This window comes from Peromyscus eremicus, chromosome 13 (genome assembly GCF_949786415.1).
Source record: "Peromyscus eremicus chromosome 13, PerEre_H2_v1, whole genome shotgun sequence".
Taxonomy (NCBI): Eukaryota; Metazoa; Chordata; class Mammalia; order Rodentia; family Cricetidae; genus Peromyscus; species Peromyscus eremicus.
In genome coordinates, this window is record NC_081429.1 from 45,901,942 (window position 1) to 46,150,224 (window position 248,283).

The 248,283-nt window shown below is 44.4% G+C and overlaps 1 protein-coding gene across 1 annotated transcript; it reads left to right on the forward strand.

Annotated features, from left to right (window-relative positions):
• The first annotated feature begins 66,753 nt into the window (after positions 1 to 66,753).
• Positions 66,754 to 207,798, forward strand: Plekhm3 (pleckstrin homology domain containing M3). Its single transcript, XM_059278095.1, has 7 exons — positions 66,754 to 67,593; positions 82,644 to 83,576; positions 109,238 to 109,383; positions 119,203 to 119,396; positions 142,356 to 142,419; positions 184,847 to 185,004; positions 207,486 to 207,798. The coding sequence occupies exons 1-7, from the start codon at positions 66,987 to 66,989 to the stop codon at positions 207,661 to 207,663; spliced, it is 2,280 nt and encodes a 759-aa protein (XP_059134078.1). The 5' UTR covers positions 66,754 to 66,986; the 3' UTR covers positions 207,664 to 207,798.
• Positions 207,799 to 248,283: the final 40,485 nt, after the last annotated feature.

Consider the following 248,283-nt stretch of genomic DNA (forward strand, 5'->3'; position numbering starts at 1 on the left):
GTTACAATTCCCCGTAGTCATGATTGATGGTTTTCTGATGGAAATGTTAGTCATGTATTTTTGCTTTCTTCATTTATATTTTTATTTGTTTGTTTGTTTATTTTAGTTGAAATTTTTCTACATAGCCGTAGCTGGCCTCGAACTCACAGAGATCCGCCTGGCTCTGCCTCCCGAGTGCTGGGGTTGAAGGCGTGCGCCACCACCGCCCGGCACTATGTGTATTCTTAAGAGCTTCATGAATAAGAGAACTACATCAGGCAGTCAAACTTGGGTTCTTGCTTTACCACCAGCTTAGGGGTCAGTGTTTCATCTGCCCAGCCTGATCAACGGTTGGAGCTCCCCCAAAAGGGTTCTATGAGATGCAAACAATGGTGTTGAGTACTGTGTGATACCCATCAATGTAAACCATTGATGTGACACACGGTTATCTTCTTATTATACTAACTATTGTGTTTTGTGCTTGTGGACTGAAAAAAAATATCACCAGGCATGGTTATATACATTTGTAATCTCAGCACTTGGGTTGCATAAAACTCTGCCCCAAACAGCAAAGCCAAGCATACATCATGAAGTCTAAAGCTCAGTTAATAGGGTCTGACACACGAAGCAATATAGCTTTATGTGTGTTTGTAGGTACAAAGCACTTGGAATGCAGAAAGACAGTTTTCCAATCGGCAAGCAAATGACTTGATTTAGTTTTTTTTTTTTTCCAAGACAAGGTTTCTCTGTGTAGCCCTGGCTGTCCTGGAAGTCGATCTGTAGATCAGGTTGGCCTCAAACTCAGAGTTCTGCCTGCCTCTACCCCCAGAGTGCTGAGATTAAAGGCGGGCACCACCACCACCCCACTCTTGGCTACTAATTTTAAAGGATTTATTACTAAACTGCCCTGCTTGCTAAAGAAGCCACCGATCAGAATTGTGTAAGACCTAAAAACCACCCCCATTATATTAAAGACACCCGAATCGTCAGACTGGAGAAGAAATTGGTGTTCTCCTGAACTTAAAAGTCTCCCGAGTGGAAAAGAGTCAAGAGTGCTTCCTCTGTGAGCCCAGGACAGAACTGATATCAAGGAGCATAACATATGGGAAGGATGATATGTGGACACCATTTAAAAAAACAAAACAAAAGCAAAAACAACCTTTCAAAGAGCTTGAGGCGTTCCCCAGCAGTGACCCCCTCTTGTAGTGAGAAACTCACACAGGCAGGAATATCTGAGAGGCTTCTGTTCAGGTGGGGACTGAGCTCAGCTCAGAGACATCACCTCACCCACAGATGTTTCTCTGTATGGTTCTAGGGAGTTATATTAGCTTCCTTTGCTTACAAGGGATATATGCTCTACTTAAAAGAAAAAAAAAAAGTTCAAACTAAACCAGGCATGATGGTGCACACCTGTAATCCCAGCATTTTCAAAGTGGAGGCAGGAGGATCAGGAGTTCAGGGCCAGCGGGGCTACGGGAGAACTTCCCTCCCACCCTCTTTTTTAAAGATTCATTTACAGCTGTTTTCACACGGAGATAGATTCAAGGGTAGTATGGGTGGAATGCTCTCCCCGTGGGCCTTATGCTGAAACAGGTATGTCCGTTAGATAGTTCACGGGAAGTGCAGGGTTGCCCACTTTCAATCAGTCTCTCAGGAGGACTCCTGTTAATCTTGCTAAGAAGCGGAGAGGCCTCCCCTGGACCAGAGCAGCCTTGAGGATGATGCACTCTCATTGGCCAGTTTTGGTCACGTGGCCACCACTGTGTTGGGGAGCTAGCCTTTGCGATGACAAGAACCACCAGAAGGGGAGGTGTTCTCAGAGATGAGATTCAGAGACAGAAACAGAGGCAGATGAAACAGATGCCTTCGGGGCTGGGGTACCTCCCCTAAGACGTCCTCTCTCTAGGTCACTGCTCCTCTGTGAATCCAGATCACCCCCAGTTCCCTTCTACAAACCTTCTCCTTTGGCGGGACATCGCTCTCTCCCATTAGAAGTTTACAAGGGTACACAGCTCTATAGCAGCGGGCAGTTAAGATAATTTCTAGGATGGGAACTCTTAGAACACAGAACAAGTCAACTCACACGGATTTCATGTGTAGAGTATGAGGGATCTGTTACCCCTACCTCTGCAGGGTACCCCCTTTCTTAAAGGAAGTAAGTAGTTTCCCAAGGTTTTAAAAAAGGAAAATTGAAAGGCCTTAGGCGCCCAGCTGTCTCAGTCTGCACAGCGCGAGGCTTTTAGACAGGAGTGTGCAAATCACTGCCAGTCACAACAGTGTTTGCTGACAATATCTCCAAGGACCCACACACACTTCATACCAATTTAACTTGGGCTCAATCTAAAGAGTCGTGTCTGCTCTGCCTGAGCTATCTCCGCGGGCGTTAGCTAATATTTACCACAGACTCACAATATCCATGACAGCAGGTTTGTGGAATTTTTTGAGGCTCCGTGATTTTTGAGAAATTCTTATGTTTTAAATCATCCATTGCTGGGGCTGGAGAGATGGCTTAGAGGTTAAGAGCACCAACTGCTCTTCCAGAGGTCCTGAGTTCAATTCCCAGCATCCACATGGTGGCTCACAACCATTTGTAATGAGATCTGGCGCCCTCTTCTGTACACATAATAAAAAAAATAAATCTTTTAAAAAGAAAGAAAAATAAATAAATAAAAAAATTTTAAAAAAGAAAAAAAAAAGAAAATAAATAAATAAATAAAACATCCATTGCCGGGCGGTGGTGGCACACACCTTTAATCCCAGCACTCGGGAGGCAGAGGCAGGAGGATCTCCGTGAGTTCAAGGCCAGCCTGGGCTACCAAGCGAGTTCCAGGAAAGGCGCAAAGCTACACAGAGAAACCCTGTCTCGAAAAACCAAAAAAAAAAAAAAAAAAAAAAAAAAAAATCCATAATAGTCACTGTCTAATACTCATTTGCCTGTTAGTACTGATGGTGCAGGCCTATACAGATGATATGGAAATCTCTTTTTATTTTAAATAAAACAATAAATTTCATATTATCATGTAAAACATAATCCCCCCTCCCACGCATATACATGAAATAGCTTAGAGAAGTCCGCACTAAAATGCTCAGGGTAGCTATTTCTAAGCCATGGTGTTTACTAAGGCTCAGATCCAAGAGTTTATTTATATACTATTATGGTCTGAATATGATTTGAGTGTGTAAAAGCTTGTTTTCCTCTTGACAGTGTTAAGAGGTGGGGCCCGGTGCAAGGCTGTTTTGTTGTTGAAGGCACCATGGCTGGGGGGGCGGGGATTAAGGAACATAGATCTTAGGTGACCCTAGTGGTTTCTTCACAACGAAGTTCTTAGCCTGTTTTTCTGGCTAACACGACTTCAAGAACTGCCAGTGGAATCTATAGGTTGTGTTTCAGGAGCAACGCCCCACCGGAGCCGCTTAGAGGTTATAGCTTTGCTAAAGGAGGCTGTACAGGGAGGGGCAGGAGCTGTTGATGACCTGGTGTGGCAGCATCACCGGGTGGAAGTGGCTGCAGCACTGGTTACCATGGAATTTCCATCCTCACCATCTTCATTTCTACAGTGGATACTAGGAAGTGTTTGCCTAAGATATTTGGTTATCACGGACATTCCATATCAGAGAGGGATGGGGGGGCACACCTTTGCTGGGAGGCAGAAGCAGGCGCATCTCTGTGAGTTCCGAGGCCAGCCTGGTCTACAGATAGAGTTCCAGGACAGCCAAGGCTACATGAAGAAACCCTGCCTAGAAAAAAGTAAATAAATAGAAGATGAGACTGTGATTCCCGTTACTGATGTAATGAATTTCACATATGAGAACTCATGTTGTTGAATGTAGGAGAAGAGATACTTATTATATAGCTATTCAGATAAATAAAAAGAAGAAAAAAGTTACTGTAGGACATATGAGATATTGTTTCTAAGGGAAAAACATCTTAGTGGTTTGATAATGTGCAATACTTAGATCTCATGTTAAAGTAAAGTTAAAATAATGAAACTTAATTGTTACAGGTGAAACAGAAGAAAGTCAACCAGAACTATTTGGGAAAATACCTTTTGGAAACTACACCAGGCAATTATTCGGAGAGGGAGGTTGAGGTAGAGGGGGTGTGGAGGGATGATTTTTCTTCAAATCAATCAATTCTTGGAGAGAATGAGACTCTGCTCTAATATTGGGTTCTATTCAAGCAGGATCAAAGCCCAGGATGGTGAAAGAAAAAAAGTTTAGGTGAAGCTAAATTTAGCATTTCATCTAGATTTGAAAATAAATTTGGGAGTTCTTTTTTTCCTGCCTTATTTGGAAAGATTTGGGATTGATGAATCTTTCTTTTGTGATGTGAATCAGGGTGAGAAAGGAATGGGAAAGGAGGGGAGAGGAGGGAGAAAGGAGGGGGAAAAGAGGGGGAGAGGAGGGGGGAGAGGAGGGGGAGAAGGGGGAGAGAAGGGGAGAGGAGGGGAGAGGAGGGGGAGAGGAGACGAGAGGAGAGGAGGGGAGAAGAGGGGGAGAGGAGGGGAAGAGGAGGGGAGAGGAGGGGAGAGGAGGGGAAAGGAGGGGGAAAGAGGGGAGGGGAGAGGAGGGGGAGAAGAGGGGAGGGGAGAGGAGGGGGAGAAGGGGAGAGGAGGGGAGAGGAGGGGAAAGGAGGGGGAAAGAGGGGAGGGGAGAGGAGGGGGAAAGAGGGGAGGGGAGAGGAGGGGGAGAAGGGGAGAGGAGGGGAGAGGAGGGGAAAGGAGGGGGAAAGAGGGGAGGGGAGAGGAGGGGGAAAGAGGGGAGGGGAGAGGAGGGGGAGAAGAGGGGAGGGGAGAGGAGGGAAGAGAAGGAGAGGGGAGGGGAGAGGAGGGGGAGAGGAGAGGAGAGGAGGGGAGAGGAGAGGAGAGGAAGGGGAGAGGAAGGGAGGGGAGAGGAGGGGAAAAGGAATGATAAAGCCGGGGTCGCAATACTCAGCCAAATGGTCTCAGACCCAGGCCATGTGGAAGCCAATGGTGACAGAAATGCTTCTCTTAAAGCCACTCTTGATGCTGAGCCCCCCATATTCCCGGGTAGAAGGCAACTTCGGTGGCGTATTTATTTATTTTTACTTTCTTGTGATTCTGTCTTTCTTTCTAGGTGTTTGACTTTGAATTGATTCTAGAGGACATGAAAGTGATGGACAGCCTCAACAGAAATTTTTGATGTGTTAAAAAGCCATTAATGGCAAGCGATGCCTCTGGATTGCTTCATAAGATGTTTGCTTTTTGTAACATGCTAGTGAGTGAACCCTGAAGATGTTCTGTAAGATCTAGGGAATAATCAATGTAGCTAAACCTTTGGTTTTGAATGGGTGAGTTTATTACATATATGGCAAGCCAAAGTAAAACAATTAGTGATAGATGATAGATAGATAGATAGATAGATAGATGATAGATAGATATATAAATAGACAGATAGATAGATAGATAGATAGATAGATAGATGATAGATAGATAGATAGATAGATAGATAGACAGATAGACAGATAGATAGACAGACAGATAGAAGATAGCAAACATGATTAAATTGTGCGCTCAAAACATCCAGAAGTTGACTGAGAGAGCACCTTTAAAGTAACCAGCCTGAGTTCTCGATGGAGAGGGTCCTGAGTAGAGCACAGGGTCTACCCAGGTGAGGCTTCGGGGTAAAAGGACAAATGACAGCAGAAAGGTCACATTATTAAACTGGAGGCTTACAAACATCCAGCCAAAACCACCTAGGGAAGTTGAGGCAGTAAGCTAGAGTTCCTCGCTGACAGCCTTGAGCAGAAAAAAAGTGGCCCCCTGGGGTGAGGATTCCAACTAGAACAAACAGCCGAAGACAGAGATAGCATCATCACCAAAATGGGTGCTTACACCATCCAGCAGAAACCAGCTGGGAAATATCAAGATCGGCCGGTGACTGGTGGTGAAGAACTGGAGTCAAAATCAAGACTCAACAGAACCAGGGGACTCCAGGCTCTGCCGCTCAGGAGTGCCTTTACCGGCATCCTGCTTAGCTTTCTTTATTCCGGAAAGCTCCGAGTTTAAAGCAGGGAGAGAGAAAGAATGAAAAATATTCAGATTATTTCTCATCACTATCACGGGATGTGCTCAAGAGACAGAGGATCTCTGGGCTGCATGGGGGCTGTTTGCACAATGTCCTTGAGCACATTAAACTGCACAGCTGAGCGGGAGGGGACATCGCGCCCTTGGCATTCCTTGGCAGGTGGAGGGATTCTTCCCAGGCAAGTAAACCAAATGCTATGAGAACAGAGTTTGCACGCATCTGACAGTATCTGAAAGCCTGTTATAGGCAGGCCACAGGGGAAGCTGAGGCAGTTCCCATGGCTGAACTGACTTTATACCAATGTGTAAACCACTATATTTGACAACTTTATAGTGGATTTGCTTTGTGGATTTTACTATAGCCTATTTAGAAGGGTCCAAAAATTAAGTAAGTACTATAAAATAAATTATTTTCATTTTGTAATTTAAAATAAATAATTTTATAAAATTATTATTTTATATTTGTGTTGTTTTTCAAGTGTAGAGACATACAAACTACATAAAAAGTTCCTTGAATTTGGAAGTATAGCTCATAATTCTGTCCTTTCCATTTCTAAATTAAACATAGTGTGTGATGGACAGTGAATTAAAGCTTAATGAATTATGAATTTAGAATTACCAGCACTAAACTGTACATACATACTTACATACATATATATGCATATTTGTATGTGCATGTGTGTGTGTGTGTGTGTGTGTGTGTGTGTGTGTGTGTGTGTCTACTAATACTGGGCAGTGGAGTCAGTATGAGATAGGAGTTTTTGGCAACTCTGGTCCAAAGTTCTCTGAAAGGGTCTGTTACATTAACGGGGTGCGTACAACCAAGGTTAGCTTGGATTGTCACACACAGATGTGTGTGTGTGTGTGTGTGTGTGTGTGTGTGTGTGTGTACATATATACACATACTTATATATTTGGATCAATAGCTGTAGAAATGTTGTATACAAGTCATAATCAGATTCTGTGTGCACTGAAAGTCTGGAATGAGAAAGGATGAGATATTACTTTGGTAGACTGAGGTTGTAGTTGATGGAAAAGAATATATTTGCACATTTGAATGTCTAAGTTCTGTTTCCTTCCAGACTTGGGAGTGAAAGTGAAGTAATTTAGTTATGACTAATGAATTTTTACTATGCAGTCATTTTGTGACGGATTATATAGCCAGTAAATAAAAACTTTCTGCTGTGATTGCTGTCTGAGGAAGAGTCAGTCTCCATACAGACTGATCCTGAACTATATAATTTCTTTCTCATTTCAGGACATCTGTCCATCCTAATTCTCCATGTTCAGATGAATATTAACTTGGAAGTCCTTGTCATGACATCAGCCTGAAGGTATCAATACGGGAGATGCCATAGATGCTGAAGACAACAGAGTTTTGGTCTATGAGGGACATGTTAAGTACTACCACTACTGTGTTTTATTTGCATGATTTGTTTCTGTCTGACTCACTAAGATCTGAGCTCAAGCAAACTAGAATTTGAGTGTTGACAGGGAAGAGTGTGGATAATCAGGTGGAAGGATTAGTAGTTGGATGCATGAAATTGAGGTAAGGGGAATTGAACAATCTTCTCTTTGAGATATATGGGTATTTGATAGGTTTACCATGTAGATAAAAGAGAACTTTCCTTCCAAGAGTCGGAGTTGAAGGTTAAACCTAATGTCTTTCTTTGAATAATGGGACTAGCACCAACCCTGCTGGGTATTGATTGAGAGGCTGGGAACCAAATTAACTGATGAGTGAAAAACTGCTGAATACTTGTTCTGTGCCCAACTTCCTCAGTTTTAAAAAGAAACTTGAATTTGATATGCACCGTCTTTTCAAATATTTTTATTTATTGTTATTGTTGCATGTGATGTATGCAATTGTGGGGACATGCACACAGCAATGCATATGGCAGCCAGAGGACAACTTTTCAGCACTGGGTGCTCTCCTTCCATCGTGTGTGCTGAGGATTGAACCCTGGTCATCAGGCTTGCATGGCCAACGTTTCCCAGCTGAGCCATCTTGCCATCTCCCTTTCAAACATCTTAAAAATAAAACAAGTGTATGTATACGTATAAAACACAAAATAATCTCAAAGTCTCATTAACATTTAAACAGTAAACAATACATTTAAAATAAATTCTCCAGGGCTGGAGAGATGGCTCAGTGGTTAAGAGCACCAACTGCTCTTCCAGAGGTCCTGAGTTCAATTCCCAGCAACCACATGGTGGCTCACAACCACTTGTAATGAGATCTGGTGCCCTCTTCTGGCCTGCAGGGACACATGCAGGCAGAATACTGTATACATAATTAATTAATGAATCTTAAAAAATAAATAAATAAATTCTCCAAACTTAAAGTCTTTTGGAAACAGTGCACAGGGCATACATAGCAAGACACTTTAAAAAGCCGTTAGTCTGCTGCAGTCTCTTTTACAGAAATGCGCAATCATTTTTGAATAAATTTATGAGTATAAAGTTTACCAGAGAGTTCTGAGGATCTAAACCTTCATTTCAGATGACCCTTTTGTAAAGATTGAGACAGTGTCATGAGTACTGGTCAAAGAGTCATTAAGGACATGGGTACTTTTTTTTTAATGTATTTATTCTTCGCTCATACATTACATCCCAACTGCAGTTTACCCTCCCTCTACTCCTTCCAGGCTCCCCCTCCCCCTCACCAGATTCCTTCCTCCTCTGTTTTCCTTCAGAAAAGAGTACACACACACACACACACACACACACACACAGAGGGATATCAAACAAACACAGCATAACAAGTTACCATAAGACTAGGCACACACCCTCTTGTCAAGGCTGGAGGAGGCAACACAGTAGGAGGAAAAGGGTCCCAAGAACAGGAGAAAGAGTCAGAGACACCCCCACTCCCACTGTATAGCTTAGAACACTAAGCTATACACAGCCACAACACATATGCAGAAGACCTAGCTCAGACCCATACATACTTCATGATTGTCACTTCAGTCTCTATGAACCCCTGTGAGCTTAGTTGATTCTGTGGGCAGTGTTCTCATGGTGTCCTCGACCTCTCCGGCTCCTACAATTCTTCCTCCTGTCTTCTGCCAATTTCCTCAGGCTCTGCCTAATGTTTGGCTGTGGGTCTCTGCATCTGCTCCCATTAGTTACTGAATGGAGCCTCTCAGGATGACTGGGCAAGGCTCGAATCTATGAGTATAGCAGAATATCATTAGGAATCGTTTCATTAGCTTTTTGTTTCCCCAGTCATGTTTGGTTTTATCCTAGGTCTCTGGACTGTACAGCCTTTGGTTCTTGCAGTGGGATCCCTCAAGTTGGACCAGTCATTCGTTGGCCACTCCCATAAGTTTGTCACCACCATTACCCCAGCACATCTTGCAGGCAGGTTAAATTGTAAGTTGAAGGTTTTGTAGTTGAGTTGATGTTCCAGTCCCACCACTAGAAGCCTGGTGACAGATGATGGCCAGTTTAGGCTCCATATCCCCCATTACTAGGGGTCTTTGCTGGGGTCACCTTGTTCCAGGGAGTTTCAATTGTACTAGGTTTCCACATTGCCCCCAAAGTGCCCTGGAATACATAGGTACTTTTAACACAAAGCTTCCAACTACACTTCTTGTGGCTACTTTTGTCACATCCTAGAGCAGGGATTCTCTTGCTACGGGTGTTGACCCCTTTGGGGATCACATATCAGATATCCTGCTTATCAAATATTCACATCATGATTCATAACAGAAGCAGCACTACAGTTATGAAGTAGAAACAAAATCAATTTATGGTTGGGAGTCACCACAGCATGAGAAACTGTGTTAAAGGATCTCAGCTTAGGAAAGTTGAGAACCACAGTCTCCGAGGCTTTCTGAAGCCACAGCCTTCAGTAGACACATAACTACTCAACACATGTATCCCACATTACATCCACGTCCTTGAAGAGATCTCTTCCTTAAATTAGAGGAGGCCTAATTTTCACCTGCCCTAGAGTGATTTCTTGGATTGTCTTTCAAATTCACTCACTGCCCCAGTGACTTTGGATGTATTTGTTGGTTTAAATGCCATCTATAGACTGAGAGCCCCAAATCAGTATTCATAGCACATTAAGTTTTCCCTTAAATACTCTAGCTAGCCAGGCAGTGGTGGCGCACACTTTTAATCCCAACACTCGGGAGGCAGAGTCAGGTGGATCTCTGTGAGTTCAAGGGCAGCTTGGTCTACAGAGTGACATCCAGGACAGGCACCAAAACTACACAGAGAAACCTTGTCTGGGGGAAAAAAACTTATAGCTAGGAAGCCAGATAACGTACGCCACAGCTCTGTTCTCACCCAAGGGATAACTGAAACTTTATGTTTTTCCAACCAAGCTTCCTTGGATTTTCTACTAGCTGCTGAATTCTTCCAGTCACAGTATTTGTAGACTACATTCTAGCATTCTTAAAGTCCACATTTTTTTTGAGCTTTTAATTCTGTTTTCTCATACTTCATGCATAAACTCTGAGAAAGTCTTAATATCTTCCCCTTCAAAATGTGTTCAGAACCTGTACTTAGGTTCTCAAGATAGAATCTTCGAGGTTATTGGATTCAACCATTCTGGGGCAAGAAGTTAAGCATTTGAAAACTTCTTTGAGGAGAATTAAGAATTAGTATTTAGGGCCGGGCGGTGGTGGCGCATGCCTTTAATCCCAGCACTCGGGAGGCAGAGCCAGGCGGATCTCTGTGAGTTCGAGGCCAGCCTGGGCTACCAAGTGAGTTCCAGGAGAGGCGTAAAGCTACACAGAGAAACCCTGTCTCAAAAAACAAAACAAAAAAAAGAATTAGTATTTAGTATTCTTGTGCAGCTACTCCTGGAGAGAATATCCCATTTATCGCAAATAGAAAGAACAGTTACAGAAGGAAGAATTCTGTCCAAGTCTATCCTGGTGAGTCAATGAGGTAGTTTTGGGGGGTCACTTACATAAATGTGGGGATGATATACAAGCGCATGGGTGACTTGGGCAGCGACATCACTACCCTCTAACTGTGTGACCTCTCATGAAAGCTGTGTCTCTGGGTTTCCCTGGGAAGCTTTAGGTAGAGACGCCACTGAAGTCCCGTGCCTCCGCATTCTAGTTTTCTGGCTACTCTCCCTATTCTCCAACCTGGACATGTATCCCTGGCTATATCCCAGAAGTTCTGGTAGCTTGTGTTCCCATTTTCAAGTGTCTCCAGGACTTTTTAATGTCCTCTCTGGTTTCTTCAATGATATACTATTGCTTGTTCGTTTTTATTATTTTGGAAACAGGATCTCTGCTAAGCCCAAACTCACTACGTTGCTTGGGATTCCCTTGTACTTCTGTTTCTTCCCGGATTCTTCCCTGATTCTCTGATCCTCCTGTTTCCACTTCCCTGTGCAAGGATTGCAGCTGTGTGCAACCACAGCCAGGTTATTTTCGGAAGAAAATTCAGAACAGATTAAGTTCAGTAAAGCTGCCTTGGAGTCTGAAACACAGAAAGAAAAACCAGAAAAATCTCAAGAGATCTGAGTAAAGACCTGATCCTAGAATTCATCAGAGTTCTTTGTCGCTGACTTAGATATAGCACAAACACACAAAATTTGAGCCAAGGAGCCTACAGTTGGAATGGGGAAATAGCACTTTCACTTTTATAACAACTCAATAAAATAAGTTTAATTTATTGTTATTAATGTAATCCATTAGTAATCCATTTCCACAGGGAAAAAAAGATATTGAAGACATAAAGTATGATTTGAACAAGTGGAAGAAAATGTCCTGTACTTTCGTCATAGATAAGATGACATACTGAAATATTAATTTACATAAAATAATCTATACATTCATACAATACATTTTATATTCTAGCAGTCTTTAATCAGGTACATTCTTCATCAGATGTATATAAAGCATTCATGATTGGCAGAAAGTTCACAAAAATATAAGGGAAGATTTCTTCACTGGAGTTTAGAGTGTATTACAAAGCTAATAAAATGTGTTGGTGGTGAACATTCTCAGTTCAGGGGACTTGTCTGAGTTGAAACCAGGAGATTTAAGTTGCTTCTTGGATATGTCTGTTGTACCTACAGCATACATGACTTTAAGAGATTAAAGGACCCAAAGCCTGCCCAGAAGTCAGAATGGCTGGGACCATTAGGTTTATTATATGGACACAAATTCCCTAAGAACAGCGCCATTGTAGAAAGCATGACAAGCCACTAGGTGGCGCTAGAAATCTCACATTATAGGCAAGCGTCAACGCTGCTGTTTCCTACAACAGGAAACAAATAAAGCTCCCTGAACTTAAGCCTGGCTAGCTATGGGTGAATATGGCACATCTGGAAATATCCATACTCACTCTGCTTCTTACAGGGTGTGGTCTGAAGATGTCTAAAGTTTCCAGATCTTTCTGGGCAAGTCAGAGTTTGTGAGAAAAGTCTTGTAAATGTTACTGCTTTGTTACATAAAGATTAAGATCATAGTTAATACAATCCACCCTGGGGAGGTCGGCACCGTTATTGGCAATGAGTATACCTGGGAAATGAATACAAATCAAGGGGAACTGACAGCTGAAACCTGGGGGGTGGGGGTGGTGGTGGATACTTGTTGCACGTAGAATGAGATCAAGTTCAACACATATCCATCATATTTAAATGAAGCATAGTACAGGTATGTTGTAAAGATAGTAACAATGATGCATTGAATCGGAGAGCACATCAAACTACCCCAGTTTGATAGGCAGGAACCATGGAGCAAATCCATCACACACGGAGAAGTGTCCAGGTTCTGGATAATGTGACATTGGGACTGCAGCTTAAGGTACAGATAAATGAAGGCTTCCTTGACAGTCCTTGATTAGGTAGTACTAATACTTGTACCCTTTGTGGTATGTATTAGGATGAAAATGGCAAGAGGAGTAAGGTAGGGCCTTTCCTCAGAGCCTAACAGGAGTCGGATCCATAACCGAGGTCAGATGCAGTTCATGTGAGGGTTGCGGGGACACAGGAGAGGAAATATGTGGGTTCACTCTGGTTAGGTAAGAATTCTGGAAGGAGATTTTCCATTTCACTGTAAGATTTGAGTTGAACTATAAAATATTCATGAGAAGCTAACAATAGAACAGAAGGACATCGCTGGCACCATGGCAACAGCAGGCTGGGTGTGAAGTAGAGTGGGCAATTCGGCAGTCAGCGTAAAGGGGTAAGTGGAGGCAAAGAGCAGAGAAGACGATAGGAAAGTAGGTGAGAGCTGAGAAGCAAGAACTCTCAGATACTGGGGACCCCTGGAAGGCTTCCAGCAACCTTGGTGCACTCGGACGCATATCTCCTTAAAGACAACAAATTGACAAGGAGGAGGAAGGGCCGAAGCTGGAGATCCAAGGGGCTGGAGAGCATTTGCAGAGAACTGGGCCAACTTCAGTGGCACTTGCTTCGCTAAAAAGGGCAGCTGGCTCCAACTCCTGCCTCACCGTCTCAGGAAGTGAGGTGTAAGGCGGCCAGTCTTCTCCCCTGTGTGAGTAACTAAAACTGTACACTCAGATGCTAACTGTCCATTTCCACCCTCGTTTTTTTGCTCTTCCCTAAATGTTTTTAAACCACCACACAGGGCAAGCAAAACCTCCTCAGCTAAATCTCTGCATGATTAATAATAAAAGAAGCAGCCAGGTGGTGGTGGCACACACCTTTAATCCCAGCACTCGGGAAGTAGAGGCAGAAGGATCTCTGTGAGTTTGAGGCCAGCCTGGTGTACAAGGCTAGTTCTAGGAGAGCCAAGGCTACACAGAGAAACCCTGTTTCAAAAAAGAAAATAAATAAAAGAGGCATTTAAAATCCATACCGGGACTGAAGAAATGGCTCAGTGGTTAAAAGATTGGTTTCTCTTCCAGGAACTCAGGTTTAATTCCCAGCATCCACACAGAGGCACACAAACATCTGTAACTCTAGTCCCAGAGTATCTAATGCCCTCTTCTGACTTCCACAGCCATCAAGCACACATGTGGTATGCAGACAATACATGCAGGCAAAACACCCATATACATACAAATTTTAAAAATTATTAACTAAAAATAAAATAAAATCCACAACATATAGTTTGATAATTATTAATTTCCCACCCATCAACCAGCAAGCTGAAAGCAAGTTAGATAAGTTCTCTGGGATCCTTTATACCAGATGGCTGACATGGTTGCTATGCATGTTTACCATAGAGCACAGACCTCAGAGACGGTAAGTATTCAAAACACGTAGGCTTCTTTTGCTGTTGTTATAGCTACTGTAGTATCATGTATATTATGTGTTGTATTACTGTCTAGTCAATGTGGTAGTCTCCATTTTGCATATCAGAATTGAACTTCTCTTTAGTTTCAACACACTACAAGTAGCCACTTGGATGTTCTAAAGAACTTACTCAAATCCTTAGTTTTTGTTTCCACATACTAAGAAAAATTTGGTCAGCATGAATTGGTTCTCTTTCCCGGAAACAAACAAAATGAAGGCTTGATAGGATTTAGGTATGAAGTGGTCCCCAAATGGCTTCGCTATGGGAAGGTTGGCCACCAGTTGGTGATGCTATTTGGGGACAGTCTGAGAACTATAGAAAGTGGTAGGGTTTGCACATCTTTACTAATCTAATTCCGTTTATGTGGCCATAATAAAACACCTTGACATAACTAGCTTAAGAGAGAAGGGGCTTATTTCAGCTCACAATTACAGGTTACTGTCCATCACACCTGAGAAGTCACGTGACGGGGCTGGCATCACATCCAGAGTCAAGAGCAGAGAGAAATAAATGAATGCCTGCTGCTTGATTCCTTGTGTCTTTTTTCAGCTCCGTTTCTCCATTAGTCTATAGTTCTGGAACCCCTGCCTAGAGAATGGTGCCACTCACACCGGACCGGGTCTCCTCGAGTCAATTAATTTAAGACAATGCACAGCTAACCCAGTGTAGACAATCCCTACTTAAGACACTCTTCCCAAGTATTCCAGGGTGTGTCAACTTAACAAAACTATCATATGTCAACATCAAGACACTTAAAATGTGTTTCTGTCTATTTCAAATTTGCCATAAAAAAAAAGTCACAAAATAACTCCCAGGTCACATTGCCTCCAACATTTGTATCGATTTTCATTTCCTTCTTTCATATTTCAACACACTCATCTTCACATTCCCTATCCCAATTCAGGAAATGGCAGGTGTAATATGGACGGATGAGAACACACACACACACACACACACACACACACACACACACAGCATGAGGAAGAAGGGGCCATGAAGTCACAGATAGGAGAGATAATGGCAAGGCAGCAAGGGGACCCAGGAGAGGACACTGGGCCAGAATGCCGAGTGTGTGGATTAGGAAAGGAATCGTCTAGCAGGTTGGGATGGATTCAGCTGAGGAAAGGGCTCGGTGACTCTGAGGCTCTGCCTAGAAGCCTCAGCTCGTCTTTGTGGAGGTTTAATTGACTTATCAAGCAACTGGAAGTAAACTCAATTTAGCTCCAAGCCCACTGCTTAGAATACTTTAAAAGTCCTTTTGCAGGTTTTACAGGAAATTCAGTGTAGCAGACCAGCCCCCACACTTATTTACCCCAGGAACTCTTGAGGAATGAAGGATAAGAGACTTAGTTAGAGCCGGGCGGTGGTGGCGCACGCCTTTAATCCCAGCACTTGGGAGGCAGAGCCAGGCGGATCTCTGTGAGTTCGAGGCCAGCCTGGGCTACCAAGTGAGTCCCAGGAAAGGCGCAAAGCTACACAGAGAAACCCTGTCTCGGGAAAAAAAAAAAAAAGACTTAGTTAGAAATAGTGAGTAGAGAGACAGAGAGAAAACACAGAATAGACTCAGGTGAGCCTGGATCCTTATCCACCAGCCCAGAACTTTATTCCAAAGGTCTATTTACAACAAGGCCTAGGGGTGGAGCAAAAGACCTCCCCCTTGCTAGTTAGACCCTTACAAACACCTGGTACCCAGGCTCGTGGTCCAATTAACCTCTTATGCAGTCCTGCTGGGTACAGCCACTAGGAAACCTAGTGGGCTCCAACAATTCAGTTTGGCGCCTTTGGAGTCAGTTTTCAAAACTTAACACACAGCCACATGACTGAGAATCACAAGTGTCGTATTGAACCAAAAGAGACATATGCAAAAACAGTACATTCTCTTTGAGTCTGTGTTTATAGAGCCCAAAGCAAATGAAAGAGTCTACACTATTCAAGTTACCACTGTGGTCAGCCTAGAGTAGGATGGAGACCAGAAAGGGCATAGATATGATTCTGTGATTCTAGAATGTTCTATTTTTTGGTGTGATCATTTTGGAAGGTCCAGTGAGCTCTATGCACTCTAAAATGTGTGTATTTTCCTGTATATATGTTATATTTTTCAAAAAAAGTTTTAAAATTAAGTAGCATAAACTGGTTTAAAGCATCGCAGGCATCCTCTGAACTTGCATTTTCTCCTCTCCCCGCAGTCCATCAAGAGAACACCCAACCTCCCTTCCCTTCATTCACTAGCACTCGTCTTTATTAAAGAACGGTATCAAGCAAACTAGAAAACAGAGAGCCCTTGCCTTGTGCAGTGCACAGCACAGAGCGGGGGAAGGAGGCAGCTGTCAATCAAACAGCCACACAAATCAGTGTCAGAGACAAGAGAAGATGAGAGAATGCGAAGACCCACAGCCAGCAGCCAGGTAGATTTTCGATGTTAAGCTCAGCTAGTCCGCTAGAGGGCGACGAGAGACAGGTATTTGCAGTGATTCCTTCCCTCAGACTCGGGTAGGCAGCTCCTTGATCGTCCTGTTGGATGAGCAAAAGCTACTGACTAAGAATTCAAGGGCTATTCTCGCCTCACCAGCACCTGATATGGCTATGTGTCTGGATGCAAACCGAAACACCCATTGAAGTTTCCTAGAGGCGTCTTTGCAAGCACACGGACAACATTCCTTACGTTTTATTTTTCTCCTGTCTCAAAATGCAGCTGGAGCTGCTGGAGGACCTGGGGCCCTGACAGGGTTGCAGGAACGGGAAGAAGGGAAATGGGAGCCTGGGAAGCATTATAATAGTTCTGTGTGGTGGCAGGCAGCGTGGACAGTGCCCTCCTCTAGATGTCTTTGATGTGACAGAGAAATAGACTTGTTGCGTCACTGCTAGCCGCTACTTTTTCAGTTACATGCCACCAAGCTTCAACGCTGCTGAACTGTGCCACCCCCACCCCCAGACACACCATTTTATGTCCCTTGACCACTCGTGCTGACACAGGAGCCGGGATCTGGTTGATATGGGTTCCACACATCTGCTAGTGTGGCATCTCCATGTGGGAGTGCTTTCCTGTAATTTCTCTAGAAGTTAGTATTTTTCTGAACCTTTGCAAGGGAGCTAAAAATCAGTTAAAACCCAAGGGAAAGTGTTATCATTCTTCCTACAAGCAATGAAGTTCAAACGTCTTCGTGGATGTCGCTTATTTCGAATTCCATCAGTAGCAACAGGTAGTTGGGGAGCAGCAGCAGTAGAGAGCCTTGGGGTGTTCTGGGCAGGCGCACCACATCACCCGACTGTAGCAAAAGTGCTCAAGCCCTTGAACCACCAAAAACAAGTAACAGATGAAGCAGATGCTGTGTAGATGTCAACCCCGAGAGAGAAGCAAGCCCAGAGGGCAGCTCAGGAGGCACAGTGGACACCATCAGTATACCCTGTAATATATTTTCTGGCAAATGGTAGAAGAAGAAAAATGGTAGAAATGATTAAATTTTTTCCAACGAAAAGCTGTCTTTTACAGTAAAAAACGAGGAGGAAGAAAAAAGCCACCCGTCGTTTCCAATTGCAAAACACTCAAGTGATGTACACAGAGATGAACGGGGAAAAATAATCACAGTATAATTATTTTATAAACACTGAAGCGGTGATATCAGTGGCGAGAGGGAGATGAAATTAGGAAAGGACACTCGAGGGCTTCCAGCAGATTGGATGAGCGCTCGGAGAGAAGTGCTCATGCTGTAAACATCGTAATTGCAAGAAGAATCTGCTCTGAGAAGGACGAAGCGGGAAATAAACTAAAAAGCCAGAGAGAAAAGGAATTGTCTCCATCCCTATGTAGAACAGGTCAGTGTACCCCACACTAAGCTTTAAGGTACTGTACACAGTCTCCTAATAACTCGGAGAGCATCAGCAGGCAGTGGGGGAGTCAGGAGTGTCTGTCTCGAAGCAAAGATCCAACCAAGGTTCGACTCCTGCCTGAAGTACTTTCAATTGTTGTTGGCCAGCTTTTCCTTGTAGTTCAAGGAGAAGGATGGGAATACTGTCCCTTGCCATGTCAATCTTGTTTTAGAGCTCTCAATTTTTTTTTCTTGTCTTTCAAATTAATTTTATTTTTAACTGGTTCATTTAAAACCAAACCACTGCGGGTCAGAAAGATGAGTCGGTGGATAAAGGCACCTGCAGCCAAGCCTGAAGACCTAAATTCAACCCCACAGAAGAAAGAGGGAAATCGATTCCAGCAAGTTGTCCTCTGACCTACGGACGCATGCTGTGTCATGCAAACACCTACGCATGCCCACATAAATAAAAAATAGAATTTTAAATGCAGTAATTTTTTTTAATGTAACAGCGTACCTACTGGTGGATGGGTGCGATGTTTCCGTGTGCATATATCGTGACATGTTTACATCGAGTTAAACATCTGCATCTCCTCAAACACTTACCATTGTTTTATGGAAAACCTTCACACTCTTTCTTCCAGCTTTTTGGAATCCAGAGGAGATTGCTGTTCTCTGGTCCACCTAGTTCAGCAGGGATACTGGCTCTTCCAGTAACTGCTCACATCGGGCAACTGTTCCACATCTCTCCCTGTCTCCTAGACTATGACGACCACCACCTTACTTTCAACTTCTATGAGATCTACATTTCTAGATTCCACAATAGGTGAGATTGTGTGGCGCTTGTCTTTCTGGCTTACTCAACCCAAGGATCTCCAGTCTGTCCATCTGGTAGCCACTGATAGAATCCCATTCTCTTTTGTGCCCCCGGGGCTTCCTGTTGGTGTTTGTACCACACTTTTACAAAGCCATCCATCACTTGGTAGACACCAAGCTTGCCTCTGCCTCTGGGCTAGTTCTTGAATAGTGCTGCAGTGAACGGGGACTGAAAATGGCGATTCAAATTTTGTTTTTATAAACATAAACTTTAGGGCTGGAGAAGTGGCTCAAGGGTTAAGAGTGCTTGCTGTTCTTCCAGAGACCAGAGTTCAGTTCCTAGCATCCTGTGCCTGTAACCAACTGCCTGTAACTCAAGCTCCAGGGGATCTGCACACACACACTCATAAATAAATAAAAATAAATCTTAAAAAAGACAGTTACTAAGTAGAGGCATGTACCTTCACTCTCAGCACGTGGGAGGTAGAGTCAGGAGGATCAAGGAGTCCAGAGTCATCCTCAGCTACAGTCTGCAGCCAGCCTGGGCTGCATGAGACCCTGTCTCAAACCAAAGCCTTTAACGTTTACACGTCTGTCCTGCTATCGGTTCATTTTATTTGGCAATTATTTTGCGTTGTTTCTTTGTTTTAACATCCTCTGTCACCAAGTACCTGTGTCAGGTAAAGACCATCTTTCTTTTTTTTTTTTTTTTTTTTTTTTCTGGTTTTTCGAGACAGAGTTTCTCTGTGTAGCTTTGCGCCTTTCCTGGGACTCACTTGGTAGCCCAGGCTGGCCTCGAACTCACAGAGATCCGCCTGGCTCTGCCTCCCGAGTGCTGGGATTAAAGGCGTGCGCCACCACCGCCCGGCAAGACCATCTTTCTACATCATTGAAATGCAGGAAAATTTTGACCTATATATGCCAATAACAAAATAATAACAAAAATAAATCCCAAACCCATGCAGTTGTCACCACTGTTTTACCTTGGGTTTGGGTTTTTGCTTATCTAGGCTTTTGTTTTCCAGAACACCTTAGAAGCTTTTAGCATATTTTTATCCCAGAAGAAAGAACGGACTATTTCCCAAAATGGGCAGCTCTTGTCAGTTAAAAGCATTTGGATAGGTTTGCTTTCTGTTGCTGTGGTCTGATACTTGATCACAAGCAATTTAGGGGAAGAAAATGTTTATTTCATCTTCCAGTTGTAGCGCATGGCTGAGGGAACTCAGGGCAGGAACCTGGAGGCAGGAGGTGAAGCAGAGGCCATGGAGGGTGCTGCTTACTGGGTTGCTCTCACGGCTTGCTCAGTCTGCTTTCTTAAGGAACCCAGGACTACCAGTCCAGTGGTAGCACCGCCTAGAGAGGGCTGGGACTTTCAATGTCAATCATCAACCAGGAAAATGGCTCCTCAGACTTACCTCATAGGCTTTTGGATGGAGACAATTCCTCAGCTGGCACTCCCTCTTCCCAGATGACTCTAGCTTGTGTCAAGCTGGGGTGGGGTTGGGGGGAACCAACCTACGCGGCATAAAGTAGAAAGAAGGTAAAACAAACCAACTAAACAAACCAAAAAATCCCCCATCACAGCATAACTTAAGAGATTTTGGGTATCTCTTTGGAATTCTAATTTCTCAGTCAAGAATCCTGAAGGTCAATGTCTCAAGATTTAGCCAGCACTGGTACAGTGCCTGAGACAGTCTGCATACAGGTGGGGTAGGGGACTGTTACTGTGTGATCTGTTTCCACTGCTGTGACAAAACACCTTGACGAAAAGCAATTTAGAAGCCAGGCACAGTGGTACGCACTGTTAATCCCAGCACTCAGAGGCAGAGGCAGGAAGATCTCTATGAGTTCAAGGTCATCCTGATTCACACAGCAAGTGGCAGGACAGCCGGGACAATGTCTGCTGTCAAAACAAAACAAAAAAACTTAGGGAAGAAAGGGTCTCTTAAAGCTTGCAATTCTAGGTACCGTCTAACGTGGAGGGGAAATCAAAGCGGAGGGAACTTCAAACAGATAGCCAAGTGACAGCCAAGTGACATCCACAGTCAAGAGCAGAGATTGACAGCCGCACACATCTCCTGTGCCTGCTCGCACCCAACTGGATTTGACCAACTCTTACACAGTTCAGGGACTCCTGAGTAGGGAGTGAGGCCACCTACCCTGGTCTGGGTTTTCTCAAATCATTTAAATGTATGATGACAGTCCCCTGCAGACATGATCACAGGCCAAAAGTGGTTGTAGATGAGCCCTCTTTGAGACAGTCTTCCCAGGTGAATCTGGACCCTAAACCAATCCATTGCTCAAAACAGCCAGGCATGAAGAAAGATGGTATAGGTCCTGTTCCCCTGGGGCTAGCTTGAAAAGGACATGTGGGTGTCTCTGCTCTGCCATTGTTCTATTACTATGGTTATAATATTACAGTAAATTCCAGTAGTGATAAAGATTTAGTTAGCATTTAACTTCTGTCCAGACCTGTTACTTTTCCTTTTTTCTTTTTCTGTTTTTTCAAGACATTGTTTCTCTGTGTAGCCCTGGCTACTCACTCTGTAGACCAGGCTGGCCCTGAACTCAAAGATCCACCTGCCTCTGCCTCCTGAATGCTGGGATTAAAGGTGTGCGTCACCACATCGGGCCAGGTCTGTTCTTAAAAGAGGGATAGCCTCAGGTCCTCATCTTCTACACTGTGATATCTCACGGTCATTTGGATCCTGTGCTCGAAATAATCAGCGTGCTGGGTAGCTCCTTCCTGTCTCCCCAGATGATGTTTCTCTCTCATACTCCTAGTCTACATCCCAGGATCGGGTCTTTCCTTTATTGACTTGTGGTTGAGTTCAGCCACTGGGTGATCCTGGCAGGAGGTAGGTGAGGTGAGGTTTATTCCCACAGCTCTCTCAACTGAAGCACTGTGGTGTGACTTTATGACTCTGACCTCTCCACTTGCCTACCCCATGTTCTTTGGGTGGCATGGTGGTTTGAACAGGGATGGCCCCCACAGACTCATGTGTTGGATGCTTGGCCTATCGGGAGTGGCACTATTAGGAGACATGGCCTTGTTGGAGGAAGTGTGTCATTGAGGGGGCCGGGCTTTGAGGTCTTATATGCCCAAGCTACACCCAAGTGTGGTACACAGTCTCCTTCCGCTGCCTGCAGATCAAGATGTAGAACTCTCAGCTCCTTCTCCAGCCACATGTCTACCTGCACACCATCATGCTTCTCGCCATGATGATAATGGACTAAACCTCAGAAACTGTAAGCCAGCCCCAATTAAATGTTTTCCTTTATAAGAGGTGCTGGTGTCTCTTCCCAACAATAGAACCCTAACTAAGACAGGTGCCAATGGCTACTGGTTCTTGCCAGCTCTGGGTCCTGCACAACTCTGTGATCATTTCCCTCACTCCAAACCTTTTACTAAACTCCCCTCATATAGCATTTCCTTCTCTTTGCTAGTGAGCATGACGCAGGTGACTGAGTTCTTGTTTGACAAATAAACTAAAACTCCCTCCTCCCTTTCTTGCCAGAGTATCTGTTAGTGTAGGCTTCCATTTTTCTATTAGATTTTGTGTTCTTTGCCCCCATAATATTAAAAGTTCTTCAGATATTAGAGATATCATCCTTCTTGTTTTTATTTTCATTTTATTTATTTATTTTTGGTTCTTTGAGGCAAAGGTCTCTCTATGTAGTTCTGGCTATCCTAGAACTCGCTCACTAGACCAGGCTGGCCTTGAACTTTCAGAGATCTGCCTGCCTCTGCCTATTGAGTGCTGGGATTAAAGGCATATGCTGCCATAAACTGTGCTGTACCTTATAAATATATTTGATGTTTATTTTTTAAGTTTGTTTATGATAACATTTTAGCCACATCATTTTTTTTTAATTGTACATGTCAGTCCTTCCCACTATTGCCTCCAAAGTTTGAGGCAAAGTTTGAGGTCTGTATTTTCTTTTCATACTTGTATTATCAACTATTTGCTACTTAGCTCTATGACTAGGAGAAAATTTAGTATGAGGTATGGATTTGATTTTATCTCATTTCCAAATATGTCATTTAAACAGCACTATTTGTTTGTTTGGAGGTAGGGTCTCAAGCAGTCTGGGCTTCCCTGGACTTCACTATCTGGCTGAGTATGACTTTGAACTCCCTACTCTTCCGTCTCCCTCTTCTCTTGGTTACAACGTTCAGCTTTGCCTGCGGGTCTGAGCTCCCACTTCCTCATGTGGGCTTTTCCATATGTATTTCTGTTTGTGGGCTTTTCTCCTATTCCCTTGGTCAGCTTGTCTATCACTGGCTGGAGATACTCCGTCTCAGTCACGAACGCTATGGTTTGTTTCAGCCTCTGACAGGGCCTCCGTGCCTCACAGTCACACTTTCTGAATGCCTCCCTGGATGATTTTGGAACACCGGTCTTCCTGGGCAAATTTTAGCACCAACTTCCATTGGAAATTTGTTTTTATTATAATTGGGATTTAAATGTTGAGTTAGAGAAAACAGACAAGCTTTCAATGCTGAATCATCCTATCCAAGATTGGGAATGTCCTAAATATAGGAGCTTTACAGCAGATCTTAGCATCTAGCAAGGTCAGGCTCTACCAAGAACAGGGCTATACGCCAATAGCGGTTTTGAATCATAGATAATTTCATATTTTGTAGGGAGAGAATGGTAAGATTTGGCCCGGTGGGAATGATCTAAATTTTTGAGCATGTTTATTTATTTCGTGTGTAGATGTGAGCGTGCTGTGGTGTCATGTGAACCAGAAGACAACTTTATGAGGACTCAGGTCTCTCCTTCCACCATCTGGCTCCCTGGTTCCAACTCAGGTCTTCAGGCTTGGTGGCATACAGCCAGGGGCTTTTCTGTGTCCTGCCCGCCAGTTCCCTGTCCCGGGGCCACTTGTAAATAATCATGCAGAGGTTTAATATTAATTACAAACTGTTTGGTTTATTGCTCAGGCTTATTAGTAACTAGCTCTTACACCTTAAATTAACCCATTTCAGCCGGGCAGTGGTGGCGCACGCCTTTAATCCCAGCACTCGGGAGGCAGAGGCAGGTGGATCTTTGTGAGTTCGAGGCCAGCCTGGCCTACAGAGCAAGATCCAGGAAAAGGCGCAAAGCTACACAGAGAAACCCTGTCTCAAAAAACCAAAAAAAAAAAAAAATTTAACCCATTTCTACTCATCTATGTATTGCCACGTGGCAATGGTGTTACCGGTCCACTGGCATGCTATTCCTTGGGCAGCTGGATGACATCTCTCTCGACTTCACACTTTTTTCTCCCTGTATTCAGTCTGTCTTTCCCACCTAGCTGTCTTCTGCCCTGCCACAGGCCAAAGCAGCTTTATTCATCAACCACCACGGTGGTAAGCACCTTTACTGGCTGAGCCATTTTACCAGACCTGTGATTTACATTTTTAAGCAACAAATATCTAAGTATTTTTCCCTAAAAATAAAATACTTTTTTCATAAGTGAAAAATAATGCAAGTTTTATACTAAAAAATATTTAAACACAAAAAAACAAATTTTCCCCCTCGAGGCAGGGTCCCTTGTATCTCAGCTGGTCTCCAACTTACTACACAGCCAAGGATTACCCTGGAATTTCTTCCTTCTACCTCTCCCTCCAGAGTACTGGGATTATAAACTTGCACACCACACCCCATGTTCTGAAACACTAGGGATTTAACCCAAGCTAGATAAGCACTCTACATTGAACTACATTCCCAGCACCCCCAAAAAACTATGTAAAAAAGAACATTTAAGTTAACTACAACCTCCCAAAGATTATCACTGTTATTATCTTTATTTACATTCTACAAAATATATACATTTGTGTAGATGTGTGTGCTTGTATAAATATCATCTTTATAATAGTAAGTTAGTTCTATGTGTTTTTTCTTCAAAATGATGTAATTTTAAAGTCACAAGATTAATTTTTTTTTAAAGGTCAAGTTAAAAACCAAATGTGGTAAGAGATCTGTGAAATTGAGGCCAGTCAAGGCTACATAGTGTGACCCTGTCTCAAACTACAACAAAACACCTTTGAATCATGGCAAAAAGTTGTTCGGCATGAACATAACAGTTGCTGTCATTTTTCAGTCTATATTAAATTTGTTATTTGTCTATATAGTTATACTTACTATAGTTATGAGTGATAGCTACTCACTAACATCATGACTGGAATTGTTGCAATACTAAGAACGGAGGACAGGCTATCTCACTGAGAGGCTTAAATCCTGGCTCCAAGTTATGCCTGAATACAAGACAATCAATTATTTTGGGCCTCAGTTTCCTCCAGTATCTGCATCTTGGACCACATGAAACCTGAGCCTTTTCCAGTTTTAAAATCCTGTCCAAGTCTTATTGTGGAATATGAATACTTACTGAGATGTATTTGTTGAGATGCAAATTTTTTACTTTCAAATATTTTATCTGCAGTATTCCTACTTCCAAGCTCAGGTTAAAAAAAAAAAAAAAGGATCACATTCTGAAGAAAATTCAAAGGCTTTGAAGATAGGGCCTATTTACAGAGACCAATTTGTTTCTCTGCATTATTTTAGCGTGCAACTCTCCTCGACTCCGGGAGCCGAAGCCTCGGAAGGCCTGGAGTAGTGGGGGTGGAGGAAGCCTATTACCATGGAGATGGATGAGAGCAAATGGTCACATCATCAAAAGCAAACTAGAAATGTACAAAGCTTTTGTGATGCTGATCCTTTTTCTTTTTTTAAGTAAGAAGAAGAAGAAGGGAAAAGGCACAAATAAAAGGACAGATCTCTCTCATTAAATCCAACACTAATTTAGTAATCAGCGTAATAAAGGTACCCTTGAAAGCCTGCCGTGGGGGGAAAAACACAGTACAACAAAGAGGCACAAAAGGTTGCTGGCTGCCAGGTGTAATTTCCAGGTACTCTAAGGACATTTGGACTCCCGTTCTCTCGGCTTTTCTTTACTGACCCTGCCGACTTCACGGTGGATCCGAACTAGCCATTTAGCCACCCTTGTGTATTATCCAAATATTTTGAAGGAGAGAAAGTGCAGGAAAATAGCTCTTTATTTTATGATTCTGAAAAGGCAACTTCAGAATTAAGAGGTATGAGGGGTCAAGAGTGAGCGCGACTGTGTTTTTCTCTTTATTTCCTATCACTTCGGATAATCCAGAAATGGTTTTGATCGCGGGATAAGAATTGAAGTCGGGTAAAAGTCTAAACATGCAGTCAGTTATCTCCAAATAAAGCCATCAATTGAACTGCTTGCAAACAGTGTCTCTATTTATCAATTATCTATCCGTCTGTCTACCTACCTACCTACCTATCTATTCTTTTTCTACCTACCTACACCTGCAATTTCTGTGACACCAGGCCATTACTTACTCCGGTGAAAGCTGCCAAAGCTGGAAGGGTTTACCCTCCGGTCTTCACAAGGGTCCCAGAGAAAATACATTATTTAAGAGTGATTACATCAAAGTTAAGAATATGGCCAAGATTCTGCCTTGAACTTCCAACTTATCAACCAGAAACAGTAACAGCGATCTTTTGGGACACCTTAGAGGTTCAGTAAAATTTTAAGAGCATTTTGTATAAATTGGGGGTGGGGGGCAGAACCAGGACTAGAAATGTGAGGGGTCTGAGAAGGGATTGCAAAGGGCTACAGAGATTTTTTTGGGAGCCATGAAATTGTTTGTGGGGATGGTTCCAAAACTGTGATGTGATAACACAATTGAACTGTATGCTGTATACAGTATATGGGTCAGCTGTCTGATGTGTGAATTATAATACAATTATATCACAAGAAGGCTGGGGTTTGTTAAAGCTTAAAATCCAGTGAGGTACTTTGGATCGACTTATCATTAAAGCTGAATAATTATAAACATTGCTGAGTATGCAGGACACAGGCATTCTCATACTTTTGCTAAGAAGTATAAATTTGTACACTTTAAGAAGAATTTAGTAGTGTCTTTCAAACTTTAATTGTACTGCACATTTGAGTCTTCAATTTAGATTTAAAAATTACTATGTGGATATGCTGACCCAAAGTTACCAAGATGTAGGTAATGGCGTGTGGTTTGCAATAGCAAAATCTGAAAATGACAACTCAGGGGAGTCTTATGTAGTCTTTAAAAATATTACAAGGGGCTGGAGAGATGGCTCAGAGGTTAAGCGCACTGACTGCTCTTCCAGAGGTCCTGAGTTCAATTCCCAGCACCCACATGGTGGCTCACAACCATCTGTAATGAGATCTGGTGCCCTCTTCTGGCATGCAGTCACATATGCTGTATACATAATAAATAAATAAATAAATAAATAAATAAATAAATAAATAAATAAATAAATAAATAAATAAATAAATCTAAAAAAAAAGAAAAAAGAAAGAAAGAAATTCTGTCTTAAAAAAATAATAAAAAATAATAAAAACATTACAGATGGGGAAATATGGCTCCATGATGTAACTCAGAGTATATGTAGCACATGGGAGGACCCAAGTTCTCACATACCTGTTCATGCTCGAGGGCACACACACGCACACACACATACACACACACATACACACACACATGCACACACATGCACACATACATATATACACATGTACACATGCAGATACACACAAATGTATACATGTGCACACACATACACACACACACATATATACACATGTGTGAACACAGAAACATATGCATACACTATATACACATGTGTGAACACAGAAACATATGCATACACATACATACACATACTGACATGCACACACACACAAATTAGTATATACTATATTAGTTACTTTTCTCTTTTTTTTGGGGGGGTGGTTTTCTCGAGACAGAGTTTCTTTGTGTAGTTTTGGTGCCTGTCCTGGATCTCGCTCTGTAGACCAGGCTGGCCTCGAACTCACAGAGATCTGCCTGCCTCTGCTTCCCGAGTGCTGGGATTAAAGGCATGCACCACCACCGCCCTGACATTACTTTTCTCTTGCTATGACAATAATAAAATAATAGTTTATTTTGGCTCATAGTTTGGTGAGGAAGGCAAGATGGCAGGAACATGAGTCAGCTGGTCATGTCTGATCCACAGCCAGGAAACAGAAAGTGATAACGTATATCTATGGTCTGATGTCTGCATTACTGATGTGAAGCAAATTATTGAATCCGTAATCCATTGAAACACAAGCAGGATTTTTCTGATGTTCTTGGGTAAAAAAAATCAAAGTTCAAACAACTTGTCCAATACTGAGCATTGGTCTTCAGTTGGTCCCTCCTTGAAAGAATTAGTTTACAGATATAATTTGCCCTTAGTGTGTCTGAACCTGGCACTTCCTTTCTGGTCTATATTCTACCTGGACCACTCATACCTGATGCCCAGTTGGGTCCATCTTGAAACATCATTGATGGCACTCAGGAGGCATTGGTTTCTTCAGATCATTCCTTGCTCAAGAGCCTTTCAACTTCTCCCAGGGAACAAGACTCAGTCAGGTCTTCCCTTACCTGGACATTTTTTTTTCTGGCATCATCTCCCTCCACATCAGCATTATCGTCTCCCAAAAATGTATCATCCCTAAGCCAGCCAGGCCCTTCTTTTTTCCTCTCTGTCACAATCTCACTTCAAGGTCTAATTTTAATTCAACGTTTCCCCAGAGCCTCCCCTACTCCGTTATTTGGTTACTGAATGCCCCTCCAAAGGTCACGTGTTCACCTCTGGCCTTTGACAATATTCGGGAAAAGTGGAAACTTTAGTAAAAGAAAGTGAGGTCAATGAAGGAACCACTGGAGCCAGTCCCTCTCTTTCATCCCCTTGGCTTCCTGGCTGTACCCAATGGGCAGCTCTGTTCTACTCCTTCCCTCACCATAATGGGCCTAACTAAAGCCATAGTCTCGAGGAAGCATGATCATAAGCCAAAAGAAATCCTTCTTCCTTAAAGATTGTTTACCTCAGGCATTTTGTCATAGTCATAAAAAGCTGACTAACATACCACTCCAACCTACTAAAGCAGTTTTAAGCACAAGTACTTCCACAGGCACTCATCCAGAAATTCGTGTCTTTGTGGTTTACTTCACAATGGGAAAAAGTGGCACATCCCCTACTAAGGGCTCTTCTTTAACCTTCCTAAGAACTTCTCTCTTCAGGACTCTTCAGCTCTCTCTCCCTCTCTCTTCCCTCCACCTCTTCTTTCTCTCTTTACTGTCTCTTTCTCATCTCCATCTTAAACTTTTCTGAAGTCTCTAATTATAAATAAACCAGAAAGTATATAACACAGTGGAAGTTCCAGTCCCCCTGAGAGCTAAGAAGGGAGGAAAGAGGAGGAAATCTGTGCCTCCAAAACTCTGAGACCTAGATATAGCATGTGAGCCACGTGGTCCCTTCCGGGGATATGTCCCAACAGAATGAACTCAGCCTGCCCAGCGGATGCATGCATGCCCACATTTACCATGCATTATTCTCAATAGCTAGGGTATAGAATAATCCTAGGCTCCCATGAAGAAATTAATGGATAAAGAATATATACATATGTATACATAATGAAACTGTGTAAAAGAATGAAAACCTGAGATTTGTAGCAAAACAGATAGAACCAGAACCAGAGAGCACTATGTTAAGGGAAATTAACCAGACATAAAAAGACAAATATGAGGATAAAAAGGGTAAGTTCTGGAGCTCCACAGCACAATGGGATGACTGTGGCTCACCACAACTTACTTTGTCCCTTATGAGTATCTCCAAGCTTCCGGTCACAAATGATAGAGAGAAATTCTAGTCACCTTGATGCAGTCACTGAGCTCTGTACCCATGGAATAGATAGCGGAGCAAGTCAGGAAAATATGGCTAAATCCTAACAGGCACAAATGAGACAGAAGGAATGCTTGGTAGTTCAACTGAATTGCTGATGTTAAAAATTAATAGACCATAGCTACACCGCATTTGACAATATGGATAAATCACATCAACATTTACAAAAGAGAAAAGTGCCCTCGAGGCCTAACTGATACTTGGTCCTGTCTGATGACCACTCCCAATGATTTGGGGACTTTAGTGAACACAGGTAATTTTACATAACAGAACAAGACTATTTGCTGACCATGATAGACAAGACAAAACAAAACCACTCCGTAATCATATCTGACCACAAGACATGCAAAAATGTCCAAATGGCCTCTCTTCACAGCTGTGAATGATTGTTGCTGCTCCCCTCTCTTCTGAGTAATATGATTCCCAGGTAATTAGGAGGTAAGAATTACACCCTACTTATTATTTTTTAATGTATTTATTTGTGAGTTGTGAGCTACCATGTAGCACTGGGAATTGAACCTGGGTCCTGTGGAAGAGCACACAGTGTTCTTAATCACTGAGCCACTGCTCCAGCCCCATACCCCTGCTTCTTGACAGTATCCAGATCACAGGAAAACTTACCTTCCTTAAACCTTTCCCAGCTCCTCTCTCTCTCTCTCTCTCTCTCTCTCTCTCTCTCTCTCTCTCTCTCTCTCTCTCTCTCTGTCTCTCTCTCTCTCTCTCTGTCTCTCCAGGGTTTCTCTGTGTAGCCTTGGCTGTCCTGGAACTCACTCTGTAGACCAGGCTGGCCTCAAACTCAGAGATCCACTACCCCTACCTCCCGAATGCTGGGATTAAAGGCGTGTGACATCACCACCACCACCACCACCACCACCACCACCACCACCACCACCACCACCACCAGGCTTTCCCCAGGTCTCTTAACAGAAGCCCGACTCCCTTTTGCAAAGATGCCCCATGTTTCCCTGTGGTGCACTTCCGTCCTCCTACAATGAAAAATGAACTCATCTTGCTCACTTCAGGGTGTACACAGTGAACTAGAGGGTATTGACATTACATTGAGTGATGGAAGCAAGTCTTCTGTAAACAAGGCTTCCACTTAAATGAAGGCAGTGAAAGGCAGCACTAGTTAGATAGTTTGGGGCTAAAACTGTAGAAGGGAAATGATGCAAAGGCGGTTGGGGCAGTACTACTTCTAAGAGGAAGAGTGAGTGGGGGTAATCAATATGAAGGGGAAGGGGAAATAATGAGTATAGCTGTTTTAGTAGAAATGGCCCCCATAGGCTCATATATTTGAACGCTTGGTCATCAGGGAATGGCACCACTTGAGAAGGATTAGGAGATGTGGCCTTGTTGGAGGAGGTATAGCTTTGTTGGAGGAAGTATGTCACTGTGGGGTAGGTTTTGAGGTTTCAGATGCTCAGTCCAAGCCCAGTGTCTCTCTCTTCTTGCTGCCTGTGGACCCAGATGTAAAACTCGAAGTTCTTCTCCAGCACCATTTCTGCCTGAATGCTGCCATGCTCCTCGCCATGGTGACCATGGATTAACCTCTGAACTGTAAGCTAGCCCCGGTTAAATGTTTTCCTAAAAGAGTTGCTGTGGTCATGACGTCTCTTCAAAGGAATAGGACACTGACTAAGACACCAATGATGTGGGAAGGTTTTAGTGGGGAAGGAGATGGGAGGGTGGGTCACAGGAGATAACTAACACTAACGATGTTTGAAAAAGCCATATGGAAGCCTACTAACTTATGAGCTTCACCCATACATGATGAGTTTAATTGGAATGGCCCTACACAGAAGGACAATGCACCTTCCTGAAGCCCTAGGCTACCAAGACCAGTGCCAGATGTGAGATAACCTCCTTTCAGCTGCTGGGAAAAGGAATCCCAGAGACACTATAAACAGTGCAGGTGGAAGCCATGGCTCTTGGTTACTCCCCAGAACCTGAGGGTAAGACCCTGTTGTTGAAGACCCACATACTTGCGTCACAGAACATGGAGAAACTGAGCCTGGAAGCATCCTCCCTGTTGGCTAGCTTTCGTTACGCCAGAAGGTGCTTTGTAGGTTGAGGGAGGAAAATCATTAACAGTCTTATCCAGCTAGGAACTCTGTGAGTTACGGCAACATTTGCCTTGGCATGATATGCCCATGGTGCAATGGTGGCATTAATGCTGGGGAGAGGGTGGGTAAAAATAGCGTTCTCTGTGGACTTCAAGTAATCAAGGAACGGCGACTGTGAAGAATGCCCCTGCAAGAAAGCCTGGAGAAAGCTGGGTCAACCCTAGGGTTTGAGCTGAGAGCTCTGTACATGACCGTTTTTTGCAGACAGATCTCATCGGCAATCGCAATCAGGCATCATTCCACTTGACAGGGAATGGGCTGAAGAGCACGTTTTGGGGGGCCTTCAATATAGACATCACTTATTTTGTTTATGGATGAAGAAGGAGGAGAGCAAAACCTTGTGACCTAGAGGAGAATGCACAGAAGGATGAAGGAAACTTTCTACTGTAGAATATAGAAAGAGGGGCTGGAGAGATGGCTCAGTGGTTAAGACCACCGCCTGCTCTTCCAGAGGACCTGGGTTCAATTCCCAGCACCCACATGGCAGCTCACAACTGTCTGTAACTCCAGATCCAGGGGACCTGACACCCATGGCAAAACGCCAATGCACATAAAATAAAGTTTAAAAAAAATGAGTATAGAAAGAAACTGCAGGAAACTAGCAGCCATCATAAACACAAGCCTTTGTGTTACTAAAGGAGGAGAAGGAAAGAAGATGGTTTCAGGATAATCTAAAAATGCAATCCATCGATCTGTTCAGCTGATGTCAAGAATACCATTGGTTGGACACTTACAAACCCAGAACAGGTGTGCCAAGAAGTTTGCTTGTTTCTGATAGTGTCGGAGGCCAGGAAACCCAGGACTGCGGTTCTAGTATGATGGTGTGGGAAGGATCCATTAAGAAAGATACTAAGGGGGCTGGGAATACGGGGGGCTGGGACGACAGCTTGGTGAGGAAGTGCCTGCCACGCAAGCATGAGGACCAGATCCCCAGAACCTATGGGCACAGTGGCACATGCCTGTAACTCCGGCCCTGGAGGCCACAGAGACAGATGGAGCCCTGAAGCTAACTGGCCTCCAGCCTAGCCCAATCAGATGGGCTTTAGGTTTGATGAGAGGCTTATCTCAAAAATACAGATGGAGAACCATGAAGGAAAGCCATCCACCGTCTACCCCAGGCTTCTAAATACATGGGTGCACACACACATACATACCTTCATTAATAAGTACATACATTGTACACACACCACACACACGCACAGACACATGGGGAAAAGGAAAGAGAGAGACAACCAAAACAAACAAACAAAAAAAAAAGAAAGAAAGAAAGAAAGAAAGAAAGAGGGAAGGAGATGCTTTGGGGAGATGGTTCAATGGGTAAAACACTTGCCCCATAAGCACAAAAATCCGAGTTCACATCTCCAGATCTACTCATAGGTATGGTGACAAGCATATCTAGGATCTCATTGTTGAAGAAGGGAGACGGGAAGATCCCGGGGGCGTTCTGACCAGCCAGCCTAGCTGTAAAGGTAAGCTCAGGTTCAGTGAGAAACCCTATCATCATCATCATCATCATCATCAAAATCATCACCCAATGCTGAGGAGGTGGAGGAGGCAGAGGCATTGGGGAGATAGTTCAGTGGGTAAAAATACTTATCGCTAAGCACGAAGCCCTGAGTTCAAATCTCCAGCACCCACATAAAACACTGGGCATGACCGCAAGCATGCCTGTTACCCCAGTGCTGGGGTAGAGACAGGCAAGTCCAGGAGCTCATTGACAAGTTAACCTAGCTGAAACGTGAGCCTCTGCGTGAATGGGTACACTTACACACACGAGCACGTGCACACATACACGTGCACACGTGCACACACACACTACTTGGCTGGGGGCCTAGTTCAGTGTTAGAATCGTTGCCTTAGAGACTACTTTTCTGGAGGTCAAATTGATTACATGTTTCTATTCTTTTGTATCTTAACGTTTTGTATATTAAAATTTCTGTTTATGTGATAATGTACAATAAAATCAGATATTACTACATTCAAGCACATAACTCCATCTGGAGCCTAGGAAGGTCACTGTCTACCTTTATGTAAGTGAGCACCTGGTAAACAACCTTGCTTCATGAGGGCAATTCCTTCACTGGGCCTAAGGTTTTCTGAGAACACACCTTTTTTTTTTTTTTTTTTTTTTTAAATCATAAAAGCTTCTTTTTTTGGTTTCTAGATGAAATTGGTTCCCACTAAATTGGCAGAATTCTGAGCTTTGGCTGATGCAGCTTGGTAATAATAGAGTATTCTAAATCTAGGCGTCCGTACATGTGAAGCCTCAAGTCTGCAACCAGCGTCTGACTTTCCTTTTTAAATAGTTATGGGCCATGGGCACTCGGATTGTCCCTGTAAGTATGCCTGGTCACACTAATGCGGGAGCACCAAGGGCTCAGTGGCTGCCAGCAGCCTGGCTGGATGGTGATCACCCTAGGGCTCACACCCAGCCATGTTGCCACTCTGTACCTACTGAGGCTTATCGGTCTCTCGTCAACGAAGTCTCTGGTTCCCTTGGGAACCACAGACTGTGGTCCTCAGTCCCACCCATCATCTCTGTAAGCATGCCTGGAGTGCTGACAGACTTTGACCTTCAGAAGCCCTCCTGGCCAAGGCCCTCTGTTCTCTTTCCTAATGGGTCTTGAGAAGGCAGGAGGCATCACTGAAGTTTGTGTGAGTGTGCATGCGTGCATGTGTGTGTGTGTGTGTTGTGTGTGCTCTGTGTGTGTTGTGTGTGTATGCTCTGTGTGCTGTGTGTGCTGTGTGTATTGTGTGTGTGCATGTGCATGTGTGTATATGTAGGCATGTGTATATTGTGTGTGTATGCATGTGTGTGTATGCAGGCATGTGTGCATGTGCGTGTGCTCTGTGTGTATTGTGTGTGTGCATGTGTGTGTATATGCAGGCATGTATGCATGTGTGTGTGTTGTATGTGTATGTGTGTTGTGTGTGTGTGTGTGTGTGTGTGTGTGTGTATGTAGGCATGTGTGCATTTGTTTGTATGCAGTTCAGAAGTCCAAGTCAGCTCTCTTTCTTGATCATCCTCCACCTTTAAAAATATATTTTTAGAGACAAGGCCTATTCTCTCTGGCTGGTCTAGAACCTGCTATTTAAACCAGGCTGGCCTCAACCTCACAGAGACCTTCCTACCTCTGCCTTCCAAGCGATGGGGTTAGAGATATGTGCCACCACGCCCTGCCCCCTTTTAGAGACAGGCTCTGACTGAGCAGCCCTGGCTAGCATAAAACTCAGCGATCAACCTTCCTCTGCCTCCAGCTTGGGATTAAAAGTGTGTGCTGCCCCACCTGGCTAGACACCTTCTGTTTTGAGGCAGAGTTTCTCACTGAAACTAGAGCACATTGGTGCAAGCTAGAACGGTTGGTCAATGAGCTCCAGGGATCCACCTTCTCTGCCCTGAGCCTTCAGCGCTGGAGCTGCAGATGCTTGGCACTGGGCATCTGAACTCAGGTCCTTGTACTTGCACAGTAGAGACAACCGAATGAGCCATTTCCCCATCCCATGAAGTGTGTGTGTGTGTGTGTGTGTGTGTGTGTGTGTGTGTGTGTGTGTGTGTTTATTGGGACTGGATGAACCTGCATTAGAAAATGTGTGAACAAAAGTTCAGCCATCAGGAAGAGAAAGAATGTATTTCTAACTAGAAAATTCCTTAGTCTCATAGGGAGCAAGTCCTAGTCCCTGAATCGAGTGGGAAAATGGGGATGTGAGTGCTCCCATAGATCACGGTCATCGGAGCTTCTCAGGCAGTAAAGCTTTATTGATAAATTAAACATGGACACAAGAAATAGGACAGGGTACTTCAATCACTGTCTGCAACACCACAAACATTTATTTATTTACTTGCTTGCTTATTTCCTTTAAGACCTGGTCTTGCAATGCCAGGATCTTGCCAGGCTGGTTAAACATACATGCTATGCAGCCCAAGCTGTCTTAGAACTTGTGGTTATCCTCTCTCACTTCCCACGTTCTGAGGTTATAGGTGTGAGTCATTCTGCCCAGCTCATGAGTATTTATTAAACACTTGGGTCACAGACATTGTTTTAGGCATATAAGATACAATACTGTGTAAGCCAGACTTAATTGCAGCTGAGCACAGTGGCACATTGCTTCAATCTCAGTGCTTGGGCGGTGGAATCAGGAAGATCGAGACTCCAAGGCCAGCTTTGCATACGTAGCAAATCCAAGGCTACCCTGCCTCAAAACAACAAAACAAAAATATGACAAACAAAACCAGATGTAATTCTTATCTGTGAAACTTGGGGTTATTATCATGATATTTGTAGTCTCATAGGAAGGTACGTAATGTCAAAGCATTCTGGTAATTGTAAAGATGTAATTACTGTGAATGTCATGCATTAGCTCATCCTAGAGGGGGTAGTAAAGGAACACACTCTTTTCTTTTCTTTTCTTTTCTTTTCTTTTCTTTTCTTTTCTTTCTTTCTTTCTTTTTTTTTTTTTTTTTTTTGTTTTTTTCAAGACAGTGTTTCTCTTGTGTAGTTTTGGTGCTTGTCCTGGATCTCGCTCTGTATAGCAGGCTAGCCTCGAATTCACAGAGATCCCCCTGGCTCTGCCTCCCAAGTGCTGGGATTAAAGGCGTGTGCCACCACCTCCAGGCAGGAACATATTCTTGAAGGTCACGACTGAGGCGATGGACCGAAGGATGAGCGGAGACTGCCAGGGCAAAGATTCTAGACAAAAAAAAATGTGCAAAGGCCCTGTGCCAGGAATGGGTTGGTATGTTAACGGCTTTGTAAAAGGCCTCGATGGGTGGAGCAGACAGTTGAGGGGAGCATGGTCTAAGTCGTTGCTAGAGAGGAAGAAAAGAGCAGACTATGTGTGGGTCTCATGGCTGGTGCTAAGAAATCACGGGGGCGGTAGGAAGCCTCGAAATGCTTAATGAGGTTTCTGTTTGGAATGAGCGGCTGCGAATGGACAGGGTTGGGGTTTGGGGGTGAGTGCTGATGGTACTTTGCTCACCATTACAGAGCTCTGCAGAGAGGAGCAGATGGAAGCGTGGGCCAGGGTTGAACTGGGGAAGGAAAAGGAGTGAGAACTTCCGAACTAAGAAAGCATGAGCTCCCTTGGTGTGGTGCAAGCTTCCGGAGACCTGAGCACTCGTGGCCTTTGGGTCACAGCTAGCTGGTACAGCACAGCGGTTTGAATGGAGACTGCCATACTAAATAAACACCTTACTGACTTTTGAAGGAATGATGGGACAGGCAATTCTTCTAGTCTATAGAGTTCTGGAAAATGAGCGGAAACAGCGAGGGGGACACACTCCTCGGGAGTGCAGTTCTGCCTGATGACCACTGAGCGCTGCTGTTTCCAGGGATTAATTCCCAAGAACCCAATGGCCAAGGACCAAAGAGGGGGCCCTGGGGAAAATGGCCTTGGAATCAGAGGGAGCAAGAAGGACAAACATGTTTCCTAATTCTGAAAATCGGAGTCCTGAGCAAGCAGGGGTCCACACCAAGTTTTTGTGAAAGTTGTTTTGCAGAATGGTAACTTCTGGCTTTGGCCACAGCATCTCTAAAGACAGTCTTTGGGACAAAAGGGCCAAGAAGGGGCTGTTTTAGGACCATTAGCGCTCTCCCTCCCCCACAGTCCCATTAGCGGGCCTTATTAAACCAACTCAGACAAAGAGCAAAGACGCCCTAGTTAATGGAGGGTCTCCCGTAATTACTCTGCTCGGCCGCTTCTTTTCGAGTCTGAATGGTCTTTAAATAATGTTTCTCTTGCTGTGGTCGTAGACAATGACCTAGCAGTCTGCTTTAAGCGGTGCCAATCCCATTAGCTAAAGAATAGCAGGGCTCTGTGTGTGTCTGCGTGCCAAGGAGGGAGTGTGTGTGTGTGTGTGTGTGTGTGTGTGGTGTGTAAGTGCTAGCTTATGGTGGGGATCAGGTATAAATGTTTTCTCTCTCTTTTCCTCACTTCTACCATGCAGAAGGGAGTGAAATACACTCGCAGGTCTCTTGGTCCGTGTGTCCATGCTGAAAAGAGCAAAGGCCTTCTTTACGACGCATTTCTCTGTAGGATATAATCTTAGTTGTTGTTGTTTTTTTAAGTTTTTTACTTAGTGTCCAAAATAGTGGGTTTCATTATGACATTTTCATCCATTGTACTTTACTTACATCTGCCCACTCCCCAACCACCTTCCTACACAGTCCCCTTCCTCTCCACAAGTAGTTCCTTCCCTTTTTTTTTTTTTTTTGTGTGTGTGTATGTGTGCATGTCTGCATGGGTGTGTATGTGTTCATGTTCCCTTATGTGGGTGTTGCTGAGCCTAGATTCCATTTATAAGAGCAGGCATGAGCTATTTGTCCTTCTGGGTTTGGTTCATTTTGCTCCGCAGGATGATTTCCAGTTCTCTCCATTTTCTGTAGGATATGATTTTAAACATGCCCCTGCCGCATGAGAGTGTTAAGAGCCAAACCACTATGACTATAAAGTCACTCCAGTAAATTTCTGCCACTTAGAAGAAGTGGACAACAGTAAGAAGCAGATGTTACAGGCAAGAGCCCCAAGATCCTCAAACCTTCGCCTCTGCCCCACTCTCCTGGTGCTTGTCACACTTTTTTTTTTTCCTCCAGATGACTAGAGACTTGATTGTATTTAAAGCCAAGTTTTACCCTTGGGAAGAGGACAACCACAGTTCACCCAGGAAAGATGGAACTCTCTAGTGTGAAAGTAAGTTCATCTATCCGCTACTTTGTAGTGGAAATGTGTAAAACGATAGATAGTAAGACATGTGGCTGAAAATGTAGCTTATTGGAATCTAATTTTGCCTGCCTTTGTCTGAGAAATTTTTTTTCAGGATGATGTGACCAAACCCTTTCTCCCAACAGATACATCACATGCGGATCCCATAGAAGAATAATACGATGTAGCGAACAGGGCACAAGGGCCCATTTCTGATTCTGCCGCGTAGAAAGACACCACGGCAACAAAATGTTCTACCAAGACAATTAAGAACTCCACTTTGGGTCCCCGAGCTTTGACTTCGCCCTGCCTTCTGCCGCCCTGACCCCACGAGGCTCTGCTTGTGGATCTCTCTGTGTGATTTAATTTCAGTTTAAGGGCTACCTTTTCAAGAACATGAATTCACAAAGTTATTTGAGAGATGTCAGCTTCGTGTCCAGCGGCCACTGACCCCTGAAAATGTGTGTGATAAGACATCTTCCTGCAGGAAGGGAACTCCAGGTTTGGAGAACTGTTTTTTTGGTTTTTTGGGTTGTTTTTTTTTTTTGTATCTGTGAGTCCAAGTCTGATGAAAACAGCTGAATAAGGTAAACTGTCATTTGGGTAAGGACCTGGCAGAGGGTTAAGTCACATGAAAAAAAGGGGGAGGGGATGTTTCATTTAGAGATCGGACTGGACAGTGGATTAGACTCTCTAATGACAAAAGGAAACTAACCAGCCGGGCGGTGGTGGCGCACGCCTTTAATCCCAGCACTCGGGAGGCAGAGCCAGGCGAATCTCTGTGAGTTCGAGGCCAGCCTGGGCTACCAAGTGAGTTCCAGGAGAGGCGCAAAGCTACACAGAGAAACCCTGTCTCGAAAAACCAAAAAAAAAAAAAAAAAGGAAACTAACCACCTTTAAACTCTTCTGGAACTCAAGTGGAATTTTGGAATCATAATTTTTGACATTAAAAATTGAAATTCCTCACTAGATCTTGCTAAGGGCCATCAGTGGGCTTGGTGTCATCAAGGAAAGAAAAAGCATAGTAAGTCTATTTTCTGATTCTGAACTCGTTAGTTCAGATCATAGTTCCAAAGCTGTGAGTTCAACTCTAGTTCATTTTCTAGACCAGAGGATCCTCCCTTGCAACATAATTTCCTTACCGCAGCGCTGCTGGTACTAAGGATGCTATATTTCCTTGAAAGGTTTGATCTTGTGCCGTCTGGTAAAGGTGTTTGCAGAGCCAACCTGGCAGCCTGAGTTCAGACCCCAGAACCCAAGAAAAGATAGCAGGAGAGAACATGCATGATACAGGGCACGCGCGCACGCGCGCGCGCACACACACACAAGCACACATACACACACACACACACACACACACACACACACACACACGAAATTTAAAAATTAAAAGTGTTGATCACTAGTAGAACCTCCAAATATCATTGGATCTGAGCATCTGACCCACAGACCTGGAACTGTGCTTAGGGCACCCACTCTGGCTTCCTCTGGTTACATCTTTCTCGGGTCAACAGGTTACAGCCTGAACACCCCACACACACACACACACACACTCACACACATACACATACTCCCCTTCCTCACTAAGTATCTAGGGCCTCAGAATTCCCTGCCTTGGAGCTTTGTAGGCATGTTCTAAGGGCCTTTTCTTCCAGGACTTGTCTTCCTGGGGGCGGACCAGGATGTCAATGTGTTTCTGATAGGATTTGAATGTGTCTCCCAGTAGCTCAGAGGTTAGAAACTTAATTCACAAATTTGTATGTTGATAATATTGGAAGGAGGTAATGAGGGTTAGGCAAGGTCATATGGATGGTTTTATATTTAAAAAAGAAAAAGAAGAGAGGCATAAAATAGACGATTGCTCTGTCTCCTGACATTCAATCCTCTGTGTTACAAAGAGGTGAAAAGAACGGATCCAGATGTCAATACCTCCAGAACCAGGAGCAAAAGAAACTGCTAAAAGAAACTTCTAATCTTATCATTTTTCTGTTTTCTGGCATTTTGTAACGGCAACAGAAAATGGATTAGCATAGTCTTCTAAGGCCTGAGGAGTGGATGCTGCCAGAGTCCTGCTACATCGGTCCAGGTCCCAAGGAGGATGTGTGGATCACTGATCGGGAGGGCGGGTGCCATGAACAGAACAAGACTGACAGGATCTGAGGGTGAATCGGGATGGGTGTGTGAGCATTTATTGAAAAAAGAATACACCTTTCATACTCTATAGTTGCATATAGGATTACATGGGAGAAAGGGGGCATGTGAGCTGGAGTGAGGCTCGTGATCTGGGATTGAGGAAGCTGGCATTGACCTTGACAAGTTAATGTGCAGCAGTCATATCTTAATGAAAGGGCCACAAGTTCCTCTTGCCAGAGATAAGAATGTCTTTTTTTTTTTTTTTTTAGCAAACAGAAACTTTCTTTCAAGCCTCTGAGGGAATGGTGACTTTTGTCTAAATGTCTGACCTTGGGTAAAGGACTTTCTTGGGGGATCAGGCATTCTAATATAGAATATTGTAGTTTCTTGTGTGGCTTAGTTGATCCAAGTAGCTAAAGCTCAAAAGCAAGTGAAGACGAAACTAGGAAAATATTACTGTGACCTGAGTCGACCTTAGGAATTTATAAATCTTGATTATCAAATACACCTTATTTATCAAACATATGTTACTTATCTAAATTTTCTAGCAGCTTGTATGGGAGTGGGCAAAGTTAGATTGGTATGCAGTTCCATGGTGGCAGGGATATTTTTTCCGAAGAATTATTTTGTTTAGAGAGGCTGCCATTTTGTACATTTTCACCCTTGAAAGTCCACACAAAATCTCTCAAAGGAAAAAACATAAGGGAAACACATAGTGAGAATCATTAAAAGTGAAAGTAAAGGGTGCTGGAGAACCGTGATCCACAAAGTTGAAACCCTGGAACTTTGTCTAGCAGCAGTGGTCTCCATGTGGTCCACACCAGGATGCAGCTAGACACAGTAGATAGGTTAGCACCTAGTAGCCAAGGTGTTGACAAATGTCCTGTTGACCAGGCAGGCCTAGGTCTGGAAACTGAAATCCCCCATCTGTTTTCTCATATTCTGCCTGATGGAGCACCATCCTGGTGAGGTGAATTTCTCACTGTTTTCAAAAGTTTTCTGGCAAATTCATTCTGAGGACATAACAAAGTTTTGTTACTTTCTTGCTACCACAGTATGTTGTGGAATAATCTTTTTTTTGTACACTGTGAAGATGTGTCTTTGCCAAGGTGCCTTCTGATTGGTTTAATAAAGAGCAGAATGGTCAATAGCTAGGCAGGAAGAGGTGAGGCGGAACTTCTGGACAGAGAGTAAAGAAGAGGAGATGAATCAAGGCTCAGGGGAGACACCAGAGGACACAGAGAGGAAACAGGAGGTGAGAGATGGAAGAGAGGTAAAAAGGCACAACGCAAAATGTAGATTAATATAAATGAGTTAATTTAAGTTATAAAAGCTAGTGGGACAAGTCTAAGCTATAGGCCGAAGATTCATAATTAATTATAAGCCTGTCTCTGTGTTTTGTTTTTGGTTTTTTTTTGTTGTTGTTGTTTTGTGAGCTGGTGGCACCCCCCTCCCCAAATCTATTTGCAACAGCAAACCAAAGCAAAAACTCATTCTTGGTGGGAAAGAGCATAGGCCTGGTTTTAGATTAAAAGTCACCTTCTGTTGTGTTCAGCTGGGACCTCCAGCTCGCCCCTGCATGACCTGGAAAGCCCCATTCCCATCTCTCTCCAAACACCGCCTGCTCAGAGAGCCTCTGAACAAAGGAAAGGAGACAAAAAGCCCAATTCTGCATTCTTGGTGGCTACTGCACCTTCCTACCCTGAAGTTACCAGCTGCCCAAGTTCCTGCTTAAAAGGCTCAGCTTTTGACCACACTTGGGCACAAACCCAGCTTGTGGTGGACATGTCATTACCCCTTGCCTGCAACCTATAAAGTCTCCCTGCTTTAGTTTGTGGGCAAAACTTCTCCAGCCTTGATCTCTGGGACCAGAGAACTGGCCCCGGGAGTTGCTTTGCTCAAATAAACTCTGTTCATCATCAAAGAAAGTCAGGACAGGAATCAGAAAGGGCAGGAACCTAGAGGCAGGGGCTGATGCAGAGAACATGGAGGAATGCTGCTTATTAGTGTGCTTCTCCTGCTGTCTTACAGAACCCAGGACTACCAGCCCAGACGTGGGTGGCTCACCCACAATGGGCTGGTCTCTCCCGCATCAATCACTGGCTAAGGAAACATCCTACAGCCTTGCAGATAGCCTATCTTATTGTGGAGGCATTTTCTCATTTGAGGCTCCCTCCTCTCCAGAAACCATAGTTTGTGTCAAGCTGGCATAAAACTAGCCACCACAATACTCTACATCTTAAATGGCTTTAATTTGCCTAAGGAAATGAGTGGAACATGCTACATTGAATTTAATGAGTATTTTACTCACCTTGACTTGGGTATATTTTAAGAAATAGGATACATATATTTAGTTTGCAAACTTTAAGTTATAAATAACCTTTATTTTTTTCTGATCAAGATTAAAATATTGTTTTAGAAATTTTTACTTATATTATCATTGATATTATTATTGTGTGTGTGTGTGTGTGTGTGTGTGTGTGTGTGTACATGACCTGTGTGTTAGTGCACATGCATGTCACATGTACAGGTGGAAGTTAAAGGTCCATTTTTTTGGAGTGGATTCTCTCCTTCCACCTTGCTGAGGTGTCTCTTCTTTCTGCCATGCTGTGCACTCTAGGCTAACTGGCCTGAGGGTTTCTGGGAGATTCTCCTGCTCGACTTCCCTTCTCACTGGAGAAGCACTGGGATTATAGACAGAAGTCCACTGAACTCAGCTTTTCAAAGTGGGTTCCACTTTAAAACTCAGGTTGTCAGGCCTTATGTGACAGAGTGTTTATCCACTGAATCATCTTGCTGGTCCTAAAATGTTGGTTTGGTGAGAATTTTTGTTTGTGTGTTTGTTTATTTATTTTCGAGACAGGGTTTCTCAGTGTAACAGCTCTGACTGTCCTGGAACTCATGTTGTAGACCAGGCTGGCCTCTGCCTCCCCAGTGATGGGATTAAAGGCATGTGCCACCATCACCTGGTTTTTTTTTTTTTTTAAATAGCATTACTTTATTCTATCCTGGCTTAAGCAATACTTTATTAAATAAGGGCTAAAAGTAAAAAAAAAAAATCTAATGAAAGCATGTGATAATGGTATTTCCTTACACATCATTTGGTACTTCCTTTTATTTTAGTTTGCTTTGGTGGGGGTGGGTTCTGGGGATCAGACTCAGAGCCTCACACATATTAGGCAATCACTCTACCACTGAGCAGCACCCCCAATTCCACTGTTCCATCTTAACAGCCTTCGTTTTGGGGGTAAAAAGCTGTGGCAGGGAGGGAAACCAAGGTCTCGTGTGCTAAGCAAGTGCTCCACCATTGAGCTACATCTCTAGCCTTTAACACACATTTATTCAGATTGTTTAGGAGATGGTACGGAAAATGAAAACATAAATATGACAAAGCCTCTGCCCTTTGGGGGACACGGAAGAGCAATAGCAAAACTGTTTGTCAATTATATCCCAATAAGCCTGGAACAAATAAGTAGGAAATGGCTAGTAACCAAGAATTGGTTTCTTTAAGTGTGTCTGAAGTGGGTGAAGAAAAGTTGATCTACCAGTTACACTTCTAGCTGTGAATGAGCAAACAAGGATTTTAGCAGTGAAGCACCCAGAGGGGAGGCTAGTTCAGACCTAAGGAGATCATGGGGCTCAGATAGATCGGCTCTTTCTTAGCTTCTCACTCTCTTCAACCCCAAATCCATCGAGCCCTTGATGTGTTCACCTACACCCACCCCATCCAACCTTCTTCAGAAAGATATTCTCTATGTGACAGGAAAGTTGGCCACTGGAAGCCCCCAACATGCATCTTTCCATCCCTGTGATCCAACAGGCAATGTATGTTCCAAAATTTCGAAGAGCAAATATTCAGGGACTGCCTCTGTTTGGGTCACCTGTTATAGTGGTTTGAATATGGAATGCCCCCCTATAGGTTCAGGTGTTTGAATACCTAGTCCATAGCTGAGGGGGGGGGGCTGTGGGGGTAGAGCTCAGCTTGAGGAAGTGGGTCACTGGGGATGGGTCTTGAGGGTTCTGAGCCCAGTCCTATTTGCTGTCCCCTCTCTGCTTCCTAAATGCATACGCAATGTGACTGGTCATCTCACTTTTTCCTGCCATCCTGGGCTCTGTCCCTGTGACTGGCCATCTCACTCTTTCCTGCCATGCTGGGCTCTGTCCCCTGTGACTGGCCATCTCACTCTTTCCTACCATGCTGGGCTCTGTCCCTGTGACTGGCCATATCACTCTTTCCTGTCATGTTGGGCTCTATTCCCTTGAACTATAAGACAAAACAAACCTTCCTCTAAGATTGTTTTTGTGAAGTATTTGCCCACAGCAAAGTAACTTATACAAATGCCCGTCCTTGGATCCACCAGCATGACCAGGATGAAGGTCCTGTAGATAGCAGGATGGGCTTAGCAGTGATTACATTCTTTTTGTTTGTTTGTTTGTTTGTTTGTTTTTCAAGACAGGGTTTCTCTGTGTAGCTTTGTGCCTTTCCTGGAACTCGCTTTGGAGACCAGGCTGGCCTTGAACTCAGAGATCAACCTGCCTCTGCCTCCCGAGTGCTGGGATTAAAGGCGTGCACCACCACCGCCCGGCTAGTGATTACATTCTTACCTTGTGACTTAGAGGTAGAAACAGGTTTCCCAAGGAAGTGTGAGTGTTGTGGTGGTTTGAATAGGAATGGCCCCCATAGACTCATATGTTTGAATGCTTGGTCCACAGGGAGTGGCACTATTAGGAGGTGTGGCCTTTTGGAGTAGGTGTGGCTTTGTTGGAGGAAGTGTGTCATTAGGGGGTGGACATTGAGGTCACAGAAGCTCAAGTCAGTTCTCTGTCCACTGCCTGAGGATCAAGATGCAGAACCCTCAGCTCCTTCTCTAGCACTGGGTCTGCTTGCATGCCACCATGCTTCTCACCATGACGATAATGGACTAAACCTCTGAAACTGTAAGCCAGCCCCAATGAAATGTTTTCCTTTGTAAGAGTTGCTGCGGTCATGGTGTCTCTTCACAGTGATAAAACCCTAACTAAGACAGATGCCGAGTAGAGAAAATCAACAGGTAAATGCCAGTGGGGTAGAGAGCAATACAGTCTGAACTCTTCCTGCTAGTATAAGGCCACTACAAGTCTTGAAGTGAGAAAGTAGCTGTGGACAATGGTCAGACTAGATGAACTTGGACGATTCTTTCTGTTCTATATTAAAATTGTTTTGGCTGCTCAACAGAGGCCTTTCTGGGTGTCAGTGTACAGGGTAGGTAAAGACAGTGGCCCTGATGTGAACTATAGATTGATGATGTACCTGTGGAGGTTCACAGATGACAGCAGATGTCCTGTTGTGGTGTAGGATGCTCATAGGCAGGGTGGTTGTCCATACGCAGCGGTATGTGAGAACTCTTCCTCAACTCTCCCGTGGATCTAAAATGTCTCTAAAAACACAGTCTATTAAAAATAACGAGGGTGATGGTAGCAGAGAGACTCTTGAATGGCCGCGTGAGTTTAACTATTTTCAATTTAGAGGGACAAAATGTTCCCAGATGACAACTAGCCAGTGGCTTCTCGGATGAGGTTATTGCTGGCTCCCTGTGTAAGTGATAGGAAGCAAATTTAATCATTTCGCAAACATGGACTTAAAAAGAAAAGAGAAATGTGTTTGAATTTGTTTTCTTCAATCTAAGGTTTTAGACTCTGATTTTGCTTTCAATAATGAAGTTCAAACACAAAGGACCCTGGAATCTTTTTTTTTTTTCTTTTAACTAGGAAAAATCGTTACTGATTATATTGTGCTTCATCTTTCAGTACCTTTAGTCTCCTGAGAACAGGCTATATTTTGGACATTAGTCCTAAATTTGAAAATTTAAAATACAATTACCATGTAGTACATATTATGTTTGGGAGCTATAACACATTTTTGTTTGTTTTGTTTCGTTTCTTCATTTCTTTTCTTTTTTCTCTTTCCTTCTTTCTTTTTCTTTTCCCTTTCTTTTTTCTTTTTAGATTTTCAAGATAAGGTTTCTCTGTGTACCTTCAACTGTCCTGGAATTCGCTCTGTAGATCTGCCTGCCTCTGCCTCCCAAGTGCTGAGATTAAAGGCATGTGTCACCACTGCCTGGCTTGCTTTTGCGACAGGGTGTGTCTCACTATGTAGCTCTGGTTGGTCTGGAACTCCCTGTGTAGACCAGGTTGATCTCCAACTCACAGAGGTCCACCTGCCTCTGCCCCCTGAGTGTCAGTGCTGGGATTAAAGGGGTGCACCACTACACCCAGCCCTTCCCTTATTGATCTTAATTGGGAAAATGACTAAGAAGTATGCTGTGATGGAGAATTAAGGCTGGAAACAGAAAGGAAGATCCGTCCAACTGGAACAGCACATCCTTGCAAAAGTGGCTGGTCACTGGGAGACTTCAGGAGAGGTGACAATCCGTCCTCCCCTGGGCCCCCCAGCCACGCCCTATCTGCTTCACTGAGAATCCACAGCCAGGTTAGAGACCTTCGCTCTCAACCACACCCTTTCAACCAGTGCACCTAACTAGAGATGAAAAGCACTTTGTTTCTACTTTTGGAAAGCATTATTTCTGAGAGATTCTCTTAACCACAGCAACTGCTGATAGCTGACCCTGTCCTGGTAGGATCCAAGTAACAACTTCAAGTGCAAACACCCATTTCGGCGTTGGGAGGAGCATTGTGATAAAGGCTGTATGGGGAACAGATAAGGAGATCAGGCCCCGCCTGGCCGTCTGTTCCTCCCGCAGGAGGGGCCGGTCCTCGCGGGCCGGAACCCTGTGCGTCCGGGTCTGGCTGCCGGGCTGCCGCGGGGAAGCATTTGAGAGTGGGACCGCGAGAAGCCGCTTGTAAACAGAGCCGGGCCGGGATGGTCGGCGGCAGGAGCGGAGCCGCTGGCCGTGAGGAGGGCGGGCAGCCTGGGTCGGGGCCCTGCCGGGGGTCGGCTGCAGGCCGCGCGGGCGACCGGACCCAAGCCACGGTGAGCATCCGCCTCGCTGCGGCCTCGGGCGGGCGGGGCGCGGAGAGGGACGGGATGACACATCCCCGGAGCTTGCCGGGGTCGCGGGGATGCTCCCCACGCACTGCTCTCTCTTGTATTTCGCTCTTCATTTGTGGAGATAGCACTTCATTTGTGGGTGATGAGTGAGGGGATGACATGACGCGCTGTTTATTTTTTGTGAATCAAGTAAACGCAAATTAGAAAGTAGTTGAATGAGGTGATCCTGTTCCCTGCGTGTTTTTTTTTTTTTTTTTAAAGGAACCCCTCCCCAGTAATCATAGAAACCAAACCTCAGCCAAGCTTTTAGCCCCAGAGAAATGCGACGATTTTTCTGTCTGTTGACTCTGACCATTTTGAATGTATAGTAAACGACGCCACAGGACTGATGACAAATTGGTCTTGTACGAAAAGCTTACTAAGCTAAAATAAAAAAAACAAGATAAGGAGTTCTGAGGCCCAACCCTTAAGCTGAAACAATTCTGCTGAGTTTGAATGACAAGTAGAGACTAGCCTATACGTATAGTTTGCTTTTTAATTTAACAGGTTAAGCAAATTGAACTACATTGTTGTTGTAAACGTATTTAGTTTTTCTTCTCTTTTATTTTTTTCTTTGATCCATGGAACTAGAGAGAAACATCTTGATTTTTCCTTAAAATATTAAATGTTAAAATATTTTCAATAATCATGCTAAATTGTGGTATGCACTTATGCAGCATTACAGAATAGCATGCATTATAGGTGATTTGCTTAAAATAAAATACCAAGTAATGTTTGTTTCATTTACTGCAAACAAATACCTTGGCAAAAATTAGGTCTTTAAAAGGTCAAGAGATATGTGAACATAATCTAACTTTTAGCTAGAAGTCAAAAATTAGGTTAAAAATTAAAAAGAAGTGTGCAAATGTCATGCACCATGAAATAATATCAATGTCTGATGTGTTTGTCTTTATAGTAAATAATATCACAATGCCATGGTTGTAGCAAGATCTTTAAAGCCACATTACCTCTGCTTAAATTCTTGTTTGGCCATTTTATCATTGTGTCATCCTGGGAAGCTTACTCAATTTTGCTGTTTCCTAATCTGTAAAATGGGAATAATAACCACCTCATCAAAGATTTAATGAGGATTAAATATGTATGCTTTTTGAGACAGAGTCTCTCTGTCTAGCCTGGAAATTAGTATGTAGACCAGGCTGGCCTCGAACTCACAGAGCCCCACCTGCCTCTGCTGAGATGTGCCACCATGTATGTCCTGTAGTATAACATAGTCAGGTAGTGATGTCTATGTGCATAGATTCTGGGGATGAGCAACAATGTTTGGAAGTACAGTTTGACACCAGAGTCTTAGTTGTCAATGGATGTGCCACCACACCTGGCAAGTTGATATTTTGGAAGTGCCTGGAACAGCCACTAGAATAGGTGTTTGATGACCATATTAAATATTCCAGTATTGAAAAGCAGATGTGTAATTATCAAGTGTTGGGGGAGGGATGGAAGAGGAAGTTCTTGTTGAATGGGTAGAGAGTTTTAGTTTTGCAAGATGAAAAGACCTGTGGAGATAATGGACTTCGTAGTAAGTACACTTAAGAATAGTTAGTGTGGTAAATTTCATGTTTTGACTATTTTACTACAATTAAGATGTTTCAGTACCAGAGGTCACAGCATTATAGACACAGAATTCTTTATTTACCACACAGCAGCCTTTACTGCTGGGAAAGTGCAGCACGTGGCACTTTGTTAGATTTGTGCACTGAAGATTTATCATCCATCATACAAACAAATTATAAAAATGGACACCTAAGACTCTGGGACAGTCATAGCTCCAGACTGTCCTTCTAACAGCGTTTTTTTGCTCATCCCCAGAACCATGCATATAGGACATGACTACCTGACTATGTTATATTACATGACATGCGTGAAAGTGGAGTGGTGAGATCATTAAAGTGGGTCTCATCTAATCACAAGTGTCCCTAAAAGTGTAGAACTTTCTATTGCTGGGAAATCACATGAAGACGCAGCATACTGTAGCTGATTTAAAGATGGGTGATACCGTTGATCTGGAATTTAGGCAGCCTTGAGGAATTTAGAAGGCTTAGAACTACCAAGAGTGGCCTCCTGGCCAACCACCAACATGAAGCTACAAAAACCTGGATTTTTGTCAACAATCTAGGCAAGTTTGAAACAGAATTTCTAGATAGGAGCTAAGCCCAGCCGAGCCAACACCTTAGTGACTGTGAGATAAGAAATATTGTTTAAAACAATCCAGAGTATGAAAATTGGTTGTGTCATGACATTTTACTAAACACCCTGTTCCTTTGTTTCTTTTCCTTTCCTTTATAATTATTTATTTTTTTTTCTAAGACAGGGTGTCACGATATAGCCTAGGTAGGCCTGGAACTTGTTGTGTAGTCCAGGCTGACTTTGAACTAGCAATCTTTTTTTTTTTTTTTTTTTTTTTTTTTGGTTTTTCGAGACAGGGTTTCTCTGTGTAGCTTTACGCCTGTCCTGGAACTCACTCTGTAGACCAGGCTGGCCTCGAACTCACAGAGATCCGCCTACCTCTGCCTCCCGAGTGCTGGGATTAAAAGTGTGAGCCACCACCGCCCGGCTGGACTAGCAATCTTGTCTACAGCCAAACCATCCTGAATGCTCTTCATCTGAACTGAGCTAATTTGTGATCCTTCTGCCTCAGCTTCTGGAGTGTTGGAATTATAGGCACACATTGCCACACCTAGCTAAAAGCCCTTGTTTTCTTTAAGATGAATGGAGTTAGGTGTTGGGTTACACCCCTATTGATGTATAAACCAGGATATAAGGGATTGAGGAATATGTAATCATTTGGCAGAAAGGAAAAAGAAGAGCTTGTCATTAGGATGAGGAAAACCAAGCTAGATGGAGGCCAGTACAAGGCTCGATGCAAGCATCCAAAGCTTGTGTGTATTGAATATTTGTCAGACAGTAGACATTGCTGTGATCAGGTCATGCAATTACGTGTTCACAAGGCAGGCTGAGAGATTGATACTAGTCTTCTAGTTTCAGCAGGTCTGATTTTAACTTAGAAAAGAATAGTTATGTAGGCTAGGTTTTAGGCTGCTCCTTCTCTTTTCCCAGTGACCGGGCCTCTTCTGTTTCACAGCACCCTCTCCCACACCCTCAGAGCAGGACCAGAAATGTCTCAGGGCACTGTGGCTCCTGGCCACTTGCTGGCTTGCTTCCTGGGAAGTGTTTACTCCTTGGAAGAAAAGGACTATCTGGCAAGGAATTACTCTCTGCATTTTCATTTTTTCTTTCAGAACTGACTTGGTATGTGGTTCATAAGGAACCATACTGTGTTCCAGCTTCAAGTGCAAACCAAATAATTCAGAGGTCTTAGCAGCAAGTGTGACGGAAGTGGTTGCCAGTACCAAAGTCTACATACAATTTGCTCCTATCTCATTGGCTACCGTAGGTATAACTTACTTTCCTGCAGACTATGCAGTAAAAACATGATTTGGTTGATGAGCGTCACTAATCTTGATGGCAGATGAGTTATGGGCAAAAATCAAATGAAAATAGAGAGGCAGTTACTTATTTATTGTTTTTGTTTTGTTGAGATAGGGTCTCTCTGTGTAGTCCTGGCTCTCCTAGAACTCTGTGTAGTACAGGCTGGTCTTGAACTCACAGAGATCCTCCTGTTTCTGCCTCCCATGTTCTTAAAGATGTGTACCTCCATGGCCAGCTGAGAGGCCATTTCATTAAAATGTCAAGAATACTTTTTTTTAAAGTTAACTTTTTGTTTGTTTGTACTTTGAGCATGGTTTCAAACTGGATTCCCCAGTTATATGAGCCTTCACGAGAGAAGAGGTTTATTTATGTCCAGCTATCTTGAGTAGAGTAACTAGTTTATAATTCATTGCAAACTAAAGCTGCTTTGTTCTGTATTATCTAGTTTACTTGTAGGTAATTAGCTAATTGGGAAATGGGTAAATACACACATCACAGTGTGGTCTGTAGGTGTGATAATAACCTTGAACAAGACACACACACACTCCTTGACTTCATGAAGCTTACATTTTGTTAGGGGAGACAGAGAGGAGAACAGGCCCAGTTAAGGAGTATCTGACCTAATAATGGAGGCTGTCCGGATGCTATAGAGGAATAAATATAAGGGCAGGTCTGAATGGGCCTGGGAAGTCGGGGGAAGTGATTCCTTAGCACAGACCTGGAGGCTGGGTTCGATGTAGCCACTCTGGGGTGGGACACTTTGGGAGGAACAGTGCTGGTAAAGAGTTAAGGGTGGTCACCGGGTGGTGGAAAAGGGGCTTCCAGGCAAATCAAACAACAGGCAAGTTCTAATTTCTTGAAAATCTGTATGACCAGAGACAGAGTGAGATTGTGGTCGGAGTCTAGAGGGAAATTTAAGAGCTAAGGGCTGGGAGGAAAGCGCCGTGGGTTATCCTGGGTACTGCTTATGCAGAAGGCAGCAAGTTTTGATTTCTGAAAGCCCACTTGGGTGGCAGTGTGGTGAATGGGTCAGGAGACTGCCTGGAAGATGGCTTGGTGGTGGAGAGACAGAGCAGTGGGTAGATTTGGCAGATACCACAGAGGTAGAATTCACAGGACTTGCTAATTTGTGTTGGTCGTTGGTGAGTGAGTCAGCTAGAAATGCCCAAATGGATATTCGTCTTTATTAGGGGATGATGTCCTTTTCTCTGTAGCGAGTGTCTGGAGGACGCAGGCTGGAGGGTAAGATGAGGAGTTGGTTGTGCTTTGTAGGAATCAGGGCATCTATGAAAGGCAGTTATAAATGCCATCTAGAGCTCAGGAGAATATTCTGTTCTCCATTTTCCACGTGGATGGTAGCTACAGCCACAGACGTGGAGAAGGTCATTCGGGAGGATGGAAGAGATGCTAGGTAAGAGGCCTGTGGGGTGTCTGTCACCTGAGCACTGGAACAGGAAGAGGACACCCCTGGACAAAGGAGATTGGGCAGAGATGGCTGTACCAATGAATTCACAAGGGTAGTGCAGAGTGGGTCTTTGTAGGTCACACTTCCGAATGTTCAGTCAGATTCACTATAAGAAGGCTTCTAGATTTGGCCATTTAGAAACTACCAGCAACCTGTGCGTGTAAAGTTTCACCGGGGGCAGAACCAGGCTGCTTCCTGTGGGAGAGTGAATGGGGTAGTAAAAAGTAGAGCCTGAAAGTGTAAGGATCAAAGGTTTTCCAGAAACTTAGATGCCAGACAAAAGAGGGAAATGTATCCTACATATAGAGAAGCTTAGGAAGTGAAAGAGACCCTTGTTTATAGTTCTTGTTGGGGAGAGCTCTTTTTTGTTTTTATTTTAAAAAACTTGACATAGTTTTCTTGATCATATTCTCACCTTTCCCCTAGCTCTCCCAGATCTTCCTCATCTCCCTACCCACCCAGCTTCATGTTCTATGCTCTCTCTCTTTATCTCAGAAACCCATATATCAGAAAACAAAATAACCTAATAAGATAAGAGTAACAGGGTGGTGGTGGCACATGCCTTTAATCCCAGCACTCAGGAGGCAGAGGCAGGCAGATCTCTGTGAGTTCAAGGCCAGCCTGGGCTACAGAGAGAGTTCCAAGAAAGGCGCAAAGCTACACAGAGAAACCCTGTCTCAAAAAAAAACAAAAACAACAACAACAAAAAAATTACAAACCAAATCAAAAAGTGAACAGATAACAAACCCGGAGTCATTCTGTGTTAGCCAGCTAGTCCAGGTGGTGGGCCTGCCCTGGAGTGTGATTGAGAGGCTCAAGGACTCTCCATTGGAGAAAACAGATTTTCCCTTTCCCAGTAGGCATCAACTACACATAACTCTTTGGTTAGAGGTGAGACTTTGTATCCATTTCCCATTCTCTGTGCTGGGATCTTTGTCTACTTTGAGCCTGTGTACATCTTGTTCGCCTGTGGCAGTCTCTGTGAGTCTGTATGTGCATCAGTCCTGTTGTGTCTGGAAACACTGTTTCCCTGGGGTCATCCACCACTTGGCTCTTACAGTCTTCTGCCTCCTCTTCCACAAATCCCTGAACCTGTGGGGGAGGGATCTGATGAAGACATCCTGACTAGGGATGAATGCTCCACAGTCTCTCACTCTCTTGCCCTTTGGCCAGTTTTGAGGCTCAGTGGTAATCCCAGTCTACTGCAGAAAGGTCCCTGCTGCAGGTTGAGTGATGCGTTCATTAGAATCTGTAAGGGTGTTCTTTACATTGCTCAGTGCGTGCACCACTGAACTCCATTTCAAGGTTCCTGAAAAGCAGGAGCAGAGTAGCTCCTGCTGCTACCTTTGACTCTGCTGAAGGAATGCTTGAGTGGATTAAGACTTTCTATCAGAGCTTCCTAAGCAGATCACCGTCACCACCCTTTCCCTAGTTGGTGTAAAGAAGATCAAAGAGAATGTGGTAAACTTTTCCTTGGTAGCCGATACTCAGGGGCATCCTGTACGCTGCTTTGGAGATCATAAAGCATAACATTCTGGTGTTTGGTTTGCACTCCAAAGCTACCTTTGAAAGTTTGACAGGGATCTCTATTTGCTCTATATTTTGATAAAGTAGCTGAAGTTCAGGTTCAAGAAGTTTGTCCCAGAGCACACTTGAGTAGCAGTTCATAGAAAACTGAGACCCAGGTCTTCAATTCTGGATCTTGTAGTCCAAGTAGTACCCTTCACTGGAGGATTACGTGTTGTGTCTTTTTGTTTTGTTTTTGGTGAGTGGAAGTATTAAAATTGGCATAGTTTTAGTAGATTTGAAATAAGATTTAAAATAAAATAAGAATGTTATCAGTCAATTCTGTTGTTTTGTTTGAACTTTGTGTTTGCATAAAGGTAACTTGAAGTTAGCTTTACAAGGAGGCTGTGTATTTGACCATGCTCTAATAGGTAACATATATTTGAATTATCTATAGTAGCATCCAGTTTGAAAATATTTCTTTCAATTCTTTTGGCAGAAACATTTGTTTGCAAGTTCTTTTAAGCAAACATTTTCACAACTGTTTCTGTTTATTGGCTGAATGAAAATGATTTGTTAGGGAAACAGTAAGAGCTTTGGGCTGTTGGGACTATGTAAACACTTCTAAAAGCACTTGTTCAAGTGAAGTCACAGTTATTGTTCCCTTACAGACAGTCCAAGGTCACACTGAGGATTGAGACTTAGCTCTTCAGTAGAGAACAACATTTTATTCTGTTTGTTCAGAGACTTCCCAGATACCATTTCCTTGGAGAATTTATAACGACACAGAAAGATTATAGAAGTGATTTTTATTTATTTATTTTTGCAAATTAGGCATCAAATATTTCCCTAGGTAGAAGAATGATAGTTATCAGGTAACTACCTGGGTCAAGGGATTAACAAATAAAACAATAAAAAGTATTAGTTTCAATTGGTGTTTGACCCTGAAATTTGAAGCACCATGTACATGAAATGCTAGTGTGTTATTTTAGGGTCATTAATTGGCTTTGACTTGCATAGGGGACTATGCATATAGTGTTGATTTTACTCAGGCCATATTACCCATGACAACTTCATCTCTTTAAATTTCTATTCCCTTGTAAAGTGGTAGTAATAATGTTACCAGCTCCTAAATGACTTGTTGGGAGGATTCAACAACTCAGTACTCAGAAAGTCTGAAGTAAATATCTGTTATTTGTCATTTGTCTTAGATGTTATAAGAACTGTATTTTATTTTTAAGCCCATTTATTTGTTTAGCCCATCATTCCACCTTTAACATCAAGTCCACCCGTATTGAAAGAGACCTCTGCAAGACATCTGTAAAGGGTTCCGTACAGTGGTGGGCAGGACTCCCTGATGACGAAGGGCAGCTGTTTAAGTGTTAGCTCTCACAAACTTATCATCTCAGTACCAGTTCGGATCAGTCAAATATCAGTCAGTCAGTTCCCTAGAATTGCTACATTGCACAATTGGGATTTTTTTGTTTGTTTCTTGGGATCAGGTTTTGTGTAGTGTAGGCTGGCCTCAAATTTACTATGTATGTTGCAGAGGCTGGCCTTAAACGGCTGACCCTCCTGCATCACCATGCCCACCCTGCAGAATTGTTTTAAGAAAACCCATTTCACATTAATGGTAATGGTCCATAACAAAATCAATTTAAGGGGCTAGAGAGACGGCTCATAGGTTAGAAGCAGATCCTGCTCTTCCAGTTTAAGTGCCCAGTACCCATGTCAGGCAGCTCAGAACTGCCTGCAACTCTAGCTGCAAGGGATCTGATGACCCAGGCCACCCCAGGCACCTGCACTCTGTGTGTGTGTGTGTGTGTGTATGTGTGTGTGTGTGTGTGTGTGTGTGTGTATTACAAACAAAAATACATCTTAAAAAAAGAAATGTAAGGCCTCTTAGAGGGATGAAAAGATAGCCCCTACTGCTCTCAGGGTTTCGAAACTCCTCCTCTGCCCCAGTGACAGGCGGAGGATTCTCTGGCCTTCACGGTGTGCAGAGCTAGATTCTTTCTGTTGTTTGCCCTTATCTCTTCTTATCTTTGAAGTCTGAGAGGGTGTTTTGTCTGCTGGATTTGCTTCCTGACTAATGTGCTCAGAGGCTGATTGGTAGCCAAGGTCAGTGTCATAGATTACCTCTAAAAGGAGAAAAGGGGGTCCATGGATGCAGCCTGCCACCATTGAGTGTATCTGTCGTTTCAGGTAGCAGTGAGGCACCTTTTGCTTAGACCAGGTCTCTGGTCTAGAACTCCTGACGAAACATTAACAAAGACCCAGCCTCGCTTTTTTTTTTAGCACATTCAAATATAACAGAAAGAAGAAACAAAAACAGTTAAGTACTCTTCTCATAACACCCTTTCTAAGCACCCTGAAGCTGATGGCTAGGAAACTTTTTCAAACTTCTTTCTTTCTTTCTTTCTTTCTTTCTTTCTTTCTTTCTTTCTTTCTTTCTTTCTTTCTTTCTTTCGAGACACGGTTTCTCTATGAAACAGCTCCGGCTGTCCTCGAACTCACAGAGATCCGCCTGCCTCTGCCTCTTGAGTGCTGGGAGTAAAGGCGTGCACCACCACTGCTCAGCTTCTAATTCTATTTTTGTTTATTTGTGTGTGTGTGTGTGTGTGTGTGTGTGTGTGTATGTTTATATTTGTTTCTTTTGTCTTTGGTTTCTGTTAATCCTGAGATTTGCCAGAGAAAAACCACCAGGTCCACCATTTTGGCCACATTTACCAAGCTTTTTATTAAAATTTTGAATACTGACAAGATGGAATTTAGTCAGGACCACTCCTGGAAACTTTCCAGCTGAGTGGCCCGGAGACACTTGTTGTCAGGGCTTATGTGGACAAAACTCATGCTTTCCCATGAGGCTTTGCTGTTCTTTTCAACTCCCAGAATCCCAGGCAGTTATCTGGTCCTTGAGCAGGTGGGACTTACAGGTTAACTTAGGGTCTCACATTTCCTCCTGGAAGGATCTCCGTGTACATATCATTGCCATTTGACCGTGATCTGTTCCTGGATATTAACGATACTTTGTGTTCTCATACATCACATTTGTCTTTGTGTCTGTGTCCCGTACCCCCCACCCCCGCCGTGGTTCAGCCCTTCAAGGTTAGGTCTGTGTTTTATGCCTCCACATCGAACATGGTGCTTGAGTGCATGATCATAGTTTCAGATTCTCTGGGAATGTATACACCTGTACTCTGCGCCTCGCTTCTCAACTCTAAGGTCACTGGGGGCAGACACAGCAGGGTGCTGGTACAGAGGATGGCCCGGAGGTCTTGTATCAGCCTAACTTGCTGGGTGTCCCGGTTAGGGAGACCGAGCTAGAACAAGAGCCTTCTCCTGGGGTCCCCAGTTGGTGTTGTGCTCACCGCCTTACTTGTCCCTCGAAACAAGCTGGGTGGCTTGGGGCTTGGCTTCAGTCTACTGATTTATGGTTCTGCCACCGTGGCACCGAAGAGCTTTACCGAGACTTGGAAGGTTGAACTTGGGTGGCCCACAGGATTTGGTAATTAGACAGGGATTTCAGAACGTCTTTGTCTTCCCCAGGGGACCCTCAGCTGACAATAGATGAGTCATTTTGGTCGCTTTCATCATGGTTGAAACAGTCCCGGTACTCCTTTGGCCTCTCTCTGTTGAGATCACTCTAAGTATTTATTAAAAGGCTCACCAAGCACTTTTTATAAACCATAGTATAAGCCGTGCATGTGGAAAATGAGTATTTTCAGTAAAACCATGTAATTTCCCCCACAGGTTAACTGAATTTTGAGGCATTATGAGAGAAAAAAAAAAAGAAAGATATTCCAGGTTATATTTGGAAATATCCCCAACCCCATTTGTGTTCAGAAAATTCCAAATAGTTCTATGAGCTGATGATAATCTTTAGGTCCGAAGGCACTTCCCTAGCCCTTCCGGGGTATGATGCACATTTGGAGTTCAACACACTGCCTCTTGTTGTGTTTGTTGTTGCCATGTGTTACGCTTTCAGCCCTTAGTGCCTGGGGTCCCTAGGTGCACCTTGCAATGATTCCCTATTGTAGTTAGAGGCTGACTCCAGCAACATGGGCTTTGGCTATGTGTGGGGCTGGAGGTTGGACCTAGGGCCTGGTGCATGCTGGGCAAGTGCTCTACCACTGAGCTGTATCACTGGCTCAACTTTTGCTTGTAATTTGGAGTCAGGGTCTCGGTAACCAGTGTAGGCAGGCCTTGAATTCACTGGCTTCCTGCCTCAGCCTCTGTATAGCTAGGGCTACAGTCCTGCACCAGCAGGCTGGACTAACTTGTGGTTTCTGTGACAGAACTTGTCACTTTCTACTTCAGTCTCGGGACGAAGGTGACTTGATCTGTAATCACTGTTCCCTGAGGTGGAGGCAAGGGGAGATGGGAAACATCCAGTCTGCTTTACAGAACTGAAACCCACCTGTCTGTTTTGTCTCTAAGAACTGGGCACATTAGGATACTGGTGGTTTTATGAAAATAGACTTTCTAGTCCAGTGGCTGACAGAGAGGGCAATAATGATGCTGCCTTTGGTGGCAGAGCAATCCGAAATTTGAAGTGTTGTGTGCTTATATTTAGCTGGATTTCTAAGAAAACAAACATCTTGGGACATCAGATGTCGCAAGATGGTGCAGGTGGAAAATAATAAGTGCAGAGACGAACTGAAAAGCATTTTTGATTGATTGTTGGAGGTATTTCAAAGGGGGCATCTCAGTGCTGGTATCAGAGAGGGCTTGGATCAAATAAGATCAACCAGGTTACTGAGTGCGTGCGTGCGTGTGTGTGGTGGGTCATCACAAAACATATTTCTATACAAGGTCTTAGTGAGGCCTTTGGTACCTGACATTTTCCATGTTTTGGTGGTGAGGAAGCTTTCTCTGCTCAGGTAAAATTAAAAAACCTGGATCAACATGAGGTTTTAGAAAATGAGTCATATTTTACTAAAGTAAGCTCATATTCAAATATACTTTTGCCAGGAAAAAAAAATGTACACATGCTGCTAAGATAAAATGTAAAAGTTTGAAAAAAATATGGTGTTTTAGAAAGTAAGTAAAATTTTACTGAAATACACTTACAAACAATTCAAATATCTTTTCCAGAAAACTATATGTAGGTGTATATATATGTATGTACACACATAGACACATACATACATATGCAGATGTCAGGGCTTTGAAAATGTGCTGTTTGAGCTGGGTGTGGTGGCGCACGCCTTTAATCCCAGCAATGGGGAGGCAGGGGCAGATGGATCTCTGTGAGTCTGAGGCCAGCCTGGTCTACAGAGAGTGATTCCCAGTACAGCTGGGACTACACAGAGAAACCCTGTCTTGAAAAACAAAACCAAACACGCAAACAATAAATAAATAAATAAATACATAATAATAAAGAAAGCCAAAACCAAAAAGGTTGTGTTTGTCCAGTTATTCCCCACCAAGTATTTACTGAGCCCACCAGGTTCTAGCTGTGGTTTTAGGTTCAGTGAGCTCTCTACATGTAGAAGAGTGCAGACCGCGACTCCCAGGTCTGCTAGGTAGCTGTCGGCCTCAGTCCAGGTACTTGATATTACTGAGTCTCAGTTTCCTCACTTGAGGAGGAGTATTGTAGTACCCACAGTGTACACTGTGAGACTTACAGACAACGTACCCTGTGGTATAGCTAGTTTAAAATAGACTGATAAAGCATCCTTCTTATCGTCATCCGAAAAGAACACACAGTGGATGATGTAGGAGAGGTACCAGAGATACACACACCATTGCAGTTTAAAGAGAGAGATGATGTAGGAGAGGTACCAGAGATACACACACCATTGCAGTTTAAAGAGAGAGCCATTTAGGGATCAAAGAAGGTGTGCAGAAGACGTGGCAGCTGAGTGGCACTTGAAGAGTCAGTAGAAATTTAATGAGTAGGAGTAGCAGAGGGTAGCTTAGTGATGATTACCAGCAAAGACTTAGAGTTTGAAAAGCATGACATTTAATCAGTAGTGTTTTTGTTCAGAGCAAAAGAGGTGTATACAGTGCAAAATTGGAAAAGTAAACCGAGCCAAGGACACAAAAGGCTTGGAATGTCAGGTTAAAGGCTTACGGGAGCTTCACTGAAGGATTGCTGCTGTTTCCCCACAGTCTACAACAGTGCCCAGTGCATAGTGGACATTCAGCTAACATTACAGATTAACAGCTGAGTGTGGTTTAGATACATTGAGTAGTTTTTCCTGCCATGAAGTAGGCCAGGTAGAAATTTCTTTCTGTAGACCAGGCTGGCCTTGAATTCACAGAGATCTGCCTGGCTCTGCCTCCCGAGTGTTGGGATTAAAGGCATGCGCCACCACTGCCCAGCAAAATTTCTTACACTTAGCTGGGAACAGAGGACCAGAAATCAGGTCTGAGTTTGAGATGAAGGCAGGGGTTTGAAATTGCAAGCATCTTAAATTGGTTATGTAGCTACAGTCAGTGAAGATGACTCAGGTACCCATATTTGATGAGGAGACCCGAAAGGGGGGGAGGATGATGTAGCTTGAGACTCAGTGAGTAGACAAAATCGGGAGATTGAAGATAGAGTGCCCAAGTGTATTAGTTACTTTCTCGTTGCTGTGACCAAATACTATTAAGTTACCATTGAGTAACACAAGGAAGGGAGGAAGGATTGTTTTGGTTCATCATGTGAGAGTATCGTCCTTCCATCATGGTGGGGGGGAAGTCATGTCAGCAGGACCCTGAAAAGCCTGGTCACATTGCATTTCCAGTCAGGAAATAGAGGTGAATTCTGGCATTCTCCTCACCTTCTGTGTTTAATTCTCTCTGGGACCCCTGCACAGAGGATGGTGCTGCCCTCATTATGGGTGCAACTTCCACCTCTCTGTAAATGCTGTCAGACTCAGCAAGAGGTCTGTCTCCTAAATTCAGTTGATAGTCAAGACCAACCAAACCAGGGCCTGGAGAGATGCCTCCGTGAGTAGAGGTACTTAGATGGTAGAAGAAGAGAACTGACTCCCATAAGTTGTCCTCTGACCTCTCCACACACTGTAGAGGCTTGTGTGGCACTCGCATACATGCATACACATGTACACACAGACACACACACACACATACACATGCATACATTCATACACATGTACACACACATGCATACATGCATACACATGTACACACACATGCATACATGCATACACATGTACACACAGACACACACACATGCATACATGCATACACATGTACACACACATGCATACATGCATACACATGTACACACACACACACACACACACACACACATACACACACGATTTGAAAAGAACTAGTCTCACCAGGAAAGTTTGGGCAAAGCTGCCGTGAAAGACTGGCTAATATCATCTAGGAGGATGTGGGCTTTGAAAGATAGTAGCAGCTGTGTAAGGAGGCCGCTAGATGACTCTAGAAGTTCCATGGCAGGTGGCCCTGTGCTGGGTGGTAAGGAATAAGTAGCAGACCCCTTCTCCTTCCCTCTTCTTCCTCCTCTCCCTTCATCTTCCTTTTTATGCTCCACTTCATAATATTCATTGGTATTTGCTTTTAGAGAATATATTCAAAGAGACAGTGATACCGAAACTGGATGTCCAGTCTTTTTTGTTGTTGTTGTTGTTTTTGTTTTTGTTTTTTCGAGACAGGGTTTCTTTTGTGTAGCTTTGTGCCTTTCCTGGAACTCACTCTGTAGCCCAGGCTGGCCTTGAACTCACAGAGATACGCCTGCCTCTGCCTCCCAAGTGCTGGGATTAAAGGCATGCACCACCACCGCCTGGCTGGATGTCCAGTCTTGATTCCAGTTGAATATGGGACAAAACCACCCTTTACTATTCATTTTCTTTCACTGAGTTATGATATTTCATCTCTATCATTATGTCCCAGAATTTCTATGAGCATTTGCTACTATGTGGATACTTTGTATAGTGGTAGTCTTTTCCTGGGGTCTGGATACAATGAGGCCATTTCATGCCCACTCCCAGCTGTAACACAGGGTTCCAGTGAGTTCCAAGCTGTGTGTCTCATCTGGAAGTCCCCAGGGCCCTGATCTGCTGCTGCATGTCTGTGCCTCATCAGCATATTTACATTGTCTTTGGGCTAGAGAACCATAAAAAGCATCATACTTTGTGGTTCAGAAAGGTCATTTTGCTGGTCAGGTTTTTCTTCTGGCTCCATTATATTATGTAACTCAGAAAATTCCCCACGAGCTCCAACTTTAACCAAAATAGAGAGCATGTGAGAGCCCTGAGTACTGACCATCCTTGTGGTCACCTTGGGTCTCATTTAGAAAAAAGATGGGCAGAAACAGGTGATCTGAGGTGTCTCTGGCAGGGAAATTTTCTTCCCTGTCTGTGGGAGCCCGTTCTCGGGTTCCTCATGGCTTTACCCAGCAGGTCCACATAGAGGATGATTAAGACCACGGGCCTGAGTGCAGGTGTCTGAGATGGTCTGCACTTGGCTGTGCTGGGGGAGGAGGTCTTTTGCTCCACCCCTTGGCGTCTCTATAAAAACCCTGGGGCAGAGGCAGTCGGGGCCGTTGGAAAAGGTTCCAGGCCCTCTCGAGGCTATCCTTTATTTTCTATCTGTTTATCTCCGCAAGATTCTCCGCAATAAATCCTTCTATCTAATATTTCCTGCTGCTCGCACTCAAGAAAACTCTGGGGAACTGTGGGGGTGGTGGGTAAACGCCCCACACCTGTCCAGCAGTTTGTGAAACTGCGTGGTCCCAGATACTTTGAGCACTCGTTACATTCTGACAAGTCACTTGGAGGAAGTTAGCACCTTTGTCAGCCAGCTCAGGAGGTCAGACATCTGTCTTTGTGACCTGCTTCCACCCCTGTCTGGGAGGACTGCTGTAGTCAGCCAGTTAATTACCTTGCCTAATGAGCATGTAAACAGGAGATTTCCTTGTTAGAAAATAACAATACACTGATTCTCCAGCCTGTTACTTCTTGATACATGCTTGGGATTCTTTGGTTTGAGCTCTTGATTACCACATTGATGCATGGACCTCAACTTTTCTTCCTGTATTAAATGGAAAAAAATACTTCCTTTTACAGAAAGGATATTTTGTAATTGGGGCTAGAGAGATGTCTCAGTTGTTGAGAGTACTTGCTGGTCTTCCAGAAGCCCAGCTGGGCTTTGGTTCCCAGCACCCACATGGCAGCTTACAACCATCTGTAACTCCAGTTCCAGGGTATCCAATGCCCTCTTCTGGCCTCCTTAGGTATCAGATATCCATGTGGTGCACATATACATAAAACACTCATATATATGAGAATTAAAAAGCTGGACGGTGGTGGCACACGCCTTTAATCCCAGCACTTGGGAGGCAGAGACAGGCAGATCTCTGAGTTTGAGGCCAGCCTGGTCTACAGAGTGAGTTCCAGGACAGGCTCCAAAGCTATACAGAGAAACCCTGTCTTGAAAAAACAAACAAAACCAAAGAACAACAACAAAAAAGTCCTATAAATCAGTGGGTCTGAAAAAGAAAAATAGTATTAAGTAGTTGATTTTGGTTTCTGACTTTGCCTGCATTGAACTGATGAGTCTTTCCAGGGAGAAATCAGGAGCCCGTGGTTGATGAAGGGGTGAGGTCCAATGGAAGCTCCGTAATTGTATGGCAGTGTGTATTGTTAAAGGCATGCTGGAACAGCCACCTCGAGAATGAGCTCCATGCAAAGCAATTTGATACCAGCAAGTTTATTGGCTCCAGGTAGCTGAGTAAGGCACCCAGAGGTTAAAGGGTTTGCCGCAGGCCACCCAGCAAGTGTGTGGTTGAGCCAGATTTAGAACATTGTTCTAATTAGCTCTTGACTTCCAGCTTTGTGCTCAGGCTTACCACTCTGTCCCCACACGTTGGAGTTCACTTGTCAGAGGAAGGAACACTTCGTATGTTGACCTGTCTGCATATGTTACTGTTATTATTATTATTATTAGTTAATTTGCAACCAAATGAGGCAACCTGGAAGACAGTGAAGTATACTCAGACAGTAGAGTACAAGGAAAGATAAAATTCCAAAAAAAAGTAAGTGTAGAAAAGGGATTCCCCAAAGATGATGATGTAGTGATGATACGGGAGGGTAAAGGTGCTGCGCTGGCCATCAAGTTCCTTGGAGCTTACAGTGGAATTTGAGAGGTCGTCTGGTCACTGTAGCACAAGGAAACCAAGGGTGTGGTGAGAGCCTGCGTCTATGTGCGGAGTTCTCAGCTTTGACAGAAGTGGGGAGGAGTGAAATGGCAGGCAGTGTGGGTGAGGTGGGGATGTTCAACATGGATCTGTGTGTGTGTGTGTGTGTGTGTGTGTGTGTGAGAGAGAGAGAGAGAGAGAGAGACAGACAGACAGACAGACAGACAGACAGGCAGAGACACTTTAATGTGCTTGAGCCAAAGGAACATAAATCCCTGGGCTCCTAGAGCTTGTTTTAGTGGGGAGAAGAAACCCTAGCATTAAATCAGTAAGGAAGTGATAATATTAAAATACGGCACATGCTTAAAGAGAAGGGTGGTAAGGTTTATGCAGACGTGTAGGCCCTGGTACATTCTTCTGACAGGACATGAGGAAAGTGGCTCTTCTGTCTGGTGTTCTTCTTCCTCAGGACATACAGCTCTAGTCTAACCCTGAAGAAAACGTCAAAACAAACACACAGAAAGCCCACATAAAGGAGCTGGTAGATGGCTCAGTCGGCAAAGCACATGCTGTGCAAGACAAGGACCCGAGTTGGGATCCCTAGCATCATTTACTGGCATGATTTAAAGAGTGCACTTTCAGCGTTTGTTCCTTAGTAACACACACACACACACACACACACACACACACACACACACACACATACTCATGCATGCATGCATGCACACCCCCACTGGGTTTGAAATGGTAGGTAAGAAAAAGAATACTGGCAATCTTAGGAGATTAATTTAATGATCTCTGTGATGATATTTCTTCTATAAAATGGGACTCTTGTACTTTATGTTGATTTAATATATTAATTTTTCTTAGTCTCTGGTATGCAAGATGAAATTGGAAAAAAATCCCATTTCACATTTCAGAATTACTAAAACTCATTGCATAATTCAAGAGTTCAAGAGACTGAAGCTTAACTTGAGACTCAGAAAAAAACAAACAAATCCAAACCCTGTTTGCATCTGGAAACATTGGGGAAATTGTATGACGTTCTAACACAATAAATACTAAAACACACAGCAGAGACAAGTCCATAGTCACCACCTCTGTATAAGGGAACTGACCACAGTTGCCATGGTCTGTGTATGGCGTTGATGTATCTGAAGGAAAGACTTGGGTCCGGGGATAGGGTTCAGTTGGTAGAGTGCTTGCCTGGCACGCTTTAACCCCGTGTTTGACCTCCAGCACCCCCTGAAATCAAGTGTGGTAGGGAACACCTAAAGCCCCAGAGCTTGGGAGCTGGAGGCTGGGTAGTCAGGAGTCAGGGTCACTTCCAGTTTTGTAGTGGAGTTGAGGTCAGCGTGGTAAGTAAACAGATAAATAAAGTGTATACTAGTTTAATTTACATATATTAAGCAATATAGTTTGGTGCTGCTGATTTAAATAGACTTGTTTAATGACCTAAGAGCTAATAATTAATTGATTAGTCATAGCTTTTGAAAAAAAAACAAACGTGTCTCTCTAACTTTTCAGCAATGTATAATGGTATTAATTGATAATTTTACCTACTTATAAGCAGTAAAGAAAAAAATATGTTGCCTAATTTTATCTGTTCCTTTGGTAAAGATGTATAGGTATATGTATGTGACTTCTGGGCACTTGAAATGCAGCCAGTGTGCCTGAGGAAATTAGATTTACTGAACTTAAATAGCTATATATAGTCGCTGTCTACTGTATTGGATTGTATCATAATTAAGGTCTATTCTAATTATACTCAACCTTGGAAGTCCAGCACTTCTCCTGTATCATTCTTTCTTCTCAGGTCAAGCTATGAGATTTGGTTCCTCAGGTCCCGAGAGACGAAATGATGAACTAAAGCCTGCCGCGTGGGCCGTAATTTTGCCATAGGCTTGCTCTGCTTCTAACTCTGTATGGGCTCATAAACTCTTGACCTTTAATCTCAGTCTAGACCTGTACTCTGAGGCCAATCTGGAAGCCAGGGAGTTTGGCACTTGAAACCTTTTTCCAGGAAAACTGGAGAATTCTGAGAACCAGAGTCATCCATCATTGGGCTTTCTAACCCAAGGAAGCACAAGCATAATGATTTTAACATTCAGGTTTGGTCAAAGGACAGCCTCCCACCCACTTCTCTTGTACCTTCTTACCCAACAGACCATGAGTGATTTTCAGTGTTGTGAAAGCATTTGTGACTTTTAGACCGATTGCAATATAGCCCAGCCACAGAATCCCTCGTGTCTCTTGCTTACTATTTTTGGTCAACAGATCAGAGGTTTCGCGAGGGCAGTCTCTTTACAGCTGCTCTCAAAGACCTCTCTGTGTGAATAAAAGTGGTTGGCATTGTTTCCCATTACCAAGGAGCTCCACCCTGCCCTGCTTAAGTTCCCATACAAAGTAAGGAGTCGTGTGTGTTCCTGACAAAGAAAGTTTGTATGTTGTCGTACCCCTGTGTGCATGGCTGACATAGAAGAGGTATAGAAATGGGGAAGTGATCAGACAGACTTGTGTACTACAGAATACAGTGAACTGTGTGCCAATGTTATCTTGTTTGTTTTCGTCCAGGAAATCCAGGATTGGTGCTGCATTGCTCTGACAAATGCTGCCCTGCTGTCTTCACAGAGGTCTCCAAGAGTAAGCTCTCCATGTGTCTGTGCCTGGCCTCCTCTGGGCAGCCAGATGAAGGGCACTTCCACTGGTTCCCACGGCTGCATTGCTGAGCCACTGCTCTGTGTTGGCTGAGTGTTCGTGACAGCCTCTCCTGAAGCAGTTTAGGAGGCTTAGACCGCTTGGACCCTGTGTCATGGAAGCTTTGGAAGTGGATGACATCAGCCCTGCCTTAGAGGTGACTGAGGACTTCTTTAGCACTTTTGATAGTAAGCTGGAAAAGGCCGTGCAGCAAGCAGAGGTGTACGGGATCCAGGAAGTCCCTGAGCTGGTGGGGCACGAGGTACTCAGTAACATAACAGACAACAGTGCTTTGAGAAATGTCGCCTCCCTGGGCAAGGGGACCATGATTTGGGACCACTGTAAGAGCAGGCTCCTCGAAACCAAAGCTCAAAATGTCTTCCCTGCCAAAGAACAGCTTCTGGTTCAGAGAGGGACAGCCCCAGATAACCTCTCCTGGATGGAGCAAAAGGAAGCGTCAACCTTCAACTTTTTCAACATCTGTCAGCGTCGGAGGGACAGACCTCGCTCCGTGAATGACTTATTGGATGAGACCACCACTTTCAAGCCAGGACATGCCCGGTCCAGGTCCGACATCACCCACGTAGACTGGCGGCTGCTCCTCAGCACCATGCCTTCTCAGCAGCAGCAGCAGCAGCTAGCCCTTCAAGGCCCTCACTTTGCCAGGCCGTCTTTCCTGTTGCCTTCGCCCAGTAAGGTTGAAGACGCCCAAGGAAATACAGGTATGTTCATAGCCGATTTAGCGAACAGCTGTTCACGTCTCCTTTGTCTCCCTCACATCTGCGGACTCTCCAGTATCCACACCTGCCTTCTCTCTGTCCCAAGCTTCATTCTTTGCTTCAAATCAGCTATCTTTTTATCTTCTGAAGAGGTATTTAGTGAAATTATGACTCTGGTTAAGTCTCTCTTCCTAATCGTCTGTGTTAGAATATTCTTACATCACGTGTATATTTTCCTCTGAACACTCTATGGTCCTGCTCATTCATATCAGGTGTTTATCGGGTCACACTCTGGACTTTCTTAACCTTAATCCCTGGTGGGTTTATGATGTGTGGGGACACTCCGTCCTACAAAACTTTTCATCAGTGAAGATTCAGGAAATTACCCAGAATGTGAGACAGTAGATGGCCACTGAAATGTGTGTGTGTCAGTGACGCTAAGGGGACAGAAGAAGCGGAGGGCACCGTGAGCTGGCCTGCTCCAAAAGAGCTTTCAGGGGACGTGAAATGAAGGACAGTTATGGAAGATGGTAGTCAGAATCATAGTCTGAGCACGGGTGAGGAAGGGCAGAGTGTAGCCCAATTGTAGAGCAAGGCCGTGGGTTCAATACCCAGCCCCGTAGGCTGGGGGGAAAGGAAATGAAATGCAGTGGAGAGGAAGCAGACCTTGTGGGTAGAGGAAAAGAGCCAGTGGCTGTCAGAAAGATGATTAAAGTCTCATGGTATAGGGTCTTTCGTTTTTCCCCAGTTAATACACAGCTGTGTGCACCTATCTGTGTCAGACTTACATGCTCACACACGAACTCTCCTGTGTGACGTGAAGAGCCATCTTTCCATTTACCACAGCATTTTCCTTCAAGATTAAAAAAAAAAACTTTGCTGGGCGGTGAGGGCTCACGCCTTTAATCCCAGCACTCGGGAGGCAGAGCCAGGTGGATCTCTGTGAGTTCAAGGCCAGCCTGGACTACCAAGTGAGTTCCAGGAAAGGCGCAAAACTACACAGAGAAACCCTGTCTCGAAAAACCAAAAAAAAAAACAAAAACAAACAAACAAACAAAAAAAACAAAAAAACTTTATGGCTACTAATTTTTATTACTGATGATTCTTTAATTACTCTACTCAACTCTTAAATATAAATGGCTTCTCCTCAACTCACTGGTGTGTGTGTGTCTGTCTGTCTGTCTGTCTCCCTCTGTGTGGTATGTTCATGCTTTACAGTACTCTAAACTGAACCTGGGACTTTGAATATTTAGGCCAGTGCTCTGCTACTGGCTTCCTCCCCTCTCCTCCAGCCCCCAGTTGGTTCTCTGTGTATGTACATGTATTTGTATAATGTTTGTTGTGTTTATTAGAAGGGCCAGGAATTGAATCTTGGATTTCTAGGTAAACACTACCATGGAGCTGCCTCTCAGCCTTTATTGTCTTTTATGCTCCCTCCACTGCTAATTAAAAAAGATAAATTTTATGTGCATGAGTGTTTTGCCTGCATGTATGTATGAGTACTGTGTAGGTGCAGTGCCCCAAAATGGTCAGAGAGGGTCGATCCCCAGCAGCTGGAGTACAGATAGTTGTGAGCCACCGTGTGGGTGCTGGGAACTGAAACCCAGGTCCTCTGGAAGAGCAACAAGGGCTCTGAACCACTGAGGCATCATCTCTCCAGTCCCTTTACTGCTGTTTTTAAGTGAGCGTCTACACCTGTCATTGCTCGGTAGTCAACTGATACATTTAACAGTTTAGTAAGTAAGGTTAATTTGTAAGTGTAATCTCAGCCGAGCTATCATTTGGAATACAGAGAAGGAAATACAGGGTTTCTTCTGTCCATGACACACCACATTTCCACATACAGTACAAAGTCGCCCTTCAAGACCCTTTTCTTCCCTGTCAGATTCGCAACTTGCCATCCCTCATCTTTCCTTCCAGGGCAGTGGTTCTCAACCTCCCTAATGCAGTTCCTCATGCTGTGCTGACCCTCAACCATAAAATTATTTCGTTGCTACTCATCATTGTAATTTTGCTCCTGTTATGAATTGTGTAAATATCTGAGATGTAACTCCCAGGAGAGTCACGGCCCACAGGTGGAGAACCACTGTTCTAGACTCAAATCTTCAAGAACAGCTGGCAGGATTACCACTATAGGACCAGAAGGAAAGGGACATAAAAAGCTAGCATTTGGTGACTGATTTAGAGACTGAGGAGACAAGACATCGTTGGGACTCCTGAGCCTGGAGGACCTGATAGCTTTGTGTTTGATCTGTTATATTTATGTAGTAGGGAAGCTCTTCCACTAGCAAATGACCTCAGTAGATTCTCTGTTAGAATTCACATGGAATTCTGTCATCGTCACAGTAACCATTTGTAGGTCCTCAGCAGGACCCGGATGAAGAGGTTACCCTATTTCCAACTTTATTTTTCCAGTTTGTTCTGATTATAAATACAAGAATTGGCCATCCTTGGCATCTCTCATGCCCTGGTCTTTCCTCTCGAGTATCTGATAAACCATGATGGTTACTCTTTTTTCAAGACAGGGTTTCTTTGTGTAATCCTGGCTATCCTGGAACTCTCTCTGTAGATCATTCTAGCCTTGAACTTGGAGAGATCTGCCTGAGTGTTGGGTTTAAAGGTGTGTACCACCATTCCTGGCTTGTGATTGTTATTCTTTAGTTCTTGAGTTTTAAAATTCTGAGTACTAATTTATCGTGAAGTATAGGTAGTGATTTTGAAAAGGAAATTATAACACATGGACTTTGCAGGTTTAGAATAACACTTACCCACTGCTTGGTCATTGCAACAGGAATAGAAAAACTTGGGCAAAAGGCATGGCCGGCCTCTCACATCTTTTCTTTCTGACAGGCTCTGGGAAACAGGCAAGATGTGTCATGTTTTTATTGCCTGTCAGGTAAGGAGCAGGGGCCAGCAGGGGCCTCCAGCAGTTAGGCTGAGAGTGGAAAAGCATTCTAGATTTGTGACTGATCACCCATTCGGAGGAGTACACAGTTCTCATCTAGGTGTATGCGGAGAGCTGATGTGAATTGACCCCGTGGATTTGGAGGCACAGAAATCAGCCAGTCTTCTGGGGTCAGGGCTGTCCCACAGAGTGAGTTCCCAGTGACAGAGCCACCCAGGGCGCAGCAGACACTGGGAACGCAGTGATGTATGAGCTGACCTTTGGGGCCTTATCACATTTTTTGACTCTCTTATTTTAGAAGCTTGTGAATGCATTCTAGAGACTGCATTGCCTCAGACATAGCTAGACCAGGGCTGACTCTTTCCAAAGGAATGTTGGCTGAACTAATGGAGAGAGGGTGCTTCAGGGGGTCCAGCCATGGGATATGGCTTGAATCCAGTCTCATTATTTTTTATTTATTTATTTATTTTTGGTTTTTTGAGACAGAGTTTCTCTGTGTAGCTTTGCGCCTTTCCTGGAACTCACTTTGTAGCCCAAGCTGGCCTTGAACTCACAGAGATCCGCCTGCCTCTGCCTCCCGAGTGCTGGGATTAAGGTGTGCGCCACCACCTCCCAGCCAGCCTCATTATTGCGGCGTGCATTATCTGAAAATGACTAGCTAAGAAGTGTCAGGGGTGAGGTCATAAAACGATAAAAAGGAACGGACCTAAAGCAAAGTGGCAGCCATTATTATAAAGGATTTCCAAGTCTGTGGCGGAGCCCAAAGCTTCCTTAGCCCAGCATCTTTCCGTCCGAGTGCCCGAGTACCCAGGCAGCTGTACCACTCCGAGGGCTTTGACTCACTGTAAGAATGTGGTTTCCAGCCCTAGAACTAATCTTAGTTGTATAAAGACATGCTCTTAGGTCCCTGTCCTGTCCTAAAGGGTTGCCAGTCCCTAGGATCTGCATAGTAAATGTCCAGTGGTGAAGTGTCTTTATTTTGTTAATGAGTCTCTGAGCCTGATTGTGTTTCCTTGTGTCTGTATAATCAGGTACCAGTAAAGAAGTTTGTGTCACCAAAAAAAAAAAAAAAAAAAAAAAAGACATGCTCTTAAGGAATATAGATGAGTGTCTGTCCTTAATGGTTTTCCACTCTGCATCACTGTCTTGTTATTCACTGAGGAACAGTACACTCATAGGCATGGAGGAATTCCTCAGAGCATAAAGAAGGTAGAGTCCTGCCATCTCAGAATGAAGTCCAGCTATACACACCTTAAGTCCAATGAACATGTGGCTTTTAGATGTTTTTATATTGAATAATCGATTGTATGCACACAAACACACACACACACACACACACACACACACACACACAAACAAGCGAAGACACATGGTAGATGAAGACAAGACGGTCTAGAAGGAATATTCAACCAAGACTCAGGAGTCTCATCCCAACTCTACTCCTGACTCACTGTCTCTTTATCAACCTACTGAGACAGATTAAATTATCTCTGCAGTCCTTCCTAGCCCCCAAACTGCATCATTCTAGGATATGTTTAAACAGATTCTGACTCATGGTTGTGTGGGAACTAATTGCTATATTCAGATCAACAATTAAAGATTATGAGTGAAACAAAAGTGTGGTTAGACTTTCCTAACAAGTGAGAGATTTCTCTGTGACTTGTAAGTCTACTGCTGCATGAAGTGCAGTGGTAACTTTTAAAATGAAAAAAAAAAAAATTAAAGGACTCTTTTGTATTCGCTGTAGAGCCCTGAAACTCAACAAACTCCCAGAACGGAACTCACTTTTCCTCCCTGACTGTGTTCACGTTTTCATCTGCTCGGCGAGGGCAGTGGTCAGCTGAGCTTTTGTTTCTGTAGGTGCCGCGCTCTGGTGACCCGGGCCGCTCCTAGGCGTCTGTTTTCTTGTTCTGAGTACTTGAGGAGAAGGTCTCAAGCAGGGATGTTCTTTATGGCTAGCCAGACCGCCGCAGTCCAGTCCTTCATCCTGGGCTTTATGTGACTGCCTCAGTTCTCTCTTCCCCATCTTTCACGAAGAAAAGACAAATTTGGGACTTGTACTATAATGACTGCTTTTTCAATTATGCTGTTTCTCAAAAGCCCCGGAGCCGGGAGAGATGGAAATATTCATGCAGGCTTAGAATAGGTGAGGTCACCAGGACACGGTCTCTTGCTGAATTTGTGATTCACCCTCCGACAGATTAGTCAGTATAAAGAAGTTGCTAAAATAGGTCACAGGAAGTTGATTGTGTATGGCCATACAGTTTCCACTGGTTAATGATCCCATGTTGGCCATAGGAGACCCAGTGTGCTTCCCTGACAGCCTGTATTCTAAGTCCTAACGCTGTCCTAAGGACCCGTGAAAATTATGGAGCGTTTGATGGTCTTCGTGGGTGTCCTCTTAACGCATTTTATTTTCTTTTGACTGGAAAAACTGTGTTATTAATTTTTCAAACTGCTAGAGTTATCTTTCTAAAACACAGATCTTTTTGTGCTACGTGTTCATAGAAATGAAATATACAGGGCTGGAGAGATGGTCCAGAGGTTGAGTACTGGCTGCTCTTGCAGAGGGTCTGGGTTTGATTCCCAGCACAGGTACACTGTAACTCCTGTTCCGGGAGATCTGATGCCCTCCTCGACCTCCAGACACACACATGATAAACAGACATACATGTAGGCAAGAGATTCACACAATAAAAGTAAAAATATAAAATTGAAAAAAAGAAATAAAGGAAGAAACCATGCATGGCTCCCCATTACTTGTGAAGTTGTGTGAACTTTAGGAGGCAGTCCGGTATCTCTCCAGCCTTATCACCTGTGCGATATGCCATTCTCTGCTGTGGCTTTTTGCTGTCTTTGAAAGGACCATGTGTTTTTACCCCAGCTGTGTCTTCCTAACAGGAGATTGATTCTCCTTGTCCTTTTCACTTTCCATAAATCCTCCGTTATCTTTCAAGGACTAGTTCAAATGCCACGTTGTCCCTCAGACTTTTCCAGCTCTTTTTCTTCTTCAGTATCCCATGTTTTCTTCCAAGCACAGTTTCTTCTCTTGTATAGTATAGTTAATTGCTTTCTGTCAGTCTCCTACCTTAGAAGCCCTTTAAAGATGTGAACCATATTGTAGAAAACTTAGTTCTGGACCAAGTATGAGCATGTGGATAGTTGAAATTGTGTGTGTGTGTCTGTCTGTCTGTCTGTCTGTGTGTCTGTGTGCTTGTGTGTCTGTGTGGAGGCCAGAGAGCCCCATCAAATGTCTTCCTCTATTACTCTCCACCTTACTTTCTGAGGTAGGGTTTCTTACTTAATCTGGCTCTTGCCAATTCTGCTAGATTGCTGGCCAGCAAGCCCCAGGGACCCTTCTGTCCCAGCTTCCCAGAGCTGGGGTTACAGGTACCTGCTGCCACAGCTGGCCTTTTGCAGTTGGTGCTGGGGATTGAAGTCAGATCTTCATGCCAACGTGACGATCACTTTACCAACTGAGCCGTCCTCCTAACCCTTGAGAGGTTGAAGTCTGTGTTAGCACTTAGGAAAATCGGGACAGATAATGAATTGGTGTGCTCTTCCTTGGGAAAGACTGTGTCTCCCACTCTCAGCATTCCTTAGTTACTTGTAGTTCTTTCTGTAGGCTTGGGTTTTCCCTGTTCACACTAGTGTGTCTATTGTTCTTGTTCAGCTCATGGTTAGGCAGTAATGTTGGCATAGCTTATGGGTGTAACTTCTGATATTGCTAGCCCTGAAAACGTACATGCAAGTATATTATACAGACAGAATAGGTTGTGTTTGTGTATTTAGGAATATATATGTGTATACAGATACATAAATACATGTAACAATAATTAGTGAAAAAAGAGGCTATGAATTTTAAAGAGAGAAGGAAATGGTATTTGGGAAGGTTTGGAAGGAGGAAAGGAAAAGAGGAAATGATATATTATAATCTCAAAAAAATAAAAGAAATAATTTAAATAAAATCAGGGCAGAATAGCTACGTTTTTCCTTCTAAAATGGAAATGGCTTCTGTTCCCCTCCTTACCTTAGCTGTGTCAAGTTGAATAAGACTTGTTATTAATACTCTTAGTAAGAACTACCATTTAATGAGAGATAATTTTGTATCCAGCTCCTGCTAAGAAGTGCTCATTCATTATCTTTTTTAATATTTACAGTAGCTTAATATAATGGGTAATATTGACCTAATTCTACAAATGAGGAAATGGAGACTTAGACATGACCCACAGCCCTGTGGGTGAGACTGACCCAGAGAGGACATGTGACTGCTCGGATACACTGCCTCCTGACTCTAAGGATGCTGAGGACTTATTTGTTCCACTACAGATAAAACAGTTTGATCTGGATTGAAATTCTGGAGATTAGAACTCTACTCTCAACTTTCCACTTTGTAGCATAATTCTTGCATGGAACCTCTTTGCAGATCTTAAATCAGAATGTTTTCAAAAGCCAGTGAACAGTGGCCTGTGTAATTGTAAGGCCATTTCATTTTTTTTCCTCACCAGTTACTGAATACTTGGCAGATGCCAGGCACCGTGTACAACAACACTTAGCAAAATCCAGAGAGAGCTGGTCCCAGGGCTGCTTCTCTGTTTGCTCACTATCGTCAGTGTATTAATGATGTCTCTTTTCTCTGCCCATTGGTACCACATGGCTACAGCATCCCCAAGGCTCATCTTCTTTGAAACTCCAAAGGGGAGACAGCAACTCTTTTGGGTCTCTTTCCTAGAGCCTCCTAATACCACCCCAGTTTCAGACTGGGTGGCATGCCCAATCTCAAGGCAATTTCGAGTGAAGGACAATACGGTATTGAAAGTGGTTTAAATAAATTATGATTCTTTCCTCAGGCCAGGGGAGAGGCCATCTCCCCTGAGCATATTGTCACCATATCTGAACAAAATTTGGGTTCTCCTGGTGAAGCATTTGACAGGTTTTGCCTTAACTGAAGTTGAGAGAGTGGAATTTCTAGGATTCCTTCTGGTTGGTGCATTTCTGTGATTCTCTAAGTTATACAAAGATGTGATGGAGTGACCGTCTTAAAATCTAAGCAATGGAGATTCTTTTATGTTTATTTTCTTCAGATTATAGAGGCAGAACAGAAAGTTCACTGTGGCCTATATGACATAAATGTTCATGTTTGAGATTGTTTACTAGGTTAAAAGTTGGGTTTGTGATCTCCTAGTCAGCTTTATGTCAGAGAAGAGAAGTTGATCAGGACTGAACTGACCTGGCTACTGTTGCCTACCACAAGGAATTAGCATATCTGGCTCAGAGTTCTCTTAGAGCCTATGCAGGTGACCTGCCTTTTCTTCTAGGTTTATGAGCAAGACAAAAAAAGGATACCCTCTCTTTACCCATAGGAAAGATCTCCAGTGTATCTGTGAAAGGAATATTGTTTGATGTTGGCATTAAATCATCTTTTCTGACAGAGTATGTTTATTAAGCTGAGTGTGTGGGAGAGTGTAGCTAGAGTTTTCCTGCCTGGCCCACAATCAGGACAAATCTCTGTCACCCGCCAGTCCCACAGCCACTCAGACCCAACCAAGCAAACACAGAGACTTACAAACTGTATGGCCGTGGCAGGCTTCTTGCTAACCGTTCTTACAGCTTAAATTAATCCATTTCCATTAATCTATGCCTTGCCACATGGCTTGTGGCTTACCGGCATCTTCACATGCTGTTTGTCATCGTGGCGGCTGGTAGTGTCTCTCTGACTCAGCCTTCCACTTCCCAGCTTTATTCTCCTCCTTGCCCCGCCTATACTTTCTGCCTAGCCAACAGCCAATCAGTGTTTTATTGATTAATCAGTAACACATTTGCCATACATCCCGCAGCAGGAGAGCGCCTCTGTATTACGCTGGCCCGAAGTATACTGTCACCATGGCGCATACTCAAAATGGTCCCCATAGTGTCCCGGCTTCATATGCTTCATGGGTTTCATGGGCAGTGCCTGATTAATACGGTCCTGTTAGTTTCACTTCCCTCCTGTGCCTGAAATGAAGAGAACCAAAGGCTTAAAATGAGTTCAAAGTGTTTTTTCCTAGCTTCTGCCTTGAACACAATCACAAACCATCACGTGAAACAAATTAGACAGCTGCCCGCTGTGTTTTGTGGGCTAAGAATGGCAAAGAAAGAGTTAGTGATCTAGGGTGCCGGAGAAGTCTGCAGTGAGGAAGGAGTATTCCAACTGAGAGTTGAGGGCTGTCTACAAACCCAGGGTGGTGAGAACGTCCCCATAGAGTGGGATGGCCAGGGAACTGACCTGCACGGGAGAGTAAGGGGCTCGGGTGATGGAGACTATTCAAACCAGACACATTGACTTAATGTGGTGTGCTTCAAATGTCTTTCAGAACACTCAGAAATATCCTGAGAGTAGGACAGGGAAGTTGGCAGGGGTGAAGGGTGGGGATAGGATAGCCACCTTCCTAGCAGCCATTTGTGCCCATGTAAGAGCCCCTGATGAGACTTGTCATTGGCTTTCATTTGCATGCTCTGCCCTGGGAAGGAGGGGTGACCTCTTGGCAAGTTTAGGAGAGGAACTAGGTGACAGCCTCTCTCATAAGAAGCACCAGTTCTGCTTCTGACCTGCTCCAGATCTGCCCCTGCATGCCGTCTGCCTTGCATGTGAGTCCCTCAGAAGGGGAGGGCCGTGGCTGTTGAGGACAACTCGTGACACAACCCTATAACCCCAGGGTTGTGTTTGCTTAAACGTAAGTTGCATCGTCCAGCCAGCTGATCGTTGTATGTGCGTGTGTCTGACTACACTGTCAGTGTCTCGGTTGGTTGAAAACTTTGGTGAGGAGGAAGGATGCAGTTTACTGGGTCTCCTCAGGCTTCAGTGGCACCTACAGTGGATTAGTGGGTAAAAAGAACCAGAGAAGTCAGTTGTGCCCAACACATCAGGAGGCTATGACAGGAAGAAGCAGAGTTTGAGGCTAGCCTGGACCTCATAGCTAGACTCTGTCTTGTGAGAGAGGGAGGGAGGGAGGGAGGGAAAACCAGTTAGGCAGCTCTGCCAGTGTGTATCAGGTGAGGTGAGGACTTCAGGGAGAGTGACAGTGGCCAGGAGAGGAAAGTGGGCCACATGGAGAATAAAAGAGATCAGCTTGAGGACAGATGGAGTATAAACCAGTAAGGAGAGCAGGGCCACTGTTTGGAGAGCCACCCCCTCTGTCTTCTCTTCATAACCAACGCCAGCCTCTCCTCAGTGTCTGTTGCTGACACTACCCCTTCTCCAAGACTTACCAGAGCTGCTCAGATGCAGATCTCTTCTGAGGTTCTGAACCTATTAGTTGTCCTCGTTCAAAGGGTTTGAGCACCTTGGGCGTCATAGTGTGGACACTTTCAGACCCATCTTACTGCCTCTCCTGTGGGCTAGAGATGTAGGGGATTCTAGCCAAGTCACCCGTTGACACGTTGTACAGCTGTTGGTAGAGACAGCGCTGGTGTGCAGGATCACAAGATCAAGATTACTGCCCTTGGAGGAAAGAGCTCTTTGCAGAAAATACAGCCATGTGGTGTGGTAACAGAGGACTGGGCATGTTCCTTTCATTTGAGTGGTAAGGCAGTCTCACTGAGGAGGTGAAAATGGGGGTGGTGGTGGTAAGTACATAAAGCATTGGAACTAGAGGGAGAAATTCCAGAAAGTTTTGCAACATCAGAGGCTTGAGGCTAGAATGTACGTGGCTTATGTAAGAGACATAGGGAGGATTGCAGATGGAGTGTGAGAGAGGGTGAGAGATGTTAAAGAGAATTATCAGAGGCCAGACAGTACCCCACAGAATGTGGATTATTAATGTAGGATTGTGAAAATAATATATGAATTTGGAAATTCTGAATTTTTTACATTAGAGATACATCCTGAAGTATTTATAGTTGAGATGATATAATGCGTATAATTTGCTTTCAAACATTCTAGGGAAAAAAATGAAATAAAAACCAAGAGTTGGACAGAGGTAAAGGTGACAAAATAAAACATAGTAGAAACTTGATGTGTGTGTGTGTGTGTGTGTGTGTGTGTGTGTGTGTGTGTGCAGTGTATGCAAATGTATGCATGTGTATTTGTGGATACACTTTCCTGTGTGTGTGTGCAGTGTATGCAAATGTATGCATGTGTGTTTGTGGATACACTTTCCTGTGTGTGTGTATAGTGTTTGAATATGTGTCATGTGTGTTTGTGGATGTACTTTTCTATGTATGTGTGTGTAGTGTATAAATATGTGTGCATGTGTGTTTGTGGATGCAGTCTCCTGTGTGTGTGTGTGTGTGTGTGTGTGTGTGTGTGTGTGTGTGTGTAGACCAGAGATCAACAACATCATGTGTCTCCCTCTGTCTCTCTCCACCTTGTTTTTTGGGACAGGCTTCTCACTGAATCTGGAGCTCACAGTTTTGGCTAGCTTGTCTAGCCTGCAAGACCTGAGCCCCTAAGTGCAGGGGTTACAGATCTGCACCCCTATCTGGCTTCTTATGTGAGTGCTTGAGATCCAAACTCAAGTGCTCATTTGTACTTTACCTCCTCAGCTATCTCCCCACGCCAGTGATTTTTGAAACTGAACAGTGTTCACTTTCTACGTGTCTTCAAGGGTGTTTGAAATTTTCCATAATGGAGAACATTGAAGGGCAAGTTTGGGAGCTTGGACTAAGTATGACTTTTTAGAATATGTGAAGGGTTTTTGCCTGATAAGGAGTATGGAGAGAGCTACGAGAGACCCAGAAAGCTTCACCTGGAACACTGTGAGATAGCCAGGAAGGAGGCAGATTGGACCTTGATGACGGTGGAGGCCGTGAGAAAGAAACTTTCTGGAGAAGTGATGAGGAACTAATTGCAGAAGAGGAATTCAGGTGGGTGGGGCTGCAGAAGCGACTCTGGTGCCCTGCTGGGGACCTCTCCCTTCCCCTTCAGTCAGTAGCAATCCTGGGGACAACCAGGAGGAGAGGAAAGGGATCTTCACTAAGGAGGAACTGAAGCTGGTCTTGGGACTGCCAGCAGGGTGCTGGGCAGCGGTGAGTGGAGGCAAGATGACTGCAGGCCGGCTAGCTTCTTAGTTTTGTTATGAAGAACTTCTGAGTGGTAGTTTCTTGTGAAAGTTAGCGGTTATGGTGAGCCATTTAGAGCATGTTTCTGCATTTTTTGTTTTGTTTGTTTTTTGCTCGGGAAATGGTGTAAATCTTATTAGTGATCCTATCTAAATAATTAAGATTGAAATTCTCTTGTGAAATTGAGCACTTTAAAATGTATATGTAAATTAAATGAGTAAAAATGATAAGATCTGGGGGAAACTCCAACTATGGGAAATTTTTATATATATGTATATATACATACATACATACATACATATATACATATATATGTCTTCTGATTTGTCAGTAGCAAAAAATATTTAAAAATATACTTCAGACCCAATAGAAAGTAATAGTTGCCAGAAATTAGAGAGACATGGTAGTTCCCTAGACCTCTATAATTAAAGGTGTTAATCCTACAAGCACATCTAAGAAAATACGCTATAAACATCCTGCTTTGAGAAAGCACTAGGCGCCCCAAGCAGCTTGCGGGCCCCTCTCCTGTCCTCATGACTCTTGGTTTGTTTGGAGTCAGGGATTTTCACTGTAGCTCAAGCTGGCCTCAGACTCATGGGGGCCTTCCTGCCTCAGCTTCCTGAGTGCTGAAGCCTGGGGGGGAACAAAGGTAGAAGGTCTTATTGGGTGGGCAAACAGTGTTGGAGCACACGTTAGCTCTGGTACCCTGGAGATTTCCTAGTGAGACTTCTTGTCCCTTCCACCTGACCTCCTGTCATGTACATCCGAGCTTATACCTCAGACAGGCGCGAGAGCGTGGGTTGACGTGCTGCTGGGCCGGGCACAGTTACAGTCCAACTTGGAATTAATTCCCAGTAGCTGCCGTAAAAAGCTCTCGGGCAGTAAGAGGAGGAGGTGGCAGTCTCTCTCTAAAAGCAAGAGAGGTGGTTTGTTTTACTCAAGGACTCATCGCTGAGCCTCCGGGTCACGGGAGGAATAAGAGTGGGGGCACACCTCCTGAGTCTGATTATGCAGGAGGCAGCCTGATGGAGAGGGGAGGGGAGAGGTGGCCGTAATGCCTCTGACAGCCCTGCCTCCCCCCTGATTGTCAGGAGAGAAAGATGCCCAGAGAGGAGGTATCCATTATCTCTTCCTACAAAGGGATTAGTGTGGGTTGTGAGAAATTAACGGCTTTTTAGTTACCACAGAAATAGTCATGAATTAACATTAGGACCAGAGATGTAAAGCAGCTAAAATAGGCCTTTCTCCACCTCCTTTCTCTCCCTTCCTCTGTTGATTTGGTATTTTAAAATGAGAGCTAGCTAGCCCTCCCTCCCTTCCTTTTTTTCCTTTCTTTACCCAAAGCAGACATCGTCCCCTTTGCAAGTGTGGTCTTGTCTTCAGGGAATGATTCAGTTTGTGGCTGTCTGTAGAATGTGTCAGTGAGAGATTGAGAAACAACTTGGTAACATTTCTACCAGGTCACTTCTTTCGGACCATTCTCGTGCATGGATATCCTTTCATGGCAGACCAAGGTCTCAGGAGACCAGGCATGGTAGTCTTTACCTGTAGTGTAAGTACCCAGGAAGCAGAAGGATCTTGACTTTGAGGCCAGCCTTGGCTACAAAATGGGAGCCTGTCTCAAGAAACAAATTCTCAGGAGTCGCCGGGCGGTGGTGGCGCACGCCTTTAATCCCAGCACTCGGGAGGCAGAGCCAGGTGGATCTCTGTGAGTTCGAGGCCAGCCTGGTCTCCAAAGCGAGTTCCAGGAAAGGCGCAAAGCTACACAGAGAAACCCTGTCTCGAAAAACAAAAAAAAAAAAAAAAAAAAAAAAAAAAATTCTCAGGAGTCTCTCTAGTGACAGTCCCTTTTATCCAAGAACTGCGCGGCATTCGGTATGGTTATCATGGATTACAGATGTTGTACCTAGATACACATGTGCAAGTGAGGGTAAGGGAGAGAAGAGGAAGGGGAGGGGATTAGACCTACCATGTGTTAGATGCTGGGCTAGAAGCTTATTTCTAATTTAACATGTACTTTTCTTTTTTTTTTTTTGTTGTTTTTTATTTTTTATTTATTTGAGACAAATACTTGCTTTGTAGTACAGGCTGGTGTGCACTCAGTGTGTAGCAGGCTAGTCTCGGACTCATGATCTCCATGATCCTCTTGTCTTGGTTTTCCCTGTGCTAAGATTACAAGTATACTTGCACCTACCTAACAAATGCAGTTTGTTACTAAGGCCCCGTTATTGTATTGATAAGGCATTGTCCTGTGTGCTGTGCCATAGAGAGGAAAGGAGAGCTGACTCCATTAGTGAAGACAGACTTTAAAAACAAATCAGATATTGTTTGTTTGTACTTAAGTAACTTAGGGTACTACAGTCTGATGGAAGCCTGGGGTGGAGGAATAATGTAGTAGGGCTCCCTGACGCTGACCCAGGGGCGTGTGTCTACAGATGAGATGCGGGAAGGCGAGAGGACTCAGGAGGAGAGTCAACTATGTGGTCGCTGGCTAAAGCCATGGGATTCAACCTTGCCAAGGGCACAGCATAAGCACAGTCAGACTCAGAGAGAAAACCGCCCCCTGAGGTGGGAGCTCGAAGGTGAGGTAGGACCAAGGGTAGAGATGATGCTGGCTTAGGGGCCAGGTGCTGCCCTGAGGGCTGATGGGCTTGCCTGAGGAACAGTTTATAAGCACACAGTTCACTGTCTCTGTCCCCCTTCTGGCTTCACCAGCCTAGGAGAAGACAAGAGTCTGAGCAGGGAATTAGCTTGTGTGGTGGGAACGCTCTCTTGTATGTTGGAACTCTGCAGACTTTACCTAGAGAGGGAGGAATCTGGCAGATGTGATCAGTGTGCAGGGCACACCTGTTCTGTTCAAAGCTTCCCAGCATTTCTGTTTTGCACACAGGCAGGCCTCTGTGTCACATTGACATCGCACACACCGTATAGACCTGTGCACTCGTTCATCACCTCAGGGTGAGACATTCCCCCAGGCACATCTTGCCTGAACTTTACTATTTCTTCTTTATTGAATCTGAATCAGGAAGACGTCAGCCCCCAGTGTGGTTGGTTCTATGTACCTGCCTTCTCATAGTTATAACTTTGACTTTTCTTTTCCTCCTTCTAGAACACAAGCAGACGTTCCCAAACATACTGAAGAAGGGCTATCTGGAGATCAGGAAGAACCACGACAGTTACTGGCAAAGCTGTTACGCCGAACTCTCACCCTACAGCTTACACTTCTACAGCCTGGACAGCAGCGGGAACCAAAGCCTGTGTGCCACGTACCAGCCATCCCACTTCCAGAGCATATCTGTTCTGGGCAATCTGGAGGCCAGGATGGTAGACACTGTTCTCTATGACAACTCTCAGCTGCAGCTAAAGGCGGAGTCCCCGTGGGAGGCACTGGACTGGGGGCAGAAGCTCTGGGAAGTTGTGCATGCTGCTGCACCCAATGGCATGGGCCGGCAGGATGAGCTGGCAAACTCACCAGGATTTGGTCATCATGTTGACTGTACACAGAACCACTATTTAGAGAAGACATCCAGTGGGCTGCTGTCCACCCCTGTCTTGGAGAGCCCCAAACAGTACCAGAACATCCTCAAATCAGGGACACTCTACAGATTGACCGTCCAGAACAACTGGAAGGCATTTACGTTTGTGCTGAGCAAGGCCTACCTGATGGCCTTTCACCCTGGCAAGCTAGACGAGGATCCCCTGTTGAGCTACAATGTGGATGTGTGTCTGGCGGTGCAGGTAGACAACCTGGATGGCTGTGACTCTTGCTTTCAAGTCATTTTCCCCCAAGATGTCCTCCGCCTCCGGGCTGAGACCCGCCAGAGGGCTCAGGAATGGATGGAGGCTCTGAAGACAGCAGCCAACGCAGCGAGGAGTTCTGAGCAAAACCTGCAAGTCACACTGAGGCACAAACCCACGGAGCAGATAGGTGGTCGCGAGCTGCGGAAGAACAAGCGTCAGTCGGTGACCTCCAGCTTCTTGAGCATCCTGACCACCCTGTCCTTGGAGCGAGGACTCACCGCTCAGAGTTTCAAATGTGCAGGTATGGAGTGCGCGTCCAGCCTTGAGCTCATTCACGAGCATCCCCAAGTCCTACAATGGGAATTCATTTTTAGATCTTCTCTTGTGACAGTCACAGATGTTGGTTAAAATCATTTATTTATAAAAAGTGTCTCTCCCCCAAGAAGTATACCTCATTAAAAATTTGCTGGGTTCCAGGCCAGCAAGGGCTGCAGAATGAGACCCTGTCTTAAAAAAAAAAAAAAAAATCTAAGCGGTCCACAGGAGGCTTAGTTAGGATTGCCAGGAGTTGAAAGCTAGCAGCTAGCATGGGCTACAGATCAAGTGTCAGGCCTGTCAGGGCTACGGTGTTACAGTGTGAGACCTTGCCTCAAAAAATAGCCCAAACCAAACCAAATCTGTCCATCCTAATACTCACTGGTAAAGCAAATAGAAGCCGTGATGTATGTCAGTGAATCCAAATGACTTGGCCAAAGCCTGACCAGACTGGAATTTAGGCTTCCTGAGTCAGCCACGATCCCATTTCCTCTGCCTTCTTGAATAAAGGTCACTGTGATTGTGTACGTCACAGATTGTTTCATGACAGAATTTTAAGTCCTAGTAACTCCTGGCACAGGATTTGACAAAGTCATGGTCAATCTCAGCTGCCAGGTAGGCAAGGCAAATAAATGTTCCTGAGATTGACCATGACTTTGTCAAACCCTGTTGGACTCTGTAAAAAGTCAGCATTGCAGACTGTGGAGATGGCTGAAAGGAGGCTACACAGTTACTCAGCAGACGATTCCTGAGGTGTGAGGGGAAGCCCGAGCCCCTGGAGCCACTGTGTGAGGTTGACAGAGTGGACTGGAGCCCAGTGCTCTGCTCTGTCCATCTACTGTAAGCTAAATTAAAATCGCCCCCTTTCACCAAACCCCAAACTTGTGGTGGTAATTTGCCACAAAGACAGACTTAACCGGAAGCCTGATGGAGAAGTTTCAAAGCCAAGTTTGTTAGACTTAAGTGTGCTGGTTAAAAATGAACAAGAAGAAGCTCACCACCAGCCAAGAGCAGGGTTTACATTCTGGTCTTGCCTCTGCAAGCAATTGAAAAAAAGCAAATGGTGGTGGTCAGAAAACTCACACTTTAAATTCAGTATAGTCACACTGACCACCTTTCTATTGGAAACTAATCGACTTTAAGGAGGGTCTCGTGACTGTGCAGTAGGAACTTAGAGGTGGGGCTGGCAAAAGGAGAAACTCTGAGCCAGAAATACCAGGACAACCTGGTGTGGCAGTGCATACCTGTATTTCCAGCACTTGGAAGGCTGAAGCAGGAGTGTTGCCAGTTTGAGGCCAGTCTGGGATCTATAGTGAAAACGTGCCTGAGAAAATAAAAAAAAAACCCACATTGCGAGAAACACTGAGCCAGTGTAGAAGCTTCAAAAGGTGTGTGTGTGTGTGTGTGTGTCCGTACATATGACAGACTAGACTTTGTGCTGAATCAACCAGCTACTTTTGGAAGTGGTTTTGAAATAAGGCAATAGTTTTAGTAGTTTTGGTGTATTCCATTTGTCTTGTTTTTATTTATTTTAGATATTGTTAGTGCTTCAGGGTCTCTTTGGTGCATATATTATTATATTTCAGAATTCAGGCATACAACAGTATTAATTGCTTACAAGATAGGCATCCCGAACTCATAGCATACTTATGTGACCTTAGATTGCTGATGGGGTCAGTCAATCTCTTGTTATCGGAAGATGAGAGAATAGGCCAGTCTTGTTCACAAGGCTGTCCCTGGAGTAGGAAGAGAACAAAGGAAGCCTGGGGTGGTCTGCGAGGGCTGCCATGTAGTTAGCACTTCTCACATTTCTCTGTTTGCTTCCCAGTGGAGTGTGCATTGCCCATGGTTTGCACTGAGGAAATATTAGAGCACAAACCAAGTGCATGGAAAATGGAGAAATTAAAAACAGGAAAAGGCAAAGCGAGGAGAGGAGGCAGCGAGAAGGAGCCGAGCAGAAGAGGGAAGTGTTATATAACGGGCAGGAATGGTGCTTTCTGGACGCATCACCAGTTCCCTGAGACAGAATGCCTCCCTTGGCTGTCTAAATTTGGTGCTTGATAAAGCTGTCTTGCTGGCGGATGGCTGAGTGAGGGCGCGAGGGAAGCCAGGGCATGGGAAAGAAGTCTAACTCTGCTTGCTCCGCTCAGCTGTTGCTCATACTTGGGCTTGGCACTCCCGTGGGATGCAGGTGTGGGTTTCTAATTTAGGGTGGAGAGGATGCTAATTTACATACGTAACGTATAATGTAGCACATTCCAAAGTAGGATCAGTTCTGTTCCATTGCCCCCCCGCTTTTTTTTTCCGTCAGAGAGTGTGGTATCCAGCCGCCTCATGATACATGTAGTTTACAGACCTTTTCCTTTCCAGTAATAAACAGGGAAGGAATACCGGTTTCCTGCCTCAGGTTGGAAATTATTCCATGTGTCCTGTAGGGGGCAGAGTCTCAAAAGAAAAAGGAAAAACAAAACAACTTGATAAACAAACCTGATTTTTTTTTTTTAAATTACTCGGGGGCAGTTTGTTATATCAAAGATTGTTGTAGCAGGTGGCCCTTGAGGACCTGTGTTTCCTACGGTTAATTTAAATGACTTGCTCTGCCTTTTGTCATTCTGTCGTCCTCCTTATGACAACGACTCCTCCATGAAAAAGCAGCTGCATAGCATGTGTGCCTTCCCAACTGCCAGTCAGCTCCACACATCAGGCTTTATGTATTTCTTGAGAAGCAAATTCACAGAGTTTCGTGGCTGTAGTGTATCTCTTTACACTGTTGAGTTCTGAATGCCTGCTTCCTCCCCCTCCCTTTAAATATTCTGGATGAATAAGTGTTAACTAGAAGGTAGTCCTGGGTAGCTCTTTATTCTGACGTCATTTGGTCATTATTCAGAGGAGCCACAAATACTGGCATTTACATATATAAAATAGGACAGTTGGCCCTATTTCACTATAGTCTTTCTCTAAGTGAAGAATTCTCTAGATCCCTTAAAATTTTTAAAGAGTCCCTACAGAAAAAAAAATGCAGCATGACCATCCCAGGATTCCTGAGGTTATAGTTTTGAAGCTAGATGCTGGTGCATAACTGCATATTTCTCGGCTTATGTTTAGACTTAGCTGCATAGCTTCCTCTTCAGTTCCATGGCCGCTTAGGGAGCTCTGGCCACAGAAACCTAACCATGTTCATGCCTGTCTCCTGGAGACCCCTGGACTTGAAGTTCTACCTCCTGACATCTGAAAACCCATTCCGGTGCTCATTCCATCATTCACCGCTTGCCCAGTACTTGGGTGTGCCCGGGGTCAGCGCTTCAAAAGTGTGGATGCAGTAATCCCATTGGTAACGGCCAAACAGCAGCCATGACAAGATCCACAGGCCTTCAGAGGTGGTGCCAGCTAGGGCCGTGTGAGACTGCTGATCTCTCATCCTTTCTGGCCTATAAATAAGGCACTCGATAAGGTTGGAGCTCATGTTTGACCATGACGTCACAGGAAGATCTTGAGCAGAGCAGCATGTGCTGGACCAGATGCTGTTGAACTATTATTTGAGGTTGCTTTAATATGGCCTCTGCGGAAAGCTTCTGCAACAGAAAATGAGGTGTGCTTCTTCGGTGAAATTATGGGCTGGAATTCAGAATTGTATCTGATAGTGAGGAATCTGTGATGCTAAAATATTAATGCTTAAAAGATGATTGTGCAGTTTATTAAAATATTTATGAAGTGCATCCCCATCAGAGGTAATTTTGGTTACTCATAACTGCTTTATAGAACAGACTATAAGACAACATGCTTGTTTTCTTTAGGGATTCCACATGAGCATCTATTTATTCTCACTCAGCAGATACATGGTTTTTTTGGTATTAGCACACATAGTCATTTCCCAGCAGTCCGGAGACCTAGCAACTGAGTACAGCCATTTGAAGAGCCTGGGACTTCCTAGGTGTGACAGAGATGCAAAGCTCGTCTTCAGAAGTGCTCCTTGTGTGTCATCTGGAGGTGGTTTGGGTGGCCCACTCAGGGCACTGCTCGGGAGTGGAACTGAAGCTGAGTGTGCTAAGGGAAGAAGAATGGGCCTCAGCCTCCACCGTTTCCCGCTGTTGTTTTTATGGTTTTGCCCTGGCTGCTGTTTAACCTCTGGGGACTGCTGGTGGAGATTGTGCATCTCTGGCATTAAGAGCTGTTACTTTCCTTTTTCTTCCCCTCCAGCCCTCGGGGAGGGGGGAACCTGGGGGGGGGGGAGGGGGTTGCTGTGAATTCTTCAGCCATTTAGTGCAAATTCCCGTAATTACCGGCATTGTGTCTCCCCTGAATGGCACATAACACAGCAGAAGCCGTTCCTAATTGAGACCTTACAGGAGGTACAAATCCCCTCTTTGTTCAGCCTGACAAATTAGTGCCAGAAAGTGGCAGGGTCCGAGTGGGAATCAAAGGCAGGAAACACAAAGCTCCAACTTCAGGCTACTACAGTCATAACCCTGTCTGTCTGTCCTGAAGGGAAAAGAGTGATGACCGAGGAAAAAATGAAGGGTTGTTGTTGTTGTTGTTGTTGTTGTTATTATAAATTCCCTGGACTTGACAGCACCTCGGGGCTGCTCTATTTATTTAGTAAAAGTGATTAAATAGTAATACAGCAGGGCTGCCCATTGTTTCCCTGGGCACCTCCATCTCACAGACCCCCGTTGCCTCGGCTAATTGATTGACAATGAACCTCTGAAAAAGAAGTTTGTTGTTAGGACCCGGGATGTGGGAGCATCCCTGCACCCTGGTGTGTCTCTGCCTGCCTGTTTCATTTTATGTGAACTGTGCTCCAGTCTCCCCTCGGCTCACCTGACCCTCCCTCTCCCTGGCCTTGCTTTTCTGCGCCTTTTTCTCCCTGACACCAACAAACAGGTAGTGGAGAGATTGATCCTTGGGGTCAGCTCTCCAGCCCTGCTCCGGGGAGGCAGAAAACTGAGTCTGAGATGAGGGGAAGGAGAAGGATCGCTGGTGCTTGATGGCAGTAAAGGTGGTTTCTGATGTGTGGGAAGCGCTGTCTGGAACTAGTCTTTGCTCTAAGAATTTTTTTCCCCCCTGAAATTCCTTGCTCAATTCCTTGAAGAAAGAAAGAAAGAAAAATCCTCACACCAATAGCATTTACATGTTGGGGGAGGGAGGAATTTTGGAGCCACAAACAAAACCTTTTTTTTTTTTTTTTTCCAGTGGCTCTCAGTTCCTGAGAAACCAGATTTGATTACTTGAGGATCAAATCTGGCTGTTGCTGGTGGAGCTCAGTACCTCAAGGATGCTGTAAGCTGTGGGAAGATGACCAAAGGCCTCTAGGCAGATAATTAATGGCCCATGGTTATATATGCTCAACTAGCTAAGCTGAAGATAAATCCCTAATTTAACTCTGTTACAGCTGCAAAAACAAATCATTTCAAGCCCCCAGGAAAGCAAAATATATTAAACAAACAGTATTGACCTCACTAATACCACATGGCATTTCATGTGATAAATGAGGGCATATTTCTGGCAAGCGCCTGTTTTATGATATCCTTTAGACATAAAGGATACCTTCACCCTAGCAATGCAAGCATCCCTGACAGAAAGTATAGAGAGGTTAATTATTCATTCGGTAGCTACCAGTTTGGAAGTAAACAACATTTCTGTGTTGGGCCTCGTTAGTTACTTATTGGCCTTGAAGTAAATCCTGCAAAGTGGTCATTGTTGAGAAAGAGAAATTGAATCTGGCAACTGATGGTGTGTATGAATCTCCTTAAAGGAAGATCTCTTGGTTCTCAGATGCGAAGAGGAGCAGCTGTGTTTTTTACTCTAGGAAGAAAAAGGATAAAAGTGTTAGGGAAGGTTTGTTTTCGTCCTGTGTGAAAAATTGGGGGGCAATTTGGTATACCAAAGTGGCAGGTCTTCTAAGGAAGTGAATGTGGAAACCAAGAGAAAGAGAATTTCCTTTGTGTTTCCAGTTTTATTTACGTACTGCTTCAGATTTGCCTCCCTTTTGGTAGGAATAGTAATAAAGCGAGGATTTATTTGATTAGTGGATAGGCAGGTAGATCGTTAGAGGAAGAAAACCACGGCTATGTCTGCAAGGCTTCGTAAGTAAGGAGCACTCAGTCTGTGGTTGCCTTGCCGTGTTGTCCAGGTCACTGTGTCACTGTTTGGGCTTGTGGCTCTTTACTGGAAGGAAAGATCACTCTGTGTGTGTGTGTGTGTGTGTGTGTGTGTGTGTGTGTGTGTGTGTAGTAAATGGCTGAATTTCTCTAACCTTGAATATGGCCACAAAGTTCGCTGGTAGTAAAAATCATCAAATAAATTTTAATTTGAATGCTCATGTCAATAAATATTTAGAAGGGTAAAGACTTATTTGCTTATTAAATTTATTAACTATTTACCAGTCACCTTATGTATCACACATGTTCTCCCAGGATCCTTGGGATGTGTAAACGGGAGTGAGGTACAAGCTGTGTCCTTCAAAGCCTTGCAGAAAGTCCCTGCCCTCAAAAAGCATGTAAAGGGATGGGAGGGAAGGCTCAAGAGGGAGTGTGGGGGGGGGTCACTGACTTGAGACCATTGCTCGGACTCTTGCTTATACAAGAGAATCCCCATTGTGATTTGAAAGCTGAGGAGTTACAGTGGCCTCTGCTTCCTTCCTCATTTTAGACTTTTTTTTTTTAACCTCCAGGAAACCTTCCTTGGCTTTTCTTACATCTAGCAAAGAGAATACTGTCTGCCCATTGTGTAGTAGATGCAGGTAATGCACAAGAGAAGAGTAGGTATGGCCCGGAACTCTGAGGACTTTGTAGTTGCACACAGGAGAATGAGCTACTAGATACCAGGTCAGGTCTCTGCTGGGCAGCGCCCAGTGCTTAGCAAAACGTCTGGCCTAATCCCCAAGACGGTGGAACTTGGGTTGTCGGAGGTTACAGTTATGTTGTTTTGTGAATGATTGATAGTTTCACCCAAGCGTTGCTGACGGATAGGTCCATGTCCGTCTAAAAGGTTGTCAGGGAAGGTGCAGAGTTTGTTAAGGACAGAGACTGGAGGCCTGCCTGGGTTTCCAGTTCTCCTGCTTGCCAAGTTCTGTTGCCGTGGATAAACGGCTTCGTTTTTCTCATCTCAAATGTGAGAACATAATCACATCCACCTTATTATTTGACCTTAAGGGCTCAGGACAGGGTTGGGCACACAGTAAGGCTAGCTATTATTAATATTTGCTTACCTTTGACAGCAGTTGCCTGGATAAAGATTACGTAAGTGTACTCACCAAAGTTAGTGCTATTACAAAACTGAGCTGGACCACTAAGCTAGAGGATGACAGAACTGAGCACGTCAAGCTGGAGAAATGTCTACAAACAAAGAGATGAGATTTGAGTAATGGGTCCCTAGCCCTGGATTCCTATTCGGAAGAGTGACCGCAGTGCTGGAGGGCAGAGGAAACTTGACCAACAACCGTCCCTGTGGGCATACGTCCCTGTGGGCATACGTCCCTGTGGGCATACAAATGAGGCAGCTGGAAGCCAGCATCAGCATCGGGTCTGCTTTGGCTCCATCCAAAGCATTTACAAAACAGGTCCTCGAAGAAGAGAGACCTGGCTGCTGAGACAGCTCAGCTGGTCAAGGCACCTGCTGCCAAGCCTGTCCACTTCCAGATCTCGTGAGGCACGTGGTGAAAGGAGAGAATCGATTACCTCCACATGGGCACCGTAGCTCACAGCCCTCCCCCAGAGTCCTCCCCCACGTGAGTGGACACATACAAAAGAAACATTTTTTTTTTGAAAGAGATACCCTTAATGTCCTCTGTCCTGGGCAGACCACATCTGGAATCTTCAGTTATAGATGTTGCTCTCTAAGAATAAACACCCAAATCTGTTGATGTGGAAGATAGTGAAGGAACTAAAATCAGAGTGGACACGTGAGACTGGATGAGGGAGGACATAACGTGAGTGTCACGTGTTTGAAGGCTGCCGCTTACAAAATAGGTGTACTTGGTGTAATTCCACTGGACTAATGGCACACAGCCACCTCAGACGGGCTGGGAGAGAAGGAGCAGAGGCCTGTCCAGTGGGACGAGAAAACCGCAAATTCCAGATGTCAAAATACTTAGATTGAAGGCTGGAGAGATGGCTCAGAGGTTAAGAGCACTGGCTGCTCTTCCAGAGGACCTGGGTTCAATTCCCCACACCCACATGGGAGCTCACAGTTGGTCCATAATTCCGCATATGAACTCGGTGGGCACCAGGCCCACAAGTGGTACACAGACATACATGCACCGTAATACCATACATATAAATTAAAATATTTTTTTAAGAAGATACTTAGATTGTCTGAGAGTTTTCTCATCTGCAAGGCAGAGAAGCTAATGGAGGGCTCCTGCAGGTGTTTATGGAGCCCCTCCTGAATTCTGAGCACTGTGCTTGGTGTCCAGAGAACAAGACGGCCCCCTTTTGTGTGAGTGATTATAACAGTTAAATTGAGGTCTTTCGTTCTCTTTCCACCCACCTGGGATGTTCTTGCTCTGCACAGTCCCTTTTTTCTCTCATCCTGTAATTTCTTGAATGTCTCTGGTTTAGAGAAAATGAGATTACTGTCTTCTGATTAAATCTCATTCAACAGTGCCTTTTTCCCTTTGGTGAAGAGAACCTGTGCCAGTAGGAATATCAATTGACTGAAAAGATGGACGATGGGAATCCTTTTCCTGGCTTGATGTCTATCGTTGTATAAATTACCCTCCCTTCTACCCTTCCTAGGTCTAGGGAAAAAAATCTTAAATAAAAATATATGGGTAACAGGAATATGAACACACACTGAAACAGTAACGTGAGTCTATGAAGAACAATGTTACATAATTTATATTTTAAACTATTTCATATCCTGAAATTCAAAGAGATTTGATCACTTTATGTAAGTAGGCCGTTTGATTTTATAGGCTATAAATTTGCCTTTTTGATTTATTCCTAGTATTTTCATCATAGAAGTCACATGTATCTCTTTGATATGTTTCAGAAGAAAAAGATCATTTTGAATTTCAGAAGACAGGGCTCTTTTGATAGACCTTCCTGAACTTCATAGGCATCACTGTGCCTTTTTTTTTTTTTTTTTTTTTTTGAGCCGTTCATTTCTCCAAGTCTTTGTTGCTATACTTTGGTCTGGAAAGTTCTTGTCCCTTTTTGTAGCTTCCTTTTTGGCTAACATTGTTCTTATCACGTGTTCATTTCTGGTTAAACTTCTGAAGAAAGTATTACTGCATGATTGGACTCCACATTGAGTTAAAAGTTTCTATTTACTGACCTTTCCCTGGGAGAGAAATTGGTCTAGGTGTGGTTTTAGGATAGACTGGGTAGGTCAAGATCCTTCTTAATTCCTACCTAGGATCTTTAAATTTCTAAGCTTCCCATGGACCCCTAAGAGTAAGAATTCTTACTTAAGAGGCTTTCTAAAATCTGTCTAAGGCAGAAATACATTTTTATGAAAATTTGACATCTTTATTTTTTGAATTTACAATCTTTTTATATACTCCAGGCTATCCTTGAACTTGTGACCCTCCTTCCTTGGGCCTCCCAAGTATCCAAGGATTACCCCCAAACTTGACATTTTTAATGTATCTATAGATAAGGTAATCTAATACAGCAATACCAATTTTTTCTTGTATCACTTTTAAAAACAAATTATTCACTTATTTGAGAAATATGGACTATATACAGCCCTAGAAATTGCTATGGGGGTAACCTAAAAGTTAATTTTGTAGTAGGAAATAAGACTTTTTGCCTATATCTCTTTACACATTGATAAATGCAAACACTGAAAATATTTTAATTAAATCGAATCAATAAGAAACCCAAAGAACATCAAGCTCCTTCTCTTGTTTTGGATGAAAACTTGGGCATGTTTACAAAGCAAAGAACCCTAAGGTGGTGGCTGCTGTGGGAGTCTGTTGGTTATGGCTGTGGATGTAATCTATAGTGTATATTCTTGGTTGAAATCCTCTGTATATCTTAAATGTTCTTATTTTCCAAGTCTTTCTTGACCATCTCTACTTCTGCTTCTTCCTACTCTAATGTCCCAGGTCGAATTGAACATTATCTCACAAGCCTCCCTTGTCTGTTCATATGGATCTCTGTCGTGGGCCTGTGACTTTGTGTTTCACTTTTTGGAAGGGAAGACCTTTGTGCCCCAAGATGTCTATCAAAGATCTACCTACCCCAAGATCTATCAAAGGATGTCTTAGCACCCACATAGACTCATGTGTGTGATGTGGGAAGGGATGTCTGGACCCATGCTATGACCGGTTGAAGTCAGAGCCCCTGAGGTTTTTTTTTTTTTTTTTTGTAATGAAATTTCCAAGTTAACTGAATGCATACAGAGTTAGAGAAAGTACTGACCTAGCTATATAACGTTCTGGAGCCTTTCCTGGAACTCACTCTGTGGCCCAGGCTGGCCTTGAGCTCACAGAGATCTGCCTGCCCTTGCCTCCCAAGTGCTGGGAGTGCTGGGATTAAAGGCGTGCACCACCACTGCCCGGCATTATATAATGTTCTTAACAGAGAAATCAAACCACCCTTTAGTTTTTCTTAGGTAGGTTTATATGAGCACATTCCTTTAAAGTGTTTCTTCTATAGCATTTCAATCATGGAGGTATTAATTTTCTGAAAAATCTCTAGGTTTCTGTGTTGTCCTTATACTATAGAAACATCTATGATATTCCAATAGGGTTCCAGGTAGTCAGTTTAAAGAAAGTAAGGGGATAGGTAATTCTAACACTTTGCCTACATTCTGGCTTCATTTTGTCTGGCAGGCATAGTTAGTATTTGAATTTTCAGACAGCCTTTTTCCCCTTAAATTATTTGCTACCAACCACAGTGTTTTCACCTAGGTGACCACATGAGCTCCAACCACAGTGTTTTCACCTAGATGACCACATGAGCTCCAACCACAGTGTTTTCACCTAGGTGACCACATGAGCTCCTCACTGGCCTTGTGTTCTTCCTTTCCTATGTGATATGTCAGTTGCAATGAGTGTGAGCTTGTCAAAGTTCACACTGGCCCTGATGGGCCTGTTTATAACTGTCAGTTGCTTCCCACTTGTTTGGGCTTGAATTTCAGCCTTCTCCCGGGCTTCAATCCTTGCCCCTTGCCTAAGTTCTAGCACTGGGTTCACTCCTCCTCAAAAATAATACCCCCCTCTCAAACATTCAAATGTCCAGTTGCTCCTCTGAAAGATTACTGCTCCGGCACTACCCTAACTCATATTTCAGGTCAGTGCTTAGATGCCACTTCCAAGACTTTTTGGCAACTCCTCAAACTGCTTAGGATTTATTAAATCCCCTCACTATAAATGCAAGCTTAGTGTCTCTTGCTCCCCTGCTGTTGACAGGTGAGACTGTAAGATTTTTTTTGTCTAATTGTTTCTTAGTGTGTTGTCTCCTCCGTGGCTGCAGAGGCTGCTCTGGCAACTGCTGTATTCATCCTGTCCGTTGCCATCTGCCTAGCTCTGCATCTGGTACGCCATAGTTCCGCACCGAGTGGTTGGGCTCGTCTGTCTGTCTGTCCGTCCTGACCCTTCCTTCTGCACGCCCGCCGCTGGCTTCGCTGCTTTCACATCTCTAGGGAGCTCAGGTAGGAGTCACCTGCATGACAGGTTGACATGAAAGGGAAAGTATGAGCTCAGGCCCCCCAAGACCAAAGTCTCAGCACCAAGGAGATTTATTTGCCCCAGAGGCACAGAGGGCGGGAAAAAGAGACAAAGACAGGAGATAGAGGGCATCAGTAAAGAGGTTCTTCTCAAGCCCCAGCCTCTTAGAGACACAGAATAGTAGACACACCTGATGTGGTGGCTGGGGGACATCCAGCCTCAGTGGGTAAGTAATAAATTAGGAGCACAAAAGCATGATCTCCTGCTGGTGACCCTGCCCGGACTTAGAACCTCAAGCCAGCCTTTCCAGCCTTAGGAGTTAGCACTTTCATTACTCGGTCCTGGGGCAAGGGTTAGCTGTTTTGTCTGTATACAATTCATATATTAAAAAATTCTAGCCCAACCAGAATCACATATCTTAATTTAGCAATATTGTACATCACTGTATTTTTGCCCAGAAAATATTGGGAGGTCCCCCAGAGATGTCTTAGATTGGCCTAACAATGGATGGACCGCCTTTGGGAAAATGATGTTTCTCGTCCATTGTTAGGATGAGGGATTTTATCTTGAATAAAGGGTGCCTGATAATGCCAAGGGTTTCCTGGCATCCCCTGAAGCTTAACTCTACCAGTAGTCTTACCAACATGTATGTCCCAGTTGCCTTCCCTTTTCGTCCACTACCTGTAGTGGAGGCCCCTGTCTGAGCCATCGACTGTAAGGAGTTTTATAAGGCTAATAAGTAATATCTCTGCCTTTTCCCTTGAGATACCATAAAGATGAGACCAAAATATCGTATTGTCCAGAGACCACATTTCTTATTCTATAATGGACCCCTAAAGTAGATCCATTTCTACATCTGGCCACAGCTGGACTCCCTGTGGCAATACCCTCTTATTGCAGTAGCAGAAAAACCTGTTCTCTGAGGTCAGGCTGAGCATGCCAGGATCCTTCTTTTAAACTCATTTGTTAGGGAGACGGCTCAGAGGGAAGGACATTCGCCATCAAGTCTGGTGACCTGAGTTTGATCCCCAGAACCCATGTAAAGGTGGAAGGAGAGAACCGGTTCCCCAGAGTTGTCCTTTGACCTCTACAACTACACTGTGGTACATGCACACCCCCATCACACAATAACATATAAAAATTTAAAGACTAAACTCACCAGTTAGATACCTCATTTCTCCATCTGCGAAGAGGTCTGATAAGGGGCTGAGAGAGAATCAGAGACTATTATGCTAAGAAATCCCTTTTAGTGGCAACATGAGGACCAGAAAATAGGAATTTCTACTTGTAGGCAGTTTTTAATTTGGCCTATCTTGTCGAAATTAAAGAATACAAACAGCCTGCCTTCAAATACCAAGCATTTAGTTAAAAAGATTAGCTTTGGACATGGTCACAGATGTATTTTAAGAGAATCAGAAAAACCCAAAAAGTCGTAAAACAAAGGAATAAAGGAAAGAAGTAAGGCAATGCTGTTTCTAAATCTCATGGCGCATATGGAATTGGGTGTGGGATGGAAATGAAATCCAAGCATGGATTCACAGCAACCTGATGAAAGTCATCTTTTTCCATTTGGAGACTGTCCCTGCTACTCCTTGGGTCCCCTCTCATGGCTTTAATTTGACCAAATTGTTGTCATTACTGAAATAGCTCAAGTAGACATTACTCTAAGAGATGCTGTCGGGGAAGAAGCAGGAAGATTGTCTTTTAAAGATGCCGTAAAGTTCAAAGAGATGAGACCCCGTGCAACATAAGGAAAGAGAAGCATGTGTTAAGAACAGGGAGTGATGTGAGGGGAAGTCGGAGGCGACCGTGGTGCAACACTGTGTGTGATTAAGCTACAGACTGCGAGGCTAATGCCAGTCGAGACTTGGAAATCCAAACTGGAAGAAAAGATTAGGTCCAGAAACAGAGCAAGGAGAGACCCGTTGTTTCTCAGATAAACCAAAAAGATAGCAACTTCTAAGCTACTGAAAGGTTGTTGACCTTTGAGACCAATCATGACAGAGATGTAACTAGGGGATCACACAGGGAGAGCTGGTGTGATTTAACAGAGTGTTAAATGCCAGCAGAAGGTGCTGCAGGAAGAACATAATTGGCGCATACATTGGATTCTTTGCAAGACAAAGTGTTTGGAGCAGGCCTGGGGGTAAGGTAAGGTGAATCACAGGATCTTTTAGAAGATTCAAGTGAAATTTCTCCAAATGAAAAATGTCAAATGATCCTGAGTTTAGAGAGTGTCAACACTACTATTACTTCTTTTCTCAGGCCCAGCTCTATTTCAGAGGAACATAAGGCAGCTTACTTAATAAGGCAGCTTATTTAAAATACACATCCTTCCCCAGCTCTAAATAGCCCAGCCTCACATCATACTGAGGCTGACCTCCTGTGCTGGATCACAGGACTTCAGGCTCAGTGTTAAGACAGAACTGATGGAAAGAGGTAAGCTGTGCTAAAGAAGCATTAACTCCTGTGGCCAGTAGCCTTCAAGTGAGGGTTCTTAGTGGGCAAGTGATTCACCAAAAGGATTCTTTGTAAAGAGAAAGCCCCGAAGTTACAAGCAGGCTGTTTAGAAGACAGAATTCAGCATGGGCAAGACCTCTTTTCCATGGCATTTCATTTACCAAGCAGCTTGAGTCATTTTCTTTGGGTGAGAAAGTAAAGCTTGTAGAAGGGCTTTTCCCATTCCCTAGTAGAAGTTAGAGCCGTTGCTGGCACGGAAAGTGATTAAGCTGGGTGAGTATAGAGAGCTCTGATATTCTTGCTCTCCTGTCTTTGCACGGGCGCAGGTTTTAACAGTGATGTGTCCATCATTTGGGCCTAGTAATGCTTTGTTGTAGAGGCCTGTCCTGAGCAACATCATTTTCCCTCCCAACTGCCTGTTCTTCTGACTCTAGGGGCTCGTGCAGAAGTTGTGGGCTCAGAACAGCCTGGGCATTTTGACAGATCCATTTTGACAGTACTTCCACATCAGGCTGCAACCCCTCTTATTTCTGTTCCCACGACAAGACCCAGGCAAGTCAGGGCTCAACTGGTTCTCCCTCCTCCACTTCTTCCTTAGCAGTGAATCCTCTCAAAGCTCGGAATGCCACCCTGCTTAAGACAATTCTAGCAGTTCCTCTGCCCAGTTAGATCACCGTGCCCCGAGCACATCCTCTTATTCCAAGCTCTTGTCCAAGCCACCTTCCAGTGGCACCTCACAGTGTCACTCAGATAACTGGAATACAGGGGTTCCTAAACATGCTCTGCTTTGTCTGACTGAAGTCTTTACTGACATGACTTTTCCTAAAGTCTTTTTCCCCCCTCAGAATCCAACAAACAGAAGTAAATGAGAAAGTCAAGTCATTGACTTTAAGAGGAAAACAGAATGGAAAAATTACTACATTTGGACTGATTTAAATATACTGGGAGCTGAAGTTATAACATTTCATTATGAAACTTTCCATCTTACACTAATATAAACACTACCATTGAAGTGTCTTGTAAGAAAAATTAAAAGTAACGTGACGATTCAAATCATATCTTTTAGAAGTGAAAATCTCTTGTAGATCATTCTGTTTACAACTCAAGGTAGATATTTAGTAGATGAAAAGCAGTCAGTATCTCTAGAACGGTGCACATTATTTACTTATTCGCCTTAGCAAAAATCAAGATTTATTGCCTTTCAAGATAAATTTTGACTAAATATTGACTTTAGGTTCTCAATCATTATTTACCTGAAAGACCAATAAATCCTGACACTTCTCATGAATCGGCATCGACTCAGTATTTGTTAATTTCTTTCACAAATTTATAATTAAAATTTTTAAATTAGATTTTTGAAAACTATAGGTAGTGTTTCTCTGCATGTATGTGTGTGCACCACGTGTGTTCTTGGTGCCCGTTGTGGTTAGAAGACGGCATCAGATGATCTAGAACTGGAGTTATGAATGGTTGTGAATCATCATACGGGTGCTGGAGTCAAACCCAAGTCCCCTGCAAGAGCAAACAAGTACTCCAAAGTGCTGAGCCGTCTTTCCAGCCACGCTTTATAGCCTTCGTAACAGCATTCCGTGAGATTGGTCAAGTCCTGTAGTGTTTAGTAAGCTTGTATTTTCAGTCAGCAGAAACCACCTGACATGTGCTATTCCCTTCATTTCTTAAATATAGTAGTACCTTTAGTACTATTAATACAGCCAACATATTGCACATCAAAGATGTCTTAGATTTTAAATAGTCAGTACAAATAATGCCCCCACACAACTAGAAAACCCAAACCAAACAAAAGCCTTACCTAACAGTTTACAGTTTACTTGAAGTTTTTAATCCTATTCAGACTAGGAAAAAATGCAGGGTTGCGTTTCTTTGGTTGCCTTAATTCTGCAAGTAGAATCAAGTCATACACAGTGATGCTTTGTAGGTAGCCTCTGTCTTGCCGGTTGCTGTCTGCTGGTTCCAGTCTCCTCATCTGCCGCTGTTCTGCCTCTAGATATAATGGGCACCGAACTCTCACTGCACAGTGCTAGTACTTCACAGGCACGACATTTGCACATCGCTGTAGTGAGAGGAAAACTCCTTGGTTCAGTACACCTGTTTCCCCCCAGAGGAGTCATTTCCTCCTGTTACTTTCTTAAGGACATAACTGTGCTCGCAACAGTTGCAGTCTATTCTGCAAGTGCCAACTCAAGTTAACCTAAGTGCCTCAACCATGGTAGGGACCATTTCCCTTCCTAGCCTGATTCATGCTTTTGAACGTGTGTCAGCCCTCAGACTGTACAGCAGAACTTTGTGAGCCAAGTTCTGGCCAACAGGTAGTGAAATTTTCACATATATATTCTCTCAGCACTGTAAACTTTGTAGGTGAACATAAAATGAAACTCGCCAGTAAACCATTGTTCTGTAATAAACAGACATGACTTCAGGATAGGTTTGGAAATAACCAGTATGTTTCAGGATTATATTTAAGTGTGTAGGGTCTCTTCCAGCTATAAAGGTCATTTTTTTCTTTTCTTTTTTGGTTTTTCGAGACAGAGTTTCTCTGTATAGCTCTGGCTATCCTGGAACTCACTCTGTAGATCTTGAACTCACAGAGATCTGCTTGCCTCTGCTCCCTGAGTGCTGGGATTAAAGGTGTATGCTACCACCACCTGGCTCATTTTTTCTTTTTAAAATATTTTTCAACTCTTCATTGACAGTTTCATACATACATACAAAGTATCTTGATCATAGCCACCCACACTCTCCTTTCTCTCCCTCCCTGGGCTCCATCCCAACATAGCCCCCCTCCTACCTTCTTTATCTTCTCTCGGTTCCTCCCTTCCTTTCTTCCTTTTGTAACTCACTGAGTCCAGTCCATTAATGCTGCCTGTGCATGGGTACATGGCCATCTACTAGAGCCTGATCCATGAAGAAAATGGTTGCTTTTCCCAAGCAACCATCAGCTGCCAGAAGACGTGTCAGCAATGTTTGGGGCTTTGTGAGCTCCTCCCCGACCCATCCTGGAATGCTGACTGACTTGATGTTGTGCAGGTCTTATTTATGTAACCCCAGCTGCTGTGAGTTCATGAATGCAGTGCATGTCATGTCCAGAGCACCGCAGTTCACAGCTCCGCCCCCTCTTCCGTGCTGTTTCCTGAGCCTTGCGGGTGCAGAGTTGATATAGATGTTCCATTTAGGGCCGAACACCCCGTGGCACTTATTCTTAGCTTTTTGACCAGTTTATGAGTCTTCACACTAGTTGTTGTCCACTGCAAAAAGAAGTTTCTCTGACCAAAGTTGAGAGCAACACTAGCCTGTGGGTAGAAGCGTAAATATTTAGAAGGCAGATTGACAACATGAGCAGTTAGCAAAACAACAGTCGTAGGTTTCCCTGTAGGGCATATGGCCTCCCTAACCATAGATTTGGGGGCCAGGTATTAAGTGCCAGGCATGACTTTCCTGTGGTGAGTGCCTGGAATCCAGTCAGAAAGTGGGTAGTCACTGCTGCCCTAACAGTCACACCACTGTTACATCCGTGGGTGCATCTTTGCAGGTCAGTATCGTAGCATGCAGGATCTGGCACTGGGTAATGCCAGTTCTTCAGCCTCCCCCCCCCCCCCATAGCCTGCATAGTACCTTGTGGCACTGTGAGAGCTAGCCAGAAGGAAGAAACTTCCTAGTCCGCTCCAGATTAATTTTTCTATGTCCAGCCACCAAAGTGTGCGGTATCTTTAGCTATAGAATCTTACCATCTAGTTAGTTATAGTGAGCAACCAAGGGCATTGGCAATAGCCTGTGTTGTTCTGGAGGTATCTGGGGCTTTTGACTGATAACCTGAAAGGAGATATCCATGCCTGGCACTGCAATTTTTGTTTAATGGACTGTTTATTTGGTTTTTGTTTGTTTGTTTGTTTGTTTGTTTTTCTGAGAGCAACTAGCTATGAAGTTTTTATTCCTTGGGAAAAGAATTCACTATCAAAGTATTAAAACCTTAGGGAGAATATAATTTTGAGCTTTTGCAGCCTAAAATGGTGTATAATTTCAGCCAAATCTCTACCCACTCCCATACCATTTCTTCATATTAGTAAAGTAATTATAGTGGCACAAGACAGAGTTCTCCTCTTGTTCCTCAGTTTTGAGATGCTTGTAAATATTATTTGTCTTTTTTGTTTTGTTTTGTTTTTTGTTTTTTGAGACAGGGTTTCTCTGTAGCTTTGCACCTTTCCTGGAACTCACTGTGTAGCCCAGGCTGGCCTTGAACTCACAGAGATTCGCCTGGCTCTGCCTCCCGAGTGCTGGGATTAAAGGCATGTGCCACCACCGCCCGGCCGATATTATTTGTCTTATAACAAACAAAATGTACATACTCAATGTTATATGCTATAGTCGTCATCTAAATGTTCAATGTCTTAATTTGTTTTATGATTAAGTAGATCCTTCTGCTTTGTGGGTTACTGTCTTATTCCAAAGACCCAGAGGTAATTTGGATGTTTGAGATAGGAAAGGGGTTGGGTCAGTGATTAATAAGTAGGTGCTTTCAGATTCCTTTATTCTCTGCAGCCTTTCCATTTTGCAAGTAGAATTGCATAGCCTCATTTATACCATGCTAATTGAGGTGTAGTGATAGCCACCATTACATTTAGACTCTGTCCCTTTCTGCTGTTCAGGGTACAAGGCTGGGGCCGATTTTTGTTTTTTTCTCAACTTCATTTAATACCAACCCTACACTGAAAAGATTGCTTGTGCCTTATATTAGACAGTCCTTCACTTAAACACTGACTATATTTGGGCTAATCCCAGGCTGGATAAGCAGAACATTCCATTTATGCCAAATATATGTCAAACTGCTGTTTCTTTTTAAAAGTATATATTGAACACTTAACTCCTTTTTGTTGTTATTTGTTTGTTTGTTTGTTTGTTTGTTTGAAAACAGGGTCTTAGTACGTAGCTCTGGCTGTTCTGGAACTCACTACATAGACCAGACTGGCCTTGAACTCAGAAATCTTCCTGCCTCTTCTTGCCAAGTTCTGGAATTAAAGCATGTGCCGCTACATGCCCAGCTTAACACTCTCTTTTTTTTTTAAACACTAACTCTTAACTAGTAGATGGTTACAAACAATAAGCTAGGGAAACCAAGTTGGTTATGATCTTACGTCTAATTCTTGACATTGCTTTTCTTTATTTTTTTCAGCACTTGGGTGCATGGGAGTGTCAAACCCAGGGCCCTCACATGTTCTAATCAAGTGTTCAACCACAGAACCATACTACTGGTCTTCACCACCCAAGTCATTGGGCCTCTGCTTCACTTTGGAAAAAATACAGTCTCAAGAGTCTAAACCTAAAGTCCAGGCCTTAGAGCAGCAAGATCAGCATTTCACATAGTGCATGTTTATGGCAACCCACTGTTCCTGGCCAGGGCACTGGAGGGAAGGAAGGGAGGGAGGGAGGGAGGGAGGGAGGGAAAGAAGGAAGGAAGGAAGGAAGGAAGGAAGGAAGGAAGGAAGGAAGGAAGGAAGGAAGGAAGGACTGGGAGAGCCCGTTCCTCCGCTTAGCTGTGGACACTCCATCTTGTCCTGTGCCTGTGGAAAAGAGGCTATGAAACTCATCAGATTTCCCTTCTGCTTTTCCTTTCCCTTCCCATCCCCTTTTAAAGACGGGGGTCTTCCTATATACGCCCACATTAGCTTTGAAGTCACGATCATCTTGCTTCAGCCACTAGAGTGTTGGGATTACAGACACCGTGTTGTCTTAGCTAGGCTTTATTTTTTTCTGTTTTTACAGAGCAAATGAAAATTTGTCCCCTCAAACTCCTTGTCTCACACCTCCCCTCCTGTTTTTAGAAGATAGGGTTTCTAAAAGATAGCCTAGGTTAGCCTTGAACTCCTGATCATCCTGCCCCCACCTCCTAAGTGCTGAGATTACAAAGTATACGACCACCATCTGACTTTTTCTCTTCCCTTTTTTAGAAAAGCACTTTCTTCTCTTCTTCCATCGTTTTTCTTATTTATTTATTTTTATTTATTATTTTTATTCTTTAGAGCATCTCTACCTGCCAAATACAAAGGAAAATACTGGTTGACCTCATGGAAGTAGATGAAAACTCATGCTGTAGGATGAGAAATGGCTAGGAGTAGCCAGCACTTCCAGAGTGAGATAGACTCACCTAGGGATGGATCGGCCTCAGTTCTGTCCCTCCCTGTTGGGCCTCGGGCTCCCTGGTTTGGGGGGGGCTGCAGAAGTTGACAGCTATTAAGAAAGAAGAATGCTCTTGGCTCCTGCTCAAGACCTTAGCCTTAATAACACCACACTGCAGCCGGCCAGGCTAACTAGGTGCCTTTGTGCGAAGGAAGATCGTGCTTTGTGGAGAATTATGCCAGAATGTCTGTTCCAAGCCTTAGATGGTTTTGGATGTCTTAGTGAAAGGCCGTTCGGGAGATGAACTTGTATATGCAGCAAACAGGGTTTTGGTTAAATGGTGACATTTGTTTCCAAAAGTGTATCACAGGGGAAGCTAAGCTCTTCAGAGCATGTGTTCATTAAAGATGTGAAGTGGGGTGAGAAGCAATAAAAAAAAATAAAAAAAAATAAAAAAAAATAAAAGGCCAGTGAGTTCTCTTGTGGGATAGTTTTTTGTTCTTATGAATTGACCACTCAGAAGAGTTTCAAAAAGAACCTAGGAGAATGCATTTGCTTTGATCCAACATGTAGAGTGTCCCCTTCCACAGACGCCCTTGAATTTAGAAATGTTGTTGAAACTCTGTTTGAAAGTACATAAAATATATGTAAATAAGCCCTAATTAGTTATTTCAATTAATTATTGTCTGTCTGCTTTGCAGCTCTGTTTTTTCCCATGATGTTGCTTTTTCAGAGTCCACTTTTGGCACTCTTGAAGAAAAGTTTCTTAACAGTCATTTTTAAGAAAGCACACTTTCTTTCCCCCGTTGAAAACCTCACAGTGATAAATTAAAATCCCAGATTGTGCCTCTTCTCGGGAATTTGCTTCAGACACTTTCAGTCCATGACCTGCAGTATGACAGTAAAGGAAATCTCGCTGTCAATCAGCAGAGCAGGGCTTCCTTCTGGAGGCAGAGGATATGTGCTGTTTGGAAGACAATGAGTCTATATCAGGTCAGTAGCCTCTTGTCTTCCTTCCAACCACACTGTGCTCTTTCAAAGGCAAGTGCGTTGGATTGGGGCTAAAAAGCTTTAATTCTTTCTCAGTTGAATAGGAGGCTTCCTAGTAGCAATGAGGATGCTCTGGGTGTAGCTGGTGGTAGAGCTCTTACAGAGCGTGTGCAAACCCCCAGTTCCATCTGTAGTATGGGGAGTAAACACTTCTAGACCGAGCTCAGGATACTTTTCGTAACTGATGTCTAGAAATAGACTAAGAACTGAAACTTAGTTTTGGAAGGCATTCAACAAATTATGATTTTCACTGAGTAATGTGTCTTCTGCACTGTCATTTAGAGCTTGAAGGGGTTTTGGAAGTAGGTCACAGAGAAACCAGGAGCCAGCCCCAGCCTTTACCCATCAGAGTCCCTAGTGAGGAGTAAGGGAAGATGAACATGAGAAATACGGGTTTCTGGTTGCTGCCCCAATTCTGCAGAATCCGAATCGTCTTGGGGAGGGCTCTGCATTTGCCACAGACATTGCTAGAAAGTTTGGATACTCACTGAATTTGACCATCCACCAGTCTCAGCTATCCAGTTTATTTTAATATGAGGAAGCAGGCCTAGTGAGTTGGTTGGGTCGGGTTCACAGTGTGCACCGGACAAGAGTGGCCCAGGCTGCCTGGCTCTGGAGTAGCACTCTGCTGTACTTCACGTGTTAGAGTAGTCCTAGGCATGCTGACAGGTTCAAAGTGACCTAAGAACTGAGTGGACCACATGGTTCCCCGTAAAGCAGTGAAGACACTCAAGGACCAGAGGTAGCAGTCTACACAGTGCTGCCCATGTCTACACTGAAACCCTGAAGAGCCTGAGCTGTGTTCTTCCATCCCTCCGCCTCGCTTTTTATAGGCCCAGAAACCTGTGCAAAGTTCTGAACATGCTGAGTTTGTCTCAGTAGCACATGTAGTGGAATACCCACTTAAGATCTCTGTGCCCATTGAAATAACAAACATTTTTTTTCTTGAAACAGGCTTTCTCTGTGTAGTCCTGGCTGCTCTGGAACTCTGTAAACCAGGCTGGCCTCGAACTCAGAGAGATCCACTGGCCTCTGCCTCCCAAGTGCTGGAGTTAAAGGCATGCACCACCACCACCCAGTGAAATAAAACATTTTTAGGTTATATGCTTTCTATGCATATTTGTATTTTAAATGTTGCCTTATATATGTTATAGAACAAATATAGTAAAGTCATTAAAATTACAGATGGAGAAGCCTATTAGTACCTATTAGTATCCAGGAGATGCCTACTGGTACTTATTATATACCAAATTCAAAAAGCCTAATTGAGCTAGTTCATTTTTTCACAGTTTTTGGTGGGAATTTGAAATTAATGATGTTCCTGACTGAAGTTCTGCAAGATCACAGTCACCTGCTAATCTATTAGGAAGGACTGGATTCTGTTCTGTCCACCACTGCAGAGGCGGTGGGACCTGGGAGAATGGAGCCTCACACAATAGCCAACTTTATTCAGAGCATCAGACTATTTATACTCTGAGGGTTAAGCAGAGTCACATGAGTAAAGTGTAAAATCACAAGTGCAAGCCACACATGGTGGACAAGCAGCACATGGCAAATACATGGTTTTTCTATAGAGGCATATAAACAAATAACACTAGCCAATTGTAATGAATAGTCTGAAGTAAACTCACTCCTATCCACTACTCCTAGGAGGACCATGAAATCACATTCCAAGAACAATTCTGTGTTTTGAAGAAACTGAAGTCACAAGACTTGTGTCTTGGTTTCTTGGAGTTTCTCACAGCATTCAAAATTCTCCCATGACTCCGTGGACCATGCTCTGCCACTGTTCTGTCATTTCAGTGTTAATTCAGTTTGACTATCTACTAATTATCAGAAACAGAGATATCCTCAGGGCTTGGATGTGTCAGGTCCCACTTGGGTCTGTCCTCTGCTCACAGGTAAACACGTTTAATGTGCAGGCTTTAGGATGGGCAGCATATTTTAACAGGAATAGTAATGAAAGCATGCTGTTTGAAGAGGCATGCGACCAGGTTCAAAGAATTACTTTTGGAATAACTATGGGAAATGACAGTCTTTTATCTGTGTGTGTGTGTGTGTGTGTGTGTGTGTGTGTGTGTGTGTGCGCGTGTGTGTGCGCGCCAGCCAGAGGGTACCTAGTTTGTCGTGTCTCAACACAAACATTTATTAGTTGTCTACTACATGTTAAAAACCCTGTGTTAAGTGCTGAGGGTAAAAGATATATCTGAGAAGTTTACTGTCTGCCTGGCTGGAGAGGGCCATAAAAAGGTACCACAGTTCAAGGAGGCGTGTGCTAAATGCCAAATGAGTCACACAGTCCATGAGTGCAGCAAACAGCATCCCAGCATTTCCCCCCCCCCGAGGGGGGGGGGGCTGTGACAGCATCTCTTCCGTCAAACAGAAGCTCATGTGGTCCTTATCTTCTGCACATTGGTTCTCTTTCCTCAGCCAGCCTCAGAAACAGGCTCAGAGTGATTTTGTTGCTACTCTGTAGTTCAGAAAGAACAATAATTTTAAGAACCCTGGGAAGATCTAGTTACTAGAATTATACCACTAGCATATGCCTTTGATATCTCTCAGTCCCCTTTGTTTTTAAAAAGAGGATCTAATTCTCTCTGCAGAGGATGTACCATGAAATGGCATGATTATTAATGCTATTTTATTCGTGATGGAAACTTGGTTAGATTTTGTAGTATTTTCATAGTCTAAGTGTGTCTTTGTAGGTAAGCAGGTTGTATTCAATGTTTTTTGAGCTCCTTCCAATGGAATGGATCATAACACTGATTGCCACATTATTCATCATCATCATCATCATCGCTGGAAGAGTAAACCAATTTTGTCCTTACATCACGAGCTCGTGTCAGATCTCTTTAGTCTGTGTATTTCTGGCACTCGACCATGAAGAATGCCACATGGAAGGAAGGAGTTCTACAGTGAAAGCTGTAAATAAGACATTTCAGAATAGTGATGCTATTTGCAGTGTTCATCGACCATGCTGGGGCTCCCAGGGATAAGATCTTTCTGACAGGATTTCCATATGTATCAGTAGAAGGTCGTTCCCCCTAAGGAAACATGGTCTCTTTGGGGCAGGGCCATGATTATTGCCAGGTCCCCCAGCAGTCCCTGGACAGTGCTCACAGAATCAAAAAACTCCTAGGATAGGAAAAGGGCATGAACAGTCACCTACCAGCAGCTAGTGGTCTTAGTAGCATGCAAGATTTGTTGAGGTCCCAAGCACTTACGGCATTGGGTAGGAACTGACATGTTTGCTGTGCTGAGGGCACAGTGAGTGCACTCTGTTTACCTGGGGATGATGTGGGCGGTTCTCGGGCTGGGATGAATAGGGTATATTATATCCAAAGGAGAGGCACAGGAGGAGAGCTGCCGAGGTGAGGTGGGGCCAGTCAAATGCCAGATTCTTTACACTGATTTTTTTTTTTTTCAAGCAAGGAAATGCTGTATGTCCTCGTTGGGGATCATTTCATCACCAGACAGACTTACAGCCAAATAGAATCTCTACCTTTTATTTGCAGAGTCATCCACATAGCACATTTAACGTCGCAAAGTCCTTCCTTTCTTCCTCTCTCCATCTCTGCCTTTCTGCCTTTTCTTTTTTTTTTGTTTTGGTTTAGTTTTGATTATCTTTTTGTGGTCAAGGTATTATGTCACCCAGGCTAGCCTCAAACTTGATATATAGCCACAATGACCTTTAATTTCTGATCCTCTTCCCTTTGTCTTTGAAATGCCTCCAGAGGCAAGTGCCACCATATCAGTTTTTTGCAGTGCTGGGGTTGAATGCAGAGCTGCTTTTGCTGGTCAAGTACTCCAGGAACTGAGCTAGGTTGATAGCTCTTGGTTTTGTCGCTCTGAGACAGGCACTCACTACGTTGCCCAGACTGCTTACAACTCTGGGACTTGCCATGTAGCCTAGACTGGCCTTGAACCCAAGATTCTTACCTCAAGTTCTGCGACTACAGGCATGGACCACCATGCCTGGTTTCATTTTTTCGTAGGAAAATAGGGTCTCTTTTCTCAGAGATGTTGTGGAAGCCAAACAAACCTGTAGTAGAAGCTCCTAGCCAAGCATGTAGTGTAAATTAATTTCTGAGAAGGAAAGTAGGGCAATAAGGGCAGAGTTGTGGAGAAACTGATCTCTGGTAGCTATGTGCAGAAGAAATAGAATCAGAGGAGACCAGAGACAAGGGTCTAGTTAGGACGACGGAGCGGGGCTCGAGGGGGTGGGAGTGGGTCTAGACTCTTAGCCTGGGAAGGAGGGGATACATAGGCCCCATGTGTTCTCTGCGGCTTCTCTTCTGCTGTAGACTTCATTTAACTTAAGGGCTGTGTAGACTTGTTCTGCGGTGTTCAAAGTCCAGCAGCAATCATGGTCTATCTTTTGCCTTGAACAGGATGCCAACGATCTATTGGTCTTTCTAACGGCAAGGCCAAGGTGTGCAATTACAGTGGGTGGTACTACTGCAGCAGCTGCCACGTGGACGACAGCTTTCTCATCCCAGCAAGAGTCGTTCACAACTGGGACACTTCAAAATATAAGGTAGGTACCAACCTTGGGAACACTTGATGGTGGCAATTCAGGTGTTCGTATATGTCGGTGGATTATAGAGATAACTATAAACCTGTTGAGACAGACTTGAAAAACAAACAAAAACCCCAGGGTCTCACTTTGTAGTTCATCCTGGCCCCAAACTAACAACCCCCCACCCACCCACCCCACCCCTGTCTCCAGCTTCCAAGGCCTGATAGACACATGCCATCATGCTCAATTGTGCTTCCAGGTTTAATCTAATACTTCTTACACATCTCACTGTTTAAAAACTTTTTGTTTGTGATTCTTACTAATTTCCCAATTTTAAAATATATGTATATCTTTTGATCTATCTGTCTATCTAAAGTTTTTACCTATAGGCCTTGGTAATTAACTATAGGTGCTAAGAGAAATCTATACATTAGGAGGCCTCTCTTAGGATTTTTAATAGAAAATGAGGAAATCAAGACTATATATGAGGATGTCTGTGATCTCTGAAGAAGGCATATGTGACCCAAAGTGTTTCTTGGGATGAAATAGCACTGATTCAGGTGAAGGCCAGTCTTCAAGCACGTTCAGTGCCTGGAACTGGAATCTTAGGAGAAGCCATGAGGACTTCCGGGTAGCAGCCCACAGAAGAACAGTGCACTTAGTCATCCTCAGACCTTTGTGAGAGCTCCTGTTTATTAAAGGATGGGGGCTAATGAGAGATGCTGGGATGTGCGGAGAGCTTTGCTCAGTAAGGAGTAGCAGACAGGGAAGACACCCGAGGAGTGTGAAGAGCACATTTGTTAGCTGGTAAAGCGCAAGTCAGCAGGGGAAGAGGAAGGCTCGAGACATGTTGGGTCATCCCGACGTAAGAGTGAGAGAAGAGGGGCAGCCAGGAGTGTCAGGGGACCAGGAGTGCGTGAGCAGTGAGGTAGAAGGAGCCCAGGCTGCCTGACAAGCCATGTGGAGAAAGTGCGCCAGATCAACTGTGACAGATGCTGATAGGTCAAATAAGACGAGCCCTGAGAACTGACCATTGGCTCTAGTCATGTGGAGGTAATTAGTGACCCTAATGAGAGCAGTCTGAATGGAGAGGCAGGAGCAGAGGTCTGACTGGAGAGGGCTCCACACAGAATAGGAAGAAAGAAAGGAAGGACAAGAATAGGAGAAGTTTTACTCAAACGGGAAGAGACAGGTAGGGGAGTGAGGGGTCAAGTTAGGTTTGACTTGTGTTTTAATAGACAAGGATAACAGCATGGTTTTTTATGCCGATGTGAACTCCCCAGGAGGAAGGGGAATGGCTGGATAATGGGGCTGAGAGAGTGAGGATGGCATCCTGTAGACAGCAGGGGAGGTGGCCAGTGGTTGAACTGTGGAAGGACAGAAAAGGAGCCTGAGATGTATCGGAAGCTCGTGGGAGCCCTTTACATTTGCACCAGGGATTGAGATCAGATTTTTTGGTTTCAGTATCTGTGATCGTACAGGGTTAAGTTTCCATCTGGGTTCCTCTGGAAACTCCCTCCTGCTACTAGGGAAAAGTGGATGATCAGGAAATAATTCCATCCACTCACCTGCCACATAGTCTTCCCTGTTCTTCCATAGGAACCACACTCCTCTTACAGAAGGTTTGTTCCTCTGCCCCTGTTGTCAATCAACCTTAGCTCCTCCTTTCCTCGTCGTGCTTTTACCAACTCTTGAGGGGTTGGTGTTAATTAGACATCTGTCCAAAGCCTCCCTCAGCCCCTTCTTGTATGTTTGGTTAGAGGGAGGCAAATTCCTTGAGCTTCCCTGGGTCTCAGTTTTCTAATGTATCACATGAGCCCAGCCTGCCTGGGTTCAAGTTTTGGCTTTGTTTGCTTGCTGACATGTGACCTGGGTGAGTTATTTAGACTCTCAGTGTCTTAGTTTTCTTGTTTATAAGATGAGGATAGTAGTGCCTCAAAGGAGTTACCACTGGTTGAATGGCTAAAATATATAAAGCAAGTAGAGTGGTACCCAGCACACGGTACATGCCAAATGAGCACTATGCTTTTGGTAACTCATACATTTATAGTTGAGAGTTGTATGGAGTAGGTTATTAAAAGAAAAACACAAAAAGGTTGGTGGTTTGAGCACTCTCAGGGATTCTATCCTCTGATTTGAGGGCTAGATAGATGACTCAGTGGTTAAGAGCAGATACTATTCTTGCAGAGACCGGAGTTCAGTTCCCAGCACCCAAGTCAGACAACGTACAGCTGCCTGCAACTCCGGCTCCAGGGGATATGACACTCTTTTCTGGAGTCCTTGGGCACTTACACGCACATGTGCACATTCTTACATACACACACAAACACATAATTAAATTTTGTTTTTGAGACAGGGTTTCTCTGTGTAACATCCCTGGCTGTCCTGGAACTTGCTTTGTAGACCAGGCTGGCCTCGAACTCACTGAGATCCACCTGCCTCTGCTTCCCAAGTGCTAGGATTAAAGGTGTGCGCCACTACCGCTTGGCATAATTAAATTTTTTTAAGCTTAAAAAGAAAAGCACCAGAAGTGGTGTGCTAAGGGCTAGAGAAAAGGCTTAGCCTTTGAAGGCTAGGCTCACAACCAAAAGTATAAGAAATGGTGTGACATGTACTTATTGAATGGAAGTTATTATTCTCATCAGCACTACATTTATCTAAATAATTGGTGGTTGTGTGCTTTCTCTGTAAAGGCGAGCTCGGGAGATGTGGCTTAGCACAGCCCGTGACACACAGTTGGTAAGCAGGAGTGGCTGCTGAGTGGCTGGGAGGAAAGCCTGTCCCATGGGCACTCAGACTCAACACGCTCCCCAAGTGCATGCTGTCTGCAGTTACAGATGTAAATATTCGTAGTCATACGAATGGCCCCACGGTCTCCACTGCCAGACAGAGGTGACGTCCTGGATCATTCCCTCTACCACCTGTGTCCTGGCCACACAAGAACCAAGACTTAATTGTAACATGAGGTCATGCTCTCAGCCCCACTACACTCATGGCCTCGGCCATAGTCACACAGCATGAGTTGTGGCCTTCTAATAGTGCTTCTTGTCTTCGAAGCTCAGATGAATTTCTTACTCAGTCCTTAACTTGGTTTTTTCATCTTACAACAGAGATAGTAGTAGTACCTATGACATAAGGATCCTGTTTTCTTAAACACAAGCACTATGTCCTAGTCACACAAGCACCTAGCACAGTGTTCGGTGCATTGTAAGTGCTCAGTTAGGGCCAGACTTCCATAATTGTCTGCAGAATAGATCCAGTTCCCTTTGTGACCTCTAATCCCTGTCCACCTCCCTGGCTCCCTCGTCCATATCCATCCGCACTAGCCTCTTCATTAAAATCACATATGCCCCTTCTAATCCATATCCTGGCAGTCTGTTTCACACCTCTTGGCTTTCTCCTGCTCTCACCTAGGCCCAGCGAATCCTAAAATCTGATTTGAACCTTATTTCCTCCCCTAATTCCTTCCTTCCTTTCCTAGACGGCTACCATGGCCTCCTTGTGCATCTTGTACTTGACACTCCCAATAGACTATAAATATATTATTCGTGTGTGTATGAGAGAAAAACAGATTTAGGGAGGCAGGCTGGTTGAATTCACTTTAGATTAATGTACTCAGAGCAGAGCTTTGTTATCTCACGCCACGCAAGTGCGGTAGTCGCAGCCCTGTGGTCTGCTGAGAGCTGGGGCTGGTGACACCTGACAGCAGAATGCACAGCAGTCCGTGAAGCAAAAGCAGAAAGGAGGCACTGCCAGCAAATGGCCAAGGCAGGCATGGCTGTGGACCGTGAGCTGTGAAGACTGCAGAAACCACCACTCTAGCTGGTCCCGAAGTCTAGGATCTTTCTGTAACGTGGGCCGTGGTGGTCCTTCAAGAAGCTAGACCTGAGTTGAGGGAATAGATAGCTCATTGAAGATATTAGGGTACACTCACTTCATTCACGCTGCACATGAGGAGTCAGACCTCTGCTTCCCACGTTCTCAGTGGACCAGGGACAATTATACTGCAGGAACACAGCCAGCTGATTTTATCTGGATCATCTGTCACTGGCATTGAGGAACTATATTCCATTTAGTCCAGCATCTGTCTGTCTTTGCTCAGATACCAGGAATTAACTTAATGCTCCTAATTGTGAGGATCAATTTAGACCTATCAGTTTCTAAATCCAGACATCATCCTGTTAGATCTGCCTACTGCCCTTAATAGCAAATACGTGACTGCTTGACTACCCATTGAGAAATGGGTTTGCAGAACAGAATGAAATTGCTATCTTAATCACTTCCTGGCTGTCCTCTGGAGTATTAATAATCCTAATTACTTCCAAAACCAAGATTGCATCCATTTCTGGTGTCTGTGCTACAGACTCAACTAGGCTCCATGATTGAGAAGGAGTTAAACCCTATCCTTAAATTCTGTAGCCATTTCTAATGAAGGTACCTCCCTGCCCCCTATTCACACCGATCAGACATGACCAAAACACCCAACTTTCTTACCATTTCCCCATAGCTGTGCTTTTAAAAAATGTTTTGTGTGTCCTAGCCTGAATATTCACATTCCATTTAGCTAGGGGTTTTCCATGTTACACAAGCCTATCTCTCCATCTTGAGAGGCATTCAAGACAAGCTCCGTTGCCTCTAGCTGCCTTTCCCCCTTTATTCATTATTGACTCTAAATGTGTTATGAACTTAGAAATAAAACTGTTAAAACTGTATCTGAAGTAAGAGTGTGTAGCCCAAAGGGGCTGTAATTCCTGCCCTCCTCAATGCTTTTATTTCAGTGGAGAGGGCAAGACATTAAACAAATACATAAGTACAAAAATGGCTTTGAAAATGAAAGACTTTTTCATGTTCATCATTGTTTCAGAGTTAAGCTCAAATGTAAGCCTACATGCCAATGCCGCCTAATTGCATTATATTCTGTCTCTGTTTTCAGCATACCTGTCTTCTGACAGGAAGGAAGGGTAGAGGAGGGATAGGGAACACCACTTTTAAAGAGCAGTGAGCAAATAAGTTATGGCAGAGTACTTAAAAACTGGAGGAACTATGACTGCAGACTACTGAACACAGAGCAAGGTGTCCAGGGTTCTGAGTCCTAGCTCCGCTCTGCCATGACATGACCTTAAATGAGTCATTTGGGGTCGCTGGACTTGATTAAATACAGAAAATGGATTCATTCACTGTTTTTCAAAGTAGATTCTGTGAAACACTTACAAGTTCAGCACTCGTTAGTAGGGCTCTGTAGGAAGGCCATCTTGGTGAGGATTGGAAAGAGCCAATGAGTTTACAGCTTGGTAAGAGGGGACAGCGAGTTAGGGAAGGATGTTCTGCTTCCAGTTGAGGAATGGGGCATAGATCAGCCTTTCTCCCATTCTTCTGGCCTCTACAGGGCTGGAACCGAACAAAACTGTCCTGTTTATGCTCAAATAGATTTGAGAAGTAGATAAGTTAAGCAGATGATCTAGAACCCCTTCCCAAGCTCTCTCCAGTTTTATGTGGATGTAGGTGCCAAACGTTTGAGTGCCATTTGTAGGTGGAAGTTTCTGTCCCACAAGCTGCTCCCAAGTAACCACACTGAGGCTTAATATTAATTTTAAATGCTTAGCCAATAGCTCAGGCTTGTTACTAGTTAATTCTAAAATTTTCAATAAACCCATATTTTTTTTCTATTCTTTGCCATGTGGTTTGATATCTTTTCTCAGAACAGCATGTCCATCTTGTGTCTGCTCACTACTTCTCTGACTCCACCTTTCTTCTTCCCAGCATTCTGTTTGCCCCTCCTCCTAACCTTATCCTGTCCAGCTATTGGCCAGTCAGCTTCTTTATTAAACCAATCACAGAGACATATGTTCACCCAGTGTAAAGGAATATTCCACAGTGATCCTCTTCCCCTTACTCCTCTTCTTCCTCCCCTTCTTCTTCCTTCTCCTCCTACAGCTCTACTTCCTCCTATTCTTCCTCCTCCTCCTTGTCATGACTACTGAGCTGCATCCTAACCCAACCCGAGCAGGTTTTCTTTACTAGTGTCTCAGTTTGAATAGGAGAATATGTTTCACTTTGAATCACCAAGAAAAGAAAGAGCTATGCAGCCTATTTATTTTCCTAACGCCTGAAAACATCATTTTTTGTGGGACTAGTAATCCTGGGAACACAGATTGATAAAAAGTGACTAGATTATCTTTACCTTTCCTTGTCCTTCTGTGTTTTCTTCAGCCTTTTCCTCCTTTAATAAAAACAGGGCTCTTGCTTCCACTGCATCATTTACAAATTGTACTGTGGCTGACCATGTATTCCCTTTGCCCACTACTTCTTTACCCAGGGCTGTTCTGTGTGTGACCATGCCAGAACACTGTTCCAGAAACCTCTCCTAGGATTATGCAAACCTGAGCAACATCCCATAATTCTGCAATTAAGAGGTGGTTGTTACCGTTGTGACAGAACACATGCTGTGTTCAGATCTGCAGTGATGACACTTAGTGTTCAAATCACATGTGCTCATTGGTAAACGCATGTGTGTAGTCACTGATTGGGTCATTGTTAGTTTGTAGCTAATTTCAGGTTGATTGTGCCGTCTTCTCTAATTCTCCTTGTTGTGAGGAGGAGGGGCCGTGTTCTACCTGGCCTTCTTCCCTCATAAGTCATTCAGACCGCAGGACTGTGAAGACAGAGTCAGCTCACACATTGAAACACAAGCACAGTTATGACCTTGAGTTCCCGTGGCAGAGAGCGTTCTGTTTGCTCACTACAAGAGCAGTGAAGCCAGCAGAAGCCAGCAGAGTGGTGCCTCTCTCCCATCCCCTAGGCTAGGCTAGGCTAGAACACAGTACAGTCCCCAGAACCAGCCTTGAGAGGAGAGAATCCAGTCCTCAAAGTTGTCCTCTGACCTTCACAGGCAAAACATGACGTGAAAATGTTGCCCTAGTCCACCAATAGTCCACATACACACATTTACAAGATAATAATAAATAAAAATAAAAAGTAGCACTTTGGCATTTTTGGTTTTTATCATTTGCTTTGCCTGAAGGACAATAGCTCAGCTATTTATTGGGACACGCCTGGTGTTAACATGTGATTCATGTCATGTTTAGACTAACAGGAAAGAAACTTTTACCCAAGAATACCACTGGCTTCTTCCCTTAGGTTAACAAGAGTTTGGTTTCTTCCTTGGGCTAATACTCATTTAAAAGGTTTTCTTTTTGAAAAATGCTTTTTAATGATAGTGGAGCTCGAGTGTTAAATCATCTTGCCAATAGAGGGTGGAAAACTTTGAGAGCTCAAGGTATCAGAAGGGGATTAATTATAAAGCTCTGTTTTGCAAAATTAGCATTTATTTCATACCAAATTGCAAATTTCCCTAAAAACTACAGAGCCCGGGCTCTGAAGACCTAGACCCTGAGCTCAGCCTTGCCGTCAGAGTGGCTGCTGCAGCAGCTCTGGCTGTGTTCACGTCCTTAGGCAAGCATGTCAGTGATGTGCTCCGTGGGCGGAAGGCAGTGCCGTGGATGTCCCTGAGGCCAGCTGTCTCTTTCTTTTCTGTCATTTCAGTTCACCAGGGCTGCTATCAGTAGCTGCTGTCCATCCTATTAGACCCCTGCTTTTACTGTCTCTGTAAAACATTTTTTTTTTTCCTTTTTGCTTTTGGGCTTAAGTAGCACCTGAAGAGAGAAGCCTTTTAAGGCCTGGGAGACTGGCCAGTGCCCTTTGTCCTTCTGTTCACCTACTAAAAGGTAGCATTGTTAACCTAATTCAGCGGGGCCCTGACTCAGTATAAACACTGTTCTGTACACCCAGGAAGACTAATTGAATTGTACAATACATCATTTTTTAGCAACAGTTTCAAGTGGATTGTACTTCACTTCCCTGAACACCATGAGGCTTTTTTTCCTCATCGGAGATATTTAAGTGCAGCAGATATTTAAACACAGTGAATACAGCATGGAATTCAGAAACGACTCAATTTTGTCTTTCTGCGTGGAGCTGGAGCTGGGAAGTGCCTGAGGACCCGGCCATGACTGCTTTGTTCTTCCCCGAAGGCCTGGGCCGCCATGCTGTCTGCTGTCTGCTCATGTCTTTGCCTCACAGATGAGAGAACAGAGCCTCCTGCTCTCTGTACCTTCTTGTTTCTGATCGCTAAGGCAACGAAAAGTCTTGGCCAACTCTGGGGGCTGTTTTGTAACCTGGATTTTCAGTTTATTAAGTTCCTTTAACTTTGTCACTCTCTGCAGGATATCATAGGGTCACACTGCACAACAGATATCTCAGAAGTAAATGAACACACACACACACACACACACACACACACACACACGCACACACGCACGCACGCACTTTACGAAATGGTGTACTTTTGTAGTCTTGTAAGAAATGTAAACTTAGAAGTGAGCTTTCCACTTTAAGAAGAAGATAGTGATGCTGAACCTTATGTTTGTGTGTAAGAAGCATTCTTTTAATTAGTGCATAATAGCCTCACATCTAGTAATCACACTTCCGTATTATCCAAGGGGACTTGGTGATTTGGCCAGCCTGCTGTCCCCCCCTCCTCCTTCCCTGTCCATTCTGTCTGTCAAATGAGTTTCCACCTCTAGTTCCACAGCTAGATCCAGTGTCGCTTGCTTCTCCAGGCCTACCTAGCTCTTAGTTCCCCAGGAACGGTGATTCCTCTCCTTTAAGCTACCTGTGAGCCCCACGGCTCCAGTGATGGCAGACTGCATGTGGTTTTTGTTTGGAGTCCTTTATCTTTTGTACTAAATAGCCCCTTGAGGGTAGGGCTTGAATTTTCTTTCTTCATTAGCAAGCTTCTGCTGTGGAATGTAAAGCATAGTGGATTTTCAGTTTTCTTTTTAATGAACAGAGGTGTTTATTTTAGTGATCAGTCCCAGCCTTGCTTCTGGAGAGGGTTAGTGGGAACTTCTGGAGAGGTTTACCTCCATAAGTAGAGGCTCAGCCAACTCTGTATCACTAGGCAGTTTACACCCACGTATCAGGAAACTGGCATGGAGAGAGTCCAGGTACCCACGTGATAGTGCGCTCCGCTATTTAAGTTTCTCTCTCTTTCTCTGGTGCATTGTATTGCCAATGCACTGTTTACCTCTACTTAGAACAATGCCATTAAAAAAAAAACACTCAAAAAAAAAAAAAAAAAAGAGCTGGATGGATACGTTGACTGCATCAGCCCACGTTCACAGCCATTCTTTTATTTAGTCAATTCACTTTCCACATAATTTTGCTCCCTCCATTCTTCCTTTTTTTTCTTGAGAATACCTATTTATTTGTCTTAATATTCCTATTAATATTTTACAATATGTGTAGTTTTTCTGTTTTAAAAGATACTTTTTTAAAGTATTGTGAAATATATGTGCATGCACATATATTTATGTAGTTTTTTAAAGACTATGAGTTCTTTTCCCACATTGCTTGAAATAATTACAGCTTCACAGGAAGTTGAACATGCAGACAGGAAGCATTTGAGTACCTTTCACCTAGTTTCCTCCTGTGGTCACGTCTTAGGTCCCTACAGTAGGATATATAAAACCAATCAAAACAGAACATGACTGGTCTGATGGATCTGTGTGGTTCTGTGCCATCACAGGTGTGGGTTCGTATCATTACTTGCACAGTTGAGCTGTGGAGTTAATGAATGCCTTCCACACTTGCTAGCTGAGCTTCTGGAAGGTGAAAAGAGCCTGCGCTGTGTTTAGTTCCTCTGTGAGCTTCTTCACTTAGCCATGTATAGACATATACACATAGCTTTGTCATTGCAGTATGGTTCCCAGGCAGAGCAAGGCGAGTACTGAAAGCTGGGTGATTCGCCAGCACTGATGGCCGGGGCTTGTTTTGCAGGTGTCCAAGCAGGCCAAGGAGTTCCTGGAGTATGTGTATGAGGAGCCCCTGATCGACATCCAGCAGGAGAACCCCATACTGTACCTCCACGCAGAGCCGCTGGCCACCGTGGTGCGGCTGCGGCAGCAGCTGAAGTCGCTCCGAGCCTACTTGTTCAGCTGCCGGGCAGCAGTGGCGGAGGATCTGCGCCGCAGGTAAGCCGAGAGTGCCAGCCCACCCCAGTTTGTTTTTACTGCCTGCCCAGGACGCTCACTGCTCAGGTACCCCCTGAGCACCTTTTCAGGGCAGTCCTTTCCCAGGTCCGTGTGTCTCCCTCCTCCACCTCCTGCCTCTGGCTCATTTTACTTTCTCCTCTGACCACCTCGGTCAATTGAGTCAAACAAAAATGAACATCACTTCTCAGCCTAACTCAAGGCTTTGAACCCATGAATGAGTGCTCAGAGCAGTAAGGCCTTCCCTACCTGGATGCTAATGTAAGGTCCTACCCCAGGGGCTTTTCACAGGTTCTATAGGCAGGTCTCAGAGCTTTTCTAGGCTTTACTTACTGCTTACCAGCCATAGCACGAGCAGGTTTGAAAAATTTCACAACTAAAAAGCACTTTTAGAAACGTGATTATTCAAATTTTTTTTTTCTATACAAAGTCAAATATACAAACTTTGTAACTGCTACAGGCAGGAAAGCTTGGCATTAAAATGCACATCCTAGACTTCTGTCCTTCACCTTGCACTTGGTACAGGCTGTTCTTCTTTCTGTAACTGAGTCAGCTCATCGTTCATAGAACACACAAGGCCAAGCCAAACTCACATCCTTAGAATGAAGTTGAAACGTGCTTGGTCTCATAAAATTCCATCTTTTACAGTTGTATTTTATGAGCATTTAAATTCTCACCCTTGGCATATACGAACCAGTTTATACTTGAAGTAATTGTTGATGGCATGGATAAGTCCCTAAAATACCTTTTGATTTTTTTTCATTTTAATAGAAATGACAAGCCTCATACATTAGTCATAGTAAATGTTTTTGGAAGTCAACCTACCTGCAAGAACCTTTGGAAAGAATCAAAATGATAGAGATTCAATTAGATCCACAGAAACCAACATGACCTTAGGCATGTGAAGAAACATTTCAGAAACAACTAAATCTAGATAGTGAAAGGGACATGCTCTCCAGATGAGCTCTTAAGAAATAATAATGAAAAGTCAGCTGCAATGGAGTGAAACACTTCTCATTCAGTTACATAGTTGTTTTTCCAGAAAGTAATAGAGACTTATTTTCATATAATCGAGGCAGATCTTAATTTTAAAAGCTCAGAGCTCTTTTGGGGGCCTGGAGAGATGGCTCGGCAGTCAAAATCACGTGCTTGTATTCCGGAGGGTTTGACTCCCAGCAGCCAACATGGCAGCTTACAACTGCCAGTGACCCCAGTTCCAGGGGATCCTTTGTCCTCTTCTGGTGGGCACTGCATACACACGGTGTACATACATGCATGTAGACCAAACACCCATACTCATGAAATAAAAATAAATACATCTAAAAAAAACATCTCAGGACTTTGTTTGAAAGACAGTAGAACTCTGTGTCTTCAATTCATTTAGCAACTGAATTAGAATAAAGACTTTTTTTTCTTAGCCCTCAAAATATTCTTATTTGCTACTTCAGTACTTTTTGGCTTTGCACAGAGTTTATGTTTCTTGTACCTATATTTGCAGATGATACGAACATATGCACATGGTTCTCCTACTAGATCCCTTTCCAGAATGTTTAGCTTTGGTTAAAGTATTCCAAATAGGGCATGCATTTGCAAATTAAATAGAAGACCCCTTCTCTTGTGGATGACTAGCAGCCTCTACTCCAGCAATCTGGTGCTTTGCCCCAGAGTACTATGCCTTATAGCCAGACCACCAAGAGAGAAGTGGGGTTAGGACAGAGGCCGTGAGAGGCTATTCCCAAAGCCATGAGAATGAAGATGGCCATTCTCCTTTCCTTTCATTCACTTCTTTCTTCTGGGCGGGCTTGCTCATGGCCATTACATAAAGCAACGTGTATAGTTTTGAGTGGCTAGACAGACAGGCCGATGGCTATTAAATGTCACTTGAGAGCACTGCACAGTGAGCAAGACCAGTCGTCCACTGAGTGTGAGGAAGACGTCTCCTAATTCGTTTGTCCTTGCTTCCCTATTTCTTCTCATCATGATGTCTAACCAGACCATCCATCCAGATCTACAAAGAGTTTGAATGAGTAAATTAGAGAAAGAATATTTAGTCGGGCATCTCTCTTGGGAAGGCCAGGCTACTCTAGGCATTTAGTACAGTTTCCTTAAGTGAGTCTTTTTCCCTCTCCCCTTCCTGCTTACATCTATTTTAAAACCTTTTTTTGATAAACTCCAATTTTGCTACATTAAAAAAAAGTCTACTTCAGTTTCTGAGATAACTGATAAGTCTTTTCTCTCCCAGAAATTGTTACAAAACTTTATAACTAGTCTAGCTAGTATCACTTTTCCCTCCCCAGTCAAACCTTTACGTTAGCTGCATTATTGACGTTCACAAAGGGGTTCAAAGTCTGCCCAAATGTAGCCAAGTCTGTTCTACTTTCTCCCATATCGTGGACTTCCAACGAAGACTGTTGTTCCACTCCATATAGTCACAGTTGTGGGATGGAGCCTGTTTGCATACTGAAGCATTTGCAAGGTGCTGGTACATAGTAAGCACTCACTTTACAGTATTATTATTATTATTGTTGTTATTATTAATAGTGCTTTCATATCAGATGGTTCTTACCTCTGACTTCAATGTTCCACTGAAAAGCCACTCATGATGTCCCCTCTGCCAGAACTAGTGCAGTTCATTGCTGTATGAGGAGAGACGCACACAGGGAAGTGGGCTAGAAAGCTACTGGGCGTCTGTGTGTGTGGTAGACTGACCCTGAGTGCAGGCAATGCGATATTGTTTCCTAGCGAACCTTCCAAGAAGCCCATTCTCTTTTGTTGAATTTTCATTTTTTTAGGTTCCCTACCCTTCGATATTGTTAAGATGATGTTGGGATAGTACATCCCTGAATCCCGGGACTTAGGTCTGTAGAGGTAAGAGGATCAGGAGTTCAGGGTTACCCTTGGCTATATATAGTGTATTCAGGACCAGTCCAGGCTGCTAGAGATCCTGTCACACTAAAATAAAGTACAGTAAAAATAAATAAAATAATATTTGGTGACTGGATATGGTGGCACACACTTATCATCCCTGCATTTATGAGGCTAAGGCAGGAAGTGTGCAAATTTAAAGCCATTCTGTGCTACACAGAGAGTATGAGTTCTGCCGGGGCTCTCTTGCCAGACTCTGTCTAAATAAACAAGCAAACACAAAGAAAAAAGTGGCAGGCAGGTGAAGACACTTGCTTCCGAGTCCGAGAACCCGAGTCCAATCCCTAGAACCCACGTGGTACAGGAAAGATCCAACGCCTACAAACTTGTCCTTAGCCTTGCACATGCATCCCGTAGCGCGAACGTGTGCACCAACACACAAGCACACGAAGTAAATAGAAAAGATCAGTGTACTAGCGGTAAGTAGTGCTCTTACAGCTTTCTATATATATGGGAAAGTATGTGGACAGGGTGCGTCCTCTTATATTATCTCAAATCTTTTGACCTCTGTTGAAATATGACTGTTTAATGCAATGATCTCTCAGACTTTCTGTGACAGTACTTCCTGCAGCAACCAGTATATCATTTCAGCTCTGCTGTCTTCTTCGTCTGTAAATATAGCTATAAATATGAAAAGAGATTATTACCTACTTAATAAGCTAAAATTCCCATTTCCAGAGCCGCTTCCCACCTGTTCTTTCATTTCTATAGAAAGGAGATTTTTAATAACAAAATAAGCCAACAATACCTTTCCAGATGCCAAGCTCATTCATAGTGTACATTTTAGGGTCCCTCTTTAAGCAGAGGACAGAGCATCTCAGGGCAGGGAAAGACGCTGGACCAGTTAGGGGAGAATGACTATTCTCAGACATTCATAAAGAGATTAACAGAGGGAGGTGCTGATGGGGAACAGGGAAACAACAACAGAAATCCCCGAGAATTCGGTTCCTAACTAGTCATAAAAGGCATTTTCTTCCTGCCCGGTCTGACTTCAGAATGAGAGTGGTCATTAATCATCAGCAAGTAAGCCTAACATGCCGAAGACCTGTCAGCACCGTATAAACAGAGTAAAGCAAACTGTTAATATTGCTGTCTCGAGAAAACTGGAAACAGACTGATTAATCGTATTGGCGCTTGACCGCCAGGGAGCCAGCTTCGGTCTCTGCCTTATTAGGGAAGTCACAGTTTGCTTTTAGGCCCCTTGTTATTATGACTGTACGGTTTTCATCCTCACTGTTTTTGTTATTGTTGTTAAATGGATGTCTCGTTCTCGAATCTCTGCTGCAAATCTTGACTGGCAGCACTGATTAGTGTAGAACGAGTCAGTGTCTTCTATGAAGCCTCAAGTGTTTACAGCGCTGACAGTCCTGTTTCTGATGACTCCCAGATGGTGACCCTGCTGAATTAGCTCAAGGCCTCGTTAACTCTGTGTTGTTAGAAGAGTTATTTATCGTGTCCACACAGGAAGGTGTGTGAAGAACTCTGGGAAATTGAGGCGGTGTCAGGAAGCATGGGATCAGTAGCCATTAAGGGACATGTTTTGGAGGAACATGAGGAAGAACTGCCTACATGTTCAACTCAACTCAGGGATAGGAGGATAGGTGTAAATCAGAGGTCCAGAACGGGAGGAACCTCAAGGCTAAATTTGGCCAACAGACCTGTTTTGTTTAGCCTTACAGGGATGGCTTCCACTAAGCTCTGAAATGACATTTTAAAAGTGGGAGTTCCCATAAAACGCTTACACCACATGTGCCCATACACACACACACACACACACACACACACACGCACGCACGCACGCACGCACGCACGCACGCACGCACGCAGCTTCCCACTTCTCTTTGAAATTCTGAAGCTCTCCTTGCACAGGGCTTCCCTCATCCTTATGTAGCAGAAATCTGGCTTAGATCTAGGACTCTCTGCCTTACTGTAGCCTCAGCTACTCCCGTTGTCCCAGCAGCTCCAGGAAGGTCGAATAATGCCTGGCTGTTTCTTAATCCCAGCCCGTCCCATTCATTCACAGAGGTTCCGGGGTTTGTAGGCATTTGAGATTTGTAGCCCTGGATCCGTAAGCGTAAATGATAAGAACACTGTATCTTGGATACTGGAGCCCCAGCTCTCATTTCAGGTTGAGGTACCAAAGGCCGGCAGCATTCTTAGATTTTGTTCTGTCAAAAGACAAACATGAAGGCGCTTATAGAGCTAGCAGAAACAGTATGAGGTCAATTTGGACATTTCTCACAGGTTGGGTTGGGGGTAGGCTGGTACACATGCTTCCCTGGAGTAGCAATTCCAGGTCACCACAAAGCTAAAGATTGCAGCTGGGCCACCAAGACCAAAGAGGCGACAAAAGTAATAATGTAATAGCACCAGTGCAGGTGGCTTTATAGGCCCCGAAGTTAGACATTCGGGCCCAGAGCTCACCTCTGTAACAGCGCTCAGAGCTGGTCATCCCACCTATAAATGAGAAAGCCTAAAGGTAGGGGGAAGTACCTGGAACAGAGGATGTGCTCGGTAATGTTAGCTGGCCTGTTTTCAAATAAGCATTGAAACTCAGGAAGGGACAAGAGCTAAACAAGGAGGAAGAGGCAGAAGAAGCTGAGCCTAGAGGCATCAGAGAGCCTGGGTCTTTCCGTGTAAAGAGTGCATCATTAGGAGGGTCCCCAGATGTGGACTGTGGCCCTGCAGTGACGGCACAGAAAAATACCTCAGAACATGTCCTGGTTGTTATAGCACATTTGACTAACTAATACCTTGTCCTTGAGTAGCACTCTCTCCCACCACTGCCTACGCTGTGTCTTCAGGCATCCCTTTGACTACTAAAACTTAAAGAAAACCTCCCTTTTCTCTTGGCCCACTCACTTACTTGACCCCAGACTGGGAATTACATTCTTTGAAGACATTGTGATTTCTGCAGACTCCTTTTTTGGTGACCCTCTGACCATTGTGGCTCCTTTCTCCTGGGTCTGTCGTCTTCGTGGCCTTCTTTATCCTCCAGCTGTTTGAGTTCCCATCTGCACCTTTGCTGCCTCCATGCCTCCCTCTGGCTCTCTAACAGCAGGCGTGAGAGGCCACACCTCCGCTGCCTTTCTTCGTGTTCCCAGTTCCTAACTGGAGGCTGTCAGCAGCCCCGTGCATGCTGGAAGGTCCCCTTTGCTCAGGACCCTTGATGGCCAGCTGCAGGGAGAGCGTCATCATCCATCTACAAGTGTACAGTGACTGGGAAGAGATCACCACCAGCTTGTGTCTCTAGCCGCCTACTGGCTGTTTCCACTGATGTATGTGTCCATAGAAGTCACTGAAGCCTGAAAAAAACACATCTATGTAACCTCGTCCATTTCACTTCATTTCACATTGTTTTCTTACTTTTCTATAGTCTGAACTCTGTAAGCTTTGCTTTAAGGTTCACTAAGAGCTAGTCACATGCTTCTTTTACTTTTTGTTCCTGTCCCCGTGTCTGGCCTCTCGTCACCTGTTTCTCTAGTTTGCTCATTGGGCATCCTGGTTCCGCTGGATCCCGTAACTAGTCCAGGTAACAGCAGTCCAGCCATAGAGTGACTGACTAGACCGTATATAGCTCAGCCACCTGCAGACTGTGACAGCACTCCTGGTGGTCATCTGGTCCCTGTGATCTGACCGTGACTACTTGTATGGCTTCATCTTTCACATGGCCCCTGGTGGATCATAGATACCCCACCCAGCCACTCTCAGCCAGCCTGCTCAAATGCTGCCTCTTCCTGTCTCTGTTCAGTGGTCTCTTCCCCAGTGATCATCTGGACCACTCAATTGATGCTTAGGTGCCCAGTGCTTTACATCTCTTACTGACTCCTGGAAGGCTCTTAGAGGACAAGGTTGTTCTGCTCTGTGTTAGAGCTAAGATAGAAACCTGATCAGTTAGCTGTACAGTATGAGCTTATCCATCATTAAATTTATGCCATTTAACACTTTTCAGAATTCCTTACAGTTATTAGGATTTTTATCAATTAGAGAGACTTCCCCGGAAATCTATAATTTTTTTTTATAGCAGTCCCTTTAGGCACATAGGACAAAGGATACTTAGAAAAGAAGGAAAGGACTGCAGCTGAGAGGCTCTGCCTTGCCCTCAGAGAATGGCTAGTGAGCGGCAGAGCCCAGCTGGAGCTGGGTTTTCTCATGCTCAGATCACTGCTACTTCCCCAGTAAATGATGGTGACATCCGAGGTCTCCATACTCTTTAAAAAATGAGGCTGGCTCTCACTATGTAGAACAGATTGACCTTGAACTTTCAGTAACCCACCTGCCACTGCCACCCCGATGTGCGTCACCACTCCTGGCTGATGCTGCCAAGAGGACTCTCTCTCATTCCTCCGGAAGACTTGATTGAGGTCCTTTAGAGAGTATGAAGAAGGACAGGGCGGTCGGCACACAGTGGGGAGCGGGAAGGTAAGATGGCTGACTGGTGGGTGCCTGGGCTCAGCAGCAGGCTCTGTCACCCATGGGGAGCCGGGAAGGACACTGGCTTAGTGCTAGCAAATACATTTTATATAGGTCACCATTTGCCAGATCCGGAAACTTAAAACAGAAGTATAGCAGTGTCTGCAGGGTTGCTTCATGTATGTCTCTAGCCAAAACAGACACTAAAAACAAACAAAACATTATTATTTCTCACTATCGTTTCATATAAGAATATGATAACACTAAAAAAACCCTAAGAACTTTAAAAAAGAAAATTAATTTTAAAAGCTTTCAACTGTCCCCCTCACCCCCCATTTTACGCTAGGCCACTGAAAACATCCCTGAGATGGATACCAGCTGCTGGACAAGCTTCTCTTAGATCCCATGTTTCTCTTCCGAGCACTCAAATCATCCCATTCTGGGAATTACATGGCTGCTCCCGTAGTTCCCATTCTCTGTCATTGGAAGTATGAGTTGGGTCTTGATAGGCTGGTAAAGCCCAGGTGCCCATTGTGAAATAAATCTAAACTCTCTTCTTTCCGATGCTGGCCGAGGGCAGTCAGTACCTTCAAGCCTGGATTCCTGGTGAGCAGCGCAGGGTTGGGTTAGTGTCAGGGAAGGGAAATGGGGGCCTGCTGTTTGTCAAGTTCCGTCTTTGCTGGGGGCTCTGAAGCAGCATCTGACTTGACTTTCTTCTTCCTCATTAGTCTCCTTTTCTTGTTTCACATTGTATTTGAGATGGTGATTGTATCTAGTATGAGTTCCCACCAAAATGTTAGATTTACTAATCAATAGGTGCTTTCTGCCATGCAGATTGCTGGTTTTATTAACATTATCCTGTCTGGATCTTGTGAGGCCCCCTTCTGTTTTACCCAGAATTATTTAGGTTTTCTAATGAGTTCACTGGAAATTTGAGGCTAAGTCCAGAGGATGAAATGGCGTTTCCACGGTTAATAGTATCTCAAGTTTCCTATGTCCAAACCAAGCTCGAAATCTCTGTCCTACCTTCTATTGTAAACCATCCTGTCAGTGGAAGTTTCTGTCCTGCAAGCCACTCCCAAGTAACCACACAGAGCCTTAATATTAACTATAAATGTTCAGCCAATAGCTCAGGCTTGTTACCGCCTAACTCTTACATTTAAATTAACCCATATTTCGTTTCTATGCTTTGCCATGTGGCTTGGTACTTTTTCTCCGTGTGGCATGCTCATTAACCAATGAGAGTAATGCATATTCACAGTGTACAGAAGGATTATTCCCCAGCACCACCCTCTTCCCTATGTCACTTCAGGACACCTCCGTCCATCCATTTTCCCAGGCCAAACACTTCCTTTTGGCAAACCCTAGCAGCTTCATCTTCAAACTGTCTCCTCTTTCCCACTTTCGGTGCTGATACCTGGTCCAAGGCACTGTTGTGTTCTCCTGGATTGTCGCAGTCACTGGTCCCCTGCTTCAGTCTGTTCTTAAGATTCTGGCTGCAGATAATGTGCAGATTGTGTGATGTCACTTCTGGCCCAACTAATCTAATAGCTTTACCTTCCACTCCAAGTCAAAGCCAAAGCTGCACAAAGTCTTGTCCCCATTAAGTCTCTGTTTCGCCTCCCACCACTTCCTGCCTCTGTTCCAGTCAGACTGGCCTTTCTGTTGGTCCTTAAGCAAACTAAGAAGGCTCCTGCCTGAGTGTCTATATCACCTGCTTGCTCACCTCTTCTAGGTCTTTATGCATCATCACTTTAAAGAAGCATACTTGACTGTATTTTGAATTCCCACCAGTGTGCAACTTAGCATCCTGCCCCTAATCCCTCCAGTCTTCTCTCATTGCTTATTCACAGCTGGCATGGTATGGTATTTTGTCTTTGTTCAACGTATGCTTCTGCTCTTCCCCTAAGAGGTAAGCTACACCAGGCCATGGCTTTTTGGGAATACATGGCTGTATCCCCAGGGCCTGGAACAGCACCTGATATGGAATGGAGACTAATAAATATTTTTGTTAGTATATAATATATATATATATAGACATATACAATAAATATATGTTGAATAAGTTCATTAAGTAGATAAAATACTGTTATCAAGATTCAACTACACAATTTCATGTGGTCAAACTGGGTTTTACTTGTTGCAATAGCTATGATTCATCATAGAAAACAAAAATAAGAAAGCACCCACTGTTCTCCACTTCTGAGCATTGTTTTCTAGAATTTTGTCTCTGTCCATGCTTCTTTCCCATTAAGATGGTTTCATTGTATATTTTTCATGTAATCATGTCACTTAGCTGTACACTTTTGAGATAGGGTTCCAGTCTATACTCAGGCTGGACTTAAAATCCTGACATTCCTCCTGCCTCAGCCTCTCAAGTTCTGGGATTACAGGTCTGAGGCAGAATGCCTGACAGAACATCTTTAATGTCAGTAAATGTTAAAAAAAAAAAAATCATGAATTACTGAGTGAAACTGCTATTTTGTTGTGTTCCTAGGCATAAAAGAATATTACTGTTGAGTACTACACTCAGAAAGAGTCCTAGGAAATAATGAGATGGTAAAATATCTTCCTCCAGAGCCTGGGAGAGGATGGCTTCCTGGGCAGAGTACTTGCCATCCACCGTGCAAACCTGAGTTTGGATCCCCAGCACTCATGTAAAGCTGGGCATGATAGTACATGTCTGTAACCCCAGTGCTGGTGGGGTGGAGACAGGCAGGTCCCTGAGGCTACTGGTCAGCCAGCTTGGCAGAAGTGATGAGTTCCAGGTTCAGTGAGAAGCCTGTCTCAAGCTAAGGTAGAGAGTAATAGAGGAAGATAGCCAGTGCCAACCTCTGGTGCCCAATCACACGAACACACACACACACACACACACACACACACACACACGCGCGAGCGCGGGAGGGGTGCACAGTAAGTGGAAGGAATATTTGATATAAAACACTGCATTCTATTGTGATGCAGATATACTTTATTTAGGGTTGGGGAGGTGGCTCAGTGGCTAGCGTACTTGTGACACAAGCCTCAGGACCAGATTGTGGGTACCAGAAAGCTGTGGAAATGCTGTCTGGCCCGGCATGGTGGCCAGCGAGTAATTCTAGCCTCAGAAGGCAGAGGCAGAACCCTCAGACCAAACTGGCTAGCAGGACTAACCATGTCAGTAAGCTCTGGGTTTGATAGAGAGCCCTTGACTCAATGAATAAGATGCAAGAATAATTAAGAATGTTTCCCCACATCAACTTTCAGCCTCTACAAACACACACATACATGCACACACACATGCACGCACGCACGCACGCACACACACAATGGGGAGTTAGAGAAAAAATGTGCTTAATTTAAGAGGTTAATTTATTATGAACACACAGATCTTAAAATCCACCCAGAGTATGTTTTGTGTCTCTGATCTTAGGAATATCTTGTTATAAAAATATGAGATCTAAGTGTGCAAAATGTGGTTAATACTGAATTTTAGAAGAGTAAGTCCATTCAGTAACAGTACTATCATAAAGTGTGTGTGTGTGTGTGTGTGTGTGTGTGTGTGTGTGTGTGTGTGTAGAGGCATTCACGTGCCACAGTGCCTGTATGAAGGTCAGGTTCTCTCCTACTGCCTTATGGGATTTTTCTTTTCGAGCAAATGTAGAAATGTTGTTTGCGAGTGGTCTGTCTTCCTGTTTTCTTGTAGTGCCTCCCTTCTTTGGCGTTCTCCAGAGGTCTCATTCAGCCAAAAATATATGTTAGATATTTCATGTACAAATACACATATCAATATCATAAATCTAAAATGGAGCTAGAGACGGGCTGCAAGACAGTGCCATGCCATAGTAAACAGATTAGTAGGCTTTGAGGAAGGAGTGCTGGGAAGGCGTGTATTAAAAATACTAAACTGTATATATGTACAACTCTTTACTGAAAAATACTTCAGAAAGTTAGGAGTAATTTTGTCTTATTCCAAAATTAAATTATATATATATATATAGATATAAATATATAGATATATAGATAATTTTTAATCTATATATCTATATATATATAAATAAAATTACCTAAAATCATTTTCTGGAACATTGTAGGAAAAGTATGACATTCTTGTTCCTATTTAAACTACTTTAAGAATTTGAGCCAGGGTATATAAAAGTGATGTGATCTGTCACTTTTATAACCAAACCCCAGAATAATCACAGCCTAAATTACTTCCCAAGCATCACTACTCCAGTCTTTAGATTGTTGCTAAGTAGCTTACACATACTTTCTGAATGACCAGGTAAAAGAAACCCTTATTTCTTGTAACTGTCTACTCAGATATAATACCTCGTGCAATCTTGCCACTTTTTCAGCCAATGAGATTAGCAAAATGAGGTATCTAGGGAAATGATTGAAGCTTATTTCTTCAATGTGGGTTCTCATCGAAATACCTGCCTTTGATTTCAAATTGTTTTTCCATTAGCTCGGAGCATAGCTGGACGCATGAGTCCTCTCCACATCCAGCCTAATGTAACTATTTCAAGAGAGTTTGCAGCTCCTATCTTGAACACCAAATTGCTTCTTCCTGGGATGCCTCTCAGTGCTTTTTACACATTCCGACGTGGGTGCTTGTGCCCTCCAAACCAAAGACACAGTGGTCCTGCAACTCACTACAATTTTCCTACCCTGGATCACATATTCCTGAAAAACACAGTAGTAATGTGTGAATAAATGGCTTTCTTTGTAAATCATCCCTTACTCACCTCTATCTATTTTTCTTTGAGGCCCTTATTATTCAGAATCAAATTCTGGAGGTTTGCATTTGGCATTATCTTTTTGATTGTGTATGTGAATATGTATGTTGCAGATTTTTTCTTTAAAGCCTGTTTGAATTGAGATATTTCCATTACAACACCCCCTTCACTTTAATCATGTGTGCATGTGTGTGTGCGTGTGCATGTGTGTGTGCATGTGCATGTAGAGGCCAGAGGACAGCCCAGGGTGTTATTCCTCAGAAGCTGTGCAGCTTGCTTTTTGAGACACAGCGTGTCATTGGCCTGGGGCTCACTGATTCAGCTAGGCTGGCTGGCCAGTGAACCCCAGGGGTCTCGCTGTCTTTGCCACCCCCCCACCCCCACCCCCACCCCCCGCCAAAGTACTGGAAGTACTTGTGACCACAGCTGGCTTCTTAAAAAACATGTTCTTATTCTTTTGACAGTTTCATACATGTATATACCAAATTTAAATCATTTTTATCCCATCACCTTCTCTCATTGAAAGCTTCCTTCTTCCCCCAAGGCTCCCTCCACTTTCATGTCTTTGTGTGTGTGAGCCACTGAGTTTAATTAGCGTTGCTTGAAGGAGCATGGGCAGGAGGTTATTTACCAGAGTATAGGCGACTCATGGATGACCATGCTACTAAAGAAAGTGACACCTGGCCGGGCGGTGGTGGTGCACGCCTTTAATCCCAGCATTTGGGAGGCAGAGGCAGGCGGATCTCTGTGAGTTCGAGGCCATCCTGGTCTCCAAAGCAAGTTCCAGGAAAGGCGCAAAGCTACACAGAGAAACCCTGTCTCGAAGAAAAAAAAAAAAAAAAAAAAAAAGAAAGAAAGTGACACCCTTCCCCCAGCTGCTGTTAACTGTCAGTAGTCCTTCAGGGGACCAGAGAGATAGCTTAGGACTGAGAGCATATCATGCTCCTCCACAGGACCTGAGATTCTTAACAGCCACATGGGGCGGGGGCCTCACAACTGCCTGTAACTATAACTCCAGTTCCAGGAGCACCTACACTCATGTGCATACACCTACACATAGTTAAAACTAATTTTTAAAATCTTTAAAAGTAAAAGAACACTCAAAAATCTACTTAAAAAATAAAAAGATCCCTCAGAGAGGGATGAATCATATTCCCTCCTATGATGAAATGTTGACAGGCCCAATGTTATGCACATCTGTGTATGCACAGATCTAGTGAGTTTGTGAGAGTAGCCACCACATCATGTCCAGAAGGTATCTTCTGTAGGTCACTTTCCCATCTTCCAGTTCTGCTATTTTTTTTTCCGTCTTTTTTTTTTTTTTTTTTTTTTTTTTTTTGTCCCCTCTCCCACGATTTCCTAAGCCTTGGAGAGAGTGATGCTGATATCTCATTTCGGGCTGAGGACTTCACCATCCCTTATCCTAAGCACTTTGACTGGTAACAGTTTCTGTGTCAACCACTTCCCGTGCAGTAAGAAACTTCTCCGACAATGGGCTAGAGCTGCACTCACCCATGGAAATAAACGAGTATTTAGAAGGCATTTGATCACGTTTGTTTATCAAAACTATAGTGGTGAGTTTCCCCAGGGCCTATGATCTCCCCGCTCACAGTTCTTGATCCGGTTTACAGCATATGTTGTGTTCCATCCTGTGGGTCAGGCCTTGAATCCGATCAGGAAGTGGTGGGTTGCCCCCATAACACTCAGTGCCTGGTGTCTTGATGTATGTTCTGGGGACTGAACTCAAGTCCTCCGGCTTATACAGCAGGAATCCTGCCAACCAAGCCCTCTTTCCAGCCCGAGTCTTTGGGTTTTTAAGTGCCTGCCAGTTGTGTATCTCTGAGAACTGAGCTTCCTGGATGAGTTCCATACATTAATAATTCTATCAGAATCTTGTGAAGAGCCCGCTTCCCTCAGAGCCTGACAGTCCTTTTACTGTCATGAGTATGGGGCTTGGTGGGAGTTGAAGTCCTCGGAAATTAGTCAGGTTAAATGAGTCTTGATTTATTTAACTTAATCTCATAGAACAAAATGAAATGAGGTTCTCTAGCTTTTTTTTTTTTTAAAGACTATTGCCTTTGATTTCTTAGGCAATTATCTCCGAATGTTTAACCCCAAGTGTCAGCTAATATAAGGGCTCTGAATCCTACATGACCTTTTTCCTTTTTCGTTTTCATCTTTTCTCACTTTCCTCATTAGAACAAGCTATAAACGAAGCCTAAGTTACCTTCCCAGTATGTCAGACGGTTCCAAAGATGATAAAATAGAACCGTTGCTACTGGATCTGGATGTGCTGGCTGATGGCTGCGGTCCTCTGGCGGGCTTCTTCAGGCTTCTTTGGTACCGGAGAACTTGATGTTGCTACCTGTCAGTGATGGGGTTTCCTTTGATGGATGAGACATGGGGAGTTGACTTTCCTTATCTCTTTAGTCCTTTGGCTTGAGTGGCAGGACCAGCTAGATGAATTTGCATTGCCATGGGCAGGGCATGTGGTTGGCCTGCCACGGAAATGCTGCTGGGCCTGATGATTAATGGTGTTATAGTGCAGGGAGGTCACTGAATGCATAGAAAGCCCGAAGGAAGGTAGCAGCCTCATCTGACAACAAAAGAGATCTTTTGCGGCAAGGATCCTGTTTACTGCAGGACTGTGACGTCAGATAACCTTTGCTTAGTTTGTAGCTTTGTGATCCTAATATGGTGAAATTTGGAAGTTACATGGGTGAAATTAATAAACACTACCTTTTACATAACATTTTAATAAAATTAAGAAATTGTGTGTGTGTGTGTGATGTGTGTGCATTCACACACGAGCCTGTGTATTGGAAAGAACTTCCCGTTGGCTCCACACCCCCTTTCCTGTAGGTCTTTCTTGGGCAGGCTCTGTTCTTTACCCCTATGTCTGTGTTCCTGCTGCTGTATTGACTTCTTTGTTTTCGCTTATAAGTATGCCCACGTCTCTCCCATTCTTATCTCAATCCTATATCCTTCTTTAGCAGTGGCCCACTTTCTCTCCTGTCTTTCTTTTTTGGTTTTTTTGAGACAGGCTTTCTTTGTGCGATAGGCCTGGCTGTCCTGGAACTTGCTTTGTAAAGCAGGCTGGCCTGGAACTCACAGAGATCCACTTGCCTCTGCCTCTGCCTCTGCCTCTGCCTCTGCCTCTGCCTCTGCCTCTGCCTCTGCCTCTGCCTCTGCCTCTGCCTCCCGAGCACTGGACCACCGCCCAGCCTCTCCTTTCTTTTCCAGCTAAGTTCTGAAGAGTGGCCTACCATCCTCCCCTCTGCAGTATGCTGTCTTTATCCTCTGCAAACCGTCATCTGGGGTCCCTGATGAGTCCTGTTTGCCTTCCTCCCGTTGTCTGACCCCCACCACCTCGTGTGCGGTGGATTCCTTTGCTCCTTGAGATCCCCTTCCTCAGCCTCCCTGCTGCTGCACTTCTTCTCTGTCATTCTCCCTGTCGAAGGGCTCCTTCCCAGGCTTCTCCGTGTAAACGTCTTTCTGGCACTCTTTCTCAAGGGTCCAGTCATTTCTGTTTCCCATCTGTGCTGTCCTGGGCTCCCTTATAATCATATCTCTACCTGAAACCCACAGACTGGAGACAGGAATCTCCTGCCTGGAAGGCTCTGCAGACTCCAGTAGGTCACGCCCACAGTTCCCAGCCTCTCCTCCAACAGCCCAGCAAGAGGGCTCCTTTTCCTGCCTCTTTCGGCAAACACAGCTTACAGTTACATCCTTGACTTAGTGGGGAAACTGAGTAGTGCAGTCTTCTGTGTGGCTCACTGTGGCCTGAAGACTGAGGTGAAGAGCTTTCTAACCCTGAAATTCTCTGTAGACCTCTTTATTTCTCATCTAGTCTTTAAACAAAAAGACTCCTCCCTTCAGCCCCCTTCTTTCCCCTTCTGCTCTCCTTGATCTTCTAAAGTCGCAGCCCTCAGCATGTCCTTGTCTTCCTTAGGGCACTTCTGTGGCACCCCATTTCTTCTTAAGTAGATTCAGCATGACAAGACACACACATGCACATACATCCTACTGGCTGGATACATCCTAACTCTCTAAGCTCACACTCCGTGGTATACCCTCCCAGACAGAGAACCAGAAAAAACAGCCTACCCAGGAGAGATTGAGTATAGCCCCAGGCATGCTCCAACCTTTGGGTGCCAACTACTGCTCCATCCCTCCACCCGAAATGCCACCCACCTGTCCACTCCACTTCTCATTAACTCCTGACTTCCCATTCTTGGAGGCCTCTCCTGACCAGGTGCCCTGCCAGCTTCCTTCACCCCGCATGTGTACCTGTATGTTTAAAATCTATGTCTTCCCAAATCCTCAGGGGCAGGGATACTGACTTCTGCATAGTGTGAGCTCAACATCTGCTTCATGCAGTGAAATATGTGCTGATTTTAGATTCTGATTTTAGGGTCTTAACCACAGTGACAAGTTGCAGAGGTATCTGTTAAATGCATAGGAGATAAAACAATCAGAAGTATTTTCTGGTCATGAATGCAAGAAATCACCCATGCTTTATTGAATGGATTAATGGTGAAATTAATGCTGGCATAAGTATCTTTAAGGGACACCAAATTTTGCTTCTCAGACATGAGTGGTTCTACCAGCATAGTCCCTTAAGTGACTACATCTCCTCAGGTGCCTTCCCCTTGGCAGATCTGCCTCAGGCATCTGACTGCTGCAGGAGCAGGCCCTGTATGACTAGGTCCTCTATACTCCAGCTCCTACTCAGAATTTAAGAAGAAATGACTCCAGGCATCCCTGCTAGTTCAGTCCATTTTCTCAAGAGCCTGTATCTGATGGGCCAACTTACATGATCCAAGCCACAGCAGAGCAGCCCTTGGTGTCATGTAGATAGGGAATTGCCATGGTCTGCCTATCATGATCTTGACATTTGTGTCTTTACCCTGTCTTTCCTCTGTGGTTAGTATGCCTGAAGGAAACAATTTAGAGAATGTGTCCCCAGTTCAGTTTATTTCCAGGGAGAGGTGAGACAGGGGCAGCAAGCCATGTCTGCCCTGTGGCCCTGCTGTGGAAATCCATATGCCTCCTCTAGGCACAGGAGCATAGCCCTGTCTCTAATGTCTGCAGGAAAATCCTCTTTCATTTACATTAACAAGCATCTCTACAGGAGATGCATTTTAACAGGTCCCACCTGCCTCTCTCTGGAAATTTATTCCCCCATTTGGCATCAGTGTTTTTAGTCACAACTTCCTTCCTCTTGGGGAGAAGGGCTGAGTGACATTATCTCTCGTAAAAGTCTATATTTTAATGGCCACCACTAAATCTTTTGGACACACATCTTTTCCAGACACAGTAGACTCAGTCCTTTATCTTTTCCACATAGATTGCATTTTCCAGTTTTTATGTCTATCGTGATTGACCTCATATAAATAATGATAGTGTTCATCACTGGAGTGTGATACAGGGAGACAGTAGATGACATGCTTCTGGAGGAACATAGAGTCTCTTTTAAAGGGAGAGGGAAAATAAATTCATGCAAAATACATTTACACAGTTAGCAACATTAAATACATGCAAAACTCCCTTCAGCTGTACAGATAATGCTGAAGGAGTAGTGTGGAGATGATAGAGACCAGACCTGCTGTGGAAAGAACAACAGGGCTTGGAAGCAAGAAGAACCCAGGAAGAGGAAACTGGAAATTCTCCTCGTGCTCATCAGTTGTGTTCACTGAAGCAGTAAACTCAGCTCCTGCCATGAGACCTGCCTTACTGCAGTAGAACACAGTGTTCGCTTGTGGGGTAGCTAAGGACTCTGGCTGTCTAGTGGAGTTCAAGGGCAGGCCAGGTGATTTAGTTCAGGGATGATCATTGCATCCTTTCTACTTCTAATCATAGACATGTTAGGACCTTAGACCAGGGAGAGTTTTAATATCAAAACATAACAGATTGTCCCTGCTGTGGATTATGTCAGTCACCCTTCCTTCAGTCCTTCTACACTGACGGGTGCTTCCCTACACTAATGAAAGGGGTCAGGTGGCATGGCGAGACCACTGTCCAGCCCACACACTGTGTGAAAGGGGTCAGATGGCATGGCGAGACCACTGTCCACACACTTGTGTGAAAGGGTCAGGTGGCATGGTGAGACCACTGTCCAGCCCACACACTTGTGTGAAAGGGTCAGGTGGCATGGCGAGACCACTGTCCACACACTTGTGTGAAAGGGTCAGGTGGCATGGCGAGACCACTGTCCACACACTTGTGTGAAAGGGTCAGGTGGCATGGTGAGACCACTGTCCAGCCCACACACTTGTGTGAAAGGGTCAGGTGGCATGGCGAGACCACTGTCCACACACTTGTGTGAAAGGGGTCAGGTGGCATGGCGAGGCCACTGTCCACACACTTGTGTGAAAGGGTCAGGTGGCATGGCGAGGCCACTGTCCACACACTTGTGTGAAAGGGTCAGGTGGCATGGCGAGGCCACTGTCCACACACTTGTGTGAAAGGGTCAGGTGGCATGGTGAGGCCACTGTCCAGTCCACACTTGTGTCACTGTACCTGTTTCTCAGCACTGCTGCCTCATCGCTTTTATTTAAGAGACTTCATTATTGAGCATTTACCTTTCAAATGATGGTTCCTTCCTTCCATCTCTTCCCAGCACCCTCTGTCTTCCCCATTAGAAGATGATATTGCATGTTGCTGCCCTTAAAATCCCATTAAGAGACCATGTCCTAGATTTTTCTTTTCTGCGTGTGTTTGGGTCTCAAGTGACTTGCAAATACTTAAGTATGTCCAACAACAAGACCATAATCATAAATACAGTGTTATATTCTGTAAAGGATCCTGGAACAAATGAACAACGTTAATGAAATCATTGGTGGAATATGAGTAAATACTGTAACTTCGGTAATCATTAATTGCTTGGTTTGACCACTATCCTATGTCTATATAAGTTGTAAACATTTGGGGAAGCTGGATCAATGCCACAAGGATGAGAATTTGTCTTGTTTTGTTTTTTGTTTTTTCCAGATAGGGTTTCTCTGTGTAGCCCTGGTTGTCCTGGAACTTACTCTGTAGACTAGGCTGACCTCAGACTCATAGAGATCTGCCTGCCTCTGCCTCCCAAGTGCTGGGATTAAAGGCATGTGCCACCATCACCTGGCTAAGACTATGAGCATTTTACAAATAACAAGGAAACATAGACACCAACTTATGTATGAATGTCCTTTTCAAAACATGTTTTTCCAGCATGAGGAAAATTGCAGACCATTAAAGAATGCATTATGTTCCAGAAACTGTAACATAAAGAGTAACCCTTGTCTATGTTTATCTCCTTCCCCTTCGGTTTCTGTTGTATCTGTTCCATCAATCCTCACAGCTCCAGCTGTCCACTCTGTGCTGATGTAAGACATCCTTTACCCCATCTCTCTCTGGATATTTAGCACATAGAGGATAACTTGATCATCCTCCCTCCATGATAGCCTGATCCCATGCTGGCCAGTGCCATCACCATGCAGTCACCCACACCTGAGACTTCAGAGTCTTCTTTGACTCCTTCCTCATCTTCCACCTATTCTAAATGTTGTCAGTATTTAGGAGAAGTCCCTCATATGTGTACACTTGCCCCTTTCAAGGTCTCCCTTTGTCGTTGCCCTAGAAAGAGCTTCGAATTATCTTGTCAGGAATCCCTGCCAGATTCTCTCCATCTTCTCTCCTGCCCTGAGAAAGAAGGTGCAGGAGCCGGGTATACTGAGGTACACCTGCACTAGATGAACTTTGGAGGCTCCACAAGTGGAGTCTGCCTCACATAGAGAAACCAGCCTCTCAAAAAACAAAATAAAACAAAACCAGATTAGGAGATGCCCTGCTTTGGTAAGATGCTGCTGTGTGTACGTAAGGACATGAGGTTGAATCGCCAGCATCCATGTAAAGAGTTGGTAGCAGCCATGCATGCCTGTGATCCCTGCACAGGGGAGGCAGAGACTGGAGAATCTCTGAGGCTTCCTGGCCAGCCAGCTCAACCAAGTTGGTAAGCCCAAGGCCAATGAGAGACCCTGTCTAAAAACATTAGTGGAGAGCAATCAATCTCTGGCCTCCACATGCACATTCACACACATGCTTGCACGTGCACACACACACACAAGCATGTGTGCACAAAGGTCAGTGACTATTTTGCTGCTGCCCTAAAGAAATAATATACAATTATACCAAAGAGCACAAATACCATAGCTAAATTAGATGGTCAGTTTGAATCTACCTCCCTCCTTCCTGTCCTCAACTCCAAGAATCTGGAAAGAGCATAGTCCTTTGTCCTTAGAAAGTCTTGACCTTGAATCCCAGCTTCATGATCCTGGGCATGTTAGTGTTTACCTCTGAGCCCATTTCTTTTTCTATAGAGTGGGTCTGTACTTAATGCTCAGAACAGCTGTCAAGGCGGGGTGAAATGATGTATGATGAGTTAAAAATGGACTCCTCTTGCTGTTTGTTATTGATGCTTAAAATGATCACCACTGTCCTGTGTGTCAATGAAGTGGAGGTTGGTTGTATCTCTTGATCCCTCAGACTATGGCCCGCTTTCCACAAGGGGCCTTTCTCTAGGAAAGCTACTGCAGCATGGCAGCCCTTTCCCTAGACACTGCCAGCCGCATGGGGTGTATGCTCTGCTTCCTCCCACAGATCAGCCCTGGACCACTGGAGATGAAGGGAGCCCGGCCTCAGGATCCAAATTCTGTTTCCATAATGCAGTGCCCTCACCATGTGGTCTGTGAATGGGGCTGTATTTTGAAGTACAACTCTTCCATTCCTACTCTACTTTCCTACAGTTCCAACCTAGAATGTAGCTATTTGGTCCTCCATGAGCCACATCTTTGTCCAGCTGATTCATTACCCTTTTCTTCAGCGGTGTGGTACAGGACCTGGTATATAGTGTGTGCTTGATCAACAGAAGATGGATAGAGAGCTAAATATGTTCACCACTAGAGTTTGGCAACTAACCTGTCCTTAACTGGAAGACTGAATAAGGAAATTTCCCAGCAAGTTATATATTAGGCTTCTAAACCTTGGCTGTGCTAGTAATGGGAGAATGTTTGCTTAACAGTGACTTCTGTTCTCTCCCCGTGTATGTAAGTTCTTTCACTTCCTAAAACTGCCCCAGTGATTCTGATGGGTAGCCAGAGTTGGGCTTTGTTGTTCTAAAAGGCTTGTCCCATGCTTCAGTCTTAACGTTTTCTGTTTCCAGGCTGTAGTCTAATTACCAGTTGGTTTATATCCTTTAGCCTTCCTGGGCTCCATGCTTCTTGGACTCAGATATAGAGACTTGCTGGTGCTTGGCATCTAATGATGGTCATACGTGTTAGTTGAGTAAGGTGGTTTCATTTCAAATACAAGATAGAGCTGGAGGGAGAGTGCAGCCGTTAAAAGCTAAGGCTCACAACCAAACCACAAGATCATTGCATAGTACCATGTAAGACAGAGAGAAAATACTAGCCATTGTCATTCGACTTTGGATTTGGTTTGTATAGCTAGTGTTTCCTTTTGTGTTGTTTATTTTTTTGAGTCAGGGTCTCACTGTAGAGCTCAGGTTGAAATCAAACTCAAGATTCCCCTTCCTTAACCTCTCAAGTACTGGGATTGCAGGTGTATACTGCCCCCTACCATGAGCGTGTGTGTGTGTGTGTGTGTGTGTGTGTGTGTGTGTGTGTGTGTGTGTTGTTTCTAACGGTCTCTACTTGGCTCCCTTTCTCGGGAGCTGCTTGCCCACAATTACTGTTTCTGATTCACTCACTGTCTAGATCCTAGAAATTGACAACAGCTAATGAAATTTATTGGAGAGTCTCAGTTTACAGTTTTATAGTATTGTTACCATCTGCGCCCCAAATCTAAAGTTAATTTCAATATGCCCTTGAGAGAATATATCATTAATGTGACATTCAGTAGGACTGTCTCCCTGCCCAGAGGTGATTCTAGAGAAACACACAGGTTGCCACTCTAATATTTCTTAACTCCGAAATTAGTTATTTTAGAGATATAGTTGAATTAGTTACTTTTCTGTTGCTGTAACAATAAGGCAACTTATATATATATATAAAGCATCTAATTGGGCCTGTGGTTTTAGAGGGTTAGGGTCCATGATGGCCGAGCAAGGTGTAGCAGGGACAGCTGAGAGCTTATGTCTTGATCCACAAGCAGAGGGTAGACAGAGGCACACTGGGAGTGACATGATTCTTTTAAAACCTCCGAAATCCACCCCTGGTGACAACACCTGCTTTAACAAGAGTACACCCCCTAATCCTTATCAAACAGTTCTACCAAAAGGCAACCAATATCCAAACATACGAGCCTATTGGGGCCGTTTTTATTCAAATCAGCACATTATTGTTACAGCTGCTAAGATGTTAGAGATATCAAGTTCAGTTGTTTTTGTTACGCGTCATAGCAGCCGGACCAGCATAGAAGCTGGGTGTGAGATGTATGTAAGATCACACAGCTTGTTAGAGACAGAACTAGTACAGGGAACCAGAAGCAAGGCCAGGCAGAGTGGCACACTCCTGTAATCCCGGCATCTGTCGGGGCTAAAGCAGAAAGATTTTAAGTTCAAGGCCACAGGGGGCTCCATATCAAAAACTTATCTCCAAAAACCAAGAGAACAAAGACAAAACAACAAAAATCAGATGTGTCCTAGAACATTACATAATATATAGCATTTCAGATAACAGTCGAAATGACAAATGGTATTTATTTGTGTTACAAAGAAACGTATCAGAGGCAAGGGTAGTGTTAGAGGTTTCTCAGAGGGTGGGCCATAAGCAGAGGGGAGAGGGGAGAGGCCGAGGGCAGAGGACGGAATTCTGAGGGAGACTTAACATAGGAAATGCGTGTCTTAGGGCCCATCGGTCACTTGTGTGTCTGCCTTTGTTTTCAGGATTTTCCCCAGAGAATACCTCCTTCAGCAGATCCACCTGTATTCCCTCGCTGACCTGCAGCAGGTGAGTGCTCAGAGGGGCCTTTGCGGTTGTTGTTTCCGGTCAGAAGTCACTTTGTGGATTACGGTTTTGGTATAGAATTAATCTGTCATTGTAGTAGTTTCGCATTCCATTAATTTGTATTCTGAGTGGGAGGGAGATTTAGTATAAAAAGATGCTATGACCAATACCAGGGGATGGAGAGTCACTGGAGCTCTGACGCATTGCTGGTGGGAAGTCGAGTGGAATAGCCGTTTGGAAAGCAGTTTAGCAGCTCTCAAAAAGTTAGAGTTACCATAATCCGGAGATTCCACTCCCAAGGATATGCCCAAGAGAAGGAAAAATGTATGTCCTTATGAAAACTTGTCCATGAGTGCTGGGTAGGGTGATATGCACCTGCAGCTCCAGCTACTTGGGAGACTGAGGCCCCACAGCTACCATAGCAAGACCCTGTCCCCAAAACAAATGAAACAAAACCTCTGTAAGAATGCCAGTGCAACGTGATTGACAATAGAAAAAAAAGGTGAGGAACAACCCAGATGTTCATCAACTGAGTGGTCTTGTTTATCATTATTTTATAACATTGTCTAACCATAAAAAGAGTGAAATCGTGAAACACACTACAACATGGATGAGCCTTATCATGCTAAGAATCCAGAGAGGAAAAAAATATGTATCTTTGTAACAGTTTAAGTGACATGTCCGCAATGAGGAAATTCACAGTGACAGAAAATAGATCAGTGGTTCCAGGCTCTGGACAGAATGGAGGTGAGGAGAGACTGCCAATGGATATGGGATCTCTTCCAGGACTGAACTAGACAGTGATGATGCCTTGTGAACATACTAAAGATAAATTGATTGTTTTCTTTAAAATAATTTTATGTGATATGAATATTTCAACTAAAAATTATGTGAAGAAAAAAGATGTGAGGAAGGCAGTGAGTGAATGCATAAGGCCTTCAGGTGTGCTGGAATCTAACAGCTGGATAACTTATAAGTTTAATAAAGCACAGCAGAGCACAGAAGAGAGTCAGACCAGCTTTTACGATTTTGTCAGTGTGTGGACTTTTAATGATTGACCAGGTTAGCAGCCAGGAAGAAACCACAGCTCTGTGTGCTCAGCCCTAAGTTCTGAGTATGCTTTGCTTTGGTTAATCATTTAAATCAACAACACACTCCCTAAGAAGCTGCTAGACACTAAATGAAAGCATTACTTTACTTTCTAAATAAATACTGATTCTTTGAAGAACCAATCAAAAAATAATTGTGACAACCTTCAGAAATCTCGAATTGCTGGGAGTCTGTCCTTTCTTCCTCTGGTTGGTTTACCCAAAAGAAATGAGCTCTGCTCAAAAACTTCCATCATTTTTCAGACTTTCAATTACTTTTCAAGGTTTCTGGTATGCCTTTTTTTAAATTTAAAATATTAAAACTTCTTTTGTGGAGGTAAGACAGTTATTTTAAATAAAAAAAAAAAATGTAGCGTTTAGTTGGAGCGGCCTGAGAGAAGGCTTGGATGAGTCTATATTCTTTGTCAAGTTTAGACCTGCTTGCTCCTCCAGTCCTGCCCACCTTCCCCATAGGCAAGCACCCAATGGAATCAGCTGGTCAGGGCACGGAGGGGTGGAATAAAACAGAGCACTGCCCTTTAAGGAGGCCCTTCAAAACGAGTTTTGGTGCCAGAGGAAGAGGGAATTACAGTATTTCCGTATCCATTTGGAATAAAAGAGCAGCCTGCTTCTTAAAGCTTCCCTGTACCCCGCTGTCTCCCCACACGGCCCTTTCTTTTTCCTTCTTGTAATAGTCAAACCGTACATGCCAAGCAGCTTACTTAAATCGGTGACAGTGGTGTTCTTGGTGGGCTAGGCCATTAGCCTGCGGAGCCGCGTAAGTAGCTTAATCAGTTTTGAGCTGGGCCGTGGAGTGGTAGAAGCAATGGCCAGCTTATCAAACTCCCCGTGGGTGGAGGCCAGAGCTCAGTACATCCATTTATGTAGCAGCTCACGCTAACCTGGTTCTTTGTGCCTGGCTTTAAGAGCCCCAAACTTATCATATTTAGAGGAAGTTTAATTCAATTACTGCTTCTGCCTGAGGTGGACTAAATTGCATTTGGCTTTTGATCTGTCTGTATCTTGGCTATCAGCCCTGAAGAGCACCCCTGCTCATCTCCCTTTGGTTTCTGGGTAAATAACAAGTATGTTTTCTATTTGTTATTTTGAACTGCTCTCCCATATAGGAAAGGGAAGGGACCTGGAGGAGGAAAAACAATAGTAGTGTTTTTTGTGAAGAGTGTATCAGGGTAGCGGGAACCCTTCCTGGCTGACCAGCCATACCTGCATGGATCTGAGACATCCTGGCCTCTCCCTTCCAGTCTTTGTCCCCTTCAGGACTGCTGGAGTCAGTGATTTTCTCCCATTTGATTCCATTCCTTACTCGTAAGGGCATCTATGAAAGCAAACTTAACTATGGGAAAAGGAGTTTTTAGGTATATGTTTTATAGTGAAAGAAAGAGAAATTAATAAATTATTGAGAAGCATAGCTCCTGAACAATAACAGAGGTTTTTTTTTTTTTTTTTTTAACAAATTTCTCTTTTGAGTTTGATTTTTTAAAAGAACTTTTCAAGAAAGGTTCTGATTTAATAGGCGTACTAGCTGGTTCAATGGCTCAGAGGACAAGGCACTTGCTGCCAACCTGCTGAGCTGAGTTTGATCCCCGGAACCCCCAAAGTGGAAGGAGAGGCCTGAGTGTTGACAGTTGTCAGTCGTTGTCTGACCTCGCACATGCACGTGTGTGTGCACACACTCACACACGCAAGTAAGTAAATAATAGATATAGAAAAGAGGAAGTTGAAGTTTATGCATAATTGTAAGGTAGCATAGTACACAAAGTACTAATATTATTTAAAGATGCTGAAAACATTCTGGTACCAAAAAATTGCACCCCTCATGTTTCATTTATATAACACCCCTCAAAATTTCAGCAATTGTATTCAATCAACGATGGCTGGAGACTTTCAGCAACCTAATAGATCTTTTGTTACAGTCAAGAAATCACTATTGTTATTTTCTGCCTCCTTGGAATGCATTCATTCTTACTACAGTATACGTAGATATGTGGGAATAAATTGCAAGTGCTGACAATTGCTTTCCTGTTGTGTTGAGAGCTAATCACCTGTAGTTTTTGACCAAGTATGTGCTGGTGCCTGTGTTTCTCCAGTGGCTAGACTGCTCTCTGGATATCACATGCATGGAACATAGCCGCCGGTCAGTAGCACACTGTGTGACTAGTCAGTCGGCAGCATTTTCTGGAACATAGGAAACAGAGCCAAGGATCGTTCTGACCTAATGGCAGGGCCAAGGAAGTGACATTTTAGGGAAGGCAAAGGTTCTCTAATTCCTGGGAGATCTGGGGCACACCAGCTTGATGCACTCATTTCTTAAGGCTGGATTCCAGATGAATTCTGTTCAGCAAAATGAGTATTATGGAAATGGTTATTAGGCTGAGGTGGTGGCGGCACACGCCTTTAATTCCAGCCTTCAGGAAGCAGAGGCAGGTGAATCTCTGAGTTCAAGTCCAGCCTGGGCTACAGAGTTCCAAGACAGCCAGGGTTATGAAATGAGATCCTGGCTCAAAGAAAGAAAGAAAAACTATGAGTTTGTTTTTTTTTTTAAAGACGTTTTCTATTTCCGTGTATCTATGTATACGTGTGTGTGTGTGTGTGTGTGTGTGTGTCTGTCTGTCTGTCTGTCTGTGTGTCTCTCTCTGTGTCCACAGAAGCCAGAAAAAAGTGTCATATCCCCCGAAGCTGAAGTCATAGGCAATCATGATCCATCCACCAACAGTGCTGGAAACCAAACTTAGGTCCTCTGTATGAGTAGCAAGAGTTCTTAGCTGCTGAGCATCTTTCCAGCCACTACTATTAAGTTTTCTGTGGGAGACCTTATTTTGTTTGGGGTATTTCTTGTTGTTTGTTTCTTACAAAAAAATAATTACAGAGACTTTCCTTTAGGAAGGGCAAATGCATACTGTCTTTCAGACTCTGAAAGCAGTGTCAAAAAGGCCAAGCAGGCAACTGCTAAGCTTTTGTGAACACGTGGACATGGAAAAGTAGAATTTTTTTTTTCTGAGACAGGGTTTCTCTGTGTAGTCCTGGCTGTCCTGGAACTCACTCTGTAGACCAGGCTGGCCTCAAACTCAGAGATCTGCCTCTGCCTCCCAAGTGCTGGGATTAAAGGCATATTCTACCAACACCTGGCAAAAGTGGAATTTTTTAATAGGTAAAATTCTTTCTAAGAGTTTTTCCTTGGTTTGATACCTTGAGAAGAGGGAATAGAGTTTGTTTTATTGTTTTATTTTATGTGTATGGGTGTTTTCCCTGCTTGTGCATCTATGCACCATGTGATGCCTGGTGCCCATTGAGGCCAGAAGAGGGTATCAGATCCCCTGGAACTGGAGTTAGACAGTTGTGTGCTACCATGTATGTGCTGGGAATCAAATCCAGATCCTCTGAAAGAGCAGCAAGTGCTTTTAACCACTGAGCCATCTAGTTAGCCCTGGTTTTCTTATTTTCCAATGTATTCAGCATCATCATGGATCCATGGGAAGGCTTTAAGACAGAAATATAATAGAAAGATGTATCCCAACAAGATTTCAGATACAGTACCACATTCTCAATGCCTTTTTCCTCTGTTCCTGGTGACTAGTAGACAAACCATCCCCCTTACTTCTGCACCTTTGATTTTTTTAATAGTGATTTAAAAGGTTCCAGATTCTACCAACAGACTGAATTAGTGTATGTAAGTTTCTTTACAGCAGTTCTTACTTGTTTGTGTGGAGCCAGTTAGAAACCTGGTTTAATGTGCCATTCCCTAGACTGTGTAAACAAGAGAATTCTTCCAAAGTTCCTTCTGAAAGGAGAGGCCGGATTGAAATTTGACCTGTGCTCTGAAACAAAACCTAAAATATTTATTAATCACTAATTCTTCTGGTGTTACTCACCTGAATTCAGGACTTTTGTAAGTTAAGCATTCGATGATTCTGTTTGTGTGTGATTCAAGAGAAAGGATACTGTATGGTCCCAGGGGTGAGGCAGTTGGCTAATGTAGCCCCTCCCCACCTATTCCCTCACAAACCTTTCACATGGGACAATCTCAGGAACCTTGTCCTCATTCTTTACTTTTCCTGGATTCTGAATTTCCAAAATGGACCTTATTTTTAGGTTATATTGAGGACAATTAATAGTTATGCTACCACACATTCATTTATGGTACTAATACATTGAAAACAGCATGATACTTCTGGGAGAGACATTACAATAGAATTACACACACACACACACACACACACACACACACACACACACACACACACACAAACACACACACACTTTTCGAGATAGGATTTCTCTGTGTAGTCCTGTCCTGGAACCCACTCTGTAGACCAGGCTGGCCTCGAACTCAGAGATCCACCTGCCTTGGTCTCCCGAGTGCTGGGATTAAAGGCATGCACCACCACCACCCAGTTCAATAGATTACTTTTAATGAAGTAAAGAGATGAAGAAATTGAGAGTTTTAAGTAGAGGTGTGAATGGGAGGGATGCCAAGGAAGGGGCCTGAAGACCTGGAGAGCCATGAAAACACTGAGCTGTAACCAAATGCACACTGACTCTCCCGTGTAGCGGGAAGTTTCTCTGGTGCTGCCTGGCCCCAGGACAAATGTCTTCCCATCCGCTTATAAAATAATCACTCAGAGGCTTGTATTAATTACAGACTGTATGGCCTAGCTAGCTTCTTGCTAGCTAGCTCTTTCATCTTAAATTAACCCATTCCTATTAATCTATATGTTGCCACGTGGCCGTGAGTCTCTCGACTCCGCCCTTCTTCTCTCTGTATCTCTGCTTGGATTTCCCGTCTGGCTGTAAGCTTTCTTGCCATAGGCCAAAACAGCTTTATTTATTATCCAATGGGAGCCACACATATTCACAGCATACAGAAAGACATCCCACAGCACTCCCGAGTGGCCTAGAATGGTTGGAACAATGAGCATTCGGCTGAGCAACTGACATCTCATAGAACAGGTGCATACTCAGTGAATCTGTGGTTGGATAGACACATGGAGGAAGGGCTGTGTGTGTGTGTGTGTGTGTGCGCGCGTGCGCGCGCACATGCGCGCGCACGCACACACACTATCCTGAACTCACTGATTTGCTCCCTAAAATAAAAGCAAATAAATTAGCATTATTAGTCATGAAACAACAAATAAATTACCTCTGGTTTTTTATTTTATTTTGTTTGTGTGTGTATGCACACATACCCATGTACATCATATATAAGCCAGAGGAATATGTCAGATGTTGTCTTAGCTAGGGTTTTATTGCTATGAAGAGACACCATGACCAAAGCAACTCTAATAAAGAAAAAAATTTAATTGGGGGCTGGATTACAGTTCAGAGGTTTAGTCCATTGTCAGCATGGCAGGAAGCGTGGCAGTACTCAGACATAATGCTGGAGAGGAGCTGAGAGTTCCACATCTGGATTCACAGGCAGCAGGAAGAGACTGAGACACGTTAGGCTTGGCTTGAGCTTCTGAGACTTCAAAGCCCACCCCTAGTGACACACTTCCTCCACCAATGGCCACACCTCCTAGTATGGCCAAGCACTCAAACACATAAGTCTATGGGGCCATTCGTATTCAAACCACCCCAGGTGTCTTCTTCTATCCATTTCCACCTTATTTTTTGACTCAGAATCTCTCACTAAACCTGTAGCGTGCTATCCAGGCGAGGCTGACTTACCGGCAAGCTCCTGGGAGCCAGACCATGCTTTTACATGGGTGCTGGGGATTTGAACCCAGGCCCTTTTGCTTTCACAGCAAGTGCTCTTACTCACTGAGCCGTCTCTCCAGTCCCCCGATCTCTACTTTTGATTGTCAGAACAGTTGTGAGTTGTTTAATGTTGTCCACCGTTTGTTTCTGAGACAGGGTCTCACTATGCTGTGCCACCCAGGTTGACTTCCTGCCTCAGCCTCCCCGAGGGCTGGGATTGCAGGAATGCACTACCAAGCCTAGCCCAGGGTCCAGTCTTCCTGAATGTGCACGGTCCCTGGACAGCTAACGTCTCAGCTCAGGTTTCATAGAGCTTTTGTCATCCGTGTGACATAAATGTCTGTCACAAGTGTTTCGCACGACAACAGTGCACCTGGTGGTCCACTTCAGAGGCTTCCTGGAGTTGTAGCTCATGCATAAGTTCACAAAAAGGCCATGTCCAAGGCAGTTCAAGGCCAGTCTTTGAAGACATGTTTTGCTGAATTCTTCAAGGGTGTTTGGTGAATCACTTTGTATGCCCTGCCCCCACCAAGCAACCAGAACCACAGAGTGTTGTTCCCCGTGGGCACTCTTCACAGAGGCATTAGACAAAGGCAAGGCCCAAGTGGGCACTCAGGGCAGCTGCCCTTCTGCCAAAGCACTAACAGGTGATGACCTCTCTTCACATGTGGGTTGATGTCATTGAGTCCACAGTCAGCAGGAACACAGCGCCTCAGTGCCCACAACCAAGCCACCAATCCCCAAGCCTCAGGAGGCGAAGGAACTTGTATTCATAGCCTCAGCAGCCCCGGTCCCTGCGCCATTGTCCACCCCGGCATTATTGGGCAGAATAACTAATTAGGAGCATTCGGACTTAACAAGCAGAAACACAAAGCGTGACAGCTCGCCTGTGCTGCTCCCTAGCTGGTGCTTGTGTCTGCCGGAGCTACTGCGCCTTCAGAAGCCCCTGGACACCCTCTGGGATGAGGCAGGCGTGAGCCGCCATTAAGACATCACTAAATCTGTTAGCGCTCTAGCCAGGGCTGTTCTATACAATTTATGAACTAGGAAGAAAGACCACAAGGTATGTGAGAAAATGCTTTAGAGCAAATGAATTTTTAGAAAATAAATGTACATACTTTCCTCAAAGGTTTTTTTCCCCTAGGTGGTGGGAAGCAGTTGAATGTTCGAAGGCCTGGCTGGCTAGCAGTCTCGGAGGAACAGGTGTCTCTTGAGTAGGTGCTGAGCATTCATACCTCTTGCTCAGACTCCAGGCTCCTCCTGATCTTGTGTGGAGGGCAAGGAGCAGGGTGATAAGAACCACCAAGTACAAGTACTAGATCCAGAACGGAAGTCTTCGGTCTTGGGCACCTGTCCCGCCCCCTGACCGTAATGACTGGGCTTTTGGATTTAGGTTTGGTTTAGTTTAGTTGCTGATTTTTTTAATGACTTGTTGCTAGGGATAGTCAGCTGAGGAGGACTAAACAGGTGATGGTGAAGATTGTGCTTAATGCTAGCTGTTTAGTTTTAGCACAGTGCCCAGCTGTAGCTTGCATTAAAGGAGAGATGGCCAGGGACTGTGGCAGAAAATATTGACATCCAAGTACAGAGTTAATGGAATTCTTTCAAAAACCAGGTCAGGATGATGATCTTTTATGAAGGTTGGACAGAAAGCCCCATTGCCCAGGTGAAAAAGAGCACAGTTGAGGTTCCAGAAGCTACCCTCTAGCCCCTCAGGTATAGACACCATATAATAGCTGAGGATGCAGCCACAGAATTAGAAGGTGGCCGGTCAATGTTGGAGTCCCCTTCCTGGGATCCAGGTCTCTTGGCTCCTACTTAGACTTTGGCTTTTCGACCATCTGTGTTGGTGACGATTTTTGTGTTGTTTCCCATTTATATAAAATCAGTCATAATACAGCCTCATTAAGGACCTGTTTCCAAGGACCACTTACTGCCAGTGATACTATTGAGCTATCCACAGCCTGACTGCTCCGCCTGACACCTCCCACAGAAGTGCTCCTGTCACCAGGGACACGGCCAGCGAGGCTGCAAAGCCTGCCATGCTATATTTGGTTAGTAGGGCACCTTTCTGTATATTCATTATCTATTGCTATACAACAGATTACCACAAAGCATGTAATTTAACACAAGAGAGAACAGTAATTGTCTCCCATGGTTGTTTATGGGCCAGGAATTCCTGAGCAGTTCAGTTGAGCTGAGGTTGCAAGGAGTGTGCTGGGTGGGGCCTGTGGTCAGCAGCTGGAGCGGGGTCAACCACCCCACAGCTGGCAGATGGGGGCCTGTTAGTGGGAGGCCTCACCTTAGCCCACGCTGCAGGATGCCCAAGGAGTCCCCGTGATGTGATAGCTGACTTGAAAGTGGTTTGAGAGAGTGAAAGGTAGATGGCGTTATTCTTTCTGTGTGGCCTGGCCTTGGAAGTCCAGTTGCTGACATTTCCACCATGTTCTGATCGTCAAAAACGAAATGTTAAAGCGTGTCCCAGTGGTGCAGTCTGTTAGCAAGCATGCCAGCCGAGAAGACTCCGACTCCACTTCTCACCTATGTTTTGTTTTTGTGTCTATGTTCATATATGTGTGTGTGTTCATGTGTGTATGTGTGTTCATGTGTGTATGTGTGTTCATGTGTGTGTGTGTTCATGTGTGTGTGTTCATGTGTGCGTGTTCATGTGTGTGTGCATGTAAACCAGGTAACGACCTCCAGTGTCATTTCTGTGGTACCGTCCACCTTCAGTGTTTTGTTTGTTTCCTTTGTTTGGGACTTTTTTTGACAAGGTCTCTCACTGATGGCCTAGAGTCCACATGTAGGCTGGTCTGGCTGGTCAGCAAGCCCGGGAGTCTGCCTGTCTCTGCCTTCCCAGAGCTGGGGTTACAAATGCACGCCACCACACAAGCCTGTGTATGAGGGTTCTGCAGATGAACCGAGGCTACAACACTTTTCTCAGCATCTCCCCAGCTCTCCCTTTCACATTTTAAAGAATGTATAAATATGGCTGGGCATGGTGGTACACACCTTCATCCCCTAAACAACTCTGTCAAATAGCCATGGCTACCTTTAACTTTTAAATGTATTTATTTACTTCCATACACATATGCCACAGTGTGTGTGGAGGGCAAGTGGTAACCTGTGGAAGTTAGCCCTCTCTTTTCACCGTGAAGGCTCTGGGGTCAAAATGAGATCACTAGGCTTCTGGAAAGTCCCTTTACCCATTGAGCCATCTTGCCAGGTCTGTCCTTTTTTTTTTTTTTTTAAAGATTTATTTTTACTTTTTTACTCTATGTGTATGTTAGAGTGTAGGCCACATGTGTAGGTGCCCATGGAGGCCAGAAGAGTCGTGTAAGTTTTTCTGTATTTGAGCCCAGAATGACTGGGAACACACTCAGCCTGGTGTGGCAGATTGTATTGTGTAAAGGTGGGTGAACACTACCTCCCATCCCGTGTGGCTTGCTTACCTGTGAGTTTGACCTACTCCCGTTGAGAGGTGAGACTTTATTTCCTTTCCCCGAATCTGAGTGGTTGTGACACTGACAGTTTTTCTATGTGATGTCTCAAGGCCAAGTTGTAAAAGGTGATACAGCGTCAAGAGTTGGCACGAAGCCACCATGTTATAAGGAACCCCACGGTGGGGTCACACGTAGACAGACCAGCCGAGCCTGAATTGGCAGCCACCATCTTCCACTGGGTACGTGAGTGAAGGTTGCAGCCTTGGCCTTCCTGTCACGTTAGCTGCGGGACAAATGAGTGTGCAGGTAGTTTGGAGCAGAGGGAGCCGCCTACACTGTGTGCTCCCTGGCCTGCAGAAGCTGTGAGCGTAATAAGGAGATTGGGTTAGGCCACTGGATTCAGAGTAATTCACTTTGCAGCAATAGTGCTTTGGTGTCAGGGAGGGCTTCTGTTAAGATTCAGGGCCTGTAATGTGAGCCAGGCAGAACCCTCAGAACCTTCTGTCACATGGGCTGTAGTATTTCCATCACTAAGGCAGAAAGAAAAGAAAAGAAAAACAAAACTTCATCACTAACCTTGACATTCCTGAAGAATATTCCATCTAAGCACATCAGGATTATTTGGACAGTTGTCTCAATAAAACATTCATGAATGAGTTTGATGGTAGCGTTTCTTCTCAGAACTGAAAGATTCCAGTGTGCCCAGAACTGCAAAGAATGGACTTTGTAACCTCCACTTTCTACTTGTGCACTGGAAGCATGAGCCCAGTTCTCTGTTACCAAACCACTGGCTGGGTATTTTCTCCACATCCATTCATTCCTTCTGCAAATATGTATGAAGCATGATGTTCCAGAAACTATACAAGTCCTGGAACTGAGAGGTTCATTTCTCAGGAAAGGACTAATGTTGCTTCCTGATATGGACACACTCCTGCTCTCTTGGAGTTGAGGTACCTGCAATTTTGCACCACCTGGTGATGTCAGTGGGATTTTACCCCTTGGTGCCAGATGACAGCTCCTTCCACATTTCAGCTGGTCTTCAAGGGCACCAGAGGAATAGTAAAAAGGCATTCTCTAGTCAGGTGCTGAAAGCCTCAGGAGGTCTGGCACTGTCCAAGGTTCATTCACGTGTAGTGCCCTGAGGTGGAACCAGGAAGTACAGCAGCCCTGGAAGATAGCTCAGCACCTGCCCTAGCTGACACCACTGTCTGTCTGCCTGTGGTCCTGGCTTACAAGCCCATCTCACTCGCGGCAGCTTGCTCCTCCGGCAGTAGCACCTCTGTCTTCTGAGGAGAAATGAGAAGGCTGGCGGGCAGCTTTGAGCATTGCTGTTTGGGGTTTGACTTCTCATCATGTCTCAGTAAAGCATGAACGCATTTGTTCTGGGATCAGTTGTGAGAGCAGGGTGACCCTTGTAGACAAGAGAAGATGCATGTGGTAGCGGCGGTCCTCCACAAGCTGCCGAGACATTCCGAAGCCCTGACTTCAGCTGGTGAATTTTGTGTTCCTGAGAGGTACTCATGTATTCTCCTACGTAAGAAGAAAGGAGCAAGCAACTTATATGGACCAGGCAGTCATGATAAATGCTCCCTCGGCCCCCAGTACCACAGGCTACCCACGCGCTGACGTGACAGAAGTTAAGAATGGCAGCCTCACCAGTCTGTTCAGCATTGGAAAGGAGAGAAAAACAGGGTTAGAGTGGAGCTACACTGGCTAGGATTGCTGTGGAGACCAGGAAAGTGGAGTCTGGCTGAAGTGGCCAGAAACGAAACTTCGGGTTGGGACAGTGAACCTGAGAGCGCCTCCCTCTGAGGGGACGGCTGTCTGTTACTCAGTAGCCCCAGAGTCACCAGCTCCGTCCATTTTCTGAGAGAAGCCGGAAATCCGTATTTTATGTGAAATTTCTCAATATTTAAACACTCTGCAGGCCAAACAAAACACAGCCACCGGTTTCGACCTCTGCTGTATAATAGAGAATGCCTGCTTTTGTTCCTGCAAAGTAATGAATGCTCAATTAAGAGAAGGAATTGGAGGTTAGTGTCGGGATTGTGCTCTTCAATGGGCTGCAGACCCCATCCCAAACCCTCGAGACGCTAATTGACAGGCTTGTCCAGGCTGACAGCCAGGCTCGGAAAGTGGACACACAAGAAAACAGGAGGGCTATTCCAGGTCACTTTGCAAGGTCAGGGCAGCAGTGCAAACATTAGGAAGGCCGAAAACACAGGTCAGGTGGCAGCAAGGAAGTCCCACAGTCCCGATAGCTGTGGTTTATAAATCACGTTGGGAAGGTAACAGCGGCCTCCCTCTCCCTGGCATTGCTTTGTGAAGTGGAAAATTAAATAGAAATCAAAGTGCAGATGGCTGTCAGGAGCTTTTAGGGGACCAGCACGCCAGTGTGAGGCCAACGCAGGATGAAGTTTCTGCCTGGAGCAAAGGTCTCCAAAAGGGTAATGATACACACTGTTGGGCATCACAGGGGGACCGGGTACCACGGTGCTTCCCACCCACGTTATTTTGGAGTTCACCTGCTCATGTTCAAATGCCACTTTACCCAAGTGCACCTTGGTCAAATGGCCTGGGTCAGATGACTTCTTGTGCCAAAGGAACTTTATCTCTGAAGTGGGAATAATACTACTCGCCCTAAAAGGGTGTTAGTACAATAAAACACTTAGAAGTCTGCCTAACACGCAAGGCTCTGGAGGACGTGCACTTCAGTTGTGGTGTAAGCAATGGCATTGGTGTGCTGGGAGAGCCCAGCCTCTTTTCCGTGGCTCTCTGGAACTTCCTTCGGTGTCACTAAGATACCCTTCTGTAGACTCTAGATTGCAGCCATCGGTACAGAAGTAATGCTGCTGCATCGGAGTTTTGCCCATCGGAATCTACAGTGGGATGTCAGCCACCAGAGCCTGGAGTAGGCTCAGCTGTCCCGCCATGACCATAGGGAGTGGCACCCCCTCTCCTGCGTGCAGCATGGTACTAGACCAGACTTCCCTGCGGGCCCCAAGGCAGTGAACATGGAGAGCCCCCACCCTTCAAGGTGGTACACTTCCTTTGTGCCTCACCAGAGCGATTGGGGTACCACAATCTAATATCAGCTCACCTCCTCTCTACTGTTACAGAAAGGTCTTCGGAGCTTGGGCCGAGGTGGGTTTGTGTTTGCTAAGAAAGGTGAGCGCCCTCCACACCCATTCCTCTGCAGAACGAATGCCCCTTTGGTAGGCCATACCCAGGTATCCTTCCAGTCTTCACAAAAAGCAGCCTTTTATGGAATTGTGGAGGACACAGTTTTGTACGTAAGGCAAACCACCGAGACAGACTGTTTCCGCTGCTGTAAGAGAAGCACCCAGCCTGAGATGCTGGCAGAAACAGAAAGCTGCCCTATTTCTTCCCACCTGCAATCATAGTTTTACTAGCTTGTAAAGCACACACAGAATTTGTGGTCCATTCTTCCCGTGCTGTTGGGGAGCAGCCCTGCTGTGAATGTAATTGGCTTTCTATCTTCCTTTAACCCTGAGGTGGAAGGGAGCCGGCCTGAAGGGCCTTTACGCTTAGAATTTCTCCGTGCCGAATTGTGTTTAAATTCCATACGTCTGCCTGCATGCATGGCTTCATTAAGTCTTAGTTAAAAGTGGAAACAAGGCTTACCTCTGGGTGTGGTCCCTTCACTGCCATTTCTTGTCACTTTGTAAAAGCTGAGTATCTCTCCCCCACCCCCCCACCCACAATAGATTTTTAACTTAACCTACTGGTAGGGATTATTTTGAACCCTGTTAACCCATGAAAGATAACGCGGCATCTTTATGTGACAACTTCATTCAGCACATCTCCTTGGGATTACCTCCTCCCTTTTCCAGCTTCAGGTCTGCACGAAATCTTCCCAAGCTAAGGACCACAAGGCACATCTTTGGACAGATCTTACCTCCTGGTTCCTGGGTCTCTTCATTTACAAAGCGAAAGGTTGAGTTGTGCAATCTTTAGAGTCTCTTCCGGCTCTCAGGCGCCTGGTTTTAAGCTCCTTGAAAAGTTACTGAAATGAGGAAGCCACTCCACATGCATCTGTTTTCCAGGGCTTCTCAGCCAGGTACAGCAAGGAGCCCGAAGAACCAGGCCCCTGATGCCAGGGAAACACCATCGGCTCTGAGGAACAAATGGCAAGATTTCCCTGTGCCAGGAATCAGCTGTTTTAGCTTTTAGTCGATAAGTAGCAGCTGTAAGTATTTTCACAAATACAGTCTGAAGGACAGCTTACAAAAACACATTCAGTAGATAATCTTGCATCCCGTAGCTATCAAACAGGCTCGGAGAAAGGCATTGTTAAGCAGTCCATTGTTGTGAACATCATAGAGGGCACCTAGACAAACCTGTTTGGTACAGGTCAACCAGTATGTGGTCTTGCTGCACTATCAAAGGATACTGAGGGTGACATGGCAGGAAACCTTTATTTTTCCCCAAAAAGTAAAAATACTATATTCTAATTATTAAAAATAATAGACTAATATACAAATCAGTAACAACTGTTTATTATAAATGTCAGCTATTATGGATTATGTGTGTATGTGTGCTGTACTGTCCTATATTGCATAACATTGGAGATATCTGTGTAACTGGGGCAATATGTTCTGAGAAATGGACCATTTTTCTCATGCAAATGTAGAATCCTTGTACAAACTAAGATGGCTAGCCAATCTCTGTGAGCTAGAATCTTCTAGGACTGTCACCGTACATTCCTGTGCATTCGTGATTGAAATGTTTAAATGACACAAGACTGTGGAAACTTTACATGTTCCTTAAAATGTACCTCAAAATCTAATGGCAGTTCAACTAATGTCTAACACACAAACATAGGCCATTAAAATGACATGCTGTCTGTGGGCTTCCTCTTGAACCAGGCAGCACTAGTACAGGTAACTAGTGAACTAGGAGTAGGTGTTTGCCTTGGGGTTAAAAGCAGGGAGCCAGAGGCCGTTTGCAGCTCTGGTATGTAAGAGATGGGCTGCTTAGGAACTTGTACCACAAGGGACGTTAAAGCAATGGAGTAAGATTAAACGGAAGACTGTAGAAGAGCAAGAAGACTGTGAAAGGAGGATTCCTGGCTGGAACAGAGGTCTGGAGGACAGGGAGACAGTAGGCAAGGCAGTGAGGCGGTAATACAACGACTGATCTTAGCCCCCCTTCCCTGTCTGCTGCCTCGAGGGACAGGTCAGTGCTCATGTGGCCAAAAGGCTGCAGCCAAAGAACCCAGGATTCTCAGCTTTCTCATACCATCCCCGAGTTGCTAAGATACAATCCCACTGAAGGCAAGGGGCCTGTTCATTTAATTTTCCTTTCATAGTTGGTCGCAAGGGAATAGAACGAGACAGCCCCCAAACCCCATGACCTAAGGGGACAGTAACAGTTTATCCTTTACCAAGTCACATAATATCTCTGGTGCTTAAAATCCATGTGTGTAAAACGAGAAGGTTGTACTAAATAATTAGATTACTGACAACTCCTCTTTATTCTGTGCTCTACAAATGCCATTTACTTTTATGTTAGAGGACTGACTTTAGGCCAGCCCCTGTTCTAAGTCTACATGGATTATCTCGTTTAATCCTCAGAACAGCCCTCTGAGATAGGGACTATTATTATCATCCGTGTTTTACCACTGAGATGAACTTCCTAAAGCCATACTGCTAGCATGGAGGAGCTGGAATTCAAACCCAATTTCTCCTGCTCTAGGGAGCACGTGTTACGTTCTTTTCAGTCTTATGTGAAATGTTTCAAAATGTAAAGAATGACTCCTGTCAGCTCCATGATTCCCCCAGCAGTTAAGAGATTCCCCAGTGGAAGAGATGAGAACCGCCATATTGGACTGTTTACTTCTAGCACCAAACGTTTCTCTGTCGTAGCAAACTGCTACCAAGATCCTCCTGCCAGTGAAGCGAAGGCCTCCTCCACCAGGCTGGAGCTTCCCAAGCCTTTCCCGGGCTGGGAACGGGAATAATGGGTCAAGGGGAGACAGAACTAGGCTCACACACCGTCACCAGCCACAGAGTGCCATCCCCATCTTGTGCTCAGGGAGACTCGGGACACATTGTGATCTTATTGATCAGGATCACTTTCCTGCCCCAGCTCCCTAAATAGGCCTTAAGCACCAAGAGCTACACAGGTCAGTTTTAAATAGTGCTGTTGTGGTCAGATATTTTCATTCCGTCCGTACCAGTGACCTGTGGCCATCAAAAGCAGCGAGATTCTAGAACAAAGCATGTGAGTCACCTACAGAATAGATTATGGTTTACAAGGAAAGCAGACTAATTCTGTGTATTTAAGAAGCCTCACGTTTTTATTTTTCCAAAGTTTGGGGTTGGCACGTTCTGCATTTACAGTTTGTGTCAGGGTTTCCACCCCTGCTCCCTGTATGTACGTTTATAACTGTGACTGCCTTTTAATCCCCTCCCCTTCAGCTGCTGGGAGTCGTGGGCATATGTCTGGAGTTCTGCTAGTGCCCCTCCCACAGAATGCGGTTAGAAAACCCGACTCATGTAGAATTGCCTTCAGCCTACAAGTTCCCTTCTGGAAGGGCCGAAAGCAAACTCTGATGCAGCTGACATTTTAGGTGTGTATATAATTTACCAAATTGTTGGCCACTTGGCTCTGAGTTGGTGGTCACAAAAGGAATTAACAGCCCTCCCCTGCTATCCCCAAAATATGAAAAGGGAAGGGTGTTACTTGGCATTGGCCCAGAGGCCTGCTGGCACACCGAGTCAAACAGCAGCACAATGGTACATTTGGCCACAAAAGGCTTTGGAATGGCAAAAAGGGCCAAAATAGTTGTGGCATAAGTTGGCTAGCATATTAAGTAAATCCGAATTTAATTTACCGTAGAGATAACAACTCTTTCCTTTTTTTTTTTTTTTTTTTTAAATCCAAACTGGCTGTTGCTTTCTCTGTCTCCCTGGGATGAGAGATACAGCCAGGAGTTGTTCGTGGGAGCATTCATGTGCTTTCAGAGTAAGACCCACAGTGGTCTTTCCATAGGCTTTCCCATTTGCCTGGGCAAGATGGACTACGGATTTAAAAAAAAAAAAAAAAAAAAGACACGGGTGGCTGGGGAGAGCTGAGAATGGATCTTGAGGTTTGAATTCCTTCTGTGAGTTTGCTTAAGCCACACTGCCTGAGCTTAGCTGGAGAGGCAGGCAGTCTGTCTCCTTGGGATAAGGAAGGATTTGGAACCTCAGTGAATGTGAGGTCTTGGCCCTCACCGTGTTTGCTGGTTTGTTTTGTTAGCAGAAGCAAGTTATTCTAGTTTCTCGCTGCTGGCCTTTCCCTCAGCACACTCTCAGCACCGAGTCTCCACCCCGTTGATGGCAGTGGGGTGGGTGGCATGGGATAATGAGAGGGTGGACAGAGAAGTCGATTCAGCTTCCTAGGATGAGGGAGGCAAGGAGATTTCAGACCTCCGAGCTAGCTTCTCGGTCTATCAAGGGTGGGGAAGGGACGGGGCCACGGAGCCGAAGTCATCTCAGACTAGGAGAGACGCTAAAGTCGCCAAGAAACAACCATGGCCAGCAGTGGTTAGCTGGGAAGACCAGCTTTTATCACTAGGGAATGGTGAGCAGGAGGGAAGCTATGTAGAAAGGGAATCAGTGCTGAGTGACCAACCATAAGTAACTAGAATGTGTAAAGTGGTTAAACTGGCGTATTTTGTGTTATATATATTTATCATTCAGTAAAGTAAAGAACGCCTTCCTTTAAAAAAAAAAAAAAAAGAAAAGAAAACACAGCTCTCCTTGACTGTGGACTCTATTTTACAACCTCGAGTATTAAGTGCTTCTTACTATGACGGGGTGAGTTCAAAATATGTGTCAAGCAAGACACGTGTTCTGGGTGAGCAAGTGCTGGAAGAATTCACCGAGGCATGAGAAAAGTTGGCTGGAGTAAGGCACACCAGCCTCTCATACCCTGCAGGGTCAGTGATTCCCAGGGCGGAAACAGAGGGGTCCAACTTGGTGGGTCTTTGTGTGTGGATGAGTGGAGGCAGGGTCTCACTGTGTACTAGCTTGGAACTCACTATGAAGACCAGGCTGGCTTGGAACTCACTGTGTAGACCAGGCTGGCTTGGAATTCACTGTGTAGACCAGGCTGGCCTGGAACTCACTGTGTAGATCAGGCTGGCCTGGAACTCACTGTATAGACCAGGCTGGCCTGGAACTCACAGAGATCCACCTGGCTCTGCCTTGTTGGTGCAGAGGCTAAAGATGTGCACCACCACTTCCAGCCCTAACTTGGTGGTTCTTGCCAAAGCTCCTGTTAGAGGTTCCCAGAAGACAATGTCACCTAAATTACCCAGTTCTTTTCAAACGACCTTTAAGTGAAAGGTCAACCTAGAATGCAAGTCTTTTTCTCTTGCCAGTCCTGGTTTTGCATCTGTGACTAGTGCCTGGGCAAAAGGAAATGCCCAAAAAAGAGAGTAGAATAAGCCACCCCGAGGAAGAAGGCAGAGAGAGAGATGAACTCAGAAGGGGCCGTCTGTGCCTTCCAGCCATGATTCCCTTGTGTATTTGTGAGCAGAACACTAGCATCAAGCTCTGTTTTCGCCTTAGTACTACTTGGTCCTGAGTTCAAGTAAAGAGTTGACTTTGAAGGAAATCTTCAGTACCACCTCTGAGGGGCACTTCAGCAAGGTTGCTGAGGCCATAGCATCTGAAGCCAGGCAGTCTGAGTTAAAGATCAGCTGTGCTCCTCAGCTACCCTCTAAGCCTTAGCAAGTTACTTAAACTTGTTACAGCTCAGTTTCTGTCCCTTAAATCCTACCTCACTACATTGTGAGTTTAAGTGAGGTTCATGTGTATTCAGTGTTGAGTGAAATGTTTAGCAATACAGAGGATGCTCTCAGTGCTGTTCCTAAGTCCCCTCTGTGATGTGAAAACAGGCCTCTTGGCCGGGAGCACTGTAATGAACCTTTATCATGGCCCATCTGACCACAACTTATTTCTTTGTTTATGTTTCTTGTTCTGGCTACCAGTTAAACTATCTGTGTACAATAAGAGTATATAAACAGACACTAGAAACTGTCTGAAACATTCACTGGAGATTCCTAGGTGCATGGTTTTATATTTACTCTATACCCCTTTTCTAGCACGACTCCAGTCTTTTCTGGGTTACACCTCTCCAAATTTCTATCTCTAACATGGATAATAATTTACTCCCCATGACTGATAAGGGAACGAATAGAATAAGTATTGATTTTTTATTGATGTATGTTAGTAAATATTGAAATGTCATAAAAATGCTTTTCAGATGGCCTAATAGAAACTACTGATACTGGCACTAGAGAAATGTAGTGACAGTAACAGTTGATCTTCTGTGGTATACTTACCCGCTCAGAAGCACTAATGGGAAGCCGAGTGGTGATGGCCCAATAGAAAAAAAGCAAAAACAAAACAGAACAGAATTAAAAACCCAACAGTATGAGCTGGACCTGATAGCACACGCCTGTAATCTCAGAACTTAGGAAGCTAAGGCAAGAAGATCAGGTGTTTGGAGATATCCTGGGAGACAAAACAATTCTAGAGCAGCCTGAATTATAATCAAGACCTTACCTCAAGAAACTGGGGGCCTGGGGGAGATACAGCTCAGTGTCAAGTGCCTCCCTATACCTGCCTAGTGTGCTTGACCCTGGGTTTGATCCCTAGCACCAGAGAAAGAAAATAGATGCTCAGTGAGGTGACATCACTAACAGCGCTGTGTCCTTAGAGCAGGGTGCTCTCTGTTGTCAGAACTCAGTGTGTTTCTTAGTAGTCAGTGTACACAAATACATATATGCAAATACACAGTTTATGTATTTAAAGATATGATCTTTTTTCCAAACTTCGGAAGTTCTTGATAACTCCGTTTTATTTACTTCATCTACGTTCTCACTTGATTGTATCTACGTATTTTCAAGGCTGCCCCGAAATCACCTTGAGATTGGTGAGCCCTGCACCAAACTTCAGTTCTTGTTTGCCTGAGACAAAGTTGCTGTCTAACTCACTGTCGTGAGCTGCCCTGCAAAGAAGAAAAAGTAATGGCCCAGGCATGGGCAAGGGTGGGGGTGGCCGAGGAAGGCGAGAGGGCAGCGTGGCCCCAGATGGCTTCGGAACCTGAGAGAAGAGAGGACTGCCCGCCCCAGACATGTTATTTTTCCTGTGGCTTCCACCCCCACCTCTTCCAGTCTGCGCTTTGAGTACAGTTGGATTCTCACCACAGAACTTGGCTTTGCTTCCTAAGGGACTTTTCCCCCCATCTTTCCATAAATTATAGGTTTGTACATGAGAGCAGAACAGATGATTCCCATTATCTTTTGGGTTGGGTTCATGTGTGTATGTGTGTGTTTGAGAAACCTCCTGCTGTCCACTCCTAAATGTGTGTTCCAGCTCAAAACTGGACAGTTTTTATTAACATGAGAGCCTGTCCACCAATGCATTGGGCCTTTTCTTCTCAATAGGATGATTTTAACTTGACTTAGGTCAACCACAGTAAATAGGAAGTTAGGGCTCTACTCTGTTTACTCACATCCCTAGCTCCAGGTACAGTACCTGGCACACTGTATTGAAGTCTCTTTGTGAGTGTGTGTGCTGATTTGTCATTTGACATTTCTACAGTGCATTTTACTTTCATAAATAACCAGTTCAGATCACTGTAAAATAATTGGACAGATCTGAAGAATTAACTAACCCCAGAATATAGAAACCATTTTTCAGTAGTTTTATAACCTATTAAAAGCTAGAGCCACTGTGTAGTAGTTACTTTTTTGTTGCTATGATAAAACACCGTGACCAAAAGTGACGTGTGGAAAAGAGGAGTTGATTTTGGATTATAGTTCCCTAGATGGTCAGTAATGGTGAAGCATGGCAAGTAGGCACAGGGAACTGAGAGATCACATCTTTATCCACACCTAGGAAGCAGAGAGAGTGAACTAAAGTGAAGCCAGGTTATAAACCCTCAGCCCAACCCCAGTAGCATACTTCCTCCAGCAAGGCTCCACCTCCTTAAGTCTCCAAAGCATCACCAACCAGAGACCACACACTGCTGATGGTTAAGCATAGAGAAGTCCTGCCCAGCACTCCTTTTGCGTAGGTCCCCAGTCTAGGTGCAACACAGTGACAGGTTGGGGCAAAGAGTTGACTCGTTTCATTGGAACTTATTCTTCCCTTTTGGCATCCTAAAGTGTTCAGGTGAAGCCTTGCAAAGAAATAGATTCTCAGCAAAAGGCACGAGGAGATTTAAAAAAAAAAAAAAATGTGCCCTGCATAAGGAAGCAGAATATATTTACTTCAGGATCTTAGACATTTTGTTGTTCATAGGTGTAATGGGATTAGAGAGAGGGAATTATCTGAAAAAGTACCCATGACAAGATGTAAAGAAAGGCCAGACAACATTTGTAAGGAAGAGTTAACGTTGGGTGCACATGTCAATAGAAAAGTTGAGGGACGTGCAGAAAGAGCAAGCAAGGATGGTCATGTCACCTACCCCCACAAACAGCAATGTGGAGCTACAGAAGCAGACTCCAGAATAGTGGGTCGTGAAGGAAGAGCTGAGATGGCCTGCTCAAGTGGAGACGCTGGAAGAAGAGCTAGCCAGTGATGGGCAGAGGAAGGAGACGCGCTTCCGAGAAGTGTGTTGGGGAGACGGAGAGACTGGCTGAGGAAGAGAGTTTATAATCCAGGACCTTCTGAATGAGACTTCCATCAACATAGCCCCCCAAATGGTCTAGAAAGTACTATAAATTCCCAGAGGAAGAGAGTTTATAATCCAGGACCTTCTGAATGAGACTGCCATCAACATAGCCCCCCAAACGGTCTAGAAAGTACTATAAATTCCCAGAGGAAGAGAGTTTATAATCCAGGACCTTCTGAATGAGACTACCATCAACATAGCCCCCCAAACGGTCTAGAAAGTACTATAAATTCCCAGAGGAAGAGAGTTTATAATCCAGGACCTTCTGAATGAGACTGCCATCAACATAGCCCCCCAAACGGTCTAGAAAGTACTATAAATTCCCTCTACAACCTTGTCTTGAAGTTTAGTGAACCAAATATGTATTTGCCTGCCGTCTCCTGCCCTAACCTTGACCAAGTCCTACTGAATTAATACCCTCTCTTTCTACTGGCCTGCCTTGGCAACTCTTTTATTCTCACTGTACTAAAAATAGTTCCAGGGACAAAAGGGATGAGATACATGAAAGGCAACAGCTTAGGATATGTTAATATATGTCTTTCTTGTTCAGGACCAACTAATCCATCTTAGGAGCCCCCTAGAACTAGTGCTTTTTGATGTTGGCATTTTATTCAATGATTTATTGATGGCTAACCCCCTTACTGTACTTTATAATATGAATTCAGATTTAACACGTGTAGCCACTCTGAGGATTAAATCCTACGTTAATTCTGTTGTTTACTCTAATAGACAAGATATTGATTGCATAATTAAAAAGTTAATATACTTCGACGGCCTTGTTTACCCAAGTAGCAACTTGTAGTTATGATCCTGATCTGTGGTGTGACATTTTTGTGTGTGTGTCAAATGCATTGTGTGCCGTGCCTTATTCAGAGGCAAAACTATATAATTTAGACATGTTCGCAAGGTAAATGAAACATGGCAGGAACTTAAAAGCAAGATGGACAGTAAGTTGTTTTAAACGTGTGTGTAATGTGTTCTTCATTTTAATTTGAGCAAAATGGTTGTTGCTCTAGAGCTATATGCGCTTTCTAGAAATGTTCTCTACAACTGTATGTCTGATAGAGTCTAGCATAGACCTACAACCAAACCTTGACATAGTGTCCCCAGAATGGGGGGGAATAGGGTTAATAGCTGTCATTTGTTTAGACCTTAATTTGTGCCGATGACTGTTGTAAGAGCTTTGCATATGTCCACTGGATTCTCGTTGGATCCTCACACGCGCCTGTGAAGTGGGCCTGTGGCTGTTATTCTTGTTCCACAGATGAAAACCTTAGCAGGGAGGGAGACCTGCTCTGGATCACCAGTTAATACATGCAGAGTTCAGAATCTAGGTCTGGGAAGGCTGTTTCCGACAGCACTCTTAGTTACTTAGCAGGGATGCTCTGGTTCCATGGACTAGTGACCAGGTTGATGTGAGTTGTGACAATGATTTGAGGTATGGATTAAATATTTTATGAAAAGAAAAGTATCCCTTTCATTTCTCTCCATTCTTCAGGTTAAATCCACATTTCATTCTGGTGCTGGTAGGATTTGAACCTCTGATACTTCCTGGTCTCCTTTTCAGCAAAGTTGGCATCGGCAGGGCTGCCAGCAAGTAGGAAGAGGCTGAGGCCCTTGCAGGATTTGGGTTAGCTTGATTTCATGGCTTTTGACATCGGATATTCGTAGAAGAATTATTTTAAATAAGTGTATTTAAGTACCCAAATGGTTTCATTTAAATAAAGCATTGAATAAATAACATGCATGGAATGCAGCTGTGACATTGTGACTTTTCATATGACTGAAGTTTGAGAAACACTGTCATTATCCAGCATTTTGAAATTCACTCAACTAGAATGCCTTTAGCTTCCAATGGCTTTTAACCCCTCAGTTATTTTCTTTCCTTCTCCTTAGTGGAATTCCCGTGTGCTTCTATCAAAGACATTCCCCCAGGCTGGAGAGATAGCTCAGCTGATAAAAGGCTTGTGTTGCAAACATGAGAGCCTGGATTCAATCCCAAACCCATGTTAAAAAGGAAAAAAAAAAAAAAATCCAGGCATGGTGGCACACAGTTTTAACTCCCAATGCTAAGGAGCAGAAGCAGAAGGATTCTGCGGTGTCCTGACAAGCCAATTTAGCTGAATCATTAAGCCTTGGGTACTAGCATGAGATCTTGTCTCAAAAAAAATGGTGGGTGGCTCCTGAGGCGTGACACCCAAGATTGTCCTCTCGTCACACACAAGTGCAAACACATGTATTCGTACCGCATATGTGCATCTGCACACACACATGCTCACACAGAGATTCCCAGTGTCCCCCTGTGGGTTTGGTTCACCAAATCTTTATAATAATCACGCCCATAAAGAGATCCAGTTTAAAGTACTTTTTGCTCCTGAAATCATTTCATTCCTACATATTTTTGGTTTTAAAAGTCTCTTTTTGTAAAGTGACAGTGATAGTGGGTGATGTTTTTTTGTTTTGTTTTGTTTTGTTTTTAGTATCTCTTACGTGGCAAAAACAAAAACTTGGAAATTATTTTTTAAGTGAGCTGATCTAGAAAACACAGAGTCTGAGGGTCTTTTCTCTGTCACATGTACTCACAGTGTAACCCTTCCCAGATGCCTAGCAGTTAAGTATTTCAGAAAGGGTGATATGGATTTATGCCAAGCTTTCTTTCTAAAGTGTGTTCAAGCACTTTCCTCAGGGAAGGTATTAAAAAGCCCCTGCTTGTGATACTCTTTTGTGTCTGTTCTCTGCATTTGTAGTTTTGCTGTCAAAAGTCACTGTCATGTCCCTCAGTATCCCTGGATGATTGACAACTACTGTTTGTGATGGATGTCAGCTCCTCATTCCCAGCCTGTTTCCTTGGCTTATAGTTTGTTCAGTACATATCTTACACATACCTACCACCAGAACCCTCAGTACTTAAGCTGGGCGGTGGTGGCGCACGCCTTTAACCCCAGCACTCGAGAGGCAGAGCCAGGCAGATCTCTGTGAATTCGAGGCCAGCCTGGTCTACAGAGTGAAATCCAGGACAGGCACCAAAACTACACGAAGAAACACTGTCTCGAAAAAAACCAAAAAACCCAAAACTCTCAGCACTCACTATATAAAGACATTTCTGGAAACTTTTACTATTTTATTGTTACTTACCTACTTATTCTTAAACGGGATTGGTTCTTATCCACCCCTGAGCTAGGGCATGGCTGTGAAAGCCTGCGCTCACTGACTTCTTAGCTCCAGATTCTTTGGTATGCATTAGTTTTCCCGTTCATGTGCTGATCTAGCTAGAACACCCTTCAATCCAGCTCTTATGCTTGGATCCTGAGATGAAAAAAAACCACCACTAGCCTCTGATGTTGCAATGGTCAGTCTCACATAGTGAGAAGAGACACAAGGTCCCAGGCGAAAGCTCTCTGGAGTTCTTTCCATTTTGACTTATGCCAGCCATGGCTTTGGAAAGCATAGTTACAAAACAAGACTTGGACTCCACATTCCCCTCACAGCCACTTTCCTAGGGAAAAAGAAGACCTAAGCTCCTGCCTGGCATAAGGTGGGTACCAAAGCCTGTGGTGGTGAAGTCACAGACGTTGACACTCTCCAGTGTAGCTTGCATGCATCATTATGACTAAGTTTGCCACGCTGGTGTAACAGGTACCAAGACGTGGACTTGGCTCTGCCTTTTTCTTCTAAAATCTGCATCCGTGGAAAGAAAATACTTTCTGTTATTTGGTGAGAGCTGTTCAGTTAGCCAACTCCTACTGTGATAGCCCAGGCCTTCTGTAGCGTTTCAGAGAAATCAAAAAAGAAAACAAGAGTGCATTTCTGACATGTGGGAGAGCCAGGGCCCTGTCACTAAGCAATGAAGGGAAGCTCAAGCAGCCTTGCATAAGTGGGAATTTGCGGTTTCTAAGGCTGCCCATTCCCCCAAATGACTGAAATGTGTTATTGGCATTTGGCTGTTTCCTATGTTTTGCTCTCCTTAAGTTTCTTTTTAAAGGGGTTTGAGTTGAAAGGCACAACCACTGAAAAATGCAGTTTAATCACAGAACTGTGAAAGGCTAAGCCCGGAGTTAACCCCAGGATGCTCTGGGCTGTTTTGTTAAACCAGAGCGTGGAATCAGCCTTAATCCCAGGGCATACTAGCAAGCAAGAAGGAAGCAGGGAGTGGGCCAGGGGGTCGGGCTGGGATGCTACTGCCACACACTAAGCCCTCTCCCCACCGATAGGCCAAGCAGCCCCAATGTTTATGCCGAAAAGAACAGAAGAAAGCAAAAGGGAGTCAGTGAAGAGGACTAAGAGCCACAGAGCATGAGAGGATTCCGCGGTGGTAGAACTGTTACCCACACTGCAGTGCGTCACAGAACGAAATCTCCTCAGTCCCAGTTCCCTTTATGAAACATGGTGGATTTTACCTGACAAGAAAGGTGTGCGATGGCGGGGAACTTGGTACTGTGATCAGTTGCTAAAGAGAAAGGAATCCTTTAGGCCGCAGAGCAGCGAGATTCACAGCCCAGCCATTTCTAGACCCGAGTTCGAGTCCTCGTTCCTCAGCTCTGAGTTCTCATCTATAAAATGGAATGCTAATGTGGTACTGATGTTGTGGGGACATGAGATCATCTACCTGGCAGGAGTCAGCTCCCCCTCTGCTCATTTCAGTCTCATTGGCCCAGCACCACAGCCAACAAATAAATACATGCCAGCTGCTGCTTTTCTGTGTGCGTAGGGCATGGCCCACTCTTGAAAGTGTATCAACTTTTACCCTGATTTTTAAGTTTAATTAAATCATCTTCAGAAACACTGGTGATTTGGAATGCTTTTATAAGTTTTCATTGCTGCAGTTGGCTTAATTCATTCTCTCTCTCTCTCTCTCTCTCTCTCTCTCTCTCTCTCTCTCTCTCTCTCCCCTAGCTATTAAAGATTCCCAATTCTTTCTTATTATAAAGAATATACTATGACACCCATCCCTGTGCAAGAAGATTTATTTTCTACTAATAATAGATTAACTATGATAGAGACACGAACTACTGTTTTCTAATAGTAATAGATGAACTGTCCAAAGTACCTGGGATGTAATATATAAACCCTTCATGTCACTCAAGCATTAACTATTGTCATTTTTAAAAACATAAATCTGGTCATTTCATGGGGAGGACGGTTTCTCACTGTTTGACTTTGCATGTCTATTTTCTGTTACATATAAAGCTAAATTTTTATGTTTATTAACACATCTTTTTTAATATATGCTTTAAGGATAGCTTTTGCCTATTTGGGGTCAGGCTATATATTTTCAATTAGCTTACAGATTAATGTGATCATATATATGATATTTTTCCCGTTTTTGTTGTTTGCCCTTAGTGGTTTTTTTTGTTTTGTTTTGTTTTGTTTTGTTTGTTTGTTTTTTGTTTTTTTTTTTTAGTGTGGTATTTTTAGATAAACAAGCACTTCATTTTACGTGTTCAGATCCGTCCATTTTTCTCCTTGTGTAATTCCTTCTGTGGCTTTAAAACCTATAGAGTCCTTTCCCTTTCTCAGAGAAGCTTCTGTCTCCAGCTCCTTGTTTGTTAGGCGGTTAATAGGGCCTGGGCCTGCAGTACAGGGCTTACGTGCCCTTCCGGCCAGCATGTGTGGGACTCGGCTCCATCTCCGGCACTGCCAACTTTTGAAGCATTTGTTCAGTACAATTAATAATTTAGTCCATATTTGGAAATCATTTTACTTTTCAGTATGAAGTGATGGTACACCTTTTTTTCCCTCCCAAATGGGTGAGTTACTTCAACCTTGGTTTTACTAATCCATCTTTCCTGTGCTGACTCTTGGTGATTGTGCCGTGTTTCTCAGAATCTCTTGTGAGTATTTGAGCAATCACTTGTGTTCCTTCATAGCAATTTCAGTGCCAGCATCAATCATTTAGACCTTATAGTTTGTATTCTATAGCACATATATGTCCTCATATTCCTGTCTTCAAAATGATTCTACTTATGCCTGACCTTTCACTCTTTGAGATAACTTTGGAGATCATTGCATCAACCAAATTTACTCTAATTTTTTTGTTTGTTTGTTTGTTTTGAGACAGGGTTTCTCTGTGTAGTTTTGGTGCCTGCCTTGGGTTTCGCTCTATAGAGCAGGCTGGCCTCGAACTTACAGAGATCCGCCTGGCTCTGCCTCCCAAGTGCTGGAATTAAAGGCGTGCGCCACCACCGCCTGGCTCTAAATTATTTTTAATGATGATACTTTCTTTAGGTTGAATTTTTAAATATGTTAAGCAGTTAGATTTTTTTAATGTGGGACTTGAGTAAGCTCATATATAGTTTAAATTTTATATGACTACTAAGTTAAAGAATTAACTTATTTTATTGCCTTCGGTAAGATTGATAACAGCCAAATGCCACCAAAGCCTCTGAGGAAGCGCCTGTAGAAGCAGGCACACTGTGGATTTGAGAGGCCTGGGGACCGAACATGAACAGATCCAACTTTGGCCATCCAGAAGGAGCTGAACATGGTCCACGTGTTAAAATGGTTGTGTACTTTTTTATACTACACGATCCAACTATTCCAGTGTTCAAGTGTTTTTCCAGATCAGTTCAAAAGTTGCCCAGGTTGGCCTTTCTGACTCCCCACAGAATTTACCCTGTGTTGTCCTGCTGAACAGAGAGCTAGCTAGCACATCTCCCAGGAATCATGAATCACACATCCCCGGAAGTCCTCCTGAACGGCTTGCGGTCCTTAACTGGCAGCAACTTCTCCATCTGCCCTCCGTAGTCATACCCTTGCACCAGAACCCCCTCTGGTCAGAGACTTGCCATTTGTTTGGACAGGGTTGTAATTTAAATGTTTGGGTCTGAGGCCTGCCCTAGGAATGTTTCAGAAACATTCAGTTTTAGCCTTTTGATGCGAAGGTTGACTGTGCTTGGAAAGGCCTAAAATGGAAGTGAGGCAGAAGCCAGTCCTCCTCCACTCCAGGTCATCTGTTTTAGAACTGTGGGTGGCACCAGAGCAAGAGGAGACTGACTAGGGGCCAAAGTCAAGTCTGCTCTAGTGACAACACTTGAGCCAGGTACAGGGGCTGTGTCCTAAGGAAGTAGTGGTAGAAAGGAAAAAAATCAGACATTAAGATCAGGTGGGCCTGAACAAAACTCCAGCTTGACGCAGACTAAAGAGAGGTCTGGCCGGGCGGTGGTGGCACACATGCCTTTAATCCCAGCACTCGGGAGGCAGAGCCAGGCGGATCTCTGTGAGTTCGAGGCCAGCCTGGGCTACAAAGCGAGTTCCAGGAAAGGCGCAAAGCTACACAAAGAAACCCTGTCTCGAGAAAAAAAAAAAAAAAAAAAAGTCTCGGTTCACTTGTCTTTAAAACTAACACAGTAACACTGATTTTGGAAAGCTGAAATAAGAATTGAAATAAATGTAGAAAGCATCCAGAATTTACATGTGATAATAGCAATGCATGGTAGTTATGATGATCAGAACTTCTTCCGGGAATACAAAGCAGACTGGGAGAGAACTTCCAGAAGATGATGGGCATGTGCACAAGAACAAGTGTAAGCAAGGGAGGAGAAGTAGCTGTGCTTAACGTAAAGAGCGAGCTAAAGAGTTTAGACCTCAGCCTGCAGGGGCTGGAGACGGCGGGGAGCTTCCGCCGAACAGCTACCAGCTCCAGAAATACATAGTGGTTAGGGCTTGGGCTCTGGGATCCAGCTGTCTCCACTTCCAGGCTGAGTGACCTTGGACACAAAACACAACTCCTCAGTTTTATCGCCTTCAAATTGATGACAAAACACTGACCTTTGGATACGTTTGTAAGTAACTGTAATGTTATTTATTTAATGTTCACATCGGCCTGCCGGTGTTCTCGGTGTTTCCCATGCATTATCTTAAGGGGGAAATGAGTTAAAAGCTTCAGGCAGTGACTTGCTCTGAGGGTGATGACTGTCACTAATTCCATCGTTACTTGTGTTATCTGGTTGAGTCTGTGTTTTATTAGATCCTTCTGGGGATAACATCCAGAGGTTACAGTGATTAGAATGAAGGCCAAGAGAGCAAGGAGGAAAGTTTCACCTGCATGTTTTAAGATTCACTTAAGATTTGTACATTTGGGCTGGGAGGTAGCCTGTCTAGTGTTCCCGAGATCCCAGAATCAGTCCCCAGCACTATAACATATATATTTGCATACCCTATGTTTGTGCAGAGAGAGAACTCTGAAGCCCTTCCCCTAGTTGACCTTAACTGGTGTACAAACTGCTTGAAATTTCCCTTAAGCTCTCTTCACTAAGGAAAATGACTGTGGAAAACTAAGTAGCATTCCTTTTCACTTACCTACTGCTGGAGGGCCAGGAGCTGAAATCATCAGACACTCATCCCAGATTCTCTCCTGGCCCCTGTTTCCCCTTTGTTAGTACTATTAGCAGTGCCTAACAACCTAAGTGAGCATTATCACTCTCTTCTCCTGGCTTAGCAATGACCCGGTACTTAAGGAGCAAATGGTAGATACTTGGAATGATCCAGAGGACATTGGGGTAGACCAGATGTCCACCCTCAACCTACTAGGAAAAAGCCTGGGTCCTGACTTCCTTTTCTAGGGCTCTTTCCCTTTTGACTGTACTGAATCTCTCTGTACATGTCTCATGAGGGCATGGTATGCAAAATGGCTTTCTCTTTGAACCTAATCTTATCTTTGCCCTCCTGTTGTAAAACCTTAGTTTCCATTTCTTTCTTGAGGCCAAGGCTAGGGTGGGTCACTTGATACACTAACTTCTTCTTGGGTTGACATTGAACTAAGGATAAAATAGTTGAGTTGGAAAATACTTCCTCTGTACAATACCCCGAGTAGTGTGAAATTGTGACCTCAGAATAGGTGGGGAATTAATTTTAAAACCTCCTAACAATACTGTTTCTCTGCCTTTTAAAGTTGTTCATTATTATAAACAAACAACAACCACAAAACCAATAAAACCACCATGGAAAACCACTGCAGTTTACCTAGCGAACCATGTTAACAAAACTGGAAAAGGTTTGAGTGGAGAAGCCAGGGAGAGCCAGTTAGAAGAGGTCTACTCCGGCAGGGTTGCAAGATAACCTCAGCTGCCACTAGCTGGAAGAGAGTACCGAAAAATGTTCCAGGGAATTCTTAGAGAACGCAGTATGCATCCTGACTCCTTACTTACTAATTCCCAGTCCAGTATTGAAAGAGATAAGATTAAATGAGCAGAATTAAGTGATAATTATGTAAACAAAAACCAACCTTAAATTACCTGGCATTAGATATGGTTGTTGACTCTGTGCCTATCATATAAATCATTCTAATTGAGTGGGCAGTGTTACCTTCCAAACCTGAAAAACTCCTAAGTAGAGAACATTCTGAGGAGGCAGCCAGGTCTCCTTGGATACAAGCATCAAGTCTGATGTGGTCAAGACAGGTTCACTGATAGGAGATTGTGTGAAGGTAAATGTTGTTAAGAGCAAATATAAACACAGGCTATACGAAACCAAAACCGAGGAAAGTTTTCTACATTTTAATAATAATTACAAATATACATATACAGATCAGGCAGTGGTGGCACACACTTTAAACCCAGGAGACAGAGGCAGACAGATGTTTGTGAGTTCGAGACCAGCCTGGTCTATATAGTGAGTTCCAAGACAGCCAGGGCTACACAGAAAAACCCTGGCTCAAAAACAAAACAAAAATTCCCATAAATACACAAATGCAAATTGTATATAATACTGAACTAAACTCTCAACCTCAGAATTCTATTTTTAAATCCAGCTTTTCTTATAGCCCATCCTCCAGTAGTAGCTTTTGTTAACCACTGACAGTCTATGTCTTTCTGGGCAGTTCTATACTTTTTACAAATGCCATTTTTTAAAAAGTGGACTCACATCATGCCGTCTTTCTGTGGCTTCCCTTTTCCACTCAGTGGTCTAGCTGTGGGCACATGAGCATCTGTGGACATTTGGGCAGATATGCACATTCAGTCCTGATAGAGGTTTAGCTCAGTCTCCTAATTGGTTGCATGCTAAGTCAGAGCATTAGGTAATTTAACCTGGGCCCATTTGTTGTCATTGTTATTGTAAAGATATTTTATTCACTGGTGTGAACACCCCACATTTTCTGGAACTCTTGAGATAACTTCATGCTGTTGTCTTAATTTTTTTTCAATTTTTAAACAATTTTTCCATTGTCAGATGGAGCATCTTTTTTAGATTGTACTGTAAATTTTTTAGATTGAACTTGTAAATTACCTGTTAAACCTGGTCTTGGTCTTTTTCTTGTTAATTTAGAAAAGAACTTTGTATATTGTGGAAGTTGGCACTTTTTCATGTAAATAGCAAATGTTTTCCTGGTTTTCGTCATTTTACTTTGTAAATGATATATTAATTTTTTTATTTTATGTATTAAGACTCACCACTCTTGTAGCTTCTCAAGGTAAAAAACACTTATTCTACATGAATATTTTCTTGAATACGTTTTTATAGCTTTACAATACTTTTATGGCTTTCTTTTTATATTTAAATCTTCAATTTATCAGGAATTATAATTTTTATGAGTTTAGTAATTCAGCTTTATTTTTGCTGCTGCAACATCATTTATTGATTAATTTACCAGTCCCCACTTGATTGTGCAGTGAATCCCCATGCCGGGTCTACAAAGACCTGGGTACAGATAGTGCCGGAAAAACAGGATGTGTGGGAATCCTCAGTTTGGTGAGTGCTGTTTACTGCCTGTTGACACCTTGAGGCAAAGACTTAAAGATTCTCAAGGCCTCAGACAATGACTTGAACGCTAACAAGAGCACTAGTTCAGTTTATGTGCCCGGCTTGTTTTTCTTCCTCAGTGACCTGGAGATTTGTTAGATCACAGCCTTCTAGCCAGGAACTCACTTTAATTTCTCATTTAATCTCCGGCATTGCTGGTCCCAGAAAAGCAGCTAAGTAATAATAACGTTAAGTGCTTACATTGTACTTTTCATCCCCAAAGTGCTATCTAAACATTGACTAATTAAATGCATTGATGAAAGGATCTGCAGAGGAAAGCCGGATCTGGTTGCACACCTGTGAGGGGACCGTTCCTGAAAGGCCCTGCTTCTCTCTTTGAATGGCACTCAGCAAGCCGGAGAATAAAAAAGCTGCCACATTATTTCACTCCTGTTGAAAATGTCCTAGGGTATCTTCTAATTAGCCTGGCTAAACTCACCTTTTATCTGTCTCCCCAGATATTCCCTTTCTACATTCCTGGGGCTATTCAACAAGCCTCTTTTGATGTTTGCCCCCATGGTTAATCACAAAATCATAGACTCTGCAAACTTAGGGGGATCCTTGTTGATCATTTCGTTTTGAATGATTAAGCACAATCACTCTGTTTGGTACATGGGGAAACTGAGGCATGGAAAAGTACATGACCTAAGAAAAATCTTTTGGCTTCCTGAGGACATCCCTGGGAACAGAAACCAAGATTGCTAACTTCTGTTGTGAGTCAGCTGCATCCTTTCCTCTCTCTGTATCTGTGTTATTTTTCTGTTTTTATAACATTTCCCCATCAGTTTTTGCTCTCATCCTCTCCCTGCTTATTTCTATCTTTTCTTTCCACTTCCTCATCTCTCCTGACTCTTATAGTCCTTCCTTATATGATCAGGTAAGGTTGTTTTTTGTTTTCTTCTCTCCCTTTCAGTGGGGTCTGTTAAAAGTTCTCATATTGTTCTCTACTCAGGTCCCCTCTGGAAACTCATATTTCTCCAGTTTCCCCCATATTGATGCATAGAGAGCCTTTTCTTCCCAATTGAATTGAGTTCCCAAGAGTTCAAGCAATAAGACTATAATGTTTAAGGTCATCTCTATATTGAAAAAACCTCCACAAGATGTGACCATTGAAAAGAAGTGTGTTATTGTTCCCATAGCCAAAGGTAGATCTAATACAGATCAGAACTGTTAGTGCAGCCCAGCAGGCATGGTGGCATACACCTTTAACCCCAGCAGAGACAGGCAGATTTCCATGAGTTCAAGGCCAGCCTAGTTTATATAGTGAGTTCCAGGCCAGTGACTAGATTTAAAAAGAATAATAATAATTAAGTGAAAATGGAGCACAACCCGGGGCCTCCTGGACTACATGTTGTGCTTTTACATGGAAGGGAGTAGGCACACAGACCTCAGAACTCCTGGCCTCATCCAAACCTGGCCTGACCTCTGACCCCAGGTACCTTCAGGAAGGACCCTTTCTAGTTGTGAGGGCTCTTGAGAGAGAGGAAGCCAGAACTGCCACCAGCCAGCTGAGTGATGGCCCTCCCTTCTTTGAGTCATAATTTTTCAAGAATTAAATAAGAAAGGTGAATTTAGATGACTACCTGGGTCTTTTTCTCCCTATTTAATAAGGCAATAATGCTGGGCCCAAATGAATGGTAGAAGATTCAATCAGATTTATCTCAGGTGTGTAAGTAACTCAACAGAGAGCAAATTCTGCTGATCCTCCTTGAGAATTTTCCAGAACTGTCTCAATTTTAAATACTTTAAACTATTTCCCCACATATAAAGACTACACAGCCTGCTGGAGGCTTAGATAGTGGAGCCAGTAGCTGTCCTGACCCTGCAAGAGCTTCATCCACACCCTTGGGTGTGTGGCTGGCTGGCAGTCCTGGGCACAGCAGTCCTGGGCACAGCAGTCCTGGGCACAGTGCAGAGAACTATAGGAAACAGGCCCTGTCCCATTATTACTTTTTTTTTTTTTTAATAACTCTTCATCCGGGTTATCTTGGCCATTCTAAACAATGGACGAAGTAGAGTCAAAATTCCTTTGTCTTTTATTCTTTAAGACTCCAGCAGGAAGCAAATGTAACATGAGAGGAGTGACTATGGACACTCACAAATCTACCCACCAACACTAGACCACATCGAATTATTACGTAGTTTCCAAAGTCTTAGTAGAAACTGTCACCCTTAGGAGAGGATCAGATGAGAACTCTTTGGTGGTATCATACTCATCCCTCAGCACAAAGATTGATAAGCCAAAAAATTCCGTCCCGTGGAGCAATCCTGCCATGGAGGAAGGAGGGTAGGGACTGATTAGAGAAAAGGAGTTTTGTTCGTGTACACACACCCAGCACTGAACCGCAAGGGGAGCCTCAAAGGTGAATTATAGAAGAACGGAGATTTTTGCCCAACTTTCTGAAGTAGGAATCTCTCTACACTTTTGGTGGTGTGCTTCTCTGCCCTTGAGGATTTGTGAGCAGAATTTAGAATGGGAGGACAGCATATTCTCAATATGAATTAGGGTTTTCAAAGCTTGAGCAGGGTCTGTTTTGTGTGTGTGTGTTTTGAGACCGGGTCTCACTCAGTAGCTTAGGCTGGCCTCCAGGATTCTAGCCTCCTCCCTCAGCCTCAGGTGCTGGGATGACAGATATTCACTCTAACTTAGCTGATCTAGGTCACTAGGCATCTGTCTGCTGCCCACGAATGCTGAGAAATGGCACACATTTGCAAAATACAACATTTCGTGCTCATCTAGCCCAGGAAATGCAAACTGAATTATATTAGACGTTGTGCTACAGCGCATGACTGTTTAGACTCTTTCATTCCTTTGAGCCTTCCTGTTCCTGGTGGCTTTGTTCAGCATGAATTGGGTCTTCTGATTAGGCTTTTAGAGTAGAAGTCATTTTTGTCAAGGGTGGTAGACCTCTTAACCCCTGAATTCCCAGTGGTGTCCAGAATCTAGATGTTGCATAATGGCAACAAGGAAAGCTTGTCTTGACAAGTCCGAGGGGAAGCATTAGTGGCTGCGTAAAGTAAATCTGAACGGGCCTTTTCCCGTGTGGCTGCCCTTGTCATCCTCTTTCTGCACCGTCCCCATCCGTTCAGATTGTGGACTTTGTGACGGTGCCCCGAAGGTGAAGGTAAACAACACAGAGGTGGTGCGTGCCCCTCTTCCAATCCCACAGATCGCCACTGGCTGCAGACCTTGAACATGACACTGCTATTTCCTGGTGCCACACATGAGTAATAAGCAGCTGGTTCTGAAGCTGTGGTCTGGAGAAGGCAGCACTGGGTTATTTTTTAACTTAATTGTAATTTTTGATTGGTCTGCAAGAAAGTAAATCAAATAAAGGCTGTTGTCTTAGTCTGCAGAAAGCCATAGGCCTCAAATTCCGATGCTGACCATCTTGACCAGAATAGAAGAGGGGAAATGTGTGTATCCCCAAGCTGGAAGTTCAACAAGACAGCTTTTATGGGCTGTTTTTGCACCAAGAGAATAAGCATATTTGGTATATTTCTCAGATGACTAAATCATGTAAAGTGACATTTGACAGTCTCTCAAATTCCAAGAATACTTGAAATGATTTAAATGAATTTTTAAAAGGAAAATCTAGTAGTCAGCTTGATAATTACATTTTGTTCTTGTCCAACAGTGCAATGAAATGGTACAATTTGAAGTCACAGTTGGAGTTATATATTCTTTGAGCAGCCAGTCAGTACAGCAGCTCTGCAATAGTTCTCTGTGTGCCCTCCCCAAGTAAATGAGTCAGACTGGTCCCTTCCTTGCTCAGGACAAGAAGTTAAGTCCAATGGAAAACAGAAATAAGCTCTCACTGGGGTTTGGGCATCTGCCTTTCCTCAAGGAAGAGTCGGGTGTGTGGAGAAAGTGCATGAGGTTGAGTACAGAGGCTGAGGAGATGGGGGAAGAGCTACACATGCTTTCTGCTAATGGCTTTGTCATGCTCTTACTCACGTAGACATGCAGTTTGCAGAAAATAAATGGAAAGGTAGCTAAGCCTCGTCCTACAGGCCCACTTTCCTTCCCACAGAGCCAGTTGGCCATCTGCTCACAAAGCACCTGATGCTGGAGATGAAATGTCTTTCCGAGTGTCTTTCCAACTGTGGATGGCTTGTTGCAGTTAGATTAATCTGTGACTAACTAACTTGCAATCTAAAAGAGTAAGAGACGATTCCCAGATGGTGCTAAGATGTGATTTTAACAGGCGATTTCAGTTGAGTTTGTCTCCCCAAGCCTTTCACCTCAGCCAGAATGAGATGTTCACCCAAGCTCTGTTCTCTTGTGGACTTGAGCAATATCAGAGGCACTGGAGGTGTCTGTTTTACTTTCCTTCCTCCTGATAGCATCCAGACAGAAGAACAATGGGCCTTTTGAAAACTGACATGTCAACGTCATACCTTTCTTTCTTACCCCTGCTACAGCTCTAAAGTATTTGGAAGAAAAATGAGTCTGAATTATTGATGATTTTTATTTAGATGAAGAGAAGGCACCAGTTAGCTGTCACTTACTGACCAACTGCCATCAGACCCCATGCTCCCCACTTCACCAGCATATTAAACCTGATCCTCTTTTCAGCTCTATATGTAAATACTAGCTGCTTTTAGTTGAGGAAGCCAGAGCTCGGGGAGGCTTAGTAACTTGCCGGAGTCTCCCAGCTGGAAGGGAGACAGCTACCATTTGTGCCCAGATCAGCCTCGCAGTATGCCACCTCTTCCAAACCCAGAGACAATGAAGTGTGGTGGGTGAAGAAAGCCTGTGAGGTCAGCTCTATGGAGACTCTTTAATGAAGCCAACCACTTGGCACTACGCCGTCACAAAGCAAACCTGTGTGATGGCTGTTTTCTCTTTTTAACTCCCACTGACCAATTTTGTTAAGAAAATACTTGTGAACTCACACCTGTAACTGTAGTACTTTCTTATATTAGTTATAACTTTTTTCTTTTTATTAGAATAAAAGGGGGAAATGTGGTGATATTTTACCTGGGCTGAAATGTGATATTTTATTTGTATGTTAGTAAATAAAGTTGCCTAGGGGTGGTGAAGTGCAGACACCAAAGCGGGAGGCTTGTGAGTTTGAGACCAACCTAGTCTACGTGGGAAGACCCTGTCTCAACAACAAAACCAGAATACATTCGTACTTCCCTTTGTACCAGCCAGCTGTGGCTTGCTCCCAGTTCCACCACAGTCTTCTGGAACAACTGTAGCCTGGGTAGAAGATCTGTAAGACTTTCTTAATGCTGAACCTTGTAGAGGACTGTTGTCACTCACGGCAGCATACCAGTTGAGGGGGACGTAGCAGAATTCAGTTCCCGTCTGACTTTCCTCGGGTCTGTGTATTTTTGGCCAGTGCACCTTCTCCCCGTTAACCGTGCCTTGCCCATTGTCTTTCTCGGGGTGTGCGTGGGGTCCGGGTAGCTTTGTTCTGCTCTTCATTCTCATCTGGAAATGAGCCTCATCTAAGGCCACCATCCTCCTAGTACTTTCGTAATAGGCTCTTAACCTTAAGCCACACCAAGATGGCTTCATGTGGGCTTCAAAGGTGTAAGGCTCTTAGGCGGGAGAGGGAAGGGCTGTGGAAGGCAGGGCACTTGTGTGTTTTTGAGCAGTTATCCCCATAAAGGGATGTCTTACATTTTGAAAGGAACCGTACAGAATAGCACGCATGGAGCCCCCTTTTCATAGTGATGCAACCTCTAGACCAGAGGCCACGATAGCCGTTCCTCGTCCCCTGCTGTCTTTGCATTCGAGGACAATAGATCCTTGTTCCTGGAAATGTATAAGTATGAAGTCCTTCCTTTCCATAATATAAGTGGAATGTTTATACATTCTAAAATTAACTTGAAAATATTACTTCACTCTTCTGGGGGAAAAAAATCTTTAAGCGGCTTCAGCTGTTTGGAACATGGCCCCAAACCTGAGAAGACAATTAAAAAGAACAGTAATCAAGTACAAAACAGTAAAGCAGACTCCTGAGGAAGTGAACTGCCCCTTCCCCAGTGCTGTCTCGGGGCTCCTACCTCACCCACACAGCACACTGACTGAAAACGTTGGTGACACCCTAACAACGCCACACCTGACTGCAGGCAGCCAAGGCAGAGGACAGGGCAGCATCGTTACTCAGTCAAGGAACTCAGTGCCCGGCAGGGAGGGCATGTTTCAGAGGGTGATGGGTTCACTTGATCTGCTCTCCTAAGCCGTCCCATGTGAGGTGCCAGGTTGTAGGGAAGAGTGGTCAGATGCTCTCACATTCGTACACTCGGTGTACAAATGTTCAACACACAATAAGCAAGACAGTCGGGAAGCAATAGTAAAGGAATAAGCAGCCTGAGTTTCATGTTGCATCACGTGGTGTGAAAGTAAAGAGATCTGTGACAGCTGTAGCTAAAAATGGGTTTTGGAGCCAGACCGTGGTGGCCCATGCCTTTAATCCCAGCACTCAGGAGGCAGAGACAGGCAGATCTCTGAGTTCGAGGCCCGCTTGGTCTACAAAGTGAGTTCCAACAGAACTGTTACACAGAGAAACCCTGTCTCGAAAAACAACAGAAAAAAGGGGGGGGTGTGCTGGCGAGATTGGTTCAAGTCAGAACAGATTAGAGCCACAAAGCCTTCGTGAAATCTCAGTGAGTAATAAGAAGAGTGGCATCACCCTCGTAGAGGAAATGACCTGGAAGGACAGGAGCAAGAGCGAGCCTATCCTGTGTCGGCAGTGCTGCTCACAACTGAAGATGCCCAAGATTGAGCATGGCAGTCGGTGTGTGGGCTCCTGCTTTGGAGACCTTGCAAAGCAAGTGAGACACAAAGTCTAGTTTCCCCAGTTCCCGAGTACCCAGCATCAGGGGCATCGTAACTTAGAAAGGCTCTGTCAAGGCGGGGAAGAGCTTTTGTTAGTGGTGAAATGAGAATTCACTGAAGACTTGAGAGAAAAGCTGACACGTGATGGAAGTCTTTTTGAAAACTGACTAACGCATGTGTTCAGCAGATTAAAGAGGAAAGACCGGCTCCTGGGATTAAACTCAGAGGTTACCTTGTTAATCTAGAGAGGTTGGTAAGAGTCTGGAGCTGGTGAAACTAGGTTAAAGGAACTCAGCATGAACCTTGAAAACGCTATGCTGAGTGAGAGAAGAGACACACACACACACACACACACACACACACACACACATTGTATATGGTTCTGCTCCTATGAAATAGCTTTAGAGGGGCAGAAAGTAGACTATTGAGTCCTAGAACTTGGGGAAATAGGACGATGGCAGTGGAGACGTAACTACTACATTTGGGAGCTGGAGGGAGGGCTGGTTGTAGTGAAGCATACAACTCTATAAATAAACCAAGGTTTAAATTTAAATAGCTGAGTGGTGTGGTATATGAATTATATCTCAATAAAGCTGTCATTTCCAAAAAGTGGGAGAGGGAATCAATAAAACACAATGAATGAATGACAGGATATCTGTGTTTGATGGAAATGAATCACTCAACGGCCAACAGGTAATTTCCAACTTAGATATCAACGAAATAACAAGAACTTCTACTAATACTATTATTACTTGAAATTTGTGCTTCTAGAATACCCCCAAGAATCGTATAGATATGATTATCCTCAGTGAAAATTCAGTAGCACGATTCTTTGTCACTGAACACAAATATCCTAATATTCTAGCAACCGCTAAAATAAAATTCAAAAATTTAATCTTGAAATAGTCTAAAAGTAAAATGGAGTGGCTTCTTGAGAGGATAAACTGATTCTTATTAGTTAATAAATGAAATGTTAGTAAAATGGAGGTATATAGTGGGGTTTTTTCAAAAGGCCACTTAGTTTCCCCAGGTAGGAGTAAATATACATCACTGGCCATATCAAATCAGTGAAATAGTTCAGGAGCCTTCAAAATCTTCATCCTCTTGTCCCGATGAGTTCTAGATGGAGAAGAAACTTAGATCATGATGCTCAGTCTCTTTCAGACCCTGGAGGAGAACTTGTGTCTTCCTGGGGTCACTCCTCACCTCCTCACCAGGATTTCAGACCATCCTAAATCCTTGGGCCTCTGTCTAAATGAGTCATTAATCGTGATTGCTCAAGGAGGAGAAAAGGAACCTAAACTCAGCAGGATTGTCACCACAGTGTAGAGTCAGTGCCGTGACATGGGAAAGTGTTTGGTGGTTGGGCATTTCCTAGAAGGTGCATTTCATGTGTTGGTGGTAGGTGCGTGCCTCTCTGGGGTTATTGAAGTTAACAGTCCCTGGGAGAACAGAGCTGGGAGAGGTTTGTCTCGTATACCTACAGCTTTCTGTAGGTTCTGGGGGGAAGAGAGGTGAAGAGTGGGGGAGCGCATGCTGGTCCAGCTCAGAAAACAACCATTGTAATCTCTACCCTCTCTATCAGGAAAAGGTCCATCTCTAAAAAGCAATAAACTTGATTTTACATTCATTTTTTGTATTTAATACAAAATGATATACACTTAATACTGTAGAAAGGCAAAGCCACAGTATACAGAGTGGCAACCCGGCATCTCTGCCTTGTTCCCTCCCCTGCGTTGACCATTGTGGTATTGTTCCCAGCGCTTAAAATCCTCCTCCATTTCCAGCCTCATTTTCCTATAAAAAATTGCCTTTCTTGAAGTCTTCTGTTTTGAATTCCCAGTCATTATGCTTACCCATTTCTCTGGGTGTGATTACTGTGTCTCACTTAAGTGTTAATTGGAGGTAAAATTGTCATTTGAACTAGGTACTTATTAGAAAAAAAAAAAAAAAAGATATCCAGGTATAATTCCTAGTTATTTCTGGCAGTCTCTAAGTTGACTTCATCTTTTTTCCTGATATCAAAATCAGCATATAAAGAGTCATTAATGGTGCAGAAATAAAGGGCAGACTTTTGTCTTACTGGTGTGTGAGGTGTTGAAATCTTTGAAGCCTGTGAGTAGTAGTTAAGTACAAAGTGATATGACTGCCATGGGTTCCAGACTCATGGATTTTGTAGGCCAGCAAGTAAAATGACATCAGGGAGAGCTGACAGGCACAGCCATGGCACATGGTGGGACCCGCTGCCTTGTGGACAGCCCATGCCTTGTCGGGAGCATGCAACGAGGGTCATTATCGTGCTAGAATTCAGGCTAGTTTTGCAAGGTCATTGGTTCTTTTCAAAAGTAGACAAAAGTTGCTGTTTTGTATTGTTACTGCTGCTCTTAATGTGAAGACCTCCATTTTTTAAATGTACTCATTTAGAAAAAAAAACCTTAGAAATTTAAGATTACAAGCTGACAACGGCCCTCAAAACAGGTTACACCTCTTTAAATGATTACATTTACCAGCAGCAAGAGAAAGCCACTCTTCTGTATTTGCTGCGTGTTCATGGGGGAGAGAGTGGAGATGAAGTCACATTAATTCATCAGATGAAAGCTGTGCTGCTGACCTAATCACATAGGCCTCCGAGCCCGTGCTTCCCCTGTGTGTCCTAGTAAACTGCCAGCCTCCTACTCTGAACTTGGTCTCCCTAGGTCGGGCTCCCCATGCCCCACACCACACTGCAAAAGCAGGAACCCAGAAGGAGCCTGGGCATCCTCGTTTCCAAGCTCCAGTGGATAAACCGGTTCCCTTGGAGCAAAGTCCTGGGTCATTTCCCCCTTGAGCTGCTGGGAAATTATAATTAGAGGTTTTCCTGTTGTAAGGGAAAGAAAGGCACCCCTTCCCTTCCCGCGTCTGCAAGACTCGTGTTCTCAATGCTGTGCCTCCCTGTCCTGTCTCTCTTTCTGCAGGTGATAGAGGGCAAGCTGGCTCCGTTCTTGGGCAAGGTCATTAAATTCGCCACCTCACACGTCTACAGCTGCAGTCTTTGTAGCCAGAAAGGGTTCATCTGCGAAATCTGTAACAATGGCGAGATCCTCTACCCCTTTGAGGACATTTCAACAAGCAGGTACAGACTATCTCGGCCTATGGAAATGTATCTCAGTGTCCCCTGCGCTTTCGTCCGGGCAGCTTTGGGCTGAGCTGTCTCCCTTACACCCACCTGTCATCAGGTTCCTCTAGTTACTGGAAGACAGTTTTCTCCCTTGGCTTCCCATTTGTTTCCAACCCTTGTCCTCCATCTTTATGCAGAAGGAGCCCACAGAGCTGCAAAGGCATGCTGCCTCACTCTAGCTTATTAGGTAACGAACTGGGTGTTCAGATTCAGTCTTGGAATAGAGTAGGGAAGAAGACTCCCACCCAGCTTTCCAGAGCCAAATGATTAGAAATGGGAAATAATGGAGACTCTGTCTCAAAACTAACAAACAAACAAACAAACAAAAAACAGCAACAACAAACAGAAATGGGAAATGGCCTCCTCAAAGGAAAGCCAAGCCTAGATTGACTGCTCGAACTGCAACTCAAGGCCCTGGTGAGGAGCACATTTTCCAGACAAGGCAGAGATGAAAGTTTTAGGGCCCAAAGACAGAGAAGTGGAAGTTCATGGGGCTTAGTTTTCTAACCAAAGTCACATTTGGGCCTCAGCACATCTCTGGCAGATGGACAGCTTTCCCACTGACTTAGATCAGTTTTGACTATGGCTTCTCTAGACTCACAAAAACAATACATAGCACTTTTCCTTTCATCCCAGAAATATAATAGAAATACTCACTGTGTGTGCACTGGCTTCTTTGGCCATAAATGTCATGGCTCATTTCCACCCTGCAAAGCTCATTTACATTGTGGTTCAGAGCAGAAAGGAGGCGTGTAGCCAGGATGAGCATGTAGAGCAGCGTTGACTCAGCCCTTGGCCACTTGTTAAACCCAAAGACGATTTATAAGCTTTCAGGAACTCGAGTTAGCCCATACGTAGAAGGACACACAAATGCAAAAGTGTCCTGAGTGTGGATCCTTTGCTTTTTTAGATTCACACTCATAAGAACTTATACACAAGTGGTCACAGCAAAAGTATGTATAGTATCATAAAAAAGGAAACAACCTAAATGCTTATCAGCTGACGAAGAAACAAAATTTGATGTATGCCCCCAGTGAAGTATTCTTGAGCCTGGAAAAGTGATGTAGAATTGTTGCATGCCACAATATAGACTTCACAGAAACTGGGTGCAAAAAGCCACATTTTATATGATTCCCTTTTTATAGAATGCCCCAGATAAGGAGATCCAAAGTCAACTCGTGTTTGCCTGGGGCTTGAGAGAGGGATAAAGGCTTCTAGTGAACACAGGGGTTTTGATGATGCAAATATTGTAGGCGTAGATTGCAGAGATGGTCACACAATTTTGTGATTGCTAAAACTCATGAATTAGAGGCCTTGGGGGCCAAGCTTTATGGCACACGAGTGATACTGTGATAAAAATGAGTAATAAAAATTAAGATGCTTCTAAATGAATGGATCACAAAACAGATCACAAAAAATGGATCACAAAACAGATCTCAGTAAGCTTAAGGAGACTGAAACTACACCGTGTGTGTTCTCTCGCACATAGAATTAAAACTCCACACTAGGAAAAGGGCTGGAGACCCATGAAATGTTTGGAAACTAAGCAGTGCCCTTCTAAATTACTCCTGGGGTAAAGGAGCAATCACAAGGGAAATTTTTGAAGTATTTTTAAGTGAATGAATATGTAAAAATATTCTTTTTTTAATAAAGAATTTTTTTGAATAAAGAAATATTAGGCCGCCTGGTTGTGGTAGAGGTGGTGGCACATGCCTTTAATCCCAGCACTTGGGAGGCAGAGACAGGCATATCTCTGTGAGTTCGAGGTCAGCCTGGTCTACAGAGCGAGATCCAGGACAGGCTTCAAAGCTACACAGAGAAACCCTGTCTTGAAAAACAAAAAAAAAAAAAAAAAAAAAAAAAAAAAAAAAAAAAAGTTAGATGTTAGGCCAACAGGTTTGCCCAGCCTGTGGGTCATGACCTGTGGTCCACATGTGGCTGCATGAAGCCAAGGACAGCTATGAATGCAGCCCAGTGCCAAACTGTGAACTTACTTGAAACATTGTGAGATTTCTCTTTTCTTTTTCTTTGTTTTTTTTGGGGGTGGGGGTGGGGGCGTGGGGCGGGGTTCAAGACAGGGTTTCTCTGTATAGTTTTGGTGCCTGTCCTGATCTCTCTCTATAGACCAGGCTGACCTCGAACTCACAGAGATACTCCTCTACCACAACCAGGCATCTGCAGTTTTTTTTGTTTGTTTGTTTGGGTTTTTTTTGTTTTTTTTTTTTGCGGGGGTGGGGTAGGGGGTTCAAGACAGGGTTTCTCTGTATAGTTTTGGTGCCTGTCCTGATCTCTCTCTATACACCAGGCTGACCTCGAACTCACAGAGATCCACCTGGCTCTGCCTCCTGTATGCTAGGATTAAAGGCGTGCACCACCCCTGCCCAGCGAGATTTCTTTTTTCATTTGACTGGTTCTTGAACCTGAACTTTGCAGATGACAATGTCATATCTCAGTGTCAGAAGAAGAATAGGTACACCTGGCTTAGTGGAACTTAGAGCTATAAACATCTGTAGTTGAAAAAAGGGAAAAGGATCTCAATTAGTAGTCTAAACATATACTTCAAGAAACTAAAGAACAAACAACCCCAAACAAGCAGAAAGAAGAATATAGATTCAAATTCATAGAAATTCAAAGAGACTTATAACAAGCCAGAAAATGACTAATTTTAAAACCTCCCAAACAAAGGCCACATGACTTTACCTGTGACTCTTCTTGAATATTTAAAAAATAATAATAGTACTTCACACAAGAACAAAGGGGGCAATCCTTTAAAAAGGAATTGACTTTATACGTGTGCACGCATGCGCGTACATACACACATACACACATACACACACACACACACACACACACACCCTTAACATGTACTGATAGAACTTCAAGGAGAAATAAATGGGTCTGCTGTGACAGAGATGTGAGTCCTCTGTAGAGGACAGCTCCAGCAGGCAGAGACTCAGAGCAAGCATGTACTTAAACCAAACAGCACTGTTCGGCACAAGAGCTAACTGACGTCTACAAAATACTGCACAGACAACACAAGAATGCATGTTCTGGTCAAGCACATGTGGAGCATTCGCAGGAGACAGCATTGTGAGGCATAAAACACACCTGAACACCGGGCCATGGTGGCACACACCTTTAATCCCAGCACTCGGGAGGCAGAGCCAGGCAGATCTCTGTGAGTCCGAGGCCAGCCTGGTCTATAGAGTGAGTTCCAGGACAGGGTCCAAAGCTACACAGAGGAACCCTGTCTCAAAAAAACAAAAACAAAAATACCTGAACAAATTCTACCTACTAGAAATCATTCAAAGCATGTTCGCAGATCATGTCTTGAACTAGAAATCAGGAACGGGGTAAGGGAAATGACTTAGTGGGTAAGGGTGCTTCTGTGCAAGCCACCTGACTTTGAGTCCCCAATACTCACATAAAAGCTGAGCCTGGCCCTGTGTACCTTTAACCCCAGTGCCCGGGGTTGGAGGAGAGCCAAGATAGACAAGTCCTGAGAACTCACTGGCTAGCAAGCCTAGCTGAAATAGTAAGCCTCGGGTTCAAAAAATAAGAGTGGAGAAAGACAGAGGAAGATATCCATTGTCCTCCACTGGCCTCTGCACGCATCCATGTAGATACATGGACCCACATACACGTGTGCGTATATACCACACACACACAATTGAAATCAGTAACAGAAAGATGTGAGAAAAATCCAAGAGCATTTGGCAATTTAAAAAAAGCTTCTCAATAACATGAGTTGAATAGGTATGTTCATATGAAAACATGCACATGGATGTTTATAGAAACTTTATTCCTAATTATCCAAAACTATAAGCAACCATGAGCCCATAAGTAGGGGAGTGGTAAACAATGACATTGTTTGACATTCTAGAAAATGGAGAATTGGAGAGATAGTAAAAAGATCACTGGTTGTCAAGATTCTGGGCTGGGAAGGGTAACTAGTAAAACAGATTGTGGAATTATTCTGTGTGATGCTGTAGTTGTGTGAACATGACATTATCATACACATTTGTCAGAACCCATAGAACCAGACAGTACAGAATGAACTGAATTTAAACTGTAGACCTTGGATAAAATAACATGTCTGTACTGGTCTGTTACCTGTAACAGTGCCGCACTGCCACAGTGAGGTCGTATAATGGGCAGACAGATGCCGGTGTCAGTGATTCCGACTAAGGAGCTCTGATGATCTGTGACTCTAGCACTTCCAAAGGTATCTAGAGTGTTAGAGGCTTTGTTCATGTAAGTGGTTGACTCCAAGATCAAGATGGAATAGGTTTTGTTTGTTTGTTTGTTTGTTTGTTTGTTTTGGAGCTGAGGATTGAACCCAGGGCCTTGTGCTTGCTAGGCAAGCGCTCTGCCTGTGAGCTAAATCCCCAACCCCAAGATGGAATAGTTTTAAACCAACTTTCTTAGAACAGAAAACTTGCAAGGATAGTGCAGAGTTTCCACACACTGCACACCCCACCGTCCATCTCCAGCTTCCTCAACCTAACACGAGCGTGCTGCATCTGTGGAACTAGTAAACAGTGAGGCATCATTAGCTGAGCTCTGTGCCTTGTTTTTTCCATAGTTCCTTAGTTTTTGCTGAATCCGTTTTCTATTCTAGGATAGTACATTACATTTAATTTTCATATCTTCCTAGACTAAGCTATGACAGTGTCAGAGATTTTACTTATTTTGATGATCTTGACAGTTTTGAAGAATACTATTGGGTATGTCTGTTTGGGGTGTTGTTGTTGTTGTTGTTTTAAGAGTAGAGTTAGGGCAGGCATGATTGGGCAGACCTGTAATCTCAGAAACTCAGAAGCCAAGGCAGGAGATTGCCACAAGTTCAAGGCAGCCCTGAGCTACGTAACAAGTTCCAACCAGCCTGGGCAACATAGAGCAAGACCCAGTCTCTAAAAACAGCAGCAACCGAGTTAGACTAGGCTTTATGCATTCAGGGGAGACTGTGGAAGTAAAGTACCATTTTCATCACGTGACAAGCACATCACCGTCATGGCTTACCGCTGCAGGGTCTGTGCCAGGTTCCTCTTCTGAGAAGTTACTCTTCCTCTTTGAAAGGAACCACATGGGATTCTCAGTAGGTTTCACTGTCCTGGGAGCAGAGCATGCCCAAAATTATTTGAAATCCTTCTTGGGAGCTCTGTCCTTTTTCCCATTCACTTCCTCCCCTCCCCCCCACTTGTTTGCTGTTCTTGTCAGTGTGGATTGATGCATAGCTCCTTTGTACCTTCGGTTGTACAATGTCGGTCTGTTGTTCAAGCTTTTCCAGCTTTGCATCCAAGCTCTGCATTGGCTCCAGAGTCAATTTGCAATATCTCAATCATTGTGAGTTTTGCTTGTTTGTTTGCTGTTCAGCGTTTTCTTCCTTTCTGGCTGTACCAGATGATCCAGGCTCATGCTTTACATCTCTCACCCTCATCTAAGACATGGCCACATGTCCAAGGAACCCTCTCCTTACACTGAGAATGAACATAGAGGCCAAGATCTGAGCATACCACATTACACATTCTTAAATGCCACTAGTCCCTAGACTTGTCCTTTGACAAGGACTGCACACAGAATCTTCTGGAAGATTTGGTTTCAGTCCTAAAATCTATATCTTCATGGATATCATAAGAAAGAATATGTTCAAAGATAATATGACTGTCAAGGCTCTGAATTCTCACCAAAATGTCCCTGTTACCCCATGTGAGAGGCCTTTATCCAGTGGGACAGAATCTGTAGCTATTTAGAATCCTTTCTCTACGAGTCACAGGCAGCTGTTCCAACTTGCAAAGTGTATGATTCAGAGTGAACCTTGACTATCCTTCCTGGAATCTAGGTTGATAATACTTCTCAGGAACCTGTGGCACTTCCTCTTGGTGCTCGTTTCCAGTTAGATCCTGAGAGCAGTTTATACAAGTCTACAGGAAAAGACAAAAGAAACAGTCAAAATTCAGTGGGGAAAAGTTTGAGTCAGAAATACATGCCAGAAATAAATGTGCTAAATAAAATAATTAGAATAATGAGGTCATTGTGTCACTGAAGCGTTTATGAACGAAAGAATGTAATATATGAGATTGGCCTCAAATAATCTATACATGGACTCAAGGGATGGATAGGAATGAAAGAGTGTCGTCAGTCATTTGAAGCTCAGTGATAGATACACAGGGATTTATTGTACTGTGCTCTGTACTTCTGAATATATTTGAAATTTTACATACCAAAACATGTTTTAACATCTATATGTAAAAATCTTAGAAATGAGGTACTTAGTGAATTTGTCATCCTTAGTACTTAATATCCTTGTAGAGCCAAATTGTATCAGTAATATTACAGCCTAATTAAAAAAAATACAGGCCGGGTGGTAGTGGTACATGACTTTAATCCCAGCACTCAGGAGGCAGAGACGTGGATCTGTGAGTTCGAGACCAGCCTGGTCTACAGAGCGAGTTTCAGGCCAGCCAGGGCTACACAGAGAAACCCTGTCTGGCCAGATGGCAGTGCCTAATGTGCAAGTAAGAGGACCCGAGTTTAAAGCCAAAAACCCACGTAAAAGCTGAATGTGGTACACACGTGTCTGGAGCCTCAGTTTCCCTACAACGAGATGGAATGTGGAGATAGCTGAACCCCCAGAATCCCACCACAGCAAACAGCCAATAGACGACCCTGTCTCAAACTAGATGAAGTGTGAGGGCGGACACCTGAGGTGGTTCTTTGACTTCCACACTTGCACCACAGCGCGCACGCACGCGCGCACGCACGCACGCGCACACACACACATGCACCACAGGCACACACCAACTTGCATATTAAAACTACTCTCTCTTTCAAGAAATAATTTCTTTGCTTTTTATTTTTATTTTTTAGAGACAGGGTTTCTCTGTGTAGCTTTGGAGCCTGTCCTGGATTTCACTCTGTAGACCAGGCTGGCCTCGAACTCACAGAGATCCACCTGGCTCTGCCTCCCGAGTGCTGGGATTAAGGCATGTGCACCACCACCACCTGGCCAAGAAACAGTTTCTTGAGTGTAGCACTGGTATGTATTGGGTCACCTGCTCACAGTAGTATACAGCTTGAGGGACAGAAGAGCCATGGGACAGTTCTACTAAAGCATGGTCGGAGCTAAGTGGCCCTGGACCTCATCTGCATGAGAATGTGCATGGTAGGGAGGAAGACCCTTTCCGTGGTTTCTAGGGAACTTTGTGCTGACTCTCACACACTCATCTTGGTGAGTGGAATCTACTGTGTTCACACTGCATTTTCGATTATGACCATCTAACAAACACTGGTCAGCTTGGACTTTGTTTTCCATAATTCACTGTCTAAAAGGATGCTTCCTGACTGGGATTTGAAAATATGCCCCTAGTTTCAGTGTGCGGAGCTCCTCCACTGGCACATGCAGAAACCACGCTAGAATTTTGGGAACTGGCATTGGCTAGCAGCAGTTCTAGCAGATTACACAGGGCACTTCTTTCTTCTGCCTGTCCACTTTTTAATGACACTTCATTGATTTATTTTGCGTACGTGCATGTATGTGTGTGGACATTCCATGCGGAGGTCAGAGGACAGCTTGTGGATGTTCTCTCTTTCCATCACGTGGGTTGTGAGGATCAAACTCAAGTCATCAGGCTTGGTGGCAAGTGTCTTGATGCACTAAGCCATCTCCTGGCCCACCTCTGCTTTAATGATAAGGAAACCATGTTCTGGGAAAACAGTTTACTTGCCCCAGCGGATAAGGCGAAACACTTAACTATATCTCACTCGGCTTCCATCCTTTTCATCATACGCCGCTGTCTCCTCTGCAGCTGCAGTCTTCAAAGACGTCTGCAGGATATACCCTGAAAGTCATTGGAAAGCTATCTAGATCTGCCTCTCTGAAGAGGTGCTTCTCAATTGTCCCTCTATTTGTTCCTCTGGGAGTTTAGACACCTGGGGCAGTAAGCCATGGTCAGACTGGGATGGGGCAGATACACATTTTTGCTGTTAAGTGAAAGAATGGCTATTGTGACGGGGATAAGACAGGGGTTAATACCCTACATCACTGGGCAGTGAGGTTGTCTGGGGAAGCCGAGGGGCCTTGTCTTAACTACCCCAAGCTGCTCAGGCACAAATGAAACACCTACAGCTCCTTAACTAAGAATCCCTTCATGTCCAGACTGCAAGATTTGAATACAATAGGAAGACCGTTCTGTAACTAAGCTTAATCCAGCATTTACCCTCAGAAAGGATACAAGGGAAGCATGGCTTTAGGAGGAACAAACATTCCGTTAAAACAATGGCAAAATCCTAGAGAAATAGAAACAACACACTCCCGAGAAAATAAGAAGTAAGAGCTCTAATGTTTAAGAATTACAGGTTCAAAGATTAGGGTGATACGGCAAGAAGACTTAAGGAGAAATGGTTGAGTATGCAAGCAGAGACGTCATGTTAAGTCCACAGAGTGACCCAGGACTTACATTTTTCTTTTCAATCTTTAAATTCTCTCCTGTGCAGCTTTCTGTCAGTCATCTCCACATGTCATGGGGTCCTTAATCATCTCTTGATATTAAGGACCCCATCCTGTTGCTGCTGACGGGACATTCTCACTATTTCCTAAACACTTAATTTGAAAACACTCTACGTGCATCTTGGAAGAGACCTGTGAACTCAGCCAGCCACCCCAAGCCAATGCCATCCTTTCCATCCTGGTCCATTTGGCTCAGCTAATTTTTGTTTTTTCAAGATGACAAGGAGTTGTCCCCACTGGCATTCAAATATAAAAACCATTGCGCTCCAAGACTTTTTACCACTGTACCCTTCTGTGCCACATCCAGACATGGGTGAGAGGATTATATACAACACAGCATTGAGTTTGTTGTCCTCATAGTGTATGCATTCCATAAACATTTATTGTTTTGTTAGCTCATGAATGCTGACAACGCTTTTTAAATGAACTAGCTAGTTAAGGGAGTTTCAAGGCTTCCAAATGTACGGCGGCATTACAAAAGTGTGACCCAGACCCAGCTTTGTATACAAGGTTGGAGCCACTGACGTGCCATGTAAGGGGTTGCTTTGGCAGAAAGATTGGTCTGTCCAGCTTGCCCTTGGGAAGGCATCAGATGATGTTCTTCCTGTGTGTTCCCAGGGTACCTGCAGCTCTGACAGAGGTCTTCTAAAAGGGTTTGTTATTTTAAGTTTTGAATATGAGGCTTAAAAAGTACAAGCCAAGCTGGCTCTGGTGGTGCACACCTCCAATCCCGGCACTAGAAAAGCAGAGGCAGATGATCTCTAAGTTCGAAGCCAGCCTGGTCCTTATAGTGAGTTTCAGGCCAGTCGGAGTTTCCTGGTGAGACCCTGTCTCAAAAAAACAAGAACAAACAGTAACAGTAAGAACAGCAATAGGAAAGCGAAGCAGTACAGACTGAACATTGCTTGCAGTTTCTCTTTGTGTACATGTAGCTGATTTCTCTTCCTCCAAGAAGTGAGGATGACTCACAGGCCCTTGAACTTATTAGCACTGAGTTCCCACCAGTTGTGCCAACCCACTCTCCCGCCACATCCCATCTTGACACTGTAGAAGAGCTTTCCCCACATCGTCTTGAGAACGAGCATTGGCCTCATGGGAATGCCCGGAACAAGTGAGGCTACAAACTCCTCATTGCTGTGTTGAGAACTGTTTTCTCGGGTTAGTTCACAGAAGAAAGGGAAATGGGAAGGGAAAATTGTTCTTGAAAAAGATCCTTCCCAAGGATCTTAGAAAATGAAGCCTGTTGCTTTTACCTATCTGGCTGAACTCCAGAATCATCCAGTGTGTGTAAAAGAACATGAGTTTCCCTAGTATACTTGACCTATTGAAAATGTTTTCGTCATTTTGCATTTTGTTGACATCTCTACCACCCTGGCTGCCTCTGAGGACCTGAACTTGTTGGGGTAGATATAGTTCTTTTACACTGGTACTGTCTGCCCTTCTTCAAACCCCAAATACACACGGAACTCCAAATACCTAACTACAATCAAGCCAAGGTTTTGTTTTCAAAAGAATGGAAGCTGTGTTACTGTCTAAAGCCCTGAATTCCTTCCTCCCCATCAAAGAGGCTAGGAACATAATTTTTCTTAGCCAACGTGAGTAATGACATCAAGATCTCTGTTTTCAGGTCAGAAGTGGTAGCCACATGCCTTTAATCCCAGCAGAGACAAAGGGATCCATGTGAATTTGAGGCCAGCCTGGTCTACAAACTGAGTTCCAGGCTAGCCAAGGGTACATAGTGAGACCCTGTGTCAGAGGGGAAAAAGAGCTGTGTTTCTTTTCTGTTGTTCCTTTTGCATTTTACTTGCCCACTAGCAGGGCATATGGAGAGCATCCAGGGAGAGTAAATGTCAGATAACGTTGTCAGAAGTCTTACAAAGTCCTCCATTTTTCTAGCTCATTGTTAGAATGAGAATCTCATGTTTGGTCTGCATTTTTTTTTTAAGTGTGAGAGGTGCAGGTGGACTAACCCTTGAGAAAGAAGTGCTGTCCAGAAGCGAGTGTTCCAGCGTAGCTTCCTATTTATTTAGCCTTCATTTCTGCGAGCCCTTGCTCAAACAGACTGAATTCCTGGATTATGGCCTCATGTGGACTTAAATACACACACATTACATACCCTTTTCTCACTAATCAGCCTGACACATTCCTTTGTTGGTAAATGGTTCCAAAGCAAACACTGTCAGCGCACCTAATTACCAGGTTTGTGGGCTCTGCTTGGCAGTATTGTTACATCCTGTTCTACAACAGAGAGCTGCAGCCTTGGTTGGGCCGGGCCTAGGGAGGGAAGAACTTACCCCCAATGTCTATAGTCCTTTTGAATGATATTTCCTTTCTGTGGCTTTTCTTGGGAAGCAGCCCACTCAGAGAGTGCTGTAATAAGGTGAAGGATCTTAGAAAGAGCCAAAGGGAACCTGGCCTCCTCCTCCTAGGTGCTGTTCTGGGAAACCACCTGCCTCTGTCTGTTGCCTGCTTTCTGACTCTGGGATTGCAGCTGGACACTTGGCTGGTGGCTCTCTAACGAACTCCCGCCATCATTTAATGTCGTCCTTGTCTACAGAGACCTGGTGGCTATCTGGGGAGGGGAAAAAACTGAGTCCAGAAAGCGTGTGAATGGCAGGGACAGGGTAACGAGGTACCAAGATGCCATTGTGCTCTTCTCGGGTCTCATGACTGCCCACCCTTTCGTGTGTTGATCACTGCAGGTTTTCCTTGATTTGAAGAAGGGAAAAACAAAACTTTTCAGCACAGTGCTGGGTGGTTTGGTGACAGGGTGGGGGAGTCTTTGATTTTCTTTTGCTTAAAAAAAATAAAACTTTATTCAAAGAATAACTTAGTACATAACATTGCAGCTTAGCTGGGTGGCTCCATATTCACGTGTCAAAACATTTCAGAATGTCGGCTAACACAGACAAGACATGCATGAAATGCGTGGGGCTGACCCCACCCTGAATGTCATTAGCCTCTTGATAAATGCAGCACATTTATAACCACAGCCTCGCTGGTGAGGCCGCCGTTACGTTTGGTCGTTTCAATAGATTGCTGTCAAGACACGTTCCTTAGTAAGTTTCTAGTTAGGTATCTAGGTAACATTGCCTTGTCTGTACACATGCCAGACAACCTAATTAATTGTCTATTGTTTAGAGAGGAAAGTGTCCATCATTGTTTAAAATCATATTTTTATTTCTAACTATAAAATGAACTTATGCTCGCTCTAGGAGATTTGAAAAGTACACAAAACATGAAGAAATTCCCCATAACTTATTATTTTTCAACACATATATTATTTACATACTTAAATACGAATATATAGAATGGAGTCATGTGAAAATGCAATATTATAACTTCCATTTGGCACATCATCTCTGACTCTAAAAATAATCAAGTTCAATCTATAAATATTTATTGATGAGTACTTGTAAAGGATAAATTTTAATTGCTTTAAAAATTATTGAATCAGAATATATTGTATGAAAAAAACTATTTTCAATAAAATAAAATATTGGGATCCATTGAATTAGTAGAGACAGGCTAGTTCATGGAAAGATCAATGGGAAATGGATGAACAAATGTAGACATCATTAATTCTGCCACTAAGTTGCTACATGACTCCTGATGTGCCCCCACCCTCTGGACCTATCAGGCAGGTAGCACCAATATATATCAACAAAAGGTCTGGGCAATTTTTGTCTAGCCCTGGGGTTCAGCATTTTTTAAGCAATAATGTTTCAAGCAAGTTGACTGATTTTGATACTCTTTACCCAAGCAACTTAAGATACAAACTCAAACTGTGATCCTGTCTACCATTTCATAAGATCCATTAAAAAAAGAAAAAAAGGACCTTTTCTGTTCTGCTCACTGCTCCATCTAGAGCAGTACATAGTAACTACTCAAAGAGTAATTCATGAATGAATCAGTGGTTTACTTTATTAACTTAGTCACATTCTATTTAATTGATTTTAAAGTTTTAAATGACAAACCTTTAAAATTAGTTTTTAAACTATTTTTAGGAAATTTTTATTTAAGTAGACATTACCAAAATTTGATTTTTTTTGTTTGTTTGAGTATTGGCTAACATCCTGTCAAATGTTAGGGACAGGTGTGTTTTACTGGAGCAATGAGACCTCTAATATCAGAGACAGAAGATATTAAATATCTGAGCTTGACTAAACTACTCAGATAACTTAATTTCAAAACATCTTTTAGGTCACTTCTTAGTATATACGTTTTTTCTTCCCCCAGAACTGTAAATAAGTAACCTGAATACACATAGGAATAGAGGAGTGTTTACCCTGCTGTACAAAAAATGTTGACTCTGTAGACTGAGCATTATATTCTGAAATTAACTATTTTATACTTTTAAATTACAAAAGGTGCAAAAGTATCTTAGTTTTGTCATGTGTGTTTATACATTGTAATTATTTTCCATACAATGAATTTTAAGGATGCACATGCAGTGTCATTTTAAAAAATTATTTTAGTGTCATCTCTAACATACTATATTACCATATCTCTACTAAGTACCTTCGGGACTCTGAACATTGAACCACTCCACAAGCAGGAAACACCTGGATTCTATAACCACCACTGGGAATCATCTGTTCCGTTCCTGATGCTCTCAGAGTATTTCAAATAGACAGAAAGACTCAGCAGATACTATACATACTCATGCTGTATGAATGTTGCTATTTGGACCAAAGCATACAGAGCATAGAGCTCAACAGAGCCAGAGAGAACTCAGCAGTCACCTGCCAGGAACGCCTACCCCCAACAGAGGTCAGAAGTCCCGTCCCAGCGCCACACTCATGGAGCCTTAGGCCACTGAGTCTCGGTGGCCATTTCTGCCTTACCCCGTTGCCAGAGCACTAGTCCTGGAATTTAGAAGACTCACAAACCCGTCTCATGGAATGAGAGACCGCCACCCTGAACTAGTCTCACATTTGGTGTGGTCGCTGGTAATTTTTGTTCCCACACCCAAAGAGAAGACTCATACAGCCTTTTGATGCGAAAACAAGAAATGACAGCAATATATTTTTAAAATTTTCATATGAAAGCCCAAAATGTCTGAATCATCTTACAATAAACCAAGAACATAATAGGCACACTTAAATAATGAACCTGAAGCTGGTTCAGATCCAGCCTTGGACACATAGGAGGCCACTGAGCTTGAATGGGTGTGGGAGGACGATGGAGGCATTCATGCCGTTCTTTAAGAAGAGAGTTCACGGTTCCCTTCTTTTCTAGAAAGGAGATCATTGGTGAGGGAGAAAAAGGAAATTTCAATTGAAAAAACTCAGCTGGAAAGCAGCTTATATCGACCATCAGTGATTGGACAGAAAAAATCATCAAAATGTAGAGTGCAAAGAGATGAGCAGATCTGCCTGGCAGAGAAGACCCCAGAGTCAGGGAGACATCCTGAGGTAACAGCCAGAGTGGTTTTTAGATAGTGTCTTAAGGAAGTGCCAACTCAGGGCCTCAGGGTCACAGCTGATGTGAATGTCCAACAAAGGAGGTGACATTCTCCTCCACGTTCCAAGCAAACTTAAGGTAGACTGTTAGGAGAAAGGCCTGTGCAAATTAAGGGACCCTTCACACCTGCGGAGTCCTGAGTCGGCTCCCAGGCCAGTTTATTATCTCAGTTTCCCCCTCCCAGGTCTTGCTCAGGCCACTGTCTGAGACCATCAAGAGGAAGCCGAGCCTAAAGTGAAGGAAGAGTTCCCCAGGCATCCCTTTGCCTGGCATCACTAGTCTAGGAAAAGCCTTGAGAAAATTGTGTAATGTCTGCCGTCTTACTAAAAGAATGGGCTCGGTGGCGGGAGATGAGTAAGGAAATAATGTAAAGCCGCAAGTGCCTTGTTCCTTCTAAACTCACATCAGTAAGAGCACTGCTTTCCCAAACAACTTAGGCTGCTCATAAACGAGGCTTCTTTTCTGGACTTTCCGTGCGTTTTCTGACATACTCACACTGGAAACTTTCTCTTATTTGGCTCTCCTCAGTGATGAACTCAGCTGTGCTAAGTGAGGCCCAGTCAGAGTCCTGGGTGAATTATTTCCTTTTAAAGGCATCTTTCATCAATACTTGGTAGTTAAACTCTTATTTGAAGTGGAAAAGGTAACCAGTGAGTCAGCAGACTTGCAGAGGGAAGCCAAGATCGCTGGTTGTCACCTGCGTTACCCTAACACGGTTCCGCTGCCCAGCGCTGTCTTCCCAGGCCTTTCCGGGCCTCCTTCACCTCCAGGCGTTTCGAGCCTCTCAGGAGTCTGTACAGAGAACCGCTGCTCCCGTTTCTAGTCCCCAGTTGCTACAACTATACTATGTTCCAGTTCTGGCAGCAGGGGTAGAAATGTTTAAATCCTCTGGCAAGGCCTTCACTTTCTCTAGCAGCAAATATATTTTCCTGAAGTAATCCCAAGAAAAGATGAGCGTTTTTTTGTTTTTTTGTTTTTTTTTTTTCTCTTGAGATTTATAGTGACTGCCAGGTAAACCTTAAGATGCAGATTTAGTGTCAGAAATATTAGTTTCCCATTTCCCCCAGATGTTCTTGCATCGAATTTGTTGTGCTTTTAAAACCCACCCTGAGTGTGGCTGACTCTTCTCCCTCCCTCCCGGGCCACAGATTAGCAGGAAGGCTTATTAGGCATTTACACAAAGGACCGGTGGTGAGTTAATGTCCCCAGTAGGGTAGCAAAATTAACAAATGAATTAATTAACCCTTGTTTGCATTCTATTTTGAATCCAGATTGTAAGTAAAGCTTTTGTAATAGGTATTAGCCAAGCTTAGCTGACAGACTGAAAAGTCCAGGACCAAAGAAAGCCCAATGCTTTGTGGGTTGCAGTCAGGGAAGGCGCTTCCTTAATTAACTCAGGCTTAAAAGACAGATAAAAACATCATTACAGGACATGCCAATTGTCTTTCCAAGAGTTGAGGTGTGTGTTGAATAATCTGAAGGACTATATGACTACTAACTGGAGGAGGGCCAGGATTCAAATCACAAGACCAGAATCAAGTCCAAAGCTTGGGGCCGCAACAGCCTCCAGTTCATGTTTTGTATTATATCTACTAACAGACAGACAGACAGACAGACAGACGTACTAAACATGGGAAAACCAATATGCCTAACTCAAAGCACAATTAGTTATGCATTTCAAAAAGTTAATTTATGTGCGTGCACACACACACACACACACACACACACACACACACACACACACACACTACCACCACCACACCACACTGCAGATAAAGGGTTAAGTAGATGTAACCTATTTGAAATTTCAGAAGGAAAGGTTGGGGGTAGGTAGGACTCACAATGTGTTGTAGTCAAATAGAATGCTGTCTGCATTGTACTTGTACACATTATGTACTCTCTGCAAGACCTTTATTCCACTAACCAAGATGTCCACCTCTCTTGTTCTCTTCCTTATGGTCCTACTAACGAAATCGAAGGGCGTTTGGAGTGTCAGATTTCTGGTCCCCTGGAGTAATGTCCCTGAAGACAGTGGCTAGGCTACCGCTTTAACACTTGCCCGCCCCGTTTGTCAGAACCCACTCATAATCAGTTTCTTGCTAAAATTGTTTGTCAATTTTTCACTATTTTAATCTTTCTACTTCCCCCAAAGAGTGGCCCTACTAAGTCTTCTTATTTATTACATTGCATTTCATTCATTTTTACCTTAGGACCTTTAATAACAGATTCTGTATATTTTAACTGAGCAACGTGCATGCATGTGTATAGATACATAAAGTGTGTACATATACAAGTATATAGGCCTACTCATACATGACACAGGCCAGTTTCCTATTTAAGGAAATCATAGGGTTCTTGTTTTTTCCATTTATACACTCAGTAACAGAAGAAAATAGCAAGCCAAAACATTAAAATAAGCAGGCTCCAGTAGCTACTTCACTCAACCAAAAGATTTAAGTAATCCTCTTGCTTTACTGGGAAGACCAGTGATAGCTTGAGACGGTACAGGGCACCTTACTTAGCAGCCATCCCCCAAACCACACTCTTCTTTCTGCTGCTCGCCCTGCTGCTCGTGGGCTCTGCAGAGTGGAAATCAACCAAGGCTCTGTCCTGCTCTAGAGGCCCGTCCTTTGCTTGTGGGTAAGCCAACGGTCTGAAGGCTGAATTCTAATCCAAACGAAATAGCCGAGGCCATTGCCTGAGCCAGAAATAAAGCTACAGCAGGAGGACCCGACAGGAATGCGCAGAAGCTCTGTGGTGACCTCCACGGGGCCAGTGTCCTTTAGCAGTTTCCTGTGAGCTCCCTGTGTGCAGTTGGAGTCCGGAGGGGGGCTATGAAGCCATCGGGCCTGTCTCTAATTGGTCTCACATCATCAGCATTCCAGAACAGGAAACTGTCGGCAGCCAGGAATCCTTGCTTCGTTGCCAGGAGTTCTGAGAAGCAAGCTTCCCCATGCATGGCTGTAGCTTGGCTAGTTTGTGGCAGGTTCTGGTTCTCGGATTCAGTGGCCCTAAGAAAACGTGTCCGTTCCGTCTGTGGTGACAGACATCAGATTTCTAGATTGTGAATGTTGTCTCCCTTACCTGCCATGGGCCACTAAGTTAGTGTTTAGGTCCAAACTGTTCATAACATGAGTAGTTTTATCCCAAGGAATACTTCCTAAGGAGCAAAATATAATTTATATTACCCAAAATAGTGGGCACCCCTGCACCTCTTCCAAAGAAGGGCGCACACAGATGATTAGTAATGGTCTCTCCAGTGCCTTCCTCCTCCATCAATTGTGCTGTGTCCAGAGCTGATCCCACCCTGCCCTGCATGGGTCACCACAGTGCAGCCCTGAAACTGCACTCACTCCTGTAACCTAGCGTATAGCTTAACTAATACAACTAAGGGAAACTAAAAGGAATGTAACACACCCCTTACTGTCCATCTCACTGGCTTTTCGGTGTGACTTTCTGGGGAGGAAGTAGCCAGTACACTCGCTCCCCTACAGACCATGGAGCAGAGCATGGGGAGAGGGGAGTACAGGTACCCAGAATACCTTCTACTACCCACCACCCCCTAAGTCTGCAGGTGGAAGACACATCTAACCCAAGTTCTATAGAGAATAAGGCTCAAAGGCAAAGTAACTTGCCCGGTGTCCTGTGACATGAGCGCCAAGCTGAACCGAGAAATCAGACCCCTTACTCTGGCGTTCTCACCTCCACAGTAGCAGCCTCCTGAGGGCTCTGCTGCTGCATTCACAGCAGAAGTTCACAAAAGCAATCTATTTTATAAAGTACATGCCAAAAAAAAAAAAAAAAATGCCTTTGATTTGCCAGATGGCCTGGGTAAAGCATGAAGGTATAGGAAGGCCACAGAGAAATTGCCCAGAGAATCTGACACAAAAATAAATAAATAAATGCAAATGAAGCCAGCCAACCAGGATGGCTCTGGGGTCCAATTGAAAAGCCACTGTGAGTTGGTAAAAAGTTGAGTTACTGAGTGATACACGATACACGGTGTCTTATCATGGGTGTTGATATCAAGCTTGATTCGATTTTACTTTTGGAAATAGAGTCTCAGTCTTACACTTTCTTGCCTCAGCATCCCTGAATGCTGGGCTCATACCACATCTGGCCCTTGACCTTTCTCTTTCCCAGTGCTGAGAATCAAACCTAGGGTCTTACTGGACATGCTGTCTACCACTGACCTACATCCAAACTCCTTGACTTCCTAAATGATGTTCTAAATAACTTCAGAAACAACAGGATGATTCATAGCTGTTTGTTCAGGGGTTTTAATCACATGCTCTGTTGAAAATGAATTGTTTTGACGTTGACATGGGTAAGAGCACTGAGCTGGACCTTGTTGGTTGGCAAGAGTGTAAGCCAGCAGGCAGGAGAGCGGGGTGCCATGTGACCCACTGGGCGCTCCTCTGTGACTTCGTTTCAAGATGAATTAGGTCAGTGGTTTTCAGCAGATATTATTTTGACCCCCACAGATACTTGTCACAGCTCAGTGGTTGGGGGAGGGTGCTCTGAGACCAGGGGTGCTACTAAGTAAGCGTCCTACAGGGACAGGACAGCCCCTTGCACCGAAGAAAATGCCCCCCAAACTGTCAGTGGCACTGAGGCTGAGATACCTAGATTACTGAGGCAATGGATACACATACGAAGAAGAAATGGGAAATCCTCTGTATGCCTTTGGTCAATAGCCAACACTTGTCCCTGAAGTCGCTTTCTGTAAGACACTTCGTGTTCAGTGGATTGCTGCGACAACCAGAGAGTTGTTGCTTGGCGAGGGGATTCAGACGTGAAGACCCTGGCTGTCATCTGATGTGGGACCCTTCCCTTCATCCCCTGTTGCAGCTTCCAGTAAGAGATCATTACAATGATAGATTTGCCTCCTGTAAAGGACACGCTGCTGAAAAGTTGGGTGGGGTGAATCTTCCTTTCTTTTTGTTTTATGTGGAGAAGTGAATGTCTGTGAAGGTGCACATGTGTCCATGGTACATGTGAGAGTCAGAGGTCAACCTCAGGGATCATTCCTCAGAGTCATCCACTTCTGTTGTTGAGACACGGTCTCTCACTATGGTCTGGTACTCACTGGTTTGTCTGGACTGGCTGGCCTGTGAGCTTCTCAGATCTTCTAGTCTCTGCCTCCCCTGGGATTACAGGCTTGGGCTGCCATATGGGGGCTAGAAGTCAACTCTGGTCCTCAGCACAGAGGGAGAGGCTGCACACACTTTACCTCCTGAGTACATTTAAAATAGTCAAGGACCAATTGACACCTAGAGGCCAACCATCTTTCTAAGTGCAGCCTCCCTTTAACAGAGCCCCGTGCCCCAGAAGAGCAGAACTGTCTATCACAGGGGCTTTACTTTCCCTGCACATCACACTTGGACTGCAAGAGCAGGTTTTTCTTTTTCTTTTTTCTACCAGTTTGTTCCTGTTGTTTTTTGTTTGTTTGTTTGTTTGAGATAGGGTCTCACTGTGTGACTCTAGCTGGCCTGGAAGTCCCTATATAAACCACGCTGGCCTCGAACTCAGAGATCCACCTGCCTCTGCCTCCCAAGTGCCAGGAGTAAAGGCGTGCGCCACCATGCACGTGCACTGTGCTTACAGTTATTCTCTAGAGTGAAACAGGGAGCGTGGAAGGTGGAAGCGAACAACTGATTGTCTGAATTTGAGAAAGTCATTGATCCATGTATCCATTACCACCGTTGAAAAATGCCTCCAGGGTTACAAATGGTTAGAAAATAAGACTTGGTTCTGTTTTGAACTCATTAATTTCTTTATCTCATACTCTTTTCAGTTATTGACCTTTGGCTGGGCCAAGCAGGTGCGCTAGTCCCCCATCCCTCTTGTGGGTGGTTTTTTTTTTTTTGCACCAGAGATATCTGATAAAACTCAATCTCTTCCCTCACTGCAGGCCTGGTATCAACCAAGATAAGGGAGTGGTAGTGGGGAGCAGGGTGTTTTCCCCTTATCAGTCACTGCCTTAGAGCCACGCCCCTAGGTGTATAAATCCATGACCAGCTCTGGAGGAAACTCATTTGATAAAGCTGCCATTGGTGTCATTGAACGATAGGAATTTACAGAGGTGTGACCCAGTGGGGACAAAGCCACTGCCAGTAGGGCACAGCTAGCCCAGACAGAGGCACCAGGAGACCTGCCTCTGACCTTCATCCTGACTGACAGGAGCGGAGGGGTAGGGGAAGGGCGAGCATAGAGGTGACCCAGCTGTGTGCAGCACAGCCAGTGTCCAGGAGGCGAGCGTCAGAGTCACCTGTAAGGGGCTGTATCACTTCAGTTTGCAGGGTCCTTCCGCCTTATTTACTCATTGTAGTCTCCTAGCAACCCAATGATTAGGAAGAAGTCATGGTCAGCAGCACTAGAAAGGAGGAAACCGACTTATGAAGAAATTAACAGTCCACCTAGGATACCCAGCTACAGAGACATTAGACTTGATACCGGCATCCTGCCTCAAAACTCTGCATCCCCCACTGGTAGGGTATAGACCTGCTCGGATAGCCAGCGCTGTGGCCACCTGAGTGGGAACATTGGCTGGTTCCAGTAGCTCTGGTCTAGTGCCAACTCTATCTCCAGCTCTCCCTGATGATCACTAGCCCTGTGGGAAGCTTTGTTTTCTGCTCTGTGAAATGAGGGGCTTGATGTGGATATCCAGGCCATGCAGAGAACTCAGGCTGCAGAGAGGCCTCCCAGAAATGCCTGAGAGGTCCCTGAGCTTATCCTGTGCCAGGAGCTGCTAGACACTTTACCCATGATCTCATTCAAGCCTGCAGCGTCCTGGTGCAATGGCTGCTCATGGTATCTCCACTAAGCCAATGAAGACACTGACGCTCACCAGGTGAGGTCACTAGCTCCAGGGCATCAGCCAGTCTGCATGGATAGCATACCAGATACCACAGGCTGGGTGGTTCAGAGATGTGATGCTCACAGCTCTGGGGACTGGACGATGCAGAGCAGGGTGCTGGCAGGATTGATTTTGATAAGAGTTTTCATACCGGCTCACTGATGGCTTCACCTAGTGCACAGGGAAAAGAGACATTAAGATGTTGAGAAGCTCTGCTTCTCAAAGTGTTAAGGACACTAGGACAATTGGACCGGAGACACACCCTTACCTTAATTAGTTCCCTAGTACTACCCAAATACTCTGTCACTGGTGGGCGTCACCTTGGGGGCTTGAACTTCTTTATGGGAACTCCAGGGGGACACAAGTCAGGGATAGAGAAGCAATGTGCAGTTCCTCATCTGTTTATCTTAATAGCCACTGTCCCCTCAGACAGTGAGCTCAGCTGGGAGCAGGTACTGCTCAGCGATAGGCAGCCTCTGTTGGCCAACTCTTCACCAGACCCCTTCTCAACAATTTCCAAGTCACTGCCTCCTCTCCAGGGCATGGCTGGGTCGGTGGGAAGATCCTCCTTGGGCCTAGCCACTGAGTCCTGCGCGATGGTGCTGGAGGTAAGACATTGGCACCTTCGGAGATGGTGTCCCAAGACACCCTGTACCCAAGACAGGCCCAGGGTGATCCCTGAAGACAGCCGCACGTGATAGCAGTCCAGGGATGGACAAGATCCTGTAGGCAGCTCCCGGGGTGAGGAGAAAGTCTCCTTTCAGAGCTCATGTGTGGCAGGATGAGAGCTCCGGGCACATGAGCGGGTCATTGGCTGCAGCAGCCAAGGTCATTAGTCATTACTGAGAACTTCACAGTGAAAACAAGCTACAGAGTTCGACTCCTGTGCAGACTCCAGCAGGCCAGACAAGCAGCTAGTCATCCACCGGGAATGTCTCCTCTCCATAAACCGCCCGATCTGCCCTGGTGGTGAGAACATGTTTTCTTGCCCACTCTTTGACTCTTCCTTGTTCACACTTAGGTCACACAGGTAGACCTGGAAAGGTGGGAGCGTGTTCCTAATTTTAAAAAGCACGCAGAGTAAAAGGCCCCAGGACATCATTCAGATGGATGAAAATGGGCCATTGTGCCTTCCCAAACTATCACATGAAGGCCGTGAGTTAAGAGGGCTGAGGTAGACAGCTGTGCCCCAGCTTACAGTGCAGGGCTGCCGAGGCCTGCTGAGGGCTCCTGCAGCCCAGGCAGTAGGCCACATTTCCTGTCCTTCAGCCTCCTCTTCTTTCTTTGTGGAGAGGAAACTGGCCTACGGAGCCTCCCTCCGCTGCTGCTGCCCCTTGTCACTGATATCAGAGTCGCTGGGTCAATGTTGACTCCCCTTCACCCCAGCCAGTGTCTCCTGAGGCTGGCTCTAATCACAGGAGAACTGTGTCACTAGTGAAACTCCACACGGAGCCTTTTGGAAACGGACGCAGCCCGCGTCTCTCAGTTACGCCTCTTCCCAGGGACGGAGATGTCCAGGCAGTGCCCCAGGCTTCCCCGAGGTCCCCCAGGGCTGCTGTGCTCCGCTGTCTTGCCAACCGTCCCCATGCTTGGTTCTTGCAGGTGTGAGAGCTGTGGCACCGTCTTCCATTCTGAGTGCAAAGAGAAGTCCGTCCCCTGCCCGCGGTGCGTCCGCCGGGAGCTGCAGAAGAAGCAGAAGTCCTTCTGGCGCCAGCTGAACGTGGACGAAAGCCTGGAGGAGGCATGCACCATGTTCGAGCTGTCCTACCAGAACACCTGACTGCAGGCCAGGCTGCTCTCACCCACCACCGCCCGAGGGGCCACTCAGGCCCGTGCAGATGAGGCTGTTTCTTCTTCAGCTAGATGTAGATATCTAAGTTATTTATTTATATTATACACACCTATACGTCCTGTACGTATGCTTTGTATAACCCACTGTCCAAGAGGTCCACAGAGATCCTGCGGCTGAACTCCTACCAGATAGCTGGGTTACACTTGGCCATGAAATCCAGCTGCTTGCTCCCGGCAACTGTGGTTTACACACATTGCTCAGTAGTTCAGACTCCTATACTCACACCGGCTCTAAGGGCCGGGCTACCGCACAGCCATCAGAAGAAGCATCTCCCACGGCTAAGCTCAGGGTTGGTCGCTGAGTTTTAGCCTTTGCTAGGGAAACTGAGGTGGAGACCACTGTCATCTGCTGCACATGGAAATCTACAAAACACGGTGCTTCTGGATCCTTCCAGGTGCCGGAGTCCTTGGCAGAGACTGGAACAATGAAGCAGAGCCGCACAGCAGAAACCCAGAGGATCCCTCCCTCCAAAAGAAAACACGAGGAGCAGAGCTGCCCTGGGTTTGAAATTAATCCCTGAAAGTGACTACAGAAGGCCCTCGGTGGCCAGTCACTGCATGTCCTCCATCTGTTTGCTGGTACGAAGCCCAGCAACTGCCTGATGGTACCTGCCAGAGTGGGCACAGACATCCTAAGAACAGGTTTCCAAGCATGGTGTGGAGGATGTTTGTTATCTTTTTCGTAGTGCGGGCCGGGAGTGAATGTCCCGGGATTGTCCTCAAGCATATCCGTGCATAGACTGCTAGGCGCATGCCACACACATCTTGGGGGACATGATGTTTTCTCTCCTGGAGGCCTGCATGGGCAGTGCCCACCTGTCATTTTGAATGTTGTGTTTCTCATTGTCCTTCGGAGCACTTTTGACCCTTCACCAGTCCATGCGACGCCTCTTGCTTTTGTATCCTGAGTGTTCTGTTTGTTTGGGATGGGGTGTCTTTTAAGAAAGGGGCTGGCTGTATATCCCTGGCTGGCCTCAAACTTGTGATCCTGCTGCCTCATCCTCCAGATGCTGGGATTACGGGTGTGCACCAACATACCTGCCCTGGCTTTCCTAGTTTTTAATTATTTAAAAAAAATATTTACACTTAAAAGTTATACAATTATTAAAGAGTAACATTTTGAAAAATATCAACCTAAATTATTAAGAAAATACCAAACGTAAATAGAATTCATGAATTTAACGTTATTGAAATAAGTAGATATATACATACGTAATTGCTACCTTACAGTAACACAAAAAGTAAACACTGTCGTAGGAGCGAGAAGTGAATCGCTTCGCCCTTTGGAGGGTAGCGTCCTCCCCCTGCAGTCCCCTCCTAAGAGCCTGTGTAGTTATCACTGTGACCAAGATGGCTGGTGGGACGGCGCTGGGAACCGATGGCCCGCGTTCCTGCTGCCTTAACAGGAAGTAACTCGTTCGTCTGTCTTTCACCCTGAGCTGATGCTGCCGTGCTTCCCTCCTTCCCCTTTCGGGATTGTCCCCGCTCTTCAGATCTGTGGGGGACGCTGGCTCACCAAGCATGCGTCCCGTTTCCTCTCCATGCTCATCCCTGCAGGCACCCGCTCTTGACGCCCTGTCCACTGGGAGACCGTCAGCAGACTTGTGCAGCTAAGGGTGAGCATTCCACCCCTCAGCCCACACCGTTTCCTTTGGCCCCCGACCACGAAGTTCAGCGCTACACGTGCGCTTATTTCCTGGCTACCTAGAAGCTATAACCAAGGCATGAAACTTGGTAAAAGGCCAGGGCCCCATTTACCAGACACCTCCCGGTGCCTTTTTTAAACTCTTGGAAAAGGTTGACGCCCCCTCACTGGAGTGGTAGGGAATGTTGCGCACAAAAATCAAGGGTGGGAAGTCTCCAACACTTGGCAAATAGGCAAACAAACTTGAGAATCTCCCTTCCTCCTCCCCTGCGTGAAATACAGTATTTATACTTTCCAGCCTCGGAGAAGAGAGCAGAACATGATCTTTCACGGGAGAATTATAGACCTGCTTATTAGGAAACAGATGTGCTCCTGTGGCACGGTGCCTTCTCTCTCCACCCCCAAGTCCCTGTCACTGCCGCTTAGACTGACTTTGCTGTAATTCGTGTATCTGTGATTCTGACTGTCAGGGAGGCTGTTCCCAGCACCCTGAGCATGGAGACCTGAAGAACAGAGCCACCCCTGCCCCCAACACACACACACACACACACACACACACACACACACACACACACACACACACATGCAGGTTTGCCCTGTGTACAGAACTCACAGGTACCCAAGGTCAGACCTGCTCAAAGTCAAGGGTGAAATCTGAATCCCTGCTCTAGACACCTGAGTTGTCCCCACTGTCCCTAGAGGGCCCTGCTGTGTGTGTGTGTGTGTGTGTGTGTGTGAGCAGACCTTGGGAGCTCCTAAGAACTTTGCCCGGACATTGCTTTTTGCTTACTTTTTAAAGGGGAAAAAGATAAATGCACTGTCATCAGTGATCTGGAACTGGAGCCATGTCCCCGCCGCCGCCGCTTCTGATTCTCTCTTGTTGTATATCTCTGGTAGCCTGGTCCATGCCAGCCCTGGGCTCCCAACGGCCATCTCTGCCACCACCGCCCAAATCTGATAGGACACAGTGGAGCCAGTTTAGGAGTTGGGTCTACCATGAAAATTCAAAATTGCTATTTTCGGCCCAGAATGCCATAGAGTGCATGAAGGCCCTTACTGTTTTGAGGTCTAACAAATTACTTGGTGCAGTGTTAGGTAATTGTTCTACTGCTTAGAAACCACCGAAACAAAAGCAAGCCTGTGGATTTCCACCTCCTTATTTTGTCTCAGTAAATATCGTACACGTTAAAGCATAATGGAAAATGGCCCATTAATCTCCTGGAGCTGGCTGTGGAGTCCGGGGAACTGCTTTTCACTAAACAGCCCATTCCCTGGTTGTAGCACAAGAATTCCCTCCTGCTCATGCCAGAAACTCCTGTGTGACAGCATCCAGCCTGGGGGAAGTGTTGGCACCCAACCTCAGCGTCAGGAAGCCAGTTCCTAAAATAGACCTGGGTTTGCACTACAGTAAGAAGGCCGCAGAGTGCTCCAGAGGCAGTCAGCTGCGATGGGAGCGAGTTCTTTCCAGGGCTGCCTGTTCCCAAAGTCGAAAGCAGCTAGATAGGAAGGCCATGGAAACCCTCTGCTTCCCCCTAACTGTATGCGCTGAATAAGGGCCGTCTTTTGATTTCGTATTTGATGAGCTGAGAGGGAACCACTTCTTTATTCTTCTATAATCGGTCTCTACCAATAAAAAAAGAGAATATGACTACAGTGCAATTTGTAGGTTCTACTACAGTCCTGAGATAGCCCAGTGTTGACTCCCCTCAGCTGCCCCAAAACAAAAGTGTCTCTATCACCCTGTCACTGTGGCTGAGTTGCAGGGCACCCTCTGGTGAGGTCTGGCCTCATCTCTGCTTGTCACGTGTGCGCACTGAATGTGAGCACCCCCGGGTTCCTTTCTGCACCTCCCTACGGAGGCTCGGCTTCCAGCCCGGCAAGTCCATTCTCTTTCTGTGGGCCAAAAAGCACCAGACGCAAAGTACCTGTGAGAGCAGGACCACAGTGATGCCACACACACTGAGCACCGACTCCACAGACCGCTGCCATCCAGGAAGTGGAGAGCCCAGCCTCTCACCCTGCAGATTAGCCCTCTGTCACCTCCCAGGCTTTATTGAAATCGCTAGATTAAGAACTAATCTTTGACCCTTAGTTGGAATACTGCCTGGTTCCAACACAGACTTGATTTTATTTTGTTTTATTTTTTTTTTTTCTCGTGGTAAATGGAGATGTGTGCAGCTTTATGTAGGGAGTTTTCTACACCACTTTTCATCTTCTGAAATAATGTGGAGAAGTCAGGAATTTGAGACAACGGGAAAAAGCTGGCACTGCCCTCCATGGCATGGCTGGACCCCTGACCTTTCTCCTTATCCTCTCTTGGTGCCGACTTGTTGATGGTGGGCGTTTGGAGCTTGGGTCGCTGCCCTGCCCATTTCCCGCTGCCTGACCCCAGGTTACAATTGACGTGAAGAACCCCCTCCGCTAACCTAACCCATGCTGATCTCTGTCACAGGGACAGCATCCCTTTCTGTAGACAGTTCTGTCCTTCCTTTGGATTCAGTACTCTCTGACTCAAGAATTTCTTTCTGGTACGTTTTAGTGGGTGCAGGGCTGAGATTAAAAACTCCACACCACTATAAAACTCGGTTAAAAAAAAAAATCCAAGAGAAAGCATGGGATATCCCCCAGCCTGACTGCACCTGTCAGAGGTTTTCTTAAGATGGGCCCCTGGTGATCATGGCACCGAGCACCGGCTTCATAGTGTCGCCTCTGGTGTGATGGGAAGCACTGGCGAGTGGAACACTGGTTCCTGCGCCGGAATCTATCTCTGAGGGAAGAGGCCACTGACTGCTCATCTTTCTCAGAAAGCCCGTTATTTAGCAGGCCAGATGACTAAGACACCTGCAGCAGCTTTTCCACAGTTGGGTCCCTCTAGCTAGCCATGGAAGTGCAGACCAACCCTGTCCCCTCCCTTGACTCTACCCTTCATCCTCAGCCCCGGTCCAGACGTGGGCCTCTTGCTAACAAAGCACCTAGCAGAGAGCTAGCCTACGGCTCCTCCCTCACTGTCCGTTTCCCCGTAGGAGTGCCTTATAGTCTAGTGTATGTAGTCTGACCCACTGGAAGCCTCCAGGACCCTTCAGCTAACTACCCATGGATCCCTTCGCTCTTCCGGCCGGCTGCTCTTCAGTGCTCACTGCACCCTTGCTTAACCTGGTGCCTTAACTTCACAAGTAAAGGGATTCATATCGCACACGCGCTATTCGAGTGTCACATCGGTTTCTTCCACGCCGCCGCTGGCACTTTTACCAGGAAGTACAAAAGACATAATCATATGATGTTTTGACCATATTTTATGTTTCCTAGCCACTCTCTGCTTGCTTTCATTAACCAAACTCAGGGGAATGTCATGTCACCAAGGTCAAGAAAGGAACTAGCTACCCAGAACTGAATCTGTAAAGTCTACCAACTTGGTGTTTATTAAGTTCAAAAGTGACACCAACACAAAGAATTTTTTTTTTCTTTTACTGTAGAATGATTTTCGGTTTTTGCCTCCTGTGTCCCACGTGGGAAGTGGGAAGCCTCTGGGGTGCATGTTGATGATGGTGTCCCCTATGTGCAGCCTGGGGAGTCCACGGAGCCACGGAAGCAGGCTTTACTGTGGGAGTGTTCCGCCTTTGGTCGCCTCTCAGGCTCCTAGTGTAAACAGTTATCCGCTGTCTCTAGGGAATGGTAAAAGAGGAGAATGCCAAGGCTGCAGGTGAGGAACAGGAGTGTGGTGATGCAGAAGGTTTCCGTACAGCGTGTTCTCGGGCTCCTGGATCAGATCCGCATCATTTCCCCTTGTTTCTGCTCATGCGGTACAGAATCAATTAGGATTTGGCATCTGAGCGGTTCCCTCACTCCGTGTTAGTTATTTGTAATAGCTAATGTGCTAATTCATGTGTTCTTTGTTGTCTGGGTTTTATTGCCCTTTGTTTTTGGTTAATTTATCCATATTTTTGTTTACATTATTTTTTTAAGATAGTAACTGTAATAATGTAAAAGTGAAGTTGTGCTGTTGACGGGACATCTCATTGTTTACAGGTGTCTGTCACATAATTTAAGTGCACCCATTCCAAGTTGTATAAAGTTCTCTCTCTCAATAAACAACAATGAAAGTACTTTCTCTAATGTTCGATTTACTAAAATCCTGGAGTTTGGGGGGTTGTTTTGTTTTGTTTTGTTTTTTGGGGAAAGGGGGAGGTGAGACCTTGACATTCATGCCAAATCAAAAAAAAAAAAAAAAAAGATTTGAGGTCTATTGAAAGTAGGCTATTTACTATGGGGAGGGGGAGATAAAGCTTTTTTATTTTATCTTATGTCTGTGAATGTTTTTGCTTCTATGTTTGTGTACTGCATTCATGCACGGTGTCCAAGGAGTCCCAAAGAGGCATTGGATCCCCTAGGACTGGGTTTACAGATGGTTGTGAGCCACCATGCGGTTCCTGGGATCCGAACCTGGGTCCTCTGGAAGAACAGCAAGGGCCCTCAATTGCTGAGTCATCTCTCCAGCCCCACCCACTATTGTTTTAAAATATCTCTTACATCTGAGTTTAGAACTCTGTAGTGTTCTCAGCCTTTTCTGTTCACAGAAAATACTGTTCAAGTTTCCTGTCTGTTGATGTGTGCTAAACACCGAGACAGAGCCATCTTGGGGAGGAAGGACTTTACAGGCCAGTCTATCTAGGCACAATCTAGGCAGTCCCACAAGTGAGACTCCCACCCCAGGTGCCTCTTGGCTGTGGCAAGTTGACAATAAAAACTAGACAGGACAATGGTATAACCTGTGAAAGATGCAATGGCCTGTGGTGGGCTTTCTTAGCTAAATCAAAGCTGTTCTAAGACGAATGTCCAGAGGTGATGTGCTGAATGTCCTTCCTCAGGCCCTCTCATAGCCCTCCCCGGCTTACTCCATATAAAAAGGGCAAGTACCAATCAGTCAGCATGAGGAAAAGACTGTGGCTGAGGGCCACACTCAGGATAAGAAAATAAAGATCTGGGCATGGTGGCAATCCCAGCACTCAGGATTTAGAGACAGACTACTCTCTGTGAGTTTGAGGCCAACCTGGTCTACTTAACCCATTCCAGGACAGCCAGGGCTACATAGGTAGACCTGTCTCAAAAAAAGAAAAAGAAAATAAAGAGCAGGTGTCTGCTCCCAAGTAGCCTCTGCGAGTTGAGAGTTTAATTAAAAATAGGCAACTGCCTTCTGCCTGGGCTGGCCCTTGCCCCTCCGCCAGAAAGGCCCGAGGGTGCAACAACTGTCTCCTTGGAGTCTTTCCAAAGCACCATTGAGACTCACTTTCCCAAAGAAGGACATTGAAAAGAGACTAGCAAAGGCATTTCTGGCTAAACATTTGCCAAGGGTGAACCCTGAGCCTTGCTCCCTAGACACACCCAATCCAGGCCCTGCCCTGCCTGTCCACACAGGAAACCAGCCCAGCCCACACTCTGCTCCAGGAGTGACTGGACTTCATCCTCACACCAGACCTGCCACAATCCATAAGAGAAGGAAACGAGTTAATGTTTCACTTTATGATGAAACTAGACACATAATGAAGCCGAAGCCCGTACTCAACTGATCGCAGTTGGAGGACACTGTGTCAGAAGAACCCAAGAGTGCTTGGGCACTTTGCGAGGGAGAGGGAGGGTGCCCATGCCAACAGAGGCTAGAAGACGACCAACATCTTGTCTGTCTCCTCCACACTCAAAAGGCATGATTTGGTTCTCCCTTGTGTTCTTTTGTTTTGTTTTGTCGAGTCAGGGTTTCTCTGTATAACACCTCTGGCTGTCCTAGAACTCACTTTGTAGACCAGGCTGGCCTCTAACTCACAGAGATCTGCTTGGCTCTGCCTCCTGAGTGCCCAGCATCCCCTTGTGTTCTTATTTTGTCTTTGTTTGTTTGTTTGTTTTTGTTTTTTGTTGTTTTGTTTTTTGAGACAGGGTTTCTCTGTGTAGTTTTGGTGCCTTTCCTGGATCTCGTTCTATAGCCCAGGCTGGCCTCAAACTCACAGAGATTCGCCTGGCTCTGCCTCCCGAGTGCTGGTATTAAAGGCGTGCGCTACCACCGCCCGGCTCATTTTGTCTTTTGATGTTGACTCAAAGGATGACTTCAGTCAGTGATTCCCACATTAAAACACAAATCAGAGCAAGTCATGTAAGAGACAGTTGAGTTAAAATCTCTCTGGATGGGACCTGAGTATTTTAAAGCTGCATGAGTGTGGGCTAGGGATGTAGCTCAGTAGTAGAGTACTTAGCTAGCATGTATAGAGACCTGGATTTGATCCCTGATACCACAAAAAAGTAAAGAAAGGGCCTCATTAGTGGGTCTGATGTATTGTGAAAGTTATGAAACACTAGCCTAGTGAGGCCTAGTGATAAGGCCTGTAATCCCAGCTTCTTAGGAGACTGACATAGGAGAATTCCAAATCCAAGGACTGCTTGAGTTACAGAGTGAGTTCAAGGCCAGCAGCGGCAACTTAGTGAGATTCTGTCTCTAAATAAAATTTTAAATAAGGGGCTGGGAACCTAGCACAGTGGCAAAGCATTGCCCACCCTGTATGTGCAAGGCCTGGTATTCAACCCCCAATATGGGGAGGAAGGGGAGACTAGTCTAAGTGCAGAAGTTACCTTGAAATAAATATTAGTGTAGTGGTGGTCCACAGTGGGACTGTCACATGCTTGTGAAGGGACAACAGGGCTCTGTTCCTTTTCTTCTGCCAACAGACAAGACAGAACTTGGGAACGTAATGTTTACCAGCAGCGATGGTCTTCATGAAAGCTTTCAAAACATCACCTTTACACCCCTATTACTTCCGTCCAGGGTGTGGTTAGATTCTGCTTATCTGGTATGTGCCATCTCCAGAGGTCAGGAGCAGCTATGTCCTGGCTGGAGGTGCTAGGCTAGCCACAAAGGGTGCTTTGTACTCTTACCTTTCACGGAGATGCACACATGTGGGAGTCTGCTCCCACTGCGGTCCTGAGCACGAACAGCATCCGAGCGCATGGTGGTGTTTAAAATGGGAAATCATCAGGTGTTCTTTTTGTTGTTGTTGTTGTTTAATTTTTTGTTTGTTTTTTTCCCAGAATAGTATGGTTCAAGAAATTCAGGAGATCTTAACCTAGGTCCAGATTCCATGTGATTCTGAAGCAAAATCAGGCTTCCAAGAAAACCAAACCATTTTCATCCAGACCCTGGTTAGATTTTCAAATGCCAACTACAGATGCATAGAAAGTGGAAAGGGGTTACAACCCTCTCTCCCCTTCGTGAAGTCAGACATTTACCTAATGACAACATTGATGGAACACACCCAGGGTCTTCTGCTGATGGAGGAGTTCAGAGTCTCTAACCCAAAATGGGATCTTGATGCTCTCAGGGAAACCAAAGGCAACCCCAGCTTGCTTCCAACTCACAGGGAAGCAAGTGCCAAGGGCAATAATGCAACCAGAAGTGAACTCGGGTCTACCGAGTCCTTTCCTGTGGTCCCCCAAAGCAGCATCATTAGAAACTGTATTCTTGATTATGGAGGGGGGGAGTTAATTTCTTTTCATCATTCCACTAAAGTCCGGTAAGAATAGAGGACTCCTTCTACAACAACACGGGTCTCTAGTGCATGATACCCAGGAAGCATAGGACAAGACACGCCCTCATTTGCACCTGTTCCCTCATAGCCTGGCCAGAGAGGTCCAGCTAGGAAAACAAATGGTTCTCATAGTTGAGCATATAGAAGTTCTAATTCATGTGCGCTGACATCAGATTTACCTGGGCAATAGAGAGATTCATTATCACCCCCCACCTTTATTCTGCATCTCTCCATTAAGAGCTGTTGGTTTTAAACCCATCAGCCAGAGTTCATGAGTTCATACACTATCTCAGATCCGGCCATGCAACCCCAGGCAGCTGTTACGCTGGTACAGGGAAAATTCCTCCAGCCTTTGTCCAGACTTTCCCAGTACGGTCTGTTGTTCAGGGGCTGGAGAGCTATTAGCACAGTAATTTTTCCAAATGAACATTGAGCTAAATTATCTCAAAGGTATAAAGGAGCATCTCTCGGTGTGTTATGGAAAATTGCCTTCCAAATTACAAGACTATACAAAGCACATATTAATTCTGGGCCCAAGGACATCCAAATTGCCTTAGATTTGTGCTGCATTGTGGTAACACTCTCTTAATAATGTCAGGCTCGGAGGATATCACAAGGTACATGCTGTTATGAAAATAAACCAGAATTTCTCTCCATTAGGATCACTCTCCACACACCCAGGCCTGGCTAGAGGCATTGTGCTCTGAAATTCAAGTCTTTTGAAGAGGAAATAAATTCTAATTGCAGAGGCAGAGAGTAAATTTGAATTCTAAACTGGGTCGACCTCCCCAAATGGCTTTCTCCCTGCTGCCCATGAGTGAAGCATTGTGAGTGAGGCAGTTGATGGTAGTCATGATGCCCGGAGGAGATGCCCGGCTTTCAATGTCTCAGAAGTAATTCTTGCATGGTCAAGACCACAAGTGAAGAGGGAAAGAGAGGCAAGGTTCTGGAAGACAGTACCCAGAACCAGTGTGTACAGTGAACTGTGTTAGTATGCAGCTGGAGTCAGGGAGAGAGCCCTGGAAAAGAGTCATTCCCAAATCACCCCTAAACTTCTTCCTCAGGGCACTCAGTTAGGTCACATACTAGTCACCAAGGGTGTGTTCAGTGGTGCTTTTCATTTTTAAAAAATTTCAAGTGCTGAGGATCAATCCCAGGTACCCAATCATATCAGACAAGAGCTCTAGAGCTGAACTAACTTCCAGCTCTTCTCTCCCCTTTAAAATATATATATTCCAGAGGAAATCCCAGACATGACACTTTTATCCCCCACATGCCTCAGTATACATCAAAGAAAGATGTCATTGTCTCGTAGGTGGCTTCAGTGTTATCCCTGCACTTGGCAAAGTGGACATGAATTCCTGGTTTACCGTGTCAGTTTCAAAACAAATCTAACTAACTGTCTCAAAAAAAAACGTACTTTATGGTTTTGTTTGTCTTTTAAACAAGAAAAATGATGGGCCTAGAGAGATAGCTCAAATGGTAAGAACACTTGCTGTGCACCCGCGAGGACCTGAGTTCAGATCCCCAACACCCAGGTAGAAAACCCAGCCATAGCCATGTACTCCTGGAATCCCAGTGCGAGTGGGAGGCAGAGATGGGTGACTCACCGAGGCTTGCCAGCCACCCGTGCTAGCAGGGAGAGAAAAAACAAAACAACCAACCAAGCTCTGGGTTCAGTGAGAGACCCTGCCTCACGGGGATAAGGTAGAAAAGGTAGAGAGAAAAACACCCAATATCCTCCTCTGGCCTCCATGCACGTGTATGGGTACCCACCCTGTGCACACACAGATGCACATACATGCACACACCACACATATACAACACAAACAAAAAGAAAGGAAGAGAAAGAAAAAGAGCATTTCTGACTCCTCTAGAACGGAAGGAAGGCCCTAGCCCCACCCCCACTCCCTACCCATTCCAGATAGTCCTGACCAGCAAGGTTCCCTCCCTTCAGGAGGGGACCTCAGCCCCCAGGTTGGCCTGCAGGAATTTGAATCTTGTAGGAAGTAAGGCAGACATACCGGATGAGCCTCTGAAGAGGTGGTCCACGAGTCCCTTCTCACTGGAGTGACACTTGATTTATTTGTATTCCTTTCAACCATGCTGCAAATGGCTTCTCCCTTTAAGTTATTAAGAGCTCATTTCTGGCCCACTGCCCTTCCCCCATGCTGGTCCCTCTACTTCCCTCCCTTTTCTGTGCATTTGGGGGTTCACTGGGCCCACACATCCAACAGCGAGTGCAGTGTGAGCCTTCCCACCACCCCCACTGCGTTCTTAGAAAGCTGTACCAGGGCAGGAAGAAACTTCCCTTAGCCGAGAACCTACCTCTTAGCAGCCTGCAGAACTGATGCTGTGGTAAAGTACTGGACTCGCTGACACAGTCTGCCCAAGAATTGAGGTGGGATACTACAGAGCTGAGCGGGAGAAGAACTCAGGGCTCAAGGTCCCCGTCCGTTACCTAGTGTCATGTGGACACCCACGGCATTAGCTCTGGAGTCCTTGCAGGCAGATTTCTTCACTTCGATATGTCATTATGCTGTTTCCAACCAAGACATAGGATGCAAATATTCTTTCTTCAGTTCTACTGGGTGAGGATTTCAGTTTAAAATATCAGAAAAAAAGGGTTTTTAAGACAGATTCTCACATAACCCACATGGGCCTCAAACTTCCTCAGTATCCAAGGATGACCACTTTCAACTTCAGATCCTTCCCTGTCACCTCCCAAGTCTGGGACTGCAAGCCATCATACCTGGTTTATTCGGTGCTGAGAAATGAACCCAGGGCTTTGCGCATGCTATGGTAGCTCTCTAGCAACTAAGGTACATCCCAGCCCGTAAATGTTAGAAATTATTAAAATAAGATTAAAAAAAAATCTGTGCAAGAAGGTATCCCTCCCTAGCAGAAGCTCAAGTTTTCCAGACTATGACATTGTTTGTCCCGTGGTTAGACACATAACTGATCTTTTTTTCATCAGATATAAATGGAGGTTTGATTAAGATTATTCTTCACAATAGACAGGAGCCTATGATTATCTATCATTATGGTCAAAATGTTTTAACTTTAATTTGCTTTTAATAAAACTCCTTATCTCGGGTCACAAAAAGACAGAAGTAATGGGAGGGTTGGAGTTCCCTGCTGGGCTGTGAAGCCTGTGCAGTGGGGCATTCTCAGAGGTCCCCAGACCAGGAGCATGAGTCAGCTGGGAATGTGTTGGAAACCACATTCTCAGGCCTCCTGTGGACTCACTCTCAGATACTCCTAGGTTTGGGATTTGTGTGTTAATGCCTGCCTGCCCAGTGATCACCCTGATCGTGATACTGAGCCCCACTATGATGGTAAATTCCGATTGTCACTGGAAATTTCTACAAGATTAGTTAAAGACACTTCTGAATGCGTCTGTGACTGGGTTTCCAGAGACTAGCGACCAAGGGAGGCACACCGTGGCCTCCTCTCACAGGCTTCGAGCCTAGATGAAACAGAAGTGGCATCAGGAGGAAACCTGCTAGCATGGGCATCCCTTCCCACTTTGCCTGACTAAGTGCCTTGACCCCCTGCCTCAAGCTCCCTTGGAGCTTCCTGCATGCCAAATACTCCGTTAGGTGCTAAGGATGCAATGGTAGCAGAGATACAGCCTGTCTGTTAGAGTATAGAGTAGGCCAGAGAGAGCCAGCCCATACACCAGCAGGACGATGCTCTCCGTGCCCCTGCCGTGTGGACAGCATCCTTAGGGAGTGGAAAGGGTGAGCTCAGAGGCCAGCTATGATCCTGACCTCTGCACTTTCATACCGGGTGACTTGACAAGTTCTTTAAGCTCGGGGTGGTCAGCAAGCTTCATCTTCCCCAGGTACCTTTTCCTGGGGGCATAGCAGGGGTTAGGGAGCTGTCCTGAGAAGGATGTGAGACCATGCACCTAAGGTGCACTTAGCCCTGGTGATACACAGGAAAGGAAGAGACAGGGGCCACTGTCTGCACGCTGCAGAGAGGAAGCATGAAAGTGTGTTTCCATCTTCTCCAGCCAGGAAACACTTCCCAAGTGGGGACACACTGGAAGCTGGCACGGGATGGCAACTCCCTGTGTGGACAGTAAGGTGGTGGGGGAGACTAGAGGTAGGTGGCTCTTGCAGGCTTCAGGTGTCCTTGAGTCCCCCCAGGTTCACTGGGCTGTCAACGTGTCCGCATCTACATTTTACCAATTCCTCTTTTTGTTATTGTGTTTTAGAAACAGGATTTCTCTGTGTAGCCCTGGTTGTCCTGGAACTCACTCTGTAGATCAGGCTGGCCTCGAACTCAGAAATCCACCTGCCTCTGCCTCCAGAGTGCTGGGATTAAAGGTGCCGGCCTATGTAATTCCTCTTTAAGAATATTCTAGAGGCCAGCAACAACTTCCATACTGCTGGGATCCCTGGCGTGGGATAAGCTCTAAGGTAGCAGTCCTCAACCTGTGGGTCATGGCCCCTTTGCGATTAAATGACTCTTTCACAGGGGTCACCTGAGACCATCAGAAGACAGATATTGACATTATGATTCATAACTGTAGCAAAAGTACAGTTATGAAGTAGCAGCAAAAATAATGTTATGGTTGGGGGGGGTCACCACAACATGAGGAACTGTATTAAAGGGTCACAGCGTTAGGAAGGTTGAGAACCTCTGCTCTAAGGAAACATTCCTCCCTTCTCTGGCCGCCTGAATGTGGTTGCAATAGGGACCTCACTGCTCTTGGGCTGGCAGGAAACCCAGAGCTTGGACAAGCTTGAACTGTTCAGGTTCCCCTCTTCTAGAGTTGAGGGTGGTGGTCTCCCATGCCTCCATTCTGCCCCCTCCCACCTCGCCACCCGGCACCCGAAGTTGACTGCAGCAAAGCTTTCCCCCCCGCCCCCAAACTGTTTAATAATTCCTTTCTCCTTGGTTTGGATTATTAATTTAGAAAGTCCAGCGCAAACCAGAGTACCGTGCCCCCCTGCTCCACCATTCCCGTCTTTGCTAAGAACCCCTCCACCTCCTCCTCCTCCTCTCCTTTCATTGCTGTGGCTCCCTGATTGGAAAAGAGCAGGGGCCCCTTCTTCCTTCCCAACTCCACAATTGTCACCACCAATTAGTGCATTGTCAGGACACACAATGGCGTTACTGTAGCCAGTGGAATGGGACGCCTTTGTGCTTCTCCAACGGGCCGTGGGGGCAGTCAAGTTTCATTTAGAGACTTAAAACACAACTCCAGAAGAAAAATAAATGCTATCAGAAAAGCAAAAAAAAAAAAAAAAAAAGGGGGGGGGTATGAAAATAAACCAAAAAAAAAAAAAAAAAGACGAAGAAGAAGAGAAAGGCAAAGATGAAGGACATGGTGGTGAGAAACGCTGTAAGGGGAAACAGGGGGGAAAAACAACCTACCATTCAGAAATTAGGCCGAACTCCTGAAAAGGCCCGAGAGGTTGCTACATGCTGAAGTTCCCCCTTCAGAACACAAAAAGGACCAGGGCTTAACAGTAATTAGTGGTGTGATTGTGCTTGGAACACTGGGTGTCTTTAAAAGGGTTTTCCTGCTCCCCACAGCCCCCCTCCACCCTGTCCTTCCCAATAAAGGGGGTGGGAGGAGAGAAGTGAGCTGGGGTAGGGAAGTGGCCTGCCATCCACATTGCCCCAGCAGTCCGGGTGAGGGGAAGTTCCTTCCTCTTTGGCAGGTAAATTGGATTTTATTCTCTAAAGCTTGAAAATAATTATGGGGGTGTGTTTTTTTTTTTTCTTTAAGAATGTGCCATATGGAGGCATTTTTCAGTCAGTTTTACTTCAAGTACCTTTTGAGCAGCTTGGCCCTTTTTGCAGCCCAGAAGATGCTCCTGAGGCCCAGGCCTTCCACCCAAAGCCCACAGGTCAGGGGCTTTTTCTGTCAGCCGAGCCTCTGAGTCAGGAGAGCTTTTCTTGTCAGAAGACTGATACACCACAAGAAGTGAGCTCAAGGCACAGTCTGAGAAGGCAGTCCCTGCAGGGCGCAGGCCTAAATGCCTCTTGTGTTGATGACCTCTTACAGCATCCTTCTCTTTCCTCTTAACCCACCCCTAAAACGACTGGTCATACCCACTGCTTATTAGAACTCATGGTACAAAGGACAACCAGGTAAGGACTCCCTGATGGTCACACCAAATTCATTCTACACAGTCTTCTACTTGCCTATCAAACCCCCTAATTTCTAGAAGGCCTCCCGCAATCAGAAGTACCAAACAAGGGTAATTATGTGCTGAGAGAGAGAATGAATATGTTTGGAGCAATGTGATTGCTTTGTTTTTGTTTTAATTTTGAAATAGCCAATTTCTAGCTTGTGACTACTTCACTCTTTTGTGTCTTAATTTCCTTTCCAGCACACCTCTGTTGTTGTTGTTGGAAACAAGGTCTGTGTATCCCAGGCTGGCCTCAAACTCACTATGTGGCTGAGCATGACCTTAAACATCGGATTCACCTGCCTCCATCTTCTGAGTAGTGGGATCACGGGCTGTGCCAATACACTGGTTTTCTTCAAGTACATTAAATATGCTTCCTCCCCCCTTTCCTCTCTTGGGATCAAACCAGATTCTTTTGGAAAACAAACAAGCTAGAGGACTTATCTGCTCCACACCAGCCTTGAAAAAAAAAATGCATCTTAGAAACAAGACTGTTGGAATTGACTCACTGATGCTGTTGCACCTCTTTTTTTTTTTTTATTTTCCATCCATTAATGTAGAAGAGATGTAGCCAAGAGCTGTTCTCTAGCATCTACTGGAGCTAGGCGAAATGCAGGGACCATCCTAGAGTGTGGAGATCAGAATTCGAATCCACCTGCAAGAGTAATCCACGGTGGGCGGGTAACTATAGAGATGGTGTGTCTATGCGCATGTGTGAGAGGCACATCCCTGTGCTCAGCTTCAGACACTGCTAAGAAGCTTTGAAGACAGTGCTGGGAAGAATTCTTCGTCCTGATACCAGAGGTGCCTCTGAAGTTGCCCTCAGTGATAGTGGCTTGTTTATACCCTCCTTTCTGAACTGACCACCATCAGTCTCACACCCTTACTCAGTCAGGAGTTGAAAGTGGAACCCTCTGATAATGGCCCATGAAATGTCCCTTTACACACGTCAGAAAATTTGAATCTGAAGGAGATCATGAAGTAAGGATTCTGTAGCCTCTTTCAAATGCGGTATTCCCAGATTTGACCAAAAAGGATTTACCAAGCTGTTCCGGATTGGGTTAGGGAAACTGTGGGAGATGGAGCATGGAAGACTCCTGAAAAGGCTCCAGAGAGACAGATGTAACCTTCTCCACTTTCACTCAACCTCAGCCTTCTGTTTGGGATACGGTAACAAGAATCCAAAGACTCCAGGACAGTGGTTCTCAACCTTCCTATGCTGCGGCGTTCCTCATGTCCTGGTGACCCCCCAACCAGAAAACTATTTCATTACCACTTCATTACTGTAATTTTGCTACTTTTATAAATCATGATGTAAATATATGGTAGGCAGGATATGATGCCATGACCACGGCAACTCTTATAAAGAAAACACTTCATTGGGGTGGCTTGCTTACAGTTTCAGAGGTTCAGTCCATTATCATGGACAGGGAGCATGGCAGATGTGGTGCTGGAGTGGAGAGTCCTACATCTTACAGGCAACGGAAAGTTGACTGGCTGTCACACTGAGGGAAGCTTGAACAAAAGCTCAAAGCCCGCCCCCACAGTGACACACTTCCTCCAACAAGGCCACACCTCCTAATAGTGCCACTCCCTTTAGGTGCCATTTTCTTTCAAACCACCGCAGTTGATCTCTCAAATAATTTATTGTCTCTTAGCAAAGGTCTGCCTTTTGGCTTATTATTGTTTATTTCCTGCTTCAACTTAAAAGTCATGAAGTGCCCCCTCAGTGGGGGGCGAGGATTGTGTCTTGCATTGTACTGAGGTTTCTCAGGCTTTTTGTAATGACATTAAACCAGGTGATGTGTTTAAGGAAGGTTATTTAATCTGTCGCTCCAATGGCTATATGTACAGATTTATCATGACTATATTCCTACTCTAGTCTGTTCAGGGTCCTTGGAGCCATGGTGCCGCTCACCACAGTCTAGGACCAGTTGAAGAACCACTGCTAAGAGGTTCGTCTTATGACACTTTCTAATTGAACATTTTGGAATGAGGGAAATGCCTTACATGTTCTAGCATGGTCACTAGTTACATGTGTTGCTGAACACTTCAAATGCGGCTAATGCAACCGATGAACTGAATGTTTATCTTGACTTCATTCTAATTATAAGCCGTGTACTACTTAATGATGGAGACGTGTTCTGAGACAGGCTAGTTAGGCAGTTTCATCCCTGTGTGAAATCATGGCATAAACTTACGCAAGCTGAGACAGCCATGATGTCATTAGGTGATATAATCTCATACACGCAGTCACTGCTGATTCAAACACCATGACGTGGCACTGAATTTTAAATGGAGACATCCTCGTGTGATTAGCAGCTCCCACACTGGACAATGCCGTCTCCTGTGATGCTGCTGATCTTTGCCGCAGGCCAAGGAGCAAGTCAGCTCATGGACCTTGCTGCTTGCAAAAGGCTTCCTTGCTGAGAGGGGCAGGAGGAAGGGAAGGGAAAGGAAAAGCGATGTGATTCTATTTTAATGAAAACTGTTAGAAAAATAAATCTTTAAAAACATCATCATCAACAACATAATACCATAAATGAAAAAAGGAAAGTTTTTGCAAACCAGAAGCCCTTGAGCAGCTTCCAAGGAGATGTCAGTGAAAAAGAAAATCATCATGGCCATCTTCCATGATTACGACCAGCTCTGAATACACCTGCCCTTACCTGTGAAATGAGAAAGCCTTCTACATCCTAGGAAAAAAACTCCTGTTGGAGTCAAATATTTTTGTAATGGTTACTGTTTGGTTTGGATGTGAAATGTCCCCACAGGCTTATATTTTAGAACACTTGGTCCCCTGCTGATGGGGCTTTGGGCGTATATTGTGAGAACATTGGAAGTGGGGGCCTTGCGGGAGGGAGTGAGCTGCTGGGCGCATGACTTATGGTTAGAGGTCAGTTCTGGTTCCAGCCTGAGAGTCCTCTGATTCCTGGTCCTTCAAGATGTCAGAAAGCTGCCTCGTGGTCCCACTGTCACAGACAAGAGTTACAACTACCTCTGTGAATGTCTCGGTGGCTTTTCTGCAATTAAGCTGCAAGCCAGAAGTAAGCCCTTCCCCTAAGCTGCTTCTGCCAGGGATGGTAGAAAGGGCAGTAAGACCAGTGATCCAGTTTCCTTTCCTCCAACGTTTTCAGAGGCTTCTTGCTAAGGTCAGTTATGGTTCATCACAGGTCTTATGCACCAGGATCCCTATTCTAGACATGACACCAGTGAGGGCCAGCAAATGCTGGGTTGTTAAAAACAGTAAAACAGAACTAGCGAAGTTGCCCTTTTCAAGGTGTACCATTTCTTTCCCCCAGGACATCTATAACTGATACCCATAAAAACAAATCATTTGAGGACAATTTCAGAGTTGAGGGCAGGAGGGCCTGCTGCTACCACAACAAGCAGAGAACTGCACATGCAAGGCACAGAATGGGAGCCATCCTTGGCCTCCTTGCCTTTAAAACGAGCCAGCCACAGAGCGGCAGGAAGGAGAAAATCTCCATAGGATTTGAATTGTACATCCATATGCTATTTTAAGTTGTGGCCATCAGAAGGATGGATTTGTTTCAGGTCTCCAAGAAGACGTGGCTCCTTCTCACCTTCAGCTGCCACCCTGGGAGCTGAAGTCAGCACTGGCCACTGCACCGAGTCTCGTTGGCCTCGTCTGAAAAACTAGAAGCATAGCATTCCACAACTTTGAGTGGTGAGGATTCAAGCATCCTGCACATTTGAGCACCCCTTAAAGACTTAGTAAACACATCCCGTCAGGTAACCATCAAATAAAAAGCTTCCCTGACCCTACCTGCACCCCGGCCAGGCCAGGAAAGCAGAGGCGCTATGGACCGTACTAAATCACTAACTACCCACAACCATTTCCAGAATTCCCGGGAGAAGCAGCCAGAAGGATGGATGCTCTCCCTGTGGGCCTGGCTGGGTCACCAAATGAATTCCCAGCCCCAGAAGAAATAAAGGCGCAGGGTTTGGGGATTTAGCTCAGTGGTAGAGTGCTTGCCTAGCAAGCACAAGGCCCTGGGTTCAGTCCTCATCTCTGGAAAAAAAAAAGAAATAAAGGCCCAGCAGCCTGCACTTCACACAAAAGCCACTTGAGCTGTTTGCGAAAATCAAGACCCTTCTTCTGAGGTGGAGCAGGAGATTATTATTTCTAATGGTCTGCAAACAGGTTTCCAACCGCTAACCCTTCTAGCCTCTGGGGGAACATTGGACAAATGAGCCAAGTCACACTGACTGGAGGCAATCTCAAGCACCAGGAACTCAGAGGTTTGAGACTTCCTGAAAGGATGGAGTTTAGTGGCATCCTGGCTGGGCTGGTGCTTAACTCCAGGCTAAACACTCAGCATCTACTTTCCCAAGGCCTGGCAGGCCCAAAGAATTCACAAGGACACCAGACAGTGTCCACAAAGTAAATGACAGGTAAGACCGAGCAGTGTGAAAGTCCTTCCCATCTGTTGCTCTGCATTCTGAATCCCCCACTCAGTGTGAGCATGGGCAAGTGACTTCTTTGTGCCTCATTTCCTTCACCTATGCAGGGCACCGAACAAGTTCCCACCTTATAGACTTCTGGCGCCAATGTGAGATGGTGTCTGCAGAGCACATCAGTACACAGTAAGTAGCTGCCGTCATTATTTTAATCATATTTTAATTCAGGTATTGTAGTTAATAAAGTTTGAGTCTATTTGCCAGGATTGTGCGTGAGAGTACCTTTTCCTTTCTACATATTTTCTCATTCTGGAGACATCAAACGCTTAAGAAATGACAGTCTGTGTTCACTTTCAGAAGGGGCACTCATTCTTAAGGTACCAGTGATCTCATCCACATGGGATTGGCCCTGCCTCCACATCCTTTGGGTAGGCTCAGCCCAGGGGATGTAACAGTCACAAAGTTCAGAAAAGGCTGTTGGAAACCAACCAATGTCCTGAGAAACTAAGCAAAGAGAGAGTCAGGGATGCAAAGCCAGGTAGCATGGAGAACAGTGGCCTCCTTAAAAATTAGCCACTTAGAAAACTATGATGTCACTTCAACATTCTTTTACACATTAGTGATATCCACAGAACCTTTCCAAATATTCCAACATGGAAAAACAGTTAGTACTTAATAAAAGAGCAGGGAATTGTAGAAACTTTCAAGTGATGGTTTTTAATATGATTGCTTGCTATAGCAGCATATGTTGCCACTAAGGGGGGTATAGAACCCACTCAGTGATGTTCCAGGATGTTCTGATGTGGAAGGGTACATAGACATCGTCTGCAAATGGCCCCTATGTTGTTGTTTGGTTTTACTCTTTTTGGGGGACCCACCACCCAGCTCCCAAATAAATCACACACACACACACATACACACACACACACACACACACACACACACACACACACACACACACACACACGGAGGCTTATTCTTAATTATGAATGCCTGACCTTAGCTTGGCTTGTTTCTTGCCAGCTTTCCTTAACTTTAAATTACCCCCATCTATCTTTTGCCTCTGGTCTTTTCCTGTTCTCTTACTTCTGTAAATCTTACTCTTACTCCATGGCTCCCTGTGTAGCTGGGTGGCTGGACCCTGGTATCCTCCTCCTTCTCTGGCTACTTCTTCCTTGCCCAGATTTCTCCTTCTGTATATTCCCTTCTTCCTCCTGCCTTACTATTGACTATTCAGCTCTTTATTAGACCATCAAGTGTTTTACACAGGCACAGTAACACATTTTCACAGAGTTAAACTAATGCAACATGAACAAAAGTAATACACCTTAAAATAATATTCCCCAACACCCGTAGGAGATTATTGCATGAAATAACTCAGTTAACTTAAACATGAAATTTCGACATAGAAATTAATGATACTTTGCTTGCTGTTTTTTTGTTAAAAACTTGACTACTGAGCTATATCTGCAGCTCTCATTACTTCATTTGGGGACAAGATGTTCCTGAGTGGTCTCAAACTCACTATATTGTCCGCAATGGCCTTGAACCAACTCTTCTGCCTCAGACTCCCCAGCCCAGGCTGTCCTAAACAGCTTTGTGTACACTCACCACTTGGGGTTCCCAGTTTCTTCATCAACACAAGAAAAGTAATAGTGTTAAAGAGATGGAGGAAATAGCTGACAGTCCCAAATCGACGCACCAAGAAAGATGAAATTTGGGGAGATGGCCCAGTCACTAAAGCACTTGCTGCACAAATACAAGGACCAGCCTATGAATTCTCAGCACCCACGTTAAAGGCCAGATACACCCCAATGACAGTATTAGGGAAAGAGACATGGCGGGACCTCTGGTACTTCCCAGCAAGCTCCAGGTTCAGTGGGAGACTGTCTAAAAAAGAAAACAAGGTAGAAAACAACTGAAGAAGACACTTGACATTGACCTCTGACCTCCAAGTGAGCATGCGCGCAACACACACACACACACACACACACACACACACACACACACACACACACGGGGCAGGGGGAATGAGGTGTACCATTGACAAATGTCTGTCTTGCTCTGGATTTGACTCGGGGAAACATGGCAGAGCATCCCCCTCGCTGGGTACAGTAAGGAAAGGACAAGGTTCAACGCGGCTTCGGCTTTATGGACATGGTTAGGGAAGGAAGAGCAGATGCGTCATCTGGACCCGGAATGGTCTCTCTGATGAGTTTTGAGCTCACATTTTTATGGGGCTGAACTTCCTGTCCTTTTGTCTCTAATCCGGAGGCAGGACATCACAGCTCACAGCTCACAGGCTGGCAGCATCTTAGTACTCAAGTGGAATGGACTCAGGTGCATGTGGAAGCAGAACAGTGTGGAAGGTCCAAGGTGGGCCAGGGACGGCTTTCAGCTCTTTTATAGGGGAGGTTTGTGGGTGGGACCTTACCCCTGAGCTCTGGTCACCACGTGTATAGGTCCATAAATCCTCCCGTAGTTAGGAGAGCATGGCTGTTGTTTTGTGTCTCCTCAAGTGCCCTATTAATATTCAGGGTCCAGTGAACACTGGGGGAAGGAAGGAGCCATCCTTCTATGGGGATGAGGAGCCCAGGAGAGAAGAGGCAGAGGCCTCATGCTTTCAGATAGTGCAGGAAGGCTACATTACTCAAATGACCTAATGATGGAGTCATTATTTCCGGAGACTTACATTTTCCTGCTGCCAATTCTAATAAAAGCCTCCAAGTTCTAAGTCCCTCCCTGGAGCCTTTCCTTTGTGTATAGGCAGGAACACTCTCCCTCTATGTCCCTGCCTCTGGCAAGACCTTGGATATGTTTGAGGTAGCAAATGCATGACTTGAAGTAGAGGGAGAAAGGAGAATGAGAGGGGAAATGTGAGCCTCATTCCTTTACAGACATCACCCCTCAGAGCCAAAGGAGTGTCTGTTGTTCTGATGGCAAGGATTTTGCCAGGATTTCTTAGCTTTTCTTTTCTCAAAATAACAGTATTGGGTGATGTTGTTGTTCCTTTCTCACAACATCTGGATCTTGGAAGAACTGGATGGCGTCCAAGGGAAGTACAGGAGCAGGAGGGAGGTGGAACTTGACATGAAAGTGAAGATTTGCACTTGCACAGAGCTGGCTGGTGTGTGTGTGTGTGTGTGTGTGTGTGTGTGTGTGTGTGTGTGTGTGTGTGATGGAACCAAAAGCTCAATGTTTTGACTAAGCTGACTGGCCGGTGAGCTGTGGGGCCAGCCTGTCTCTGCCTCTCAATGCTGGGGTTACAAAAATGTGTGGTTATGCTTGGCTTTTACATGAGTACTGGGGACTTGAACTCAGGTCTTCTTGCATTCACAGCCAAGTACTCTTACCTACTAGCCATCTCTTCAGCCCCGCTGCCCAGTTCCTTGTGAATGCTGAAGAATGACTTGGACAATCGTACCAAGGAACAAAAGCCACTTGCTTTTTCCTTGTTTTGGGTTTATTTTTTTTTTTTAGTAAAAATAAAAATAAGCATCAACCTGAAGAGGAAATTTGGATTCTAGGCCTTGCCTGCCACTGACCAGAGTAGACTGGGCAAGCCAGCTCTCATCCATGCATTTTGGGGAGCTTCCGTTCAACAATGTATTTTTCTATTGCCTTTATCGAGAACCGGCCATGAGGTACTCTGAGGAGATGTGGAGAGAGGCAGCTTAAGGGCCTCTGCTATCAGCTACTCCTTGTCTCTTCCCATCTTCCCTCTCAAGATAGATCCTTGCTTCTAGCTACCTAGTCGGGTGCAGCAGCAAGTGTGCTCAGGTACACGCACACTGATTTCTTCCTGGCCCCAGGTATTTCCTTGGGAAAGGGTCAAATGCTTCCTGCTCAACACAGGCCTCAGGATGCACAGATTGTGGACACTAAGTGATACAGGCCCGGGGCGAAATGCAGACATCACACACCCGTGGGCATGTAGGGAACTGAAAGTTACCTAATCACATTTCTCCTCCTAAAACAGGACCACAGCTTCCTTGGAGGGTTCCTGTAAGGGCTAACTTATACAGCGTATGTTTAGAAAAGGGTACCACAAAAAATAGGTGTTCAGAAGACTATCTGAATTGGAAAAAGTACAGAAGGATTAAAATGACTGTTTCGAGGAGCTATAAAAATAATGTGTTTAGAGCCGGGCGGTGGTGGCGCACGCCTTTAATCCCAGCACTCGGGAGGCAGAGCCAGGTGGATCTCTGTGAGTTCGAGGCCAGCCTGGGCTAACAAGTGAGTTCCAGGAAAGGCGCAAAGCTGCACAGAGAAACCCTGTCTCGAAAAAACCAAAAAAAAAAAAAAAAAAAAAAAAAAAAAAAAAAAAAAAAAAAAATAATGTGTTTAGAGAAGAATTCAACAGCAGCAGAAAAAGAGAAATGAGCTTGGGGAACCTGTCCACTTGCCTGACAGTGTGCTTGGCGTACAGCTGGTCCTTGATAAATTATCATCTGATGAACCATTCCCCATGGAAGTGGAATTATACCACATGGAAGGCACTGGCTGGCAGATTTTAAAATCCCATCCTTTCATTTAATTAACAATAGAAGCTGGGCATCCTTCTTCCCTGGAGGCCACACCCAGGTTTTGGGATTGTGTTTGAAGGGGTGTAGACCATGAGTGAACAGTGGTGTGGGTAAACTGGAGAAGGAAGAGGGAAATTGGAGGGTGGGGGGCAAGCCAGGAGCTCTTGCTATGGTTCAGGTCCAGACAGGGGCATGAACGTGGCCATGGATTCCAGGAGTCCATCTCAGAAAGCTGGAGGGAGGGAGACGATCTCAAGGTGAATACAGGGTTTTGTAGCTGGGTTTCTTATCCATGTGCCTGGCCATTGGAGAGTGGGCCCTCTGCTGCTTACCTGAGGACAAGATGCAGTGCCTAGGGGAAGGAGCCTTCCATCTTTCCAGAGGGGATGTGTGGTCAGTTGACAGACAGTGACATGGCCAGGACTCGCCATGTTTTGGGAGTCTGCAGAGACATTCGCAATGCCCCAGGAATGGGAAAAATCTTTAAACACTCCTCCTCCTGTTTAGCCAGAAACTGTCCCACTCAACAGGAAGACTAGGAGTCACTTCGGCCTTCACATATAAAGAGCAATTTCCCTGAAGAACACAGGGCATCACGGGCTGAGACTCAAGGCCCAAGGTTTCCTTGAAAGTGTGGGAGCTGGGATGAACTCAGAAGAGTGTCCTGGACGCTAAACATGCGCCATTCACCACATGACCCAAGTTTCCCTCTCTGCCTCCTTATTGTCCCCTATTACACACTTATTTCTCTTTCCCCACACCTATTATGTTGGGAAAGTTTTATCTATCTGTTCCCTTAACAGTTACCCACCGAGTGCCAACATTTTGGAGGTACAAAGAAAATCAAGACAGAATTCCAGTTCTTCACCTTGACAATAGTAATTAAAAAGCTAAATATCATTACAGCCTTTGACCCAGCAATTTAACTCTCAGCAATTCATTCTCGGGGCTGGTGATGTAGCTCATTTGGTAGAGTGCTTGCCTGGCACACACATATCCTTGGATCCGATCCCAGCAACGTACAAGTAGGCATGGTGGTACATGCCTGTAATCCCAGGACTGAGAAGCCCAGCGAGGAGACTCAGAAGTTTGAAGTCATAGAGGGTAAAGGCCAATCTGGGTTAGAGACCCTGTTCCCCCAAAAAGGGGCTGAGGTAGGGAAATAGCTCAGTGAAGTATTTGCCATGCAAGCCTGAGAGCCCAAGTTCAGATCCCTGACACACATGTGAAAGCCAGGCAAGGGTGTGGGTGTCTGCAACCCTGGTGCTGGGGGGCAGACATAGGGGGACACATAAAAGTTCCATAGGAGCCAGCCCAGCCAGTCAGTGTGCTCTAGGGTCAGTGAGAGACCCTGTCTCAAAAAAATGAGGAAAAATAAATGAAAAAAAAAAATAAGGAGGAAGACAATCAATACCGACCTCCGGCATGGGTACGTGCACATGCAAACATACATGCACAATTTATTTTAGCTGGAGATATTGTTCAGTGAGAGAGTATTTGCCTAGAATGCTCAAGGCTCCAGTTTTAAAAAAAAAATCTAAAGATACACTCCCAAGAAAGTCACTACACTTTTTTAAGGAACAGTCCAAAATTAAGAACAATCAGATGTTCACTGATTGAGAGCTAAAGTTCAAGAATCAATGATTATGATAAATCTAAGTGATTAGATCTGGAGAGATGGCTCAGTAGGTAAGAGCCTACATTGCTCTTTCAGAGGACCCAAGTTCAGTTCCCATCACCCACATCTGACTGCTCACAACGGCCAACAACTCCAGCTCCAGGGATCCAACACCTCTGGCCTCCACAGGCCCTTGCACTCACACACCCATACCCACACACATACACATAATTAAAACTTATAAAAATAAATCTTTAAATAATAAAATATTACTCCACCTCTAGAACACCCCCCTCCAGAAGGATTTTGCTGTATTGGAAGGTAGGAAAAGATTTCTAAGAAAGACTATTCGATAGAAATATATACATATATATGACAATGTTTATTTTAAATGCATATCTATAATAATTATCTATATATAAAATCAGTCTAGATTCCACATCTGAACTATGCAACAGGCAGCTACTGAGTGCTTATTGTGTGGTTAGTCTAACTTGAAATCTGTTGTACATATAAAATAAACTGTGGATTTTGAAGAGCCATACAAATAAAGCAATGTAAAATAATGCCATATTTTGATTATATGGAAGAATTTTAATATTAAGTATATTTATATTAATATATTTTATATAAAACATATTTTATATATTACATATAACATATATTATGTTTAATAATTAATATATTGTATTGAATATATTTTAATATATTAAACTACTTTTTAAATTATGACAACAGGAAACTGTAAAATGATATATGTGGCTCATGAATATTTTTGTAGGACAGTACCATGTAAAGGAGGGCTGGCAGAGCCGAACTGGGCTGTGCCCTGATTCTGCACGTGAAGTGTCATTGGAATATAGACCCATATTCCCCTCGGTGTTGTTTGTGGTGTTGGCAAAGACTCTTAACCAAACGAAATCATCTCTTGGAAGTCCTCGGTTCCACTGGGGTGACCTCGGGCTTTTCTCCCTGTCCTTAGAGATTCTATTTTGAGTAAGAATCGTGCTCAGTCAGTTTAGTGAAAATCCCCACCTCAAATATCAGATCACCCCATGGCCAGCAAGAATTCTCTCAGGCCAGTGTCTTACTGTTCTACTGCTGTGATAAGACACCGTGACTGGGGCTTACGGTTTCTGAGGGTTAGAGTCTGTGAGAGCAACAGCATGGCTACAGGAACAGCTGAGAGCTCACATCTTGACGAGCAAGTTAGAGGCAGAGGGAGAGTCACTGGGAATAACCGGCCACCCCCATGACACACCTATTTTAACAAGGCCACACCTCCTAATCCTTCCCAAACAGTCCCACCAACAGGGGACCAACTATTCAAACATCTGAGCCTATGGGGCAGGAACATTCTCATTCAAACAGCCGCAGTCAGTCTATAAAAACTCCCCCTTACTCCTGATGCTTTTTCTTAGTAACTTCCCCACCACTGGGCTCCGCTCTGCTCCTTGGTTATGATCTGCCCTTGTCCTTAGTGTTGGGATCGGAACTGTCCCTCTTCCCAAGCAGCAACCCTACACTGGTGATGATGGTCTCCTCTTGAAGAAGACTCTCTCTCCATCTCTGACATGGGTGGTGAGTAAACATCCTCTTTAACTCTGCTTTCTTCCTCAAGGTCAAAGCTGAGCGGCTGCTCTTCAGACATTGTGCAACCCCCAAGAGTATTTACTATTTAGCCATTTGCATGAAAGAGAATCTCAATATTGCTCCACTCACAATTCTAGAGACAAATCTGTAGAAACTACTATCTACCACGGTGACCTTTAGTATTTGAGATTAAGGCCAGTTCTTAGATTATTGTGTATTATTTTGTCAGTAGGGAAAAATGACCTAAAGAACTTTAAAAACTTGGCCTTAAGAGGAACACACGGTAGCAAGGGCAACAGGAAGGGGAAGGTCTAAGTAAGTAACAGAAGAGATGGAGAGGCTGGGTGTGGTGGCCACACCTGCAATCCAGCCCTTGGGTGACTGGGATAAGAGTATTGTGAGTTCAAGACCAGCCTCGGCCACTTACCAAAATCAAGTCTCAAAATAAGAGAAAGAGAAAAGAAAGGAAAGGAAAAAGTCATGGTGGTGTCTCATGCCTGTAATCTCAACACTCAGAAGACTGAAACATGTACATTGCTTCAAGTTCGAGGGCAGCCTCATCTGCAGAGCAAAACCCTATCTTCAAACAAGCCAACAGAGGCCAGAGAGATGGCTCAGCAGTTAAGAGGAGGTACTGTTCTTGGAGAGGACCAAGGTCTAGTCCTGGCATACACACTAGGCGGCTTACAGCTGCCTGTAACTTAAGTTCCAGTGGGAATCTGCTGCTTCTGATTTCCACATGCCTACACACACACACAACATACAGAGTTAAAAATGAAATAAATCTAAAACAAACAAATAAAAAGAGTTGAGGAAAAGTACAAACTCGCTTTAGACATCTGGAATGTCAAGTGGTCAATAATAATACCCTGTAGTTATTAGAAGCATGGAGGTATTCACCACTATGCTGTGGGCACACTGGTTTAATAATGCTTTTGTACACTGGTTTAATAAAATGCTGATTGGCCAGTAGCCAGGCAGGAAGTATAGGCGGGATAAGCAGACAAGGAGAATTCTGGGAAGAGGAAGGCTGAGTCAGGAGACGCCAGCCGCCGTCCAGGGCGCAGCATGTAATGGCACACAGGTAAAGCCACAGAACATGTGGCAACATACAGATTAAGAGAAATGGGCTGAGTTTAAGTGTAAGAGCTAGTCAGTAGTAAGCCTGAGCTAATGGCTGAGCAGTTTTAATTAATAAAAGCCTCTGTGTGTTTAATTGGGTCTACGTGGTTGCAGGACCAGGTGGGACACAGGAGTTTTATGAAACTTTATGAAAACTTCTGAGTACACCACTGTGGTGATTTGAATAAGAATAGTTCCCCAGAGGTTCACATATTTGCATGTTTAGTCGACAGGAATTGGAACTGTTTGAGAAGGATTAGAAGGATTAGCAGGTGTAGCCATGTTGGAGGAAGCACGTCCCTGAGTGGGATTTGAGGTTTCAAAAGCTCACATCAGGCTCTCTCTCTCTCTCTCTCTCTCTCTCTCTCTCTCTCTCTCTCTCTCTCTCTCTCTCTCTCAGTCTCTCTCTCTCTCTCTCTCAGTCTCTCTCTCTCAGTCTCTCTCTCTCTCTCTCTCTCTCTCTCTCTCTCTCTCTCTCTCTCTCTCTCTCTCTCTCTCTCTTTCTCTGCCTGTTGCCTGCAGATCAAGATGTAAAGCTTCCAGATACTGCCCCAGCACCATGCCTGTCTAAGTCTTCCCATGATGATCATGGACTAGCACTTTGAAAAAGAGTATAAGCCAGTCCCCAGTTAAATGCTTTCTTTTAAAGAGTTGCTTTGGTCAGATGTCTTTTCACAGCAATAGAGCAGTGACTAAGACAACCTCTGTGTACAAAGTACATCTGTCCCTTTGTATCAGGACCCTTACAAATACTAGAAGGCAAGAAATGATATTTGTATTTGTATATAACCTGTGCATAACCTCCTATATACTTTAAATTGCCTTTTTTTTTAAAGCAACCCTTTCTAGGTGACTTATAATGCCTAGCACGATGCCAGTTTTATGTGAATGCTTGTTATATGGTATTATTTGCCCTTGTTTGGTTGAAAGGCTCCAGAACCTGCGGGTATGGAGGGCTTGGTTGTGATGCTTCGTAATTAATTTAATTCACTAAATGTTGCCTTGTTTAAACACAACACCCTCATTTGACCATGAGAAAATTGAAGCCTGGAGACATTGAGTAAGTTGCTGAATTGAACAAGTCCAAGATCTTAGCCATGCTGACCTCTACAGGACAGCTTCCCTGAAGAAGCAGTGCCCACAGAACCAGGATTACCTCGGCTATCTGGGTTCCCCTCAACTCTAATTCCTGCGGTCTTCCTATAGCCATCTCAAGATGGACATTTTGGGTGGAAACATCAACTAAAGTTATGACTGAATACCGAGAATATATCTTTGCTGTCAGGAAGTGGTTTTCTGCCATTTCTTGTGGGTCACGACAGCCAATGAAGTGTAGCTGGGAAGCAAACTGGAAGACAAGGGCTCATTAGTATTGTTTTTTGGGGGAGGGATCTGTGAGAGATAGAACCCAGGGCCTTATACATGCTAAGTAGACACTACCACTGAGCTACCCTAGCCTACCAGTTCTTAGTCATTGAGAGTGTAGGGACAAAGAACCAAGGTGTAAGTAAATGGGATTGCCTTCAACTGTCAACAGCACTGTGCACCTATAAAAACCCAAGACAATAACTGTCACAGTAATTACGACTTGCCAGAGGAGGTAAGCACAGAGGTGGAATGTCAAAGTCGTGTCCAGGCAAGGTCAGCTGAGGAACAATAGCTTGGTGTATGTCTTTCCCTTTCTCCTTTTGTAGGACTGTCCTGGTTTTAGTCTTTTCCTCACCCCTGGATAGACAACCCACTTAGTGTAGATCAGCCAAATCGTCCTCCCCAGCTCACTGCTTTGTACATGCCGCCTCTGGGTCAAACGCCTGACCAAAATTCCAGATCCTTATCTCGGCATCCAAGGTCTTCTGGTGTTGCCTCATCTACCATTCCCATCTTATCACTGAGTCACTCTCTAAGCCGGCCTCTGTGTCTCCAAAGTGGTTCTCCTGGCCCCCAGCCTGTCCTGCCTCTTACAGGCTCAGCCTCTGCTAAAAGATTCTCCTGTTTGGCAACCCTTACCTGGCCTCTGTTGTTGTTCTGGTCTACCTAATTCCTCCCTCAACACCGGTGAAATCATCATGAAGACCTTTGATCCTCCTAAGGCCAAGCTTCTTCACTCGGCCTGCAATTCAGTCTCCGGCTCCTCTCTGATCGTAGGATAGCTTCCATTGTTAGCTTCTATAGGCAGAGATCATGTATGCCCCACCTAGAATGGAATAGTCAGGAGAAGGACCCGTCCTTACATCATTTTATATTTTCAATAACACAAACATGAGCATTTCCCATACAATGCACAAAGTTTGGGAAAGATCGACCCAGAGGAAAGCTACTACCTTTGATCTCAGCCATGGTGACCATCTAGGTCTATACTCCTAGACACCTTGTCTGCCCTCGGCTATGAATATTTGTCACAACATTGTTTGTTAACAGAGTGTCTTAGAAATGTTTCATGAACACACAACGGTCTCTTCTACCCCTCCTTTTCTGGAATGTTCCATCATTTGCTTATCTGTTCCTTGTGCTGGCCATTTAAGTTATTACCATTTTTTTTTACATGTTTGAACTGGGATCTTGGGTAGCCTAAGGGGGCTTCAGATGAGCTCTATAGCCAAAAATGAGCTTGAGCTTTTTAAAAGCTTTTACTACATTATGATTTTTTTTTTTTAAATGTTCATGCCATAGCACAAATATGGAGGTCAGAGGAACTTGTAGGAGTCAGTCCTCTCCTTTCACCATTCCATTCCAGGGATTGAACTTGGGTCATCAGGCTTGGCAGCAGGTGTTTTTACCCTTTAAGACATCTCGTTGGCCCAAATTTGAACTTCTGATTCCCTTGCTTCCATTTCCCAAGTGCTGAGATGATAGGTGTGTGCTACCATATCTACCTGCCATGGCCGGTTTTTACTAGAAAGATGGCTACCCAGAATAGCCTTATATTCCTGGGGATATTTCTGCAGGTTAAGGTCCTAAGACCTGTGGTAATTTGAATAAGAATGACCCCCATAGGCTCATATAGTCGAATGCTTAGTCATGAAGGAGTGGCACTTCTTGAGAAGGATTAGGAGGTGTGGCCTTGTTGGAGGAAGTATGTCATTGGAGGTGGCTTTGAGGTTTCAAAAGCCTGAGCCAGGCCTAGTGTGGGTCTCTCTCTTGGCCTACAGATGAGAATGTAGTTCTTAGTTAGCTGTTTCTCCAACAACATGCTCCCTGTAGCCATGCTCCTTGCCATGACGACAAAATGGACTAAACTTCTGAAACTGAAAGCACGCTCCCAGTTAAATGCTTTCTTTCATAAGAGTTGTCTTGGTCATGGTGTCTCTTCACAGCAATAGAACAGTGCCTAAGACAAGATCAAACTATTAGAAAAAAAGATACTAAACAGAGAATTCTCAAAAGAAGAATCACAAACAGGTGAAAGACATTTAAAGAAATGCTCAACATCCTTGGTCATCAGAGAAATGCAAATCAAAATGACTCTGAGATACCACCTTACACCTGTCAGAATGGCTATGATCAAAAACACTAATGACAGTCAATGTTGGAGAGGATGTGGAGCAAAGAGAACACTCCTTCACTGTTGGTGGAAATGCAAACTTGTACAACCACTGTGGAAATCAGTATGGCGGTTTCTCAGAAAATTGGGAATCGATCTACCTCAAGACCCAGCTATACCACTCTTGGGCATATACCCAAGGAATGCTCAATCATACCACAAAGATACATGTTCAACTATGTTCATAGCAGCACTATTTGTAATAGCCAAAACGTGGAAACAACCTAGATGCCTGTCAACTGAAGAATGGATTAAGAAAATGTGGTATATATACACAATGGAGTACTACTCAGCAGAGAAAAACAATGACAGCATGAAATTTGCAGGCAAATGGATGGAACTAGAAAATATCATCCTGAGTGAGGTAACCCAAACCCAGAAGGACAAACATGGTATGTACTCACTCATAAGTGGATTCTAGGTATAAAGCAAAGAACAGTTAGACTGCAACCCACAGAACCAGGGAGGCTATATAGTGGGGGGACCCTAGGATGACTGTGGCTTATAATAAGTTTTGGTTTTATTCAATTACTGAGCAAGCCTCAATGAAACATTTCACTATTAGGATAAGAATTTATACTGTATCAAGCTGATAATAGAAAAATAAATAAATAAATAAATAAATAAATAAATAAATAAATAAATAAATAAATAGAAAAAAGATATGTTCATATGTACTTTCAAATGTATATTCAAATTGTCCTTCTTGGGGAGGTAGAATATCAACACTCTTACCTGTTGATCAAAGACAGGCAGGTATGCTTCACGTTTTCAGTATGTTTTGTTGATTGAAACAAAGACACTTGGTCAAACCATTCTCTTATTTTTATATATTTAGGATTTGTGTCTGTTCAATTAAAAATCTACCTCAGTTGCTCCAGAAGCTGAGAACTTGATCTTTCCATTTGTGGATCCCCTAGTTTCATCGCGGACCCCAAATCAAGTATATCTACAGCCATGGGTAGGCATGGCATTGTGAGTAAAATCAAACCATTAACAAGAAGAATTGGTGTTATCCAGTAGAAACAAAACAGATTTGAGTGGTAGAAAGCCAAATTGTTTCCTCATTCTCTTGCCAGCTGTGATTATAGGACAGGCACGCCGTTTCATCTCAGTAAGCGGCCGTTGTCCCCTCTATAAAAGACGCAGTGCTCTGTATTTTGACATGTATGACATGTAGGGGAAATTCACCTGGCCTCGGTTGGTAGCCAGCTCAGGAGCCATGTCTCTCTCGCTTCATCACCAGCATCCAGAGGGGCCCTAGAAGGTGACGAGCATTTCTGAGCCCTCCCCAGCTTTGTATATCCCAAGAGAAGAGCTGCCTGGAAGCTGCCTCATCTGAGCAGATTTCAGAGTCGCTCTTCTCCCTGTCCGCTCATAGCCACACTTCCAGGACAGCATTTTTTATCTCTGGGAGTGGGGGAGGGGACGAGACATTATTTTGTATCTGGGCTTAAAAATCTACCTCCCAGGGTTAATAAATCTTCAAAAATCACTCAACTCACAACTCTATCCACCTGTGCCATTCATTTGGATGTAACTTTATTTATTTATTTATTTATTTATTTATTTATTTATTTACTTACTTACTTACTTACTTACTTACTTACTTATTGAGAAAAGTTCTCACTATAAAGCCCTGGAAGGATTGGAATGTTTATGTCGAACAGACTGGTCTAACACTCAGAGATCCCCTTGCCTCTGCCTCCCGAGTGCTGGGATTAAAGGTGTGCGCCACCATCCACAGCTGGATATAGCATTTTATACCCAGGTAAAATAACCCTCTGAGCTCTCGCCTACATTCCCCCACTGCTTTCTCAACTTTTAGAGTGAAGTTCTAAGACCCATATTAACTGACATCGCATGTTCAGAGTCTGCAAGCCAGTTCAGTAGCTCTGTGGTAACAGACAAGGAAGTTAAAATATCTTAGTTTCTAGGGCTGAGCATGGGGGTGGATTTGAACTCAGATCCTTAGGGTTCCCACCCAGAGACTACTTGGCCCATTCTCCAAGTGCTCACAATGGACATTTGCAAAGTGTCCTGGTTTCTAGTTACTCATACAATCACTCTCATGGCCTCAGAAGTTCCGATACCATCACTATTGCCAGGCCCCAAGCAGCCTCAAAACTCAAATGTTTCAAACCACCATCCCTTTCTCCTGGGCCGCTGCATCTGCAAGCCACACAAAGGCTGGCCAAGCAGACCTATTGATCTTGGCTGGTTCTACTCGTGTCTCTTTGGGTCAGCTCTGCTCTAGACTGGGCGGGGCTTGGCCAATTTCCTTGGGACAGCTTTGCCACGCACATCTCTCATCCCGTCCTGGAACTGTGGTGTCTCCTAGGCTTATTCGTCTCATGGAAAGAGCAGAGATACAAGGACACAAACCAATCACAGCATGTTTTCAAGCCTGTCCTTGTATCAAGTCTGCTAAAATCCTACTGGCCAAAGCCGGTGTTACCATGAGAACCAATGGGTGAGGAGTATTCCCAACCCTTGCTGAAAGTGACTGCTTATTCTGTCTACTGACACACAGAGGGATGAAGAAGGCAGGTACTAATAAACATGACTGCAGCCTCCAGACAGCGAGCCTTCTTGGATTCAGCTAGTTTTTGCCCCCTCGCCTTGAAAGACAGCCTCTCCAAAGTCTGGTGTTCTCTCGTTTAGGGATCTAAGCAAGCCGTACAAACCAGACCAGGCAGAGAAGGGGCTACCCTCGCCGGGGACTTCAGCACAAAGGCTCCACCTTGGCCTGCCTCCTAAGGTAAACAGAAGGTTGACATGCCTGCACTGGCTCCCGCCTCCCGGCTCTGGCTCACACCCCAGTTCCCCTCACCCTCACAGCTTCTTAGAATGTGATCCACTGCTCTAGCGAGAGAAGAGTAATTGAGGGTGTAATTTATACTGGAAAAATTGCTCTGGGGGGAAAAAGAAGAAGAAATTAGAGAGCAATAGACCTAGTACTCCAGCTCAGAGGCAGCTCAAAACCAAAAAGACTAAGGTAGATCCAGCCAAGAAGGACGAGGGGACTTGGCTAACTGAAGAGTGAATAAATACCGTAGGTGAGGGAGAGATGAACCAGAATACTCTAAAATAGCGTCAGGGAGGCTGATACCACAGCACGTGGGAGTCCCTGGGTTCAGCACTGCAGGATGAATAACTAAATAAAAGGCATACATACAAAAATCTCACAGGAAATGCGGCAAAGCCACAGCTTGACATTTTCGGAAGTGCTCAAGACAGAAGACTTTGGCATATGACATCAAGGCTTCAATGAAAACTTTGCAGGGAGACGTCTTTCCCACACCCTGCCACTTCTGTTGCCAGAACTAATACGCTGGGAGGCTGATCGCACACGACCTGAAATCCAAACACAGCAAACAAACCCAGGAAGCTGGAGAGAAAGAAGCATTTCTAATACACCTCTGTGACGCTCCGATTTCTGCCCGAGGTGGCTTCTGAGCTGAGGAGAAGGTTGCGTATGGTGATGTGAGCACAACAGTATTCACCTCTTCATGTTCTGGGAATGTGAAATAATGACAACTGGCCACCAACACAGACTGACAAGGCCACGCACGAGCCCATGTATGAGCCGGAGGGTGGAAAGGAAGTGAGGAAAGACCCTGGTGGCTCCGTGATGACAACCCCACTGGGAAGAGGGGCTATGTTGGGAAGGTCCACACTCAGTTCTTCCCATCGTCTTCTTTGTCCTGTTTCTTTATGTGTAAAGTAGTGTGGTAAGACCCAAAGTCTATTCCAGCATCCCGAGGTGCTCCTGTGGGTTTTCTGGACATAGTATCCCAGCCCACTACCCTGGACTCTGGAGGAATGAAATCCGCCTGGCATTTATCTTTGTCCAACTGTGTACCAGCAGAGGCAAGTTGGCACCAGCACTTAAAACCACAATGGCGTTACAGCAGGCCGGATCTCTGTAAGTTAAGCATTGCCAGTTACTCCCGACATGCCCTCCAGCAAGCTACTTCTTTATGCCCGGGTTTCCTCATCTGTAAAATGGGGAAAATGGGAGAGGCTGTTATTATTGGGTGTTGTGAGGACCGGCTGAGATAATGCATGGAGGATTTAGTGAGGGCTTGGCGCATAAAAGGCTCTCCCTCGGTGTGGTGTTATTATCCGCAAACGTCACTTCGGTAGCGCTTGGATGGCAGGTTGTTCTTTTTTGTTGTTGTTATTTTTTTTTTTTTTCATTAAGAGGTGAGTGCTGAGAAAAGGCAAGCTGTTGAAAGGAAGGATCATGTTTAAAACAACCACCATTTCCATCCTGTTGACTTGCTGATGGGACGTAAGATTTCTGCCTGTAAGAGCGGAAGTAGCAGCCTGAGCTGGAGCGTAAGTATAGCTTAGGTTTCCCCTTACTCACCTTATTTTGGTTGACTTCTGTATGTACATTTGGCTGAGTTCATCTTACTTATTCTTACCATGAACCAGCACAACAATGGCTCTTGGTTTTAAATGTACATTAGAATTGGGGGACTTACCTAGATATGGTGGCACATCCCTGTAATCACATCACTCCAGAGGCTGAGGGAGGAGGATTGCAAATTTGAGGCCAGCCTGGGCTACATAGTGAGTTCCAGCTTATTTAAAGGTGAGTCCCTGCCTCAAAAAAAAAAAAAAAAAAAAAAAACAGAATTGAGGAGACTTTAAAAAATCCTTATGCCCACATATCCATGTTGTTAAAAGTCAGTGTGTGTGTGTGTACACATATATGCATATACCCAAGTAACTAAGGCAAGAGGGATTCCTGCTTCTGTGGTTGTTAGTGAAATCCTAATTGTTGAGCTGGGTAGTGTTACACAGCTACTTTGCATCTGTAAAACTTCATCCAGATGCATACTTAGGGTATGTGCACGTTCCTACATGTATAATATACTTCCATAAAAAAAAAAGCAGACATAAATCCTTTGGTTGAAGTTGCACGGAAGACCAATTAAATCCAAATCTTTTGGGGTGGGAACCTGGCTGGCAACAACGTTTCTGTGAAACTACTCAGATAACCACACGTGCAGCTGTGGCGGAGACACTTCCACCCTTCTTCCCGGCCCCAGAAGGCTCAGGCTTCAGTCTCAGAGCCTGGATCTGGACTCACAGGGGACAGCCCTGGAGTCAGAAGTTAGAAGGACCAGCCTGGCATTTCTTTATCAGGTTCAAGGTCCAAAGGTGATCGGGAGCCCAGGGAATCTGGGTTCAGGATCCGGCACAGCCACTTACAGCTGACCATTCAAGTGACCTCACAGAATCCCTAACTGCCACTCAGGACTCATGCTTAGGTTGGCAGAGATATTCCTCCCACGTATCAAAGGTCTATAAACAAGACGTCATATGTAAAGCTGCCAGTTTAGAAGGAGCCTCCAAGGGCAGCAAGCACAGGGCCTGCAGGGGTCTGCACCAGGTCCTCTGAGTACATATTACAGCTTCCAGTTTAGTGTTATTATGGGACTGCTGAGTGTGTGCAAATGAGTGGGTCTCTATTTCCTGTGCCTTCTCTCCTGGGCTCTTTTCCTTCTGTTTGCCTTGTCCAATTCTGATCTGTTCATTTTTGTTTTACCATTATATTATGTTAATTATATTACGTTATATTATAGTATTACTATATTCTCTTAGAAGCCTGTTTGTTTTCTAATGAGAGACAGAAAGGGAATAAATCTGGATAGGAGGGGAAGTGGAAAGTGGGGAGAAATGGAGGAAAGGAAAACACAATCAGGATATATTATATGAGAAAAAAATCTATCTCCAATTAAAAAACAAAACACAGCAAAAGGAACCTCACAGAAGTCAGGTCTGAGGGCTGGGTATGGTAGTGCATGCCTTAAATCCCAACACTTGGGAGGTAGAGACAAGCGGGTCTCTGTGAGTCCCAGGCCAGTCCAGCTCACAACCATGTACATCTCCAGTTCTAAAGGAGCTAACACCCTTTCCTAGCCCCCATGGGCACAGGGAATGTACATGGTACACAGACATACATGTGGGCAGAATGCCCATGCACATAAAATAAAATGAATTCTTTCAAAAGTGAAGAGAGAGTCCACAACTGCAAAAAGATACTCACAGGATGCATATCTGATAAAGGCCTTATATGCAAATACACAAAGAATTCCAACAGTGTAACAGAGAAGACAGAAAATAAACAGAGGAAAACTTGCTCTCCATCACCTGTCGGTGGGAAATTGCAAACCAAAACAGTGGGATACCATTACACACCCTTAGGCCGGCTGAAATCCCAAACACTGACCAACCACCCCAATCGCTGCTAAAGACAAGGAGTGCAGGAACTGTCACTCATTGCTGGCAGCAACACATGCTGGTACAGTCACTTTGGAAGGGGCTTAGAAGGTTTAGGAAAGTAACCACACTCCTTTAATGTGTGACCCAATGGTCACTAAACAGAGAATGGGTCTACACAGAAACACACGCATGGATGTTTCCAGCAGCTTTACTCCTAACTGCCAAACTTAGAGGCAGCCGAGAAATGTCCTTCAGTAGGTGAGCAGATGAGTAACCTTGGTTTGTCCATTTGTGGCAATATGATTCAGTGGTAAAAATATGAGCTATGAATAAGGCCCTAAAAGATATGGTGGAACCCTAAATATATGTTGTCAAATGCGAGAAGTAGATGGGAAAAGAGAATGTATAGTATGATTTTGCCTACAGGATGCTGTGGAACAATCTTTGTACACTGCAAACATGTATTACTCTCATTGGTTAACCAAGAGCTGACTGGCCCATAGCTGGCCAGGAAGAGATTGGGCAGGAGAGCCAGACTAGGAGGATGCTGGGAGAAGAAGGGCAGAGTCTCCAGAGTCGCCAGCCAGACATAGAGGAAGCAGGACATGTACAAAATTAGGTAACAAGCCATGAGCCACGTGGCACCAAGTAAAGGAATAGAAATGGGTTAACTTAAAATGTAAGAGCTATTTAGTAACAAGCCTAAGCTATTGGCTTGATCATTTATAATTAATAATGAGTCTCTGTGTGGTTATTTGGGAGCCAGTGGTCCCAACGAGAAACTCCTCCCACAACATGACTTCGATTATGGGCAAAGGTAAAACTATAAAGGTAGTAGGATGACTGGTGGTTATGAGGGGCTTGGTGCAAGTAGGGGCTAATAAATGCAGCATAGGTGCCCCTCTTTAAGGACAGCTAAACTATTCTGCATGATGCTATAATGATATAATATGATATTACATATTGTCCAAACCTTTAGAACTAGAAAACACCAAGAGAGAACACTAATACTAACTATGGACTTTACTTTAGCAATGGAATACCAATATTGGTTCGTTAATTGTAACTAAAGTACCATGCTGATTAATATAGGGTGTTAATCAAGGAAACAGCAGAGGAAAGAGGAAGTGTAGAGGAGCTTGTCCTGACCGCTTCATTTTTTCTAAATATAAAACTGCTTTATTCAAGAGAAACAAAAAGTGCTGTCTACTGTTGACACGTTACTTTGACCAATTATCTTTCCCGGTTAGTTGAATAGGAAGGTATCATTAGAGTGCCTTTGGGTGACAAGAAATGGTACCCTGTAGCCAAATGTGGGCAAAAAGTTTGAAGGTAGGAAGCCTTCAATGCCATCCCTTAGCTAGAAATGTGAACAGCAAGAATAGAGTGGAGCACAATGTGGTTAGTACCCAGGTTCTCCTTTACAGCTGTAATCATTGAGCATCAGAGGCAGCCAGGGAGACAGCGTCTTCCTGAGAAACGAGCCACATTTGTTTCTTATTTTGCCCAAATAACCTAAGCAATCAAACAATTCACCCTATATCCCCAACTTCTGCTTCCATTCATCTTATAAGTAGGTTTCTGTGGAGCCTTGTGGTGTCGTGTGTTATTATTGACAGCGTTTGCCAACCCATCAGTGAAAAACTATGGTTCCTCTTACACGACAGCCCTCCAGTAGTAGTGGGTGTGAAGGACTCTGGGATCAGAGAGGAGAAACTGGAAAGTGAAAATCATACAAAATCATACAAAAGCAAGACAAAGAGCAAAGGGTGTGTGTCAGAGCCCACGAGGGTCTAAGAATCACACTGTAGCTGTGCCTGGTGGTGCGGGTCTGTAACTCCAGCTACTCTGGCTGAGGCAGGAGGATTCCAAGTTCAAAGCCTGCTTGGGCAACTTAGACTGTGCCTCAAAACTGAACAGAGAGAAACAGGGCTAGGAGTGTAGCTCAATAGCACATAACTTGCCTAGCATGTGTGAGACCCTCAATCCAGTGCCCAGCACCAGGAAAACAAACAAATAAAACCAGAAAAGAAGCAGAGAATGGCGTTGTAGGTGGGCCAAGCAGGGCAGGAATGCTTTTTCTTAGCCCTACTATGCCCAGCTGTTCTTCTGTGGGGAGAAA

What these genes read in the sequence shown, in the direction of transcription:
- Plekhm3 (XM_059278095.1), top strand. Translation starts at nt 66,987, where the DNA reads ATGGAAGCTTTGGAAGTGGATGACATCAGCCCTGCCTTAGAGGTGACT. An exon ending in GGGACACTTCAAAATATAAG is followed by an intron (nt 109,384 to 119,202) that starts GTAGGTACCAAC and finishes CTTGTTTTGCAG; the next exon opens with GTGTCCAAGCAGGCCAAGGA. An exon ending in CCCTCGCTGACCTGCAGCAG is followed by an intron (nt 142,420 to 184,846) that starts GTGAGTGCTCAG and finishes CTCTTTCTGCAG; the next exon opens with GTGATAGAGGGCAAGCTGGC.